The sequence below is a fragment of the Lissotriton vulgaris genome, chromosome 2_1 (assembly GCF_964263255.1).
Source record: "Lissotriton vulgaris chromosome 2_1, aLisVul1.2, whole genome shotgun sequence".
NCBI classification, from domain to species: Eukaryota; Metazoa; Chordata; class Amphibia; order Caudata; family Salamandridae; genus Lissotriton; species Lissotriton vulgaris.
In genome coordinates this window covers 1,980,897,213-1,981,185,570 of record NC_141687.1, presented here as the reverse complement: position 1 = coordinate 1,981,185,570, position 288,358 = coordinate 1,980,897,213, and the positions used below count along the sequence as shown (strand labels likewise).

At 47.1% G+C, this 288,358-nt stretch overlaps 1 protein-coding gene across 1 annotated transcript; it reads left to right on the top strand.

Annotated features, from left to right (window-relative positions):
- The first annotated feature begins 144,462 nt into the window (after positions 1 to 144,462).
- Positions 144,463 to 285,606, top strand: PDIA3 (protein disulfide isomerase family A member 3). The gene is made up of 13 exons (XM_086958188.1): positions 144,463 to 144,801; positions 164,832 to 164,910; positions 165,116 to 165,233; positions 167,108 to 167,215; positions 167,760 to 167,889; positions 186,841 to 186,957; positions 187,227 to 187,352; positions 236,581 to 236,763; positions 236,987 to 237,095; positions 237,372 to 237,500; positions 240,163 to 240,242; positions 284,450 to 284,507; positions 285,106 to 285,606. Exons 1-13 carry the CDS (start codon positions 144,650 to 144,652, stop codon positions 285,214 to 285,216), a joined length of 1,500 nt encoding a protein of 499 aa, XP_086814314.1. The 5' UTR covers positions 144,463 to 144,649; the 3' UTR covers positions 285,217 to 285,606.
- Positions 285,607 to 288,358: the final 2,752 nt, after the last annotated feature.

Below are 288,358 nucleotides of genomic sequence, written 5' to 3'. Positions count from 1 at the left end.
TCAATATAAGGTTCCAGGGCACAGATAGGCCACTGGATCGTAAAGGTGAAGGATTCCACATAAAAACCCAGATGGTCCTGGCATGCAGAGGCCACTTGAGGGTAGTTTTGGAGATTTTTGTTTAACTGCGCAACTGAACCCGAACTTATTGGTACATTACAGATGGTCACATTGATCTTTTTTATGTTCCCTCTAGTTTTCTTTCTCTGTGTGCGGCAATAAAGGTGCTTCGTGCACTGCAGCTAAGACTGCGTGCACTGAAAATAAGCAAAAACTTAATATAGAAGCTTGTGCAGTGTTCAAGCTACCAAAATTGGTGGCATAGTAAGGGTGCCATGGGCCCTAATGCAAACCAAAAAAAAAAAAGAACACTCCCCCCAAACACCCACACACTCCTTTGGGTTGGTATTAAAAGACACCCATTACTAGGGCGCAAAGGGCTCCTTGCACTCCAATATCAGTTTCACTTTCACGGCCAATGCTTGTTTACTATCTGCTTGTTTACTATCTCGCGAGGTTAAACTAGCAGCACAGGGGAACCCCTCTCAACAGCTTAGGCAGGGAATGCGCCCGGCTCTCTTCAACGCACAGCTTTTAGCCGGTAGCACTCTTTATTGCAGAGGCCGCCGCACCCTCCCGTAGGGGGGGGGAGGCTCGAGGGCCGGCGCCATAACCCACGCGGTGCCAACAGTGGGGGCGAACTGGTTCTGGGCGCCCCGAAGCGGCCGAGAACCAGCGGAAGTGGGGTGCGCACCAGCCACCCCGACAGGAAGTGACCTCGTGACCCGGGCGCCCACAGGGGGCGACCAATGGTCAACCTTGCTACCTTTGAACCCCCCAATCAAGGGGGTTCACCTGAGACCCTCTAGGGGGCTCAAGAGGATTTAAGCACCGCCGCTCCCCAGCAGAAGCACAACGTCTTCGAGGAGCTGGGAGAGCGGCGCGACAACGACATCGTTTGAAGAACATCGTTTGAAGAGGACCGACTGCTGCAAGGGACGACGAGGGACAGCCGAAGCAGAAGGAAGGCGAACCTACCCCCCCCCTCCCGGTTGGCGGGATTCGCCCTGGACGACTCCGCAGAGCAGCGCGCCGCTACGGCTCCCCGCCCAGCTCCTGGAGACTCCAACGCCGGTGATTAGAAGCAACAGAGACGGAGGACGAGCTCGGCGGCCTAGCTAAGCTTCACCGCGGTAAGCGACTCGACGTTCTCTCGCCTTCCTGCCCTCCCCGTACAGAGCGCGCATTGAGCCGCTACACCGCACGAACGGGACCCACGGGCAAGGAAACTTGAAGGCGAGACCGGAATTTCTTTCCGACCCAGCGGCGCAGAAATCAGCCCGCAGAGACCAGGCCGGGGCCCAGCGACACGACCCAGCGGCGCAGAAGGCAGCCCGCTAAAGAAAACATCTCGCAGCCGGGGTGAGCCACACCTCCCCGCCGACCACGTGGGAGAGCGCGCCGCGCAGTGCGGACGCGCCCACTCGGCCTCCCCCCTCGAAACCTCACGCATCAGGCGGAGCGGACCCGGAAAAGGGCACAGCGTGCTCAGAGCCCGCCAAAGGCACACGCATCACGCGGTGCCATTACATACGGCCTGACGCAGACGCAGGGGGAGGAGGGCAACATGGCGGAGGATCAGCCAGAAGAAATGGCGGAGGTGTTGAAGAGGATCCGCGAAATATCGGCAGTACACGGCGACGACTGGCTCCAACCTCATTTGGCCAAAGGGAAGGAGAATAGGCCGGATGGCCAGGCAGAGGAGGAAGCGGGCCCTTCAGCACCCAAGAAGCCCAAAACCACGCCAGGGAAGAAGACTTCCAAGAGAAACCCCCCAAAAAAAGGTGCGCCAGAAGCACCCACCGCCGAGGCTAGACGACGCCAAGCAGGGCGAGATGACCAGCAGAGCAGTTAATGGTGAGCATATTAGTACCATTGTAAAAGAATGCTTGAAATCGCTGGCGCCGGCCTTTCTTAATGGCTCAGGGCAGGGGGCGACAGGGCCTAGGGAACAGCGCGCGGAGGAAGCAGGGGGTATGACATGGCATATGGTTGATCCAGGGTGGGCACGGCAGACAAGGGTACAGGAGCAGGTGGGCCTGTCCGCGCAAGGTGAACAGGTTTCCCCGCTACCCGGTTGGGGGTACACTACTGCATCCGGGAGCACAGGGTTGGGCGGGCTAGGCACTGACCTGTACGCTAGGCCATCTCCCGGTCCGGCCTCCTTGACGACGAAAGCCACTGGGCTCGCGTGCCTTATCCCTCTCGCGGAAAAGGAGAGGATATGGCGCAAGGAGTTCATAGATATATTCTCACTGCTGGAAATACAGTTAGAGGGCCTCGACCTGACCACATGTGACAGGAAGGAGGATGACAAAAGAGAAAGTCGTGGGGCCAGAAAGGAGCGGAATTTCGAGAATTGGCTAGACGCATTCAGAATCATGGCATGTATCATAGTGGAGAGGTTCCCCCATTGCGCAGCTGACCTATGGTTATACGAGGCGAACATACACTTAGCGCAGAGGCAATTCCCTGGGGACGCCTGGTTGGAATACGATAAAGGTTTCAGATTAAAGATGCAGAGGCACCCAGAGATGGAGTGGAATGAGGAAGACGTATCAGGTTTCATTCATAAGATGCTTGCGGCCAAAGAAGTGAGAGCCTGGACAGGCAAATATGACCAGTCCTTTCGGAGCTCTTCCCATAAGGGGAAGAACAAAACTTACCAAAAGCATTCCTCAGGGAGATCCAACTCCCCCCCCGCAAGCAAGGCAATATGCTGGAGATATGATGCGGGGGACTGTTCATGGGGCTCCTCGTGCAAATTCCAACACGCATGCTCAAGCTGCGGGGGGAGGCACGCCGCGGTGGCATGCAAAGGCTCCAAGCGTGAAGCAAAAGGTGACAAGAAAGAGAAACACAAGAAGCACTAGCCCAGAGGCTAGTGGGGGCGGCGCTCTAGTAGACATTCAACATTGCAAGCTGGCTAGGTCCCCCATTAATACGCAACAGCTGCGCAGACTAGCAAACAAATACCCGAACAAGGCGGACGCCAGAGTACTAGTGGAAGGTTTTGAGGAAGGTTTCATTATCCCATTTCAAGGCCCGTTACCACTGGAGGGAGCGAATAACTTGCAATCAGCGAGGCAACACCCCCGGGTGGTGGGCGCCAAAATAGAGAAGGAGAAGAGCTTGGGTAGAATCGAGGGCCCCCTTCCTAAAGAACTACACGCAGGTATAGTCGTATCTCCACTGGGAGTGGTTCCCAAGAAAGTGAAGGGTCAATTTAGGCTAATACACCACTTGTCATATCCCGAAGGGGCGTCCGTAAACGATGGAATTGATCCGGAAGCATGCTCGGTTGGTTACGCGTCAGTGGATGATGCGATCGCACTAGTCAAGGTGTCAGGAAAGGGATCCCTCATGGCCAAGGCGGACATTGAATCCGCTTTTCGCTTACTGCCGGTTCATCCGACCAGCTTCCACCTCCTGGGTTTCCAATGGGAGGGAGACATGTATGTCGACAAGGCCATGCCCATGGGCTGTGCCATATCTTGCGCCTATTTTGAGCAATTCGCTACCTTCTTGGAATGGGCCCTCCATGACATGCACCAAGGAGGCGGAAAGCTGCACTACTTGGATGATTTCCTGTTCACAGGCCCAGCAGGATCCACGATGTGTGCTAGTACACTGGCAGCATTTGAAGCCCTGACAGAAGCACTTGGGGTCCCCCTAGCAAAAGAGAAAACGACAGGCCCAACCACAAGACTTACGTTCCTGGGCATAGAACTGGACTCCATGGCAGGGACCGCCAGGCTCCCCCCAGACAAAGTGCAGGAATTCAGGGAAGAAATTGCCAAACTACGGAGCCGGAGCAAGGCCACCCTCAGGGATATCCAAGGGGTGATAGGTAGACTGAATTTTGCGGCTAGGGTCATCCCGCCCGCGAGGGTCTTTTCCAGGCGCCTAACCGCGCTGACAGCTGGCGTTACCCACAAACACCATCACATCCGGCTGAGTGCGGGTGTAATGCAGGATTTGCAAGTATGGGACGACTTCCTGCGGGAGTTTAATGGTGTTCTGATCTGGAGAAAAGGTTGGGTGACCGCTGAGCAGCTATCCCTCTACACGGATGCGGCTGGGAGCCTGGGTTTTGGGGCGGTCCTGGGGAACAGATGGTGTGCCAGCCAGTGGCCAGACAGGTGGCATGCGCAGGGGCTCACAAAAAACATCACTTTCCTCGAGCTATTCCCAATAATAGTGGCTCTGACCGTCTGGAAAGAGGAGATAAGAAACCTGAAACTCACCTTATGGCCTGATAACAAGGGGGTAGTGCAGGCCATTAACAGAGGCGCAGCAAGATGCCCTGACATGCTGAGGCTAATGCAGCAGTTGGTTAAATTGCAGCTGGAGGGGAACCTGGAGCTGAAGGCTCGACACGTGCCAGGGACAGAGAACACAGTTGCAGACGCGCTATCCCGGTCCCAAATGAAGCGGTTCAGACAACTTGTACCCGGGGCGGACAAGGAGATGACCCCCTTTCCACCATACCTGTGGGACCTGGGGGGGTTGACCTGTCCAGATTAATAGGGCACTCGCTCACCTCTGAGGTGCACAGGAGATACAAGAAATACGCAGGCACAGTCATGAGAATTGGGGGCATAAAGTCACTGGAGGACAAGGCCAAGGCGCGTACAGCGGTGGAGAAATTCGTGCAATGGGCATTCGACGCCAAGAAAACGAGATCTTGGGCCCAGGCACACTTGGCCGCCATTGCTCACTTTGCCAGGCTCTACACAGGTGAGGACCCCACGGCATCTGCCTATCTAAAAGCAGCTTTGAAAGGCTGGCGAAGGGTTGAGGGGACCAAGAAGGACGGCAGGCGCCCCATTGACTTCGACAAGCTGGGGCAGCTACTGAGTGCCCTAACCAGCATCATTTCAGACAAATATGAGCTGCTACTTTTCAGGGCGGCCTTCACCACGGCATTGAGATAGTGGCTCCCAACAAATCAGGCCCGGCACAGCGTTGCCTGCAAGCGAGGGACATCAAGCCAATGGTAAGGGCCGTTGAGCTCATGCTTAGGCAGTCCAAAACGGACAGGGCACGAAAGGGGACGGCGATACGCCTACACTGCATCCCAGAGGCTGGGCTCTGCGCAGTGTGCTGGCTGTTTAAGTACATGGCGGCCCGCCCGGCGGGTGAGGGTCCCCTCTTCATACATCAGGATGGAAGGAACTTGAGCAGGTTCCAATTCACAGCGGTAATGCGTCAGGGCCTTGGTAAGGCCGGGTTTCAGGCAACATCATTTGCTCCGCATTCCTTCAGGATCGGTGCAGCGACCTCGGCATCGCAGCATGGCATGCCAGAGGACAGGATCCGGGCCGTGGGCAGATGGCGTTCCGGGGCCTACAAGTCCTACATACGCCCACATCTCATATAAATTTTTTTTTAAAAAAAAAGGGGGGGTGAGAAAGGAGAACGAGGGGAAGTGGAGGGGGGGAGCAGCCGCCTTGGGATGCCGCACGGCAGGGTTCGTGCCCTCCCTCGACCACACCCGGTGCGCAGCAAGCCACCTTAATGGAACATTTTCTCTTGACAGGGGGACGTCTGTGGCTTGTCTGGGTGGTGGGACATTCATTCGTGTCCAGAATGGAGTCCTGGTGGCGGCGAGTGGGGCACAAAGAAAGCAGACCCAAGGCGACATACATCCGCTGGATAGGAAGGCCCGGCATGAGATGGGAGCAGTTGCTACCGACCCTGGACGGCCTTATGGCAGACTCAGCGTGGCTGCCAGATGTACTGATTGTACATCTCGGGGGTAACGACCTAACACGGTTGGGCCGCAAGGCGGTGGGTCAGGCCATTCAAAAGGACCTCACCAAAGCGGCGGCATGGCTGGGTCCTACGACAGTGGTCTGGTCAGAGATGATCAGCAGGAGGCACTGGAGGGGTGCTGACTCCAACAAGGCAGTAGATAATGCAAGGCGCAAGTTAAATATCGCCATGCACAAGTTTTGCTCGACCAATGGCCTGGAATCAATCCGGCACGGCCTCATCCACCCAGGCCGCCCAGAGCTCTATGGACTAGATGGGGTGCATCTGTCCAACAAAGGAATGGAGGTGTTCTGGGATAACTTGTGGGGCGCAATGGCGCTCGCTGGTTGCCTTTAAAAAAAAAAAAAAAAAAAAAAAAGAGGTGGGTAGCCACGAACCAAGGGCAAGGGGGGGAGCCGCAGAAAGACGTGAGCCTCCCTGCGGCGTGGCGGAAATCCTACAAGGGTTGGCTAACCAAACACACCGGTGGACGGTGTGTAGGAGGAGGGCCACTCACTTTTGAATGCCGCACGGCAGGGTGACGTGGCCGCACAAAGGAGGGGAGGAACAGATGGAGACGGCACTCGCGGCCCAGACCCGGCCGGACGGCAGGGCGCAAATGGTAGCGAGCTGGGGACCTAACTCCAGGCAGAGAAGCTCCCCTCCATGACACCCAAAAGGGTGTGGCCAACCAACCACCGGAACACCAATAAACTGACTAAGAACTGGTTGTGCACAAGTGCCATTTACGAACTGAGGAGTGCACAAAAGACAGACACCTGTACCAGATGAAGGTGTCATAATCTGTAATGTGATGTGCATGATTGATGACTAGAGTTCGCAAATGAAGATTGCACAACCAGTATGTTATTAATATTGTTATTAATAATTTTATGGATATTAATAAATCTGCGGCCAACAATGACCACCACTAAGAACTACTATTGTTGGCAGACATTATTTCCTAGTAGTGACAGAGAATGTATGCAGAATGCAGACCGGCAAGTAAGTATGTATTGGTGACCCACTGAATAGGCACATGCGAGGGTTATTGCAGAGGCCGCCGCACCCTCCCGTAGGGGGGGGAGGCTCGAGGGCCGGCGCCATAACCCACGCGGTTCCAACAGTGGGGGCGAACTGGTTCTGGGCGCCCCGAAGCGGCCGAGAACCAGCGGAAGTGGGGTGCGCACCAGCCACCCCGACAGGAAGTGACCTCGTGACCCGGGCGCCCACAGGGGGCGACCAATGGTCAACCTTGCTACCTTTGAACCCCCCAATCAAGGGGGTTCACCTGAGACCCTCTAGGGGGCTCAAGAGGATTTAAGCACCGCCGCTCCCCAGCAGAAGCACAACGTCTTCGAGGAGCTGGGAGAGCGGCGCGACAACGACATCGTTTGAAGCCCACCCACCCACACCGCAGGAACAGCAGAGTCGCAGTGCTGGACAGTGGGGAAGGCGTTTGGCGGAAATCCTACAAGGGTTGGCTAACCAAACACACCGGTGGACGGTGTGTAGGAGGAGGGCCACTCACTTTTGAATGCCGCACGGCAGGGTGACGTGGCCGCACAAAGGAGGGGAGGAACAGATGGAGACGGCACTCGCGGCCCAGACCCGGCCGGACGGCAGGGCGCAAATGGTAGCGAGCTGGGGACCTAACTCCAGGCAGAGAAGCTCCCCTCCATGACACCCAAAAGGGTGTGGCCAACCAACCACCGGAACACCAATAAACTGACTAAGAACTGGTTGTGCACAAGTGCCATTTACGAACTGAGGAGTGCACAAAAGACAGACACCTGTACCAGATGAAGGTGTCATAATCTGTAATGTGATGTGCATGATTGATGACTAGAGTTCGCAAATGAAGATTGCACAACCAGTATGTTATTAATATTGTTATTAATAATTTTATGGATATTAATAAATCTGCGGCCAACAATGACCACCACTAAGAACTACTATTGTTGGCTGACATTATTTCCTAGTAGTGACAGAGAATGTATGCAGAATGCAGACCGGCAAGTAAGTATGTATTGGTGACCCACTGAATAGGCACATGCGAGGGTTATTAATGACACCCGTTTCCCCCAGAATTACAGCTGTTTAGAAGCTCTGTCGCACACATCTTAGTCCCGCCCCTCCCCACACATTTTTACACTTCACTGACCGCACACTCACGCCCTGCCTCGCAGCTCCTTATGTAACCAGTTGCATAAATCCCACCACCTAACCCACCCGCTACACACACCCAATCACAGGCTTCCCCCTCCACTGCTGAGATCCCCTTTCCCCACCGTCTTCCTTCCCTGCAAAAGCCCACACTTAGCTGTTGCAATTGACGCTTTCTACCTACTTCCCTCACCCCTCTACACGATTTTCCGTCCTTGCAGACATGCTCGCGCAACCCTAGCTCTTTACACCTTCACCCCACGACCATCGTCCAACACGATCCAATCTGGTGCTAGCGCATCCAATGCACGCGTTCCCACGAACTACACATCCTCCCTAGCACATGCTCTTGCGCTTACTCCTTGCACGCATTCTCACAATCTACCAGCTGCTCTGCCCACACTTTCTCTCCTGTGAGATGTGTCGCATCCCTCTTCCAACAGAAACTGAGTTTCGCAGCTGCTAAGGCGGGGAGAGGTGGAAGGAAAGGGCTCTGGAGGTCCCGGGGTGAGGTACTTTATACCTCCAGACGTGCATTGTGTGTCTGTATGGACGTTAATTCGCACCAGGGCACTCGTTGTTTGTGTTAACACTTACAGCAGACAACAAGCGCCCCATCCGGTGTACCTCTTCATTGTCTTGTCAACCCAGGTACCCCTCCCCCATGCATGTGTAACTGTGGCCCCACACTTGCATTTATTCATCACGGCACGGAAAGGCACAGGAGACGTGTTCCTTCTAAGAGACAGGTTCATTCTTGTTCATGGGTATTTTATTTCTCTGTTCTGTCCTCGGTCCTAGCTCAAAATCCAAGCAGCTTTCCTCAAGGAAATTAATTAACCCTCGGCACATCTGTATTTGCATTTTGCAACAATGAGTAACCTGCTATTGCAATGTATGTTGTTTTTGGGCAATGTACTTTTCCCTAGGCTTGTCAAGGTAGTATGTGTAATTATTACCTGAATCTTTAAAACTAGCCGAAAAGTTATTTTTCTCTCTCACTTCACTTGCACAAACATATTATGGGGGCGATTCCAAGCCCTTTTGCCGGTAACAACACTACTGAGAAGACAAACTAGGCATTTTCTCAAATATTGCAAGCGTTCCTGTAAAAAACAAATGTAGGTAATTTTATTAAAGAAATTATTTTGAAAATGTACCAGTTTGTGCCATTTACATTTTTTTCTCTTGTTTTACATGTAATAAATGTGCACGTGAATGCAAGCAGCAGCTTTCTCTGTATATCTAATTACACACACACACACAACCTCACACACACACACACAACCAAACACATACACACAACCAAAACCACCCACACAACCACACATACAAACACACGCACAACCACACACAGAACCACACACGCAACCACACACAACAACACACACACAACCACACACACACAACCACACACACACACACACAACCAGACACATACAAACAACCACACACACAACCACAATCACACACACACAACCACACACACAACCCCACACACAACCACACACACAACCACACACACAACCACACAGCCACAACCACACACAACCACAACCACACACAACCACACACAACCACACACTGCCATAACCACACACACAACCACACACACTTAAACACACACAACCACACACATATATACACACACAACCACACAGACAACCACACACAGCCACACAGACAACCACAATCACACACACAACCACACACACAACCAAACACAACCACACACACACACACAACCACACACACAACCACAAGCACACACAACCACACACACATACAACACAGCACACACAACCACACACATACAACCACACACACAACCAAACACACAACCACACACACACAACCACACACAACCACACCCAACCACACAACCACACCCACAAGCACACACACAACCACTCACGCTTTCACCAGGCACACGCACACCACCAGCCATCAGTGCACGCTTTCACCAGGCACAAACCACCAGCCATCAGTGCACACTTTCACCCGGCACACACACTACCAGCCATCAGTGCACGCTTACACCAGGCACACACACCACCCGCCGGCAGTGAACACTTCCACCAAGCACACACACCACCAGTGCACAATTTCTACAGGCACACACACCACCAGCCACCAGTGCACACATCAATTATTAACGTATCCACAATTAACTAGTGAAGACATACACAACAGCTTCAGCACTCAACCGACGCACGCCACGACCGCAGGACCTCCACCCACCACCACCCTCAGCGCCTGGACCCCGGTCAACATCGAAGACATCGTCCACACAATGAACTCCGTCCACTCCGGATCTCCAACCGACCCCTGCCCTCACCACGTCTTCAACAAAGCCGACGCTGTCATCGCACCCCACCTGCGGGACATCATCAACACCTCATTCGACACCGCCACCTTCCCCGAGAGCTGGAAGCACGCCGAACTCAGCGCCCTACTGAAGAAACCTACAGCAGACCCCACCGAACTCAAGAACTACCGCCCCATCTCGCTACTCCCGTTTCCAGCCAAAGTCATCGAGAAGACCGTCAACAAACAGCTGGCCACCTTCCTCGAGACGAATGGATCCCTCGACCCATCGCAGTCCGGATTCCGTGCCAACCACAGCACCGAGACCGCCCTCATCGCCGCCACCGACGACATCCGCGCCCTGCTGGACAACGGGGAAACAGCGGCGCTCATCCTCCTAGACCTCTCCGCGGCTTTCGACACGGTCTGCCACCGCACCCTAGTGCAGCGCCTCAGCAACGTCGGAATCCAGGAGAAGGCGCTGGAATGGATCGTCTCCTTTCTCGACAGAAGAACACAAAGAGTCCGCCTACCACCGTACAAGTCAGAGGCCACCAAAGTCATCTGCGGCGTCCCTCAAGGATCCTCACTGAGCCCGACTCTCTTCAACGTCTACATGAGCCCCCTCGCGGCCATCGCACGCCAACACAACCTCAACATAATCTCCTACGCCGACGACACCCAGCTGATCCTCTCCCTGACCAACGACCCCGCCGCCGCCAGAGCCAACCTGCACGAAGGGATGAGAGAGGTAGCCGAGTGGATGACGACGAGCCGCCTGAAGCTGAACACAGATAAGACGGAGGTCCTCATCCTGGGCTCCTCGCCCTCCGCCTGGGACGACTCCTGGTGGCCCCCCGCCCTGGGCACCGCACCCAAACCGACGGACCACGCACGCAACCTGGGTTTCATCTTGGACTCCTCCCTCTCCATGACCAGGCAAGTCAACGCCGTCTCCTCGTCGTGCTTCAACATCCTGCGCATGCTTCGGAAGATCTTCTGGTGGATCCCCACAGAGACCAGGAAGACCGTCACCCAGGCCCTCGTCACCAGCCGACTGGACTACGGCAACGCACTCTACGCCGGAACCACCGCCAAGATCCAGAAGAGACTCCAGCGCATCCAGAACGCCTCAGCCAGACTCATCCTCGACATCCCACGACACAGCCACATCTCCGGACACCTAAGAGACCTGCACTGGCTCCCGGTCAACAAGAGAATCACCTTCCGCCTCCTTACCCACGCACACAAAGCTCTCCATGACCAAGGCCCGAGCTACCTCAACAACCGAATCAACTTCTACGCTCCCAAACGCCACCTCCGTTCCGCCAGCCACGCCCTCGCCGCCGTCCCACGCATCCGCAGAGCCACTACAGGAGGAAGGTCCTTCTCCTACCTGGCCGCCAAGACCTGGAACTCCCTCCCTGCCGACCTGCGCCTGACCCAAGACCACCTCTCCTTCAGGAAGAAGCTCAAGACCTGGCTGTTCGAGCAGTAGCGGCACCCCCCCTCCCCCCCCCAAAGCGCCTCGAGACCCTACGGGTAGGTAGTGCGCTCTATAAATGTCTTTGATTGATTGATTGAAGTAATTGCAGTGAGGCACACTTTACTTTTAAACATATTCATCTAAAGCGCAGCATGCCACCGTTGGTACACAAATAAATACATATTTTTTTGGCCTACAATTTATTGACTTTTGTTGCAATTGGTGTTGCAATATTTGGCAATGCCAATAGCTCAAACTTAATTAATGCGAGACCTATTGCATTGCAAATGCTTGTTTCTTTCCTTGCCTTTCAACTTCATTCCTTATTTTGAGTGCTGATTTTTTTACCCACAGCCCTGATTGTTTCACCATCCACCACTTGATCCTATTTAATTCCTCTCCTACTCAGCCTGTGATATGACCCCCATAAGTTATTTATTTTTAAGTAACTACTTCGCATGACCTAGTCTAGCCAACCTTTTACTTCAATTGATCTAATCTTTTTTTTGTATCTTCCTTTATTTTCCTTTATTAACTCAGACTTACGTGCTCTAACCAATTCTCTTGTCCTTTCAAGGACCTCTTACTGATGTGAGGGCACCTGTGCACATTTCGAGCACAATCTCACACGAGTGTTGCTGAGTTAACTTGTTAAATTTGGTGAATACATTACATTGAGTATAATTTGTTTAGGATTGGTCACTAAAAGTAGGATAACACGGTGTATATTTGTGAATAATGTACCATCTGTGCAGATCAACTGCATCAATGCATTCATTTAATTGTGACTTCTCAGGAATAAGTCTACAGTGAACCATTAATGTGTTACATACTATTGTCCGAGGTTCTTGAAATAGCATATCAGGCACACACTTGTTTTCCCTATAGGTGGGAGGGATGGCCCACTCTAGTCATGGTATTACCAGTCACTCTATGAAGCATGGACACCAGATGAATGTCTGCATATAGGCTGGCCTGGCAGGAACAGGATAAGCTACAACAAGGGTCCAATCGTTGAGACCAACAGAATGGACAAGACCAAACTGGTTTTCTTGTCCTAATTTAATTTGTCTACACCAACCTCCTTATCCCTGAGTAGGTGGTGAACAGTTACTTTTATCATCAGTAAAGAGAATATACAACAATGTCAATACTTATCACAGACTCAAAAGTAAATGCGTACTTTTTTATATATATATACAACTTTGACTGTGTAATTCCATTATTTACATATTAAAACACAGGATGTGGGTTTTGCACAATTTGATCTGCACATCTAATGGCTACCTTAGTCCAAAAAACAGATCCTTAGCATGAAAATGGCTAGGTAAGAGGTGCTCATAAAGGTGTTAGACACCCACCCACTGGGCTGTCAATCAGTCCGTGGATCTGAAAGATCCTGACCCAATATTTTATCCACTACGCCCGAGCACACCCAATCATTATTTCTATATTCCAGTCACTGTAAACCAGACTTAGACCTTGAGCGAAAAAAGGAAAAACCAAGTATCTTCACGATATCTTCCAATATTCCAGAATTCCAATCAGAAGAAGTATTCCAATCACACTTTTCAATTAGATCTTGTATGCTTTATTTCGATTCAAAATACAAGTTGACACGGCAGCAGCCGACGCACTTTTCGCCCGCAGGGCTTTTTCAAGGCTGCAGAGAAATGTATATACATATTCTTTAGACAATATATTCCCCATTGTCAATCATTCAAATACATACAAACATTGCTTGATGTTTGAATCTATAACCTAAATGTTTTTATCCTCAAATGGTTCAGAAAAAAACTGAACTTCGATCCCTCGATTATAGTTTCATATCATATTAACATCCCATAGCCAGTGCCTCAGAGAGAAATCCTATTTGTGTTGGTGGAAAAGCAGTACTATAGTCATAGCTCCTAATATTTCAGTCAAGTGAGCACATAATTTGTGCACAATTTTTACATTAGACAATATTTATAGTATGTGTGAACAAAAAGCCCAACACTTCATGCACCATTGTTTCGATTAATTAATCACCAGTCTCACCTTGAAGCTGTAGCACGAATCGGAGGATTGTTTGTTGGGTTAGCAAATTATTGTCATTGTCACTGCCAGGATACGAGTCAGTTAATCTTTAGAAAACCTTGGTCTAGTCAGCCACTCTCAATCTAAAAAGAAACAATGTGAGCAGATTTAAGTATATCTATTCTGTTTGTTCTATTTATTTATGGAAAATAGTTTCGTGAGTTCAAATATTTTAGAACTCCAAGTGTACATCTGTATATATTTCTAAAGACGGAAACTCAGGTTCCAATTCTTATCTTTTCCTTGATACCCACCCATAGATAGAGATTTTGTTTGTTGGTGTAAAAAAATAAAACGCCATATGTTAAAACATAAACACTAAAACCACTGTATTTGGTTAAACGAAAACGGAAGACTTACAGCCACATGGCCATCCATATTCGAGTTAAAGTCATCTTCCCTTTATATTAGAAAAATATTCGGTACATGTTAAGAAGACAATAGTGCATTGCATGTGATCCATAGGATCTTGATAAATCCGTAGGCCTGTTCAAACATAATAGCGCAACGCGGGCAGAAGTGAAGAAGGAGATAAAAAACATTCCCCGTATTAGACAACAAGTCAAGTAGCAAAATAAACAACCCTTCATTAAGGCCCCTGTTGCGCTTACTTTATGGAATCTTTCATTTTTGTTCCTAGATTCTATTCGTACCTCAAAGTCACAGACGTTCTCTTCGATGCGTTCACTCTGTCCCGTTCTTGTCGGAAAACGCCGACCTGTTTCCGCCGCCATTATTTTAAACCCATTCTGGCCCGTAGAAAAGACTACAGCACTGGCGGAGAAAAGGACTTATCTCTGATACAAAATATAAGTATCTTTTTAACGATACACCTACCAATCCGTGTATATATGTACTTCCAAAAGTACGCAAACAGGGCAAGTTTCCTCCCGGAAGCGGAAGACCAATTATTTCAATGATAAACTCGCCAAACGGAAAGAGTATCTGAGTACTTTGACATGTATCTCCAACCACATGTTATCAATTTGCCCTCCTACATTAAGGATACTTGTGATGTCCTTAGTAAAATATCAGATGTGGAGTGGACAGAAGGACATCTATTGGTAACAATGGATGTTTGCTCACCATACACTAGTATGCCAGGGGACCTAGGCAATATGGCTATTGAACACTTTTTGGACAATCTCCCTATCAACTGTTATGAACATACCATCATGCTACTTGATTTAATCAAACTAGTCTTAGATAATAACATCTTTATGCATAACGGACAATGGTATCGCCAATTAAGGGGAGTGGCGATGGGGGCTTAATTTTCCCCTTCATTTGCAAACCTTTATATGGGGCTTTTCGAACGTATACACATCTGGCGTAACTGCCCAGGACATTTATTAGAACATATTTTGTACTGGGGTAGATTTATTGATGATGTCTTGTTCTTTTGGGCAGGATCAATAAGAGAACCTAAAGAATTTTGCGCATTTGTCAATACCAATGAATATAACCTGTCCTTCACTAAAGAATACAGTGCGAAACAGGTCCATTTTTTAGACCTTACAATTGTGGTTGAGGATGGCAAATTGAAAACTCTACCACATAGGAAAACTACAGCGTGCAAGTCAACATTGCACGCCACAAGTGCACATCCATCGTCTCAAAATAATGCAATACCCTTTGGGGAAATGTTACGTAATAAACGTAACTGTAGTGACGAATCCACACTACACAAAGAGCTAGACATGGTGGAACATCGATTTGTAAAGAGAGGATATTCTCAAAATATCATCAAACAAGCAAGGAATAAAGTTGATAAAATAAAAAGAAACAGTTTGTTGACAAACAGAAAGAGCAAAATAAATGGGGATGCACACAATAAATGTAACTTCATCACTCCATATTCTAGCGCCAGCACTGATGTTTTTTAAATACTCAAGAAACACTGACCTTTACTCACTCATGACACAGCCTTACAACCCTTGGTCGGTAAGAATCCCACTGTCACCCATGCTAGAGGTAAAACTTTAAGACAATATTTATGTCCGAGTTTTATTTCACCATTAAAAAGCACGACCTGGTTACCAAGTGCACCAAATGGGTTTTATCGGTGTGGAAGCTGCAATATATGTTGTTTTGGTAAACACAAAATAATGAGTTTCAAATATAACACAGAAAAAACGTATTTCATTAACCCCTTCGGTGCTCATAACGAGCTCAGCTCGTCATGAGGCACAGTGGAGCTGTGCTCATGACGAGCTGAGCTCGTCATAACCACACCCATTATCATTATGGCCCAGCACAGCAGAGGAATATCCTGCGCAGCCAAGGTGTTAAGTGTTTTATAAACTGTAACACCAAGTATGTGGTGTATTGCATCATCTGTGTATGTGGCAAAATATACATAGGGAGTACTATTCGGGCACTGAAAGATAGAGTTCAAGAACATATTCGGGCCATCAAGAATAACAACACCCAGTATCCCCTGGCAGTATACTTCAACACTGCACATAACCCAAATGATCTACATAGACTAAGCTTTCATGGTATTGATAGTATCGACATGGGACCCAGAGGTGGTAATAGAACTGCCTGTTTACGAAAATCAGAAAGTTTATGGATCATTAAATTATGAGCAGTGGAATGTGGAATTAATGTTGACAAGGACATGCATGAGTTTTTATAACTGTAGTCAGCATAAGTCTATGCTAGAACTGGTTAAAATGAGTAATTGATGGTAATAAGAACAAATCATGGTGTCTGTTTCTACTCAAAAACAACAATCATTATTGTGTAAAGGTTAACTGTGCATCCCATATCTTCTGAATAAATGTGATTGACAAATGTGATCTAACACTACAAATGTATGAACTAACTGTATGGGAACAGTAAAAGAAAAAACGTGTACATTCACCCTATGTTATCCCGATGACTAGGTTATTAAGAACTGGGTAATCAGAATAGTCAACAAATGAGATGTGATTATGACTGCTGGAATGAGTTATGATAAGTTTTTCTTTCAAAATATGCGTATGTTCATTACATGGACAGAGCGTCAGAGTCCGTCCTTGATGTTGGTGGAAATTAATTCCCTTTTTTTATTTTTCCTCTTCATATCATTGGAAGTGACAAAAAAACCTTAAAACATCAGTTGATTGTCACTTGGAACAAATAAACACTGTTAGCTGTACGGTCATTGATATATAGCACGTATGTGATAACTATATTATACAATAGATTGGGGTGCTACTTTATGTTGCACTTTACTCTTAGGAACATGGAGCTAACAAAAATAAATAAATTACAAATCAAAAGAATCTTACAATCCCGGAATCGGGTATTGAACCGTAGAGAGCGAATATGTTTATTTTTAGATCTTTGTAATCACTTCAACTGCAAATATGTCCAACTAAACATGGCAACTTTTTATGATCTTCACGGAGAGTTGTTTAATCAAGCGAGTCCGCTTTCTATGTAGACTTTTAACCGCGGGCCAGAATGGGTTTAAAATAATGGCGACGGAACCAGGTTGGCGTTTTCCGACTAGAACGGGACAGAGTGAACGCATCGAAGAGAACGTCTGTGACTTTGAGGTACGAATAGAATCTAGGAACAAAAATGAAAGATTCCATAAAGTAAGCGCAATAGGGGCCTTAATGAAGGGATGTTTATTTTGCTACTTGACTTTTTGTCTAATACGGGGAATGTTTTTTATCTCCTTCTTCCCTTCTGCCCGCGTTGCACTATTATGTGTGATGAGGCCCACAGATTTATCAAGATCCGATGGATCACATATGAAAATGAAATGGACCAAGGTTCTTTAAGACTGCCTGGACTTTAATTGTGTCTGAAAACTCTCAATAATCAACAGAAATCGGGTCCCTTGCATTGATATTGGGTAAGGTCCCGAACAACTTTTTAATAATATGAATCTTTTTAAAAATATTAGTAGTGTAACAGGGTGTACGTAACTGGATACATCTATTCCACCCAGGTTTTACTTAACACAATGCAATATTGTCTTCTTAACATGTACCGAATATTTTTCTAATATAAAGGGAAGATGACTTTAACTCGAATATGGATGGCCATGTGGCTGTAAGTCTTCCGTTTTCGTTTTCCCAAATACAGTGGTTTTAGTGTTTATGTTTTAACATATGGTGGTTTTTTTTACACCAACAAACAAAATCTCTATCTATGGGTGGGTAACAAGGAAAAGATAACAATTGAGTCTTGGAACCTGAGTTTCCGTCTTTAGAAATATATACAGATGTACACTTGGAGTTCTAAAATATTTAAACTCATGAAACTATTTTCCATAAATAAATAGAACAAGCAGAATAGATATACTTAAATCTGCTCACATTGTTTCTTTTTTAGATTGAGAGTGGCTGACTAGACCAAGTTTTTCTAAAGATTAACTGACTCCTATCCTGGCAGTGACAATGACAATAAGTTACTAACCCAACAAACAATCCTCCGATTCGTGCTACAGCTTCATGGTGAGACTGGTGATTAATTAATCGAAACAATGGTGCATGAAGTGTTGGGCTTTTTGTTCACACATGCTATAAATATTGTCTAATGTAAAAATTGTGCACGAATTATGTGCTCACTTGACTAAAACATTAGGGGCTATGACAATAGTACTGCTTTTCCACCAACACAAATAGGATTTCTGTCTGAGGCACTGGCTATGGGATGTTAATATGATATGAAACTATAATCGAGGGATCGAAGTTCAGTTTTTTCTGAACCATTTGTGGATAAAAACATTTAGGTTATAGAGTCAAACATCAAGCATTGTTTGTATGTATTTGAATGATTGACAATGGGGAATATATTGTCTAAAAAATATGTATATACATTTCTCTGCAGCCTTGAAAAAGCCCTGCGGGTGAAACGCGCGTCGGCTGCTGCCGTGTCAACTTGTATTTTGAATCAAAATAAAGCATACAAGATCTAATTGGAAAATTTGATTGGAATACTTCTTCTGAGTGGAATTCTGGAATATTGGAAGATATAATGAAGAGACTTGTTTTTTCCTTTTTTCGCTCAAGGTCTAAGTGTGGTTTACAGTGACTGGAATATAGAAATAATGATTGAGTGTGCTCGGGCGTAGTGGATAAAATACATTATTTACATATGGTCACTCCAGATAGAAAGTTAAGAGTGAGAAAGTCCTCAAAAAGAGTGTCTGTGTATTAACTTTGTATAGAGAAAGGATAGAGGATGTGGAACTCATACATATAACACAGCCATTGTAAAGAAGCCTGTCCGTCACATCTATTAGCATATCATAAATGCAATCTCATTGAGTGAGGGTACTGGTTTCAATCAAAGTTGCCCCTTTCATGGAAGGATAGCCCAATCCAGGCTTTGTGGAATGTCGACGTTTTGACCCAACACACAGGGAAGGGGCCAGTTAGAACCTCAACCTCAGGCATTTATCAGGACTCAGTGACAGAATTGAAAGGAGCAACCTGGGGTATCCAGTCCTCCGGTAAGGTATTTGTAAAATTATTCAGAAGACCAGGGTCGGTTGGCTCCTTGCCTTAAAAAGGGAACTTGTACAAGACCATGTATAATGCAAGCAGAAGGACCCACTTATACAAAGTGGCCATGTTGGAGGATTTAATTATGTGGATACGTGAAAACATTGTTGTTCACCATCTCTTTCAGGTATCAGAACAAAACTCTGACTGAAATACTCACCTCAGGCTCTGTCTGGTTAGAAAGAATTCAAAACGTCAGGAGATGGCAGAATCTAATGCTATTTTGGCTAGTTAGCAGAAAAATGAAGAGGTGCTGTATTTGTTTTAAGCACGTCCTATAAAAGTTGGATCTATGTTTTTTACCAATACATAAAGCAATCATCAGTTGGACATGGCTCCTATTGATTTTAAGGCCTACTATTGGGTGCCTCAATTGAGAGTAATGGAGTTGTCAAAACCATGCAACTGTGGGGTGTCCACCGTTAAATCTGATTTTGCTACACAAACGCGGCAGACAATCTAACGCTTACCCGTCCACTCCTGTGTGTACAACCATTTTGTTTGGCATACAGGAGCTAAGAGACATGAGCAGACCACGTTCCCCTCTCCACATACTTTTATTCACTACAATCCCAACTTCACCCATGCTCTGAAGACAGGAAAGAGGGAGGTTGTTGGGCACTTTCTGACTTATTGCATGGGATGATGCGGTCCTTTTTTAGTGTTTGAAAAGCTTTATTTATAGTAATAATGGTAACAACTGACACCAGGAAAGAGAATATAAAGTATACAATTCAAATATGAAATATAACAATCCTAATGACAAGCCAGAGAACTAAAAGCATTTTATGGTATTTTGAAGAGGAAGAAGGCAGGGGGAGAAGAAAAGGGTGAGAAAATAAAATAAAACAAAATATTGCTATAAAAAATAACGGCAAAGGCAAAAACAATACAAGCAAATATCAGAAATTATATAGAGGAGAAAGATAAAGTCTGTGATAAAGAAAAAAGAGAGATTGAGTGAAGGATCTAGAACGAGAAACCTTCAAGGACTTGGACCAGATTTTATCCCAGAGGGAAATGGGCCAAGTACATCCCAAATCAGCCTCCCAGGAAAGTTCCACTTTGGATTTGAGATGTGCCGGATTAGGAGAAGAAAAGAATTTATAGATAAGAGACGCCTTAGGAAGAGCATGGAGCAGAGTAAAAAGATGAGACGAAGAGGTAATGGAAGTTGATGAAGGAAGAGAATAATAACGATCAAGAATGACTTCCATAAGAAGAGTGTATTTCTGCAGGAAAGAACGAGGACAATGAAATTGAGCTTGAAAATGCGGGAAAGAACAAGGCATTACGCCATCAAAAAGCTGGCGGATCCAAATAATACTTTTAAATCTCCAAGAAGACCAACAGATAGGCCTATTATTTACAAGAACAAGGGAGTTATACCAGAGGGGTAAATGTAAAAAGGATTCACGGGACATAGGAGTAGGAGAGAATAAAGGTTTAAGAAGAGAGGAAGTATGTTTAAACAAGGGAAGTGAGTCATAAGGGGATTTAGATGAAAAACCTATGAATTCCTCAAAGGAAAAGGGCGATAAAAAGGAATACTCAATAGAGAGCCAAAGAGGAGAGAGGGGAGAAGATTCCAAGGAGAGCCAACGTGAGGCTTGACAGAGAGAAAAGGATTTATGATATAAGCGAAAATCTGGGAAATTAACACCACCATTTGATTTAGGTCTGCGAAGAGATAGAAGAGAAACTCTAGACTTTTTATTTTTCCAAAGAAATTTAGAGATAGAAGAGTCAAGACGTTTGAAATAGAGAATAGGAATATGGACCGGCAGCATGGAGAGAGTATAAAGAAGAATAGGCACAATCATCATCTTAATAGAATCTAGTCGACCCCACCAAGAAAGGAAAAGAGGATTCCAAGAAGATAATAACTGATCAATTTGGGATAGAACAGCGGACATATTTAATTTATCAGAGAAAGAAATAGTTAGAAAACCAGATCCCAAGATATTTAATCTTAGTGCTATTCCAGGCAAAACCAGTGGTAGAAAAGAGGGAGAGAAAACTTATTCAAAGGGAGAATTTCAGTTTTATCTGAATTGATCTTATAACCAGATACAAGAGAAAATGCTTCGAACTCGGACAATAAAGGAGGGATAGACGATTCTAGATTTGAGATAAACAAGAGGATGTGGTCAGCATATGCAGAAATTTTTAATTGATGGTCACCATAGGGAAAACCGGAAATGGAAGTATTCTGGCGAATGGAGGACAAAAAGGGTTCAAGGGCCAAAACAAAAAGAAGTGGAAAGAGAGGCAACCTTGACGAACACCTCTTTGAAGAGTGAAAGAAGAAGAGAGTTGACCATTCACAAGAACAGAAGCTTTGGGTGAAGAGTATAATAAAGAAACTAGCAAAATAAATTTGGAGCCAAAACCATGCCATTTGTTATGTTATGTTATGTTATGTTAATAACTTTTATTCAGCGCACAGCTGCCCCAGCGAAGGGGCGTCCTGGCGCCTGATCAAGTACCACAACACAACAAATCGCCGCTGGAGAGAGAGGAGATCAGTCAACACAGGTGAACAAATGAGTTTTTATAGCACGTCTGAAGAGAGTCAGGCTATTAAGGGCACGAATATGGACAGGAAGGGAGTTCCATAATCCGGCCGCCTAAACTCGAAACGAACGACCTCCTATCCTACTCAGTCTGAACCTAGGCGTAATCGCCAGATGAAGAGATTCCGACCTGAGAGACCGCGTGGGGACATAAGGGGAGACAAGACCCGCAAGGGCAGGAGGAGAGGAGAGTTTCAGAATCTTAAATGTCAGACAGAGAGCCTTGAATTTGATTCTCTGTCTGACCGGCAGCCAGTGAAGGGAGGTCAGAACTGCAGAGACAGAACAACGTCTCGGGAGGCCAACAATGGCCCGCGCAGCGGCATTCTGCACCCTCTGTAGTCTGGTTGCCTCGGCCTGATTTACACCAAGCAGCAGAGCACTCCCGTAGTCCAGCCGAGAAAGAATAGAGGCTTGGACCACCAGTTGCCGAGTAGGGGGGTCGAAGAATTTGAGGATTGGTCTCAGTCCTCGCAGAATACCATAACAGGTAGCTGCAGTCTTCTTTGTGTGGCTGGTAAAAGAAAGGTTGGAATCCAGCCAGACCCCCAAGTTCTTCACTTCGGCCGCTGGGATGGGGGTCACCCCCAATTCAGGAGGCCACCACTGATCTCCCCAAAGTTCCGCCTGCTTCCCTAGGATCAGGACTTCGGTTTTCTTGGCGTTTAACTGTAAGCAGTTAATACGCATCCAATTCGCCACGGCTATAAGCCCTGCGCGGAACCTGGGAGCAGTCACCTCAGGGTCCCCGCTGAGTGTCACCGCCAGCTGCGTGTTGTCGGCATACGATGTCATGGTTAAGCCGCTTTGTCTGACGACAGCAGCCAGCGGTTTCACATACAAGTTGAACAAAGTGGGGCTCAACGCAGAGCCCTGAGGGACTCCCAGTCCCAAAGGATGGAAAGAGGACTGACCAGGTGGAATGGCCACTTTAAAAAACCGGTCCGAAAGGAAAGAGCGGAACCATTGAAGAGCCTTCCCCTCAATTCCCACTTCCTCCAGCCGCCGCACCAAAATGTCATGAGACACCGTGTTGAACGCGGCGCTCAGGTCTAACAAGAGGAGCGCCGCTGTCTGCCCCGCATCTAGCACCGAACGTAGGTGTTCGCTCATAAAGAGCAGAGCAGTTTCGGTGCTGTGTTGTGCGCGAAAACCATTCTGGCTCTCGTCAAGAATATTATTGCGGGAAAGATGGGCAGACAAGATGGAGTTCACGTGTGCCTCAGTGACCTTGGCGGTCCAGGGCAGGAGGGAGATGGGGCGATAGTTCTCAGGTAGCAGAGGGTCAAGATTAGGCTTCTTCAAAATGGGGCTGACCACTGCTTGCTTCCAGGAGGCAGGAACCACGCCCTCAGCGAGTGAGAGGTTAATCAAGTCCAATATGGGCTCACGACATAGGGGCGGGAGGAGTGTAATTAGCTCTGGCTTCAACGGATCTAGGGGAGAGCCAGATTTAATTTTAAGGCTCAGAGTATCAAAAGCCTCAACCGACAACGCAGGCAGGGAGGACAGAGTTTCGCATACCAAAGCCCTCTCAACACTGGGCTCACCTCCGGGTGAAGTGAATAAAAAAGACCAGTCTACACTGTCAAAAAGCTTTTTCAGCATCAACAGAAATAGCCGCTAAGGGTTGTGAGAAAGAGAGGGCTTTGTTTAAAACGTTCAGAAAAAGACGAGAATTATCAGAAGTAAGCCGCCCTTTAATAAAACCGCATTGCTCTTTACCAATAAGGTGGGGCATGAAGGAATCCAAACGCAAAGCAAGTAATTTGGGGAAAAGTTTATAATCAACATTAACTAACGAAATGGGACGATACATTTTACAAAGTTTAGGATCACAACCATCTTTCGGAATGCGACAAATGGTGGCATCTTGAAAGGTACCTGCAGCTATACCAGAGGAAGAAAAGGATTGAAAAAGTCATAAGAGTTTGGGTAATAAAAGGTCAGAAAAATTTAAATAAAACTCCACCGGAAAGCTATCGGGAACAGGAGTTTTACCCTTAGTGAAAGAGAAGAGAGGGCCGTAGAAAGTTCATGAAGGGAGAGATCAAGCTCAAGGGATGAAAAATTGAGGTGAGATGTAGAGGGTTTAGGTAATTTTTCAAAATAAGAATGGAGCATAGAAGAAGTAGGAGGGGATTCTGGAGTATAAAGCTGGTGATAAAAAAGTTGGAATTTTTCAAGAATTTGTTCATAGTATGGAGAAGTACATTGTCAGAGGAAAAAATAGATTCAATGGAAGTACGCTCTTTACAAGATTTGAGATAGTTAGCTAAAAGCTTCCTAGATTTGTTTCGACCTCCGTAATAACGTGCACTACTACGAAGAAGGATTGAGGAAGCATTATCCGTAGTAAATTTATTAAAGGAAATCTTCGCACGCAAAAGTTCTGGGGACATACATTTATCAGAAGAGGTATAGAATTGATGTTCTAATTTTTTAATATATGCAAGAGAGGACTTACGTTTTTGGAGAAATTGTTTCTTTTTCCTAGAAACAAAATCAATAATAAATCCCCTTGCAGTGGTTTTAAAAGAGTCCCAGAGAGACATGTCAGGAGTAGAGTTAGTTTGAAAGAAACCATTAGTAAAAGTACGAAATGAAGAAGAAAAATGAGGATCAGTGAGAAGAGTAGAATTGAAACGCCAGCGAGAGGGCTTGGGACGAGAAGGAAGTAGATCAATATCCGTTATAATGGGAGCATGATCTGAAATAACAATAGGCTCAATAGAGGAAGGTAAGAGATTCTGAGTGAGAGACTGAGAGAAAAATATAGTCTAACCTAGAAGAAGAAGCATGAGGGTGGGAGAAAAAAGAATAGACTAGAGAGTCTGGATGCATAAGTCTCCAAGAATCAGAAAGATTTGCTTGAAGGATGGTGCTCAAAAATTGCTTATGAGGTTTGTGTGGAATGAAGCGAATAGTGGATTTGCGATCAAGAAATGGATCAATAATCTGATTACAATCTCCACCTAAAAGGAAAAGGTCATCTTTGTGTTGGATGCATTTGCTTGTAATTAAAGGCCAAAACAAACAATCAGGTTGAGTAGGACCATAAACATTAAAAACAGTTATGGAAATAGAGTTAATTAGCAACTTAACCAAAATCCATCTCCCTTCCGAGTCTTTTTCTTCTAATAACACTTTACATTTTAACTTTTTATGAACTAAAATAGCAAATTCATTTTTCTTATTGGGAGAGGGAGAAAATAAAACTGTACCCACCCAGTTTCTTTTTAATTTAAGGGATTCAATGTCATCAAGGTGAGTCTCCTATAAAAGAACAATATCAGGGGTATAGGAGGACAAATGAGAAAGTACTCTCTGCCGCTTAATGGGGTTAACAAAACCTTTTACATTCCATGAAATAACTCTAAATTTGCAAACAGGGTAAATATGATAACATCAAAATTTGCAAAAAGATATATAAACAACATAACACAAAAGAGAAAAATGCAGGCGAAATAGGTATAAGAACATCAAAAAGTACAAAAAAAGTACAAAAAGGCATGTAAACGTCATATGTCAATAACATGAAGCCGAAAAAAGATAATAGTAGGAAGCGATAAAAAAGAAAGCAGGAACGAGGAACAAAGAAAAGTGGAGAGGAAGGTAAAAAAGGAAGGAAGAAAGGAAAGCAGAAGAAGAGACAGTACATGTTATGTTATGTGTTATGTTATGTATTTGTAGAGCGCGACAGCTGCCCCAGCGACGGGGTGTCCCGGCGCTAAGAACCATATCATAACCAACTGAGAGGGGAAAAAAGGAGGCCTACAGGGGGGGAAGAGGTGAGTTTTAATGGCTTTACGAAAAGCTGAGAGGTTGTCGATGCAGCGGATGTGGAGGGGAAGCGAGTTCCATAGCTTTGCCCCCAGCAATCTGAATGAACGTCCTCCGATGCGACAGAACCTAGTGTGTGGGACCACGACTAGGTGTTGCCCTTTAGAACGGAGGTTGCGTTGGGGGTTGTAGGGCGTTAACAGCGGGCGTAGGAGCTCGGGCCCTCAGATTTCTGAATTTTAAAGGCAATGGTGAGGGCCTTGAATTGGATGCGGGCTTCCACGGGCAGCCAGTGAAGTCTGTGAATGGTAGCTCTCGCAGAGCACCTTCTCGGCAAGCCTACTATTGCCCTGGCCGCAGAATTCTGTATACGCTGAAATCTCTTGGTTTCAGCCTTGTTAGCGCCTAGCAGCAGGACACTCGCGTAGTCCATTCGGGCGAGGATGGTCGATTGTACAATAAGTTGTCGCGTTTTGGGGTCGAAGAAGCCTAAGATGGGGTTAAGGCTTCACAGAAGCCCAATGCAAGTCGCGGCAACTTTTTTGGTGTGGGACTGGAAATTTAGCGCCGAATCCAGCCAGACTCCTAGATTTTTTGCCAGAGTTTTAGGGGCAGGGGCTGGGCCCAGTGAGGGGGGCCACCAGAGGTCACTCCAGCTGTTGGGGTTCTTGCCCAGGAGCAGCACCTCTGTTTTTCCTGCATTGAGTTGAAGGCAGTTTTGCAGTCATCCAGTTGGCGACGGCAGCCAGTCCATCCCTGAATCTAGTGGCATCGAGGTAGGGCGCCTCGTTGAGGGTGATAACCAGCTGTGTGTCGTCGGCGTACGATACCATTGTGAGATCCCATTTTTTGGCTACTTCCGCTAGAGGCTGCATATATAAATTAAAAAGGGATGGACTGAGGGCAGAGCCCTGTGGGACTCCTTGCCCTATAGCTTGGGAGATAAAAGGGGGAGCTGACACCCTGGAGGACCTATTCGTGAGGAACGATCGGAACCATTCCAGTGCCAAGTCTTGGACCCCGCTATTTTCCTGGCGCTTTAGAAGGATGTCATGGGAGACCGTATCAAAGGCCGCGCTGAGATCGAGCAGTATCAGCGCAGCACTTTGACCGGTGTCCATGATTTTCCGCAAATGCTCCGTGGAGGAAAGGAGAGCGACTCCGTGCTATGGCCCGGCCTGAACCCGTGTTGGGAGGGGTCCAGGATGTTATTTACCGCCATGTGGTCATTTAGTACGCTGTTTGCGTGGGCCTCTGCTAGTTTGTCCACCCAGGGGAGCAGAGAGACGGGCCGGTAGTTCTCCGGTTTGGTGGGGTCTAGGGTCGTTTCTTTATAATGGGAGTGACCCAGGCCTGTTTCCAGCAGCTGGGTACTATGGCCGAGGCGAAGGAGAGATTGAGGAGTGAGGTCAAAGATGGGAGGAAAAAATCCAAAGCACCCAGAAAGTGGACTGGTCTCATGGGATCTGCAGGGGCCCCGGATTTCACCTTCCTGCAAAATTTGGCTAGTTCCTCGTGAGAGATAGCTGGCAGGCAGGCGAGCCTAGAGCCCTCGAACGGGGCGTTGGGAGAGTTGCTGTACTCTGGAGGGTTATGAGTGAAGGAATTATAGATCTTCCTCACCTTTTCCGTGAAGAAAGTGGCGAGGTCTTCGCACTGCTGAGTAGAAGAGATGTCAGAGGCAGGCTTATCTCCGTTTTGAAGTTTTTGGACGATTTTGAAAATAGTTTTTGTGGGGTTGGAGCTTGCTCTGATCTCATTAGCGTAGAAGGCTGCACGAGCTGTGCGTATTGCTTTGTGGTATGCTTTGAGCACTACCAGGTATGACTTTTTTTCCTCGTGCTTGTAGTCTTTCCTCCAGTGTCGTTCCGCTCTCATACATTCTTTCCTCAGTGTTTTCAAATTCTCGTCATACCAAGGGTTAGAGGGGGTGTTACGTCCTTTAGTCCACTTGGCTGGAATAATAGCATCCAATCCCTTGGTGATCCACTCCTGGAAGGCAGCATACGACGTGTCAATGTCGTTTGTACCCCAAAAGTTGGGTTCACCTAGGCTGGCAGCGAGGTCTGTTTTTTGTAGTTTGTGCCAGGGCCGTTTCAGGAAGGAGGCGGGTGCCTTTTTATCAGGTGGGGTCGCGATCGGGATAGAAAAAGTGACCAGAGAGTGATCATTCCAGGCCATGGGTTTGGGAGAGTCAGCTCTGGCTTCAGGGATGTTGGTAAAAACCGGGTCAAGTATGTGACCAGCAACATGCGTGGGGGATAGAATGAGAGGGGTCAGCTGCAGGGCTGATAAGTCCGCTAGGAAATTGCTGATATTAGTGTCCGAGGTGTCGTCTAGGTGGAGGTTAAGGTCCCCTAGGATTGTAAAGTTAGCGGAGCTAGTGATCAGAGCGTGGGCTGTCTCTAGGAACTCCTCTATGAACTTTGAGGAAGGCCCCGGGGGTCTATAGATAAAAAGGCCAGAAAGGGAGCAGTGGGGGCTCGTGGAGATTTTAAAGTGCGCACATTCACTGCCAGTAATGTTTTCCTTATGGAAAGTGCAGGTGAAGGAAGTTCTGTAGATGACGGCGATGCCGCCTCCTCTAGAGTCTCTATTGATGTGGGTCATGGAGAACCCATCCGGTAGTGTTAGATTGGGGATGCTGGTTAGATCATCTCTAAGCCAGGTTTCACATAAAAACATGATGTCTGGGTTCTCGTCTATTAGAAGCGTTCTTACCTCCGCATGGTGTTTGACCAAGGATCTGACGTTGAGCTGAGAGATAGTGAGTGCAGCTTGGTTCCTTCTGGCAGCTTTGTGGCTCAGTAAGCGTGGCACAGGTATAGCTAAATTACAGCCCTCACATTGAAGAGCGGTTAGTCCCATGCATCCCTCTAAATTGTCACATCGTGGGCCTGGGTTGAGTGACCAGAGTAGGTTCCTGTCGTATACGTATGCTGCCTGTGGTTTTTGCACAGGGGGTCTGGCGAGAGGCGAGGACTTGGCGAGGACGGGCGAAGACGGGCTTGCCTTGAGCGCGCCTTTGGCGCGCAAACGGCGCGCCCGCTGCGCCCGTCCGCTGCGCGTCCGGTGATTGCACATGCTTTAGTAGGAGAGAGAGGGGCTGGGGGCGTGGCCTCGGAGTGGGCGTAGCCTCGCTGCACGCCGTCAATGGCGGCAGAGACTGCAGGTGATTGTTATCTTCCTGTAACAGCGCTAGATCCGCTGTGTACAGGGTTGACAAGGCACGTCCAGGGGGTGCCAGGCAATCGACGCAGGTGCAGTTATTAAAAGCAGCAACACAAGTGAGCAAAATATCAGTGACACAAAGTAATTTTTAAAAGAATTAAGCTCTCTCCCGGCTTTCCGTCTCAGGAGGGTAAGTTAGTTCTGAAGAATAGCGCTAGCGATCAGCGCTTATATATGAGAGGGGCTGGGGGCATGGCCTCGGAGTGGGCGTGGCCTCGCTGCACGCCGTCAATGGCGGCAGAGACTGCAGGTGATTGTTATCTTCCTGTAACAGCGCTAGATCCGCTGTGTACAGGGTTGACAAGGCACGTCCAGGGGGTGCCAGGCAATCGACGCAGGTGCAGTTATTAAAAGCAGCGACACAAGTGAGCAAAATATCAGTGACACAAAGTAATTTTTAAAAGAATTAAGCTCTCTCCCGGCTTTCCGCCTCAGGAGGGTAAGTTAGTTCTGAAGAATAGCGCTAGCGATCAGCGCTTATATATGAGCGGGGCTGGGGGCGTGGCCTCGGAGGGGGCGTGGCCTCGCTGCACGCCGTCAATGGCGGCAGAGACTGCAGGTGATTGTTATCTTCCTGTAACAGCGCTAGATCCGCTGTGTACAGGGTTGACAAGGCACGTCCAGGGGGTGCAAGGCAATCGACGCAGGTGCAGTTATTAAAAGCAGCAACACAAGTGAGCAAAATATCAGTGACACAAAGTAATTTTTAAAAGAATTAAGCTCTCTCCCGGCTTTCCGCCTCAGGAGGGTAAGTTAGTTCTGAAGAATAGCGCTAGCGATCAGCGCTTATATATAAGCGGGGCTGAGGGCGTGGCCTCGGAGTGGGCGTGGCCTCGCTGCACGCCGTCAATGGCGGCAGAGACTGCAGGTGATTGTTATCTTCCTGTAACAGCGCTAGATCCGCTGTGTACAGGGTTGACAAGGCACGTCCAGGGGGTGCCAGGCAATCGACGCAGGTGCAGTTATTAAAAGCAGCAACACAAGTGAGCAAAATATCAGTGACACAAAGTAATTTTTAAAAGAATTAAGCTCTCTCCCGGCTTTCCGCCTCAGGAGGGTAAGTTAGTTCTGATACATATCCAAAGGATGACTGAAAACAACATACCTGAAAAAGATAACACGAGAAACTGGGGAACTGGCGACACTCTACAAGACGGATACCTCAAAGGGAGCGGATCCAACCACACCAGGAAAAAAACAAGTTGAATGAATGACAAGTTGACATACACGGAATTAAGGAAAGACACCAGGGACCTGTGTGAGGGAAGAAAAGAAGCAACAAATAATAATTAGGAAATTATAATAGAAGGAATAAACAAAGCGTTAGATGCAGTAGGATTAGAAGAGAAGAAAGGCAGGAAAACAACAAGCAAAAGAGAAGAGAAAAAGTACACAATACAGCTGAAGAGGAAAAATGTCAAAGAATTCATAAGAGAACAAATACGAGCATAAGTTCAACTGAGTCAGCCACTGGAAGAGGAAGACGAAGTATCCATGGCACCACCCGACTGAAGATGTATGAAGTTCTTAAGTTCTCCGGGATCCTGAAAGGACCAAGTTTTATTCTGGCAAGTAACTTTGAAGATGCAAGGATGAAACAGGCCATATCTCGCACCAAGAGACCGCAAGGGTGCCCTAAGATTCAGGAACTCCTTCCTTCTGGATGCTGTAGCATTGGAGACGTCTTGAGACAGGAACACTCTCTGACCCAACCAGGAAACTTGACATTTATATCTGGCTGCAGAAAGAACTGAGAGAAGATCAGTGAATTTAAAAAAAAGAATAATAATACCTCTTGGCTTCGGTGAAGCTGATGAGCGGGGACCGAGTTGATGAGCTCTCTGGATGCTAATGGAGGTGGAAGGCAGCATATCAAGCAATTTTAGAAGAAAGGAAGTGAAAAATGTCACAGGATCGTCTCCTTCCAAAGATTCCGGCAAACCATAAATACGGAGGTTGTTCCATCTATTTCTGTTTTCCAAATCCTCTGTGTGCTGCTGTAGAGCAAGTACCGACTTTTCCAGAGAGGATGTGCATTGGGAATAGGACTGCACTCCCAAAACTTGCTGTTCTACTGAGGTAATCCTAGCATCCATGGAGGCCCTGTTGTCGTTCAAAATTTGCATATCTTTGTTGGTCTCTTCAACAAAAGGGCGGAGGGCTCGAATCTCCTCAAGAATCAGCTCCATAGAGATTGGAGAGGATGATTTATCCGGTGAGGGAGGATCATGCTTCAGGCGCTTTGAAGAAACATTTGGAGGAGAAGCCTTAGATGAAGATGACTGCGTAGAGGAGGAGGCGCGAGGTGGCGCCAAACCCGCCATTTGAACAGCCGTTCCAGAAGCGCTGATAGGAGTTGAAGATGTCGATTCCTGAGTGGATTTGGTGGAAATGAAAACAAATTGTGGCTTACGCAACCTGCCCATATGCAAATACGCAGGAAAAGCCGCAAGCAGTAGAGAGAGGAGCAGTCACCTCAAAAATGCATTAGAACAGGCACAATGAGTAAAAAAGAATGCCAATAAGACAAAAACGTAAATTGCAGACCACACATATGTTAAATAGCAGAAACGCAGCATAATAAATTGCCCAAGCGGCAAGAGGGAAGAGCAGAAATGCCTCCAAGACAGCAGAAGTGTGAGGTAATTATAGAAGTGCCAGACACGGACAAAAGGAGGTTCAGAGATTAAATAACGAGCTCCTCCAGGGAAAAAAACACATTCCTGCTGATATCTATTGAAGCAATAAATCCCACAAGGTCAGAGGCACAGGGGCATCGAGCAGCGGCAAGCAGCAGCTTGTTGATGGGAAATGTGGATGCCTTTGAAAATGGCGGCGGTTGCCGCTCCCGTCATGAGGGAAACAGGCCGCGGCTGATAATTACAGCGAGGAACGCATTCATTGCCGGCAAAAGAGCTCATTGGGTGCGTCCTGCGTTCCGATGCAGCTTGCAGGTTTCCAACACAAAAATAAAAGCCAAAGCACAGCTGATCGCAATAGAAATGATGTTTGTACTGGGGTATTTTCGCACCCTGTTAACACTGCAAGGGTTTAAATATCAGTGGTTGTGGTGGTGGTAAAAGCCTGGAAGGTGTTCTTCTCTGCCCTTGAAATGTCCTTACTCGCAGTGCTGCATACAACTTTGTTTCTGAAGGCTGAGGCGGTACATCGTTTGTTTTGTACTTTCTCTTAAGATTGGCTGTGGTTCTGTTATTAGCTCTGTTAGTCACACATGTTCACACCTTAGCTTACCAAGTGTGCACTATATTGAACAGAACTCATTTCCCAACTAAAAATGCGTACCTATTCTCCTGATGCAGCTGGAGTATTTCAGAAAGGCCTTCTAACTCGCTATCGAGGACGCTGAGCGTAATGATATCGGACCTCGGGATACCAGCCTCACTCTGAGAGCACTACAACATTTTGGAACAATTACACACACAGGCGTCTTCTATGTTACACATTGGGCTCGGATCGTAAATGATTCTGTGCAGTTGAAATATTGCAGAAAAAATAGAAATGCCCTCATTTGTGTAGTAGATAAGGGAAAAATAAGAGGTTACCAAGTCCATAGGTCAGGCGCAGCGTCATCAAAAAACATTTCTGAGGTAACGTACTCCTGGAGAAAGAGGCACCTCAAGAAAATGGCGGGCACCACAGGCAAAGAAACGTAATGGCTCGGTAGTCAGCGAAGGCTGTGCAGCAGATGAAAACAAAACGTGTATCCGATGGCGGTCATGTTCCGATGCAGAATTATGATGATTGCATCTCAGGACACGCTGTGAACATGCTGAAAATGTTTATTAAAAGGTCCGGTGCGGCGGAGAAGCACCTTCACACCGCCATCTTGAGTGGTGTCGTAGCCACGCCCCCAGGATGATGCGGTCCTTTAACCAGCGTAAATTTGAATTTTGGGCTGAAGGAAACAGAAAGTCTATGATACACACAACTACAACACTGGGTGATGCACACTGAAGTAAAAGAAGCTGCAAACAGAGAAAATGCTCTCTTCGGGAAAATGATGGGCAGGCTCCTCTCCTCAAAGGGAGTGATCTCTTGATTTACCAAAGTTCCATGACCCTGCAACACAGACACACTATAAACTCATATATGATAGTCATTACACTCCGGTGAAGTTACACCACATATGCACCCAGAGTCTCAAATTCTTGGTGGTGCAATTGTGCAATTATGGGAAGCAGACTCCACACGCAGAGTGAATGCCCTTGACTTGTGCCCATTTAAGAGACTGTGGCCGACACCCTGAGGAATATTTTAAGCTTGCTATTTCCAAATGGTTAAAAAACTCTATTGCTAGGCATAAGACCAGAGAATACACATACATGTCTAAAACGGTATATTGCATTACAATGCTTAGGGGCGGTTCTGGAAAAAGGCGAACCATCCCACTTTACAACAATGGTACCAATGACTGTTGAACATTCTCGCCGTGGAAAAACTCATCATGTGTTTGAAAAATATTCACCTTCCTTTTTAAGCTCAATGGGGTCCCTTACTTAGCTATCTTTTAGAGGGTGCCCCGTGTTTCAAAAACCCACAATGGAGGAGGGCACTGTGCCTATTCTCCTGGTACAGTAGGAGAGAGAAGTTTGATCCCACAGTGTGGAATAGTGGATATGGGGAGACGGGCGGGGTTGTATTAGGATGAGGTGGCCTTCACCAATTAAACAAGAACAGCTTCCTTGTGCCGAGAGGAAGTTTATGGACACTCGTGAGGGAATTTTAGAAAATATGGTGAACGTGTTTGAAACTGTACCAAACATCATGCACATATGTTCTTTCAACCCAGTTAAAAGGTCAATAAACTATTGTTTACAAAATAAAGATGTCCAGTCTGCTGTCTGTAGTGCAACATGTTTACAATGGGGAATGGTCGGAACAACGTGGACTATCTCAGTCTACTTGGATATTTATAAATCTGCTTGTTCAAGGGGCTGGTGATTGGAAAACTCCATCCAATAACCTATATGACAACTTTGCTTCTTAGAGCAAAATCCCAAGCATGTCTCTTAATTTAAAAAGTTTCCTAGATAAAAGCAAGACATGCACTATATTATGACAAGAACTTGACTCACCTGCTGCGCCCCAACCTCCAATCGCTAACTTTTCACAACTAGGCAGGGCAACATCTCAGTCGCACAGATAGCTCCAAACATCTAAGGGGCATATTCTCATGGACTTTTCACCGAGTTATCTGCACTTTAGCGCAGCAAAAGTGGCAAAAGAATTATCCTCCCAGTCTCAAGCTGGTGCAAACTGCAGACATCGCCAGTTTTCCAGAGATAGCTTCCACAAAAAACATGGCCACAGATGAGAACAACAACTAACGCTAATGATATGCAGAGTAGGCGTTCCCGTGCAAAAGAACACGAAAACACAACTTCGCGATAGTTTCAATGGCCAGCCAGATCTGTGATCCAAAAACAGGCGATAAGGCATGTTAGCCACAGGGATTTAAAGCCTGCCTTTTACTGTTGTTAGTTAAAACAAAAAAGGCTTGGGTCCTGTCACTATCCAGCTTGGACCACTATCACTTACAAAACACAGACGTGACCAGATAGGTAATTCTACCACTCTTTACGCAACACCTAGCCAATAAATCCTAAGTGCGCACTATTTACTTTACATCATTTTTAATTTTTTGCATATGTTATTTGTGATAACATTTCATCATGTCCTAAAAAGCAACACAAGTGTAGCACTTTTGACAATATCAATACATACAAATCATGAAATAAAGAAACGTAAAATCCAAACAATGAATAGTAGACATCTGTACAAAACATGAACACCATATAAAAAATGGAATGCCTCCTTTTAGAGGGCACCAGTCCTTATGTAATACATATACTCGGATAAACAAACAGACAACAAATAGTTCAAACTGGTCCTGCTTGTTTGCTAGGCTGAAGACTACTCAATACAAGGGGTCAATACAACAGGGGGAGTACATCCAATTAATCATTCCCTGAAGCGCCCCACTACTATTCTTGCTTCAGCCCAGGGTCAGCGTGATTCGAACCCCGAGGTTACTTAAGGGTTCTCAAAGTGCTGATTTAAATTTTGAAAATAGACACGCAATGGCGGACGCAGTAAGGAGACGAACTATGTAGCATGCACCCGGAGGGCCGGTTCGCAAGAACGGGGTAATGAAGGAGTGCAAGACCGCTCGGGGTCCAGGATCATACATGCTAAGTTTTGTGTGTAACTGTATTGCCGCAGCATGAGCCAAATGCCTAGCCATATTAGCAGTGCCAGTTCAGCCAGTCATGTACTCTACATCTGTGTCCACCCTATTCTTACCATACGCCTACACTCACATGGCTCATCACCTTTAACAGCCAACATCACAGTGTCGTTGTCAGGGGGACATGCGCAGACTGGCATGACAAAACTGTGCCGGAGGAGTGAAAGTGATGCAATCTCGCAGTGCACATAAGTAAATGGGTTCGGGGGAAGGAGGAGCAGCTGTAAGGCAACGTAACACACAGTGATGCCGCTGATACGCCATATGCAAGACATGTCAAACATTAATCCCAAAGTCGCACATATCCCAAACCCCACCCCAACAAGCCACATTACCTTTCCTGAATACAAGCAGATGACAAACTAACATTAGGGATGAAAGCTCCTTTGTTTGAACTATCAGGTGGGAGCACATCTGCACCTCGGAATTGCATGTGCCCGCCACCCCGTGACAGATATCATAGCAGCTGAAGATGACTCTGACACTACACACAGCCCGACGAAGGAACAACGTATACACACCCTACAGACATAAGTCCTTGCTCGAAGTTATCTTGCATGGAATGGCCTTCACACTTACTCCCACACGATCCCAGGCGTACAACCGTTGCATACTAAATCAACTCATTGAACTGGCTCAGGTCAGAATAGTGCCGCTTCAGCCAGAACCACTGACACAATGGCAGCACATCCCGGACACATGCACAACCCCTGTCAGGTGGAACTGTACTGTGCACGTATGCTGCATTTACTGGGGGCACTGTCATTGGCAGTGATGTGAATCATTTACCGGCTAAGCTTCCGCCTTGCCAACGTCACCAGCGTTCAGCCTGTGTTGCATTGTCGATCGTCCATATTCGAGTGGTGCATGGATGTCTGCCTATCCAACAGGACGGTAGATGAACTGGATTTTGACATGTGTGTGTGCCCCTTGTTGGCCCACGACCAGGAGTGTCACTGTTATACCCGTTTATGCAATGTCTTGATACTTGGCATGCATGGTGGCAGCTTGACCTGGGAGATTGCACAAATCCTCGTGTGCAGTGACAACATTGAACCGCTCCCCTATTGGGCTATAGTGCAAGTTCGTGAAAGGGGTGGATGCAGCACATCTGTCCGGACCTGCTAATGGATGGACTCGCCGTCCTGTTTGATGAGTTCTAAAATGACCTCATGTTGGAAATATTAGCCTAAGAAGCTGAAATCAATTTAATGGACGAGTAACTACGTACCTGCAGCCACAACAGATTGGAACACATTGCACATGTCCTGACACCTTGTTGCATCTTGGAGATCTGGTCACATATCCCACGACAACAGTGGACATGGCTGCATTCGCTTGTACTCCGCATACATGAGCAGACAGCAACGCGGCTTAACACACACCTGTGAAAGGTGAGGCACTCCCCTGGAGTGGACAGTGGCACTTGGCAGCGTTCCTCACCAACTCCCTACGTCTACACTCTCCCTAGGGCCCTCACACCCACAGCACCAACGGCAGGAACAAAAGAGCTCCAGTAAAGAGCCCCTTTATGGGTACCCGTCAGGCATTGCACCGCCAGCCTGACGAGGAGCAAACCCAGATGATGAAGCATGACACCTAGCTTGTTGGGTGTTTGAGGGTTTTAGTTCCGAAAGGGAGGATTCCCCTCCCTTTCCTTCATTGTTGGGGTCTTCACCCATTGCTTGGTTCACTTGCTCTGCGCGTTCTCACCCTGGGGAACAGCGTACCCTTCGTTGTTCACACGGTATCTGGGCCTGTACGCTGGACCCCGTTAAATATAGCCCTTCTAGTCCCTCTCTTTGCTTGTTGATACCATTGTAGGTGACACAGTTGGATGCATTTTAAAGTAACCTTTAAACCGTTTGAACTGGAACCCACTTGGTGAGTCTCCAGGGGAATTACAGCCCCACCAGGGAGCGAGAGACTCACCACTCAGAATGCATTTCCTGATGCAGAATGCCCACTGTGCTCACTCTGTGTCTGAATACAGGTGTGCTATTTAACCAACTTTATTATTTATCACACATCACATTCAGTAATAAACCGACGTCTAATCAAAACATCATGGCTACATATTTCGGATCTAAGGTTCATTGAGGTGTGGGGGTTTTTCCTCCACTGCTTTGCTGAAGAGGGTAGTTAGCCATTTCCCCTCCCCTCAGCCCCACCTCCCGGACCCCCACCTCCAACCTCCCCCTCACTCCCCAGGGACAACCTCCTCTTTGCCTTTCTTCCATATGTACTTTAGACATGACAATCTACGTCTTCCTCTTGCACTATCCCGGTGTGTTTGTCTTACCACACTCAGAAGCAGCGTCATGCGGAAGCATATTTTTCCTGGCTAGAAACAAATCTTCCCGTTCTTTCTCGCGAGGGCTGGGCTATTGCGCAATAAAAACGAGGGACTGAAAACGGATCACAGTCGATCTAAAACACTGAAATGCTTACAAGAGTGCATAACAGCCTCACTGTGCCCATTCCCGGAACCATACCATACCTGTGTATCTGTATTACTACGCACAGCCAACAGTCATTATTTTTGTGGTGGTTGTTGGCCGCAGTTTATTACTCATTAGATACGTCATCTTTGTACAACTCCCCTGGTCACCTTCTCAGGCAGGGGCAAATCATTATCATACAGTATCACAATTTGTTATCAGTCAGTGTAATGAGGACATCATAAATCATGAGTCATAAATCATCAGGTATCATAAATCATTGTGTCATCGTTCTGTTGTCATAAATCATTCTGCCGGAGCATCATAAATCATTGTCATAAATTATGGTCATAAATAAGCGGGTTGTCATAAATCATTCTGTCACAAATCTGTCATCATTCTGTTGCCATAAATCATTCTGCATGGTCATCGTAAATCATCAGCCATAAATCATCAGCTGGCCATAAATCACTGGTTTGTCTTTTTTCTCATTTGCATTTCCTAGGGTCATAAATCACCCTGACCGCTTGTAGATTGTTCTTTGTTGTTTTCCACGCCCCTTTGCGTGTGGGGGGTAGCCTTTTCCGGGAGCCAGGCCACAACTCGCTACCTTGCTAGTCTCTCCTGTGCCCTGCCATCTGGCGGGAACTGGGCTGCGAGTGCCGTCTCCGTGTGCTACCCCGATTTTGTCAGGCGTACTCACCCAGCCGTGAGGCATCCCAGAGTGGGTGGCCCTCCTTCTACACACTGCCCTGTTGGTGTGTTTCCATAACCAAGCCAAAACATCCTCTGTTTCCGCCACGCCGCCAGGGAGGCTTACGTCTTACGTCTTCCTGCGCCTCCCACTAACCCGTGCCATCTCTTCGCTCCTCAATTGCTCTAGGTGTTTTCTTCACCTCCTCTCCTAATTACGGGTGGAATAATTTCCACCCATAGACACTTGTGTGCCCGGGGGCAGGGACGGTCTGCGATACTTCAATAAGTTGCCGCAACTGGGGGTCTCCTTATCCAGGTACTAACCCAGCCCCACCCTGCTTAGCTTCCGAGATCGGATGACTTCAGGGTGGAGAGGCCCCAGGCTGTACCGCTAATTAATTACTTGACTCGGCATTCATAAGGCCCTACCACTTTGCTTTCATGGAGGTACCTGGTTGCCGGTACTTTCCTTCCCTGACTGCCTCGGTCTGCATACATAATTAGACTTGCTCTGGTGCTCTATGCTGGGCCACATTGCAGCCCAATTGTTCACTTTCCCCATACCACTTTGCTGCATAGGACGGGTGGTATTGTACAGCGCCCCAACACCTTCAGGAACAGATCCGTGCTATCTAAATGCCCAAATAAATACTAGCCCACTCCAAGGCAGCTTGTGTTTCATGTTTGTATATCGCAAACGCGGAGAGCTTCGCCTGGGCACCAGTTGCCTTACACCAGACGTATTCCTTCCCAAGATTAATACTATATATATGTCAATAGTATATATATGTATACATAAACACATATATATATATATATATATATATATATATATATATATATATATATATATATATATATATATATATATATATATATATATATATATATATATATATATATATATATATATATATATATATATATATATTAACCTGCTGGCGGTCGCCAGTAGGTATATATAGTTAGGATTTTTTCTCTATGGGATTTTTGAAAATTCTATGTCTAATAACTTTGGCGTTTGTGGACGGAATTGGCTGAAATTTTCAGGAAAATGGAACATTTTGTTTCTGAGCAGCCCCTGACAGTTTGGGGGGGTTTCATCAAGGGGGGGCCGAGAAAAAAGGGGGGTCCCAAAACGCGTTTTTCCGATGTTAATTTCCATAGGGCGGTTGGCCTCACTTTTAGCTCGAACGGCTGAATGGATTTGCACAAAACTTGGCAAAATTGTAGGGACTGTTAGCCCGATGTGCCTTTGCTAGGTCTCAATATATGTGCTCCAGTGGATTTTGAGTAATTTAGGTTCAAAAAAAGATAAATATCTGGGCGGAGCCTAACCACACATCTGATCTGATTGGCTGTCAGCACTTCATCCAAGAAGTGTTGGCAGCCATCTTGGGACCAATATACATGATAGCACCTCATTAAAAAGCATTGTAGTTAATAGAGGGTTTTAGGACTTTAGTTACATTATAAATCATTTGTTGATGGTACCATACTCGTTTTAGGAATTGTGGTGGGTTCTAAGGTGATTTTACCATGTGAAAAAACCTTCTGCTGTGATATCATGAATATTGTTTGAAAGAAAACTAATATCTCATGATTTTCCCACAGTGGTTTGGAAGGGGATCTATAAGGTAAACTGAAAGCATATTTTCTGCAAATTCACATTATCTTTCTCAGTCATGTGAAAATGAAGTCTGACATTCTCAGTAAAACATGTACATCCAACAAGGACAGAGACTGTCAGTTGATTCCTTTGTGTTCTACTGCAGCCTCCTAGAGTGTTCTAAAGAACAACTAGAGCGCTAACAGTCCTACTTATTACAAAGGTATGGCACACCTGAAGCCATCTTGATTGGAATAAAGTGGTAACTCTTAAAACATTTAATTTAAAAAGAAACAACATGAGGGGGTATATTTTGCCATAGAAAGTATGATTAGTGCTGCAGAATGAAAAATTAGGGCACATTTTGAGTGACTTCTCAAATCCTTTTCTATTTCATATATAAAATATAAGACTGTTCCAATAGGAGTTTGCAAGGTTCCCGCACTTTTTGCACTTTAGATTCTCATCACTTATGCACTTTTTTCATATGCACTTTAATATGATCGCTGCTATATGGTACAAATTTGCATATTTGCACAACATTGGTATATATGTCATTTATATTTTTACCATGTGAACAGGTGTTTCGATGTATCTACATCTGAAAAATTCTTTTAACACTATGTAGTAATTCTGGGATTTAACCAGTCAGAACTTTTGTGTATACCAGCATTTGTAAATAACATTTTATCAGCGATTAGTGTGTTTTCACTGTTTACTCATTATCACGTGATTTTGGTGGACGCCTCCAGGAGGCGGTGTCAGTTTCACTGCATACACCTATAAAAAAGCATAATGTTTTAAAACATGTTGTAGCGTGATCAAGGGCTTTCCGCCCGAAACGCGTTGCTGGTTCTGTTCAGAATAAATACCATCTTGCTGACATTTGCTGGTCCGGTCCTCTTTCTTTGCTGGCGTGGAGGCGGTGTCTGCGAGCGCAGAGCGAGTTGCTGAGGAATCCCTGGTCTCATATATATATATATATATATATATATATATATATATATATATATATATATATATATATATATATATATATATATATGTATATATATATGTATATTACCTGCTGGCGGTCGCCAGTAGGTATATATAGTTAGGATTTTTTCTCTATGGGATTTTTGAAAATTCTATGTCTAATAACTTTGGCGTTTGTGGACGGAATTGGCTGAAATTTTCAGGAAAATGGAACATTTTGTTTCTGAGCAGCCCCTGACAGTTTGGGGGGGTTTCATAAAGGGGGGGCCGAGAAAAAAGGGGGGTCCCAAAACGCGTTTTTCCGATGTTAATTTCCATAGGGCGGTTGGCCTCACTTTTAGCTCGAACGGCTGAATGGATTTGCACAAAACTTGGCAAAATTGTAGGGACTGTTAGCCCGATGTGCCTTTGCTAGGTCTCAATATATGTGCTCCAGTGGATTTTGAGTAATTTAGGTTCAAAAAAAGATATATATCTGGGCGGAGCCTAACCACACATCTGATCTGATTGGCTGTCAGCACTTCATCCAAGAAGTGTTGGCAGCCATCTTGGGACCAATATACATGATAGCACCTCATTAAAAAGCATTGTAGTTAATAGAGGGTTTTAGGACTTTAGTTACATTATAAATCATTTGTTGATGGTACCATACTCGTTTTAGGAATTGTGGTGGGTTCTAAGGTGATTTTACCATGTGAAAAAACCTTCTGCTGTGATATCATGAATATTGTTTGAAAGAAAACTAATATCTCATGATTTTCCCACAGTGGTTTGGAAGGGGATCTATAAGCTAAACTGAAAGCATATTTTCTGTAAATTCACATTATCTTTCTCAGTCATGTGAAAATGAAGTCTGACATTCTCAGTAAAACATGTACATCCAACAAGGACAGAGACTGTCAGTTGATTCCTTTGTGTTCTACTGCAGCCTCCTAGAGTGTTCTAAAGAACAACTAGAGCGCTAACAGTCCTACTTATTACAAAGGTATGGCACACCTGAAGCCATCTTGATTGGAATAAAGTGGTAACTCTTAAAACATTTAATTTAAAAAGAAACAACATGAGGGGGTATATTTTGCCATAGAAAGTATGATTAGTGCTGCAGAATGAAAAATTAGGGCACATTTTGAGTGACTTCTCAAATCCTTTTCTATTTCATTAAAACATTCTGACATGCAGTCTCCCAAAATGGCCACCAGAGACAAAAGAGCCCAAATGTAGCCCAAATATCACCCAGATGTAGCCCAAGTATAGCCCAATGACAGAATGTCCCAGAGTGTTCTAAAGAACAACTAGAGCGCTAACAGTCCTACTTATTACAAAGGTATGGCACACCTGAAGCCATCTTGATTGGAATAAAGTGGTAACTCTTAAAACATTTAATTTAAAAAGAAACAACATGAGGGGGTATATTTTGCCATAGAAAGTATGATTAGTGCTGCAGAATGAAAAATTAGGGCACATTTTGAGTGACTTCTCAAATCCTTTTCTATTTCATTAAAACATTCTGACATGCAGTCTCCCAAAATGGCCACCAGAGACAAAAGAGCCCAAATGTAGCCCAAATATCACCCAGATGTAGCCCAAGTATAGCCCAATGACAGAATGTCCCAGAGTGTTCTAAAGAACAACTAGAGCGCTAACAGTCCTACTTATTACAAAGGTATAGCACACCTGGAGCCATCGTGATGGGAATAAAGTGGTAACTCTTAAAACATTTAATTGAAAAAGGAACAAAATGAGGGGGTATATTATGCAATAGAAGGTATTATTAGTGCTGCAGAAAGAAAAATTAGGGCACATTTTGAGTGACTTTTCAAATCCTCTTCTATTTCATTAAACAATTCTGACATGCAGTCTCCCAAATTGGCCACCAGAGACAAAAGAGCCCAAATGTAGCCCAAATATCACCCAGATGTAGCCCAAGTATAGCCCAATGACAGAATGTCCCAGAGTGTTCTAAAGAACAACTAGAGCGCTAACAGTCCTACTTATTACAAAGGTATGGCACACCTGAAGCCATCTTGATTGGAATAAAGTGGTAACTCTTAAAACATTTAATTTAAAAAGGAACAAAATGAGGGGGTATATTTTGCCATATGAATTATGATTAGTGCTGCAGAAAGAAAAATTAGGGCACATTTTGAGTGACTTCTCAAACCCTCTTCAATTTCATTAAAAAATTCTGACATACAGTCTCCCAAGATGGCCACCAGAGACAAAAGAGCCTAAATGTAGCCCAAATATCACCCACATGTACCCCAAGTATAGCCCAATGACAGAATGTCCCAGAGTGTTCTAAAGAACAACTAGAGCGCTAACAGTCTTACTTATGACAAAAGTATGGCACACCAGAAGCCATCTTGATTGGAATGAAGTGGTAAGTCTGAAAACACTCAATTTAAAAAGGAACAACATGAGGGGGTTAATTTTGCCATAGAAAGTATGATTAGTGCTTCAGAAAGAAAAATTAGGGATCATTTTGAGTGACTTCTCAAATCCTCTTCTATTTCATTAAAAAAATTCTGACATGCAGACTGAAACATGCACTTTGAATACCAGCAGCAGACGTCCCTGGTGAGCAGTAGCTTTACTACAGTGATCTAATGTGCAACTAGAGTGCTAACATTCAGAATTTATGGCAAATGTGTGACACATCTGAATGCCTTCTTGATGGAACCAAAGTAAACAAGCATTGAAAATGCAATAGATCTCGCCCTCGTTTAAGTTAAAGCCATTCTGTTTGTAATGAGGTGGCTTTTTAGCTTTGCTTTTATTAGTGTTTTTTCAACTTTCATGTAAATAACATGCATCTGTATGCATATAAGTATATGTATGCATGCATTTATGTTTGTATTTATATAGATATACAGATGATATATGTTTATATATGTATGTATATATATATATATTCACTGAAAAAACCATAGGTTATAGACCATATATAGTTAGGAATTAGCATTTACAAAACCTTGAAAATTCACTGAAAAAACCATAGGTTATAGACCATATATAGTTAGGAATTAGCATTTACAAAACCTTGAAAATTCACTGAAAAAACCATAGGTTATAGACCATATATAGTTAGGAATTCGCATTTACAAAACCTTATTTTACTCACACAAAACCATTGAAATTCCATATATAGTTAGTTGCACTAACTATATATCGCGCACCCGCAATCCACTGCTGATGATGTCACATATTACATCTTTCATGACATGGTCAGTGACATCACTGATGACATCACTGATGACATCTCAAATATACATATATATTTCTAAACGAGGATAGTTACCGCCTGGGAAGTAACAGGGCATTTAGTTCGTAGTGAACGTTTTATGCCCGCTTTGACTCGAACCCTTCGAAAATTAGCTACTATGTATCTTTCTAGTTTATGCCCGGAGATTACCAGGCATCTACATCTGCTATCGCGGCGCCGCCCTCTTAACGGTCAAGTACTGCGACTACACTTGCTAAGCTGCGACACGCTGCGTGCCCGCCTCATGTAATAGCTGTCCTTCCGTCTGTCCGAGTCAGCTAGCGAAAATCTATTTCTTGCATGGGGGAGGCGCTTCCCTCTAATTGCCAATACACATATAACCATATATATCCCAAGTTGTACGGTCCCTTTCTTATCCCCTTTATGTTTAACTTCTACCAACCGTATCTAACTGGTATGAGGTTCATTTATTTTTTTTGCATTGCATTGCATTGCCTATTTGTCCAGCGCGAACTCGACTGGAAGAAATTGGCGCGCGCCGCATGAGCATCGTATTTATATTACACCTTGAGGAACTTGAAGATTAAGTGATTTACCCGGAATCGCAGGATGAGGGCGACCCGAGGATCGAACCCTGGTCCCCAACACCAAAGTCGGCCGTCTCACCGGCAGACCACATCAGAGAATGTGTCTTTACCTCTTTTTTCTTTTTTTTTTAATTGCCTCTGAAGTATTTGAAAGACGGGCCCGCGCCTTGTAGAGCCCCTCGCAGCTACCCTCGCTCAATCCCTGACCACTGCTGTACCACTCTTTCTCGCACCCTGCCGCGCTCAGGCAGAGTTTGCTTAGTTAGGTATCTAATGTGTGCCTGATTTGTTCCGCCGCCACCGGATACATCGGTGCTTACTTTTGCCGAAAACGGCGCCCCTCCCCAAAACCCGCCAACTTACATTTTCCCTGATTGCGGCGCTGCTCTTGCCCTATACTTTCTTGTACCATTCTTTGGCTTAGCGCCACCCAGCTTTCTTCATTGAAGCCACCGCTTACCCGCATGACCGTGACTTGTCCTGGCCTCACTGGCTTGAGGGCACCTTCCTCCCTTTCCAGCGGCCCGGGTCGAGGTGTCTTGCTCCTCCGTATGGCTGTTCCCCCTGGATACCGCCGTTGCGACTCCGGGTGCCGTCGCTGTTGTGGGGCCTCGCGTGTTCGTCGCCTGCTCCTTACATTGTCGTGGTTGAGATGGCGGGACCCTTCTACTTCTTTGTTTGCCTATTTGCCCTTGTCGGTCGGGTTTGTCTTCTCTCTCCCTGTGCCTCAGGGGAGAGTTGAGATCGATTTCCCCTGATCGCCTCCGTTCTCGCTTCCGGTGCCTCCGGGTAGCCGTTCTGGCTCCCTGTTCTGCCTTGATCGCCATGCCCGTTGACCCCCGACCTCCTAGACCCAGGTTCCCGCTGGGTGCCTGCCTGGACCTTCTTGCCATGCTGCCTGGGGGCTGGGGGTTACTTTGCCACTCTTCCACTGTTGCCTGGGGAGCTGGGGGTCGTGTCTCACCCTTCTGGTCTCCTCAGCCCTGGCCTTTCCCGTTCCAGCGGGGGGGGCATGCTACGGAATCCGTCGCTCCTCAGCAGACAACACATTTTCTTGGAGTGTGTCTCCTATCTCACTGTAGCTGGGTAAATGCTGTTCTCCTTTCTTTGCTTTGTTGGTCTTTTCCTCAGGATGCCACAGAGCCCACCTACGATCCATCATGCCGCCACTCCACATAAACCCCGGAGCTGCATCGATGTACACGGGGGAGCGAACAACGGGCTGTGGCACTAGTCGAGGGAAGTTCGGTCCATGGACATCCTGCTTCTTCCACTCCTCTGGGGGGGGGCTCCATTGCGCCGTGTTGTGGGGGAACCCGGTGATCAGCTTTCTGGGTCCCCCTGTAAGAGTGCTTCCCGCGCTGCACTGTAATGGAGCCGGCAAAGTTCAGGAGTTCTGCTGACCCACTGCCGTTGGTTGCTCCTGCCGGGGGCTGATGTCCTTAGCTCGATGTCGCCTGGTCAGTACTGAAATTCTTCCGGCCCCTCAGCAGCACTCAAAAATCCGTTGATGCTGCTCTCCCAGCTCCCTGAAGTAAAAGGTGAGCTGCCCGGGGGGAGCGTAGCCTTATATCACCCTCCCATTTTCCTCTTCCCTTTGTTCTTGGGGGAGGGGGGAAATTGCCTCGGGCGCTTTTCGCCATGGGGGGCTTGGGTGGGGCAGCCGACCGTAGGTAGGTTCCCCCCCCCCGGCGATTTGGGAGGGCTGCGGGGGGGGGCACGGTGTGAAGCGCAGAACATTCCAGAATGTTTTGGGCTCTTTTTGGTAGTTTTGGTAGCCCTGGCTATATAGGTCCCTGACTCTTCCTCCCAGCCACCATTTTAGGTTTGGTGACCTGGTGGCTGGGAGGTTAGATAGTGACATTTTTGTCATTGGTTTAGATTATTTGCCTTTAGTACATTTTGTTTATAAGGCTAGCGTTTCATTACCGCTTATATAATGGAGGATTTTCGTGTGCTTGAAGCAATGCGTTTAATTTCTGAGGCCGGAAGAATGGATTTATTGGTCGGCGGGGGGCTGGCGCGTCCCCAGCGTCAGGCCTCTGCCGGGGTGGCTGCGGTGGTTGCGGCGTGCTCTTCACCGAAGAACCGCCGGGCGGGTCAGGTGAGTGAAAGGGGCCGGTCTCGCACGAGGAAGCTGGCCCCTTCTGAAGAAGCGCGCGCTGTTGCGGGGGGGGTTGGGAGGTTTTTGTTGTGCCCGGTGTGCCTCCGTGTGTCTCTGTGGAGGCGGGGGGGCCATTTGGTGTGCCGGTAGCAGAGCAGTCGGGGTTCGCGTCTCGCCCGCAGGTAAGAGGCGTAGAAGTGCTGTCGGCAAAGTCTGGCAACGAGCGGGGGGGCGGAGAGGTAGCAAGAAGCGCTCCGCCTCCGACCCTGTGACCGAGCGTCTTTCTGGGCCGGTTTCAGGTGTTTTAAAGCATGGGGTACGCAGAGTGTCTTTGCAGCTGGGTGATGGGCAGGGCTTATGTCAAGGGATTTTGCTGCCATCAGAGTCTTTAGCGAATCCTGTGGGCGAACTGTAGCTGACACACAGTTTGTTGAAGTGAGGGGTATTGGCAATCAGGGGTCAGGTGGGGCATGGGGCCATGGGGAGTTTGATTTGCACGGCGGTCAGGTTTTTTCAGGTTCTGATGCAAGGATTGCGTTTTATAATGAGGAGGGGAATGTTGACAGTCCTTTGTTGTTTTCAACTCCTGCTTCTCAGGGGGTTGTATTATCTGTGGTGGGGAGTTCCAGGGACGAAGGGGAGTGGGCCCAAATGGGGGAAGGGGGTTCTTGTTCTGGGGTCGTTTTTGAGGCGGAGGGTACAACATCTGGGGCTGGTGGGCCATTTATAGGTGCTCAGGATAATTTACAAAGTTTTCATGGTGGTGCGCATCAATTGGTACCTTGTGCTTTTTCTCTTCATGGCAGTGGTGTGGGGCAGGTTGGTAGTTTTCGGGCTCAAGAGTTGCACACTTCCAGTGGAGAAGGGGATGGGGATTTCATGGGAACAAGGGGTGCCAGCAAGTCGTGTTTTTCTCTTCAGGGCGAGGGTAGGGTTGGGATGGGAGCGCCAGTGGTTACTAGGTCTGCTGGGGCTTGGCAGAACGTGCCTGAGGTTGCTTTTGGAGAGGTGGTGCCTGGTACACTTTCTCAATATGGTGGGGGTTTGGGGCAGGCAGGTGGTGTTTCATTCAAGGGGTCTTCCAGGACTGTTCCTTATTGGTCGGAGGGTGTGGGTGGCCCCCAATTTGAGGCGCATCACTCTGGTTTGGATAGTTTTGGACATGTGTTTGTGGATCATGGTGGGGCACAGAGGGAGGATGAGGAGCAGGTGATGTCGGAGAGGGTGTTGCGTGGAGGTTATTCTTCGGCCGTTTCCGATACTAGATTGGATTGGAGTGAGGAAGAGGATGTGGTAGGTGATTCCCTGGTGAGGGAGGTGCCTTTGAGAAGTTTCGGTAGGGGATTGTCCCTTGATAGGTTGCAGGGAAGGTCAGTTAGTACTGCTGTATCGCAGCGGCCAGAGCCTGGGGCAGGTGTTATTATTAGGGAACCCAGCACACTAGTCCAAACTTTTTCTTTACAGGAGCGGGATCGGTGCGGCGGTCAAGACTCGGTAGGGCGTGGCCCAGCCCAGCTTTGCCGAGGTGAAGTGAGGAGAGCGCCTAGCGCGGCCCTTTCTGTTCCACCGAGGGAGCCCGTTGCGGTCAGCACACGTAGGTCTGGCGCGATCTCGCTGGCCCCGCCGAATAGCAGGTCTAGGTGGTCTACCTTACCGTCGGCTATGGAGCTACAGAGTCAACGCACGGGGAGGTACATACGGGTACAGTCTGCTCCTCCTCCAGGAGGATCTTTTAACCAGTTTAAGAGTAATGTTGTTGATGAAGGGTTGGGTAAGACCCGAAGTGTTGCTTTCCCTCCTGATATGGAGGCGGTGGTGTTGGATTATGATGAAGATACTCTTGAAGAAGGTGAACTGCGTGAGGTGGATGGGGGGGAGCCCTCTAATGTGTCTCGTAGTGTTTTTCAGGATCCGAATGTAACAAAACCAGTTCAGGAGAGACAAGGGTGCGGCCCGTCAGTCAGGGCTCCTCGAGGGCGGCCTACGTTTGATGTTTCGGCAACACGGGCGGAATCTGTGAGAGCTGTTTCTCTGTTGCCAGGTGAGAAGCCAGTTACACAGGCCAAACCTACAATGGTGTCTGTGGGGACGGCGGTGGTTGGGTTTGCTGGGGTTGGGGAAGGGACGTTGTTTAAAGGGAGGTACGTGAAAGACACTGCTGTGGGCACGGATGACGTTTTTGGGTCTGCAGGGGGCAAAGTTGAAAGTAGTACAAATACTGAGGCTACTGGAGGCGTTAAGGAGCCCCTTGACAGCAAGGAATTGAAGATTAAAAAATTGCCTTACATGGGTGTTACTAAACCTTTGGGCGCTCATTTAATGTTGTCTACAAAGGAGCGCATTTGGAAGGGTGAGTATGTGGAAATACTGAAACTCCTCCATCGTGAAGTACGATCTAAGGAGGGTTCTAAGGAGGAAGAGTATGAGCTTGCAAAGCGTCCAAGAGTTCCATTAACCATTGAGAATTGGACAGCGGCATTTCTTATATATGCAAGTGTCTACTGTGAAAAGTTTCCAGAGTGCAACGTATCTATTTTTAAATACATGGATGTCATTCGGAAGGCGCAATTGACTGGAGGGGGGTATGCTTGGGCCCAATATGATGAAGAATTTAGGGCTAGGATGGCATGGGATCCAGAGGCAAAGTGGGGGGAGTTGAATACAGATTTATGGCAGCATACGATGGTGGCTGCCTCAGGGGGTAAGACAATTTTTACAGCCAGTGGTCTACCCTTAATTTACCGGCCCTTTCAAGGCAAGCCCACCCGTGGTGGGGTGGGAAGTGCATCCAATACACAGTCAGGAAATGGCAAGGGGTGGTGTAGTAGAGAATATTGCAAGTTTAGGCATGAATGCTCCGGCTGTGGTAGGCGACACCCCTTGGTTAGATGATGGGGTTACAAACCAGCGGGTGGCCAGCAAGGAAATCAGTCAGGTGCAGGAGGTTCTGGGACGTCCCAGCAGTTTCAAGGGGGTAGGGGAGGTAGAGGTGCACAGGGTACTGGGCCCAAGGGCTCATACGCCAGCTAAGCTGGCGCAGCTACAGCTTGCCCTTCAGGAGTATGAGGATGTAGGTGTTAAACAGAGACTGATGGAGGGTTTTCAATTTGGTTTTCATTTGGGCTATTTGGGACCAAGGCAGAGACGTTGGGCTGACAACTTGAAGTCGGCATCTGAACATAGTGCAGTGGTGCAAGAAAAATTGAATAAAGAGGTACATGAAGGAAGGATGGCAGGCCTTTTTCATGACTGGCCGATCCGTGACTTGATAATTTCACCTATTGGAGTGGTCCCTAAAAAAGAGGCGGGGCAATTCAGACTTATTCAACATTTATCATGGCCGGAGGGGTCATCTGTAAATGATTTTATTGATACGGATGCTGCTTCGGTTTCATATTCCTCAGTTGACGTGGCCATGTCACTTGTTGTGACCGCAGGCGCAGCTGCTGAGATGGCTAAGTGTGACATTAAGTCTGCTTTCCGGCTGCCTTCAGTCCATCTGGATGATTAGAGTCTTCTGGGTATCCATTTTGAAGGAAAATGGTACGGGGACAAAGCATTGCCGATGGGTTGCTCCATGTCATGTGCTCTTTTTGAATATTTCAGCACCTTTTTGCAGTGGCATTTTACACATCAGTCTGGTCATTCACTGGTAACGGACTATCTAGATGATTTCTTCTTTGTTGGGTCCCCGGGCTCCGCGGAGTGCCAGACAGCTATGGACACTTTCCAAGGGCTCATGGAGGATTTGGGGGTGCCTTTGGCTCCTGAGAAAACAATGGGTCCTGCCACAGTCTTGTCATTTTTGGGGATTTAAATCAATTCAGTGGCAATGCTGGCTCGCTTGCCAGATGACAAAAAAGTTGGAGTTGTTGGGTGTTATGTTGACAAAATGGAAGGTGTTTGTGAAAGAAATTCAAGTGCTGCTGGGACACCTCAATTTCGCGTGCAGGGTGGTGAGAGCAGGGAGGACTTTTTGACGCAGATTAGGCAGGGCTCTGGCAGGACAGCATTTGCCTCACCACCGTGTACGCCTGTCAGCGGATGTCAAAGAAGATTTGCGTATGTGGGAATTTTTTCTCACTTCCTTTAATGGTGTGCCTTTGGTGAGGGATGTTGATTTCCAGTGGGATGTGCAAATGTTTTCTGATGCTGCAGGCAGTGAGGGTTTTGGACTGTACTGGAATGGGAAATGGTGTGCGGAACACTGGCCCGAGGATTGGTTGAATGATGGTCGGAGTATAACTTTTCTGGAGCTTTTTCCTTTGCTAGTAGCCTTGACTCTTTGGGGGGAGGATTTGACACACAAAAAAGTCCTTTTCCGCGTTGACAACATGGCTGTGGTAGAGATTGTGAATCGGCAATCTGCCAGATATGAACAGGTATTGAAACTCATGAGAGTCTTTGTGCTGGGCTGCTTGAAGCATGACATTAACTTTCGCGCTTTGCACATCCCTGGTGTGGACAATGACATAGCGGATGCTTTGTCTCATTCAGACTTAAAACTGCTTTGATACCAGACGGACTGATAACTAGTCGGTGTGTAGCGTGTCACAGGATGGAGCGCGCTGTTTTGTATGATTGCTATCTGGCAGCCTGCTCATTTTAACTTACACTCAGAAAATTACTTTTAAAACCTCTGATTATTGTGCTTAAACATTTTGTATGATTTTTGTGCTCACCGTGTAATTGCACGATCATTTCTCGAGCCGCACTGCTCCCCGTTCCACCGCAGCAAGTGCTGTTTGTGTGGAGGGAGACATCACGGCAAAGAGGAAGTGAGATCCTCACTTCCTGGGGCTAATCAGACGCGGCCATCTTTGCTGAGGTTGGCGGTCCAGTTGTTGGACAGGACCGAGCCCAGCCCTTATTTAGTGCACGGATGGTAGCGACGCGCAGCGGACGCGCGCAGCGGTCGCACCAATGGCACACCGGAGGTGCGCCAGAGGTAAGCCTGTCTGCGCCCGTCCGCGCACTGGCCGGGCGCAGGGCCAAGAACCCTGCTGGAATCAACAAAAACGGGAGCCATAGTAGACAGGAATTGCTAGCCCTAAAACCGGATCCCAGATGCGACTTAAACAAATTAGATCCCTCAGATTGGACAGGCCCGGTGAGTTGTCAGAATTGCCACTGTACCTTCTCGTGGTCTCAGGTCTCCGCCCTCTTACCATCCCATAACACCCTAAAGGCAGGCTTAATCAATGCCAGATCTTTGCTGAAGCATGCCCAGCATATTCAGGACCTACTAATCGATGACAACTTAGACTGTCTCTTTATCACAGAGACTTGGCTTAAACCATGGTGCACCCCCCGATGTGGTACATGCCTTACCTCCAGGATATGGTATCCAAAGGGTTGACAGAGGGACCGGACAACGGGGGGGAGGAGTGGCCATCATATATAGGGACACACTTGGCTGTTCGGTGACAGAACTTCCTGAGTTAAAAGATGCGGAAGGGATGGGCTTTTGTTTTAAAATTCATGATAACTTCTCCTTTGCTGGGGCACTGATCTACCGCCCACCTGGGCCATGCACAGGCTTCCTGGGGAGCATCAGAGATGCGCTAAGTCCACTGATACTTAGGTACTCTAATTTTACTATGCTGGGGGATATAAACATTCACCTAGAGTCTACAATGGAAGCATCCACTGCCTCCTATAGGGAAACAATGGATGTATTGGGTCTCACCATCTGTGACACTCAAGCCACCCATGAGGCGGGACACACGATAGATTGCATTGCCACTAATCTAGACACTTTAACAGACCGCCCTAAACCCCAAACGTGGACGGACCACGCATTGATCCCTTTTATGTTTCCTCTGGAGATTAACAGAAAGAATAAGCACGTGGAAGAATGCAACCAGGCCAGACGAAATGATTGGAAAGCTATAATGACCCACCCAGAATTAATTACAATGGCCAGAGAATGCAGACCTAAGCTAGTAGGACCTCCAAATTCAAACAACTTTAGGGCATGGATGAATGAATTGAAAGGCATGGCTGGTCAGGGAACAAGCAAATTTAGACTCGGAAAAAAGAAGATGTCCGCCCCTTGGTTCGATCGAGAACTTAAAAACAAACAGGGGGAGCTACGAAGAGCTGAATGTAGCTGGCGGAAAAACTATTGCAGCACAGAGCGCGGTAAATACAAAAATATTAAGAGTGCTTACCACGCGCAAATCAAACAGGCAAAAAAGAAATATTTTATGTCAGCAATAGAAACAGCTAACAGCAAACATAAAGCGATTTTTAAAATTGTGAATGATTTTAATAAACCCAAATGTCTAGTGCAGGACATTCCGCCCTCACAGATGCTCTGTGATACTATCGCAGACTTCTTTGAGGAAAAGGTTCAGGGTTTGACGAAGGACTTCGAGGTCCCAATACCAGGTTCAAGGAAAGAGGATGATAATACAAAGCAGGAGGTAACTCAGCTAACAGCCTTCCGAGCAATCAGTCTGGAAGAGACCAAGTGAGCAATTTTGGCAACAAAATCAGGATCACCATTTGACCCGTGCCCCATTGGACTCCTGCACCTTATTGCAGAAATTGTCAACCCAGTAATAAATGACATTGTCAATAACTCACTGTCCACGACCAACGTCCCCTCAGAGTGGAAACTGGCAGCAGTGAAACCTCTGAAAAAAAAACAACTTCCCGACCCCACTACACTATCCAACCTACGGCCCATCTCACTACTTCCGGCACTGTGTAAAATCACAGAGTCAATGGTAAATAAACAGCTCACACGCTTTCTGGAAGATAGTGAAGCATGGCATCCTAACCAAGCAGGTTTTAGGACTCAACATTCCACGGAATCAGCTCTCCTGTTCACTACTGAAACTATCCGCTCAGCCCTAGACCAAGGCAAGAAGGCCGTCCTGATATTACTAGATCTGTTGGCGGACTTCAACACGGTCTCATATGTTATCTTAATAGACCGGCTAGTAACATCTGGCATCACAGGCACAGTCCTGGAGTGGATAAAGAACTTTCTAAGTGACAGGAGACAAGTGGTGACCTTGGGGGAATTCCGTTCCAGTGAGAAACCACTGTCGACAGGAGTACCTCAAGGTTCCAGCTTGAGTCCGACATTGTTTAATGTCTTGTCTACACCGCACCCCTGATAAAGTTGATATCGTCATTTGGCATGGATGTAATAGCATATGCCGACGATACACAACTTATCCTGGTAATGGATAAAGATAACCAGGTATGGGAGGAAAAACTCAAATGTTGCCTAACGGCCACTTTTGACTGGATGCGGAGAAATCATTTAAAATGCAACACAGGCAAAACTGAGATCATGCCAATAGGCCCAAAAAATGATTTCATTCCCAGATTATGGTGGCCTGAGAAGGCAAAAATACCGCCTCACACTACCACCTCGGCCCGCAACCTTGGGGTACATTTTGACGCCGACCTGTCCTTCAAACAACAGGCGTCAAAAGTGGCAGGCACATGTTTTGGGGTGATAAAGGGGCTCAGGAAGTTCTTTGACTTGCTGCCCTTGGAAGCAAGGAAAACAGTCACGGTTGCTTTAGTGACATCACGCATCGATTATTGTAACAGCCTGTATGCTGGCACCAATAAAGTGGTCACCCATAAACTCCAGATGGTGCAACATGCAGCAGCAAGGCTGGTTTTAAAATGGCCGACAAAATCCTCAGCAACCAAAGCCCTTAACGCACTACACTGGCTACCCATAACAAAAAGGGTCCTGTTCAAAGTGCTGATAATTACCTTTCGAGCTGTCCACGACCTAGGACCACTATACCTAAGAAAAAAATGTGTGAGATACTGTCCAACTCGAGCATTACGATCCTCAAATGCCAAATTATTGACCGTCCCAGGGTTCAGACTCAAAACCCAAGGGGGCAAGTCCCTGGTGGTACTAGGTGCAAAAGCGTGGAATATCCTTCCCCCACACCTGAAAGCATTGAACAGGGAATCAGAATTCCGGAAACAATTAAAAACCTGGATCTACAACCTTCAAGACACAACTGCCAGAGCTCTAGTGTGATTCCGGTCCTGGTCAAGCCAAGCAGTAAGGCAACATGACACCAGGTTGACCATACATGGGCGCCGAGATGCTCCTTGGAGCGATTGTTGCGCGGTATAAATGGGCAATTACATTACATTACATTACATTCGCAGTGGGAGAGATTCCGTGGACTGGCCAGGGAGGCGGACAGATCACCAACCCCGATACATCTGTGGCACGTAGGCAACGCCGGGTCTTACAACTGGTGGTAGGTTCTTTATCTGTGTCTATGCGTTCTGCTTATTCTTTGGCCTGGAGGGAGTTTTTGGAATCTGGAGCTTCTAGGCGTGAAGAGGTTTGGCGTCGTTCGGAGGATGTAGTTAAATTCATCTTGGACCTCATGGACAAGGGTCTGTCTAGAGTGACTATTTCAGGAAAGTTGGCGGGCATTTCCTTCATGGGTAAATTGTTTTGGGGTTATTCCCCCTCTGCTGGTGAGATTGGCAGGAGAATGCTTGAGGGTTGGGCCAGAGAGCAGGGGAGTTATAGAAGGCTGAGGGCTCCACTATCTTGGCAGACTCTGGCGCGTTTATTAGCAATTTTGCCTTCTGTTTGTACAATTGACTTTGAGGCTTGTTTGTTTGCCATGTTAATGGCCTTTATGTTCTTTGGTGCTTTTCGGGTGTCTGAGTTGTTGGGTTCTAAATCTAAGGGAGGGATTTGTTGGCTAGATGTTTTTTGCTCAGAGGAGGGTGTGCATGTGTGGCTGGCTAAATCAATTCAGTGGCAATGCAGGTTCGCTTGCCAGATGACAAAAAAGTGAAGATGTTGGAGTTGTTGGGTGTTATGTTGACAAAACGGAAGGTGTTTGTGAAAGAAATTCAAGTGCTGCTGGGACACCTCAATTTCGCGTGCAGGGTGGTGAGAGCAGGGAGGACTTTTTGACGCAGATTAGGCAGGGCTCTGGCAGGACAGCATTTGCCTCACCACCGTGTACGCCTGTCAGCGGATGTCAAAGAAGATTTGCGTATGTGGGAATTTTTTCTCACTTCCTTTAATGGTGTGCCTTTGGTGAGGGATGTTGATTTCCAGTGGGATGTGCAAATGTTTTCTGATGCTGCAGGCAGTGAGGGTTTTGGACTGTACTGGAATGGGAAATGGTGTGCGGAACACTGGCCCGAGGATTGGTTGAATGATGGTCGGAGTATAACTTTTCTGGAGCTTTTTCCTTTGCTAGTAGCCTTGACTCTTTGGGGGGAGGATTTGACACACAAAAAAGTCCTTTTCCGCGTTGACAACATGGCTGTGGTAGAGATTGTGAATCGGCAATCTGCCAGATATGAACAGGTATTGAAACTCATGAGAGTCTTTGTGCTGGGCTGCTTGAAGCATGACATTAACTTTCGCGCTTTGCACATCCCTGGTGTGGACAATGACATAGCGGATGCTTTGTCTCATTCAGACTTAAAACTGCTTTGATACCAGACGGACTGATAACTAGTCGGTGTGTAGCGTGTCACAGGATGGAGCGCGCTGTTTTGTATGATTGCTATCTGGCAGCCTGCTCATTTTAACTTACACTCAGCAAATTACTTTTAAAACCTCTGATTATTGTGCTTAAACATTTTGTATGAATTTTGTGCTCACCGTGTAATTGCACGATCATTTCTCGAGCCGCACTGCTCCCCGTTCCACCGCAGCAAGTGCTGTTTGTGTCGAGGGAGACATCACGGCAAAGAGGAAGTGAGATCCTCACTTCCTGGGGCTAATCAGACGCGGCCATCTTTGCTGAGGTTGGCGGTCCAGTTGTTGGACAGGACCGAGCCAAGCCCTTATTTAGAGGACCTGTGGGGAGACGCGAGCAGACTCAAAACTGCTTTGATACCAGACGGACTGATAACTAGTCGGTGTGTAGCGTGTCACAGGACGGAGCGCGCTGTTTTGTATGATTGCTATCTGGCAGCCTGCTCATTTTAACTTACACTCAGAAAATTACTTTTAAAACCTCTGATTATTGTGCTTAAACATTTTGTATGATTTGTGTGCTCACCGTGTAATTGAACGATCATTTCTCGAGCCACGCTGCTCCCCGTTCCACCGCAGCAAGTGCTGTTTGTGTGGAGGGAGACATCACGGCAAAGAGGAAGTGAGATCCTCACTTCCTGGGGCTAATCAGACGCGGCCATCTTTGCTGAGGTTGGCGGTCCAGTTGTTGGACAGGACCGAGCCCAGCCCTTATTTAGTGCACGGATGGTAGCGACGCGCAGCGGACGCGCGCAGCGGTCGCACCAATGGCACACCGGAGGTGCGCCAGAGGTAAGCCTGTCTGCGCCCGTCCGCGCACTGGCCGGGCGCAGGGCCAAGAACCCTGCTGGAATCAACAAAAACGGGAGCTATAGTAGACAGGAATTGCTAGCCCTAAAACCGGATCCCAGATGCGACTTAAACAAATTAGATCCCTCAGATTGGACAGGCCCGGTGAGTTGTCAGAATTGCCACTGTACCTTCTCGTGGTCTCAGGTCTCCGCCCTCTTACCATCCCATAACACCCTAAAGGCAGGCTTAATCAATGCCAGATCTTTGCTGAAGCATGCCCAGCATATTCAGGACCTACTAATCGATGACAACTTAGACTGTCTCTTTATCACAGAGACTTGGCTTAAACCATGGTGCACCCCCCGATGTGGTACATGCCTTACCTCCAGGATATGGTATCCAAAGGGTTGACAGAGGGACCGGACAACGGGGGGGAGGAGTGGCCATCATATATAGGGACACACTTGGCTGTTCGGTGACAGAACTTCCTGAGTTAAAAGATGCGGAAGGGATGGGCTTTTGTTTTAAAATTCATGATAACTTCTCCTTTGCTGGGGCACTGATCTACCGCCCACCTGGGCCATGCACAGGCTTCCTGGGGAGCATCAGAGATGCGCTAAGTCCACTGATACTTAGGTACTCTAATTTTACTATGCTGGGGGATATAAACATTCACCTAGAGTCTACAATGGAAGCATCCACTGCCTCCTATAGGGAAACAATGGATGTATTGGGTCTCACCATCTGTGACACTCAAGCCACCCATGAGGCAGGACACACGATAGATTGCATTGCCACTAATCTAGACACTTTAACAGACCGCCCTAAACCCCAAACGTGGACGGACCACGCATTGATCCCTTTTATGTTTCCTCTGGAGATTAACAGAAAGAATAAGCACGTGGAAGAATGCAACCAGGCCAGACGAAATGATTGGAAAGCTATAATGACCCACCCAGAATTAATTACAATGGCCAGAGAATGCAGACCTAAGCTAGTAGGACCTCCAAATTCAAACACCTTTAGGGCATGGATGAATGAATTGAAAGGCATGGCTGGTCAGGGAACAAGCAAATTTAGACTCGGAAAAAAGAAGATGTCCGCCCCTTGGTTCGATCGAGAACTTAAAAACAAACAGGGGGAGCTACGAAGAGCTGAATGTAGCTGGCGGAAAAACTATTGCAGCACAGAGCGCGGTAAATACAAAAATATTAAGAGTGCTTACCACGCGCAAATCAAACAGGCAAAAAAGAAATATTTTATGTCAGCAATAGAAACAGCTAACAGCAAACATAAAGCGATTTTTAAAATTGTGAATGATTTTAATAAACCCAAATGTCTAGTGCAGGACATTCCGCCCTCACAGATGCTCTGTGATACTATCGCAGACTTCTTTGAGGAAAAGGTTCAGGGTTTGACGAAGGACTTCGAGGTCCCAATACCAGGTTCAAGGAAAGAGGATGATAATACAAAGCAGGAGGTAACTCAGCTAACAGCCTTCCGAGCAATCAGTCTGGAAGAGACCAAGTGAGCAATTTTGGCAACAAAATCAGGATCACCATTTGACCCGTGCCCCATTGGACTCCTGCACCTTATTGCAGAAATTGTCAACCCAGTAATAAATGACATTGTCAATAACTCACTGTCCACGACCAACGTCCCCTCAGAGTGGAAACTGGCAGCAGTGAAACCTCTGAAAAAAAAACAACTTCCCGACCCCACTACACTATCCAACCTAGGGCCCATCTCACTACTTCCGGCACTGTGTAAAATCACAGAGTCAATGGTAAATAAACAGCTCACACGCTTTCTGGAAGATAGTGAAGCATGGCATCCTAACCAAGCAGGTTTTAGGACTCAACATTCCACGGAATCAGCTCTCCTGTTCACTACTGAAACTATCCGCTCAGCCCTAGACCAAGGCAAGAAGGCCGTCCTGATATTACTAGATCTGTCGGCGGCCTTCAACACGGTCTCATATGTTATCTTAATAGACCGGCTAGTAACATCTGGCATCACAGGCACAGTCCTGGAGTGGATAAAGAACTTTCTAAGTGACAGGAGACAAGTGGTGACCTTGGGGGAATTCCGTTCCAGTGAGAAACCACTGTCGACAGGAGTACCTCAAGGTTCCAGCTTGAGTCCGACATTGTTTAATGTCTTGTCTACACCGCACCCCTGATAAAGTTGATATCGTCATTTGGCATGGATGTAATAGCATATGCCGACGATACACAACTTATCCTGGTAATGGATAAAGATAACCAGGTGTGGGAGGAAAAACTCAAATGTTGCCTAACGGCCACTTTTGACTGGATGCGGAGAAATCATTTAAAATGCAACACAGGCAAAACTGAGATCATGCCAATAGGCCCAAAAAATGATTTCATTCCCAGATTATGGTGGCCTGAGAAGGCAAAAATACTGCCTCACACTACCACCTCGGCCCGCAACCTTGGGGTACATTTTGACGCCGACCTGTCCTTCAAACAACAGGCGTCAAAAGTGGCAGGCACATGTTTTGGGGTGATAAAGGGGCTCAGGAAGTTCTTTGACTTGCTGCCCTTTGAAGCAAGGAAAACAGTCACGGTTGCTTTAGTGACATCACGCATCGATTATTGTAACAGCCTGTATGCTGGCACCAATAAAGTGGTCACCCATAAACTCCAGATGGTGCAACATGCAGCAGCAAGGCTGGTTTTAAAATGGCCGACAAAATCCTCAGCAACCAAAGCCCTTAACGCACTACACTGGCTACCCATAACAAAAAGGGTCCTGTTCAAAGTGCTGATAATTACCTTTCGAGCTGTCCACGACCTAGGCCCACTATACCTAAGAAAAAAATTTGTGAGATACTGTCCAACTCGAGCATTACGATCCTCAAATGCCAAATTATTGACCGTCCCAGGGTTCAGACTCAAAACCCAAGGGGGCAAGTCCCTGGTGGTACTAGGTGCAAAAGCGTGGAATATCCTTCCCCCACACCTGAAAGCATTGAACAGGGAATCAGAATTCCGGAAACAATTAAAAACCTGGATCTACAACCTTTAAGACACAACTGCCAGAGCTCTAGTGTGATTCCGGTCCTGGTCAAGCCAAGCAGTAAGGCAACATGACACCAGGTTGACCATACATGGGCGCCGAGATGCTCCTTGGAGCGATTGTTGCGCGGTATAAATGGGCAATTACATTACATTACATTACATTCGCAGTGGGAGAGATTCCGTGGACTGGCCAGGGAGGCGGACAGATCGCCAACCCCGATACATCTGTGGCACGTAGGCAACGCCGGGTCTTACAACTGGTGGTAGGTTCTTTATCTGTGTCTATGCGTTCTGCTTATTCTTTGGCCTGGAGGGAGTTTTTGGAATCTGGAGCTTCTAGGCGTGAAGAGGTTTGGCGTCGTTCGGAGGATGTAGTTAAATTCATCTTGGACCTCATGGACAAGGGTCTGTCTAGAGTGACTATTTCAGGAAAGTTGGCGGGCATTTCCTTCATGGGTAAATTGTTTTGGGGTTATTCCCCCTCTGCTGGTGAGATTGGCAGGAGAATGCTTGAGGGTTGGGCCAAAGAGCAGGGGAGTTATAGAAGGCTGAGGGCTCCACTATCTTGGCAGACTCTGGCGCGTTTATTAGCAATTTTGCCTTCTGTTTGTACAATTGACTTTGAGGCTTGTTTGTTTGCCATGTTAATGGCCTTTATGTTCTTTGGTGCTTTTCGGGTGTCTGAGTTGTTGGGTTCTAAATCTAAGGGAGGGATTTGTTGGCTAGATGTTTTTTGCTCAGAGGAGGGTGTGCATGTGTGGCTGGCTAAATCAATTCAGTGGCAATGCAGGCTCGCTTGCCAGATGACAAAAAAGTGAAGATGTTGGAGTTGTTGGGTGTTATGTTGACAAAACGGAAGGTGTTTGTGAAAGAAATTCAAGTGCTGCTGGGACACCTCAATTTTGCGTGCAGGGTGGTGAGAGCAGGGAGGACTTTTTGACGCACATTAGGCAGGGCTCTGGCAGGACAGCATTTGCCTAACCACCGTGTACGCCTGTCAGCGGGTGTCAAAGAAGATTTGCGTATGTGGGAATTTTTTCTCACTTCCTTTAATGGTGTGCCTTTGGTGAGAGATGTTGATTTCCAGTGGGATGTGCAAATGTTTTCTGATGCTGCAGGCAGTGAGGGTTTTGGACTGTACTGGAATGGGAAATGGTGTGCGGAACACTGGCCTGAGGATTGGTTGAATGATGGTCGGAGTATAACTTTTCTGGAGCTTTTTCCTTTGCTAGTAGCCTTGACTCTTTGGGGGGAGGATTTGGCGCACAAAAAAGTCCTTTTCCGCGTTGACAACATGGCTGTGGTAGAGATTGTGAATCGGCAATCTGCCAGAAATGAACAGGTATTGAAACTCATGAGAGTCTTTGTGCTGGGCTGCTTAAAGCATGACATTAACTTTCGCGCTTTGCACATCCCTGGTGTCGACAATGACATAGCGGATGCTTTGTCTCGTTCGCAGTGGGAGAGATTCCGTGGACTGGCCAGGGAGGCGGACAGATCACCAACCCAGATGCTGATACATCTGTGGCACGTAGGCAAAGTCGGGTCTTACAACTGGTGGTAGGTTCTTTATCTGTGTCTACGCGTTCTGCTTATTCTTTGGCCTGGAGGGAGTTTTTGGAATCTGGAGCTTCTAGGCGTGAAGAGGTTTGGCATCGTTCGGAGGATGTAGTTAAATTCATCTTGGACCTCATGGACAAGGTGTCTGTCTAGAGTGACTATTTCAGGAAAGTTGGCGGGCATTTCCTTCATGGGTAAATTGTTTTGGGGTTATTCCCCCTCTGCTGGTGAGATTGGCAGGAGAATGCTTGAGGGTTGGGCCAGAGAGCAGGGGAGTTATAGAAGGCTGAGGGCTCCACTATCTTGGTAGAGTCTGGCGCGTTTATTAGCAATTTTGCCTTCTGTTTGTACAATTGGCTTTGAGGCTTGTTTGTTTGCCATGTTAATGGCCTTCATGTTCTTTGGTGCTTTTCGGGTGTCTGAGATGTTGGGTTCTAAATCCAAGGGAGGGATTTGTTGGCGAGATGTTTTTTGCTCAGAGGAGGGTGTGCATGTGTGGCTGGCTAGCTCTAAAACTGATCAGAAGAAGTTGGGGAAAGGAGTGTGGTTGGAGGCAAGTTCTCCTAGAGTTACATATCCATTGCTGTTGGCTCGCCGTTGGCGTTCTTTATCAGGGGGTGATGATGATGATCCTGTTTTTCAGCCTATTAATAAAGCTCCTGTTACAGCCTATTAATTTCGCATGGTTTTGCGTAAGGCTTTACAGCGCATTGGTTTGGATGGGGAGCTTTACAGTACGCACTCTTTTAGGATTAGCGCTGCGACTGAATCGTTTAATAGGGGTTGGTTGCAGGGGGACATCATGAGGTTGGGGCGCTGGTCATCAAGGTGCTTTCAGCGATACGTGAGAGGTGACGCGGATGAGTGGCGCATGCGTCATATTCCTTTGCATGAGTATTTACAGTTTTTTCTTTTTGAGGTTCAGTTGCTGGGCCCCGATCTCAAGTGGTGACGGTTTAGATTGTGGGGCACTCGTTCGTGAAATAGGCCCGGGTTCAAGCGGGCCAAAGTAATTTTCGAAAAACGTTGGGTTTTAATGTCAGAATGTTTAATATTGTTTGGAAAGGTAAAGGTGGGATGCTCTGGAGGGAACTGATTACATGCCTTAATAACGGTATGGTGGGGGGTTGCTGCCCGGATATCTTAGTGATTCATTTGGGTGAGAACGATCTTTGCGCAACTAAGGGTGTGGTTATGATGCGGGCCATCAAGAAGGATGTGGTGCTTATTAAGGAGCATTGGGCTGGTTGCCATGTTTCTGGACGGAATTGGTTCCACGTAGGATTTGGAGAGGAGCAGTGAATCCTAGAGCGGTTGATCGAGCCAGGAAGAAGGTGAATGCTGAGGTTTCTAGATTTTGCCGTCAGCTTGGTTTTCAGAGAGTTTCTCATAGAGAGATACGTTTTGAGTCGGTAGAGTTCTTCAGGGATGATGGGGTTCCCCTTTCTGGAGTAGGTATGGATTTGTATTTGTTGGAGTTACGAGAAGTTTTAGCAAGGTCTTTGACGATGCAGCGGTGATTTTCTCAGGTTTTTTCTCTTTCCTTTTTCCTACTGGGGGGGCAGAAAGGAGGGGCATAGTTTTCCTCCCCCCTCCCCCGCACCCCCCACCTTCCTGGGTGGCAGGGTCTAGTTGTATCAGGGCTGCTTGTGTCAGATTTTGGTGATTAATGGTCAGGTTGGTTTTATCGTCAGGGAAAGGATGAGTTGGTCATTGGTTGACCATTTAGATGTTTTGGGGGGGTTTGACAGGGGTGAAGGGTCAGGCAGGTGATTGGTTTATCGAGGACCTGGTATTCATAATGTTATTGGGGTTGTTGATGACGTAATGTTTTATAATGATGACGTATGTTTTATAATGATGAAGACATGTTTTATAATGATGACGTAATGTCTATATGATTAAAGTAATGTTTTATAATGTTGTTGTAATGTTTGAAATGTTGTATTGTATGGGTGGGGGAGGGGCCATAAAATTTTAGGGGAGGGGTTGGGGGGCGGGATTTAGGTTTATTTATTTATTTAGTGAGGATTAGTTTTGGAAGGCTTTGCCAAGGTGTATTATTTGTGATGTACACCTGTTCCTAATAAAGCAGCCTTTTCCACATTCAAGCCTTTTTGGTCTGCTTTTACCCCCCCCCCTCGCCCTCCCTCCCAAGGGGGACTTGGGGGGGGGGGCAGCCGACCGTAGGGAGGTCCCCCCCCCGGCCATTTGGGGAGGGGGGGGGCACGGGGTCAAGCGCAGAACATTCCAGAATGTTTTGGGCTCTTTTTGGTAGTTTTCGTAGCCCTGGCTATATAGGTCCCTGACTCCTCCTCCCAGCCACCATTTTAGGTTTGGTGACCTGGTGGCTGGGAGGTTAGATAGTGACATTTTTTCCCTCCCCCTCCCAATCTTTTTTCCCTTAGTGTAGATTTTTTTTTACTGTTTCTTTATATTTTTGTCAATTGCCCCCTTTTTTCTATTTTTTCCCCTCTTTTTCTCTTTATCTGGATGGCTTTTTTCTTTGGAGCAGGTGTGCAGGGGATTTTTCTTTTGTACTTGTCGCTTGGAACAGGTGCTGTGCGGGGTCTAGTTGTTTCAGGGCTGTTTGTGTCAGATTTTGGTGATTAATGGTCAGGTTGGTTTTAACGTCAGGGAAAGGATGAGTTGGTCATTGGTTGACCGTTTAGACGTTTTGGGGGGTTTTTGACAGGGGTGAAGGGTCAGGCAGGTGATTGGTTTATCGAGGGCCTGGTATTCATAATGTTATTGCGGATGTTGATGACGTAATGTTTTATAATGATGACGTATGTTTTATAATGATGAAGACATGTTTTATAATGATGACGTAATGTTTATATGATGATGTAATGTTTTATAATGTTGTAATGTTTGAAATGTTTTATTGTATAGGTGGGGGAGGGGCCATAACATTTTAGGGGAGGGGGTGGGGGCGGGGTTTAGGTTTATTTATTTATTTAGTGAGGATTAGTTTTGGAAGGCTTTGCCAAAGTTTATTATTTGTGATGTGCACCTGTTCCTAATAAAGCGGCCTTTTCACATTCAAGCCATTTTAGTCTGCTTTTACCCACCCCCCCCTCGCCCTCCCTCCCAAGCGGTGATTCCTGGCGGCGCTGACCAGCGCAAACCGGATCGGTTCCTTTTGGGCTCAGGCGGCCATTACGGCGCCGGTCCTCGAGTCCCCCTTTGGGGGCGGCCTCTGCAAATCAGTTCCTAGGACCCGGGTTATTATGAGTCTTTTTAAGGCATCTGTCAGTAAATACACAACACAGTTTCCAAGACAGCATTTTCAGCATGTGCTCATAACGACCTCGAGAACACATCCACAGAATGTGTATAACATGTGGACAAACAAACCCGAAGCATTGTTTGAGATTCAACGGCTAGCCACCAACACCCCAAGAACAAAGGGGATGGGGGTGCGCTTCCCAAACTCAAGCAATGAATCCATGGCATAACGCAAACCGAGGGGGCCCAGCTGCCCCACTTGCTCCCTGCACAATTTGATGAGAAGCCCCTAACTTTTCCCTATCTCACTAATATTCTTTGGCCCTGGGCTGAATGGGGTCGCTCTGCCCCCCGCCCCCCAGGGGCCGCAGAGGCCTGTGGTTTCCCCACGCAATGATGGTGTGTATCCCTCCATGTTATCCAATGCTGCCACCTGGACTAGCTGAATGAGTGCTGACATTCGTAATGAGCACTTTCTGAACACGTTACAGTGGTTGCCTATGTATGAGCGGGGGTCATTCTTCATTCCACAGCCATGCCAATGAGGACAGGCAAGAGATTCACTTGTTACCACTTCTAGTATATGAGCTGCAGCACGTAGGTGGGAAAGCCCAATAGAATGTGGATCTTAGAGAGGAAAGATTTCGAAGGCCCTCATTACAAATTTGTTGGAATAGGATGGGGTATTTACCTGTGGTAAATATCTGCTATTATGAATTTATAAAACATGAGGGGCATAACATGCAGAATCGTTTTACTTCATAGTCAGTGCTACATATTTTGTCTTGCCCCCCCACCACTCTTTCTTCTGATAAACTTCCACAGGTTTGGCATGAAGGAATTTATCAGTTGAAAACCATGAGTGTATGATCATTATCACACACCTCATTATTGTGATCTCTATGCAAACACTGTGTTCAGTTTTTAGCTCCTAGTTCTTAGGATCGGAATTTTGCCCTTAGCTCGTAGTGAGGGTCCTAGTGTGCAGCTTAGCAATATTCTGCTGCATTTCATATGGTCAATCACTGAATTACCTGGATCGCTTGGCAGCAGATCGAGTTGGTGGCTTTGCTTTTTCCTAGTTTTTAGGTCTCGGCCTGCGTAGGCTGCGCTTGCGCAGTCTCGCTGGCAAGATTTTATGTCTTCTATATGGGGCTTAAACAAGCCAGCACTTCTCCATTGGCTGGCTTCCTAAACGGCAGCCAGCCATTGGAGAAGAGCTTTGTCTGTCACTTTAAGCCCCGTCTGTTTCGGATTGAGGGGCGTATTTTTTTCTGTCCTTTCTCTCTGTGACGTCATCAGGAAAAAACACGCCCCCTAGTCTGAAAAGGACGGGGCTTAGAGAAAAATGGCGAGCGCTTGTTGGTGTCTCGTGTCATTCTAAGCCTCGAAGGTCTCGCTTCTCGTAAGTCCTGTTCCGGCGGCTCTCTGAGCTCTGTCAAATCCAGTCTGGCATCCTCTGAGCCCCTCTGTTACCACCGCTGCCGCCATGTCAGTACATCCCCGAGAACCTCTATTTCCTGTGCATACTGGAATATACATATATTTTAGGTTTCTTCCGTAGGAATCTTTAGCACGCGACATTAAAGATCCTTTGCTAAAATAATGATGGGAAGCATCTGTTCCAGGCACGTCAGCCACCTTTTGATGTGCCAGCGTCATAGGGCTGTGCACTTTAAAGAGAAAATGACCTCAAAACCTCACAGGCTGCAGCTGTGAACAAGCCTCATGTGTATCTTAGACTTGAACTCTGTTTACAGAGGCCATGGGGCACCCCTGGCAAGGGCCTGCTCTTTTGTGCAACAGTTACGGAACGGTATGCCATCACAGATGCATACTGATGACGCTGTCCCCCCTCCCCCTCCCGGCGCCCACACATGCACACACATACCAACCCATGCCGAGGAAAAATAATAACTGTTAGTAAATGACTCACTACCGTCCGTACACACAACACATCTCTGTGCTCTGCTAATAAAATCTGTAAAATCTAGATCTACCGACGAACACAAACGAGTGCTGGGAATGGCACACCTGCCAACTCAAAGGGTGACATTGTGGGTTATACAGTTTCAGCTCCATTCACATGGTCACCCGTGGAGGAGCCGAAATCACAGGGTGCCACGGAGAAGACCTGAAAACTGCAAAACAAGCAGTTGTAGCATAACGGCCAGAGCCGCCACACACAGAGCTGTGGAACCAGCGTCGAGTCTAGCACCGGCTCAACAACCCGTGATTCTGGGCAAATAGTGATTTGCCCAGTGCCTGCACATTCATTTCTAGGCATCTCCCGTGCCTTGAAATGAATTGTCCTAGTGCATTTAACTGGTATGTGAATGGCTCCAATACCTGCGGGTCAAGGTCGCGCTATACAAAACTGTGCACGCAAAAATAACAGTTCTGCCTCTTTTTATTGATGGATGGGTTGCACTGATTTTTTTATTTGTAAGAAGCTGACTGTTCATGTTGGTCTTTGATTTGTGTGAGTTATACTTTTGGCAGACCTGAACTATTTTCATTGTTGCTTTGTCGAAAGAGATTTATTTCGCAAACCTTGATGCTTGGATCTGTGTTATCAGCAGGCTTTATATGTATTCATTGTTCATGGGCGTTGTATGTTTTTTGGCATACTTTGTTCACAGGATACAATTAAAAGAGCTAACGTTTTTGAAGTGAAGCGCACGCAGAGAATAGACAAAAGAAAACGCTCTGGTGCTACTGCGCCCTACTGTAATTTTGTTAGCCACGCCCCAGCCTCTTTGGTCCGTGGCCTGCCCTCTTTTCATCTTTGCTGTCTTGTCCATCGCCCCATTAGGCTATCGGTCGCCTCCTATTAATCAGAGCAGTAAGGAGGCATATAACGGCAGGGATTGAAAGTAGCTCTGAGGGGTAATTAATAGCACCCGGCGGACTCTGGCAGCTGGTGCCGCTGAACCAAGCCCGGGCATCTGGGTAATAAAACCTAAGAGGACGGGTCACGGAGTGCCGAAACCCGCAGCTCCTCTCCACTTGTTTGTCACGAGGCGTTGATGCACGCATTTGTTCAAATACCTGGGAAACCTCCTTTCGCCCTCCCGCTCCACCCCTCCCCCTCTTCACCAGACTTGCGGTAATAATGACTCATCTTTACACTGGTGCGTGCACCAGAATCGGGATCACAAGTGTTGGGCAACAGAACACAGAAACATTTATTCAGGTAAAACTCAGAGGGATTTGCACAGGGAAAAACTGCCTCCAAATCTGCCCTTCAACTGCACCCTCCAACTCCACCCTCCAGCTCCAAATCCACCCTCCAACTCCCCCCTCCAACTCCAACTCCACACTCCACCCTCCAACTCCACCCTCCAACTCCAACTCCACCCTCCAACTCCAACTCCACCCTCCACCCTCCAACTCCACCCTCCAACACCACCCTCCAACTCCAACTCCACACTCCAACTCCACCCTCCAACTCCAACTCCACCCTCCAACTCCAACCTCCAACTCCAACTCCACACTCCACCCTCAAACTCCACCCTCCACCCTCCAACTCCACCCTCCAACTCCACCCTCCAACTCCAACTCCTCCCTCCAACTCCAATTCCACCCTCCAACTCCACCCTCCCCCTCCAACCCCAGCCTCCAACTCCAAATCCACCCTCCAACAACTCCAACTCCACCCTCCAACTCCACCCTCCAACTCCACCCTCCAACTTCAACTCCAATTCCACCCTCCAACTCCACCCTCCAACTCCAACTCCACCCTCCAACTCCACCCTCCAACTCCACCCTCCAACTCCCCACCCTCCAACTCCACCCTCCAACTCCAACTCCACCCTCCAACTCCACCCTCCAACTCCAGCTCCATCCTCCAACTCCAACTCCACCCTCCAACTCCACCCTCCAACTCCACCCTCCAACTCCACGATCCAACTCCACCCTCCAACTCCAACTCCACCCTCCAACTCCACCCTCCAACTCCACCCTCCAACTCCAACTCCACCCCCCAACTCCAGCCTCCAACTCCACCCTCCAACTCCAACTCCACCCTCCAACTCAAACTCCACCCTCCAACTCAAATACACCCTCCAACTCAAACTCCACCCTCCAACTCAAACTCTACCCTCCATCCACCTTCCAACTCAAACTCCACCCTCCATCCAACCTCCAACTCAAACTCCAACCTCCAACTCCAACTCCACCCTCCAACTCCACCCTCCACTCTACTACTCACTATTACTCCTTCTACTATTCACTCTCTACTACTCTCTACTCACACTCTACTAATCACTCTGTACTATCTACTACTCACTATCTACAACTCTACTAACTCTATACTACTCGTTCTCTTTTCTTAAAGGATGTGGTAAATCACTTGTTTTCCACCTTTCCATCCACATCCTCCCCGTTTAAATATATAGTTTCATAGAGATCATCTTTATTTTCTACTCTTTTTGATATCTGTATGAGGCAACTTATTAACAAACTTTAGACCCTTAGGCTTGGACTGTATGTAATGTGCAGCTATTACTCAGCTCCTCTTTAAATTGAGATATTTTCAGGAATAAATTATGCACACTCTTCAATCTTCTTTGTTCGGCTATCTAAGCAGTAGTATAATACAATTAAATGCTAACAAGACATAGGTGTTATTTTGTGGCCCAGACCATCTATGGAATATCAGCTTCTGGCCTCACTAGTTCGGTGCTCCCTTTTGCCCTGCCAACTTGGTTAAAAATTTTTGTTTTTTGTGATTTTGACTCCGAAGAAGATGGCGGCTGGCTGATAGAGCTCTGTGGTGGTTTCCAAGGGATGTTTCTTTCCTCTAACACATACCACTTCTGCTCCTCCCATCAATATGTTTACCTGCTTTTGGAACCTGCCCTGCACCGGACCATATTATTTATGCTGCACTGTCAGCAGTAAATACTGCTTTTTACTTTAGAACAGGCGGCACGTTTCCCTAACTGGAATTGCACCCCCCATTTTGTTCTTCAACCTCATTACGGTTTTCAAAGCTTTCTGCAGCTTTTTCTGCTCTATACATTGGGCACTTCTACTATTTATATATTTGAAAGCAATTTGGGGAGCAGCACTCTTCTGTGAAATATGCTTCTCTAAGTGGCATCAGTTTTCCTTAATCTCCTCTCCTCAGAGTTTCCCTCTATTAAAAGAATAGTATGGGAATCTGACTCTGCAACACAACGGTTCCTGCTTTGATACATGTAGTGAATATGCAGAGATGTAGATTGAGAGAAAAGTGGTTTATTGAAAGAAGATGCATCCGTCTTCAAAGGGGCACTCGAGCAACTGCTTACAAATGAAATGCAGAGCTCGGTGACCTCAGAGCACCTTAGAACAATTTCAACAAAAACAAAACACTGTACCAATACCCTCTCCCTTAAATAAAAAAATAAATACAATTTTTATAAAGATACTGGAGTAATTAGCGTCAAACAGAATCGTTCCATTTCTTTGGTCACACAGAAGTGCGAGCACTCTTCCTGATGGTTTGTGTCAAGAAATAGTTTTTTGAATGACTCTCAATTTTGTTAGGCAAAGAAAAACGCTGAGGATGACATTTCTCAATATTACCACACATGACATTGTGAGGAACCAATGCTACACGAGAAATGCCCCACCAATTCCTGTCATAAAGTTTCACAGAATTCCTTCCTAGCTCACATATTTGCACGGGGTCCTTGAATTTGGATAAGCTTTTGCCCACAAGTATTGAGTTTTTTACACATACCCAATAACCTACTCTTAGTCTGCATTCTGTCTTTAAAAAAGGTTTGGCTTTAACAGTTCTTTTAAAATTGACCATTTTTGAATTAAGTTCGGCCGACTTCCACCATTCAGCCACACTCCCAGCCTTTTATGAAATTTTTGTGGTCCAACAGGGGCAGATTTCATTAGAAAGTTCCCTACCCCTCATCAACTCGAAAGGAGATTTCCCAGTTACAGAATGTGGTGTGGTGCGGTGAGACCAAACTAGCTCTTGAATAGACTGAGCAACATATGAATTGCTTTTGATGGAAGATTGTATACATTCCACAAGTGTTTTGTTGAAACGTTCAACTTTCCCATTACTCTGGGGATGATAGAGAGGTGTCCTCAAGTGTTTTATGGCACACTTTTTTAAGAAAGAAGACATCTCAATTGAAGTAAATTGAACTTCATTATCAGTAAGAATCTCACCTGGAAGAGCTTCTCTTAAAAATACTCTTTGAAAACACTCAATTGCTTTTTTAGTAGTGGGTTCAGAAATTGCTTCAACTTCAACCCATCTAGAAAGATGTTCAATCATGACAATAAAGTATCTCATGTGATTCAGAAGAATTTGATAGGGGCCTAAAAAGTCTACACCAATGCGCTGCCAATGTCTTTTGGGACATAAGTTAACAGACTCAACTTGCAATTCAGTAATGAAAAGCTCTTCACTCAGATTACATTTAACACAGTTGGAAACATATTTGTCAACTTCTAAGTCCATGCGGGGCCACCGAAATCTCTTTCTAATTTTTCTTTTGGTCAGAGTGGAACCTAAGTGACCGCTATGTGCCAAACTGATTAAGCGTTCGCGGAAACAAGAGAGTGCTACTAGTTTGTCTCCACGTACTAAAATATCACTTTCTAAGGACAACTCATCTAAAACCTTCAAAATATCTGAATTTCATGTTGCAAAAAAGTTTCTTTGGGCCAACCAGATTTTACAAAAGTAATGACTGAGGATGCGGTCAGATTCAATGGCAGAAATCCAATCTTTCTCACAAAACGGAGCATCTCCTATATAAGAAATGAAACACTCCTCAATGTCTGTTTCCCATTCTAGATTTTCAGTTTCGTCAATGGGAAGTCTGGAAAGACAGTCTGCATGAGAATTTTTCCCACCAGGAATATACTCAATTGAAAAAGTCAATTCTAAAGGTTTTGCTGCTAACCTTGAAATTCTGGCCTTGGTACCTTTAGTCTTTTTGCCAGAAAGAATGTTCACTCAAGGACAGTGATCAGTTTTAAGTATAAATGGTCTACCCCATACATACATTTTTCTACACTCCGAACACAAGCTTTGTGTTCTTTTTGATCACAGAATACTTGCGTTCAGCGGGTCTAAGTTTCCTGGAAGCAAAACCTATAGTAAATTCACGCCCATTATCCATTTGGGTCAGGACAGCTCCAAGACAATATTCACAGGCATCAATAGTTATAACAGTGGTTCTGCCTTCAAGAAAAGGCTGTAGAGCAGGAACATCAACAATTCTTTCTTTGATGATTTTAAAAGATTGTTCATAAGAGTCTGACCATAAAAATTCTGATTTTTTTTTAAAACAGGTCTAAAACATTCAGTCAGATTGGCAACATTCTTTAGAAATTTAGCATAGAATTCACACATAGCTAAAAAAGAATGCAACTGTTCTTTTTTTTGGGGGAGCAGGCGCATCTATAATACTCTTTACAAGGCACGGCTTAGATCTAACACCTTTATCGGAAAAAACATGACCCAGATACTCAATTGCATTGGCCTAGAAGATATCTTTCCTCAATGTCTGGATTCAAGTATGTTCAAGACTTTAGTTATTAAAATATCATGTTTAAATTAATTTTTAGTAAAATATTGTCTTGAAAAACAGCTGCTTGTGAAATACCAAAACACATTTCAGACAATAATCTTTGAAAGACAGCTGCCGCTGAGGGCATTCTGCAGAACTAGAAAGAGCCATCTGGTGTGACAAAGGCAGTAAGGTGACGAGAAGCTTTGTCCGATTCTACCTGGTGATAAGCTGATGTAAGATCCAATTCGGTGAACCAGTTAGACTGACCAATTTTCATAATAAGATCTTCTATTCTGGGTAAGGGGAAATTGTCTACCCAGATGGCCTCATTGTCACTTCTTAAGTCTACACACATCCTTAATTCGCCTGGCTTCTTCTTGGCTAAAACTATGGGAGATAACCATAGGGTGCCCTCCACTTTTTCAATGATACCTTGCATGCACATGTCAGATAACATATCAGATAACTCACTCCTGACACTAAAAGGAATGTTTCGTAGTTTGTGTTTGACAGGTACTACATCTTGGTTAACTTTCACAGAATATACAAAATTTGAAATTTCCTTGAAACTGTCTTGAAAAACTTTTTGAATTTTTTTCTCCCAATCTAACATTATCAACATTGGAAATGCATTTAACGTTATGCATGTGGTTAACAGGAGTATCCATACTTGTTAAATCACACTTTTCAATAGTAATAGGATTGCTTGAACTAGGTCTGATGATTAAATTGAATTCAGCCTGATGAATAAGACCTAGAACATTAATGCCTTTACGTGCTACATAAACTTTTCCTTTGATGGAAGAATGTAACAACTTGATTAACGGTCAAAAAGAACCAACAAGATCTACTTTACTGCCTTCAAAAGCTACTGTCATAACATCTGGGGGCAATAAAGATTGGTTACTTCAATTCTGTGAGAACTTAGAATGATCTATAATAGTGATACAAGCTCCTGTGTCTACTAAAAGCTTAATCGGAGTACCATTAATCTGAACTTCAACTTCTGGATCAGCGACTGAAGAAGTTTTCTCTTGTTTGACGCATCTCACACATAATAATACCTTAGGTAAAACTTCACTATTGTCATTATCAACAACATTATGGTCTTCACTAACTGCACTGCAGACAGAATTGTTAAACCTACCCCCCCCCCCCTGCAAACTTTTGAAAAATGACCCATTTTCCCACATTTCTTGCATTGTTGTCCATGAGCAGGACAAAATTTAAAGGTGGAAACATGATTGGATAATCCACATCTGAAATAGATGATCTTGCGTGTTTGAAAACCCAATTGTGGATTTTGAGTTGTAGGTTTAAAAACACTTTTGTTCTTTTTGTAATCAGTTTTGTCAACATTGATAATGAGTTTGTTGATGATAGCACCAGAGATGGTCGTTTTGCTAAGAGATTCTTCAAATATGTCATGTCTTGACAAGAACCCTCAATACTTTTAGCTATAGCAACAGCTTTATCCAAGGATGGATTTTTACAGGTGAGAAGACGTTCCTGAATTTTTGGGGAATTACATATAACCACAAGCTGATCTCTTACTAGCTGTGAAGTGAAATCTTCAAATTTGCAAGTCTCAGCTAATACCTTCACAACAGTAACATATGAATCGATGCTCTCTGAGGGTTTTTGTTCTCTTGTAAAAAATTTGTATCTATAAACAAAAAGATTCTTTCACTTTGTAAAGTATTTGTCAAGTTGAGCAATTGCAAGAACATATTCATCAAGCTCAGTCTCATCTATATCAGGATAATCAGATAAGTGGTCAAAAATGTTTTGCCCTTCAACTCCTAAATGATAATACATTAGACCTTTTATTCTCTCAGGTTTCAAATTTGTAGCATCAATAGCTACTAGGTATGCATTAAACAAACAAATCCAAAGTTTCCATTCTAGTAAAGGTTCACCTGGTACGAAAGGTGCCAATGGTGAAATAATCTGCATGTTCTTTAAAGATAGAAGGAAAAGGAAGAAAAAGAAAGGAAAAAGAAAGAGCATGTGAAAAAGAAAGAGAAGAGAAAGAAAATTGTAAATGTAATAATGGATCTGCTCAAAGCGTGCAGATCGCTGAAGCATTTGCACCACATTCAAGTGTGCAAATCACTGGAAAATGAATCTTGTTGAAATTTTTGAATTAAAAACCAAAAAGGGGGTTCAAAGTATGCTGGACGCTGAAGAATTTGCACAAAATTCTAGTGTGCAAATGTATTTTTCTTTTATAAATTTGCGTGCAAGTCGCTGATGAGAAAACTTGCACAAAAAGAAGTCAGTTGAAGAGTGGAATATAAAGTTGCAGTACTGCTGCAAACCAAAGGAGGCAGTATGACAGAGTCAGCTTTTAATGTGAAATAATGTAGTCACAGAAGAAATTCTTTTGTGAAGAGGCACGCTGAACAACGACACGAGAAGCCTCAGCAGGGACAGTAGGCTTTAAATTAGCTAGATATTCAATTTTAGAAAAGTAAGTTAATCCGTTGATAAATATTAATCTGTGCTATAAATGAAACGCTCACAACGTTTTAAAGGGCAAACGCAAGATTAACCACAGATAAACACTGTGGGGTGCTGCTTTGCTGTACACGAAGAGGAACGCATGAGCTTACGTAAACTTTAATTATTTTCCTTGCTTGAAATGCTGCTTTGGACGCTCTGCCTGACGAAATGCCTTTGTCTGTGAAGAGCTCTTGCATGCTTGAAGTTCTAGAGAGCTCGCGCTGGACTTGTGCACTGAGCTTTTAAAAAGAGTTGGTTGCTAGGATACAACCGCAACATATGTTCAAAGTGTAAGCCTTCACCAATTACACTTTAAATCTGAAAATTGTGTCGATAAAGTAGTAGGAAATGTCTCACCTCATTTATTCACTTACGAGTGAATATTAAATATTCTGAATGTCACTGGATCGTAATGGGATTGCTCTTTGGCCCCTTTTCTTTTCTATTCTGTAGTTACTTTTGTTTGAAAAATGTTCAATGTTGAAGATAGATGACCCAGATCGTTGTCATTTTTGTAGTGAATACGCCGAGATGTAGTTTGAGAGAAAAGTGGTTTATTGAAAGAAGATGCATCCGTCTTCAAAGGGGCACTCAAGCAACTGCTTACAATTGGAATGCAGAGCTCGGTGACCTCCGAGCACATCCTACACCAAAGACATTCTAATCTAGAAGCCTGCTCATTACCACTATACCCTAGCTGGTTAGTATTTCAAGAAGCTTCTAATTGTCTGCTGGTCTTTTTAATCTACAAATGGCAACTTGAAATATTACATTTGGGCTAGTACTGCAACAGTTTTATCACCTGTGTATTTTACTCATCGTTCTTCAACATTGTAATGTTAATTACCACGGCTGATTTTCTGTAGCTTTTCTACTTGAAGCAGTCTTAGTGCCAATACTTTCTTACTCCAGAATAGCTTAATGATACTCTACCATTTTTGTTTATGAGGAACACTAGATCTGTTAGAAGAAACACTAAATTCAACACTGCACGTTAAGTCTCCTGTTTTGTTTAATCCATTTTCTGTACTGCAGACAGTCATGGAGGACTCAGAGCATAGTGCTGCAGCCTCCGCTTCAGGGGTGATAGCGTCAAGTGTTCCTCTTCCAACAACCAAACTCTCATCAAAACTGTTTGCTAACTCCACACCTTTGTCAAATATGTGGGTTAAGAAAGATACCCCTTTACCTGCTAAATGAACCCCGTCGATATCTCTGGAGTCACTTTTGGATGAGATACCAGCCCTTATACCCTTTGTGGAGGAAACAAATAAACGTCTCCAAAGCCTGGATGGCAAATGGTCTGCCATTGATAATAAAGTAACTCAAATGGAGCAACAGGTGGAATCTCTTCAGACAACTACTCATCAATTTCTTCCAATGCAAATGGAACATTTTTATTTAAAAAAACAGGTTGAAGACCTCAAAAATCACTATATGCAAAACAACTTCCACATTTATGGCCTAGCCAAAGGACTTGAGGTGTCTAACCCCATCTCTTTTTTCCAATCTTTTCTCCCGAAGATTCTAGACTTACCTGTAATGGCACAACTGAATATGCAAAGAGCACACAGACTAGGTCATAGTCTGCGTACTGCATCTTCTTCCCAAAAACCAAGAGGTGTCATATTGTATTTTTTGGAATACACTGACTTGTTTCACAGGCAGCTAAACTAAAATGACACATCTCATGACAGGAATCTCTAATGTTCTTCTCTCAGGATTACTCTAAATCCACAGCAAATAAAAGGAAACGATTTCTAGACATGCAACCGTCACTGTGTAATCTCAATGCAAGATTTAAGTTTCATCCTTGTCTCTTCAAAGTGACCAACAAAAATAATACTACCACATATGAAGACCCTGTTTTGTTGCAATGCTTTTTAGACAACTGCAAAGAAGAAGCTATGGAAATTGTGTGACTCTCTGCTACTTAAATATACTCTCTATTATTTAAATATACTTTTTAAATGCTAAATACAGTTGTTATGCTCAAGTTAAAGGTGTTTATTGCATGTTTTGAATAACATCTGTCTTTTCTTTTCTATATTTTTTGTTAGGTGCTGTTTCTTCCACTTTTTAGACCCTTATATAGATCGAACTTCCAAAGCAACTATTGTTCCCTCTTCAATGCACCAACAATTCAGTACACTTATTGACCAAAGATCTCTTGTTGATTCTTGGAGATTATGTAACCCAGTTACGAGAGTATACATTTTTCTCTTCTACTCATCCATCTCAATCCCACATAGATTATCTGTTTGTTTCAAAATCATTAACAAAACACATTATTCATGCAGACATTGGCTCTATATTAATTTCTGACCATGACCCAGTAATTTTAGCTTTTGAATTTGCTTCCTATTTCTACTGGTAATGGACAATGGCATTTCAATACCTCCTTGTTAATTGATCCTGTCTTTTCTTCTACATTTGAGTCCTTTATTCTTGAATTCTTACCCTTAATTCGATCTCTGAACTTCCTTTTCATGTCATGTGGGAAGCATTAAAGCATCAGCTACAGATTTTATTATATCTTATGTCTCTAAGAAGAAGAAAATTGAACTCTCAAAAAGCGCTTCACATCCTCAAATGCATCAGGTTTTATGAAACTCTTTATAATACTGCTAATTCTCTTACCGATCGTAATGATTTCATTATAGAAACATTTTAATATAATAAAATTTCTATTGAGAATGCTAATTCCTATATTCTTAGAGGCAGCGCTCGTTATGGTGGCCAAAATAAAGCGAGAAAACTCCTAGCTACATATTTTAACATTAAAAAAGAATGTACCAAATTGAATCAATTTTAAGATCAGATTCTTCATCTATTGTTAAGGAAGAGAAATTCTGATTAATTTAAAATGTATTATACTACCCTTTATACCCCTGAATCTACCCAGACCCAACTGCCATAGAACATTATCTTTTCTCTATCCACAAAACTTTCCCAACTAATAGAGATTGTATCTCATTGGAGAACGATCTCTCTATGAAAGATATCTCTTGAGCACTGAAATTAATTAATTTAGGTTATAGGAGGGGTGAGCTGCTGGGGTTCATGAACAACTAGACAGGACCCTAGTTAATGTTTCAAGACAATAACTTGTCTGGTGGTTGCACCCCAAAAATACACCAGAATGTGGGAAGCAATTGTAAGAAAGAAAGTTTATGCCAAGTGTATATGTTTAAATTCTTGGAATAAAGTTCCCAATATCTAGATATGCTATACGTTTTTCTTAGTTCGGTATTTATTTCAGGTCAAATGAAAGGAACAAAAAACAGCAAACATGTTTCACCAATATGGCTGGTAAAAGATACTAAGTAATATATCCAGTGGTTGTCCTGTAAGAATTCGAGCGGATTAGCAAAGAGTCCTTGTGGTCCGATGGTAATAACATTTATTCCAAGAAGTTAAAATTCATCTTCTATTTACACATTTTATTTCATCTGAGGCATCCAGTGTAACTTTTCAAGAAGCACACGCTTGGAGAAAAAGCTTTTGATCGCATGGATCGGTCATTTATATGTCATACACTTTCTTGGTTTGGTACCAAAATAATTTCTTATATTTCCCTAATATATACTGCCCCAACAGCTTTTTTTTGCCAATAGTCTAATCTCCTTTCCTCTTTCTTTAAAGGGAAGTCTTAGACAAAGATGTGCTCTATCTCCACTTCTTTTTATTCTTGCGTTGAAACCTTTTCTTGCAAAAATTAGACAATTCTAATTCTAATAAAGTGCACAGGGAACCCTTTCACGTACATGGGCTGTACACTCATTAATACGAGTTCCCCAGCTACATGATGGCTTTATTGTACCCATATGTTTGTTACCAAACATCTTCGGTCATATGTACAAACACATTTCCCCATAGACACTAAGAATGGATAAAACCCTTTGATACATCTGGCCCCTTGTCTTAACAAACCGACACTGATACCAGTGTTAGATTTATTAATAAATGCACCCAGAAGTCACCTTAGAGGTGTCCCTTGAAAACCTACTGACTACTAGTATTTTGGCTGACTGGTCCCGACCAGCTAGCAACCACAGATGAGTTTCTGATCCCCTGATATGAGAGCCTTCGCTCTCAAAGGTCAGGAACACCTCCTCCACAAAGCATCTTCATTCCAGGACGGGTAGCTTTAAATGCTCTGCTGCCTTTGTTATGCGACCAAGGCCTCCTCAGATAGTGAAGATGCCCACCCCCTGTCCAAAACACTCTTTTGGCGGCAAGACAGGTGGGAAAATTTGTTAGATTAGAATGTGCCCCATGTTAAGCCAACACCACCCCTATGGTGGACTAACTGGATACCACCATTTCAGATTTCTCCATCTTGTTTTGGACAGAACTAACATTCTTAGGTCAGTGTTATGCCCACTTCCCACAGGAAGTGGTCATATAGAGGGTGTAGACACCTAAGGTAGGCAGCCCATTGGCTACTACCTGTCACTCCCCCTAATGTCCCTAAATTGAGAATTTAGGTGGCACCCCTGAACCCAAGAACTCAGATTCGATGCATCAAGAGAGGAAGGACAAAGAAGAGTCACTTCCTTGCGAGAACTGCAGAAGCACTGCCACCCTTTGACTTAGAACCCTGCCTGCCCGGAATTCTCTCGACAATAGCAACAGAGTGGCTCATCCTGCAAGCTGGGGAGCTACCAAAGTCTGGGGTAGCCGGCCAGCACTTTGAACATCACCTACTGTCTCCCCTGGAGTAGGGGAGCTACTCCCCTGCAATCTGCAGGCACTGACAAGCAGACTCCGGTCCACTGCCTTGCAGCTCACTGGCCCGACCGACGGTGCAGACGACCAGGGAGAGGTGTCCATGCTTTGGAGGGCCTGATCGGTCTCACCAGGATCACCCAGAGCTGTCCAGCACCAATTCCTGTGGTACCGGACTCCCTACACCAAAGAGCAACATCGAGAGTTCAATCTGGATTTTCACTGCACCACAACTGAGTAGTCATTGAGGGATAACATCATCACTGAGACCCATTTCGTGAGTGGCCCAGCTGTCCTAATATTGCACCTAACAGCTGTTGGTCCCTGACCACGACCTGGCCAACCTGATTTAACCACTCTGCACCCGAGCTGTCCGGCCTCGGTACCAAAGAACCAGTTGTGCCCTCATGCTCCAAGACCCCTTGTTACCCAAGCCTCCATTTGGGAGCTCTCAGACTTGTCCCCAAGTCCCCTTGTGCATAATTTTTTCAGATGCCCCCCTTCTCAGTAGCACGCACAGTTATGAACCTCTCCAGCACCCTGCTCCCGGCTAAACCCGGACAGTTCCCCAAGAACTGCTGGTAGCACTTTGGACCTTGGACCACTACAACTTAAAAATCAGAAAGTAAACCACTGAAACCGACTGTACCTACAGTTATGCATGTATGACTTTTACTTCCATATAATTGCATTGTGCATAAAGGTTCACGACTTTGAAAGATTTACTTACCTGTAAAAATTGCTAACACAGTATTTATTTTGAACAAAATTACTGGTTTTTACAAAATCTATAAAAAGAAATGTTATTTTCCTAATTTGGTCTTGGATTTATTCTTTGAGTGGGTGTCTCATTTATTGCCTCAGTGAGTACAACAAATGCTTAGCACTGCCCTCTGATAAGCCTAACTGCCCGCCCATATTACCATAAAAGAGAGCCTTAGTACTTTAGCCTCTGTAAACTAATTGGGGACCCACTGGACTCACTACACAGTGTACTTCTTTTTAGTGCACTATACGGAGAGCCATATTCCTGTAAGTCGGATGCACTGGAGTTGTGGTGCAGTGGTCTTTGTCGGCATGGTGGATGCAGTTGTGTTAGCAGTGTCTCTGGCGTTGGTGATTGCTTCAGTGTTGCAGGTGAAGTGGCAGTGCTGGTATGAGAAAGGTACTCTGGTGTTGCATGCAGATGTGAGGCAGCAGTTGTTTTTGTTGATGCGCCTTGAATCCAGGGCTTGGAGGTCTGTGGCAGTGTAGCTGTGGTTGATAGGAAATACAGGGTTTGTGGTGCTGGGCGCGGTGCAGGCGCAGTCGGGCTTGCCTTTGATTCTCCATCGCTGCACTGCTGTGCTGCGGCCTCCATTAAGTAGGCCTTGGGAGGAGGGAGTGGTGCTAGGAGGTGGGAAGTGGGAAGGAGAATCGGGTGACAAAAAGTGGCGGGAAAAGAGCCAGGCGGTGCAGGACAGAGGCAGGAGGACTGGGAAAAATAAAGGCAAAACAAGTAGGAATGAAGTCAGAATAAGTTCAAACAAGAGGGAATAAATGCAGAATAAGGCAATAAGGAATAAGAAGGAATAAGAAGAATAAGACCAAGCTTGAAGAAGTAAAGACAGCAGTAGGCAAAAAGCAAGCAGGAGTAACAGCAGAACGACAGAATAAAGGCAACCACGGGGCAGTCAGGAGTGAAGTGGCAGGCGAGCTGGCACGACAACCTGCTCTAAAGTTTTGTGACCATTGTTTTAGATAAATGTAATTTCTTTTATGTTTAAGTATATTTCATATTTTAACTGATGTATTCTGAGGAGAGTTGCAGCCGTCGCCGAAAGTCCTGAGATTTCATTGGATCTCCTGACACTCTCCAGGCAAGAAGGGTTCCGAATTAGGGGGTGAACTCCTCTGTCTACGTCTGCAAGAAGATTCTCTAGGGTAGGAATTAAGAAGGGGGGGTTGTAAACTAGTTCTAGAGTGGTGGGGAACCATGCTTGGGATGGCAAGATCATGGGAGCTAGAGCAAGAATTTGTTAATCAATAGCATTTTTACTTGTTCTTTGAAAGATGCAGGTGAAGGATTGACTCTGATTGCAGATGGTAGGGAATTCTGGATTCTCAGGCCAATGCTAGAGAAGGCTCGATTGTAGGTTTTCTTATTCTTGAATATCTGTGGTTTCAACAGTAACAAGAAGGTGCTTCTTGAGGTTCTAGTGCAACCAGACAGCTGTGGTTTTTGTGCAATGTACCTAGGAGTGTTGGAGTAAATAGCTGTGGGTGTCATGCAGGCAATTTTTAGATGAATGCTTGCTTCGTAGGGAAGCCAGTTTAGAGATTTCAGATTAGGTGTGATGTGGTTATTGCATTTAGATCCTGTAACGGGTCTTGCAGCTGAGTTAAGGGAGGTCAAGCTTATCTCAGAGGCAATGTGTAAAGTATTTGTTCATAACACACTGTGAAAATACTACAAAAGGATGCCACACTAGTTTAGAAAAATAAAGTATCTTTATCTAAACCAGGCAAGACCAAAATGACAAAAATCAAAACATATACAATTCAAAATATGAATTTTAAAAGGTTTCAAGCAATTTTGTCCACGGAACTTTATGGATGCGGTGATTTCACACAATGTACCTCAGATGAGTCAAAATCCCCAAAGCAAAACAGCCACAGAGGATGCTTCAGTTCCTGAGTCCACGGGGAGGAGATGTGTCAGTTCTGCTGCATGCAGGAGAAGTTTTTCATCGAATAAGCAATGCGTCAAAGCCCACAGCGGTTCTGGTCTGCTAGTGTTGGGTCACAAAACCTTGGCACACATGTACGATTCGTGGAAATACGGATGTGCTGGAGGTCGATGCAGAGGCGGCAAACAGCCGCTGCATTGATTTCTTAAGCTGTGGTCCCACAATGCGTTGATTCTTTCAGCTGCACAGCAGCACCTGCGTCGGAGTCAGTGTGGGGGTCTTGGACTTTGGAGTCAGTGGGTGCTGAACTCAGGCTGTGGCAGCTTCTTCGGATGGTGATAGGCAGTGCATCGATTTCTTCAGGTGCACTGCAGTGAGCAGTGCTGCATCAGAAAAACGGGCGCTGGAAGTGTGATGGGTCCGTTTTGATTGTTTCAAGCAGGTCTTTTCAGCAGGAACAACCTCCAAGGGCCCAGAACTTGAATTGGCACCACCTGGCAGGTCAGAAATCCCAGTCGTGGAATTCAGGGATGCTGCAGGCGAAGTCTTTGCTAGCCCTGTAAATTTTTAACAGGAGGCAAGCACACACAAGCCCTAAGAGAAACTTCACAAGCAGGATACAAAGCAAAGTCCAGTCCTTTTCCTCTACAAAGCAGAAGCAGCAACTGCAGGCTAACCCAGAAAAGCAACACACAGCAAAGGGGCAGTATTCTTTCTCACAGCTCTTCAGCTCTTCTCTTTGGCCAGAGGTTCCTCTTGATCCAGAAATCTTCCACAGTTTAGGGGTTTAGGTTCAATACTAATACCCCAATTGACCTTTGAAGTAAGCATTCTTTAAAGGATTGTCTTTGTAGTGCACATATTATTTTTCTGCCTAGTTTAGGCTACAGACACACACCAGAGGGGTGGAGACTGTATTGTGCGAGGCCAGGCACAGCCCTATTTAGGTGTCAGTGACAACTCCTCCCATCACTCTAGCCCAGGAATGCCTATCAGCCTGGTGATGGGCCATCGGGATATACAAGACACACCTCAACTCCTTTTGTGTGACTGTCTAGAGTGAATGCAGAAACAGACCCCTGTCAGTCTAAACCAGATGCTGATTCCACAGGCAGGTAGATGCACAGGATGATAAAGCAAGAACATGTCCACTTTCTAAAAGTGGCATTTTCAAAAACACTATTTAAAAACCACCTTTCCTAAAAGATGTGTTTTAAAATTCTGAGCTCAGATAGCCCAAACTCCAAATCTCTAGCTGTTCCCAATTGAAAGTTACAATGCAGCTTGAATGATAATCTATGGCGAGCAACTCCTCGCAATAGTGAAAAACACAATTGGAAGTATCACTATCAGGACATGTAAAACACACCAATAAATGCCCTTCCTTTCAGATACACTGCACCCTGCACTGGACCTACCTTACGGGTGCCTTACATGTAGAAAATGACGGGGTCGGGCCTGGCAAGTTGGTGCACTTGCCAGGGCGACATGGCAGTTTAAAACTGCACTCACAGACACTGCAATGGCAGGCCTGAGACACGTTTACAAGGCTACTCATATGGGTGGCACAACCAGTGTTGGAGGCCTACTAGTAGCATTTGATTTACAGGCCCTGGGCACTTTTTCGCTCTTCTATCCCTCTTCTATCCTTATGATTCCAAATAACTGACTAACCAATCCACGACTCATATTACTTTTATATTTCACCATACTAATTTAACACTAATCCTTCTTGGGTTCCGGAGTAGCGTGCTACTTGCCAAAAAAGTGCTTCAACACTTCATCAGGGGTAGTAAGCGCTATATAAATGCAATTACAATACAATACAATACAATACAATATAGTGCACTTTACTAGGGACTTACCAGCAAATCAAATATGCCTATCATGGAGAACTAATAAGAATTACAATTTACACATGGAGCGCTTTCACTTTAGCACTGATCAGCAGTGGTAAAGTGCCCAGAGTCCTCAAACCAACAAAAAGAGAGCCAGAAAATTTGGAGACAAAAGGCAAAAACTCAACCTGCAAAAAGGGCCAGGTCCAACATGCTTCTGGTGGGCTGTAGCACTCATTGTTCCGCCCACTAAAGTAGCACTGTAGAGCATGTCACAGGCCTACTATTGCAGCTTGTGTGTGCAGTTTGTAAGACGGCAATTGTGACCTCGCAAAATAAACCTTGTGCCAGGCCTAAACCTTCCTCTTTAATACTTATAATTCACCCATAAAATAGGTCCTCATGGTATTTAAAAGGTACCATTTGTGTATTTAAAGTTCTACATTCCCTTGCAGTGAACAATCTCCACAGTTGTTTTTTACTGTGTCACTCCTGGCCTCTAATACACTAACACTGGTTTATCTTATTAAATTTAATAAGTGCTAAATTCCATTTGGGGACAGTTAGAGAGCTACTTCTTCCACTCATTTTAATGGTAATTCTAAATCCTTCCTTAATGGCGAAGTTAGATTTTAAATTGCTATTTTTGAAAATTGCACTTTTAGAAAAACTTACTACAATGAGGGGCCTAACTCAATTTAGGAGAATGAGGGTGGGGGTACAGAGTCACACAATAAATAACCCTCATCCATCTTAGATGGTTGGCATTTATTCAATTATTAACATGGATACTCATGTCCCGCATCAACCCTCCTGCGCATCACACGCCATTCATCGAGGACACAGGGTGACAGCATCGAGCAGGTCATAGAAGCAAAACTGGTCCGTAGTTCATGTGACAACGTTTTAATTATTTTTAAAGTTTTTAGATTTCACCAAAGAGCATGTGCAAAATGGGGATAAAGACCAATGCGTTTCGGCCTGGGGCCTTTGTCGGGGTCATAGAGTGTGCTGAACAGAGTGTCTATAACTAGGGACTAAACAGGTCCCACCCACAACCATTAAAACCAGAAATCTAAAGAAACATAGGTTTGTTTGTTCTCATAAATGACAGTAGCGTGTTAACAGAGGTTGCAAAAGCCATAGTTCATATATTTACACTTATGTTAAGTCATTAGTGCCTGTTTTGTAACGTGTAACATTATCTACGCATAAACAATGTGCAGGTTGGATGTTTCCAAAATTATGGTTAAGTAACCCAGAAATACCATGTCACATATGTTTACATTTAATTCTAACACAATTACTATATTAGAAGAACTTTCAACTGAAAAAGCAAAAAAGCATACGTCTGGTTATTAAGAACATTTGATATTAAATTCATGCCAAAACCGATTCAACAGAGAAGGGGACTAAGACAAAGATCATACATGATTGATTACCTGGACTGTTGGCTTGTTATAAAAGGGGGTCAATGAAACAGTAAGACACATAAGGAGATTATAAGATTAACCGAGGGCTCAGGTTATCAGGGAATGGATTGTATCAACAAAGTTAATGCCTGACATCTTAATGAACAAACGGATAGAGTTAATGTCAAAGTGTATGGTACTCCGCTAAAACTGACTCCAAGCAGGGTAATCGTATATATCTTTTCTCTCAGGAGAAAGAATATATATTAAAGTGCATAGTATCTCTTTAAGGTGCATAGTATCCATAGACGCCCCACGTTTTTATTTCATAGGGGGCAGAATGCCTATTCCCAGATAAAGTAAAGTGCATAGTGCTAAATACATTTTTAGTAAATTAGGTAGCCCAGAAATCATAGGGCGGTACTAGGTGTTAAAGTGCATTGTGCTTAGCCGGGAAATGAGTTTGTAAATGATATGAGGACAACTGTCTCCAATGTTTCTATTTAAATGTCCCTCAGAGGACTATATTTGCACTTCAAGAAGTGGGGGCTTTGTTATGATACTAGAAACCAAGGTATTAAAGTGCACAGCATCCGTAGGGTAATATATCTGGACGGGTCTTATAGTTAGTTTAAAATTGTGTAGTCAGCTTGGTACTGGCATTAAAAATTTAAGTTGACATTGCCTAGGATACACTATGTTATTTCATTGTAAGTGGATCAAATCAATATTCTTGCTTCCATCCCAATAACCCTAAGTATGGCATAGATGTTTGAAGACAGCATGACCATTACTATATAAGATTTACAGAAAATTATGCAATTCAGCGTCCATGTTGTGTCCCCACTGTGTCTCAGTGCCAACAGTTATAGTTCACAATCACCTCCTCTTATTTTCCAAGGTATGTGTTCAATCCCACAAAATGATAGCTTCTTTAAATCTACTTCATGGTCCTTCTAAAGATGTTTTGCCATGGTATAAGTGAAGTCATTATTGTTTATAGCTCTTATGTGTTGCAGGATGCGCAATTTGAGTTTATTAATAGTGCTGCCGATATATTTCTTTCTGCACTGGCATTCAAGGATGTAGACCACATGCATTGTTTCACACAATATTCTTTCTCTGATCCTTCTTTTATCTCCAGTGAAGGTTACTATATCCTGGTGATTGCATCCATACCTGCAAGCTTTACACTGATGGCATTTGTAGAATTCACTTGTTCGTAGCCAGTTGTCCACAGTATTTTTCTGTTTTGGTTTATCAAAATAACTGTGTGTTAAAATATCGCCCAAAGCGGGGTCTTTTCTGTATGTGATGCTGAGGTGATCCTCGGTGCAAGATCTTATATCCTCATCATGTTGAAGTGTTTTCCAATGTTGTTGCAAGGTATTTATGAATGTGTTGCTGGAGGTATTAAATTGTGCTATGAATTTTAACTCATCTTTGCTTTCTTCTTTTTTGTCACTGAGCTGTTTAGGAAATAGTAGGTTCTCTCTCCTTTTATTCATGGCTCTCGATTTCGCATTGTTCAAGACCACTATTGGATATCCCCTACTTCGAAACCTGGCATACATCTTGTCCAATTGCGACATGAACTCCTCCTCCTCAGAAATTCCCCATAGTGTACACTCCACTTAAGTGATCTAGGATGGGTGCAGTTAGCTACCAGAATGCTGTTGCACGCTGTCAGTTTGCGATATAGGGTGGTACAAATCTTTCTGTTTTTGATATATACTTGTGTGTCCAGAAACTCAACTTCCTGATGGTTTATATTATAGGTGAATTTTAGATTAAACACATTTTCATTAAAAGATGAAAATCCTTCCCAGATTAAATATAGATCGTCTACAGAATGCACCCATAGCACCACTTTGTCAGGTATTGTTTTATTATTGTCACACCAGACATATTCAGCTTCCCGGAAACCCATAGTTAGGTTATGGCGGTCGTGTTGTTGTGGAGGCAGAAATGGATCATTTGTGTCTGTTCTAGTAGACTCAATGAACATGACCTCAAGAAAAATGTACTTGCTTTGATAGATGTGTACAAGGAAAACACATCTACAGTTGCCATGACATAGTCCTCTTTCCACAGTATCCCCCCGAAATGTTTGTAGAAGTCCATAGTAACACAAATATATGACAGAAGATTCTCTACATAGGGAAAGAGACATATGTCAATGAATCTGGATGTGTTCTCCAACAGGAAGCTACAGGAGCTGACAATCGTGCGTCCCAGTGGGTTCTCCAAACTTTTATGGACTTTTAGTAGGATGTGTAATCTAGGAGTGGTCGGTCGCGTTTTCAGTAGATATTCGAACACTTCATCATCCAGCAGTTCTCGCATTTGCCACTTCACAAGCATGTAGAGATAGGTTCTCACGATGCGCAGTGTTGGATCCTCCTTGAGTCTCTCATAATTATCTGCATCATTTAGTTGTCTTTTTATTTCCAGATAGTACTTTTGAAAGTCCATAATGATGATATTTCTTCCCTTGTCCAATGTCTTGATTATGCTATTGTTGTCGTTTTGTAGATCTTGTAATGTCCATTGGTCATCCTTGGTCATATTTTATTTCCGATGTTATTTATCTTTCTTCCTTTTGATGTAAATGGAACGCAGTTATTCAGTCATCATTTCTTGAAAGATATTGACTCTGTTTCCAGGTGGTAATTAGGGGCAGAACCTGGAGCGTGTCTTCACGTTGCTTGTGTGAGATAAGTTGGTATCACATATACTCATATAGACTGACATAATTGTGCATCCAGAATCTCTTCTGGCGTGGTAGTCGTGTGAGATTCCGTGCCTTCCCTTTCTAGATGTTAAAGGGTTCTCAGTGGTGGTATGTCACTCATAGTAAGAGGTGTCAGATTATTTGACGTCCCTCATTCTGTTGTCCTCGGTGGTGGGTTGTTGACAAAATGCTTTTTTAATTTCAATTTGCGGCAGAATTTGTATAGATCAACCCTTGTAGTTGCTAGTTCCATTTCAGATGCAGGGCAGAAAGTCAAACATTTTTTGTTTGGAATTTAAGACCTTTGGTGACATGTTGATGACCAGATTATTCTTAGTTATAATACTAGGGTCATCACTTGCTCTTGTAATCATTTGAGGTCTTTGCTTTTTTTGCCTCTGCCTTTTGCCATCCCTGTCTTGTTCTTTTTGTTGATGTTCTCCTCTCTGTTGTTGGTATTCTATCTTGGGTTATGCACCTTTGCCTTTCCCCTGTGTAGTCATGCAGAGTAGATGCATCTCTCCTGAAAAATCCATACTTCGATGACTATTGTGGGGCCTTCGTCCCCCGAGCTGATCTCCGAACTCTCTGCACTTGATAACCTAGTTAATTCCTGTACTTAAAATCGATCCATCGATTGTTTGTTATAGTTAGCGTCATATTTGCGGGCAAAGGTGTAAACACATCCTGTGTCGTAATCGATTTTATCACGCTGAAATTTCCTTATCTTTTTATTCTGTACTTTTTTCTCATGTTTTTCTAGTTTTTTTTTAAGTTCCTCGAATAGTTTAGTGCCCTCAACGGATTCTTTAAATTTCTCCGAGGATTTTTCTAAGTCTTTGTACTCCTCCATTGCTTGCGCCAATCTTCTCTCTGTGTGTATTATAAGTGTGTTTATAAGTTTCATAGAGCACTCCAAGTTATCAGATTCTCATTGTGAAAGGAGATCTGGGTCTAGGTCACTTAAAGTGGGGAGAACGAAGATCCTTAAACCTCTTGGAATACGTTTGCAAGCCATGTACTTTTTTCAAGGTCTCACATTCCCACCATTTGTTGATCTCAGCTATTCTTGCTTGTTCCAATTCCTTCATTTGTTGTTTTGGCATATTCCTGAGATTAAGGCCCATGGGATGTGCATCACCTTGTGTGGTGACAAGTTCTCCTTCATCATAAACCCCTCTTTCAGTAATTGCTCCCGTTTACTCCACCATTCTACTTGGGAATAATCGAACAAAGTGTTTGAAGCAATATTGAGTACAAGATCAACATGCAGATCTTTTTCAGCATGTTGTGATTAATTGCATTGAACCACTCTTATCTTTTTTAATATATACAAGCCAAGGAATGTTGACTATCAACCACACAGAATAATAATAAACTAACAAAGTAAACATTCTATTGTCATGTGAGACCTTTCCTATTGCCTCTTTTTCTCTAATGAAAATACAAAATGTAAAGAAAAGACATCGTAACAAGACATATTTTACACATCAAGTCATATATTACACATATCACAACAAATATTTACAGCTATAACACCACGTGCTTTCTCATGCTCTGCCAGTATGTGGATTCGTATATCCAGTGCTTCCCTCTGCATTAATTGTCTTTATCGCACATTGTAGAATGTATGTCCCCAAAATAGGGTGCCTTCAAGTGTCCATAAAATGCTGGATAGATTCCTATCGTGTGCGTGGCACTAAGGCTCTCCTGTATAATGCCAACGATTTCCGATCTCTAAGGGGAGCAGTGTTTTGTGATATCTTCATTGAGGCTGAGAAACTTTGTTAGGTATGCCAGTCCTTCCTGGTTCCTCGTGGTGCTCTTCTGAGGTCTAGGCTGAAGAACTTATGTTGCTAGAGCACCTAGTAATTGTATTGAAAAGTATTTTGTGCTGCCTTGGGAGCAGCCGCAGCCCGTGCAGGTAGGAGAGGTGGGGCAGAGGGAGGGGGGGGGGGGGGGTTGGGGGGGAGGGGGTTAAACAGACGATGCTGAGGGTAAATGTATTATTTATTTAATTAATCATGCAGTTCCTAATCCTCACCTTCATTGGATCCAACCCAGAGCAGGAACATAGAGCCTTGCAACGAAGCACCACACAGCTCCTGATCAGTGGCTTCATTGGATCCAGTGTGGAGCGATGCAGAGCCCGACAGCTTACGACTGGGAGCCTCAACAGATCCAACACAGCACGATGCAGGACGATGCAGAGCCAGGCTGCACCATCTCGGCATTAAAGTCGGAAAGTTAAACTTATAGCGGGATAAACCTGGTCCTATATGCACCCCAAGTGACTTTGTTACAGTCATGTGCAACCAGATACCCATAGTTGGAGTTTATTGCCTATTGACTCTTTTTTATCTGAAACTTTAAAAACTCATAACTTTGGCTGTACTGATTTGATTTGTATTGTTTTGGTATTTTTTATTTATTAAAATAGCCTCTATTTCCCTTTTACAATTTGGGATTTGTCTTGTGTTGTGTTTCCACTTTATTACTGTTTGTGTACTACTTAAATACTTTATCCATTGCCTCTATGCTGGGCCTGTCTGCTTTCGTGCCAAGCTACAAGAGGGTTAAGCACAAATGTATTAAGTGACTCTTGTGGTTCACCCAGACAAGGATTGTAATTGTTCATTTGAAGTGGCTTCTCACCTTCTTAAACCAATAATTCAGTTTCCTACGGCGGTATAGGGGATTCTGTTTCTACCAGCTCAGGACCTCTGTCTTGCTCTGTTCAAACATAGTAAACTCTGCTTCACCAATGGAACTCTTGATCCAAGAAAAGATGGTGTTGGTCTTGTTTCTTGAGCTGTTTTCCAACGGAAAACGGATTTAATTATCATTAGCATACATTTGGAGGCTCACTTATTCTGCTCTAGGAGCTGGGCCAGAGGGTACACATAGATGATGAATAGCGCCAGCCTATGATTAACCGTTTTTATATTCTGTAAATACTTTTATTACACGATTATTTCACTGACCTAATCAATACTCGTTGATTAAGGTTACAGAGGAAGGATTACTTTCTTTCTACTTTAGATGCAAAAATGATATCCCACTCCTTTTTTAAAAAAAAATATTTTTTTTTTTTTTTTTTTTTCTAACAACGAGGAAACAAAAATACATAGGTATTACATTTCAGACCCCACCCACCAAAAAAAGAAGAAACAACAGCATGTTAAAGAGAAAAGACGGGCGTGAAGCAAGAAGAGAGGAAAACAAGAAGGAAGAAACAGAGGGCAAAAGTAGGAAAGAGAGAGAGATCTAGATGAAACGTAACTGTCGGGTTAGAAGAAGGGAAATAAAGAGAGAAAAAATGAAGAAAACAAAAGTAAGAAAGGGAGAGTCCATGAAAAGAGAGACCGCAAATAAATTATCTTAGTGCCCTAATTGCTCCAGCCAAGAGGATAATTTTTCCCAAACCTCCAGGCCCTTTTTCCGACTCTTACGCCCCTTTTTGGCATAGACTGCTTTTTCCAAATGATATGTGGCCACAAGTCTAGCCTACCACTGAGAGAATGAAGGGGGGTGAGAGTCCAACGAGGCGGGGGCAACGCAGATCCTCCAAACTGCCAACAAGTGAGCTAAAGAATTGTGATGGATTAAACCCAGATCAGTTGACTGGGGGTGAGTGTTTGATTAGCTCAAACGCTCCGTCCATCATCCCCTTTTGTATGGCTTTGTTCGCCCTAAATTGGCAGGGTATGCTCAGACGTGAGTCCCATGCTCACTTGGCCACTGGATTCAAGATAGCCTGGCTGATGAGGATTATGAATCCGAAACCGGTCCCAGGATGCTTGTTTCCGGTCCAGGGAAGACATGGCTTGGCAGTTCGGGCTGGACTGTTCCCATGAGGCACAGTGTCAGACTCATTTGCATATGGCCAGTCTGAACTGGGGTGGCTGAGTGAGCTAAAGAATGGTGATGTATTAAACCCAGATCAGTTGACTGGGGTGAGTGTTTGATCAGCTCAAACGCTCCGTCCATCATCCCCTTTTTGTATCGCTTTGTTCGCCCTAAGTTGGCAGGGTATGCTCAGACGTGAGTCCCTTGCTCACTGGGCCACTGGATTTAAGATAGCCTGGCAGATGTGAAACCGGTCCCAGGATGCTTGTTTCCGGTCCAGGGAAGACATGGCTTGGCAGTTCGGGCTGGACTGTTCCCATGAGGCACAGGGTCAGACTGATTTGTATATGGCCATGTCTGAACTGGGGTGGCTGAGTGAGCTAAAGAATGGTGATGGATTAAACCCAGATCAGTTGACTGGGGGTGAGTGTTTGATTAGCTCGAACGCTCCGTCCATCATCCCCTTTTGTATCGCTTTGTTCGCCCTAAGTTGGCAGGATATGCTCAGACGTGAGTCCCTTGCTCACTTGGCCACTTGATTCAAGATAGCCTGGCAGATGAGGATTATGAACCCGAAACTGGTCCCAGGATGCTTGTTTCCGGTCCAGGGAAGACATAGCTTGGCAGATAGGGCTGTACTGTTCCCATGAGGCACAGGGTCAGACTGATTTGCATATGGCCATGTCTGAACTGGGGTGGCTGAGTGAGCTAAAGAATGGTGATGGATTAAATCCAGATCAGTTGACTGTGGGTGAGTGTTTGATTAGCTCAAACGCTCCGTCCATCATCCCCTTTTGTATCGCTTTGTTCGCCCTAAGTTGGCAAGGTATGCTCAGATGTTAGTCCCTTGCTCACTTGGCCACTGGATTTAAGATAGCCTGCCTGATGAGGATTATGAATCCGAAACCGGTACCAGGATGCTTGTTTCCGGTCCAGGGAAGACATGGCTTGGCAGTTCAGGCTGGACTGTTCACGTGAGGCACAGGGTCAGACTGATTTGCATATAGCCATGTCTGAACTGGGGTGGCTGAGTGAGCTAAAGAATGGTCATGGATTAAACCCAGATCAGTTGACTGGGGGTGAGTGTTTGATTAGCTCAAACGCTCCGTCCATCATCCCCTTTTGTATCGCTTTGTTCGCCATAAGTTGGCAGGGTATGCTCAGATGTGAGTCCCATGCTTGCTCACGTGGCCACTGGATTCAAGATAGCCTGGCTGATGAGGATTATGAATCCGAAACCGGTCCCAGGATGCTTGTTTCCGGTCCAGGGAAGACATGGCTTGGCAGTTCGGGCTGACTGTTCCCATGAGGCACAGGGTCAGACTGATTTTCATATGGCCATGTCTGAACTGGGGTGGCTGAGTAAGCTAAAGAATGGTGATGGATTAAATCCAGATCAGTTGAATGGGGGTGAGTGTTTGATTAGCTCAAACGCTCCGTCCATCACCCCCTTTTGTATCGCTTTGTTCGCCCTACGTTGGCAGGGTATGCTCAGATGTTAGTCCCTTGCTCACTTGGCCACTTGATTTAAGATAGCCTGGCTGATGAGGATTATGAATCCGAAACCGGTCCCAGGATGCTTGTTTCCGGTCCAGGGAAGACATGGCTTGGCAGTTCGGGCTGGACTGTTCCCATGAGGCACAGGGTCAGACTGATTTGCATAGGGCCATGTCTGAACCGGGGTGGCTGAGTGAGCTAAAGAATGGTGATGGATTAAACCCAGATCAGTTGACTGGGGGTGAGTGTTTGATTAGCTCAAACGCTCCGTCCATCATCCCCTTTTGTATCGCTTTGTTCGCCCTAAGTTGGCAGGGTATGCTCAGACGTGAGTCCCTTGCTCACTTGGCCACTGGATTCAAGATAGCCTGGCTGATGAGGATTATGATTCCGAAACCGGTCCCAGGATGCTTGTTTCCGGTCCAGGGAAGACATGGCTTGGCAGTTCGGGCTGGACTGTTCCCATGAGGCACAGGGTCAGACTGATTTGCATATAGCCATGTCTGAGCTGGGGTGGCTGAGTGAGCTAAAAAATGGTGATGGATTAAATCCAGATCAGTTGACTGGGGGTGAGTGTTTGATCAGCTCAAACGCTCCGTCCATCATCCCCTTTTGTATCGCTTTGTTCGCCCTAAGTTGGCAGGGTATGCTCAGACGTGAGTCCCTTGCTCACTTGGCCACTGGATTCACGATAGCCTGGCTGATGAGGATTATGAATCCAAAACCGGTCCCAGGATGCTTGTTTCCGGTCCAGGGAAGACATGGCTTGGCAGTTCGGGCTGGACTGTTCCCATGAGGCACAGGGTCAGACTGATTTGCATATGGCCATGTCTGAACTGGGGTGGCAGAGTGAGCTAAAGAACTGTGATGGATTAAACCCAGATCAGTTGACTGGGGGTGAGTGTTTGATTAGCTCAAACGCTCCGTCCATCATCCCCTTTTGTATCGCTTTGTTTGCCCTAAAATGGCAGGGTATGCTCAGACATGAGTCCCTTGCTCACTTGGCCGCTGGATTCAAGATAGCCTGGCTGATGAGGATTATGAATCCGAAACCGGTCCCAGGATGCTTGTTTCCGGTCCAGGGAAGACATGGCTTGGCAGTTCGGGCTGGACTGTTCCCATGAGGCACAGGGTCAGACTGATTTGCATATGGCCATGTCTGAACTGGGGTGGCTGAGTGAGCTAAAGAATGGTGATGGATTAAACCCAGATCAGTTGACTGGGGGTGAGTGTTTGATTAGCTCAAACGCTCCGTACATCATCCCCTTTTGTATCGCTGTGTTCGCCCTAAGTTGGCAGGGTATGCTCAGACGTGAAACCCTTGCTCACTTGGCCCATGGATTCAAGATAGCCTGGCTGATGAGGATTATGAATCCGAAACCGGTCCCAGGATGCTTGGTTCCGGTCCAGGGATGACATGGCTTGGCAGTTCAGGTTGGACTGTTCCCATGAGGCACAGGGTCAGACTGATTGCATATTGCCATGTCTGAACTGGGGTGGCTGAGTGAGCTAAAGAATGGTGATGGATTAAACCCAGATCAGTTGACTGGGGGTGAGTGTTTGATTAGCTCAAACGCTCCGTCCATCATCCTCTTTTGTATTTCTTGGAGTGAGCAGCAAGGGGTGTTAGGTTGTCTGTCACAATTTCGTCCAAATTGGATGAGATACAGACCCCAAGATATTTAGCCTTTGATACTACCCTACTATCTGCTCAGGTAATTTGGTTGTTTATTATAATTTGTGTTTTGCTTTTGTTCAAGGCATATCCAGATAATCTCCCAAATTTTTGAGCCTCCCTTTCTAGGGCTAGTATGGTCTTTGCAGGTTCGGGGAAGGTTATGGCCAGATTCTCTGCATAGGCCAAGATTTTAGTGATGGTACCCTGGAAGCTGACCGGTGAGATGTTGATGTTTCTTTCAATTTGTCGGATGAAGGGGTCCAGGTAGAGAGCGAACAGCAGAGGGGAGCAGGGACAACCCTGCCTGGTGCCCCGAGAGATGTTAAACTGGCCAGTGAGTTGCCCGTTTATGGATACACAGGCCATGGGTTTGTGATAGAGTGCCTGCACCGCCTGTGTGATCTTTGTCCCAAATCCCATCCTGCTCATAGCGGCCCACAAAAATCGCCAGGAGACCCGATCGAATGCTTTTTCGGAGTCAAGCAAAGTTAGTGACATGTTCTGTTGTCCCCTTTTTTGGAATAAAGCCATGTTGCCATTCAGACTTTAATGACTCGACTACTGAGGAGATTCTAGGCGCCAGTACTTTGGAAAAGATTTTGGCGTCACAGTTGATAAGGGTGATGGGCCTATAGGAGCTCATATCTAGTGGAGACTTATCTTTTTTGGGATATATGGATATTCTGGCGTTTGACCAAGAAGCAGGAGGGGGGGTTCGCCATTAAAGATAGAAGTTACCACCCCCAAGAGAGTAGTTTTGATTTGGGGTGCAAAGATCTTGTAGAACTCCACCGGGATGCCGTCCAGGCCGGAGGCTTTCCCATCTGGGAGACTTAAAAGGGATTCCAGGATTTTCTCCCAGGTTGGGGTGAAGTCTAATAGCTTGCTGTTGTCGGGGCTGAGCAGATGAAGATCGATCTCGCTGAGATAGTTAGTAATCTCGCCTTCGAGCGAAACAGTGGCCTGGTGATTTTCTTCTGTGTACAACTTGGTGAAAATTCCTGGAATCCTTTCCGTATGGAATTAGGGTCGTTGGTCTCGGACCCAGAAGGGAGTTTTATTGCATGTATTTCACTGCTGGTGATTTGTTGTCTAGTCCTAACAGCCAGGTGGTGTCCAATACTATCACTACATCTGTAGTTTTTCTCCCGTGCACTTGCCCACTTAACATTGTTTTTTTCAGCAAAAACTGCCCCTATTTTAGCTTTCGCAAGGACTACTTCATTTTGGACATCTTTGGTATCTTGTCCTGCTTGAATCAATTGGGCAAGTTTAGTTTCTGCTATCCTAAGTTTGCCCCGTAAGTCGCCAATCAGAAGCTTCTCTTTTTTGTTCTTGCAAACTGAAAACCGAAGGGTTTCGCCCCTAATCCCTGCCTTTAAAGTCTCCCAGACAATCCTTAAGGAGGCAGAGCCCACATTTATTTCCTGAAAACCCGAGGTTTTCTGCCTTTGTATCTCCATTTCTTGTCGGCCTCCCAGTTACAAGGTAAATGGACATTAAGGTCCCCACATAAAATGATAGGAGTAGGCCAGTGTGCTAGCTCTCCTAAAACCAGATTAAAAACCAATGGATCCTCTGCGTTACTTTCGTATATTGAGCAAAGAGTGAAGGAAAAATTATTGGGAAGCTGACATTCAGTGATGACCCATCTCCCCAGTGAGTCAGATTTAGTCCGGGGAGTGTTAAGAGAGAGTTTTCTATCCGACAAAATTTCGACCCCTTTGGTTTTAGCACCCTGTGTAGTGGCCCTGATTGTCAGGATCATTACTCTGCAGGATTCGCTCACAGTGATAAGCTCCACCTCCGAACCTCCCAAACACCCTGAACGTATAAACACAGGGTATTTGAGCGATACGGTGAGGGAAAAACCCCAAAAGGGGAAAACCCAGGGAGGGAAAGGAAGGGACAGCAGGGAAAGGAAGCTGTAAAATAAAATAAACAGATTAGTACACTTCCTAATCCTACTCTCATTAATGTCTCGCTAAAATTAGGTTGTCACCTGTGCTGTCTGTGACTCTAGCATCCAAGCGACGGTACTCTCCTTGCCTTCTTTTCCCTACACAACACAAGAAGCACAGTTAGCATACATTGCCTCCATCAACACACTGCCCAAAGTATGGGCTTCTCATATAAGTAACATACCCCCAGAGTCAGATCACTCAAAGTAAAGTAACCAATATTGTTAATCGAATCTTGGCCAATATTCAGCTTCTTTGAATACCACTGGAAAATAAAGTGACGAACAGTAAGGAAAGTGCTGGATCCTGTTTCAAAGCAACTGGTACAGATTGCGTCATCTACACAACTGAATGCCTTAAACAATCCTTCAAGGTCCTATTCAAAACCAAATACGGTAGGGCGTAGCGTCAATGCCACTGCCACCCGCTTTGGCTTTTGTATTCCACATAAGTAAAGTTAACTAGCGTCATATCTTCATGACGGCAATGCGGAGGGCTCCCCCTGCACTCCGCCACTTGAATTCGATGGCCCTTCAATACAGGTGCTAACGAATACAACAAGTTCCTCCCTAGCCAGGGAAGACGAGGAAACAACACGAACTCCAAGGGAGCAGGGACTGACTCAATAGTATCAAAGACACGAGCGCATAGCGCTCCTATTAACAAACATAAGAGCAAGTCAACATTGTTCGATAACGATACCCAAAATGCTGGACGCCTAATGCTGCAGACGCTCCACTTGAAATCGCCACTGGGAACTCTGGAAAATGAGAGCAGCCGCTCCCGCTGACGTACCACAAATCACGAGCGCTGCACCATCAGTTTGACCGCGCTAAATCCGGTCGGCGGCAAAGGCTCATGGGACATGTAGTTACAGGCCCGTTTTACTACGGAACTGTAGTTTAGGCAGGCGCAAGGGCTAAATCCTGACAGTACGCCCTCCTCCCAAGCGCCTCCTAGGGCCAGGCTTGGCCGGGAACCTCCGATGGAAAGAAGCTATGGCTCTTGGCGCATGCACATTACTCCAAGGCTCCCACGAGTCATCCTCTACCGAATAGCCCTTCCAGGAGATCAAATACCATAGCACACCCCTGCGCATCCTGGATTCACGAATGGACTTCACCTCATACTCAGGTCCACCCTCGCATGCCACGGGCGGGGGTGCCCTCCTCTGGGACGTGAGAGCCCTCTTCAAAGACTGAACATGAAACACTGGATGGATCCTCAAAGTGCAAGGCAACCGAAGTTTGTATGCCACAGGGTTGATTTGTCTCACTATTGGATAGGGGCCAATAAAGCGCGAGTGGAATACGCTTCTTAGCTTAAAACGGATGTACCTGGTGGATAGCCACACCTTGTCCCCCACCTTAAACTGAGGGCCGGGAATCCTGTGCTTATCCTCCCAACGTTTATACACCTCTTTGGCTTTCAACAAATGTTTCTGCACCCCCCTATGCACCCTCCTCAACGTACGCATGCGAGCCATCACAGTGGGCTGGTTGCCTACTTCTGGAGGGAAGGTGATGGGCAATGTGCTGGCATCATAACCGTAATTGGCCTTGAACGGAGACATGCCAGTAGAGCTATGCCACGCGTTATTATACGCCAATTCAGCCATCCATAACAAGTTCACCCATGGTTCATGCGCTTCCTTAGAATAGCACCGTAAGTATTTTTTCAAGGTTTGATTCAGCCTTTCCGTCTGCCCATCGGTCTGCGGGTGAAAGCTTGTTGAAAGAGCTGAATCAACACCCAAAGCCTTAAACCACATTCTCCAGAAACGAGCGACGAACAGAGGCCCCCTATCAGACACAATCACCTGAGGAATGCCATGTAACCGTATGACCTGAGAAGCCAGTAACTGGGCGGTTTGGCCTGCCGTGGGGAGATTCTTACATGGTATAAAATGACCCATCTTAGTCAAATTATCGACCACTACTAGAATAGCCAAACACCCCTGATCCCAGGTCAAACCCGTTATGAAATCCAGGCTGATATTCTGCCACAGGTGAGCAGGTGTGGGCATTGGCATCAGTTGACCTTTCTTTCTTGTGTTCTCCCCCTTTGCTCTAGCACACTCCTCACAACACATCAACCAATGAGTAGCATCTTTAACCAATGAGTCCCACCAAAAATACCTTCGAAGCAGACTCACTGTTTTTGTAACTCCTGGGTGACGAGCCATAGGCGCTAGGTGACACCATACAAAAGCCTTCTTCTGTATCTCAACTGTGGGCAGGTACAAACAGTCACCTTGGAAAGGCAGCCATTGTCTCACAGACCTTCCAGGTTTGATAGTAGCCCATCTTTCCCAGGCCTTCAAAGACCTGGAGTTCTTAACCTCATCCATAAAACTCTCCGCACGAACCACACACAACACCTTAGCTGCTGGGATAATGGCCTGAGGGACCTCTTCCTGCTGATCATCTGGCATCGCTTGTCTGGACAAAGCGTCTGCTTTCCTGTTGTCTACCCCAGGTCTAAAGGTTACTACGAAGTCATACTCAGCAAAGAAAAGCATCCAACGCATTTGTCTTTGCATCAAATGCCTAGCCGAAGTCATGTACTGAAGGTTTCTGTGGTCGGTGTATACGGTCACAGCGTGACAAGCCCCCCACAGGTATTGCCTCCACTCCTGAAAAGCACGCTTTATGGCTAACAGTTCTTTTTCTGCAATAGTGTAATTGAACTCAGCAGGGCTCAATTTATTTGACAAGTATGCTACAGGATGGAGCTGACCTGTGAGTGGATCTCTATGAGACAATACAGCCCCTATCGCTTCCTCTGACGCGTCGGCTTCCACCACAAAGGGTTGTTCTAATACAGGGTGTGCCAACACAGGAGCCGTAATGAACACATTCTTTAGGGTCTTGAAAGCCTCATCAGCCTCTTTGGTCCATGCAAACTGTATCCCTTTTCTCAACAACCTGGTAATAGGGACAGCCGTTTGAGAATTGTACAATAAAACGGCAGTAATAATTGGCAAATCCCCAAAAACTCTGCACTTCCCGCACGTTCTTTGGAACTGGCCATTCCTGAACCGCCTTGACCTTCCGATCTGACATCTGCAATCCTTTAGGGCTGAGGTTAACCCCCAAGAACTCCACCTTGTGTACCCCAAACTCACACTTGCTTAATTTCACATACAAGCGATGTTCTCTCAACTTCTCCAGAACTTTTCCCACTTGATCTGTATGAGAGGATTCATCCTGGGAGTATATCAGTATATTATCGATATACACCACCACAAAGTGGTCCAGGGAATCCTTCAAAACGTCGTTGATGAAAAATTGGAAAGCCGCTGGGGCATTACAAAGCCCAAAGGGCATCACCAGATACTCGCAGAGACCATATCGCGTCTTGAATGCCGTCTTCCATTCATCCCCCTCGCGTACCCTGACCAGATGATAAGCCCCCCATGAGTCCAAACGGGTATAGATCTTTTCTTCCCTCACCTGGTCGAGCATGACAGAGATGAGGGGGAGAGGATAATGGTTGCGTACGGTGTTCTTGTTCAAGACGCGATAGTCCACACAAGCCCTTAGGTCCCCATTGGCTTTCGCAATAAAGAACAGAGGGGAGGCTGCTGGGGAGCGGGAAGGCCGAATAAACCCCAAGCGAAGGTAGTGGTCAATGTATTCCTTCAAGTGGGCAGTTTCTGGTACTGACATTGCGTATACCCTGCAAGTAGGAATGGTAGCCCCTTCTACCAAGTCTATGCGGCAATCGTACTCCCTGTGTAGGGGAAGGGTTTCTGCTTTGACTTCACTGAACACATCTCTGTAGAGACTGTATTCATCAGGGAGTTGTACGTTTGTTTCCAGTGCTGTAGCTGCCAAATAAGGGGTGGATAAAACAGCCATGTGAGCAGAGGGACCAGGCACCATATGATCCTGGCAGAACTCAGGCAAGAACTTAAAAGTCTTAGTTTTCCAGTTGACAACAGGATTATGACGACATAACCATGGCATGCCTAAGATTACCTCGTACTGTGGAGCTGCAATGCTGTTCAAAGTTAAAAGCTCGGAGTGTATGTTCCCTAGCATAACAACAGACAGACCTACCTCACTAGTCCTTTCAGTTATATGGCCTGATTTTAAAGGCTGACCATCTACCGCTAGGACTTCCTCAGGATTCTATCTCGGAATACGTGGTAAGGCCAGGCGAGACACCAGGCCATCATCAATGAAATTGCCTGTTGCTCCAGAGTCCAACTTAACCAACACCTGATGTAACTTGTGCTCACATTCAAGCGTCATTCCGATGACCAGATGTGACTCGGTTTCCCCTATCCCAATAGTGGATAGCGAGATTAATTTCCATTCCGGTCCCCCTTCAGCCCCTGGTCTCTTGATTTCCAACTGTTCCATCTCAGGCACTGTGGATGAAACAGCTACTCTCTTGAATCTACTAACACTATATGTCTTGGGTTTGGAGGGGCATTCTCTAACGTAATGCCCCTTCTTCCCACAGTACATGCACAGGCCCTGTGTTCTCCTGGCTTCCCTCTCTGCCTTAGATAACGGGGCTCTGAGTGCTCCTATCTTCATAGGTTCCGAACTGTTTTCTACCCCTCCAGATGCCTTTTGATTGGGACGGTCATAATTGAACGTTCCTCTATCCCATCTTCTCCTGTTACCCCCTCTCTCTGTCATACGATTATCCAATCTTAATGCCAGGTTAATCATGTCCACACATGTTTTGGGTTGAGGGTCAACTTGAGCCACCACATCTTTTAAATCCTCCTTTAACCCCTGATAGAAAAGGGACATTCTTTTTTCTTCAGGCCATTCAGCCTCGGCCACCAATCTATTAAACGTGGTCAAATAAGTGATTAACTCGCTTTTACCTTGCCTCAATTCCAGGAGTTCCTTGTCCGCACTAAATGTCGTTGCCCTGCGATCAAAGACTCTCTCGAATTCTGCCCTAAAGGCAGTCCAATCCGACAAAATGGGGTCGTTGTTTTTAACTAACGGCACAGCCCAATTGGCTGCGTCCCCCACTAAGTAGGATATGGCGAAAGCCACCCTTGAATGATTATTAGGGAACGAAGCCGGTTTACACGAAAAGTGGAGTAATATCTGGTTTAGGAAAACCTGAGTTTTACGAGGATCTCCTGAGAATCTTTCGGGCGTGGCCAAAGGAATGGGTTGGGGCACCGTCACCTGCGCGGAAGATGCAGGGGAAGAGGCGTTGAAGGGATTCCTAGACAACTGTTCTACCTTATCTCTTAAGGCGGTTGTCTCTGCTTTTGACGAGGCCAGCTCCTGCTGGACCAGGACCAAAGCATGTAACACATCCTCCATGGTTGCCATTATCACTACAAACGAACCGGGCAGAGTGTAATTCTTGGGCTCTTGATTCTGTCAGGATCAGCACTCTGCAGGATTCGCTCGCAGTGATAAGCTCCACCTCCGGACCTCCAAAACACCCTGAACTTATAAACACAGGGTATTTGAGCGATACGGTGAGGGAAAAACCCCAAAAGGGGAAAACCCAGGGAGGGAAAGGAAGGGACAGCAGGGAAAGGAAGCTGTAAAACAAAATAAACAGATTAGTACACTTCCTAATCCTACTCTCATTAATGTCTAGCTAAAATTAGGTTGTCACCTGTGCTGTCTATGACTCTAGCATCCAAGCGACGGTACTCTCCTTGCCTTCTTTTCCCTACACAACACAAGAAGCACAGTTAGCATACATTGCCTCCATCAACACACTGCCCAAAGTATGTGCTGCTCATATAAGTAACATACCCCCAGAGTGAGATCACTCAAAGTAAAGTAACCAATAGTGTTAATCGAATCTTGGCCAATATTCAGCTTCTTTGAATACCACTGGAAAATAATGTGACGAACAGTAAGGAAAGTGCTGGATCCTGTTTCAAAGCAACTGGTACAGATTGCGTCATCTACACCACTGAATGCCTTAAACAATCCTTCAAGGTCCTATTCAAAACCAAATACGGTAGGGCGTAGCGTCAATGCCACTGCCGCCCGCTTTGGCATTTGTATTCCACATAAGTAAAGTTAACTAGCGTCATATCTTCATGACGGCAATGCGGAGGGCTCCCCCTGCACTCCGCGACTTGAATTCGATGGCCCTTCAATCCAGGTGCTAACGAATACAACAAGTTCCTCCCTAGCCAGGGAAGACGAGGAAACAACATGAACTCCAAGGGAGCAGGGACTGGCTCAATAGTATCAAAGACCCGAGTGCATAGCGCTCCTATTAACATACATAAGAGCAAGTCAACATTGTTCGATAACGATACCCAAAATGCTGGATGCCTAACGCTGCAGACGCTCCACTTGAAATCGCCACTTGGAACTCTGGAAAATGAGAGCAGCCGCTCCCGCTGACGAACCACAAATCACGAGCGCTGCACCATCAGTCTGACCGCGCTAAATCCGGTCTGCAGCAAAGGCTCATGGGACATGTAGTTACAGGCCCGTTTTACTAGGGAACTGTAGTTTAGGAAGGCGCAAGGGCTAAATCCTGACACTGATATCCCACTCCTTGAGTATTTTCAACAAGATGTTTAGCTATTTTGCTTAGTATGTATATAATGCAATTATCACTAAGGATAATTTGGCACTTACAATCTTGTAGAAGCAATGTTCAGCAAAAAAAGACCTGCTGCTGCAGGCAGGGGCTCTCTACCAGGACAAACAGGTAGGAAAGAGTCTGGCCATTAAGCATTTTCTGAACACTGCTAGCATGGTATTGTGTGCAGGGTGGCTGGAAAGCCAGTGTATCATAGGCTGTTTAAATGTCAAGGAGCACGAGAATCCTCAGTTATTGTTCTTGTCCAGGAACAGCTAGAGATCTTCTCAGATGTTTGTGAGGACAGGAACAGTGACCTTGTTGGTTTAATGTTCCCATGTGGGATGGGGTTCAGTTAAACATAGTCTGGAGTCAATAATCTTGGTCATGATGGGTCAGTTTAACATCAGGCATTATTTAGATGGACTTTCAGGTAACAGATGGTTTCCTATGGAGAAGTGTAATGGTGGCATGTTTCAACAGATATGGAGCAATTCCAGGGTGAAAAGAGGCATTGTTTAAGAAGATAATGTCCTCCTTGAGCATGAGTAGGAACATTTGTATGTAGTCAGCTGAGCATGGCTCTGCAATCATAAAAAACAGAATCAAAAATATACTTCTAAAATGATTGCAAAATCTAGGAAAGGTTAGATGCCTGGGTTGACACTATGGTATCAATCAAACGACTGTGCAGATCCAGTGACTGGGGTGAGATTGAGTCCCAAAAACATATTTCATTATCTGTTTCTGGTTTGAAGTTCAGTGTCAACACTCGCTCAAACATTGATGTTTGAAGGTTATAAGTTTTTAATGAACTGTAAGTGAATTCATAATTTAAGTAAAAAATAATCCTGCCGTAGGTGTAGGGTCCTCAGGCAGTGATATGCTGGTAGAGCTTGAACTTTCGAGTAAAATCCCTTGGATGGATAAAATGTTGTAGATTTAGTGGTGGAAAATTGCTTTTTGGACTAAAAAGATTACGGGTGTGTTGACATTTGGGCCATTCAAATTAGGCTAACTCGAGATATTATCAATCAACAATATTTCCATTAACTGGACTATCTTCTCCTTCCTTCTTGGTAATGTCTGCCATCCCCAAAGCGGTTGATGTCATGGACAAGAGTATTTTTTACCTAATTTGCTAGACACACGTTCAGCTGCAAAATGCGGCGGATACATAAGTGCCATGTTATAGGGGCCCCTGGACATTAGCCCCTAAATATAACTTATGGAAGGAACCAAAGGGTCAGATCTTAACATTTTTATCCTGGTGAGGACTGCTCAAGGCTAAATGAGGAAGCAAAGACATCCTCCTGTCTATAACCGTGAGCAGTGAAAGAGGGGATGGAGCAGCCAAGCAAGACAAAAGACCCCCAACTGTTACAGTCATTAGCAGATCTAAAGGTTGCAGTGGGCGGTGGGAATCTGATGGTGCATTCACAAGGCCCTAGCAGAGCGCTATCAGCAATGCATCAGCACATTAAATATAGAGCATTTGTTTTGCTAATTCAAAACTGCTTTTTTAAATTCCTAACCAAGCTTGCCTACCCTTTGTTTTAAAATATTGTCATTTTTTTATTTATAGGTTCAGCTACCCCTTAATAAATGAAAAATATATGTGATTTACAATAAGTAAATTAAATTCAAATGCTATTTTTACATTTTCATTTGTGATATCCAGTTTATCATAATCAAATACATTTATACTTTTTATACATAGTTTAATTTGTAGGAACAGCTAAAAGACTGATTACAAAATCATAATAATTATTTTTAACACTAACTTTACATTGCAAAATAGAGCATATGGCAAAATGTTAAATCACATTGTTTAAAATAGTCAATTTATCCGAGAAAAATGTCACGTTTAAATTGTGACAACTTGGGACAATGTATGATAAGAAATTATAAAGCTTCAAGGTTGTTATAGTACAGCTGAAAAATGTGGTCCCTATTTGGCAAACACTGCAAAGTTTCTGCTATTTCCAAAACAGAAAAATTGATAAATCTAATGTTCAGTGGCTACCGTCTGGCATTTGAGTATCTCACCCTGTCTTAAATAGAGACCTAAAGCCTTACTCATTCCTGTAGAATCCTGTGAGTTTATAATGACAGAACCCCTCTGGCTCCTGGTGGACTCTGTAGAACGGTGATGTAAACATCAGAGCATAGAGAAGTGATTGCAGGCTTAGAATGTTGGGTTTTCGTTCGAAGGAAAAAAGATGTGTTGTACTAAGTTCCATGATGGTGTGGTCTTTGGCGAGTACCCGGGGCTGAGGAGGACTCTACAACTGGCGATGAGATAGGGTTTAAATAACCAGAAGATTAACAATGCTCTCCCAGAGAGCTTGCTGTGTCCCAGCAAACTGTTTGTGTGTGTCACGAGTACCTCCGTCGAAGTGCTCAAATCAACTTTTAGAGTATCTGGAGTGAAAGAGCACCCCCAGTCTGTGTAAAGCATTTGAAGATAACAAACGCTTAGCTGAGAAGTCTACACATCATTGGCCGAGCAGCTGCTGGGAAGGCCACAAAGATAAGTACTGCATTTCTATGCATACCTACAGCCATACATCATACGGAGTGATAATGCTATTGGTGGATGCAACCAGTTTTTGAAAGAGCAGCAAATTGCCAGGTAATGCTGACACAGAAGCGTTGTGAGGCAGATACCAACCAGGTGTCATACAGCACAAAGAGAAGCCTAAAGGCAAAGCAATACAGATACAAGAAACTGTCATCTGCTTATCTTGCTTCCAGAGCCGTCCATACCCGAATGGACCACCAGCAAAGGTGCCGAGTGGGGCTCAGAACAACTCCAGAAGTCTTTGAAGTTCATAAAACTGAGAGAGACGATTGGAATCATGAAAGTTTGATTTTCCAATAGAAACCAAGAAAGAGGTCACGTTCCCTGTCACTATCAAAGATGACCTAGAGACCAGCACGTGACAAGGCCTCAGAGATAGTTTGCATAAACCAGATTACCAAGCAGCATCGGAAAGAACACTACCCTCCACATAAGTAAGTTCCACCAATGTTTACAATGCCGCCACCTTCTTGTAACTACCACCGCCATTCGATATCACCAAAGAGCTGAATATCGATGACAGATGGACTGCCTGGATAGAGACACTTGATGATTTCATTGATGTGATAGAAGAAGCAGATAACAAGATGATTATCAAGTATCTTAAGAATCTTGCTAGTGAAGGTGGTAAAGAAGTCATAAAGAAAATATTGCGAGCTGACTAAATTACATACAGTCAAATTAAAGCAGACTTGTAGCTCAAGCTCAATCCAATGCCGAATGTAGGTTACAAAAGGTAAATTTTTAGACAAGAACAACAGAAAGCTGGTGAGACCATCGACACATTTGTTGAGACTTAATTCGCTCTTCAAGCCCTGTAAGTTTAATGAATTTAATCATGAGGAAGCTATACACCTCAGAGTGTTTGACGGATGCTTATCAGACTCGTTCACATGATGAATGCTGAGAGAAACTCTTAGTCTGGAGCGAGTTCTCAAGGCTACCAGACCAGAGATCCAGTCTCCATATCGTAACAAGAGAATTGAAAGAGAATTGAAGGCTTGTCATCTATACAACTGTCTGTCATCAAACACCACTCAACATACCTTAAACATGTCAGAGTTGCCAACACATGCATGAGAAAGAATTGCAGTTGACTTATACGGCCCTTTTGACAACGGACATCACCTGATGGTGATCGTTGATGAATGCTCATTTTTTCCAGTGATAGAAGATCTCTCATCTATCACTCAAGAAAGAGCCATTGAGAGATTAGACAGCATTTTCACGACATGGGGTGTTCCTATATTGTAAAGTCTGACAATGGCCCACCTTTCAATAGTTAAAAATTCAGAGACTTTCTCCGTCATCTTAATGTGAAGCATCAGAAGAGCACACCTATTTAGCCACAGGCCAATGGCTTTGTCGTAAAAAGTAAAGGAGGCCCCCTTATCTGTCAAGTCTGGGACAGGGGAGTAACATTGAAAAACAGGGAAGTCCCACGGGTTAGCCACAAAGGTGGTGGAAAGTATTCTAGTGGTGCCCAGAATCTTGTTTTTTAGCAATACCAATCACACAGAGATATTCAAAACGTTTACCACTTAATTCACTAAACATAGGCCAACCGTTGTAGAAAAATGTCAAAAACCAATTGTATCTATATAGCACACATGTTACTTGTTTTTAGTCAAAGCTAGAGAAAAAACAGGAAGATAGTTTTAGGAAAATATATCATTTGTGTGTTTATTAAAGATCACAAAATTATCACAATAGTAACAGATAATTAATAAAAATACATACAGTATGTTGTACAATCAATTAAAAACATATAAAATCACAGTCATAAGCAAAAACAATTTATACAATGTAAAGTAAAAATATTCGCAAGAACGGGGGTCGACGCGGCGTTTCGGTTTAGGAGAAACAATTTAAAACCTTCTTCAGGACCAAGTTCTGTGTTTAAATACTGGCTTTCAGATATATCCTAGAGGACCAGGCGCCCGATTATGAAATCCGGGTATTAGCTGAATTGCATGTTCTCATAGCTTTTAATATAGCATGGGCAGTTCTAATGTCTTATGCTTTTAGTGAGCAGGTTCACGCTCTGGTAGTAGGAGCCACCGATATTGGTTTTCTGGTTGGCCAGATTTTAATCACTGGCAAATTGATAGTTCACGGGCTTTTTCAATTGGCTTGTGTTGCGGTAGGCATTCATGTATTGGCGGGGGTTCTCCTGCCACTTAAAATTAGAATTCGGCCTCCCTGCTCCTACTCCGACAGCGTTCCATGGATTCTGCAAGATTTAAGAATCTTAAATCCATGGATTAATTCCATGGATTCTGCAAGATTTAAGAATCTTAAATCTTGCAGAATCCATGGAGAACCCCCGCCAATACATGAATGCCTACCGCAACACAAGCCAATTGAAAAAGCTCGTGAACTATCAATTTGCCAGTGATTAAAATCTGGCCAACCAGAAAACCAATATGGGTGGCTCCTACTACCAGAGCGTGAACCTGCCCACTAAAAGCATAAGACATTAGAACTGCCCATGCTATATTAAAAGCCATGAGAACATGCAATTCAGCTAATACCCGGATTTCATAATCGGGCGCCTGGTCCTCTAGGATATATCTGGAAGCCAGTATTTAAACACAGAACTTGGTCCTGAAGAAGGTTTTAAATTGTTTCTCCTAAACCGATACACCGCGTCGACCCCCGTTCTTGCGAATATTTTTACTTTACATTGTATAAATTGTTTTTGCTTATGACTGTGATTTTATATGTTTTTAATTGATTGTACAACATACTGTATGTATTTTTATTAATTATCTGTTACTATTGTGATAATTTTGTGAACTTTAATAAACACACAAATGATATATTTTCCTAAAACTATCTTCCTGTTTTTTCTCTTGCTTTGACTAAAAACAAGTAACATGTGTGCTATATAGATACAATTGGTTTTTGACATTTTTCTACAACGGTTGGCCTATGTTTAGTGAACTAAGTGGTAAACGTTTTGAATATCTCTGTGTGATTGGTATTGCTAAAAAACAAGATTCTGGGCACCACTAGAATACTTTCCACCACCACTAGAATACTTTCCACCACCTTTGTGGCTAATCTGTGGGACTTCCCTGTTTTTCAATGGCTTTGTCGAACATTTCATGAGTACTCTTAAGAAAGCTGCCCAGTGTGCTTTACTAGAAATGCTCAACGGTAAAACTGTCTTAAATTTGGCTTTTCAAGCTTAACGTTTGCCCCCTCACTCGACCAAAGGGGAAAGACCTGCAACCTTGATGTTCAGGAGAGCCATGACGGCCAAGTTACCTCAATGGACCAACAGAAGATCAAATAGTGAGGAAGAAACCCGCATGAAAGAATTGGATCGTAAAAGAAAAATGAAGGCCTATGCAGACAAGCATCGACATGCAAAAGATTTTAAGTTCACTAGTAGAGATCAAGTGCTTGATCGTCAACATAGAAAACAAAAGTCTGAGCTCCTTAGAATGCTACAATGCTGATCCATTTCATGTTATGACCAGCAAAGGATACATGGTGACTGCCCAATGTCCTGGAAACTCCATTACGCGAGATTCCTCGCATTTCCGACATGTGGCTTATCGCTTGTCAGGTGCTGCTGATATCAGTGTAGAGACTGGGTCTGAGAGGACTAATGAAGAACCCTGACTGCTATTGTTCCTACATCACCAACGCAGGTCATGGACACTTCTACAGCCAGTCCCCAGTTTCTAAAGACACGGTAAGGACGTGTGATCAAAGCGCCACAAAGGCTCATTGAAAAGCCTTGATTGTGTATATATTTGTAATTATTTTTGTTTTTTATTTAACTGAGGGGGAGAAGTAGTGTCATGTAAGTTTGCAATGACTGAACGCTTGTGGCTCCTGTTGGACTCCGTAGAGCTTTGATGTAAGCTTCAGAGTGAAGTGAATGCAGGTTTAGAATGCTGTGTTTGCAGTTACACGCAGAAGAATAAGGATGTGTTACTAATCTCCATGTGTGGTGTAGTTATTGGCAAGTACCCAGGGCTGGAGAGGACGCTACAATTGCAATTGAGACTCACTGTTGGAAATGGCCCTTTTTGCAGGGTTATCCCCAAACTTTTTGCTTCTTCCTCCTTTGTTTTTCCTGACCTCTGGTTGTTGGCTACAGGACTCTGGGCACTTTACCACTGCTGATCAGTACTAAAGTGCATATGCTCTCTGTGTAAATTGTTATTATGATTGGTTACCCATGATTGGCATATTTGTCTTACCAGTAGGTCCCTAGTAAAGTGCACTGAGTGTGATAGGGCTAATAATTCAAATGCTACTAGTGGGCTTGCAGCACTGATTGTGCTACCCACATGAGTAGCCCTAAAAAGATGCCTCAGGCCTGCCACTGTAGTGCCTGCACACCGTTGGTTAACTACCATGTCGACCTTGCAAGCGCACCCACTTCGCGATACCAAAGGGGGTGATGGACGGAGCGTTGGAGCAAATCAAACACTCACCCCCAGTTAACTGATCTGGGTTTAATCCATAATCATTCTTTAGCTCACTCCACCACCCCAGTTCAGACATGGCCATATGCAAATCAGTCTGACCCTGTGCCTCAAGGGGAACAGTCCAGCCCAAACTACCAAGCCACGTCTTCCCTGGACCAGAAACAAGCATCCTGGGACCGGTTTCTGGCTAATCAGCCGTCATCAGCCAGGCTAGCTTTAATCCAGTGGCAAAGTGAGCAAGGGACCCACGTCTGGGCATACCCTGCCAACTTAGGGCGCACAAAGTGATACCAAAGGGATGATGGACGGAGCGTTGGAGCAAATCAAAAACTCGCCCCCAGTTAACTGATCTGGGTTTAATCCATCATCATTCTTTAGCTCACTCCACCACCCCAGTTCAGACATGGCCATATGCAAATCAGTCTGACCCTGTGCCTCATGGGAACAGTCCAGCCCGAACTGACAAGCCATGTCTTCCCTGGACAGGAAACAAGCATCCTGGGACCGGGTTCTGGCTAATCAGCCATCATCAGCCAGGCTAGCTTGAATCCAGTGGCAAAGTGAGCAAGGGACACACGTCTGGGCATACCCTGCCAACTTAGGGCGAACAAAGCAATACCAAAGGGGATGATGGACGGAGTGTTGGAGCAAATCAAACAGTTACCCCCCAGTTAACTGATCTGGGTTTAATCCATCATCATTCTTTAGCTCACTCCGCCACCCCAGTTCAGACATGGCCATATGCAAATAAGTCTGACCCTGTGCCTCATGTGAACAGTCCAGCCCGAACTGCCAAGCCATGTCTTCCCTGGATCGGAAACAAGCATCCTGGGACTGGTTTCTGGCTAATCAGGCATCATCAGCCAGGCTAGCTTGAATCCAGTGGCAAAGTGAGCAAGGGACCCACGTCTGGGCATACCCTGCCAACTTAGGGCGAACAAAGTGATACCAAAGGGGATGATGGACGGAGCATTTGGTGCAAATCCAACACTTACCCCCCAGTTAACTGTTCCGTATTTAATCCATCATCATTCTTTAGCTCACTCCACCACCCCAGTTCAGACATGGCCATATGCAAATCAGTCTGATCCTGTGCCTCATGGGAACAGTCCAGCCATAACTGCCAAGCCATGTCTTCCCTGGAACGAAAACAAGCATCCTTGGACCGGTTTCTGGCTAATCAGCCGTCATCAGCCAGGCTAGCATTAATCCAGTGGCAAAGTGAGCAAGGGACCCACGTCTGGGCATACCCTGCCAACTTAAGGCAAACAAAGTGATACCAAAGGGGATGATGGACGGAGCATTGGAGCAAATCAAACACTCACCCCCAGCTAACTGATCTGGGTTTAATCCATCATCATTCTTTAGATCACCCACTACCCAGTTCAGACATGGTCATCTGCAAATCAGTCTGACCCTGTGCCTCACGTGAACAGTCCAGTCGAACTGCCAAGCCTTGTTTTCCCTGGACCGGAAACATGCACCCTAGAACCTGTTTCCGTCTAATCAGCGGTCATCAGCAAGACGGCTTTAATCCAGTGGCAAAGTGAGCAAGGGACCCACGTCTGGGCATACCCTACCAAATTAGGGCGAACAAAGCGATACCAAAGGGGATGATGGACGGAGCATTGGAGCAAATCAAACACTCCCCCCCAACTAACTGATCTGGGTTTAATCCATCATCATTCTTTAGCTCACCCACCACCACAGTTTAGACATGGCCATATGCAAATCAGTCTGACCCTGTGCCTCATGGGAACAGTCCGATTTACAAAAAGGGGGTGGTGATGAACAGAGTGTCTGAGTTAAACAGACCACTCTTACCCAGTCCAAAGATCAGGGCTTGATCCATCACCGTTATTTATCTCACTGCCCCATCCCAGCTCAGAACCTGGCTATATGCAAATCAGTCTGTCCCTGGCCCAGTGCATCATGGGAACAGGGCAGACTAAACTACCAAGCCAATTCTTCACCAGAAAGGAGACAAGCTACCGGGGACCGGTTTCTGGCATTTCAGCCTTCTTCGGCCCGGCTTGCTTGAATCCTGATGGAGCAGTGAGAAAGGGACTCATGTCTGAGTATACCCTGCCACACCTATAGTGGCCAAAAACGATTTACAAAAAGGGGGTGGTGATGAACAGAGTGTCTGAGTTAAACAGACCACTCTTACCCAGTCCAAAGATCAGGGCTTGATCCATCACCGTTATTTATCTCACTGCCCCATCCCAGCTCAGAACCTGGCTATATGCAAATCAGTCTGTCCCTGGCCCAGTGCATCATGGGAACAGGGCAGACTAAACTACCAAGCCAATTCTTCACCAGAAAGGAGACAAGCTACCGGGGACCGGTTTCTGGCATTTCAGCCTTCTTCGGCCCGGCTTGCTTGAATCCTGATGGAGCAGTGAGAAAGGGACTCATGTCTGAGTATACCCTGCCACACCTATAGTGGCCAAAAACGATTTACAAAAAGGGGGTGGTGATGAACAGAGTGTCTGAGTTAAACAGACCACTCTTACCCAGTCCAAAGATCAGGGCTTGATCCATCACCGTTATTTATCTCACTGCCCCATCCCAGCTCAGAACCTGGCTATATGCAAATCAGTCTGTCCCTGGCCCAGTGCATCATGGGAACAGGGCAGACTAAACTACCAAGCCAATTCTTCACCAGAAAGGAGACAAGCTACCGGGGACCGGTTTCTGGCATTTCAGCCTTCTTCGGCCCGGCTTGCTTGAATCCTGATGGAGCAGTGAGAAAGGGACTCATGTCTGAGTATACCCTGCCACACCTATAGTGGCCAAAAACGATTTACAAAAAGGGGGTGGTGATGAACAGAGTGTCTGAGTTAAACAGACCACTCTTACCCAGTCCAAAGATCAGGGCTTGATCCATCACCGTTATTTATCTCACTGCCCCATCCCAGCTCAGAACCTGGCTATATGCAAATCAGTCTGTCCCTGGCCCAGTGCATCATGGGAACAGGGCAGACTAAACTACCAAGCCAATTCTTCACCAGAAAGGAGACAAGCTACCGGGGACCGGTTTCTGGCATTTCAGCCTTCTTCGGCCCGGCTTGCTTGAATCCTGATGGAGCAGTGAGAAAGGGACTCATGTCTGAGTATACCCTGCCACACCTATAGTGGCCAAAAACGATTTACAAAAAGGGGGTGGTGATGAACAGAGTGTCTGAGTTAAACAGACCACTCTTACCCAGTCCAAAGATCAGGGCTTGATCCATCACCGTTATTTATCTCACTGCCCCATCCCAGCTCAGAACCTGGCTATATGCAAATCAGTCTGTCCCTGGCCCAGTGCATCATGGGAACAGGGCAGACTAAACTACCAAGCCAATTCTTCACCAGAAAGGAGACAAGCTACCGGGGACCGGTTTCTGGCATTTCAGCCTTCTTCGGCCCGGCTTGCTTGAATCCTGATGGAGCAGTGAGAAAGGGACTCATGTCTGAGTATACCCTGCCACACCTATAGTGGCCAAAAACGATTTACAAAAAGGGGGTGGTGATGAACAGAGTGTCTGAGTTAAACAGACCACTCTTACCCAGTCCAAAGATCAGGGCTTGATCCATCACCGTTATTTATCTCACTGCCCCATCCCAGCTCAGAACCTGGCTATATGCAAATCAGTCTGTCCCTGGCCCAGTGCATCATGGGAACAGGGCAGACTAAACTACCAAGCCAATTCTTCACCAGAAAGGAGACAAGCTACCGGGGACCGGTTTCTGGCATTTCAGCCTTCTTCGGCCCGGCTTGCTTGAATCCTGATGGAGCAGTGAGAAAGGGACTCATGTCTGAGTATACCCTGCCACACCTATAGTGGCCAAAAACGATTTACAAAAAGGGGGTGGTGATGAACAGAGTGTCTGAGTTAAACAGACCACTCTTACCCAGTCCAAAGATCAGGGCTTGATCCATCACCGTTATTTATCTCACTGCCCCATCCCAGCTCAGAACCTGGCTATATGCAAATCAGTCTGTCCCTGGCCCAGTGCATCATGGGAACAGGGCAGACTAAACTACCAAGCCAATTCTTCACCAGAAAGGAGACAAGCTACCGGGGACCGGTTTCTGGCATTTCAGCCTTCTTCGGCCCGGCTTGCTTGAATCCTGATGGAGCAGTGAGAAAGGGACTCATGTCTGAGTATACCCTGCCACACCTATAGTGGCCAAAAACGATTTACAAAAAGGGGGTGGTGATGAACAGAGTGTCTGAGTTAAACAGACCACTCTTACCCAGTCCAAAGATCAGGGCTTGATCCATCACCGTTATTTATCTCACTGCCCCATCCCAGCTCAGAACCTGGCTATATGCAAATCAGTCTGTCCCTGGCCCAGTGCATCATGGGAACAGGGCAGACTAAACTACCAAGCCAATTCTTCACCAGAAAGGAGACAAGCTACCGGGGACCGGTTTCTGGCATTTCAGCCTTCTTCGGCCCGGCTTGCTTGAATCCTGATGGAGCAGTGAGAAAGGGACTCATGTCTGAGTATACCCTGCCACACCTATAGTGGCCAAAAACGATTTACAAAAAGGGGGTGGTGATGAACAGAGTGTCTGAGTTAAACAGACCACTCTTACCCAGTCCAAAGATCAGGGCTTGATCCATCACCGTTATTTATCTCACTGCCCCATCCCAGCTCAGAACCTGGCTATATGCAAATCAGTCTGTCCCTGGCCCAGTGCATCATGGGAACAGGGCAGACTAAACTACCAAGCCAATTCTTCACCAGAAAGGAGACAAGCTACCGGGGACCGGTTTCTGGCATTTCAGCCTTCTTCGGCCCGGCTTGCTTGAATCCTGATGGAGCAGTGAGAAAGGGACTCATGTCTGAGTATACCCTGCCACACCTATAGTGGCCAAAAACGATTTACAAAAAGGGGGTGGTGATGAACAGAGTGTCTGAGTTAAACAGACCACTCTTACCCAGTCCAAAGATCAGGGCTTGATCCATCACCGTTATTTATCTCACTGCCCCATCCCAGCTCAGAACCTGGCTATATGCAAATCAGTCTGTCCCTGGCCCAGTGCATCATGGGAACAGGGCAGACTAAACTACCAAGCCAATTCTTCACCAGAAAGGAGACAAGCTACCGGGGACCGGTTTCTGGCATTTCAGCCTTCTTCGGCCCGGCTTGCTTGAATCCTGATGGAGCAGTGAGAAAGGGACTCATGTCTGAGTATACCCTGCCACACCTATAGTGGCCAAAAACGATTTACAAAAAGGGGGTGGTGATGAACAGAGTGTCTGAGTTAAACAGACCACTCTTACCCAGTCCAAAGATCAGGGCTTGATCCATCACCGTTATTTATCTCAATGCCCCATCCCAGCTCAGAACCTGGCTATATGCAAATCAGTCTGTCCCTGGCCCAGTGCATCATGGGAACAGGGCAGACTAAACTACCAAGCCAATTCTTCACCAGAAAGGAGACAAGCTACCGGGGACCGGTTTCTGGCATTTCAGCCTTCTTCGGCCCGGCTTGCTTGAATCCTGATGGAGCAGTGAGAAAGGGACTCATGTCTGAGTATACCCTGCCACACCTATAGTGGCCAAAAACGATTTACAAAAAGGGGGTGGTGATGAACAGAGTGTCTGAGTTAAACAGACCACTCTTACCCAGTCCAAAGATCAGGGCTTGATCCATCACCGTTATTTATCTCACTGCCCCATCCCAGCTCAGAACCTGGCTATATGCAAATCAGTCTGTCCCTGGCCCAGTGCATCATGGGAACAGGGCAGACTAAACTACCAAGCCAATTCTTCACCAGAAAGGAGACAAGCTACCGGGGACCGGTTTCTGGCATTTCAGCCTTCTTCGGCCCGGCTTGCTTGAATCCTGATGGAGCAGTGAGAAAGGGACTCATGTCTGAGTATACCCTGCCACACCTATAGTGGCCAAAAACGATTTACAAAAAGGGGGTGGTGATGAACAGAGTGTCTGAGTTAAACAGACCACTCTTACCCAGTCCAAAGATCAGGGCTTGATCCATCACCGTTATTTATCTCACTGCCCCATCCCAGCTCAGAACCTGGCTATATGCAAATCAGTCTGTCCCTGGCCCAGTGCATCATGGGAACAGGGCAGACTAAACTACCAAGCCAATTCTTCACCAGAAAGGAGACAAGCTACCGGGGACCGGTTTCTGGCATTTCAGCCTTCTTCGGCCCGGCTTGCTTGAATCCTGATGGAGCAGTGAGAAAGGGACTCATGTCTGAGTATACCCTGCCACACCTATAGTGGCCAAAAACGATTTACAAAAAGGGGGTGGTGATGAACAGAGTGTCTGAGTTAAACAGACCACTCTTACCCAGTCCAAAGATCAGGGCTTGATCCATCACCGTTATTTATCTCACTGCCCCATCCCAGCTCAGAACCTGGCTATATGCAAATCAGTCTGTCCCTGGCCCAGTGCATCATGGGAACAGGGCAGACTAAACTACCAAGCCAATTCTTCACCAGAAAGGAGACAAGCTACCGGGGACCGGTTTCTGGCATTTCAGCCTTCTTCGGCCCGGCTTGCTTGAATCCTGATGGAGCAGTGAGAAAGGGACTCATGTCTGAGTATACCCTGCCACACCTATAGTGGCCAAAAACGATTTACAAAAAGGGGGTGGTGATGAACAGAGTGTCTGAGTTAAACAGACCACTCTTACCCAGTCCAAAGATCAGGGCTTGATCCATCACCGTTATTTATCTCACTGCCCCATCCCAGCTCAGAACCTGGCTATATGCAAATCAGTCTGTCCCTGGCCCAGTGCATCATGGGAACAGGGCAGACTAAACTACCAAGCCAATTCTTCACCAGAAAGGAGACAAGCTACCGGGGACCGGTTTCTGGCATTTCAGCCTTCTTCGGCCCGGCTTGCTTGAATCCTGATGGAGCAGTGAGAAAGGGACTCATGTCTGAGTATACCCTGCCACACCTATAGTGGCCAAAAACGATTTACAAAAAGGGGGTGGTGATGAACAGAGTGTCTGAGTTAAACAGACCACTCTTACCCAGTCCAAAGATCAGGGCTTGATCCATCACCGTTATTTATCTCACTGCCCCATCCCAGCTCAGAACCTGGCTATATGCAAATCAGTCTGTCCCTGGCCCAGTGCATCATGGGAACAGGGCAGACTAAACTACCAAGCCAATTCTTCACCAGAAAGGAGACAAGCTACCGGGGACCGGTTTCTGGCATTTCAGCCTTCTTCGGCCCGGCTTGCTTGAATCCTGATGGAGCAGTGAGAAAGGGACTCATGTCTGAGTATACCCTGCCACACCTATAGTGGCCAAAAACGATTTACAAAAAGGGGGTGGTGATGAACAGAGTGTCTGAGTTAAACAGACCACTCTTACCCAGTCCAAAGATCAGGGCTTGATCCATCACCGTTATTTATCTCACTGCCCCATCCCAGCTCAGAACCTGGCTATATGCAAATCAGTCTGTCCCTGGCCCAGTGCATCATGGGAACAGGGCAGACTAAACTACCAAGCCAATTCTTCACCAGAAAGGAGACAAGCTACCGGGGACCGGTTTCTGGCATTTCAGCCTTCTTCGGCCCGGCTTGCTTGAATCCTGATGGAGCAGTGAGAAAGGGACTCATGTCTGAGTATACCCTGCCACACCTATAGTGGCCAAAAACGATTTACAAAAAGGGGGTGGTGATGAACAGAGTGTCTGAGTTAAACAGACCACTCTTACCCAGTCCAAAGATCAGGGCTTGATCCATCACCGTTATTTATCTCACTGCCCCATCCCAGCTCAGAACCTGGCTATATGCAAATCAGTCTGTCCCTGGCCCAGTGCATCATGGGAACAGGGCAGACTAAACTACCAAGCCAATTCTTCACCAGAAAGGAGACAAGCTACCGGGGACCGGTTTCTGGCATTTCAGCCTTCTTCGGCCCGGCTTGCTTGAATCCTGATGGAGCAGTGAGAAAGGGACTCATGTCTGAGTATACCCTGCCACACCTATAGTGGCCAAAAACGATTTACAAAAAGGGGGTGGTGATGAACAGAGTGTCTGAGTTAAACAGACCACTCTTACCCAGTCCAAAGATCAGGGCTTGATCCATCACCGTTATTTATCTCACTGCCCCATCCCAGCTCAGAACCTGGCTATATGCAAATCAGTCTGTCCCTGGCCCAGTGCATCATGGGAACAGGGCAGACTAAACTACCAAGCCAATTCTTCACCAGAAAGGAGACAAGCTACCGGGGACCGGTTTCTGGCATTTCAGCCTTCTTCGGCCCGGCTTGCTTGAATCCTGATGGAGCAGTGAGAAAGGGACTCATGTCTGAGTATACCCTGCCACACCTATAGTGGCCAAAAACGATTTACAAAAAGGGGGTGGTGATGAACAGAGTGTCTGAGTTAAACAGACCACTCTTACCCAGTCCAAAGATCAGGGCTTGATCCATCACCGTTATTTATCTCACTGCCCCATCCCAGCTCAGAACCTGGCTATATGCAAATCAGTCTGTCCCTGGCCCAGTGCATCATGGGAACAGGGCAGACTAAACTACCAAGCCAATTCTTCACCAGAAAGGAGACAAGCTACCGGGGACCGGTTTCTGGCATTTCAGCCTTCTTCGGCCCGGCTTGCTTGAATCCTGATGGAGCAGTGAGAAAGGGACTCATGTCTGAGTATACCCTGCCACACCTATAGTGGCCAAAAACGATTTACAAAAAAAACAGGGGAACAGTCCAGCCCGAACTGCCAAGCCATGTCTTCCCTTGACCGGAAACAAACCTTCCTGGGTCCGGTTTCTGGCTAATCAGCCGTCATCAGCCAGGCTAGCTTGAATCCAGTGGCAAAGTGAGCAAGGGACCCACGTCTGGGCATACCCTACCAAGTTTTGGCGAAGAAAGCGATACCAAAGGGGATGATGGACGGAGCGTTGAAGCAAATCAAACACTCACCCCCAGTTTACTGATGTGGGTTTAATCCATCATAATTCTTTAGCTCACGCCATCACCTCAGTTCAGACATGGCCATATGCAAATCAGTCTGACCCTGTGCCTCATGGGAACAGTCCAGCCCGAACTGCCAAGCCATGTCTTCCCTTGACCGGAAACAAGCATACTGGGACCGGTTTCTGGCTAATCAGGCATCATCAGCCAGGCTAGCTTGAATCCAGTGACAAAGTGAGCAACTGACCCACGTCTGGGCATACTCTGCCAACTTAGTGCGAACAAAGTGATACCAAAGGGGATGATAGATGGAGCGTTGGAGCAAATCAAACACTCACCCCCAGTTAACTGATGTGGGTTTAATCCATCATAATTTTTTAGCTCACTCCACCACCTCAGTTTAGACATGGCCATATGCAAATCAGTCTGACCCTGTGCGTCATGGGAACAGCCCAGCCCGAACTGTCAAGTCATGTCTTCCCTTGACCGGAAACAAGCATCCTGGGACCGGGTTCTGGCTAATCAGCCATCATCACCCAGGCTAGCTTGAATCCAGTGGTAAAGTGAGCAAGGGACCCACATCTGGGCATACCCTGCCAACTTAGGGCGAACAAAGCGATACCAAAGGGGAGGATGGACGGAGCATTGGAGCAAATGAAACACTCACCACCCAGTTAACAGTTCTGGGTTTAATCCATCATAATATTTTTGCTCCCTCCACCATCCCAGTTCAGACATGGTCATATGCAAATCAGTATGATCCTGTGCCTCATGGGAACAGTCCATCCAGAACTGCCAAGCCATGTCTTCCCTGGACCGGAAACAAGCATCCTGGGACTAGTTTCTGGCTAATCAGCTGTCATCAGCCAGGCTAGCTTGAATCCAGTGGCAAAGTGAGCAAGGGACCCACGTCTGGGCATACCCTGCCAACTTAGGGCGAATAAAGCGATACCAAAGGGGATTATGGACGGAGGATTTGCAGCAAATCAAACACTCACCCCCAGCTAACTGATATGGGTTTAATACATCATCATTCTTTAGCTCACCCACCACCACAGTTTAGACATGGCCATATGCAAATCAGTCTGACCCTGTGCCTCATGGGAACAGTCCAGCCCGAACTGCCAAGCGATGCCTTCCCTGGACCGGTAACAAGCATCCCGGGACCGGTTTCTGGCTAATCATCCGTCATCAGCCAGGCTAGCTTGAATCCAGTGGCAAAGTGAGCAAGGGACCCACGTCTGGGCATACCCTGCCAACTTAGGCCGAAGAAAGCGATACCAAAGGGGATGATGGACGGAGCGTTGGAGCAAATCAAACACTCACCCCCAGTTTACTGATGTGGGTTTAATCCATCATAATTCTTTAGCTCACTCCACCACCTTAGTTCAGACATGGCCATATGCAAATCAGTCTGACCCTGTGCCTCATGGGAACAGTCCAGCCCGAACTGCGAAGCCACGTCTTCCCTTGACCGGAAACAAGCATCCTGGGACCGGTTTCTGGCTAATCAGCCGTCATCATCCAGGCTAGCTTGCGTCCAGTGGCAAAGTGAGCAAGGGACCCACATCTGGGCATACCCTGCCAACTTAGAGCGAACAAAGCGATACCAAAAGGGAGGATGGATGGAGCGTTAGAGCAAATCAAAAACTCATCCCCATTTAACTGATGTGGGTTTAATGCATCATAATTCTTTAGCTCACTCCACCACCTCAGTTCAGACATGTCCATATGCAAATCAGTCTGACCCTGTGCCTCATGGGAACAGTCCAGCCCGAACTGCCAAGCCATGTCTTCCCTGGACCGGAAGCAAGCAACCTGGGACCGGTTTCTGGCTAATCAGCCATCATCGCCGAGGCTAGCTTGAATCCAGTGGCAAAGTGAGCAAGGGACCCACATCTGGGCATACCCTGCCAACTTAGGGCGAACAAAGGGATACCAAAGGGGAGGATGGACGGAGCGTTGGAGCAAATCAAACACTCACCCACAGCTAACTGATCTGGGTTTAATCCATCATCATTGTTCAGCTCACTCCATCACCCCAGTTCAGACATGGCCATTTGCAAATCAGTCTGACCCTGTGCCTCATGGGAACAGTCCAGACCGAGCTGCCAAGCCATGTCTTCCCTGGATCCGAAGCAAGCATCCTGGGACCGGTTTCTGGCTAATCAGCCGTCATCAGCCAGGCTAGCTTGAACCCAGTGGCAAAGTGAGCAAGGGGCCCACGTCTGGATACCCTGCCAGCTTAGGGCGTACAAAGCGATACCAAAGGGGAAGATGGATGGAGCGTTGGAGAAAATCAAACACTCACCCCCAGTTAATTGATGTGGGTGTAATCCATCATCATTCTTTAACTCACTCCACCACCTCAGTTCAGACATGGCCATATGCAAATCAGTCTGACCCTGTGCCTCCTGGGAACAGTCCTGCCCGAACTGCCAAGCCACGTCTTCCCTTGACCGGAAACAAACATCCTGGGACCAGTTTCTGGCTAATCAGCCGTCATCACCCAGGCTAGCTTGAATCCAGTGGCAAAGTGAGCAAGGGACCCACATCTGGGCATACACTGCCAACTTAGGGTGCGGAAAGCTATACCAAAGGGGAGGGTGGACGGAGCGTTGGAGTAAATCAAAGACTCACCCCCAGCTAACTGATCTGGGTTTAATCCATCACCATTCTTTAGCTCACTCCCCCACCCCAGTTCAGACATGGCCATCTGCAAATCAGTCTGACCCTGTGCCTCATGGGAACAGTCCAGCCTGAACTGCCAAGCCATGTCTTTCCTGGACTGGAAACAAGCATCCTGGGACCGGTTTCTGGCTAATCAGCTGTCATCAGCCAGACTAGTTCGAATCCAGTGGCAAAGTGAGCAAGGGACCCATGAATGCGCATACCCTGCCAACTTAGTGCGAACAAAGCGATACCAAAGGGGATGATGGACAGAGCTTTGGAGCAAATCAAACACTCACCCCCAGTTAACTGATCTGGGTTTAATCCATCATCATTCTTTGGCTCAGTCCACCACCCCAGTTCAGACATGGCCATATGCAAAACAGTCTGACCCTGTGCCTCATGGATACAGTCCTGCCCGAACTGCCAAGCCATATCTTTCCTGGACCGGAAACAAGCATCCTGGGACCGGTTTCTGCCTAATCAGCTGTCATTAGCCAGCATAGCTTGAATCCAGTGGCAAAGTGAGCAAGGGACCCACGTCTGGGCATACCCTGCCAACTTAGGGTGAACAAAGCGATGCCAAAGGGGATATTGAACGAAGCGTTGGAGCAAATCAAACGCTCACACCCAGCTAACTGATCAGGGTTTAATCCATCATCATTCTTTAGCTCACTCCACCACCCCAGTTCAGACATGGCCATATGCAAATCAGTCTGACCCTGTGCCTCATGGGAACAGTCCAGCCCAAACTGCCAAGCCATGTCTTCCCTGGACCGGAAACAAGCATCCTCGGACCGGTTGCTGGCTAATCAGCCTTCATCAGCCAGTCTAGCTTGAATCCAGTGGCAAAGTGAGCAAGGGACCCACGTCTTTGCATACCCTGCCAACTTAGGGCGAACAAAGTGATAATAAAGGGGATGATGGACGGAGCGTTGGAGCAAATCAAACACTCACCCCCAGTAAACTGATCTGGGTTTAATCCATCATCATTCTTCAGCTCACTCCACCACCCCAGTTCAGACATGGCCATATGCAAATCAGTCTGACCCTGTGCCTCATGGGAACAGTCCAGCCCAAACTGCCAAGCCATGTCTTCCCTGGACTGGAAACAAGCATCCTGGAACCAGTTTCTGGCTAATCAGCCATCATCAGCCAGTCTAGCTTGAATCCAGTGGCAAAGTGAGCAAGGGACCCACGTCCCCAGAGCAGTTGGAGGAAAACCAAAGGGTTGGAGACCATGAGTTGGAAATGCTGAGGCTTGAGGCCAGGTTGGAAGAAATGAAATTGACCTTGGCACATGATTTAAGAATGAGGGAGCTTGATTTGGAGCTCGAGAGGCTTGAGAACATGAGTGTCTCCGCCCAGCAGAAAGAGATGTGTGTAGCTCAGGAAGTGATTTATGCCGAGTTGGAGGTGGAGTCCAGCTCAGATGGTGGCAGCAAGATTATGGCATCTAGTGCTGAGGGAGAAGTACACACACCCAGAGATGTCGGCCTGACTTGAGGGAGGGGGTTAACATACACCTGGGGGTTCATGTTTATGAGGAAGCTCCAGTGGTGTGCAGTTTCCCTGAAGTAGATTGGGGTACTGACAAAAGGGATCATATTCCTAGTGGTGGAAGGGACACTCTACTGACTCTAGATGAGTGGCACAGGGAGAGGGGTTCCCCCATAGTAGACGTCCTGTTGTGAGAGTGTGGAGACCGCCCAGAAGAGTGTGGGTTGTGTGACAGAGACAGTTAGACACTGTCTTGCTAATCTCAGGAGAGTGGTGTGGGGTACTTGTGTGAGGCACTGGATGGTGAGGCACAGCATAGCTTGGTTAACAACTGTGGGGGGCTGTGCGATTCAATTGTTGGAGAGCATATTTTTAAGTCCCTGTTTTCCAGAGGTATGCCAACACCCGGTGGAGTGTGAGTTCTCTGAGCCCAGGGAACTTGCAGAGGAGGCAGACCACTGGCTGTGCGACGGAGGGTCTGACGAGGCATTGGGGAGTGATCCTAAAAGGAGTGGCTTAGCTTGCTTCTTGTCCTGTGTGGGGGAAGAGGTTCAGAGTAGCCCAGCTAGGTCCCGGTGTAGTGGGAGGGGTGTGCGGCTCATGTCCTGTCTCAGTGGAGAAGGAGTGAGTGTGGGCTGTGTCATGAGTCATGTGCAGTGCTTAATTTGTAAAAAAAAGAAGTGCTGGGCTCTCATCAGGAGGCAGCTTGCACCAGCCCACTTCTCTTGTTAGCGCCGCCTAAAACGAAACCATCTATTAACCATGAAAGTGGGGTGAGGACGTGGCGTAATGGCCCGAGCTAGCGACTTCGTAGCACAGAAACCAGGTTGGAGTCTTGGCTGCGGCTCAACATCCTGTGATTCTGGGCAAATCACTCAATCTCCCCCTGTATATGAATGTGTCCTTAACTAGTGCTCCTGAAAAGTGCCGGTGCTGAGCACCGGAAACACCGGCTCAAATTAGTCACTGTTCATAAGGTGCAGATTAAAGTGAGATGCAGTTTTCACTTATTTGTATGCCATTGTAACTGAAATTAAATATAGCCAATAACACGTTATTTAGCGGCACTGCACTAACAGACATACATCACTACAGGGCAAAGGGCAAATTCAGGTTTTTAACACAGAAAGTTGAAAGGATGAAAACATTTTTTTACTTCGTCACACCCTGGCTGTAACAATTACTTTACACAGGTAAACAACTGTCCAAATACTCATATATCTCTTCGGTGCAATGTTACACCATTACATCTGGTTTTTAGTTAAATACCACCTTCCATATTCGCCTCTTGTGAGTCATGGCCCTCCCCCAATCTCAACTTTGGTAATAAATAGCGTATCACACGCTGCATACCTACTCCGCATATATGCACAAAACAAAGCACAGCAAAGAATTAGAGAGTCAACCAGGCACTTTTTCATCCGCATTTCAAGAATGGTGTGCACTACATTTTGTCTGGTATCATCTACGTGCCAAACAGAGGGAGTGTGATTCTATCCCACAAGTAAAATGGTAATAAAATGCATTCTAATGAGACCCGGGATAATAAGTAAGTTTCTGTCTGTGAAACACGCAGGTGGCCTGGTGATAAAATAGCACCCTGCTTAAGAGGATGCTGTCAGAGGCATAGGGCTCGAGGGGCTGTTTTTGTAGCCTCTGGGCCACTCAGTAAACTGTCACTTCCAGCTTCAATAAATCCGCAAGCTGGCTTCACTTTTTTCAGACATCATAAACTAGGGCCCCACTGAATCTGTATTATTATCAAAGGAGAATTTCCTAAATGTGAAGGCCTGGAGTACCACTACATTCTGTCACCTTTTGCCCTCTCTTTAACCCAACCCGAGCTCGGAGAGACCCTGGGCTAATCACAAAATGGGACTTTGTGTGAGCAGCACCCACAAGGAACTGGTGGCGCTGAGTGCCCGCGAGCCAAGGTGCTTGTGAATGTGTGGCAGAGGGTTCGAAGGCTGCTGAACAGATTCCGAAAATTCAGTTGATGTCAGTGATAATCTCTGATATGTCTGCAAGATGGTGCTAACAGAGAGACCAATTAAATGCATGTGAGGTGTCAAAACGGTGCGGTGAAAACTATGAAACCTTAACGTAGTCTGCCAGGCCCGGGACAGGAGAAGGCTGGATGAAGAGCAGCAGGAGCGGGTGCAGGGCCTTTAAAGTTTAAACCCGTTACCCCGGACGTAATCACCGAGCCGGAGCCAGCATACCACGCAGGTCACCTTTGCAGACAGTGTCACTGTAGCATTTTCAGTTATATTTATCTATTTTATTTCCCTTTTAAGATTGTTAATATTGTGTTTCCCTTTTAATCTGTATTTCTTTAGTTCTGTGCACATGCTTGCTTTGCGTGATTCTATATTGGAATTGTTTTTCTGTAAATGTTTTGTACTGGCATTATTCTGCTGGGAGCTTAAGAAGAGAGTACTGTGCTGTATCTATTAAACCAGTACCTACAATCCTTGGATTATTTGAGTTATTTACTACAAATTTGGCGACGAGGATGACCAGTACCTATCTATTCTACACCATCTGCAGCACAGGAGTGGTACGTATTTGGAAAATTCGTGGATTTGGAAATTTTTGAACTTTCAGTTGGATTACTGAAATTGGCATTTGGATTACTTTCATCTTTATAATAGTCTGCATTCACTCCAAGAAGTCGACTGCTTGAAATAACTTTGTTAATGCGATATTTTCACATGCTTGGAGCTTTGATTTCGGCAAGAGTGAGGAAGTCATCATACTTCGCTCGTTAAGGGGAAATTGACATTCTTCATCGCCGATAAATCTTTGGACCCAAAACTAGGATTTTCTATATATATTTCATGTGACATTACGAATTTTTGAAGGTTTCTGGCATTTTTCAAACCTGACGATACATTCAGCCCGCGTGGCGCTTACCGAGTCGCGTGTCCTGTTCTAACAGCATTCCGATGTATTTACTTCTTGAACGCTGCTGGACTACAATTACATCACGCTGCGTTACGGTATTCTGTCACTACGCACGACGGCGCATTATGTCATTGGGGGCCATTTTGTGTTGCCATAACAACACGACAACTATTCACCGAAGGAGGAAAACGGAACGGTTTCTAATTTTGGAACTGTTTAGAAATACTTGGAATAACTTTGGGGATTTGATGGGAAATTTCCGTAGTTTTAAAAGTATTGTATTATAGTTTACTTATCTATTTTGTTAGCATTTCTCAAAACGTGCCATATTTATGTGTAATTTTTTTTTACTATATCTTCTGTGTTTTATAAGTGTGTTTGGGAATATTCATTACTATGCAATTCGATCCTCCATCGAAATTTCTCCAAAGTAAAGGGGATCCTCCTATACCTTGGAATAGGTGGAAGGAAGAATTTTTAACTTATCTTAAGGCAATAGATGGAGAGAGGATGGGCAATGAGAGAAAGAAAAATATTTTTCTTCATTGTTAAGGCTCTGAAGGGCAGGCCATTTTTAGAACACTTCCGCCTGTACCTGGTGATTTGGGTAATTTTGATGAGGCCATGTTACGTGTTGAAACACGATTTAAGCCTACTACTAGTATTGCGCTAAATCGTTATAAATTTTACACTAGGGCTCAAAAGGAGTCTGAAACTTTTGATGATTTTTTAACTGGTTTGAGATCATTAGTTGTCTCGTGTAATTTTGGGGAGATTACAGATGAAATGATAAGGGATCAAATTATAGTCAATGTCAAGTGTAAGAAAATGCAAGAGCAGTTATGGATTTTAGGAAATCCTACATTAAAAGAAAGTATATCTACAGCTAAGGCATTTGAACAATCCAATTAATGGATGAAAACTATTGAAGAGAATACTAAAGGTGGGAAAAATGACAAGTCTGGTGATGAAGTGTGTCTCATTAGCAATGTAAAAAACATTTTCAACCCAATAAGAACTTTGGAAAAAATCAACTTGTGTGTTACAGATGTGGCAGTAATAATCATGTCGATTCTTTTAAGTTCTGCACTGCTAATGGTAAAGAGTGTAGCAAATGTGGCAGGATTGGTCATTTTTCTAAAGCATGCAGAGACGAAAAAAGGAGGAGTAATGATTGTAATGTTGGTCATTTCAAGAAAAATGAAGTTTCTTGTGTAAGGTCTAATCCTTCTTATGAAATTCCTTGTATCAATTGTGAACATTCGAATGCTGGAGAAATGATAAGGGAAGGTGGCATGGTGGTTTCTTTGATAAATATTGGGGTTGTTGATGGTGAAGTACTTAATTCACCCAAATGGAGGTAGATCTTGAATTGATGGCAGATTCTGGTTCTCCCTGGACCATTATAACAAGAGATTATTTCTCTGAAAAGTATGGTTTGAGATTATCAGAAAAAGATCTATCTTCGCCAGATATTAATGCTCTATGTTTTAATGGTTCGAGCATCGATTCTATTGGTTATTTACAGTCCACTATTTATTTTAAAGGGAGATCTGAAGTTATTAAATTGTATGTGGCTAGGAAAGGTGTTGATGTACTTGGATGGAGGGATCAATGGAAGTTAGGCATTATGTTAAATCCTCGTAGCAAAGAACCTGTCACAGTGCTAAATGATATATTTACAAAAGAGGGGTCTATTGTCACTATAGAGGATGACAGCAGATGGAAGAATTTATCTAAAGAATTCCCTAACGTAATTTCAGAAAATGTAGGTAGATTGAAGGGTTTTGCACATGCTATCAAGCTCAAACAAGGAGCTGTTCCTGTGGTGCAAAATCTTAGAGGGGTGCCACTTAATGTCAGGGAGGAACTGGGTAATGCTCTTAAGGAGATGTTAGACAATGGTGTGATAGAGGAGATTGAATCCTCAGAATGGGTTTCTCCAGTAGTTCTTGCCCGAAAACCAGATAAAAGTTTGAGACTTTGTATTGATTTGAGAGCTTTAAATGCAAATATCATAATTGATTGTCATCCCCTCCCCAATATAAATGAGGTGGTGAGCATGCTTGGGGGTGCCACAGTGTTTTCAACTCTCGATCTTAGATCGGCATATCATCAAATTGAATTGACAAAAGAATCTAGACATCTAACGGCTTTTATTACCCCTCAAGGATTGTACCAATTCAAGCGGATGCCGTTTGGCTTAGCTTCGGCGGTGGCCGTTTTTCAAAGGACAATGTATCATTTGTTCAAGGATATGGGGAATTATGTTAAGTGTTTTCAAGACGACATTCTCATTTTTTCAAAGAATGATGAAGTCCATTGTGAACATTTAAGAAATGTATGTAAAGTTTTGAGCAAGTCTGGTTTAACAATTAAGAGTAAAAAATGCAAATTGTTTCAGAAAATGGTAGAATATTTAGGTCACACAGTTTCAGAAGATGGTGTGTCTCTAAAGAAATCGTTGGTTGACGCTATTTTAAAGGCTCCTGCACCTGATTGTAAAGATAAGTTGCTGTCGTTTTCAGGTCTCTCTGAGTATTACAGCAAATTTATCAAAGATTTTGCTACTAAGATGGAACCAATTAGAGAGCTAGCTAGGAAAAATGTGGAATTTGTATGTGGTAGTAGACAACAAAGTGCGTTTGAAAGTATAAAAGCTGACATGGTTGATGCTCCAACTCTCAGATCTTTTTGCTTAAATAAGATGTGTTTGTTGACAGTAGATGCTAGCCTTTACGGTTTAGGTTGTATTTTATCACAACCACGCCACCCAACACGCTCCCCACCAAAAAAAGCAGCGTTGCTACTTACAGTTACTGGTGGTGGTGGTGGGCAGCTGGGCACTGGTCGACAGGCTGGCCTGCCTTTATTCAATAGGCGGCCTAGGCCTGCTGCTGCCTGCACTCGACATCGGGAAAGTTGATGACTCTTGGTGGGACGGTGCGTGCAGGTGTGCCGTGGCTTTGAAAAATAAATCTATGCATGCCGCCTGCCTCATAGCGTAGCCCTTCCCTCGCAGAACCAACAGCCCCCTGCCCTATCAGTGTCTCCCGGACGGGCCTGCCCATCGCCGCAACACTGAAGGGCTGAAGCCCGCCACCCACTGCCTAACGCAAATTTTGAAATGTGCATCGTCATAAGAATAAATAAATAAAACAAGTTATACAGCCTGCGCGCGCACATTCTGAGCCTGCCTGAGGTAATTACATTTTATATACTGACTACTGTAGTAGTCTCCTGTCTACCCACATTCACATTGCCTGACATCTGACGTGCACAGATAGAGTTGCAGTGGCGTGGTGTTATCTAGACCCGGCCCTGATAAATAAGTGCCGGTGCTAAGCACCGGAAAGCACCGGCACAAATTAAGCACTGGTCATGTGTTTCCCTCGGGGAGATCCCCCGAAGTCTTGGCATGCCAGGCAAGTGTTCAGCTGCGGAGTTGAGCCCCAAGGTTGGGAGGCCAGGTTCAGGATCTGCATGACCTGGAGGGAAGGACATCCGTAACCAGTGTACTGATAGGTTTGGCTTCCAAGGGTACCACTCAAGTTGGGAGGGTGCAGCACTCTAGAAGGGGTGCAGAGGGAGGGAGTCCTCACCTCTGACCCCGGTGCAACCTGAGGGTTTAGACCCTAGGTTGGGAGACCAGTTGCAGGAGCGAGGTCCTAAACTGGTGGGAGAGTTGTGTCCTGAGGGTGCAGACCCTGGGCTGGAGGGCCAGTGTCATGATGCCATACCTGACTTGGCAGGAGGGAGAGGGGAGAAAAGGTGCCAGACACCTGAGGCTACTGCCCCCCACTTTCTGACCCCACAGAGGCAAGAGAGACCTGACAGGCATGAGGCCAGGCTCTCATCACTGACAGCTGTTAGTGGCCACTGTGGCTGGTTGTCCTGGTGGACAGAGTTGCCCCTGGGAGGGGGGCTGGAGTCACACCCTGGGGTGGACTGGGCCACGCAGATGTCTTGGCTAGGTGGGTACTGCCTACCACAGCAAACACATCTGTGAGCAAAGTAAGTTTAGGTACTGCACAGATGGGGTCCCCAGGTGAGGAGAAGGGTCCCCCATGGTTTACCCTAGTGGGCCCTGAGAGTATAGAGGGATCCAACTGGGTTCCGGAAGGCGTAGAACAGGAATAGACCCTTGCTGTTCGGGCCAGGTTCCATGTTCTATTGCCCCAAGCAGGGAATCCCATCGAGGTTTCGATTGGTCTACCCTGGCTTTAGGCTGGAAGGGGGTTGTGTTAGAATGGCCCTTTTTGCCGGGTTATCCCTAAACTTTTTGCTTCTTCCTCCTTTGTTTTTCCTGACCTGTGGTTGTTGGCTACAGGACTGGGCACTTTACCACTGCTAATCAGTGCTAAAGTGCATATGCTCTCTGTGTAAATTGTTATTATGATTGGTTACCTATGATTGACATATTTGTCTTACCAGTAGGTCCCTAGTAAAGTGCACTGAGTGTGCCAGGGATGTTAATTCAAATGCTACGAGTGGACTAGCAGCACTGATTGTGCCACCCACAAGACTAGCCCTAAATAAATTATCATGCCTGCCACTGCAGTGCCTGAGCGTAGTTAGTTAACTACCATGTCGACCTGCCCACTTTCCAAGCCTTACCCTTCCCTTTTCTTACACCTAGGAGAGCCCTATGGTTGGCCCAAGGCACCCCCCCCCCCGGGCAGGATGCAGTGTATGTAAAAGGTAGGACATATACTAGTGTGGGTAACTGATAGTGAGATTTTCACTATTGAAAGGCTATCTTACCCATAAGACAGAATAGGAAATGCTGTGTAACATATTACCTGCATATCTTCCCATAGGAGTGAGATAGAAAATTGGAGTTTGGTATCCCTGAATTCAGAATTTAATAACACATCTTTTAGGATGTTTAGAAAGTAGCACTTTTAGAAAGTGGCTATTTTCTTGTTCAACCTTTCTGTGTGCCTCTGCCTGTTTGTTGATTGACTGTCTGGTTTGAGAGTGACAGGGGCTGGGGTGGCTCCAGTCAGCACTAGGCTAAATAGGCCTATCTGCATTTGGAGTGGTGGGAGGAGTAGCACCTTGGCCTGAATAGGGCTGTGCCTGCCTTCCACAATGCTGGCTACACCTCATGCGGTGTGTCTGATGACCCTGGCCCACACTATCAAAGGAAGAAGTTGTGCACTGGCAGAGTGCACACAGAAATGGTTTTGACTGGGTCCAGGACCCCTTACACGTGGAGAACAAGGACTTTTGGGGTATAAGTATGAGAGCTGAAACCCTTGAAAGTTAGACTACTTTGGAAACAAGGAGGAGCCTTTGCTGAGGAGAAAAGCTGAAGAGCTGAAGTAGAGGTACTGCCCTTGCTGTGTGTCTGAGGTTGGCGTGCAGTTGCTATTTCTGCCAAAGGAAGGAGTTATACCCTACTTACTTGTATACCATGTACTCTAGCCCTGCTGCCTCTAGCTGCACAGCCAGAGTGTGAGTTGGCCATTGGAATGTTGGTGTGCCTGTGATGCGTGGAATGCCTGGGTGTCTGAGTGGTATGAATGTTGGCAGTTTGAGGTGGGCTGAGCAGCTAGGCAGGCTGCTCCTGGTGGGGCTGGTACCACACTAGGCTGGCTGGAGTCAAGACAGATGTGACCTGAACTGGAGTGTGAGACCTTTTTGCTGTGGGGAGCTGGAGGTGCGAGGCAATGAGAGAGAAGCGTGACGCCACCGCAGCAGCCACCATTGCATCATCGAGAAAGCGTGCTGCCGCTGTGCGCCGTCGCATCACCGGAGAAGCGTGCCGCCGCCACAGTGGGTGCTGTCGCATCACTAGAGAAGAGTGTCTCAGGGCCGTCGCATCGCTGAGGAAGCGCGCCGCTGCTGATTGCCTTCGCAACACAGGAGAAGCGTGTCGCCGTCACCGAGGGTGTCGTCGCATCACCGGAGAGGAGTGATGTCTCAGAAAACCACTGAGTTTGCCGCACGGCCGTTGGGCAAGCACGCATCACCTCCACGTTGTCGCATTGCAACAGAGATGCCATTTTGTGAGCTCACACCAGATCGCTGCAACGCATCGAGGCGCCATCTTGTCGCATAAGAACCAGAGCGCAGGTAGAATCAACGCATCGCCTTCTCTGCTCCCCTTTTGTCTGTTTTGCGTTACACATCCCAGGTACTTTGAGACTAAAGTGTTGCATTTATCATCTACAAGTTATTTTTGCAACAACCCTTTTTAAAGACATTTTACTGAGTATCTGTATGTTGAATTTTTGTGGTTTTGGTCTTGTGTAGTTTAGATAAAGATATTTTATTTTTCTAAACTGGTGTGGTGTCTATTTGTGGTGTTTCGACTGTGTTATTGTGAGTGTTGATACAAATACTTTACACATTGCCTCAGGGATAAGCCTGTCTGCTCATGCCAAGCTACCAAGGGGGTGAGCAGAAGTTATCTAAAGTGTGTATCCCCTTACCCTGACTGGAAGCAAGGGTCCCATTTTGGTCAAAGGTACCTACCTTTGCCATCTAGAGACCCCCATTCCTAACACTCACACATTTGGAGGTCAGGTTCAGCTCTCACACAGTAGTGTTAATGTTACATCAGGTGCAAAAGGATAGGACCTCTAAATTTTTCTCTGTTAAGACGTTTGCTGTGCTGTGTGCAGCACTTGGGAGTTGTAGGGCGTTAGGGAGCATTTCCACCTACAGATCCCCAATTGATTGGAGGAACTGCTTTAATAGCTGCCAAGTTTTTGTATTGCTGATGTGAGACATTTCCATATTCCGAGTGCACTTGTGTGTGACATTTTTGTGCATTTTGAACGACACTCCTTTCAGAAATTATGACATGCAGTAAAGTTTAGTAGTCAGTCTACACCACGGAGAAGGTGTAACTACCTGTCTCAGAATGCAAAGTGCGTGCATACAAAATGTCAGGAACGGCCAAAGGTGTCAGCCATATGTGGCAGCCAGTTGCCAAATAAACTGTAATTTTACTATGGCACAGCTATACTTTGAACACATCAGAGTGCTGATCAACTACTTTTGTAAGTCATGATTCCCAGTGGTTAAATGAAACTTGAGGGGGTACCCCAGGAAAATACATGGAGGCGCCCCCTCCGCAGCCCACCAGCCCCTAGAGAGGGGCCCCTGAAGCTTGGGCCCCTCTCCACCCGCACCCTGGGGTCTTTTGTTACGCCACTGATGACTCCACTTTACTATCATTTTGGTGTTATTATGCTTGTTTTAGATGAATTTGATATTTTAAATCAGTTTACTGATATCACTGTAGTATTATTGATGACAGAAATTGTGTGGCATCCCTTCCTGTAACATAATTGAATATCCTAATTAGTTCTCCTGTCTGTTAATTTTTTTTTTTACTTGAGAGCTCTGCTTAATTTAGCATTACCCCGGTAATAAGTAGAGTAACAATCATATACTCTGAACAATTGAACATCCAATATATCAGATGACATTCATAAATGACCGATAGTTACCATTAAATTTGTTATAAGCTACATCATAGTAATATTACAATACCAGTCCCCTCAAACTCATTTGGAGGGTATTGTAATGGTCTTGGCCGCGCATGGGGTGTTTCCTTTCACACCCCAGTGCCGTTCATCATGTTGGTTGTGTCCGCGGAGTAAAAAATAAACGGACAGGGCAACACGTGGACAGTTTTGCAGCAGACCAAAGCCAGAGTGTGCGTGTGTTCATTGCGCGTCTGTTCCCATCAAAACTCCATTGCCCTGCTAAGGCCTACCATCACAGATGAGGCCACCTACACGTCAATTGGCGATGCAGGACGGGATCTACCACCCAGGGCCGTTTCTGCCATTAGGCAAGACTAGGCAGCCGCCTAGGGCGGCAAAAGAGGGAGGGAGGCAAAAACACTGGAGTTTGATATCGCCTGTCACTTTCTTGCAACAGCTTAGGGATGCAGTAAAGAGGAAGTTAAACGCAGCCCGTCTTGTCACCCCAAAGCTGTTTCTAAAGTAAAGGGAGAGCAACAATTCATTGTGTTGCTGTTGTTTATCTTTGGCAGCTCGGGAATTATGGTTAGGCTGGGCTCATCACAGCTCTGACACTCCAAATAAACGCTGCTATTTGGGGGCGGTCGACTCCAGTGGAGGGAATCAGAAAAAAATAACATTGTTCCCAGGATGGAACTAAGGAATCGCACCTTCAGTCCGCGAACCAGACAAACAACCTTTCTGTCTTTCACTTTGGGCCTCTGTCTCTCTGGGACTCTCTTGCTCTCAGTCTTTTATACACTCCCTGGTGGCCTGTGCACAGCATCTAGGTGGAGAACTAATATTTCATTTGTTGGCGAAATTTAAGAGTACATATCCACCACCGAACAGTGATTTGTTTCCTCTTATCACATATAGTTTCCTCACTTTCTCTTTTCTTCTTCTCCATCTCTAAAACGTACAGTGCATCTGACTCTGTGATGAACAGATTCATGGACTTGGCTCTGTTATTAGCTAGAAGACAGACAGCCATAATTAGCAAGACTTCCACGAGCCCTTATCCAAGGAGATGGAGGAATGCATTGTCTGCAATGGAGCAAGCAGGAGAGCGCCATATCTACAAAGATATGGCACTGCTGCTCTCTTCCCAAGCGCTAGCGCACAGTTTGGCTGCTTTGCACTATCACACACCTATGCACCATAGTGCAAAGAAATGCCCGGTTACTCACCGGTAATACCCATTACTCCTCGTCCTGGTCTCCCCGTCCCATTCCTGATACATGAGCAGCTAGTCGCTCTACAGAACCCCTACCTAGCTGAGCTGTTGGCACTTCCCCCTAGGATGACGTCACCATCACGTGACTACAAAAGGGGGAAGTGCCGGAAGAATCATCCTGTTTTTTCTATTCTGCAGTCTACGACCGCGTTCCTGGCTGTGCTGTTTGGAGGCTTCCTGTGTCCTGGTAAGTCTCCTGGCTGTTTTCTTTTGTTTTTGCGGCGACCTGCTCTAGCGGCCGCCTGTGATTAATGCGCTGCCTTTCCCCCACGCTGGCTCCGTTTTGGGGGCTTATTTCTTTCACGCGGCTCGCGTTAGCAGCCGGCTCTGTTTGGGGGCACTACTTTACACGCGGCTCGCGTTAGCGGCCGTTTTTATTATTTGTGCTTCGTGATGCTCACCTGACTTGGGTTGGTCTGCTCCAGCGGCCGTTCCTGGGCATTCTCCGGTCCTTTTTCGCCCTGCTATAGCGGGCAGGGGCTGTTCTGTGGAGTTTGGTGTCCTGCATCCTCTTAAGGAGCGATTTTGGCGGCTGGCTGGGCTTTTTATGCCGGCCTGGTTTTTTTCTCCTCCCACTGGTGTTCGGGTCCTCGGCTATATCTGGGGTCCTAGTTGGGATGTTTTTTGTCCTTGTTTGTGCCTGTTGGGAGTGTTGTTTGGACTTTTTGGCTTCCGCTATGGATTCGGATGCTTCTTCTTCTGCGGCTCCTCTTGATGCCCTGCGCCTCATTATTAATGAGGCTGTGGCTGCTGCTTTCCTGGCTAGGGACGCGGCTGGGCCTCCTCCCAAGGTGCCTCGTGTGTCTTTAGATCCACAAGATGCTCCTGAGGATGACGTTGATCCTGGTGAGGATGAGGGTGTCCGTGGTCGTTTTGTTCAGGGTGCTGAGCTCGCTGACCTGTTTGCCCATGTGAGGTCCAACTTGGGTTTTTCTCCTCCTGCGGATGCTGTTGTTGAGGATGACTTTTTTACACAGTATGTCCAGCCTGCTCCGGATTCTTTGCCTTTGCATGGTGCAGTGCGCAATGTGCTGTCTCACGAATGGAAGGAGGTGGACAAGTCTTCTTTTCCTCGTTTCCTGTCCAGACGTTACCCTCTTGAGGGTTTTGCTGATGAGTTCCCTCAGTCTGTGAAAGTGGACAATTTGATGGCTGGCCTTTCCTCTCAGGGTTTGGTTGTTTCTGAAGACGCCCTTCCTGCGGACGCTGTGGATAAGCGTGTTGCTGCTCATGTATCAGGAATGGGACGGGGAGACCAGGACGAGGAGGTAAGGTGTGTGTGTGTGCTCTAGCATAGGTTTTACAATGGAGGTGCGAAACACTATGCTTAGACTAACATTAAAATGGATGTGTACTGTACAATGTAAGAGACATGCAAAGTTTGAAAAGTATGCGAAATAAAAATATGTTTGCTACTTTGCACCTGCCTTGAGGATGCATATTGTTTGCACAACCCCCTGTCTATCGATTGTAATAGACAGGGCTTTCCATCATGGGTAATAGCATGGGAACACTTATATACTACCCATAGGATGCCCCTTTTACAAAAGAACACAACTCAGAGCTAAGCACTACTTTTTGTTATTTTCAGGCAACTTTCCAGTGTAAACATGTTTTGGGTTGGAAAGTAAATAACAAATCGACACTCTGCGCTGGTTTGCTTAGCTTTTGCTGACTTTACACCAGTGCAAAGTGGATAAGCAGAAGTGGACTGTTCAAGGTCTGATCGAAGACAAGCAATGGAAGCGTGTTTTATACCTCAAATGGAACAAATTATGCAGTGGGCGGCAAAAGAGGGAGCTCTGCAAAAAACTGGAGTGTGAGATCCCCTGTCACTTTCTTGCAACAGCTTAGGGATGCAGTGAAGGAGAAAGTTAAACGCAGCCCGTCTTGTCATCACCCCAAAGATGTTTCTAAAGTAAAGGTAGAGCAACAATCCATTTCCCAGTGGAGGGAATCGGAAAAAAGTAACAGTGTTGCCAGGAGGGAACTAAAGGTGCAGTATTAAGACAGCATCGGATTCGATAAAGATAGCTTCAAATTCTATTTTCAGGGCCCTAGGGAGGTGCCAACTGAACTCGGTACTACCCGTTCTGCTGCAATTAAGATGTACCACATCGGCTAAGGAGCCGTGGCTTTCTTTAACAAAGCCCCAGCACCTCGACGACCTCCCTACTAACCTCTGCATAAAATATTAATCAGACCTGACATATGTTGGCTCAGCAGCAGGTGTGCAATAAGGGGCAACTTATGGTCTGATGAGCAAAATTAAATCCCTGGTCAATAAAATAACAAAAATGTTAAAGGAGGTACAAGTCTGTCTGAGTTATTATACATATTCCAACAGATCTGAAATTATAACAATGATGTGGCTATCATATACCCATGGGGCATATATATCCAGATGACCCTGCTATGCTGTCCAATTATAGCCCCAATGTCCACTTACTGCCTCAATACCAGCCACAGCACCACATGAAAAAGCACAACTATGTACGGAAGGCACAGCGATCAAGAACAGCATCGAGGGTATTAGTGCAGGTTTCAATCATTCATAGACTTCTGCTATAAAGGCTCAGGGAGATTCTCCACTGGGAAAATGTTGAATGATATGGGGTCAAATTTTACACTGAGTGGCTCAATAGCCATTGGTGTGCCAAGAAAGTGCAGCCTGATGCTCCCCAGGCGTGGAGCCCATTTATTCAAAATGTGCAGTGGATACACTGTGTATGTCAATAGGTGCACCTAATATGAATTGGGTGTATTCCCTTATGTTAACAATTACATCTAGTATGCCAGTGCCAGAATTTTGCCAAGAGTTACTTTACATATGCCATTGCCAGAAATGTGTCATTTCCACTCACAAACACAGGTGCTCACATGTTCACACAGACACACAGGCACACATTCTCTCTCTCTCTGTCTCTTCACATACACACACACAAACGCACACACATGCACTCACTGTCTCTCTCACACATAGACAGTTTTTTCCAACTTTCCTGGCTTCAGCTGCCAGCATCAATCCACTACTGCTCCTCAGATGCTGTTGCATGGACCATCAGGCAGCATGCAGTTACTTCCAGGCTCTGAGGCAGGAAACTGAAAGCTGACATCTGTCTGTCTTCACTGCGCAGAGTTCAGTTTTTCACTTCTAGATTTTTCTCTGTACCCTCTCACATCATGTTACAGGATCGAGTGAGGGCAGAGAGGCTCCTGAGCTCACCCTTTGATGAGATGGATGATGATGAGATGACAGCCTGGTTCAGGGATGGGCCAGTCACCAAGGCCAGTCTACTCTGCAGCAAAACAAGCAGAGTTGCCACTGTCACTTGCAGGTGATGTTCTCAAAGAGTGCTAAACGATTTTGTTGGAAGAGAAAGAATGAAAGTGTATAGAGAGTGAGAAACTGCAGAGGCCTGGATGACAGGGGGACAGATTGATGGTTGTAAAAGGGAGGGGGGGGGGGGTGGCATTTTTCAATTCTGGCCTAGGGAGGCAAAACACCTAGAAACGGCCCTGCTACCACCCGCTGTTCGCTGTTCAGCCGAGCCCGCCGCTCTTTGCTGTCAGCAGCAGAGGGCAGTTTCACCGCAAACTGAGCATGATTCCGTCGATCAGCCCGCACCACTTCTCCAGTAGGTGCCATGTGCCGATAGCGAACCCGCAGCATGCACTTCACAGGGCCCACGCTACACTCCAGCATTGCTGAACAGCCCGTGCTCGACAAGCACACTTTTTGACAAATCCAGTGCCACCGAAGGGGGCTTAACTGCACACTTCTAATCTACATAACCAAAAGTGGATGTCTAAGCAAAAAAATAAAAAGAAAGAATAAAGAGAAAAAAGTAGGCAGTGCAGAGACAATGTCTGGTAAAATACACCCTTAAGGAAGAAGTTCACTGTGCACCGTATAGGTGAATCGGCGTGAGTGTCGAGACTAACAAGGGGAAAGAGTGATCACAGACAGCTCCATTGCATCCAGGGCAGTTGAGCATACATGACGTCAGTACTCCCCATCGAACATTTCATCATAACCGATAATGTTCACGAAATGGCCAAGAAGGTACGTGAGGCTGGAGCCCCACTACTAATACCACGCTCAAGGCTGCGCTGTATGCACATTTTGCCCCCTTGCAAATCTGGATTATGAATGCTTTCTGCTCAGATAAACCTGCCAGGCACCGGAGGAGTCAGTAGATGAATTCTACATCAGGCTCTTCAAGTTAGCATCCACTTGCACCACCCCTGATGAACAAGATGAGGTCTACACATTGGCTAAGCTGCGAGAACACATTCTGCAAGTGCCACAGATGACATCCTTACCATTGACTGATCGAAGGAGTTGTCTACATCTAGGAAAGCTAACATGGAGGCAATGCTCCAATGGGCCATTAAGTCAGAACTGGTCAATCAAATAGAGGCCGCCTCCTCAACCACAACGAAAAAGGATCAACCCAAGTCACAGCGAACAGGGAGGCCATGCAGGTGGTGCGGTGGTACCATCACTCATACAGGTGATTGTCCAGCGAAGGGGCGGAAATGTTCAGCATGTGACAAAATGAATCACTATGCCAAAGTCTGCCAGTTGACACCCATCTCCAAAGAACAAAGAAGGAAAACATCAAATCAGGTGGACTCAGTTGGCGATGGTGGATGATGAAGGCATGGATGAAGACGAATCTGAAGGAACGGTCCATGTTATCCACATCATGGAAGAAGACCCAAGCCGCATCCGACGAGCTCCCCAGTGCAAACTTATGGTTGACGGTCAACCGATAATGGTGCTCATTGATACGGGAGCCTCAACAAACATTCTACCTCTGGCTCTACATCGAGGGATAGTGACACCCCCGGTTTTGCACCCGACCACCTGATGAGTGTATGCCTATGGCACTGCCAAGTGCCTCCTACTGGTGGGAGTTTCGGCCACCACTATCAGCCACCAATGTCAAACCATGAAAATAAAGGTTTACGTAACCAAGGAAGGGGCCGCCATGCTACTAAGCTGCCACACAACGGAACGTCTACAACTGGTTCAATTTGCTTTGGGGTGCATGTCAGCTCCCTTGACTCTTTGCTCGCTGAGTTTGAACAACTGCTTCAAGGCATCGGAAGTCTAAAGAACTGCATGGTCCATCTCCACATTCACCAGTCAGTTTAGCCGGTGCACCTTAGACATCGTCAGATGGCTTTCCACCTCTGCCCCAGGGTAGAGGTTGAGCTGTTGAAGCTGGAAAAAGCAGACATCATAGAGAGAGTGGAAGGTCCCACCCCAAGGTAGTAGCCCATTGTGGTAGCACGCAAGCCCAAAGGGAGGTGCACATATGAGTCGACATGCAAATCCTGAATACTGCTTTCATGCAGGAGCCACCTGACCCCCACCATCAATGATATTGTGGGAGAGCTCACCGGATCTCTTAGGTTCTTGAAGATATATCTCAGATCTGGAGACCACCAAATTCTTCTTACTACGAGATCACGGCATGTGACCACTTTTTCTATGCACCTGGGGCTATGCCGATATAAACGTCTCAGTTATGGCATCTTTAGTGTTGTTGAAGTATTTCAGGATATCATCAGGGGTGTGTTGACAGGGCTTACTGGTGTCCTGAACGTCAGTGATGACATTTTGGTTCATGCCCCCGCCCTGGAAGAACATCTCCAATGTTTGCGATGTGTTTCAGCGGATGCGGAACTGTGGCTTCATGTTGCACCAAGACAAGCGCGAATTTCTAAAAGAAGAAATCTGCTTCTTTGGCTACCGTATCTCTACCAAGGGGATCAACCCCAACCCTGCCAAGGTCTTGACATCCAGAATGTGCCTGCACCTTCCACCATCACTGGCTTAAGAAGTTTCTTAGGCATGGTCAGATATTGTGGCCGTCTCAGACCGAATTTGACTCAGCTTATAGGGCCATTGCGGGAGCTCACAAAAACACTCAACCCTTGGCATTGGGGTCCCAAACAAGAGGAATAATTCCAGAACACTAAGCAAGCTCTCTCTGCTGGCACCACGCTCGCCTACTTTGACTCCAGCAAAGACACTGACTTGTCTGTTGACGCAAGCCCCACTGGTCTAGTTGTCGTGCTGTCCCAAAAAAATACATGCAGAGAAGGGACAGAGAGTGGGCCACCATCGCATATGCCATACGTGCCCTGACCCCGACTGAACAAAGATATTATTAATTCATTGTGGGTTTTTGTAATGCGCTAGAATCGACTCCCGAAGGAGTATCTCTGCGCAGTAGACCGCTGGAGAACCCGTCCTGGCTTTCCCTGTGAGATGGTCCCTACTGGGTATCTCCAAGGATAAACCAGGCATCCCCGGCGTCTGTGGGGGGCCGTTGTAGAGATGAGGCAAGCTTAATGCCCAGAGTTGCCAAGTGTGATCCCTTGTTAGAGTAGGCACTGAGGCGAGAATTATCGAGTCCGCTGACCCTGGTCCACGACCCTGCCGCGTCGGGAATTGAACCCTGGTCACGGGCCGTCCTCTGCTCTTGGGTCTGCCGCCTCTAACCAGTGAGCCACACCACTGCACATAATTCTACATATTCTCACATTGAGAAAGAGGCGATCACCATCCATTGGGGCTGCTGTCATTTTCATATCTATCTTTACAGATACCCACGCACAAACCACAAACCCTTACTACCGCTGTTCAGAGAATCAGCATCAAAGCCTCCACCCAGGATTGAGAAGTGGATACTCCAGCTTCAAGAATACCACTTTTCTGTGGAGAACCGGCCTGGTTCCCAAAATCCAGCTGACACTCTTTTGCGTGGCCTGTCACTCCTCAAGAGATCCAGGAAGCTGAAGAAGCAGAGGAGTATATCTGGATTGTGGTAGATATATCATGCCCGCTGCCTGTCTGGCTCACTGACATCATTGAAGTGACCTGAACCAATGACTGTCCCAAGCAGGTAATGGCTGTGGTCCAGTCAGGAAAGTGGGACATCATGGCGCTCCTCTCTGGCAAGACAGGTAGAAGCCCAGAGTATATTCAAGTTGCTGCACCACATAAAAAATTAACTCTCTGTCTTGGCTGATGGATGCCTGCTCCGAGGTCCGAGGCTTATTGTGCCTTTCTGTTTGACTCAGGGAATGGTCGACCTGGCTCATGTATCCCACCTGGGAGTTGTGAAAACTAAAAACAAGGTTAAGAAACAAGATTTGGTTCCCCGGCCTGGAAGACAAGGTTGAGAACACTGTCCACGTGGGAAGTGACCCGCCCCCTCCTGTATCATCGAACGCTCACCAGGTGTCCTGTGGCAAAGTGTAAGCGCTGAGTTTTGGCAGTCTGCTGGAAGAAAAACACTTCCTTGTTGCAGTGAATGACTATTCCCTCTACTCTGAGGTTGAGATTGTGAGACCCACCTCTGCGCAAGAGACCATCCCGAAATTGAAGAAAATTATGACCACTCCTGCCTCATCAAAGAACTGCACACGGACAATGGTCCTCCGTTCAATGGCAAAGACCTCGCCCACTATCTAGAATCGCATGAGACCAAGCATTGAAGGATCACTACGCGTTGTCCTCAAGCCAAAGGTGAGGTCGAGCGGTTTGTGCGAACCCTCACAAAGACAATTTGAATAGCCCAGGCAGAGCAATGGTGCGTAGAAAGGGCGACCTATACTTTTCTGAAGGACTATATGTTAACATCCCACTCCACTACTGGAGTGGCTCGAAGCACTCTGTGTTTTGGAAGCGGGGTCGTCAATGTAATTCCTCACCATTCGACTTGGGTGTTGGCCCTGGTGCCGAGGAGTCGTAACCAACCTTACAGAGAGGAGCAGAACTGCAGGGCGTCCCAGTGCCGGAAGGCCCAGACACCGAGACTCTCTGTGGGGGATTGGGTGCTCCACAAAGACTGTCACCTAGGGAGCAAGTTCATGTTATTTTCATTGCGCATCTGTTCCCACGCCAAACTACATCTCCTTGCTAAGGCCTAGCGTAACAGGCAAGGCTAACAACACAATAGGCGTCACTCTCTTTACAAAAATACACACAAATCAAAAAGAAAGAATCTTCCACAGACTTCTATTCGGTCACCCTCTTTGCAAACATGCACACCCTTCAAAAAATATTTTTTTCTCTATTCACTGTAAATGAGATGACCCCCTTAAATCCCTGGCCTCGCCCTCATTCCAGAGCCACGTGGTTGACAGGTATATTAAAACTAACATTGTGTATACACACTAAGACATCTCTGCTGCTACCTCGGGCCCTGTTTGTGGTTATATTTGGCATGATTTAATGAGTGTTTCAAATCTGAGCGATGATTCGGTCAGTCAGGTTTTCGAGACCGCCTATACAGTGGTAGAGGGAGCTAGGCAACCAAACCAGCAGGGATGACTGAATGAAATTAAGCTTGGAATACGACTGCAAACATCGAAGCCATCTTGTAGTAGTAATAAAGAGTCAAAAAGACGCCTGTAAAGGTAGAGCGCTCTTCGGGATGAACGAAAAATATTTTTTTCCATAGGAAAAACATTATTGCTCCTATATGTGCTACGCCTTAGAAGCGGAAGGTAGCAACGTCTTGTGCACACTCTTTCGCATACTGGTGCAACTCATCTATGTCTCGTGTTATGCCTTCGTCCAATCGATTATAATGGGCCAGCTCCGTCGTCGAATGGTTTCGTGCAACGCATGCACTGCTTTTCACGTATAGGCTGATAGGGATGTTCTTCACTCCTACGGTGCCACCACATCCACTCTAGCCATCCTTGAAATCGTTGAGTATTTCTATTGGTTAAGGTAAACGTGACGCGGCTAGCTGGCAGCCAATCCGCTCTTGCCACACTCTGGGTCCGGGTGTGAGTGTTGATACTTCCGGTGAATTCGGACCGCTGCTTTCCCTCTTCTGCAGAGTCCAGAGCTGAGGAAGCGGCGGAGCTGCAGTGACAGGACCCGCGCCCCCCTAGTCTGCTGAGTCTATCAACATGGCCCGCTTCGCCCTTCTACTCCCATCTGCCTTCGCCCTGTTATTTTTCGGCGTCGCCTCAGCTTCTGACGTGCTCGAGTTCACCGATGACAACTTCGAGTCTGAAACCAAGCAGCGCAGCCTCATCCTGGTGGAATTCTACGCTCCCTGGTGAGGAAGAGTAGTGTGTTTGGGGGGTGAAGGGTCGAGGTGGGGGTGCGGGGTTAGGAGTGGCACGGTCTGGGGTTCCCCTTCCTAGCAACTCGTGACAGGTATATGCTAGGTGCACTTCAACTGAACCACCACACCCGAAATGCTGAAGCAAAGTTCAGTGGCGTACACCGGATATTTTGCGACGTAGAGTAATCTGAGAATCCAGGTGAATGGGAGAAAATAACTTCATCTGGGAGTGCAGTTAAGAGCATTTGAAGTGCCTGCATTTACGCAAAAGTGACTCTTTTGTTAGAGGCAAAAGCCCGATGATGTGAAGTGAGTGGCATCCTTCAGACGAGCATGACGGTGGAGCTCCAGCGAGGGCCTGAAGAGGGCGTAGTGATGGGCAGTGAAACAGCACTTAATTTTTGTGCACATGGATCAATATAAATAGTACATCAATGATGAAAAAACTGCATGAGAATGTTTGTAAGGTCGCTAACCACAACTTATAAAGCACATATGAACGTGAAAGTGTCAGCAGGGATGTGGCGGCGCCGCCTAGGAAGCTTGATGTAGTCAGTCTGACACATGGAGTGGGTTTGCAATGTAACGGGGAGCATGTAGTATTAACGCCGAGAACTACAGGATCTTGAATGAATGGGCAGGGAAGAACCCAGTTAAGGGACCCGCAGAGAGATTTGGGTATTCTGTGGTACTGGAGAAGATTTTCAATATGGGGCAAAGGCGGGCTTGCATTAAAAGTTACTAAAAAGCGTATGATAAGGGCTTATGTAAGGGTCGCGTGAAATACGAGGATAGGGTGAGCAGAGTGGTTAAAAGGAGAGGAGCATGTAGAGGAAGAGTCGGATGTCTTGTCTTGACCGCTAAGGACTACGGAAAGCCCGCTTGCTCTTGCAACAAGGCCGCATAATGTAGCCGCGGATAGGCAATGCCGAGTGATGCTCAAGTAGTATATTGCACCCTAAGCCAATGTGCCCATTAGCCATAATCTTGGTGTTGGGTTTCGCCGTAGATGCTTCTTGTATGCAGGGGACCCACAAAACTGAATCGGCGACAATCAATAGAAATCATCCGGCAGTATTGCATTATACAATGTGAAACCCGTAAAGCGACATGGACCTCCTTGCAATTGTCTCATCTGGTGTTTAGATGAAACGTAGTAACACGTATTTAATCCCTAAATGCAATCTACTATTCTATGTATTTGTGCACACGTGCTCAGATGTATGTTTATTTAATTGTAGACTATTCTCTTCAGCATAGCTTTCAGCTGTGGAACAAATCCGCTTAAATTGAAGTGCTTTTATTTACTCATGATATCGTTGGAAGGCCTTTTGTTGCAAGTGGACCGATCCTTATTGCACTTTTACTACTATTCGGACCAGGCCATTTCCTGAAATCAGGCTATGCTCTGGATGACGTGCGGCCGCTGATTAAAAACTGCCTAAAGTTAACACTTTACTTGTTTGGCACTTTCTTGCCGTGATAAATTCCTAGTGGTTGAATTTTACAGTTTATTCTTTCAGCAAGTAATGTTAAAGCACGAGCTTCTTGATTTCTCAACTGCAGTGAAGCAACCGTACATCAGTATCCAAACTCCAAAGGGTACGTTGCATGCCGGGACGAGTCGACTTTCATTTCTACCGTCAGTTATTGCACCACACTGAGGCCTGTCTCCTTTGAAATAATGCCACGTTTTTTATTGAGGCATGCTATTTGTAGTTGATCCTAGAGCATGTGCTTTTGTCAGTTTGTAGTTTTATTTGCTCGCAAGAACCAACCTCCCATCCTTTTCCGCGTTGCTAATGAAATGGATCGGAATGCTGGGTGAGGTGTAAGTGTGGGTGGTGTCTGTTTCTCATTGGCTGCCTGATGTTTTGTGGCCGTGTGATTGGCTTTTAAAAGGTACCAATTTAGGTTTTGATGCATAGTATGTGCAAAGGAGCGCGGAACGTATTTTGTCGTCATTGCCAATAAACTGAAAAGAAGCAGTATTTATTGGTTAACACAAACGTTCATTTTCTATAATTTACGGCCAGTTATTGAAGCGGTCACACGTGGACAGCGATGCTTCATTTATCCATGGCCTGCGTTAGATTTTGCCACATTGAAGTGCCATGTGGTTGGTTCCCTGGTATATTTGTTTTTTCAAATCCCAGTCCAAGTCTTTCTTTTTCTCCCAACACTATTTTTATATAGTTTATATATTTTTGGAGTTGTAGGCAGTGGTGCTGCACGGATAGAACGTAGGCATTTCATACAGTCATTCCTCAGGTGCCGGCCTTTGATCTACAGGCCATATTAGTTTCGAAGAGACCGCCATTATTTTTGTTATTTTTCTGTAGAAAATTCACGTTCGCACTTGACACGAAGGAAAAAAGTGTGAAGCACTTATCAGTACCAAAACAGTTAAGCAAGAAACACTACACATTAAAAATCCAACTCCAATTTATAAAACAAAATCGTATATAGATTCATCTTTAAATGGGCACCAAACTGACCAAAATTACATGAAGGGATCCGGAGTTAGATTTTTGCAAGGTTTTTATAAATCATTGCATTTCGCTCCAAAAATGTCTTAGTTTGCAGAGTTACTGCTTTTCACTTTTGGCAGTAGTCTCGGGGGCAAAGTCAAAGTTTCAGATTGAATGCAATATAACTGTTTTCCATGTGCAGACACGAGGTTTGTTCCGGTCAAGAATTTACCGGTGCACTTAAACTTTTTTGAATATTTTCCTAATCGACTAAGTCCTCTGCATTTCGGGGCTGGCGTTTGGTTTGACGTCAGCGGACAGGTGACGTCCAGTGATTCAGTGAAAGGCTTGGTTCTTGGTGATGCTAGATTCTAACAAAGAACCAGTAATTATCGGTAGTCTATGAGCTTTGGACTCTGTGCGCACCAAAAATTATCTTTTTGCCGTAGGACGTCATGGTGCAGTTCTGTGGAGAGAAATGGCGCACACTAGCACCAGACAAGGGCCTAAGACTTGGAGGCACCTCTGTCTCACAGGCTACACCAGCTGATTCCAGAGCAAATCCAATAGCTACTCGTCAGCTGGGCGCTTTGCAGGTGTAGGCTTCTTTAGATATTATGTCCATGAAGCTTAACAGGATGCTAGCCAACTAAACATTGGAGTCCAGTCACTGGTCCTTGGCACAAGTGGGAGCAGGTCCAGCTCTTGGGGTCTCTCGCCGTGAGGTTGACAGTTGGAGCAGCGTAAGCGTAAGTCCGTTGTTGTTTCAGCAGGTGCAGCCTTTCTTAAGGCAGCCTTCTTTCGGAGGTTTATAGTTTTAGAAGGTGCATTCCTTCTGTGATTTCTGAGTCAAGCAGTGTTCAAACACCTGAAGCCAGGGATGACACTTTTATGCCAATTTTGAAGTTGTGGGAAGGAGCGTTCCTAGCTACAATTTCCACGAAGCGACCCTCCTCAAATCATTTCCTGCGGAGTTGGCACTAAAGAATCCCACAGTACTTCTTTGTCCAAATCGAGAATTCTAGGGCCCTTCTTCCCTGGGTCAGAGCTATTGGCACACCCCCGGAGATGTGTCCAGTATAATTAGCCACCCCCTCCTGGAAAGCCTATTCTGTAACTGGTTTTCCCTCTCTGGAGGAGATGTCAGTCTTTGTACTTAAACAATGAAGCTGGCAAGGTAAGGTGAGTCTAGCATTTGCTTCTCAGAGGAGGTAGCCCCTTTAAAGCTGGGCCATTTGTGACCACAGCCGCCTGCCTTCTCTGCTGGAGGTCACACCTTCTCACTCCAATAGTCCCCTGTTTCCCCTTTCCTAGGAGTGCTTCATACGTAGCAGGAGGGTGGCAGGCTCTCGGATGAAAACTGCTGTAGTTAAGAAACAGCTAATCTTACTTTGGGACATTAAGTTGGATTTAATGTAACAATTTGATGCCTTGGAATACTATGTCTGGTCGCCCCGAATTGAAGTTGCCCTGTACCGCGTGGGCTAGTGTAACTCCATGCTAGCCAAAGGGACTACCAGGCTGCCTACAGTGAAAACAACAATTTCGAGTGTTCACTGTCTATACATGTCAATTATAAAAGGAACCTGTCTTTTTTTAATATTTTGCACCCTGCCTTGTGGGTAACAAAGGCCTTCCCTAGTCTTGACTTTTTTATATGTTAAAAGAAATGTTTTGACGTGGCAAAAAGTTAAGTTTGCCATGTAGGTTTGGCAGTTTAAAAGTTGCCCAACTAGGCTGCAGTGGCAAACCTAGAGCCATATTTTCACCTGGTCACTGTAGTGGTTATGTTTATTTATATAGTGCGTTGATGCACAGTGGCGTTTAAGCGCTGATTGTTTTAGATTGTGAGTGTGATCACGACTGCTGGCCGAGTTACCATGATTTAGACAGCTAGGTCTTAACAGCTTTCCTGAAAGATAAAAGGTTGGGTTCATTTTTAATGATTAAGTGGAGGGAGTGTGTTCCATATTTTGGTTGCTTCAATCAGTGCTCTTTCCACCCCATCTACTTTTCTTAAATGTGGGCTGTATCAGTAAATTAGCAGAGTTCGAATGAAGTTTCCTAGCTGGAACATACTGCCTGAAGCTATGGTTCAGAAAGGCTGGGCCCAGGTTGTGAATTGCCTTATAAGTTAGGCAGAGTACCTTAAATGTTATTCTTTAATGGGGACCCAGTGTAGTTCTTTTAGCCTTTAAGCAACGTTTAGGGATTTTTAGAAGGAGCCTTGCTGCAGCATTCTGTAGTATCTGGAGTTTATTCAAGTTGTATTTTAGAGTTATCGGAAGCAGACTGTTTCAATAGTCTATTTTGGAGAGGGCAAATGCTGTAACTAGTTTCTTTTTCAGGCTGGCCAGTATAAAATGTAGGAATTTCTTGATTATTCTGAGGATATTAAAAGTGAAATGAAATGAAATTTGATTTATAAAGCGCATGGCTGCCCTAGAGCGTCCCAGCGCTAACTAACTAATAACAGAAACCTCTGAGGATATAGGATTTAAGAGGTTTTAGGAAAAAAAAGTTTTAAGGGATTTTCTGAAGTTGATAAGAGGATTCCATCTGGATATCCCTGGGGAGGGCATTCCAATTTTTTGCCGCATTCATAGAAAAACAGCGGCCACCAGTGCGAGCCTTCCTCACTCTAGCGACAATGGCAAGATTGTCCCCATCAGACCTTAGGACCCGAACCGGTCTATAGGGACGGATCAGGTTTCTCAAGGCCGGTGGGCCTTTGCCTTGCAGTGTCTTATGAGTGATGCAGAGTGATTTAAAAGCAATTAGTTCCTGAATTGGAAGCCAGTGGAGGGCTCTCAGCAATGGTTTGGCTGAGGCTCTTCTTGGCGCCCCCATAAGCAGCCTGGCAGCAGCGTTCTGCACTCGCTGCAAGATATTAATTGTGGCCTTTGGTGCTGCCAAGAAAAGGGCATTGCCATAATCCAGTCTGGATAAAATTAGGCCCTGGATTAGTAGCTTCCTGGATTGAAAAGGCAGGAGGGGGAGGACTTTCCGTACTGCACGAAGCAGGCCAAAGCATCCTCCTGCAACTTTCTGGGCATGAGTCCTGAAAGTTAATTGGGGTTCGAACCAAACCCCGAGGCTTTTGATTTTCTCTTTTGGTGGAGGCAATTCACCCATGCAAGGCGGCCAGTACTCTGTGGGCAAGGATGCAAATTGATGGCCCAGAACCATGATCTCGGTTTTAGCTCCATTCAATTTGAGCTTTGAGCCAGTCATCCAGGAGAAGATTGCGGTTAAGCAGCTCGAAAGGTTGTCTGAACATCCCCCCTGTTGTGTCAGCGAGACGACTAGTTGTGTGTCATCTGCATAGCTGATGGATTTGATCCCAAAAGGGGCTACTACCTCCTCCAGCGGGGCCATATAAACATTAAACAAAGTAGGGCTCAGGGAGGATCCCTGAGGGACCCCACACTGGAGGGGTGTAGACTTTGACATGACACCATTTTCCCAAATCCTAAAGGAGCGTTTATGCAGGAAGGATTCCAGCCATCTAAGGGCAGGTCCTACAATGCCTAATTTAGCGGGATGGTGGACCAAAATTGCATGGTCCACAATATCGAATGCAGCGCTCAGATCCAGAAGGATCAACGCAGCTGATTCCCCCCCCCCCCCCCCCCCCCCCTGAATCTAAGATGCATCTAGCCTCCTCTGCCACTACTATGAGGGCTGTGCCAGTGCCCTATCCTGGGCGGAAACCCATTTTGGGAGTCGCTCCGTAGGCCATTACTCTCCAAGAATCCTGAGAGCTGCTGATTCACCAGCTTTTCGGCGATTTTGCCCAATCCCGGTAGCAAGGAGATCGGGCGAAAATTAGCTAGATCGCTGGCGTCTAGTCCCGGTTTCTTTAGGAGTGTTTTAATTCTGGCCTGTTTCTAGCTTTGAGGGACTACGCCATTAGTGAATGAGGAGTTTAACAGATCTGTGGCAAGGGAGGCAATGGTGCTCACGATTTGTTTGAGGATGTGCATAGGCGCTGGGTCAGAGGGAGAGCCGCTATTCACGGCGGATAGTCTTACAAAAGTCCTCCCTGGTAATGCATCTAAATGCATCCAGCCGGGGACCGGTTGTTGGGAAGGGGGGAACTCAGTGGCTAATGTTGTGGCAGTCTGTGGTAGACTATCAAGTATTCTCTGTATTTTATTATCAAAGAACTCTGCTAGCTGGTCACACCTTAATTTGGTATCCTCTTGTTTGGTTGTTGGGGCCGGGATTTTAAGAAGTTGATTAACGATCTTAAATGTTTCTTTAGAGGAGTTAGCCGCTAGTTTAATTTTCTCCTCAAAGAAAGATGCCTTGATTTTATGCTGTATATAATTTAGCTTATTTATTACAAAAATTCAAAGTGGTAAATATACAAAATCACTGTCAATTGATCACAATGAATGAACCATATAATTTGGTACATAAAGTGCCCCGGAAAAGGGAGTGGAATAGCGTGATGCTGTGAAGGAGAAGGACAGTGAGGAAGTAAAGTTGGTGACAACTTCTTTTTATCTATCGAAATTAATTCAAAATACAATACATTTTCAAGGCTTCAGATCCCTGAGCCGGAATAGGGGATCATAACATCTCCCCAATGCTATAAATAATTTCTGTTGACACAGAGGTATTCAAATTAATGCGGGCGTGTCAACTGAAAGAAGATAATGAGGTAGCCGTCGACGTTTCGACCCCACGCTACAATGGTAGGCGTATTAAAAGCCTTACATCGGGGTCTTCATCAGGACAGGGTAAACAACAAGGGTGCACTACAGTATCTGCTCAGAGCGAGCAAGGGACAGGACTGTATCCAGATCAGCCCCGTGTGTCCATGAGGCAATATCTATATACCCGTGAGGGCTATCTGTCTCCAATCGTAGTCTTTACGCCCCGTATCTAATCAATTGGGCCGTCGCTAAGGATCGCTTTAATCTTGCCGATTCTGTGATTGGCGGGAAATTATGTATCCATTGGAATGTCTCTATACGGCCCGTGTAGGCGAACTGTATCCAAATCCCCGTCTTGTAACGTTTCTAAACAATATGAGCCGGGCGGCGGTGCGTCGCTGTGGATCGCATCAGTCTTGCCGCATCTTCTCTTTGATTAACACGGAGCTCGGAGTAGCCATCATCCCAGCTTACCGACTTACCCCAGCTTACCGACTGCTTACCGACTGCTCGCAGTCGGTAAGCTGGGATGAAGGCTACTCAGAGCTCCGTGTTAATCAAAGAGAAGATGCGGCAAGACTGATGCGATCCACAGCGACGCACCGCCGCCCGGCTCATATTGTTTAGAAACGTTACAAGACGGGGATTTGGATACAGTTCGCCTACACGGGCTGTATAGAGACATTCCAATGGATACATAATTTCCCTCCAATCACAGAATCGGCAAGATTAAAGCGATCCTTAGCGACGGCCCAATTGATTAGATACGGGGCGTAAAGACTACGATTGGAGACAGATAGCCCTCACGGGTATATAGATATTGCCTCATGGACACACGGGGCTGATCTGGATACAGTCCTGTCCCTTGCTCGCTCTGAGCAGATACTGTATTGCACCCTTGTTGTTTACCCTGTCCTGATGAAGACCCCGATGTAAGGCTTTTAATACGCCTACCATTGTAGCGTGGGGTCGAAACGTCGACGGCTACCTCATTATCTTCTTTCAGTTGACACGCCCGCATTAATTTGAATACCTCTGTGTCAACAGAAATTATTTATAGCATTGGGGAGATGTTATGATCCCCTATTCCGGCTCAGGGATCTGAAGCCTTGAAAATGTATTGTATTTTGAATTAATTTCGATAGATAAAAATAAGTTGTCACCAACTTTACTTCCTCACTGTCCTTCTCCTTCACAGCATCACGCTATTCCACTCCCTTTTCCTTTTCTGGGGCACTTTATGTACCAAATTATATGGTTCATTCATTGTGATCAATTGACAGTGATTTTGTATATTTACCACTTTGAATTTTTGTAATAAATAAGCTAAATTATATACTTCTACAGGGACCCTTCTTTTATACACCGTATAGCACCCAGGTCCCTTGTGGATTTCATTGGGTATAACCCCCCCTTCCTAGTTAAATTGATTTTATGCTGAGCAGCTTTATAAAGTCTCAAGGCAGCCTGGTAGGAGGTTTTGCTGTTGACTGCCCAATCTCTTCTCCAGATGCGTTCAGACTTTTTGCAGGCTTTTCTGAGGTCTCTTAGTTCTGTGGTGTACCATGGAGATTTAAAAGTACTGCTCTTTTTTGTCACCATTTTGAGAGGCAGAACCGGGTTCAGGGAGCTATTCAGCCAGTTCTGAAAATTTATGTCTGCTAGCAGGACATTTGATTCTGCAACAGGGGCCGATTGTTCTAGAGTTCGTTTCAAATCTTCCACCGATAACTTAGGCCAAGCTCTCTGTAATATGCGAGGGGCACTTCTCTCTTCCGATCGAATTTCCCAAGAGAAAGGAACTACGTAGTGGTCAGACCATGGTAGGGGCAATGTGGGTTTGACTAGGAGCTGGTTATTATTTGAAAAAAACGGATCCAACAGATGTTCCCTGTTGTGAGCGACTTCTTTATTTAAAAGTTTTAAATCAAAAGCTTTAAGATTTAGAATGAGATCTGCAGCTGCTTTATCGTTAGGATCGTCAAAATGCAGGTTCAGATCTCCAAGAACCAGAAAGTTGTGTGCCCGGGCTGCTGCTACTAGAGTAGCTTCTAGCAGAGAGTCTGTAAAATGCTTTATGCAGCCCGGCGGGCAGTAAATGAGGAATCCTGAACGGGAGTAGGTGGGGGTTAGCTGGATGCTAAAGCAGGCACTTTCTGCATCTGAAATGCCACCGTCCTCAAATCTACAAATCAGTCTTTGTGGATTATGGCGAGGCCACCTCCTTTCCCTTTATCCCTGTGCTGGCTCTGAATATAAAAACCACTAGGGAGGGCGGAAATGATGTCAAACTCTGCGTTGGGAGATAACCACTTCTCTGTTAGGAAAATCAGGTCGAGGTTGCATTCTTTGATCAATAGATTGATCTCTATCGCATGCTTTGGTAGTGATCTACAATTTAGTAACGCCATCCTCAGATCACTACCGGCTTCCTTACCGTTGGTCCCTGCGGGGGTAGGGTCAGGGCAGAATTGACACCGACAAAATTGTTTGTCAGTCCAATCAAGCTGGTGGCACCACTGGCCACTCCTGTCTTGTAGCGCCAGGAGTTCTTCCCTCGCGTATCCTACCTGTCCGTAGAGTCCACGGGCATAGTGACCGGCCCTAGGCCCGGTCTGGCCCGGACGGGCCCAGACGGGCTTGCCTCTGGCGCGCCTTCGGCGCGCTCGCTGCGCGGACGGGAAATAAACTTCATTTAATAGCGCCCGGGCCGTAATTCGACCGACCGCCAGTGCGCCAACCGTGCCTTTCCCCTAAGATGGCGGCCAAAGTCGTCGCCCTCCGGGTAGGCTGTCTGTGTCCGAGTGGACCCTAACTCGGCCCTCGGTATGTTCAGCACGGGTACAATTACGCGCCCCAACTGTCCCAGGCAGGTAAGTAACACAGTGCAAAATAATACGTATCAGCAATTTTTAAAAACAATTTTTTAGTGCAAATGAGCAAAGATAAAAGCGAGTGATCTGATGCCTAACTCCCGGCTTCCGCCTCAGGAGTATTCTGTTTCAAGTGAGAGAGGAGGAAGTCACAGCATTTACTTGTTTTGTGAAGTTGAGGTTTGAATCTATAATCACTCCTAAGTTTCGGGCTTTATCTGGGGGGTAGACTGGACCCATAGTGTTTGGCCATACATCAGGGCCCCAAACCTGTAATTCAGGCCCAAACAGCAGCACCTCATGTTTTTTCAGAGTTTAACTTAAGGTAGTTCCACTCCATCCAGCTATGGACGGCTATCATGCAGGTCTGGAATCTATTTCCAGTACTCTCATTGTCTCTATGGAGACGACAATTTGAATGTCGTCCGCATAGGATGTGAGTCAAATACCAAAATTCCTTATCCGTTCTGCTAGAAGAGAGACATATGGGTGGGGCTCAGTGAGGATCCCTTTGGAACTTCACAAGGCAGGGAGAAAGAGTGAGGTGAAGTTTTCTAATTTCACTACTTGTTCTCGATCTGCCAAGTAGGATTTTAGCAGGCTTCATGCCTGTCCTGTGATTCCACACGTCTTTAGGCAGTTAAGTAGTAAGTAATGGTTGACTGTGTCAAAATCCGCTGAGAGATCTAGCAGGATCAGGGAAGCTCATTTTCCCAGATCTAAAACCTGCCTAATCTCTTCAGTTGCCTTGAGCAATGCTTTCTCTGTGCTGTGGCCTGTCCGGAAGCCAAACTGTATTATCTAAGAGTTTATTTGTCTCAACATAGGAGACCAATTGTTAGTTCAAGAACTTTTCTGCTATTTTCATAGGTAGTGGAAGATTGGTCTATAATTGCTTGGATCCTTTTGATCAAGGGAAGCTTTTTCTTAAGAGCGGGATTACAACAGTTTTTTTCCAGATTTTAGGAAACATTACCACCTCACAAATATTTTGGAACATAGACGTTAGTTTGGGTGCAGTGGTTTCCGCTGCAAATTTTATTATATTTCGTGGACATGGATCCTCTGGCGATCACGAGGTGGCACTTTTTAGTAACTTTATAATGTATTCTGTTTAAGGTGGACTACATTTAATCAGAGGCTTGGTTATATTAAGATCATAATCTCAGTTTGTTCCAAGTGTTGGTTCTATGCTTGATCGCCTGGAAAGTTTTTGTGAATTTTTTTCTACTTTTTCTGAAAAAGAAATCTGCTAGCGAGTTACAGAAGGGCTGATTGGCATTTGTATTTTTGGTATTTTGATGCGGAAAAGCTATTTGGTTGAGTCTTTAGCGCTTTCAATCGTATTGGTGAAATAAGGTATTTTGGCTTTTGCTACCCTGTCTCTGTATACTGCTGATAACTGTTTGTATTCTTTTTCTTTCTCCATATGAGTCTCCATTTTCTTTCCCGTTTTCTACAGTCTTGCTTACGTTTTCTTAATTCTGGGGAAAACCAAGGGGCTGATTGAATTTGGCTTTTGTCTTTTCATTTTGACAGGTGCAACTTGGTTGCAGCTGTCTCTAGCCATTTACTATATTGTTCGGCTGCCGTCTCTGCGTCATTTCTCATCTCTACCCTAATCTGTTAATGAAATGGTCCTCTTTCACATTTCGCCAGTTTCTTGAATGGTGGTAGGCGTTTTTTGCTGTGTTCTGGTTGTGTTTTGGAAGTAGCAAGTCAAAGAATATTGCTTTGTGATCGGTCCAGGTCACCTGGATAGTGTTTATATAGACTAGGTTGGAATTGTTTGTAAAAATCCCGTCTAGCGTGTGTCCTGCTTGATGGGTTGGTTCAGGAACGATTTCCTCCAGGCCAAACTCAGAGAGAGTTTGTAGGAGTAAGTGGTGACACATTAAGTGCTGGAGTCCAATCGTGACCTTTAACTTACATGCCCGGAGTACACTTTGTACCATTACATTTGGGGACTTATAGAAAGGTAAATCTGCCAATCTGGGATCAGCCAAACATGCATACACTTTTGACTGGTCAAAGCACATGCACTGGGACCTGGTCACCATGACCCGGTGCATTTAGAGTAAAAAATCAAGCAGCCTTGTTCCAAAGATTTTGGGGGTTGACCATACAAAGAGGCACTTTCTTACAGCACTACAAGGAAAAGCACTTCCTCTTTCTTCATGCGAAAGCTAGCCCCTTTTCTCTTAGTCGTCTTGTTTCAGGGCAATTCCTTTCAAAGAAAGCAAAACATGTATATAATGTTTTCTTTTTTCAGTCACAACATATTTTAAGATTCATGCCACAGCAAGCCCCAAGGGGACCACATTTACATTCAAATACATTGCCATATATCAGCATGATAACATAATTTAACCATATAAGAGCAAAACAGTCGAACAGAATACAATAGATCTTATCGGAATATTTTTGCTTCAATCCCTGGTGGCACCCCCCACACCCGAATGCTAGATTATACAACATTAAAAAAAACACACAGTTGATGGACGAAATACAGAACAAATCAAAACATTCACCACCAGTCGAGATCTGGGTTAAATGGACCTGGCCACATGCAAATCAGTCTTGACCTTGTGCCTCCTGGCCTGGCAGTTCAGGCTGGACTGATCCCAATCGGCACAGGGTCAAGACTGTTTTGCATGTGGCTGGGCTCAAACTGGAACGGCATGGGGAGCAAAAAAACAATGGATTTAGGCTTAGATCTATGTACTGGGGTGAATACAAGACATAGTTTTGCATTCTATCCATCAATAGTTCTTTTTGCATTTGTCACCCGAGTGGGACGGGTATGCCCAGACGTGGGTCCCGTGCTCTCTATGCCACTGGAGCCAAGCTATCCTGGCTGATGAAGGGTAAACCTCGAAACCGGTCCTAGGGTGCCTGTTTCCAGCCCAGGGAGGACCTGGCCTGGCATTTCGGGCTGGACTGTTCCCAATGGGCACAGGGTTAAGACTGATTTGCATATGGCTGGGTTCATACTGCAATGGCATGGGGAGCAAAACAATGATGGTTTTAGGCCCGGATCTGTGTAATGGGTTGAATGCAAGACATTATTGTGAATTCTGTCCATCAATAGTTCTTTTTGCAGACTATACAACATGTCATGCATCACAACCATGAGACCGAACCGCCGCATCAGGGGTTTGAGCCAGCAATGGCACATGGGTAAGGCCCCAATAATCTGCCCATCGCTTCGCTTGACTACGTGGCATGGAGTATCCTTACTACAGATCCTGAAACTACTAAAGAAAGCAACTCCTAATAACGTCCCCCAGAGAAGAAATCCTAATCTGATCCCAACCTCAAACCCTGAAGATTGATTAGTTGAGGGAGATGTCTATTGCGCCATAATGGGGTTTCATGTGTGAGGCAACCTCACCACCCTTTTCAGCAACGAGATTGACACCACACTAATATCGCAACCTTTTCTGTAGGAGGAAGGATGTGAGCATCTGATCTATCGTATAAGTATGCATGTAAAGTAGGATCCTCTAACAACCAATGCTCTACCGCATAAGCTGGGTCATCTCTGCAACATACCACCATTCATTGAGCACCTGAAACTGGGAAGCTGCATGATAGGATTGAATACCTGATGCCGAAATGTCCTCACAGTACGCAGTGAAAGCCTGTTCGTAGTGCCACCAAGATGCTCCACTTCCCCACAGGAATTGGCCTAGCATAGAATTAACCTGTCGGAACCATGATGGGGGAATCTGGTCTGGATGGTTTTGCAGTTGGTAAAGTAAACTAGGGAGAGAAACCATTTTAATTATAGCGGAACGCCCATACAATGACAGCCGCAAGTCCCAGAGCAAGACCAAATCGTTGCCTTGACTGTGCACCGTAGGGACCAGATTACGTACCCCGATACCTCTTGTGTATCTGACAGACTCCCAGATATCTCAGACCTTCGTCTCAGTGGCATGTCCATTGCCCATCAGCTATTGCCACGCATCCCCTCTTAGCGGCCATATACTGGATTTACTGACATTCATATACAAGCCTGATATTTCCCCAAAGATCTGCATGATCTGTAGAATTCTGGGACCTGGTCTATGGGTATCCGTAAAAAAGAATGACATCTGCATATAAGGCAATGCAGTCGGACAGCACTGTAGTCCATTCAAAGCCGTGGATCAAGGGATCTATACGAACCCATGTGGCCAACGGCTATATGGCAAGGGCAAACGAGAGATGAGGGCAAACCTGTTGAGTGCTGTGTCCAGTGAGGAAGAGACACTACTGATGCCTCGCACAACAGCCGTCAAATAAGTATAAAGCAACCGAATGTATGCCAGGAAGCGAGGGCCAAAATTCAGGTATTCCTAAAAGTATGAAGAGATTATCCAACTGACCCAATCAAGCACCTTCTTGATGTCGGCTAACAGCAGGCCGGATGGTTTAAATGAATGACAACAGCGAATGCATTATGGTCCCGTCTGATGTTGTTGGGTGATGCCCGGCGGGGCATGAAGCCTGCTTGAGCTAGGTGTACCATGTCTGATAAGTGGGGCTGCAGTCGATAAGCAAGGGCTTTAGACAGCAACTTCGCTTTTACGTTAAAATGGGATATCGGACGCTATGAGGCGTGATATTCTGGGGGGCGTACTGGTTTGAAGAAGACAACTGTTTCAGTATGTCTCTGTTCCAGGGGCAGGCAAGCAGCCTGGAATTCCGCTTGAACAACTGCTAGGTATTGTGTGCCTAGCTGGGATACGTACTCCTTATAACATTCGGTTGGGAATCTGTTTCGACTCTGCGCCTTCCCAGGCTGCAGCTCCAGCACTGCTGTCGCCAATTCCTCCAGCATTAGAAGGGCCTCCAAGGACTCTGGGGCCCCTACTGACAGAACCTTTGGGGGCATATCTTCAAAGAAATGCTCAATCTGAGAGGCGCTCAACACCTCTTTCGGGAGTACATGGGGTCTGATAGAAATTGGCAAAGCTGCTGGATTAGTGAGCAGGGTGCTGTTCATATCACAGACCCCAGGGAGTTGGGCTGGCATTGCTACCTGTCGGCACAGTCTATGTAGGAGCCTCCCTGACTTGTCACCCCATTGGTAGATTCTACTTTGCATGGTCAGCCATACGCATGTGCCTCCTCCATCAGTTCCCCTTGGTATTGCTGCTGGGTAAGACCCAATTACCGAAACGCCATAGTCCCTCCACCCTCTTGTCCCCTTCTCTCCAGCTCAAGAATGTGGGCTTCCAATTAAATTAAGTTGTCAGCATCACCGGTGCTCCGCAGCATAGAAACTGATAGTCCCTCTAATAGTGTGCTTCATAGCCTCCCGTAGCGTATCTACAATGGGGGCCATTGCCTCATTCAGAGAAAAGTATTCATTTAAAGCCTGATGGATATGGGTTTATTAAGACGGATCTTGTAGATACCATGGGAAAAGCCTTCTTCGGAACGGGGGTCGGGACAGACCAACCAGGAGGTAGATGGCTATCTGGGAGTGATCTGAGAGTCCTCTGGGCAGGATAGAGGCATTGGATACTCTGTGCACATAGCTCTGTGGAAGAAACCTAATCAAGCCTGGAGAAGGATTCATGCACTGGGGAGTAGAAGATAGAAGAGAAGAGTAGAAGATAAAACCCACCTCCCTGGTGTTGTGAGCCTTCCATGTATCCACCCATCCCACCAAATTAGCCAGAGACATTAGCTGGGAATTTAGAGCCACCTTCACAACCCCCAATGCTGGCTATCAGTCCCTGCCAGAGTATGTTGCATCATTCAGTCCCCAGGGATACCCTTAGATTCCCCAGATATATCCACCAGACGGTCTTCATAACTCTAAGGGATAGGGTGCGTAAATGCTACCCAGCACAATGAGTTTCCCAAATATGGTTCCATGAATCAATATGTGCCTGTCCTGTATATTTGTCCACTCCTGCACTGGAGTTTAGGGGATTCAGTGGTGTATCATGATGGGCACTCCTCTAGTGCCCCTTGCAAAACCGGCATGAAATGTGTGCATTTAACCATACCTGACGAAACAGGGAGTCTTGGAGAGCACAGACAACGCAGCCAGAGTAAGAACGAATGATGCCTACATAACCCTCAAACCCCATCCCTACTGCAATACCTCAAAACAGATGAAATATCTATTGCGGAAGAAACCCCTTGCTGACTCTAACGGGAAACTGACATGGGGTCCGTCCAGTGGATCTCCATACATACAGCCCTTTAAGAGACAAATATACTATATTTGTCAGAACAGAAAAGGAGAGACGCCTCCCAGCCCCCATACTGAAGCTATGGGCCGCTTAGTTCTAGAGTTACATGGCTCATCTCCAGGGTCTTCCTCCTGATCACCGTTACGGGCCCCAGAGTGCTATGTGGATCTGGATCGGTGTCTGTGTTTCTCTGTCCGTTTGTTTAATTGTTGGTGGGGTTCACCCAGAGAGAAGTCAGTCCTGGCTTGGCGGCGTATATGGTTTTAAATGTCTTTATCTGTCCATTCGAAGACTTCTTTAGAGGTATCGAAGAACAGGGTACCAGAATTATACACCACCCATAGGTGGGCAGGAAACCCAAGCATGTATGGGAATTTGAGGTCCCGAAGACTGGCTTTGGCCGCTCGGAAATACTGATGCTGCTGCTGTACCAATTTGGTATAGTCAGGGGATATCCTTATTCAATGGTATTCAAATAGGAGTTCAGCCCGAGACCGCTCATGTCAACGGATGGTCTTGCCATCGTGAAATTAGGATGTTGGCGATCACAGGCCATGGTCGGGTGCCCGAGGTGACCGCCGAAGCAGGACGAAGTGCACGCTGGGGACAATGTGTCATCTGGAATACATGATGTGAGCCAGCGGCTTAGAAAGTCCCCCATGCCATTTCCTTCATTGTTCATAGGGAGGCCCATGAAGTGGAGGTTGTTCCTGCAGGGCCGTCCCTCCATGTTTAGCTTTCTAAAGGTAGAGAACTTTGTTTGGCATAAAGACACTAGTCTCAACTTCAGTTATGCGTTCCACTGCATTGCGGAGGTCCTGGTGTAGTATTGTGACCTCAGATCCCGCCAAAGCAATTTTTGCCTCTAAGGTGTCTCTAGACTGCGTGATTGCAGTAAGCAGGACAGCGTTATCAAGTAGAGGGCTAGTACAATTCCGGAGTCCACATGTCGTACTCTCCCGCCGCCCCAATTGAAGAGGTACATCGTGCTCTCTCGACCGATTTCCAGAGGGCTTTCCTTTAGTCATGGTGAGGGAGCAAGGGCAACAGGGTAAAGGCCCAAACTACACCACTCGTGTGACTACCCCTGTCAGATAGCCCCAAGCACCACACCAACTGCCACCACAGTCAGGACCACAAAGCACATGTGCAGCACTAGTTCTGGTGAGCCCCGGAACAGGTGTTCAGCAATCCCTCAGAAGAAACGCCCGGAAAACTCTAGGATGCAGGCTGGGGAGGGCTCCCTGCAGCCACAAGCCACACCAGGGCATGGCTGCCTCAGCAAATGGGGGTATTCCCTGCTACACCCGCCCCAGAGGGCACCACCCCTCTCAGTAAGCTGCTCCTAGTCTCTGCATCCCTGGCGGCGTATAGGTGTTGCAGGGCCAGCTCTGCCAGTCTCTCCAAACCTGCAATCTGGCCCAGGCCTCCGGATTTTTACCAGCTGAAAGGTGGGCTGTAAGCACCTGACCTCACGGCCTACCGCGCACCAGTGCAATCGTGGCCTGGTACAGCCAGCCATGGCCAGATTACCTGTCCGCACACCCCTGTTGTCACAGGGTCTGTGCCATCACCAACACACGTCTTAACTGCCACAGCTGCCCCAATGCCTCATCGGTCCGAACCGCCTCCCTCCTGGTCTTCAGCGCGTTAGAGCACACTCTATGAGGGCACAACGGGGACCAGGACCAGGACACAGCCACCGGTCTGCAGGATCTGGCCCACCACCTGCTGGCATCAAATTCTTCCTGCCCGTCTACTGAGCACATTGTCAGCGAGGTACGCAGCGCCCTTCTGTTCAGCTGTGGGCTCTGCCTGCGCAATCTGGAGCAGCATGCCAGACGCCCCAGAACGGCCCCGTAGTTTGGAAAGCATCGAAGATTACAGGGCTGTTTTGGCTACAGATATCAGGTAGGGTGATGAAATGGGCTGTTGGTGTTTGCCTAAAGCGCGTCCGCCATGTTGGACTGCTTGGCCCCGCTCCATAATATCTCATTTTTAGGGCTCGCAAAGTGAAAAGCCCTTTTGTAGGGGTTTAAAAATGGACCTTGAAATTCCACACAGCTCGTGCGTGTGCATTACCAAGGTCCATTTTGATTGGGCTTTGCATGCGTGCAAACAGAACACGCAGTAGGCCATAGGCGGTTGCGTAGCTCCGCCTATGGTTTATTGGTGTCTGTTACGTGCACCAAAGCCCATATGTCAGCAACAATTGTTTCTTAATCAAGTTACATCCTGTACATCCACATGCTTACAGGATGGGTTGTAAAGAACTATATACTCCCTGGTGGGATAATCCTCGCCTCCATGTCCTTTTAATAGATACATTTTACACTCTGTGTCAGGATCGGAGGCTTCGGTTATGCAAGCTCAAAGCTTACTGGTCACGAATGATGCCAACCCCCCCCCTCCCCTGACTGACTTAAAATAAAAATTCTTAACAAATCAGACTAAATCAAAATGCCTTCCAATTTCCCACTCAAAGTTTTGGATATCATAGCATCCCTTTTTGAATCGATCCCCAATCACAAGCAAATATTAGCTGGTACTTTGTCTGGGCCCTCTTTTATCCAATCAACTTGTCGGGCCCCAATCACAGTGGGCTTCTTTGTGACATTAGTGTCACAGCCTGTTTGGAACATTTGCTTGGTTTACATTAAACATTTGGGGTGCATTGCCAATGGTGGAAGCCAAACAATTCTTTTATCGCACATGTCTGGTTCTACCATGCATCCGTCTGAGGCTGTCATGGGTATAGAGCGGCAAAAAACGTATTTTGGGGTTGGATGTGGGAGGACACTGATTACCATAGTACATTCCCCATGAATGCACACCCCTAGCACTCGGATCCAGTTTAGTGTGGCCGAAGAGTTCAGCCATCTTGAAAATGCCCAGAGTGGTTAGGATTAGCACCAGAAACCTTTACCCCATTGGCTATGGCATCCCCAGGGGTATTATCCACCCACCAGCACGTGTGGCATAAATCTAGCATCTCCAGGCACCAACCTAGGAACACTTCTGGACCCGAGGAGGAAGACTGAACCTGCTGTCTGAGAACTGAGCATAGAAGAGTGACACTGCGCTCTCTCCCTCCTGTACTCCACTCAGAACGTAAAACATTTGACCAAGGCCAACATCGCTGATGTAGCTCACCTGCGTTCCATTGCAGTCAGCCTGAAATTGCACCCAGCTGCTGTTCTGCTCCGACCATTGACTGTCAGTTGTAGTTTGTACTTCTTGGTGCTAGTTACACTTAAAGCTTTATAAATTAATCTGTTATGTAAGAAAATTGACCCTTTCATAGTCACCCCCCCCCACTTTTTAGGTCGAGCCTAGAGCAGTGCATGCGCTGCTTGCTCGACTTTTAGTAAGGGGGTTTTCAAAGTGCCACCAGAGGCTTTTACTGGCCTCAAGCTTATTGCTAGATGTTGCTGGTTTTCCGAATCTGTAGTGCTTGGGATCCTGCTGTCCGGGCCCCAGTGAATGTGGTTCAGTGGTTCACCCTAACAAGGATTGTGACTAATACTTGAGCTGTGCACTCCTCCCCTCCCCCCTCCCCCCCCACCCTCCACTCAGCCCCAGACAAATAACTTCATTTCTCACAATTCAGCTCTTTGGAATGGTTTTCTATTCATGCAAACGTATCACATAGCATACAGCCAATACAACAAAAACACATATTCATAAAACAAGCCACATCTATTGACTTTGCCAATGTTTGTTGCGGAATAATCCTGTATGTGAATGAGTACAAGGTAAATTACGATTCCGTAAAAACGAAGTAGTAGGATTGATACATCTTTTTTTTATTTTCAGGTGTGGTCACTGCAAACGTCTTGCACCAGAATATGAGTCTGCTGCAACAAGATTAAAAGGAACGGTATCGCTTGCTAAGGTCAGATTTTAATATTTGGTGAATATCAAGTCTTCTAATATCTTTAAAACTGTGGGGATCGTTGTATATAAATGCTAGTTTGAATTGTCCAAGTCCGGGATAGCTCCAGCTGTAGAAGCCTTGCTTAAACCATTCACTTAAGATGGTCTGGTCCCCGTAAAATTGTTTATTTAAGTCTTAAGATTTTTTTTTAATGTTTTATCAGGTTGACTGCACAGCAAACTCAAACACATGTAACAAATTTGGAGTCAGTGGATATCCTACATTAAAAATGTTCCGTGATGGGGAGGAGTCTGGTGCTTATGATGGGCCCAGAACGGCTGGTAAGTGAAAATGAAACCTTTTTTGGGGCTCTTTGTGCGTCTACTTAATTTTCCAGAATGAAGTTTCCTTAATCCCAGCTTAAAATGTAGTTAGTTTGTGTCAAGCAAGTTCTCCTGTTCCTGTGGCCGACAGGGCAAAAATTGAAGTTCTGAAATTAGGATGGACTTGCCAAAATATTTTTGGGCGAGTAATTACTGATCACAAATGTAAGTTTTAAAAAAATGTTTGACTTGTTCACTTTCTACAACTAATCTGATGTGTCTGAACCTATCACTCAACACCCAAAAAAATTAATTGCAGTTGGCACCCTTTTGTAGTTGAAACTAACTAAATTGTGTTCACCTTTAGTAGCGTGTTGGGTATTTCTTTACTTTAGAGGACAAGTTTTCTAACAGTCCCTTGAATTACAATGCATGAAAGTCCTTTAAGCTATTTCATTTTTGTTTTTAAAGATGGATTGTCTAGAAAAGAAGTTTTAAAAATAGAGGTATTTTGTTTGTTTATAATTATTGGAAAAAAAATTTGGGTCTAAATAAATGGTATATTACACATTTTTCCAATGTTTTTTTCAGTGCGGTTGTATTCAAGATGTTGGTTGTAGTGATTTCCCTTTTGGACCCACTTTGGTTCTCCCCTAGTTTCACATTTTAGACGTGTTAAACTGACTTAAATTCCATTTTTTTTTTTGCATGCTATTCTTGGAACACACGTTGTTTGTTTTTCACCAGTCTTTCAAACTATGTAGTCTGAACCTGTAGTACAAGGTTGGAGGCTACAAAAGAAGATTGTACACTGTTATGATGTTTGCTCCAGCACAGCACCTGGCATCTAGACCCAACATTGTGCCACAGCTGTATTTCTAACGCAGTGGTATTTATTATATTAACCCCTCCCCTGCTGATGACTGAACCGCTCCGTCATCAGCTGCGGTGGCGCTGTGCTGATGACGGAGCGGTTCCGTCATGGCCCGCCCGATGCTCCTGCGCGGTGCGAATTCCGCGCCTAGCGTTCTATTGAGCGGGCGGGGCCATGACGGAACCGTTCCGTCATAAGCAGAGCGCAACCGACGCTGGTGACGGAGAGGTTCCGTCACCAGCATGCGCCCGCCGTTCTTCCGCCCCGCCCCCTTAGCACTGCGGCGGAATAGCCGCCGCAGTGAAGGGGTTAAAAAGTGCTCTGTCCCATTGTGGGTTGGAGAGGAGCATTTCGGAAGTGATGACTGTTCTATAACATCTGCTGTATTCCACATGCAGACCTGCATAATATACAGGTATGGGAGTTAAGGCGATTCTCTGAGATCACACAGACCTCACCATGCTCTCAGAGCAGAGGTAGATTTAGATAGGGAAATAGTTTTAACATGGTTTGAATATTCATGCTCTTCACCATTTTCATAATGCTGGTTACATTATTCTGCTTCATTTGCCTAATAATCTCAGCTCATACCTTGAATGCAAGATCACGAGGTGTCAAATGATTTGTAAACTTTCCTTATGTCTTTCTTGTGTTTACCCTGAGTGTGCATGGGTGAAGCATGAAAGGCGTAAGATCTGTTTCCACGATTCCCTTGGAGTTCAGAGTGCCATTTCGAGGTTGCCTGAATCACTTGTTACTTGGGGAAGGTTAGGAGTTCAGGTGAGGCACTGTGGGCCTGTCCGGAATTGGACTTGTGGGTTTGTAAGGAGTGGATAGACAGTCCCAATATCCATCTTCCAAAATATCGTCCTCTACACCATAGTAGGATCCTTATAGCATGGTTAGAGCTATGTTAGTATAGTTTTTTACTTGCGTTACTTGACTCAACCGGTCTCCACTTTATTGTAAAAGCTAGCGTTGAATTATAGCGATTAAATGTACGTTTTTACCTCTACAGATGGCATTGTCAGCACTCTCAAGAAACTAGCTGGTCCAGCATCGGTGGATCTAAGGTCTGTGGAAGAATTTGAGAAATTTGTTGGAGATAAGGATGCTTCTGTGATAGGTGAGTAGATCGGGGCTGTGGCTGTTTCTGGCATAGTGACATGTTGAGTATAGTGTATTAAAGAACTTCTTTAAACTCATTAATCTTGTGGGAATTATTTGAGCAAGAATAATCTTGAGTATTTGCTATTCATGCTGGTACATTTATTGTTTCCTTTGAAATGTCACTGTGGTTGTCGCTTCTCTCACAAAGTAAATACAACTGCAAGCCTTACATGTAGCTATCTGATCAGTGAGGTTAAATGTTGTTTACACTAAGTTCTAGTGTTATTTTGTCTGTCCAAACTAATCTCGAGTGAGGTTCGAGTGAACAGATCAAATATTTTTAGTAGCCTTGTTTCTGAAAAGCTTTCTCTTATGTTTGCTTGAGGCTGGTTTATGCTTTGTTTTATTTTTGTGAGTCTGTTATTTATGAAGGATAATTTCCCTTCTGAAAGACCTGCTTTTTCCAGGGCATGAAAATGATTGCAAGTCAAATGTTTAGACAAGCCTGTCTTTAGAATGTAGGTTTTGTTAGTGTGCTTAAGATGTTTCTCTTCCTTTAGGTTTCTTCCGAGAATTGTATGGTTCAGATCATTCAGAGTACTTGAAAGCAGCCAACACTCTGAGGGATAACTACCGTTTTGCTCATACAGACGAGGATGATCTAGTAAAGAAATATGAACCAGATGGCAAGTAAGTACTGACATTATGTATTCCATTGAAACATGAGTCATTAGTCATTGCAATACATTCTGTTATTTGCTTTACCAGAAGTTGGTAGTATGACGGTCATAGTTTTTAATATATGGCAGTTGTTCTAAATGAGTGCATTTTCAACAAGTGATTTGTAATCATTTCTTCATGCCGGAGAATCCAAGTTACTGCAATATTAAATGTGCTTGTATTCCCTTGTCTTGAACCCTTGTCATTCGATGAGCTTAGATTGTAAAACAAATAGCTGTCAATATGCCCTTGTCCCTGTGTATCGTATTTGACAACCCTTTTCTTAGTGCGAAAAGCAGTTTTCCTGCCACATTGCTATCCGTTGTCCTTACAATGTGTTCTTGACTAAATGTAGCTAGGACGTGTGAAGAAAGTTTTTACGCAAGGCCTATCATGATTCATATTCCATACCATTAATATTTGAATAGATATTCTAGCTAAGTGTTTGAGTTTCAGTAGGCCCTTTCTAATTATGTACTTTTCTGTGAGCTGCACGTTTGCTTGCTTACTTAGAACTACAGGTGCAAAGTCACTTGGATTTACAGGACTAGATTGAACCCCTGTGTACCAGCTTTAGCAGGGTATATAAACTGTGGGTTAAAGGTTTGTCAAATATGAACTTCTGAGCGTGAGTTACTTTCACTGCTGTCTATGATGCTTGGGGGTGAAAATGCCCACATAATAAAAGCCTGGACCACTTGGGAAATTACAGGAGTGATGGTGGTAATCATGAAGCTACATTTCTCAAGAGTCTTTTTCATGTACCCGTAATGTTTTCCTATGTGTTTCAGATTAGTTACCATCTTAGTGAAAGGTACTGTGAGCAATTGCAGTTGTTTATATGTGGGGGTTTCAACCCACCTTGAAGATGCAGTTTAAATCCTTCCAGTTGGAGTTTTAGATGGCTCTTCCTCGTAATGTTTGTGTGCACATGGCGATTTTCTATTGCATACAGAGTTATTTCCAACCTTGCAGACACATCTGTGGGAAAAGGATGAGTCCATTTTGTTCATGTGGCATGGATGTGGTATTCGCTGTAAGAAACTCGGTGTATTTATTTATTAAAAGTTTTATATAGCGAGAACAAGATCTTTGCAGATATCGGAGCGCTTTACAGAAACAAGGGGTAGGGGCAACAGGAGGGTGATTAAACCAACTATTGGGTACAATATAGTAGTCGATAGTGAGCGAGTAGCAAAATAGGATATCAAACATGTAACAATATAATACTAATAAACGATCAGGTAACCGATCATACACAAACGGTGCAAAGTCTTTGATCTAGCAATAATAGAGTTCAGGTGAACTTGGCCATAAGGATGGCTTTGACCTCCTTATTAAAAAATGCAGTGGAGGAGATAAGTCTTGTTTCAGGAAGGAGTGCATTCCAGATCCTGGGTGCCATTCCTGAGAAGGAGCGTTTGTATGTTTTTTCCTTCTGGAATCTTCGAGGTTTCAGGAGGAGATTTTTTGTGCTTCTATTGGATCTCGAGCCTCTAGATATAGTCAGCTTTTGAGTGAGTTAGTTGGGTTACTTGTGGTGTACGGCCGAGTGTGTCATACAGGCAATTTTCAGCTGTATTCTGGCTTCAACAGGCAGCCAGTTCAGGGATCTCAAGTCAGGGGATATATGCGAATGTTTTCTAGAACCAGTGATGAGTCTCGCGGCAGCGTTCAAGGAGGCTCTTAGGGGAGCGGTTGTTGAAAGGGGGAGCCTGCTGAGGGCCACGATTCCGTAGTCTATGCGAGGGATGACTAGGGCTTGTAGAGCAGTTTAGACGTCCTTAGCTGGGAAGAAGGGTTTAAGTTTCCTCAGTGTTGATTTGGAAATTAGCTCCTTTAGTTGCTTTGCTAATGTGCTGCTGCATATTGAGGTTGGCGTCAAGCGTGATGCCTAAGGATTTCGCAGATTCCACAATAGTGGGTTGGACATTGAGGGCAGTTAGGTGATTGAGCCAGGTTTGGGTGATGGCGATTTTCGCAGGAGGTGAGATCAGAAGGAACTCGGTCTTCAGAGCGTTTAGTTTGAGGTGATTATCGGCCAACCATGATTGTGTGTTTCTGAGTGTGATATTCAGAAGTTTGATGTCTTCCGGGGATTGTAGTTTGAGGTACAGTTGTGTCATCGGTTTACATATGGAAGTGTACATTGGATGCTTGCAGCACGGTGGTGAGTGGTTCCATGACTAGGTTGAACAATGTGGGGGATAGGGAAGATCCTTGTGGGATGCCTAAAGTTGCAGGTACAGCTGAGGACAGCACGTTGTTGATCTTGAACTTCTGAGACCGGTTATGTAGGAAGGAAGTGAACCATTTGAGAACAGTCCCGGATACACCCATTCTGGTATTTAACCGCTCCAGTAGGTTCTCATGTTTGACAGTATCAAATGCTGAGGAGAGATCAAGAAGGATGAGGAGGCAAGAATCATTGCGATCAAGGATTTGGAGGGCGTCATCAATTATGTGCGTCATAGCCGTTTCCGTGCTGTGTTTCGCTCGGAAGCCCGATTGATGAGGGTTGAGGAGGTCAAACTGATCAATGTGTTTTGTCAGCTGGAGTTGAACGCATTTTTCCAGCAGTTTGGCCAGGGTGGGGATATTAGTGATAGGGCGGTAATTGTGTAGGTCAGCTGGGTCAGCTGTAGGTTTCTTCAGTATAGGCGTGACTTGCCCCACCTTGAGGGAGTCTGGGATGAGTCCTTGCTGAAGGGAGCTGTTAATGATTTTAGTCCAGAGTGGGAGGAGCAGGGGGGTGAAGTCTTTTACAGCATTGGCAGGTAGGGGGTCTGTGGTGATTAGAGGGCTTCAAGGTGCCGAGCAGTTTGTGGATTGTTTCTTCAGAGTAGGTGTCAAAGGACGACCATGATGCGTTGTTTTTAGGTTGAGTGGTGGTCATGCTAATGTGGCTGGAGTATCGGCTTACATCAATGAGGAGATCGCTTCTTAAGTTATCGGTCTTTAGCTTGAAGAAAGCAGAGAAGTCTTCACAGTGAGGAATATCGCTTGTTGTGGTGTTTGCTTGTAAGGGTTGCATCTTGGTTTGAGTTTTGACTAGTTCGAACCGTTTTCTCGGTCGGTTTTTAGGTCTCGCCTGTCGATGCGCATCGAGCTTGCGAGACTATGGGGGCTTAACCACTCTTTAACTAACTTGCAAGGAATCGTGGCGATTCCTTGCAGTGCCCGTGACTTTTAAGCTCAATGGGCATGCGCATTGAGCCTAAAAGCGCGTGCACATGCCCCCAGCCGTATTTTCCCTCAGGCGCATTCCTCCCACACCCCCGCTCCGCCCCCTCCCCTGCCCGCCGTGTCGCATTTCTCCTCCCCCCCCTCCCCTTCTCTGCCTTCCCTCCGTCTTGTCTCTTCACTTCGCCGTGGCTCCCCTACTCTCCTCCCCCCTCCTCCTCCTACTCTCCTCCCCCCTCCTCCTGACATTTTCTGTTGCACTCTACCGAATGCGCACTAACATTCTACAGAGGCCAAGACACCGCAGCAGAGATCGATTAGGTCAGATTCCAACTGCTTACCGTTCCAATATCCATTCGACCCAAAATGATCCTCTTCACATTACTCCGATTTTAGCAATCAACCTTTCCATACTAAGATTTTTTCCTAGCATATTCTAGAATGTTGACTGTGTAACCATAATCCTTAATTATTTCCAAACCTGTAATCGTACAGGACCATTCTATCAAGTGCGTAGCAGCCTTTTTAGTCTTTCTAAAAACCTTTTCTTTCCAGCAAATTTCTCAAACCCCAAACAAATTGCAACATGCTTAATCGCGGTTCCTGTCTGTAGGAGAGTAGGGTCTGCAATCCTATGATCACCCAGATTTTTTGCTTTTGTTTCACTGGTTTACGACTTCCTCTGGCTGTGGGCCTGCCAATCAGACCCACAGCCTGGCTGTTCTCTCTCTAAATTACAACATGTACCCTAGGTGCATTTACCAATTGGTACTGGGCCACCTTATCAGACCCTGTAACTCAGGGCATAGGTGTACCCAGGACCTACCAGGGGCTGAAGCATGTATTATGCCACCCCTGGCTGGCCTCCTAAATTTGACACAACTGGCTGCATGACAGCTGGGGCAAAGTCGTGTAATCACCCTTTGCTGTAGATGTAGTATACCTATATCTAACCCTAAAATGGACACACAGATTCCTATCAGTCACTCCTATGGCAGGCCTTAACAATCCTGAAGGCAGAGTGCTTGGAATCGTGTGAGATGGTGCTCTGGCATGAGCTGAGCCTGTCTGCAGCTTGCGGAATCAAGTCCTAATAACTGTTCGATGATATCGCATACCATATACTCTTAAGTGCATTATAATCCTCGCGGTTAAATGCTATCTTTGGTATTGCTTTATCAAAACATGTCGAGTAAGGTGTCATACGAATTGGAATACTAACCCCTCGCCAATTCTGGCGACTGGGTTAGCATTCCACCCTTCTAGAGGGACACGACGTGTATGTAACTGTGAACCCCGGTTAAAGTTAAACGAAGCCTCAGCTCCACAAAATGGATGCTGCCACCACAGACACGAGTCTGACCCCCTGCAGCTGGGAGTCCTTCCAGCGAGGGGAGCCTGGACAAAGGGTTTCCTGTCAGGGGCGGTGCTAGCACCGTCCCAGACATGGTTTTGTGTATCCTGGGTAGGCAGGGCTTTACAGGAAGGTGACTGCTGAGTGGCACCCCGGTGCTCACTACGCATAGGCCAGTCTGAACCAGTTCCAGGGGCACACCAGCCCCTGGCCTGGGGAAGTCCGGCATGGGAGAGGGGTGTAACCACCCCCCTCCTAGTCCCACCCATAGGCAGGACCTAGTCACCGGGTCAGCCCCCTTTTTTAGTATAAAGATAGGAGCGGGCCCCCTGTTCAAATTAGATCATCTTTGGAATCAAGACACAACTTTCTGCGAAAGACATCAAGATTTCCTTCTTCAAGATTCTCCCTTGTGGCTAAGGAGTAGTCACCCTGCATCCGCAGGCACCATCCTAAGAACACTGCGGTCTGCTGCAAGTCCTTCTTCACGAATCCGACGACCCAGCTCGACGAGACCCGGCTTCCCTGGCACCTCTGACCTCTACTCACCTCTACAGCAAAGCTGAGAACTGTGAGTGCGACGAGACCTCGAGGGACCGACTATCGCCAAGACTGCACGACTTCTTTGCAACAAGCCCACCGTGTGCTCCACTGGTGAGTGCTTTGGGGTCCGAGAAGCCCCAACCCTGAGCAGCTCCAGCACCGAAGATCAGCCCTCCAGCATCTCCACGATCTGCGTGGGGCCCTTCTGCTTTTGCGTGCTCACCGCGCTGTGTGGCTACTAGCCGGCTGGCTTGTGGCCTTCTTCACGACGCCCGACGACATCACTGCTGCTGGTCTGGTTGCTCCAGGCTGGCCCTTGCTTCCTTCTTCAAGAGAAGCACCCCGGACCCTCCTGGTCCACTCCAGACGCCATTTTGAGTCCACCGCGTGGGCTTGAATTTGCCAAGGCTTTGTTGCCCAATCCTGGGTCCAGCGACGCCGACAGCTTCAATCTTCGTGGGACAGCTCGCTCCTCCATCCTGGTCGCCGACAACTCCTCCTGGTCCGTGAGATCTGCGAGCACAGCGTCACCCACTCACCTAGTCGAGGTGACTACCATCCGGTGCCCTCCTGGTGCCACCTGACTACTGGCTAGTAGTCTCGAACTTGGTCCCCTCTGCTTTCAGGTGTCATCTTCCTTCGATCCAGGCTTGGATCCATCAAACTTTCTTCACTGGTCGCCTGCCAGCAACTTCTTTCTTCCAGGCTCCCGGTCCGTCTACGAGGATTCCCGACGTCTTTTGAGACCTATGCAGCTGCAGCCCCTGGGCTAGGTAACTTCGGCATTTCGGTGCCCCAGCATAGCCTCACTATCCAAGGGTCAGAATCCACTTTCGTTTTCCTCCTACCAGGTCGGGTTCGCCCGAGAACACTAACTCTGTGAAATCTAGCTACCATAGACTTTGTCCCGCATCTCGCGTGAGAGTGCACACTCTGCACCAGAGTCCCCTAGGCCTCCTAGAAGTAATCTGAAGATTCTATAGTCAAGACCTAGCGATTCCAAAGCCTATTAGTACTGTACTTACCTGCTAGTAATTTCGCATTCCACTTTCAGAGTATATGGTTTTCCGTGCCCCTCGGGCATTTGTATATACTGTGCTAACTTAAGTATTTTCGTAAGAGTTTTGTTTTGTGCTTAGTACCCTGTCCTCATAAAGAGTACAGGGCTGTTGTGATTCTTAATAAATATCTTGTTTATTTTCATAACACTTGTGTGGTGTCCTTTCACTGGGTATTCAAGGGGTATATGTGTGGTAAACAGCTGGCTTAACACGCCCTCTCGAGTCTTTAGCCTTAGACTGCTCGTATCCACGCTACTAGGATAGCTGGTCTATAAGGTTGACTTACAACCAATCATCAATAAGGGTTGCTGGACTGATACATAGTGTTCACTAGAATAGTGAGCACTGCATATCAGGCCACCTTCTCACACTGTCTGTGCCCCTTGAACACCAACATAGCCCCCTCCCCTGCCCGCCGTGTCGCATTTCTCCTCCCCCCTCCCCTGCCTTCCCTCCGTTTTGTATCTTCACTTCGCCATGCCTCCCCTACTCTCCTCCCCCCTCCTCCTCCTTATATTGTTTATTTAAAACAAAGAAGCTTACACATTAAAAGCAACTACAACCTCATCCAACCGAGGGCGAGGAGCACAGGAACCCATGTCCTCAAACGTGGAAGGTTTCACTCCAACCAGGAGTGCTGACATTTTCTGTTGCACTCTACCGAATGCGCACTAACATTCTACAGAGGCCGAGACACCGCAGCAGAGATCGATTAGGTCAGATTCCAACTGCTTACCGTTCCAATATCCATTCGACCCAAAATGATCCTTCACATTACTCCGATTTTAGCACCGTCTTGTCTCTTCACTTCGCCGTGCCTCCCCTACTCTCCTCCCCCCTCCTCCTCCTACTCTCCTCCCCCCCCCTCCTCCTCCTCCTACTCTCCTCCCCACTCTCTCTCTCCCAGAACAACCTTGTTTTACCATTCCACGGTATGATCACAGGAGACTTAACTTTTAGAGGTACTCTCACACTATATAAATAAAAATCAGTTGCAAGTCAAAAAGGGGGCACACTATTCTAGTATCATAGTGCTAGAGGGCACTATATATGTTTACCAAAAGGGAGAGAGAGAGAAAATCCCCATCAGTATACCCTCCTGAAGATGGAACATGAGCTAGATTTAAACAAATTTGTTACCTTGTGTCAAACCAACTTATGTAAAGGGGAAACATAATATATGCCATGCCTTATATCTTTCTAGCCATAGTTGATTATTGCATGTTTGCTTCTACAGCCCCTCACCCTCAAACACACCCTCACCCTCACACCATCTCACCCTCACACCCTCACACCTCCTCACCCTCACACCTCCTCACCCTCACACCTCCTCACCCTCACACCTCCTCACCCTCACACCTCCTCACCCTCACACCTCCTCACCCTCACACCTCCTCACCCTCACACCTCCTCACCCTCACACCTCCTCACCCTCACACCTCCTCACCCTCACACCTCCTCACCCTCACACCTCCTCACCCTCACACCTCCTCACCCTCACACCTCCTCACCCTCACACCTCCTCACCCTCACACCTCCTCACCCTCACACCTCCTCACCCTCACACCTCCTCACCCTCACACCTCCTCACCCTCACACCTCCTCACCCTCACACCTCCTCACCCTCACACCTCCTCACCCTCATCCCCCTCAATCCCACACACCTTCACTCACCTTCACACACCTTCACTCACCCTCACTCACCCTCACTCACCCTCACTCACCCTCACTCACCCTCACTCACCCTCACTCACCCTCACTCACCCTCACTCACCCTCACTCACCCTCACTCACCCTCACTCACCCTCACTCACCCTCACTCACCCTCACTCACCCTCACTCACCCTCACTCACCCTCACTCACCCTCACTCACCCTCACTCACCCTCACTCACCCTCACTCACCCTCACTCACCCTCACTCACCCTCACTCACCCTCACTCACCCTCACTCACCCTCACTCACCCTCACTCACCCTCACTCACCCTCACTCACCCTCACTCACCCTCACTCACCCTCACTCACCCTCACTCACCCTCACTCACCCTCACTCACCCTCACTCACCCTCACTCACCCTCACTCACCCTCACTCACCCTCACTCACCCTCACTCACCCTCACTCACCCTCACTCACCCTCACTCACCCTCACTCACCCTCACTCACCCTCACTCACCCTCACTCACCCTCACTCACCCTCACTCACCCTCACTCACCCTCACTCACCCTCACTCACCCTCACTCACCCTCACTCACCCTCACTCACCCTCACTCACCCTCACTCACCCTCACTCACCCTCACTCACCCTCACTCACCCTCACTCACCCTCACTCACCCTCACTCACCCTCACTCACCCTCACTCACCCTCACTCACCCTCACTCACCCTCACTCACCCTCACTCACCCTCACTCACCCTCACTCACCCTCACTCACCCTCACTCACCCTCACTCACCCTCACTCACCCTCACTCACCCTCACTCACCCTCACTCACCCTCACTCACCCACCACTCACCCACCACTCACCCACCACTCACCCACCACTCACCCTCACTCACCCTCACTCACCCTCACTCACCCTCACTCACCCTCACTCACCCTCACTCACCCTCACTCACTCAGTGCTACAACACATATTGTGTTGCAATAGGTGTCACATTTGCGAAAGATAAAACTATTGGCATTGTAAATAACAAAGCTATTAATTTCGCAATTTTCTAAACAAGCACATAAATGAAAAATGTGTCCTTTACAATACCAATAGCATTGCTGTGCTTCTCCCCCCTGCTGCACTCTCCTGCTCTCTGAGATGTGGCCTAACGACCAGAGCTGCCATCTATGTCACGTAAATACAAAACATGTTGCATTCCAAATGCTATAGGTGTCACATTCGCAAAAGTTATAACTATTGGCGTTGTAAATGACAAAGCTATCAATTTAGCTATTTTAAAAACCAACAAATAAATAAAATATTTGTCATTTACAAGACCAATAGCTCCAACTTTTCTAATGCGAGACCTATTGCATTTCCAATGCTTGTTTGCTTGGTCCAGCTGGTGGCTAAAGAAGACAGATTTTGAGCGTTTGATTTTCCTAAAGTAGGCATTTCTCTTGTTAAGCGTTTTAAGGTGCAGTGCTGAGGGGTCAGATCTCCAGGTGCGCTCAGCCATTCGCATAGCACGCCTGTCTTCATTGAGTCTACCATCATACCAGGGGTTCGAGTTCTTGGTGGAGACTCTCTTCAGTTGCAGGGGGGGCGGCTTCGTTGACTATTGAGTTCATAGAATTTTCATTGATGAAGAAAGTGATAATGTGGTGGTCTGACCAGTCACAGGGTTGGATCTCCCCCAGTTAGGTAGTGTCCTCTTTGGCAATGATGAGGTCGAGGATCGAGCCTTTGTCGTGTGTCGGGCTGTTGCAGATTTGGGCTAGGTCAAGCGCATTAAGGAAAGATTTGAGACCGTTCACCACTGCGTCTTTCTGATCGTTCCAGTGGAGATTGAAGTCACCCAGGTAAATTTGAGTGATCTGCCGACCGGCGTTGGATAAGATCGTGTCCATGAGTTGTTGGGTGAAGGTGAGGTTGTCCCCGGGCGGGTGGTAGATGACATGTAGAGAGCATACAGGTTTGCCCTCGCTCTAGATATCAAGGCAGAAGAGTTCACAGCAAGTGAGGGAGGGGGAGGTGACTTTGGTAACGGAGAGGTTGCTCCTAAAAATGCATGCGATTCCCCCGCCCGTCTTACCGGACCTGTCGAGTCTAATGATGTGGTAGTTGAGGGACTAGTATGTCCATTATAGGTGTAGAAGTTTCAGTTAGCCACGTTTCAGTCAGAATGGCTAGGTCAAGATCCATTGATATGATGAGATCCGCGATGTCGGAGGAGTGTCTCGGGGCCCATCTGCAGTTGAGTAGGATGCATTTGAGTCTGGGGGTGAGAAGGGTGGTCGAATGTTCTAGAGAGAGGGGGACTTTTCTGAGATTGGGGACGGAACTTCTGTTGCTTGGAGTGGGGGGGGCCTAAGGGGATTTGTGAAAATTGTGGGTATGGGGTGGTGTGTGTTGGTTGTGTGTTTTAAGGTACCTGGGACATATGAGCGGAGGAGGGTGCATAAGTTGTGGCCCGAAAGGGTGTTGAGGGCGCGACGGGGGCAGCAGGTGTGATTGCGAGCGGGGATAGAGGGCCAACGCGGGGATTATTGATTGAGAGGGTCTGTGAGGCGGGTGGGCGACTTGTTGAATGAGCAGGTGGTGGTAGGTAGGGGGTGTCTGGGGTGTGTGATTAGAAGTTCTTTGATGGTGTGGAGATCATCTTTGACTTGTAGGAGGGTGGATATAATCATGTCCAGAGTTGGATTGGGGAGGGAGTTGGGGATGAGAGCCATGGGCGAGTGGTTGAATATGGAGCTAGAAAGGGAATTGGGGAGGGGTGGGAGGGATATGCTAGCGTAAGTGCAGGGCTCTGCGGTAATAGTAAGTGGGGTGACATTCGATGGGTGGGACAAGTTGTGGGTGAGGGGTGTGGATGAGGTAGGGGGGAGGTTGGAGTCATAGGTGAGGACGCTGGTGGGAGGCGGCGCAGGTGGGTTGAGGGATGAGTGTAGGCTGGAGACGGCGGGGTGCGAGGAAGGTAGTGGGGGCTGAGAATGGGAGGCGAGAGAGGAAGGGGGGTTAAGCGTACATGTAAGTGCATGACTGCCCGCTTTCTGATCTTTTTGTTAGGCGCCTTGACACCTTCGGGTTTTAGTTTGCGCGGTACAAGATGAAAAAAAAAAAAAAAGGTAAGGGAGGTGGTGTGTTTTTTGAGTCTAGTTGGGAGAGTGGGGTAGTGGGGAGAGAGTGGGGGGGAGATAGGGTGGGAGGTGGACCTGCCACGGGGCGGGGGGATAAGTTCAGGGCGGTGGTGGGTTCTGCAAGATTCGTAGGAGGTGTGAGGTGGGGGGTAGGGAAGGGGGGGTATGGAGGCTATAAGAGGGGGAGTGATCTTCGCCAGTGAGTAAGGGGGGGTGGACACGTTGCATCGGGTGGGTGACTGACTACAGCGCTGGGAGGATGGGAGAGTTGTGAGTCGTTCAGCTGTTGTGATAGGTTTGGCATGTTAGATTGAAGATTGGAAGTGGAGGCTATTGTGTGGACTGAGGTGTTAGGAATGGATGTCCGCCGGTTGGAGATGTATTCACTGAAGGTGGGGAACAGATTGTCGAGTAGGTTGTGGTTCCTATCAGTGGATTGGAATAGGATGGTCCCGTTGTTGTAGATGGTGATGGTGGCTTTGCCTGGGAAAACTTGGGATGGTGTGACAAAGCGTTAGGCCATGAGCAGATTTTCAGGTGGAGGAGATAGTGAGAATGGAGAGTAACGCTCTCCTCCACTGTGCGCTACGTAGAGTGTAGAGAATGATATCGGTGCTCGTGGCTCCATTGATCAGTGAAAAGTAGGTGTCCACAAACGGTGTTTCAGGGTGGGCCTTCAGGAGGTTGTGTTTGAAGCTTTTGGCGTTTTTTTTGGTGAGCTCGAGTGGGTAGTTAATTTTGTATGTGTGCTTGCCCATGGTGGAAGAGGTGTAGGTAGACGAGGGGGGGGGTGTGCGTGGGTGAGTGAGAGAAGTTACAGGGCTGTAAGAGTGTAAAGAAAGAAAAAAAAAATGAGGATAGCCTTAGGTATGGGCAGTAGATGAGGATGACTAGTCTAAGATGGCCGCCAAAGTGGAGGAATAGTCAAAGATGGACGCCAAAATAGCAAATAGAGGGACAAGAGTAGTAGTCCTTTGTCTATTGTAGTGATTTACAGAGTTTAGTTTCCCTTTCTACTCTGGGGTAGGCCGAATTAGTCCAGCTTCCATGTTGCTTGAAGGGGAGGAGAGAGCTCAGCTTCTATGCTGCTAGATGGTGAGGAGAGAGGCTTATCTCTGTTTTGCTGATCCCTGACCGCGTTGGTATGTAGCCTCATGGTCATCTGGTGGGCAGAGGGGGCGATTTATGGCTCCAGTTTATGGCCCCAGCCATTTTGGACAATGGAAGGTGAGAAGACCGCAAAGCCCGCAAAAATAAATAGCATGCAGATACCAGTTTAAGATTCCGGGCAGAGAGTGAAAAACCGACATGAGTATTTAACACCTTGGCTGCTAGGCGTTTTCCCCCTCCTGTGCTGAAAATTCCAATTCTTCTTTATTCATGACGAGCTCAGCTCGTCATCAGCACAGCTCAACTGTGCATCATGACGAGCTGAGCTCGTCATGAGCATCGAAAGGGTTAAAGTAATAATTTTACGTGCAGATACCTTCCGGGTATTGCATTCAATTTGGAAGCATATCTTGGTGGGGGCAGTGATACGGTAGCATCATTCAAAAACATGGTGGGGGTTACTTGTGTTTAGATTGAGAAGGTAAATTTTGCACCTTCAGCACAACCTTTTGCTATAATTGAAATGTAATTTGAGCAGGCAGGTGACAACACTGATGTCTATGTATAATACAAACCTAAGTCACTCTACATGATGTCTGTCTTAACCTAGGAAAAGGCACTACCAGTCTAAAGTGCCCTGTTATTTTATAGTATGCGTGCCGCCCTGCAGTACGAACATTGTCTGGAAAAGGAAATTGTTGGAAAGTGGGTTATTGGTAGGGGCAAATGTAGGTCTGCCACTGGCAATAAGGCCACTAACACATGATAGGACTCAGCATAGGTCTTAGAAAATGATTCCTTTGCTCAACCCTTGGTAACGTGGCTGCGAGCAGACAGGCTTAACTTCAAAGACAGGTATGTAAAGCATTCAAAAACACCATTTCAGTAAATAATTAAGACACCACACCAAATAAAAATCCAACACCAATTTATAAAAATAGGTAATATTTTTATCTTTTAAATGACACCAAAACTAAAATAATCCACTGTAGGGAACCAGAGATATGAATTTTTAAAGATTAGTCACTTTCTAGTGCTTAGAAACCAACAGTGCCCCTTAAGTCATTTCGTTTTCTCTGTCAGGGACACACCTTTATAAATTGTTCTGAAGAATTCTCACCACTGTAGTGGACTGCCTTCTTCAGCAAGCAGGGTCCAGTCAGAACACCTTCCTGGCGTTCTGCTTGCGGGTCCAAAAGTATCCAACACGCTATCCAAGGTTCTGGAATCTCCAAGAGGGTCCTTGAAAGTGTGAAACTTCAATTCCGCAATCCACTTGAACAAATCCACTGGTACTCCAGTCTTTGAATTCTTTGTGGGACTGTCCAGGTGAGCTCTGTTAACCTTTAGCTTGCAGGGAGTTTCCACTCTGGAGTCTTTTGGCAGCAATAGACGGTGCATTTGCATGTGGGCGAGGGAGACCAGGCCAAACACCCAACCTACCACAGGCGCCCATCTCCCTGCGGACACTAAATCCACATTTAGTTTTATATTTTGCTGGTACGGCTGTATTTCACACCTGATGGTACTGCAACACTGTGCCAACTTATTCGACCAAGTTCATACCAAATGGGGGCTGCAACACTTAATCAGCAGTATGTGTGTGTGTGTATAGATGTGTATAGATGTGTGTGTGTATATATATCCACACAACAAAGTTGCCCAATTTAGAGAAGCCTCTCAGGTAGCTCAACCCCCTCCCTTGAGCATGAAGTAGCAGTTAAAAAGGCATGATGACGAGCAGTAACTAATCACTTTTGCCTATGAAGAAATGCGCTTTGCGAATGAAACGCGTCGGGCATCTTTGTACTGCCAGGTGAAGATTCCTGCCCAGCGCTCTAAGCTTGCTCCGAATAAAAACACTATTTGAAACCTACCTGATAATATATATTTTTTCCGGCCGGCAACAGCAGAGCACAGCCATGCCTTCACAATGCAGTATTTTTGCCAGTCTTGCCATACGTGTTTCGGTGACATTTCCCCTTGATCTCTGCTTGGCTGTGAGGAAAGGAATAGTGTTGCCCTTAGGTGATTAAGTAGTGATAGTTCTTAGTGCCGCCCATAAGGACGTGGCTCCGCTGTGTATTCTGGTTGCAGTAGTTCGAGTAAAGTCCTTGGTGGATACTGCTGTGCCTTAACCTCCCAAATTAAATTTTCCATTGGGTCACTGTTTACAGCATGGCTTGCCTACTGTTTCACTTGCGCCAAACTGAAACAGGCACGTTGCTCCGTGAATGTGTCTCCCGATCAGAGGCGCACGGACCTGCTCAGCCAGCAGTAGGGTGTTTCCGTGACCTGAGCATGCCACTATATATCCAAATGAGTTTTGCTCACAAAAGGAAACTCCACACCCGACGTATGATTTCGCCCTCTTTTATTCCGGCCGGCAACTGCAGAGCACATCCGTGCCTTCACAATGCAGTATTTTCGCCAGTCTTGCCATACGTGTTTCGGGGACATTTCCCCTTGATCTCCGGCTTGGCTGTGGGGGAAAGGAACAGCGTTTGAGTAAATTTTTAATATATACTTTTTTAGTTCTAGATGGTGCAAACTAGACACAAAGAGATCGGTTATTGGAGAGCTTTACATGAGCACCAGTTTCGTTACTGATCGACTCATTCATTCATTTTTGTTAGGCACTGGGAGATTAAGTGATTTGCCCAGAATCGCCGGATGTTGAGCGTCGCTGCAGAGACTCTCACTTGGTTCCCCAGCTGCAAGGTCAGCCGCTCTAGCCATAAGGCTATATTCTCTCCCACTACTTCACGCTGCAACTGTACTGGATCCTGTGGGTAGAGGGGGCGGGGTTGGTCTGTTGTGTGTGTGTGTGTGTGTGTGTGTGTGTGTGTGTCTGTCACTCTAATCTGCTTCGTACGGATGGACCAGTCCTACAGGTCTGAAAAGGCTCATTTTGGATTGAAGATGCACTTTGTTTTTTATAAAAGTGGACAGATGTGTACCAAATGTTTGGCGTACTCTGCTAAGATCAAGCATGCCAATTTAAGTATATCGCTCCTGAGGTAAAAACGTAATGTGTTCGAGTTGGATGCGGTAGGGGGGAATGTTAATGCTGGGTGCAAGATGTGCGGAAATGCGTCTTCCCAATTGTAGCTCAGATTGTTTATTTTTGTTTGCGCCTATAACACAAACCTCTGAACAAATTTACATCAAACTTGCCATGCAAGTAAAACTTTACTCAGAGCATGCTTGCCACATTTGACTTGTTTTTTTAGAAAGTTGGTGACGTTGCTATAATTATTTATAAAATTGCAAATCATGACTCGTGCCACCCTTATGTGCCCGACTCTAAGGGAGTCTGATGAGTATCCTGGTACATGAGAAAGTGGATTTGCACAACAGGAAAATCCGAAATCAATCACACCAACTCACTTTAAGGGACCAGATTAGATTTCCATTTTGGTCACTTCCAAAATGGTTTTAAAGGCGATAGTTGAATAATCATGCTATATTGGGGTTACATATTATTACCTTGGTGTCACCGGCATTGTGTTGCCTATATTGGGGTTTTCCAGAGTGATGAGATATTTTTTGACATAACTGAAAATGCACCAAAGTAGTCACTACTGGTAATCTTGCACAGAGGGACCACTAAGATTACTTGTCTAATGTGATCTCTATTATTACATTACAGCACAATTTAGATTTGTTAGTAGCTGTTGATTACTTTTATTGAACTTGAGTAGCTCCTATGGCAAGGCAGGTTTGTTCAGAATTACTTGGGTGAATAACTTTGCATCACTGTCAATTATGCTAATATTCCTACCTGAGGTGAGGTTCTCAAACTTGAAAAAAAAAAAGAAGTATTATGGTATAGTGACCCGGTTTTCTGATTCTATGAAGACTAACTTGCAGCAATTTACTTTTGAGTACAATGTAATACAATTATGCTACAAGAGCATCTCTTAGACCCATAGGAACCTGGATAATATCCTGGTTCACATAGGTATCTTATGTGATACCTAAGCCACACTGGGAGCTGCACCGACGCCCACTAACCACGCACGCAACCTGGGAGTCATCCTAGACTCCGCTCTGTCTATGACCCAGCAAGTGAATGCCGTCTCCTCCTCCTGCTTCAACACCCCACTCTGGCTCCGCAAGATCTACAGATGGATCCCACCGGCACCAGAAAGACAGTCACCCAGGCCCTTGTCACAAGCAGACTGGACTACGGCAACGCTCTACACAGGAACATCAGCCAAACTCCAGAAACTACTACAAGGCATACAGAACGCCTCATCCTTGTCATCCCCAGCCACATCACAGGCCACCTGAAAGACCTTCACTGGCTCCCCGTCAACAAGAGGATCACCATGCCCACAAAGCTCTCCACAACACCGGACCAACGTACCTCGACGACCGACTCTCCTTCAACTCCCTGAACCGCCAGCTGCGCTGACCTCTCCCTCGTCACCGTCCCCCGCATCTGTCGGGTGACCGGCGGTGGCAGATCGTTCTCCCATCTCGCCGCAAAAAACCTGGAACACCCTCCCTATCCGCCTATAACAGACCCATGACCTGCTGGCCTTCAGGAGACTCCTCAAGACCTGGCTGTTTGAGCAGGAGCAGCACCTCGCCCACAAACCTGTCTGGTGGTGGCAAGCTGTCTACAGCCAGTCTGTGACCACACCAGGGTTGGTAGTTTCAGCGGACACCTGAGGTGCGCTCTGAGTACATGGTACATTAAATCCCACACTGGCATCAGTGGGGGTTTATTGAAAGGAGTAGTTTGGTACTAAACACTCCTGGGTTCAGAGATGCTGGTGCTGAGTAACTAGAGCGGTCTAGTTTCAAGCCCTTGTTCTCTCTATGGCTTCCATGACATCTACAATATCTAAGAATGGCCTTAAATATAGTAGGGGCATATCTGTTCAAGCAGAAATGCCCACGCCTGTGGTATAATGCACCCGGTTTTATGGCTGGGAGGCCTGCTAGAGGGGTGACTTAGCGACACTTTAGGCAGTAAGCCATGTAGAATTTGTTGTTTGTGTCTGCACCAGGCCATTCACGCTGCAGTGGCAGTTTGCATGACCTATAGAACCCTCTGCAGTCACAATACCCTGGGTACTATGGTGCCATTTACTTAGGACTTATAGGTGGCCTGAAGGGCCTATTGTCTAATAGTTTTTACAGAAGAAGCACTGGCTTAGGAGACCTCATTGACAGGGACCCTGTGCACTACAGTCGAAACCACATCAATGTCAGGGGAAAAAGTGGGGGCTAACCATGTTAAGAGGAACTTTCTCACAACCCACTAGGCCCAATATGTTCTGGCACATTCTTGGAACAAAACTACAAAATCGCAACGAATACCACTTTTAAGCGGAAATATATTTTTTTATACATAGCAGTGAAACCACATGCGTTCAGTCATAAGGACCGGCCTCAAAACACCCAAAATGTGTAGCATGATAATATTTTTTTGATTACAGGTGTGCCAGATAGACGTCCACCATTAATCCATTTTCAGCGTATTTATTGCCTTGTTCACCTGCGCAATTGAGTGCTTCTTGTTAGTAAATTCTTCATTGTTTTGGTTCTCTACTGGAATGTTCATTTGGTCCCTTTGGAAATTTGAAAAGATGTCTCCAAAATGTATGATTGATGTTTGCAACTGTACATGTTGCGTTAGTCACCACACCAAAGACTAATCTGGCAGAATTGCTTAGTATCTTTTTTTTGTATCCACCGCACCTTTTGGTTTCACCCCATTTTGTTTCCTAAAACTATTTTTTTATTGAACTAGGGTATACATTTTTGGGCTTCTCTCTTTTTCAGCATTACTTCAGTCAATTACTTTGTGCTTTTCCTTGCAAGTTGACCAAACGGTTTTCCTTGCTTAGGTGCTTCATCCTTCAGGAGGTTGAAGCTTATATTTTTTATTAATGTAATTGTGGTGATCTGCAGGAGTAGTTTGTGATGCTCACTTGTTGACACTTTGGAAAACGATAACTATCCCTAGGATTTCTTGGCTTATTACCCTGCTACCTATGCCTGGCTCTGTTAGCGACTATTGAGCAGGAGTCTCTCTCCCCATGAACTTTTTATCTTCAGGTATCTGAATATTTTGAGTGACCTGTGTAGGACTGTGGTTGCTTTCGAGCCTCCAGGTTGTTACGGCTTGTTTTGAAAGTAGCCCAGCTGCTTCACACTGGTGCATGTAGCAAGTGCAGGGACCCTTATTGATAGCAAACACATTAACTTGCTCACTTAGCTTCATGGCATTCAAATCTCTCACAGTTAATACACTAAGTGAGCTTTTAAAATGATATTATTGCCTCTTTGTGAGAGCTATGTACAACATGTATCTTTGTAGACCCAACTAACTTTTTTATTTTTTTATTTAACAATAGAGCATTTGTTACTAAGAGCCTCTGTTATTGGTAAATATGTCTGATAGTAATGCAAATGTGCACCAATCTCAGCCCAAAGTAATCTTCTATAATATCCTAGTATGCGATTGCAACTTATATCTCAGAAAATTCTAAGCAAATACAAACCTAGAAATGGCATTTCAAAATCTTTTTTATAACCAAAATGATCATTTAACAGAAGTATTGGCTAGGGCTCTGTTCAATATGTAGAAGTGGCACAGTATCTGATCCTAGCCGGTTCTGTTTGATCTCAATGCGTTACCTTGTACAAATTAATATTTTAATTGTGCTTCACTTAAATTGAAGCCCCTGGACATGAGCTAAAATGTTGTATTACGAACTGCTTGAAAAAGTGGAAATTTGTAAAGTGATGTTAATATTGAGAATGTGTTGAAGTAATTTATTTCTCCTATTGTAGCTTCTGCTTGATTGACTGTTTTGGTTCCTGAACTTTACTTAACATGAGTTTTGTTTTTGTTAGAGGAATTATCTTGTTTCGACCTGCACACTTAGCCAACAAATTTGAAGACAGCTCCGTCTCATATGCAGAAGATAAAATTTCCAGTAACAGGATTAAAACGTTCATTCAAGAGAACATGTAAGCTCAGCATTTTGTATTTCTTAGTACTTCCAATGGTAATGATTTCTAAAATTTGGATTTTGTTTTGTACAGCTCTCTGGTTCTGACATTTTTCTGTTTTACATTGTATTTGTCCATACTAATATTTGATTCTTGTGACAGAGTTTTGAAATGTACTTTGCAAAGCTGTGTAAATTACTTAGGACATTCGTGCTTTTTGTTGCATGCCATCTGTCCCTGTAAACAAAGTATTTAAAACATTTTTTATTTGCATTTGTTTCTTGTAGTTTGGGTATCTGCCCTCATATGACAGAAGATAATAAGGATCAGATCCAAGGAAAGGACCTCCTGGTTGCCTATTATGATGTTGATTATGAGAAAAATCCAAAAGGCTCCAACTATTGGCGTAACAGGTAAATTTTCTGTTGAAAATCTATCAACTCAGTCAGACTGGAGGGTTTGGTGTTTTTAGGTCTAGCTTAAGGGCAGCACACATGTAATGCTTGCTCTGCCAGGCATGCTGTATCAGGGTATGCTCTTGAAGCCCCACCCACTCCGCCCATATTTGTCATTGGCTTATGTTATTACCCTTTTATAAATGGTGGCTTCTGATTCGTACATAGGCTTGTTAGTCCCTCCTTTGTACCGCCTTGACTTCACTTGTAACCTCCCATGAGGACTGGCCCTTTTACTTCGGTTACACGGTACTCTTTACAAGTTGATCACGATTTCCTTTAATGTTCGTCCCCTATGTCACCCACGGCATCATAGCACACGCCCGCTTTGTTTTAAATAGTTAATACATTTTAATTAAAATTCACTGTGGCTGCTACCACATTCTCCCCCGATCCCTGGATTTGCAGCAGCTTGTAATGTGTTAGCAGCGCGCCATGTACGCTTTCACTGCGGCTGCCCCAGCACTCCAGGGATGCTCGCAATGGTGGCTGCTTCTAATGTGTTAGGAGCCTGCCATGCTCACTGACTCTCTCTGCATACGTAACACTGACAATGATACCCAGAGCTCCAAAGGTACATTGTTACTCTTGTTGTTTTTACTTGCAATTAAGAAATTACTAGGCTTTCATCTCAGAAATGACAGCGCCAGGCGCACTTTAACTTTGGCTGCCACGCACTCGCGGGATGCCGGCAATGGCGACATCTTGTAATGTTAGCAGCATCTTCACTGTGGCTATCTACCACCCTCCCCGGCAGTCGTGAATGCCAGCTGCTTCCAATATGTGAGGAGCGTGCCACGCTCGCCTTGGCATCTGTAACGTTGACAATGAAACTCAGAGCGCCAAAGGTACATTGTTAACTGTTTTTGTTTTACTTTCCATGTATATAGCGCACTAGTTCGCTTTCAGGATGAATTAATAAATTACGCTTTCATCGCAGAAATGACAATTATCGCAGATAATGCAAAAGCATATACATTAAAAGTGGCCAGGTATTCTCAGAAGTGAAGATGTGCTAGAGATGGTAAAGGAGTTGAGAGAAATGTAAACTTCCTTCATGCCACAAAGGCGATAGAATTGATGTATGTACATACGTAGGTATATAGGTAAATAAGAGTATGTGTATATATCCACATCATAAGTGCCACACGGAAACTTTTAATGACTGGTGCATCCAAAGTGAGCGTGGCCTCGCAAACCAATTCAAACCAAGTTTCATTGGAACAAACCAGATCACTCAAGTTCTGCACAGGTAATTTGCTTCACATCCATTAAACACAATTTGGAAATTCTCCCTTTCTGAGACGGACCCCTCCCCTTTCCCTACCCAAATCTCACAGTAGTGAAAGATGCTTCATTCCTGGTATGGGGCAGCCGTGAGTACTTTTGCCTCCAGCGGAATCTGGACTCAACATTAAAATGTTAGTGCTCTGAGATCTGTTTGGCATTGAAAGGGGTTCCACAAGGATATAAGTTCCTAAATATGGATCGTCCTAACAAAATAGGAGGTGGTCTAGCCATCGCATATAAAGAACATCTGAAGATTACCATATTGGAGCAAAAATGCTGCCCACAATTAGAAATTGTTATTTTTAGAATCAACCTCTCCACTAAAGGGTCCAGGAAAAGAGCGCTAGTTTATCGCCCACCAGGACCATGCTCAGGTTTCACTCTCTCTCTTCTGGAACTATTAGCTCCTTATTTTAGAGCCAAAGAAGATTTCTTTCTTCTGGGCGATTTTAATATTCACGCAGACATCTTAGAGCTTCCAGAAACCAAAACCTTGCTCGCTGATCTATCCACCCTAGGTTTGGAATTACAGAATAACGGACCCACTCACGAAGGAGGACACTCCCTTGATCTGCTTTTCTCTAATTGTACCAAAATTCAATGTAAAAGCTGCTATCCAGCTAGACTGACCATTTCTTGGTGGAATTCTGCCTGCTGGAAACTGATAAACGTCCTCACAAGAAAACCCTTCCACCAATATGGCGCCGTCAGTGGCACAGGGTAACGGTGGAGGAGCTGCAGAAGGTTTGGGAAAAACCCAACCTTATGGAAACAGATGATGTGGAGGACACACTAGCCAAATTTAATAACTCCTTAACTGAGGCAATAGACAAACTGGCCCCTCTGAAGTTGCATAAACAATTTCCTGCAACCAGGGGGGCGGAGCTAGCCGGCGTCTATGGCGGGCGCATAAGAGCGGAGCTCCGTGCTAGCGCTGCCTAAGATCCGTAAATTATCCTTTCTCAGCAGCAAACACCGTTTGATTCCGGCGGGGGCTGACTCCCCTACCCCCTGCGGACCTCCGACGAGAATTTGGGCGAGGTGCATGATCCACCTGCAACACCGCCGATCGGAGAACAGCGGTCCAGGCCAGGATCCCCGGCCTTTCCTGGGGCACGCAGCCGTGTTGCGTCACCCGACGTGCGGCCGCCTGGTACGGGCGCAAGGACGCTGATTGAGCCCTGTGATCGGTGGCTCCTACGGCCCCACCTGCACACTGCAAACATAGCTGAGGGCCCCTGAGGGGCTCGCTACCCAGCCGGAGCGCCCAGTGGCACCAGGAGTGAGGCGAATTTGTAAAGCAGCCATCGGCTGAGCCCAAGTGGCGCCGGCGGAGCCCCGCGCTAGCACAGCCATCTTTGCACACTGCCGGTAAGGACTCCCCTGAAGCTGCGGCGCACGACTGGGGACGAGAAAGGCTACTGTGGGACGGAGGGCCTGCGACAAGAGGACTGCGCGCTGAGGAGGCTCGGGGCGTCCTGGGGCTGACCGACCCTGTGTGAGGACTATCGCCGACCGGCCATCTTGGCCTCTAGGCCCCACTGAGCACGCCATCCATAGAAGTAGCCTGGACCAGCGGACCCCCGACACCGGCCTTCGGACAGGAAGGGACCCCTCTTCGCTCAGTTTGGGAGCTACCGGCCTCTGAGGCTTGCGGACACTGGCCTACTCAGCCACTGGAACGATGGGCAAAGGGGACAGGACCCAGTCGAAACTCACGTTTGACCAACAGAGACAGAAGGTGCCGGAGCCTCCGGCTGCCCAGTCCCCGGAGGCCGCTGCCGACCCGAGTGCCGGACTGTGTGCAGAAATAAAAGGTATGCTCAGCACAATGGAGAAAGGCCTACAGGAGGGTATGTCAGCCATTGGCACTAAGATAGACGCCCTGGCGTATCGGATGGACCGGATGACGGAGAGAGTGGACAAGCATGCGGAGCGGCTGGACATGGCAGAGCGCAGGTTGACGGAGGCGCAGACAGAGTGGGATGCTGACCAAAAGCAATTTGGGAGACTACTCCAGGTGATACAGGAGAAATCGGAAGACTTGGAGGCGCGCTCCAGGCGGTCTAACATCCGCGTCACGGGTGTGGCGGAGTCGACCCAAACGGGCAAAATGGAACTATTCATTGAGAAACTCCTTAAGGCTTTACTGGGAGACGACACCTTTTCCCCCATGTTTATAGTGGAGCGTGCCCACCGCACCCTGGGCCCAAGGCCGCCTCCAGGCGCGAATCCAAGGCCGATAATTGCGAAACTCCTCAACTACAGGGACAGAGACGCTGCCCTCCGTGCCGCTCGAGAGAAGGGGAAGCTGCAGTACGAGGGAATAAACATTTCGCTATACCCTGATTTCACCTCCAAGGTACAGGAGGAGAGACGGCGTTTCGTCCCCTACAAGCAGCAACTCGGGGACCTGGGGTTGGACTACGCCATGTTGTACCCAGCGCGGTTGCGCATCAACAGGCAGGGCCACTCGCACTTTTTCACAGATCCCAGAGAACTGCAAAAGTCCCTGAAGCAATGGATGAAGGAGAACCGGGGAGACCAGACGGCGCCTGGAGAGGAACACACTGGCCGAGGAGAACTGGACGAGCAGGATTGAGGAGAGTAGGCACTCGGAGGCACTTCCCAGAGACACAGTTACTCTGGCAAATGTGACAATCCCCACCTGCCGGTCCGGGAGGTGCCCACTCGGAGCGCGCCGCAGAGGCAAGCGGACTACTGCATTCGAGACTATGGGTGAGACCTACACAAGCTGCATTGACACTACTGGGGGGCTGCGTGCACCGTCCCACTGTGATTCTGGGCTGGGGCGGTCTCGGGGGGCCTAACACATGGAAAGGCAGGAGGAGGTCGGGGTGTGCGGGGGGGGGGGTTGGAAGGCCTGTAATTGCTGGTAGGATACTGCACCTACTACTCGTTGCTGCACTGGTATGTGGGGGCACTGGCAAGGAGCAGCTTATGGACATTGCACGTGAGGTCCGAACGGACGGTAGACGATAAAGAACCTTTGTAGGCTACCTCTGCCCTAGCGCTTACAGTGCCTGCGGCTCTTTTTGAGCCTGGTTGGGGGTGTTTTGAATGGGATTGAAGGCGGGTGGGGGGGAGGCATGCAGGGAACTCGGTCACACCAGGTTGGGGTTGGTTGACTGTGGGAGGCGGGGGGCGTTGAGGGTTCTGAAATGTTTGGGGGGGGGGTCCGAACGGTGCTCTGCAATGCTGTATGCCGTGGAGGGCGTGGGCGACTGCTGTGTGTTGTGGGGGGCGGTGAACATAGGTGCTTCGACACTGATGTGCTCTTTTAGGGACAATGGCTGATGCACCACACGATGACCTACTGAGTGATACAGAGGCCCTCAAGGCCGTCACTTGGAACGTGAGGGGGTTAAATGACTACCGGAAAGTCCGCAAGGTACTGCAGTACCTACTCCGACATCACATAGACCTGGCGCTGCTGCAGGAAACGCACTTGCCTGACACTAGTAAGTTGCTAACACATAGGGGACTTCAGGGAAACGCCACCTACGCAGGCTTCACCACACACGCGAGGGGGTACTCACATGGGTCAATCCGAAATCCAAGTTGTCCCTCACACTACTGAAAGCGGACCCGGAAGGAAGGTTTGTGTTGAGCAGGTGCGTAGGCAAGGGCCACGACATCCTAGTCATGAACGTCTATGGCCCGAACTATGACTCCCCTGACTTCTATGCGGCAGTAGCGGACCACTGTGCTGAGTGCCCCACAGACAGAATGCTTTGGGGGGGGGGGGGGACTTCAACTTCACATTTAGCGCAGAACTCGATAGGTCGGCGGGCCCCCCCCCGGCGTCCGGCGGCGGCCGCGCTACAGATGCAGGCTGAAATGGTACGACTGGGTCTGGTGGACGTCTGGAGAGATAGGCACAGCGACAAGGGGGGTTACACACACTACTCTGCGTATCACAACATTCATACCAGGATAGATTACTGGCTGTCCTCTCACACACTGCTCCCCATGATCAGGGGCTGCAGGGTGCTTCCCCGCACCCTGTCGGACCACTCCCCAGTATTGCTAGTACTGTCCACACCCAAGCAAAAGATACCCCCGTTCACGTGGCGCTTCCCGCCGTATTCATTACTAGATGAGGCATTTAGGGCTGACCTGGGGGAGGACATGGATACCTTCTTCGCCACTAACGTAGGCTCAGTGGACAGTTTTGGGACGGTCTGGGAGGCATTCAAAGTATACCTCAGGGGGGTAGTCATGGCGAAACACTCCAGTGTCCTCAAAGCGATTAGAAACAGACTTAAGAGTCTTGAGGAACAAATTGCAGACTGCGAGCGCCGACAGCTATTAGACTCCACGCCGCTCGGGGATGGGTCCTTGCAGGCCCTTCTGAAAGAGTTTCACGAGGAAGCTGATAGGGAGGTCAAACATCTAGGGAAGTACGCGACAGCGCGCACGTATGGAGAGGGAGAACGACCCGGAGCACTGCTAGCTAGGATAATGAAGGGCACCAGGCGCAGACAGGCAGTCCCGGAACTGCAAACTCCAGGGGGGGGTGAGGGTAACTACGGAGGACGACGTGCTAGCGGAGTTTCGGAGATTCTATGAGGACCTATACACCACCAAGATCACAGGGGTGGAGGACCAAATCGACAACTATTTAGACTATATCAAAATGCCGTTCCTCGAGAACTGGCAGAGGGAATTCCTGATGTCACCCATACTCCGTGAGGAAATATCAGACGCGCTAGACACCATGAGGTCCGAAAGTGCGCCCGGGATTGATGGACTGACAGTGGCATTCTATAAGGCGTACAAGGACAAGCTATTGCCTTACCTCTCCATCCTCTTCGACGAGATATGAGAGTACGGTGTTATGCCGCCCTCGATGAGAGAGGCACTCATCGTCACGATCTTGAAGCCAGGCAAGCCTCCTGATCTCCCAGGTTCATACCGCCCTCTGTCCCTTCTAAATGTAGACGCTAAGCTTTATGCGAAGGTTCTGGCAACCAGACTGGCACTGGTGGCCCCGGAGCTAGTTGCCCCGGAGCAGGCAGGGTTTATCCCAGCTAGAAACCTCACTTATAACATCCGTACTGTCCTGGGGGCCATGCAACACACTAGACATGATACCAAAGCCATGGCGGTCTTCCTTGACATGGAGAAGGCCTTTGACTCTGTGGAGTGGCCCTTCATGCGTAAAGTCTTAAAGAAGCTGGGGCTGGGGGAGCTCTTCCTCCAACTCCTGGGCGCGCTTTACCATATGCCCACGGCGAGGGTCAGACTCGGGGACTCGGTCTCAAAGCCAATCACCATTACCAGGGGCACGAGACAGGGATGCCCCCTCTCCCCGCTACTATACGCATTGGTGGCGGAACCGCTGGCGTGTGCAATTCGGGAATACCACTCTTATGAAGCCATCAACTACCCCACCTACAAGATTGGCATATCCACGTATGCGGATGACACCCTGTTGTACGTAAGAGATCCGGCCACTAACTTGTCTTCGGTCTTGAGGGAAGTGGTTAGGTTTGGCGCACTCTCTGGGCTAAAGGTCAACTGGTCAAAATCAGTGGCCTTTCCGCTGACCCCAATCACCGAACCTTTTGAGATGGACTACCCGCTACAATGGTCCACAGAACCGGTAAGATATTTGGGCATTATGCTCCACACAGATCCTGACATTATGATGAGGGAGAACTACGGGGTTGCCTACAGTAAACTCGTGGACGACGTGGAGCTTTGGATTAAGCTTCCGCTGTTGCTGCTGGGTAGAATTGCAATGATGAAAATGGTTATTCTCCCGAGGTTATTATTTATCTTCAATAATCTCCCGATGGTCCTCTTGAAAGCTTTCTTTGCGACTATGAATAAATTACTGATAAGACTGGCGTGGGCTGGAAAGCAGCCTAGAGTGCAATGGAAGTTACTACAATTACCATACGAGCAGGGGGGGCTGGCTGCCCCAGACCTGGAGCGCTACTACAGGATTGCGCAGGCCTCCCATCTCCACACCTGGATACATGGCGGCCAGGACATTCCGCATGTGATCCTGGAACGGCTGTTCGCGGACCCCACCCCACTTCCAGCGACCGTCTGCGGTCCCATGGACCGCAGGGTGGGTGTACTGGACTCCCTGCTGTCCACTAACCACGCCTGGCATTCTATATTGCAGCGGCAGGACAAGGTGCTGCTGTATGCACCCAACATGCCGATACAGTGGGCGCTTTGGCTCCCGACATTGACGGAACCTGGTGTGTGCAAGGCCCTCATCGAACTAGGTGCACGCACAGTGGGAGATCTCTTTGTGCAGGGCAGGGTAAAGACGTGGGAACAACTTGCGCAAGGGGGGGAGCGTACCTCCCTGCTTCAACGCTTCCAGTATCATAGGGTGAGAAGCGCGCTGCTGGAGCAGTTGGGCCCCGACTTGGACGAACCTCCTGAAGTCCCGGAGCTAGTATACGTCATAGACACTGAGAACCCGAAGAAGTTGATTACTAAGCTTTACAAGATAGGCCATGAGAGCACGGTACTACACTACACTAGGGCGCGATTAGCCTGGCAGACTGATCTAGGGACCCAAATTGATGACTGCATGTGGGAGTATTGCTGCGCGGCCTCCAGGCGCATCTCCCTGAACGGGCGGCACCGCTTGATCCACTTTAAATTCTTGCAACGGGTGTACCACACACCGGAGCGATTGCACAGGTACGGCCTACGGGACACGCCACGCTGCGAGAGGTGTCATGCCCAAGCGGCGGACTTCCTGCATTTAGCCTGGTGGTGCCCGGGAGTTCAGAAGTTCTGGGCCTGCGTATTTGCTGAAATTAGCAAAATAGTGGAGCTGGACCTGGTACTAGACCCGGCCCTTGCTCTGCTGGGATACACAAGGGAAATACCAGTCTCGGTGAGAAAGCTGGTGAGCATGGGCATGCTCCTTGCAAAATGGGTAGTGGCGCTATGCTGGATGAGGGGCCCCCTACCAACACTGAAGAGGTGGGCTAGCGATATGCAGGTTCGAGGCATGTGGGCTGCTGAATTCATATCTGTGCATAGATCGCCACCTAGTGTTGGGTCCGGATGATTGCACATTGTTGTCCTGGAAGAGTCTTCGAAGTATCACGAGATAGGTGGCTCCTCCCCTGGACTACAGTGCGCATGGGCATCGCCTCCATCCCCAGATTGTTTTTTTCCGCCATTGGGTTCGGATGTGTTTCGGTTCCCTCTGTCGGAACCGATAGTTGTTCAACTTCTAATCGAGACCAAAAGGTCTCTAGGCTGGGCGTCGGTATAGTTGCGTACAAGTTTCTTTTCTGACTCTCAGCTCCGATCTCTTGCTGCCCTTCCACGTGCTTCGGCGCGGACGGGCCTACACTACACTTTTTGCTATGGAGCGAACTCCGTTTAAGAAGTGCCCGGTGTGTAACTCCAAATATTCACACCTCGACGTGCACCCTGTGTGCAATACATGCTTGTCACCGGATCACCATGAGGACAGCTGCATGGCGTGTTCGAAATTCCGGTGCAAGAAGACTTTGAAGATTCGTCGGGCCCATAGGCTCCAGGCTAAGTTATCGACTGCGGCGCCCCCACCAGACGACATATTCCAGGAATCTGTCGAGGTAGAAGACGACGGGCAAGGTTCGGGCTCTAGTCCCGCGTCCGAGGGGGAGACCTACGACGCGGGTGAGGAGAACTTTGACGAAGTCACCGACGAGGTAGGGGACGACGATCAGGCATTTGCCACTATGGGAGATAGCTCGGAGGAGGAGCATCCCCAACCAGACTCAGGGGTTATTCCCCTTCATACGGCCCAGGTCGAGGGATCGCCTTCGGGCCTTACCCAAGATCTAACTATGAGTCCTACGTCCTCGCCTCCAGGCCCGGTCACGGACATTTATGAGACGCCACTTACGTTGAAGAAAACGAAAGTGAAGCCAACTGGTCACGCACCCTCGGATGCGAAACCGAATATGAAAGTTGCGCTGGTGAAGAAGGTTCTGGAGGCGTCAACTTCCAAGAAAACCAAAATGGCCGACTCGAAGAGCCACGCCAAGATGGCCGACCCGAAGCCCTCGGGGTCGGTGCCGAAGGCGAAATCGTCCGACGCGGCTGCGTCGGCTCCGAAAGGGGTTGTGGACCCGAAGACGGCTCCGAAGAAGCGTCAGGGCGACGACGCGCATAGCCATGGGGCGTCGGCCCCGAAGAAGGCGCCTGCGGGTGATCAGGCTCTCGATGCTGAGAAGTCGCTCGAGCCGGTCAAGCCCTCTCCGGCCTTGACGAAGAAGGTGGCGGAATCCCTTCAGCGGATTCGAAAGGACAGTGTGGTTCCCGCTTCGGGCACTGTGGCGCCAAAGCTCACGCCTAAGCCTGCGAAGGAGCAAACGCCTATCCGTTTCACCTTTCCTCCCAAGTCGGCGCCGAAGGCCTTCGCGCCGAAACAGGGTGGACCCTCGAAGGAGGTATTGGCACCGAAAGCTGCCTTGGTGGTGTCGAAGCTTCGACTCCAACCGCTTGCTGAAGAGGAACGTCGTGAGGTAATCATCAACGCCAACACCGGGAAACTGTCTCTCCTCAAGAGGAAGATCACGACGGAGCCGGCGTTGGAACATTTTAAGATCCCTCTCAAAAACAAGAGACTCTGCGGACTCTTCGGCGCTGGTGGAACCTGTGTCCCCACAAGCCCTAGGACACTCGCCAACGCATTCCGCCGCCGGCGATGCGGACGAGGAAGACGCCGAGTACAACTATCCGGCGTACTCGGATCCGGAGGAGGAGCACGAACCTTGGTCAGCCGGAGGCGACCCAGAGGACCCGCAGTCGGGCCAGGACGCGCAACTTTTTGCGGCGAAAACGTCCCCGACTGAGGACTCAGCGGCCTTTAACGCTCTGATCGAGAGAGCTGCGGCTAACCACGACGTCGAGCTGCACTCGGACCCCGTGGATGTGGACTTCCTGTTCGACACTTTCTCTGTAGCTGAAAAGTCAGTCAAGACGCTGCCGATGCTTAAAGGGGTGCTTAAACATGCAACGGAAGTCTTCAAGGAGCCCACCCGGGCGCGTGTGGTCAACCCTCGCATCGACAGGAAATATAAGGCAGCGCCCACGGATCCTACATATATCAAGGGACACTTGCCTTTGGACTCCTTGGTTGTTTCCAACGCTCGGAAGAGGGCGAACTCTCAAACTACTGGTGACGCTCCTCCCCCAGACAAAGAGTCCAAGATCTTTGAGGCCTCAGGCAAACGGATTGCTGCACAGGCAGCTAATATCTGGAGAATATGAAACACACAAGCCCTACTTGCACGTTATGATAGGGCCCATTATGACACTTTAGAGGCCATACTGCAACACTTGCCTGACCAATACAAGGAGGCAGGTGAGATGCTGATTCAGGAAGGAAAACTCATTACGAATGCATCCATCAAATGCGCACTGGATGTGGCAGAAACAGCCTCCAGGGCTATCCATACCAGTGTGTTGCTTAGACGCCATGCCTGGCTTAGAGTTTCAGGGTTCAAACCTGACATCCAAACTACAATACTGAATCAAACAGTGAATCCTGACCATCTGTTTGGCCCTGAGGTGGATGCCACCCTGGAGAAAATGAAAAAAGATACGGAAACTGCCAAGTCTATGGGGGCTTTACAAAGTCAGCAGTTTCGGAGTGGTTCCTTTCGCCGCTCAAATTCAAGAGGCACCTCAAGGGGACAGGCATCCCAGTCCACACAATATTACAAGACTAACACCCAAACCTCGTACAAAAAACAAGGGTAGAGGTGGTTACAGAGGCAATAACGTCAAGGGCAGGGGACGTGGAAACAATAGCTCCAGGTCCACCACCACCAACAAACAGTGACGTCTTGTCACTGCCCCCCGACCATACAACACCGGTCGGGGGGAGACTCCAGCAGTTCCTGCCGGCGTGGAAGTCCATCACCACAGACAGGTGGGTGAGGTCTCTTATCCAGTACGGGTACTGTCTAGAGCTTACTTCCATTCCACCGGACATACCCCCAAGGAGCCGTCCTATGTCAGGCGAGCACTTGACCTTGTTGCAGCAAGAAGTTCTAGTCATGCTGCAAAAAGGGGCGATAGAGCTCGTTCCATTGCAAGAGCGGGGAACAGGGGTTTACTCCCTGTATTTCCTGATTCCCAAGAAGGACGGATCCCTCAGGCCAATCCTGGACCTCAGGCCCCTAAACTGGTACATCCTCTCGGAGCACTTCCATATGCTCACGTTGCAGCAGGTGCTTCCCCTGCTTCAGCAGGGGGACTTCCTGGCTACGCTGGATCTGAAAGATGCCTATTTTCATATCCCCCTGCATCCTTCCCACAGGAAGTATCTCAGATTCACGATTTTAGACCAGCATTACCAGTTCAGGGTTCTGCCGTTCGGGGTCACCACGGCACCAAGGGTATTTACAAAGTGCCTAGCGACTGTGGCGGCGCATCTCCGTCGCCAGCACGTCCACGTCTTTCCCTACCTGGACGACTGGCTCATTCAGGCAAGGACAGAACGACAGTGCGTCGACCATGTGTCACGCACCATTCATCTCCTGCACGATCTGGGATTCTCTCTGAACTACCCAAAGTCCCATCTCCAGCCCGCCCACGTGCGACAGTACCTGGGCGCGACAATAAACACTCTGGCAGCCAAATTCAGTGAGAATCGCCAGTATCCAGGCGCTGATCCAACGATTCAGACCCCAACACTCGCTTCCAGCGAAGGTGTTCATGCAGTTGATAGGCATGATGGCCTCCTGCATCTCCATTGTCCCGCACGCGAGACTACATATGCGTCCGCTTCAGGAGTGCCTAGCACGTCAGTGGACTCAGGCTCATGGGCAACTGACAGACCTAGTGTTGGTGAGCGGTCGGGCATACAACTCTCTGCATTGGTGGAATCCACAAAACCTTTGCAAGGGCCGACCATTCCAAGAGCCTGTCCCACAGATTATCCTGACGACGGACGCCTCTCTCCAGGGATGGGGAGCGCATGTACTCCATTACACTGTGCAGGGACTATGGACACTACAGCAAAGGAAGATGCACATCAATGTGTTGGAACTGATGGCAATCTTCATGGCCTTGAAGGCGTTCAAAGTACATCTGTGCAACAAAGTCGTGTTGATCCGGACGGACAACATGACGGCCATGTACTACATTCAGAAGCAGGGAGGCACACACTCTCCACAGCTGTCTCATCTGGCTCAGAGCATGTGGAAGTGTGCCATTCAGAGGAACATCTTCCTCATGGCAGAGCATCTCCCGGGCAAGGACAATCAAATGGCGGATCTGCTCAGCAGGCACAGCCATCAGATGCACGAGTGGGAGATACATCCATCAGTACTCCAACCGTACTTCCAAAGGTGGGGTCATCCAGAGATAGACCTGTTCGCCACAAAGGAGAACGCAAAATGCCAAAGCTTCGCCGCCAGATTCCCACACCCCCAATCACAGGGCAATGCGATGTGGATGAACTGGTCAGGCAGATTTGCGTACGCTTTTCCCCCAGCACCTCTGATACCGCTGGTGGCACGCAAGCTCAGGCAGCACTCGATGACTCTCATCCTGGTTGCTCCGACGTGGGCTCGCCAACCATGGTACACCACGTTTCTAGAACTGTCCGTGGTGCCGCATCAAAGGCTTCATCTCACTCCCAGCCTTCTGACGCAGAGCCATGGCGACATTCAGCACCCAGATCCGCAACAGCTGAACCTGGCGATCTGGCTCCTGAAGTCCTAGAGTTTGGCTACCTCAATCTTCCTCCCGATTGCATGAACATCATTCGGGAGGCAAGGAAGCCCACTACCAGAGCTTGTTATGCGGCTAAATGGAAGAGGTTTGTCATCTACTGTGCTAACCACAATATTGACCCGCTAGATGCTTCCATTCAAAACATCATTTGCTACCTTTTCCACCTGTATCAATGCAATCTGGCATACTCTTCCATCCGCATTCACCTGTCTGCTATGGCAGCATACCTCCAGAATAGGCAGCACCTGTCACTCTTTAAGGTCCCTGCTATCAAGGCCTTTCTGGAAGGACTCAAAAGGGTCATTCCACCAAGGACCCCACCAGCTCCAGAATGGAACCTCAATGTGGTTCTTACGAGGCTGATGGGTCCTCCCTTTGAGCCACTGCACTCTTGTGAGCTTCAGTTTCTGACTTGGAAGGTTGCGTTCTTAGTAGCAATTACATCGCTACGGAGGGTTAGCGAGCTGCAGGCGCTCACCATCCAAGAACCTTTCTTCCAGGTACATGCTAACAGGGTGGTGCTCCGCACTAACCCTAAATTCCTACCCAAAGTGGTATCCCAATTCCACTTAAACCAGACAATTGAATTGCCGGTGTTTTTCCAAAACCCAGAGACGCTGGTGGAGCGCATGCTCCACACCCTTGATGTTAAGAGGGCCCTGATGTACTATGTAGACAGGACAAAAGATTTTCGCAAAACCAAGCAGCTTTTTGTTGCTTTTGCCACACACCACAAGGGAAACGCTATCTCCAAAGCAGGGATTGCTAGGTGGATAGTAAAGTGCATTCAGATCTGATACGCTAAAGCTAAGCGCACCCTCACTATCCCACCGAGGGCCCACTCCACCAGGAAGTTGGGGGCCTCTATGGCTTTCCTAGGTAACATTCCCTTAGAAGATATCTGTAGAGCAGCCACATGGTCTACCACACATACTTTCACTAAGCACTACTGTGTAGACGTGCATTCCAAACAGCAGGCAGCTGTTGGTCAGGCTGTTCTGAAAACACTTTTTCAGACTGCTGCAGCTGGCACGGGCGGCCGCCGCTAATGGAGGGACTGCTATGTATTCTATGCACAGATATGAATTCAGCAGCCCACATGCCTCGAACTGCAAATGCTACTTACAAGTATGCATCTGTTCTTGGCATGTAGGGCTGCTGACATTCATATCGCCCACCCTCCTCCCCGGCGCCTGTAGCAGCTGCAGTATTCATTCATATATATACATATGCTCATAGCATGGTCATCACTCACATTCTTCACTCCATCTCTGCCAATGGCTAAAAACAATCTGGGGATGGAGGCGATGCCCATGCGCACTGTAGTCCAGGGGAGGAGCCACCTATCTCGTGATACTTCGAAGACTCTTCCAGGACAACAATGTGCAATCATCCGGACCCAACACTAGGTGGCGATCTATGCACAGATATGAATGTCAGCAGCCCTACATGCCAAGAACAGATGCATACTTGTAAGTAGCATTTGCATACTGCAACACTCAGGCGGACACATACAGCGAACTACTCCCGCCCCGAAGTCGACCCAAGAACTTCTGGGGACTATACCAGACTTACCTAACCTCCAGACTGGACGAGGAGGGGTCTATGGAGGGGGAGGGGGAAGATCAAGAGAGTGACTCGCACATGGACACTGGATGACCCGGTCAGGGCTCTTCCCTACACTATAGTATGTCACTGGGCGGGAGACGTCGCCCCACCCGTAGCTGTGTGAGACAATAGGAGACACCCTCTAGATGGCTGGGAGGTAACATGCGGCACAAGCCAAAATACGTCACCTAGACGCACACTAACAGACACTCGGAGCACAAACAAGGGACCAGTTGTTGGAGGGGGGGGGGTTCATGGGCTGGGATGTTGGTTGGGAGAAAATATTAAAAATGTACAGTTTTGTTCCTATATATAAAGTGCACTCCGCAACACAGATAGGACTGACAGGCGGGGGTAGTCCTGCCAGGCCCGCACTGCTGCTGAGACACGGACTTGATCTGTATATCCTTCAGTTTGCTATCTGTATGTGCCATGATTATGGCGGGGCAGCCCACTGCCGGCCCGAGATGGGTTGTAGGCAAATGGCTCTTCGCACTTTGTACTGTGCCCTTATTTTTTGCATAATAAACATAATAAAAAAAAAAAAAAAAAACAATTTCCTGCAACCAAACAGGAGAAATGTTACACTGAGGCATTAAGAGCTGAGAAGCAGGGATGTAGGAGGATAGAGAAAAAATGGAGGAAAGTACGCACAGAAGAGAATAGGAAGGCACATTATGAAGCTCAGTCAAACTATTATAAAAATATAAAAAGGGCTCGAAAGAACAGCCTTGCCCAGCAACTTGCAGAGGCGGGCAGTTCCCCGAAGGAATTATATAGAATATTGGAAGCATTTGTCAAACCAACTGCTTGTGCTAGCCCAGATGACTTCTCACAATCCCTATGCAATGATATTTCACTGTTTTTTGAAAACAAAATAAACTCAATTTATGAAAAAATCCTGAAAGCCTTGAGCTTTAAATGTAGTATTCCTGTCTCCCCCACACAAAGAAAAGTCTCTCTAACAACTTTTCCACCAGTAAGTGACCTAGATCTTCCCCTCCTTACTAACCACATAAAATCGGGACCCCCAACGATTTTTTTTAACAGCCAAAATAATGGCCCCCCTGAGTACCCTGCTAGGACCCCAAATCCAGGCAGTAATAAATCAGTCCCTTCGGGTAGGACAGGTGCCAGTGGAATGGAAAAAAGCAGTGGTGAACCCCATCCGAAAGAGTGCCGCACTTCCATGGACGGACCTTTCTAATCTCCGACCCATCTCCCTCCTGCCCTATCTAAGCAAATTGACCGAGAAGCATGTGAACACTCACCTGTCAAATTACATCGAGGCAGCGGAGGGCCTAGACCACTCTCAATCTAGTTTCAGGCCCAATCACAGCACCGAATCGGCCCTCCTCTCAGTGACTGATAACATCAGGATGTCACTTGATGGAGGGGGCTCAATGATTCTGGTGCTGTTAGATTTATCCGCTGCCTTTGACACGGTGTCACATGAATTACTTCTCGGCCGATTGAGGGATGTGGGCATAGGAGGTGTGGCTCTGTCATGGTTGGAAAGCTTTCTTTCGGGTCGCTCACAAGGTGTCAAGTTGGGCTCCCACTTCTCCACCTTTAGGGAGCTCACCAAGGGAGTGCCACAGGGCTCATGCCTAAGCCCCACGCTTTTCAACGTATACGTGGCCCCCTTGGCAGACATTATAAGATCTTATGGGTTCACCCCGGTGTCATACACCGATGACACCCAGCTTTTATTTCCTTTCCATACTCTCACACCCGCAATCCAAACATCATTTGCGGACGGAATGAGAGCAGTGGCACACTGGATGGCACAGAATTGCCTCCAATGCAACGTGACCAAAACGGAGGTTTGGGGGGGGCAACTCTCCTGTGGTCCCCAGACTGGTGGCCATTAGAGTTAGGACCTGTCCCAAGTCCGAAACAAATAGTCAAAAATCTTGGTATACGGATGGATCAAGCACTCCTACTCAAGGAGCACACAGGTGCATGCTTCCGTGTGGTTGGGCTGCTTCGGCGCGTTTTTCCATTTCTGCCCAACAACCACAGGAAAAAGCTTGTCCAGACTTTAATAATAAGTAGGATGGACTACTGTAATGGCCTGTACATTTCGGCCAATGAGGAACAACTAAAAAAACTACAAGTGGTCCAAAACACTGCAGCGAGGCTAGTTCTCAATGCCCCTCCCAGAACTCCCTCTCGTTCCCTTCTGCATCAACTCCATTGGTTACCAGTAAAGCAGCGTGTTAAATTTAAGGTATGTTGTACCATTCATAAATGCCTGTTTGGTACTGGACCCAAATACTTGAAGGAAAAATTTGTTCCATACGCCCCTGGCCGTACTTTACGCTACAGTAGTCACCAATTGCTTCAGGTTCCAAGGTTTAGAAGAGCCAGACAGGGAGGTCGGGCTCTTTCTTATAAAGGCCCTGTCCTTTAGAACTCCCTACCCCCTATGCTGAAACAAACTACCAGTCTTGAATCCTTCAGGAAAAAACCTAAAAACCTATCTCTTTACCCTGCCTTAGGTAAAATCTTTCTTCTAAAACAGCATATAACTGATTGGGTCGAACCAGTGGAAGCATAAGCGCAGAGATATCCCTTCGGGAATTGAATCAGGCGCTATATAAGGAAATAAATAAATAAAGCCTTTCTACCTTCCATCGAGGCAAGGCTAGTACAGGTGTTTACGGACAACACCACTTCCATCTTGTACTATAACAGACAGGGCGAGTTGTTGGGATCGTGGACCCTTTGTCAAGATTCCTTGTGTCTCTGGTAGATAAACCCCTGGCAGGTTCTCTGAAAGCCAGGGCTGGCAAACTCTGCCGTTGATACCTAGCTGATAACTAATGGCGTCTCCATCCGGATATACGGTGCAAGGTCTTTTTCAGTAATGGGGAGATCCTTGGTTAGATATGTGCTCCTCCGCTGCGAACGCTCAGTGTCAGCAGTTTTGCATGCATGAGTTTCCGAGGTGGCTCTTGGACAAAGATGCTTTTTGTCCTGTTGGAGCTCAGGCCTCCTTTTACACCTTTCTGGTCGTACCACTCCTGCCCAGACTTCTCAAGATCGGGAAAGATTGGGTGCAAGTCATCCTTGTGGCTCCGTATTGGACAAGGAGAGTCTGGTATCTCGAGCTTCTGCAAATAAGCATTGATCCTCCTTGGCGTACAGCAGTCCGGCTTATCAGAGGCAATGTGTAAACTACCCAAATGATTAATCAATGCATCATCAACATATATTGCATTAAGTGCAAAATCGAGTCTGCACCCCTAGTCTCACACTACATGGAGAAACATTTGCAGACTTATTTGGCAGGTCATTGACCAACCTACTCTGCCCATATGTGGGGGGTAACTTACAACTGCTTCTTAAAGTATGAATGTAGATGGATCGCACGATGGGCCTGTCATTCAGGATTTGAATACTCTTGACAAATGCAACACTGCCATCGATGGCCCACTGAGCCAGTACAACCCCTCCTCTCCTTGAATGTTTCATTCCAATCATACATCCGACGGTGGTCCTGTGGCTATGGGTCAGTCTCAGATTGTCCTCTTACACAAGAAGACATGACACCTAGTTGCCTGTGATTCTCGCACACACTGATAGCCCAGGTTCTTTCCCTCCCTTGTACCATGAGAAGATATTACTATAAGGATTATACTGTATGCTGATCTGGATGGTATAGTGTGAATAGATACCCATAACTTGTTTGTTCGAGGCATGTGTGCTGTAGATACATATGCTGTGCATACTCCTGCCAGCTAGTGTTGGGTCTGGATGTTTGCAAATTGTTTTTCTTCGAAGAAGTCTTTCCACTCACAAGGTAAGGTAACTCCTCCTTTTGGTGATGGTGCACATGGACTCCATTGTTAAATTGTGTATCTTTTCTACCATTGGGTCCGGACGTGTATTGCTGCGCTCCGGTTTGAAAACCGTTCTTCGTGTTTCCCTCGGTGTGCAATCCACTCCACCCTAAACAGTATTTTTTCCATACATGTTTCACTGTTCTCCGCGTATCGAATCACTTGACAAACTCCATTTTTTTTTAATCGAAAACCTAGTGGGTGACCGTTGGACATTGCCGCGTCTGTCTGCCTTCTGCAGATGGAACTGACTCCATTCCAATTCTGCTATGCCAAATATCCTCGTACCGACCTCCATCAAGTTTGTAACTTGTGCCTTTCTCCAGAGCACAAGGAGGAAGACTGCGACGCCTGTAAGTAGTTTCGGTCCAAGAAGACTCTACTGTATAGTCTGTCGACCATGCGATGTTAAAAAGATTTGTAGCGCGCACAGCTACTCAGGAGTGTCCCGGCTCGAAAAAAACAAAATAGTAGGAGGAGCTGAAATGGGAACCTGTAAGTTAAGAGAAAAGCCAAGTTTTGAGTTGCTTCTTGAAGAGCCTGTGGTCTGGGTTTCGCCTCGGATAAAGAGGTAGTTAGTGTTCCAGGTAGATGCAGCCTCAACCGAGAGGGAGCAGCCTCCCATCCTAGAGAGCCAGAACCGAGGAACAATTGCCAAAAACTGGTTGGAAGATCTCAGATATCTGCTAGGGGCATAAAAATTAAAACAAATCTCAACAAGATGTGCCTTAGATGCAGCTGACACTGCAGCTAGGGAAATTAATACTATGCATGGGTTAGGATCTCTGGGTATGAACAGGAGGTTCAACAGTCCATTTTGAACACCCCCTTTGGAAAGGAGCACCTGTTAGTTACTTTATTCGATCAATCTCTCAAAAAAATAAAACCCACTTAAGTGGGAAAATCTATTGGAGTGCTCCAGTCTTCATCCAATAGAGGCTCCTTTCGCCACTCATTTTACAGAGCAGGGTCCAACACAACATCCTCGGACCCAAATGCTTCCTCTTACAAGGGCAAGAATCAATCCTTTCCCTCTAGAGGTTTCTGCAGAGGAAGATATAGAGGTAACAATTCCAAAGGCAGGGGAAAAGGCGCCACACCATGTAACGCCCCTACCCCTGGTACTCTGTGACTTGCACCCTGCCCCCCGCCCCCCATCGTCCCCTGATCGCTCAACACCTGTCAGGGGAAGACTTCAACAGTTTTTCCCCATTTGATAATCTATAACAACCGACAAGTGGGTGCTAGATCTTATCCAACATGGCTATTGCCTGGAGCTCACAATCCACCAAACATTCCACCTCCCATTCACAAATTGTCATCTGACCATTTGCAATTACTCAAACAAGGTGCAATCTCTCTTACCAAAGGGAGCCCTAGAACCAAGGTTCAGGGTATATTTCTGATTCGTAAAAAGTATGGTTCCTTAAGAACAATTTTGGTTCTCCGATTCACATTCATCAAGCGCATCTCGTATATCTCTGATTTGTGATAGCAGGCAAACGTTAATAGTTTAAAGTACTTCAATTCCTAGCAGCTCATCTCAGACAATGACAAATTCATGTCTTCCTCTACCTAGACGACTGGCTAATCAAAGCCAGCACACACCAAACTGTCTACAAAACACTCAGACCACGCTACACCTACTCCGCCAACTAGTCACGGTCAACATTCAAAAGTCTCACCTACAGTTTTCGCAGATACAATCTTATCTGTGAGCCACTCAACACTCAGAAGGCTCTAGTCTTCCCCACTGCATCCAGAATTTCCAATATCCAAACTCCACTGCTGAAGTTCCAAACCTTGCCAGCCAGGACTTTCATGCGCCTACTGGGAATGATGGCGTCCTGCATTGCAATAGTACCTCATGCAAGACTACTGTGGTACATAAATGATGATCCGTAGTCCAGGTGTAGTAGTAGGTTCGAGGCATGTGGGCTGCTGAATTCATATCTGTGCATAGTCCGCCACCTAGTGTTGGGTCCGGATGATTGCACATTGTTGTCCTGGAAGAGTCTTCGAAGTATCACGAGATAGGTGGCTCCTCCCCTGGACTACAGTGCGCATGGGCATCGCCTCCATCCCCAGATTGTTTTTTTCCGCCATCGGGTTCGGATGTGTTTTCGGTTCCCTCTATCGGAACCGACAGTTGTTCGACTTTTACTCGAGACCAAAAGGTCTTTAGGCTGGGCGTCGGTATAGTTGCGTTCGGGTTTCTTACTGACTCTCAGCTCCGATCTCCTACTGCCCTTCCACGTGCTTTCGACGCGGACGGGCCTACACTACACCCTTTGCTATGGAGCGGACTCCATTCAAGAAGTGTCCGCTGTGTCACTCTAAATATTCGCACCTCGACGTGCACCCCGTGTGCAATACATGCTTGTCACCGGATCACCGTGAAGACACCTGCATGGCGTGTTCAAAGTTTAGGAGTAAGAAAACTTTGAAGATTCGCCGGGCTAATCGACTTCAGGCTCAGTTGTCGGCTTCGGCACCCCCGCCTGATGACATCTTCCAGGAATCTGTCGAGGAAGAAGACGTCGTACAAGGATCGGACTCTAACCCCGCGTCCGAGGAAGAGACCTACGACGCGGATGAGGAGGCCTACGACGAAGTCTCCGGCGAGGTAGGGGACGACGAACTGGCTTGTGCCACGATGGGGGATAGCTCAGAGGAAGAGCATCCCCAAACAGACTCCGGGGTTACTCCCCGTCATACGGCCCAGGTCGAGGGATCGCCTTCGGGCCTTACCCAAGATCTAATTATGAGTCCTACGTCCCCGCCTCCGGGCCCGGTCACGGACATTTCTAACAAGAAAACGAAAGTGAAGCCAACTGGTCTCGCACCCTCGGATGCGAAACCGAAAGTGGCGTTGGTGAAGAAGGTTCTGGAGGCGTCAACTTCCACGAAACCCAAAATGGCCGACTTGAAGAGCCACGCCAAAATGGCCGACCAGAAGAGCCGCGCTAAAATGGCCGACCCGAAGCCCTCTGGGTCGGCGCCGAAGGTGAAGGCATCCGACGCGGCTGCGTCGGCACCGAAAGGGGTCGCGGACCCGAAGACGGCTTCGAAGAAGCGTCACGCCGACGGTGCGACGGGCCATGGGGCGTCGGCACCGAAGAAGAGGCCTACCGGAGACCGGGCTCTCGGAGACGAAGAATCGCTCGAGACGGTTCAGCCCTCGGCATCCCTTACAAAGAAGGTGGGAGAATCCTTAAGGCGGCTCCAACAGTCCTCTGTGGTTCCCAGCCAGGACACTGTAGTGCCTAGGCCCACGCCGAAGCCTGCCAAGGACCAAACGCCCATTCGTTTTACCCTTCCTCCCAAGTCGGCGCCGAAGGCCTTCGCGCCTAAGCAGAGCGGACACTCTCAGGAAGTATTGACGCCGAAGGCTGCCTTGGTGGTGTCGAAGCTTCGGCTCCAGCCGCTTGCGGTGGAGGAACGTCGTGAGGTGATCATCGACGCCAACACCGGAAAATTGTCGCTCCTCAAACGAAAGATTACGTCGGAGCCGGTCTTGGAACCCTTTAGGATTCCACTCAAAAACAAGAGGTACTCTGCGGACTCTTCGGCTCTGATGGAACCGCTGTCTCCACAGGCCCTGGAACACTCGCCGGCCCATTCCCCCGTGCCTGATGTGGACGAGGAAGAGGCCGAGTACAACTATCCGGCGTACTCGGATCCGGAAGAGGAGCAGGTGCCCTGGACAGCAGGAGGCGACACAGACGACCCGCAGTCGGGGCAGGACACTCAACTTTTCGCCGCAAAGACGTCCCCGACAGAGGACTCGGCGGCGTTCAATGCATTAATAGAGAGAGCTGCAGCGAACCATGACGTCGAACTGCACTCAGACCCCGTGGATGCAGACTTCTTAGTCGACACCTTCTCGGTAGCCGAAAAACAAGTCAAGACACTACCGATGCTTAAAGGGGTGCTGAAGCATGCACAGGAGGTATTCAAGGAGCCCACCCGGGCGCGGGTGGTCAATCCTCGCATCGACAGGAAATATAAAGCGGCGCCAACGGATCCCACGTATATTAAGGGACATTTGCCATTGGACTCCCTGGTGGTGTCCAACGCTCGAAAGAGGGCGAATTCGCAGACTACTGGTGATGCTCCTCCCCCAGACAAAGAGTCCAAGATCTTTGAGGCATCAGGCAAACGCATTGCTGCACAGGCAGCGAACGTCTGGAGGATCTCTAACACTCAAGCCCTGCTTGCACGTTATGATAGGGCCCATTATGACACATTAGAGGCCATACTGCAACACTTGCCTGACCAATACAAGGAGGCGGGGGAGATGCTCATTCAGGAGGGCAAACTCATTACAAATGCATCCATCAAATGTGCCCTAGATGTGGCAGACACTGCCTCCAGGGCTATCAATACAAGCGTGTTACTTAGGCGCCATGCCTGGCTTCGAATTTCTGGGTTCAAACCCGACATACAAACCACAATACTGGGTCAGACAGTGAATCCTGACCATCTGTTCGGCCCTGAGGTGGATGCCTCCCTAGAAAAGATGAAAAAAGATACCGAAACTGCCAAATCTATGGGGGCTTTACAAAGTCAGCAGTTTCGGGGTGGTTCCTTTCGCCGCTCCAATTCAAGAGGCACCTCGAGAGGCCAGGCATCCCAGTCCACGCAATACTACAAGGGTAACACCCAGTCCTCGTATAACAACAACAAGGGCAGAGGTGGCTACAGAGGCAATAATATCAAAGGCAGGGGACGTGGAAACAATGCCTCCAGGTCCACCACCTCCAACAAGCAGTGACGTCTTGTCACTTCCCCCCGATCACACGACACCTGTCGGGGGGAGACTCCAGCAGTTCCTGCCGGCGTGGAGGTCCATCACCACGGACAGGTGGGTGAGGTCTCTTATCCAGTACGGGTACTGTCTAGAACTTACGTCCATTCCACCGGACATACCGCCAAGAAGCCGTGCTATGTCCGGCGAGCACTTGACCTTGTTGCAGCAAGTACTGGTCATGCTGCAAAAAGGGGCGATAGAGCTCGTTCCATTGCAAGAACGGGGAACGGGGGTTTACTCCCTGTATTTTCTGATCCCCAAAAAGGACGGATCGCTCAGGCCGATCCTGGACCTCAGGCCCCTGAACTGGTACATCAACTCGGAGCACTTCCATATGCTCACGTTGCAGCAGGTGCTTCCCCTACTTCAACAGGGGGACTTCCTAGCAACGCTGGATCTGAAGGATGCCTATTTCCATATTCCCCTGCATCCTTCCCACAGAAAGTATCTCAGATTCACGATCTTAGACCAGCATTACCAGTTCAGAGTCCTGCCGTTCGGGGTCACCACGGCACCGAGAGTCTTCACCAAATGTCTAGCGACTGTGGCGGCGCATCTCCGTCGCCAGCACGTCCATGTCTTTCCATATCTAGACGACTGGCTTATTCAGGCAAAGACGGAACGGCAGTGCGTAGACCACGTGTCACGCACCATTCACCTCCTGCACGATCTGGGATTCTCTCTGAACTACCCAAAGTCCCATCTCCAGCCCGCCCACGTGCGACAGTATCTGGGCGCGACAATCGACACTCTGGCAGCCACTGCGCAGCCGAGTTCAGTGAGAATCGCCAGTATCCAGGCGCTGATCCATCGATTCAGACCCCAACACTCGCTTCCAGCGAAGGTGTTCATGCAGTTGATAGGCATGATGGCCTCCTGCATCTCCATTGTCCCGCACGCGAGACTACATATGCGTCCGCTTCAGGAGTGCCTGGCACGTCAGTGGACTCAGGCTCATGGGCAACTGACAGACCTAGTGTTGGTGAGCGGTCGGGCGTACAACTCTCTGCATTGGTGGAATCCACAAAACCTTTGCAAGGGCCGACCATTCCAAGAGCCTGTCCCACAGATCATCCTGACAACGGACGCCTCTCTCCAGGGATGGGGAGCGCATGTACTCCACTACAATGTGCAGGGACTATGGACACTTCAGCAACGGAAGATGCACATCAATGTCTTGGAACTGATGGCAATCTTCATGGCCTTAAAGGCGTTCAAAGTACATCTGTGCAACAAGGTCGTGTTGATCCGGACGGACAACATGACGGCCATGTACTACATCCAGAAGCAGGGAGGTACACACTCTCCACAGCTGTCTCATCTGGCTCAGAGCATGTGGAAGTGGGCCATTCAGAGGAACATATTCCTCATGGCGGAGCATCTCCCGGGCAAGGACAATCAAATGGCGGATCTGCTCAGCAGACACAGCCATCAGATGCACGAGTGGGAGATACATCCATCAGTACTCCAACCGTACTTCCAAAAGTGGGGTCATCCAGAGATAGACCTGTTCGCCACAAAGGAGAACGCAAAATGCCAAAGCTTCGCCGCCAGGTTCCCACACCCCCAATCACAGGGCAATGCGATGTGGATGAACTGGTCAGGCAGATTTGCGTACGCTTTTCCCCCAGCACCTCTGATACCGCTGGTGGCACGCAAGCTCAGGCAACACTCGATGACGCTCATCCTGGTTGCTCCAACGTTGGCTCGCCAACCATGGTACACCACGTTTCTGGAACTCTCCGTGGTACCGCATCAAAGGCTTCATCTCACTCCCAGCCTTCTGACGCAGAGCCATGGCGACATTCAGCACCCAGATCCGCAACAGCTCAACCTGGCGATCTGGCTCCTGAAGTCCTAGAGTTTGGCTACCTCAATCTTCCTCCCGATTGCATGGACATCATTCGGGAGGCAAGGAAGCCCACTACTAGAGCTTGTTATGCGGCTAAATGGAAGAGGTTTGTCATCTACTGTGTAGACCACAGCATTGACCCGCTAGATGCTTCCATTCAGAACATCATATGCTACCTCTTTCACCTGTATCGATGTAATCTAGCGTACTCTTCCATCCGCATTCACCTGTCTGCTATGGCAGCATACCTCCAGAATAGGCAACACCTGTCTCTCTTTAAGGTCCCTGCTATCAAGGCTTTTCTGGAAGGACTCAAAAGGGTCATTCCACCAAGGACTCCACCAGCTCCAGAATGGAACCTCAATGTGGTTCTTACAAGGCTGATGGGTCCTCCCTTTGAGCCACTGCACTCTTGTGAACTCCAGTTTTTGACTTGGAAGGTTGCGTTCTTAGTAGCAATTACATCGCTACGGAGGGTAAGCGAGCTGCAGGCGCTCACCATCCAAGAACCTTTCTTCCAAGTACATGCTAATAGGGTGGTGCTCCGCACTAACCCTAAATTCTTACCCAAAGTGGTCTCACAGTTCCACATGAACCAAACAATTGAATTGCCGGTGTTTTTCCAAAACCCAGAGACGCTGGCGGAGCGCATGCTCCACACTCTTGATGTGAAAAGGGCCTTGATGTACTATGTGGACAGGACAAAAGATTTCCGCAAAACCAAACAACTTTTTGTTGCTTTTGCCACACAACACAAGGGAAATGCAATCTCCAAAGCAGGAATCGCTAGATGGATAGTAAAGTGCATTCAAATCTGCTACGCTAAAGCTAAGCGCACTCTCACTATCCCACCAAGGGCCCACTCCACTAGGAAGTTGGGGGCCTCTATGGCTTTCTTAGGTAACATTCCCTTAGAAGACATCTGTAGAGCAGCCACATGGTCTACCACTCATACTTTCACTAAGCACTACTGTGTAGACGTGCATTCAAAACAACAGGCAGCTGTTGGTCAGGCTGTTCTAAAAACACTTTTTCAGACTGCTGCAGCTGGCACGGGCGGCCGCCGCTAATGGAGGGACTGCTATGTATTCTATGCACAGATATGAATTCAGCAGCCCACATGCCTCGAACTGCAAATGCTACTTACCAGTATGCATCTGTTCTTGGCATGTAGGGCTGCTGACATTCATATCGCCCACCCTCCTCCCCGGCGCCTGTAGCAGCTGCAGTCTGTATTCATTTACACACATATGCTCATAGCATGGTCATCACTCACTTCTTCACTCCATCTCTGCCAATGGCTAAAAACAATCTGGGGATGGAGGCGATGCCCATGCGCACTGTAGTCCAGGGGAGGAGCCACCTATCTCGTGATACTTCGAAGACTCTTCCAGGACAACAATGTGCAATCATCCGGACCCAACACTAGGTGGCGGACTATGCACAGATATGAATGTCAGCAGCCCTACATGCCAAGAACAGATGCATACTGGTAAGTAGCATTTGCAATACCTCTTTATTAGCAGGTAGATAGGTGCCAAGTTATAAGGTAAGGAGAAACCCCACCAGGAGCGAGCTACCAGCTCCTCATCTTGAGATGACCAACTGACAATCTCAACACAGTAAGGCACTCAAACATTCCATTATGTCACAGGACATTCTAATGAAGTGGTAGAGAGAGAAAAGATTTAGAAATCATTTACCACACATCCTCTTCCGTTAGCGAACAGCAAGTAAGAAGTTAAGACGGAGCAGAAGGATTCAGAGGAAACTGTAGACACAAGTGCAAGTCAAAGAGAATTTGAAAAGCAGGAAACTAAAGCGTCGAAGCAGAAAAAAAGACAATTACAAGAGGCATGTAGAAAGATAATCATAAGATGCACAAATGGTCATGGTTGGTCAAAACACAAGAATGCAAATTACATTACATGCCCATCCACCCTCCTTAATAAAACAAGGTAGCGATCCTGATAAGCCAAATAGGGTGTAACAACCAAAAGACAAAATATGTGCAGATGGAAATAAGCAACAATAAGATGTACGCCAGGTCCGGATGTCCAAGGGAAAGGTAGTTATGAGCAACGAGGCTACAACCACGTCCCTAAATGAAAAGTACACCTTGTAGTAAAAATAACAACATGAACAAACACCCTTCAAGAATAAGGGTGCACCTAAAAGTACAGTAAATAAGTATTTTGGCAACGGTGCAATGAATGATCTAGCAACCTACACATAAGGGGTATGCCTTGCAATAAAGACTAGTGCATGACGTGCACTAACAACCTCCCCTCCAAGGGTACACCTAGAAAGGCAACCTTTAAACTGTGGAAAAAGAAAAAAAAACTCCCCAAGAAAGGGTACACCAGAGAATACCAACGTCCCTGGAACAAAGAACACAGCCACACACTGACAACTGTGACGCAACTTTTCCAAGAGGTAGCGCAGACCACGCACCACGCCTACCCAAATAGAGTGATGCAACTTAGACAATCACTGACAACCTCCCCTAACAAAAGGGTACACCTAATGGTGGGACAACACAAAAATAGAGTGATGCAACTTCCTGACCATCACTGACAACCTCCCCTAACAAAAGGGTACACCATGGAACAATATAATAATTGTTCAACAAAAGTTCACCTAATGATGGCGCTGACAATGCACACCACAACCACCCCATGGAGCTTCAAAACAGAAACCCATAGAACTTCAGAACATAGTAGTTACATACGGACAACCTCCCCTAATAAAAGGGTACACCACGTGAAAAGTGAGACGTACCATCTTCAAAGGGTAAGGACACGACCCTAGCAAACCAATTTTCTGGATTGACTGACACCACAACTTCCCCACAACCTCCCCTAAATAAGGGTACACCGTAGGGTACTAACCCTGAGTACATGAATGGGGCATTGATTAAACACAAACAACCTAGCTCACCAAGCAGGATTAAACACAGGGAACACCCCGTGTAAAACCAAGACAGCAACATCCCCTATGATATAGGGTACACCATGAGGTAACATGACCCTAGGAACCAAAATTTGGCATAGACTAGCACCACAACCTCCCCCAAGTAAGGGTACACCATAGGGTTAACATGTTGCCTTAGGAACCCAACCCAAACTCCCGATGGTAGGGTACAGCATAAAATAAGCACAGACAAGAATACACAAAAGGAAAAACACTCTAACAACCTCCCAAAAATAGATGGAACAATCCATTATGCTCAACACACACCAACCCACAACAAACAACGAAATACAAATAAGTTGAAGCATAAGCAAATGAAAAAAAACAAGTTTAGCTCCGGTGAGCGATTTCTCACCCGAGGTCTTCTTAGCCAGGATTGTCCACAAGCTCAGATGAGTGACTTGACACCAAGAAACTAAGTGGGGTGACTTGCAGGCAAGTCCTGAAAAGCAGGGCACGGGATCCTCTGCTTAAGGAAGCGACACTTCCAACCAAGACAAGCAGACTGCTGCAGGAGTTCTTCTAAAGTTGAGACATCCACCGTCCCTGCGCCAGCATTGGAGAGGAAGAGAAACTGAGTCATATGCGACGACTCCATAGTGACTCCGACAGTCCCAGCACAGGCACCAACGAAACTGCGAGACGATACGTCAAAGCACACGAAGCTGCCGCAGACTGAGAAAGCTATTGCAATCCCGCATGACGCACACCGAATGTCTCAAGGCACGTTGCTGCGCCAAGACTTCTGAGGGCAGCCAAGGCAAGAGGAACAAAGACAGACGTCATAGAGATATGACGGGCTGCCGCTCGTGAAGAGGTAAGATGTGCGCAGCTTGTGCGCATTTTCAAATTTAAACAAGTTAGCTCAACGGTGATCGAGGGGCGGCCACTCATGCCTTAAAAGTTAAACGTGTGCCCCGTTATTAACGGCGAGATCCGCCAAGTCCCAACGACAGTCAAGTAAAACTCTGGGCAAAATTCCTCCTAAACCAACTAGAAAAAAAAAACACTCACCAACATAGAAGTAGGGAAAAGACGTGACTTCACAGATGATGATTGCTGTGAGAGTGTACTGCTAGCGCCAGGGCACCTCCAGGAAAGCAAACACAGAAAGTGCTCACAGGAGAAGTGCCCACACTGTGTGAAAAACACACTACATCCAGAGTGGTTATATTCAAAGCGAACTGTCAATGCACACAAAGCCGGAAGGCACAACAGGGTGATCAGGCCCGCTGAGACAGTGGCTCTTGTAGCTGGAAACCGATAGTCTCCAGATGACAGTGAGATGGCAGTTGACTCTCTCACAACACGAACGCCCAGGTTGCAGGCTGTCCAAGTTGAAAGGACACTGGTGGGGTTTACTGGGCGTTTCTCTGATCTCCAGGAGATAAACTTACTTAAATCTAGAACAGTCTTTGGTTTCCTTATAGCTGAGTTCCAGTATTCCTTCTTTGCAGCATAGGTTAGTCCAAAAAACGTCGCCAAACTGGTACATAATTGGTGATCCGTATTCCAGGTGTAGTAGTAGATCACTCTTTATTAGCAGGTAGATAGGTGGCAAGTTATAAGGTAAGAAGATACAAAGGAGAAACCCCACCAGGAGCGAGCTACCAGCTCCTCAGCCCGAGATGACCAACTGACAATCTCAACACAGTAAGGCACTCAAACATTCTATGACCTCACAAGAAAAGATATAGAAATCATTTACCACAACTACACGTGCAAATTGAAAGAATGCTTAACACGTCAGTGTTGGTAGATGCACTCGTCACTCTCTGCAGCGGTGGAACCACAAGTTGTGCTAACAGCAGACTCATCTCTCACCTGTTGGGTGCACATCTCCATCATTACACAATCCAAGGTCTCTGGGACAACAAACACAAATGTCTCCACATCAACTATCTAGAGCTTCTAGCAGTGGTCCTAGCGCTGAAAGGTTTTCAGTCTTGTCTCGCAGGCAAAGTTGTCCTAGTCCGCATAGAGATGACAGCAATGTACTATGTACAAAAACACGGGGGTGAGGGACACTATCCAACTGTCACGCCTGTCTCAGATAATTTGGAAATGGGCAATCCATCACAAGATTCACCTTCTGGCAGAACACCTTCCGGGAGTGAACAATCAAGTTGACGACCTCAGCTGAAGGAGACTGCAAATACACAAGTGGTAACTACATCCTCATGTTCCCCTTCCATATTTTCAACAATGGGGATACCCACTAGTAGATCTGTTCGACACAGTAGGCAATGCAAAATGCCCAAACTTTGCTTCTAGGTTCCCACACCCTCTCTCCAAAGGCAAAGCCCTATGGATGATTTGGTCAGGGATATATGCCTATGCTTTTCCACCTCTGCCACTCCTTCTGGTTCAGGTACTCTGACAAACCTCACTCGCACTGATTTTGATAGCTCCCACAAGGGCACGTCAATGGTGGTGCACCACCCAGTTGGAGCTCCCGGTAGTTTCACATCATGTCCTACTACTCCCCTCCAGTCTCCTCTCTCGTCAAACCTCCAAATCCCAAGGAGCTCAACTTGGCTTTTTGGCTCCTGAAGGCATAGTTTGGATATTTACAGTTACAACCAGAGAACAAGAAACCTACTACCAGAGCTTACTTTGCAGCAAAATAGAAACTATTTGTTTACTTCAATAAAACAATTCTACCTCTGCATGCTTCTATTCAGAACATTATCTATTATCTTTCACACAGCCACGTGGTCTAGCTTACACATCTATTCGATTTGCACCTTGCAGCTGTAGCTGCGTATTTGCAAAATAGACATTTGTCTTTGTTCAAAGTTCTTGTTATCAACGCATTGATATAGGGCTTAAAAAGAGTTATACAACCAAGAACTCCACTGGCACCAGTGTGGAATCTTAATGTTGTACTTACAAGACTTATGGGTCCACCCTTTAAACCACTACAGAAGTGTCCTTCACAGTTTCTCTTGGAATGTTTCATTCCTTATTGCACTTCATTAAGAAGAGTTGGTGAGCTACAGGCATTAACTTTAGAAGAACCCTTCTTTCAGCTCCACAAAGATAGGGTAGTTCTTCGCACCAATCACAGAATCCTTCCCAAAGTAGTTTTGCTTTCCATATTAACCAGTTGAGTTACCGGTGTTCTTTCCTAAACCTGATTTAGTAGCAGAACGAGGTCTTCACACACTTGACGTCAAGAGCTTTACTGTATTCTATCGAAAGAACAAAATATTTTCCTAAAACAAAGCAAAAGTTTATTTCCATTTACACCCCCTCACAATGCAGTGCTACTTCTAAATCTGGCATTTCAAGATGGATTAAGTGTATTCAAATTTTCTACTCAAAATCTAAAAACTCTGTCTATACCCCCTAGAGTGCATTCCACTCGCAAAATTGGGGCATCTATGGCCTTTTTAAGTAACATTCCTATAGCTGACATTTGTAGAGCAGCAACATTGTCTACATCTCACACATTTAACAAATACTATCGTGTGGATGTACTTTCATGCCAACAAGCCAATGCATGGAATCTGTGCTAAAACACAACCGAAACATTTACTGGATAACCACTGCTTTGGGAGAAAACTGCTATATAGTCTATGCATAGCATGTGTATCTGCAGCACATATGCCTTGAGCGGATTATGTTACCTACCCAGTAAGCATCTGTTCTTGGCATGTAGAGCTGTAGATTAACATGCCCCCACCCTGGGCTCCTGTATTTGTTGCAGTTCTCTTTATTCACTTTATCTACGCATGGACATCACTTTACTACACTCATTCCATTCTCACCCTCTTGTGGGAAAACAATCTAACCATGGAGTCGATGCCCATGCGCACTCACTGAAAGGAGTCCCCTTATGTAACAAAATGCCCTCTCTTTGCATGGTTGCCCCCATTTTTTGCTAAACTTCTGATTTACTTTGACTGAGTGTGCCCTGGGTTCCTGCCAAACAGGTACCCAGGGCCTATGTTCTTTCCCTAAAACTGCATTAAAACAAAACCCAATTGGCAATCTTTGGCCACATGTCAGTCCCTTGTAAGTGCACTGCGGCCAGGGAATACCTCTAAGAGCTGCAGCACTTATTATGCCACCCTCAGAGGCCCTGTGTGTATACGTGTGTGTGTGTATATATATATCTGAACTCTTCACAAATTTCTTTTTTTTTTTAAGAAAGAAAAAGCGCGGACCACTGTGGCTAGTCAGCTGCGATTTTATTAGTACTCCATAGGAAGTGCCGCAGCAGCCATGACTCGTTTCGTCCCTCACAGGGGACTTGATCACATAACGCGCTCATGGTTCTGCAGTTGGTTTAAATACTTTACTGTTTCTTTCTTGTATTTTTCAAATGCATATGCCTTGTGACTTATATCTTAAAGTGCCAGGGCAAAACAATGAATTAAAGTGAGAGTGCAATCACATTCCTGTACAAAATTTCTCTAATCATCTTTGTAGCAGATCAAAATTGATGCTTAAATGCATAGAGATTCAGACCAAAACAGCTATACAGTACACATCTAAATGTATAAATATATAACACAACTTTTTGTTTTTCCAAAAACTAACCAATTGATTATTGATCACCATGTATCAGTAAATAGTTGTAGCTGTATCAATTGGTGATTGATCTTAATTACAATGCAACTCCCAACAACCTCTATAAATGCGATCTGTTCTTGGTATGGTCCTCATGATCCGCTCACAATTGGTTCTTATGATACATTTGTATATTGCAATTGAATGTCCAGGAAATTGTAATGATCACTTGCGATATAAAAAAAGTGCGTTGAAATATCGACTGTGCAGAACTCAATGTGAAATTTAAAATAGAAGACAAACAGCTGCTCTGTTGATAATTGTGTTCAAATACTGTTTGAAAAATCTAAAAAAAAGAAAGATGGGAAAAGAGAAAAAAAGATATAAAATATATCTACTAACCATCATCAAATACTTCACATTATTTATGTATATAAATATTCATTTTAATGAGTACTGGATGGGTGTAATAAATAGGTCTATTTTGAACCCGGGGGCATGGCATGGGAGTGTGGAGATTTTTAACCATATGCAAACTGCATCAGTAAATATATACTTTATTTTCTTGTCTTACTAAAAGCAAATATAAATATATATGTATATATCGCACAAAATAAACATTTAAAACTCCACGCATATGCCATGGCCACCTCCTATTCTGCCAATGTTTGTAGTTAAATTTTCATTATACAGTATATCATCCCCTTAATCAGATTTCTAGGCTGGACCACAATTCCTCGGTGGCATTCAAGCCTCCCGGATATTAAATGTTAAGCATCTCCAATTTACGAAGGGAGTTTTTATTTGGTCACCTCCCCTCTTAGATATTGGAACCGAATCTAACAAATAGTAGCGTAGGTCCTTCAAGTCCCCGCTGTGTCTTTCATGAAAGTGGCGTGCCACCGGATAGGAGGGATTGTTGTTTTTAATCTCTCTGATATGCTGTAATACTCTTTTATGGCATTGTAATTCAGTACTTTCAACCTACTTTAGTTTGCAAGGACATTCTAATACATAAATCACATGGTCCGATTTGCAGTATAATACCTTGTCGATGACAATCTCCTTTTCACTAAAGGGCGTTTTGTATTTGGTCATCGACACCCCATGCTGGCAGGCCTTACATGTCTTACATTTAAAGAATCCAGTGCGTTGGGATAGCCATGTGTATTTTGTTGATAGTCCACTAGGGTAATTTTTGACCAGTGTGTCCTTCATAGATTTACCACAGTGGTATGTTATTGCCGGGTGTTCGGAAACTGTTTTGCCTATTGATAAGGTGCCAGTTTTTCTTGATTATCTTTCGAACAGCACCTGCTTGCTGGTTAAATCTTAGAATGAATCTAAAATTATCATTTGATTTACTCTTGATCACATCACTGTGTTTAGTTACTAATTTCTCTAGTTACTGAATTACTTTTCATGAGGGCTTCGTCTAGACACTTTTTACTATAGCCTCTCTTGGAATCTTTTTATGCACTGTCCTTGAGCTAATAGTAAATCCTGTTCGTTGCTGCATATAAGTTTTAAACTTAATGGCTCCCCGTAGGGGATACTGTGAATTAAGTGCCCAGGATGGGCACTGCTAGCTTGTAGAACAGAATTTCCTGCGGTAGGTTTTCGATGCAGGCGAGTCAAGCTTGCACTGTTCAATAAAGATTTCCATGTCCAAAAAATTAACATCTTTCTCACTGATGCAGGCACTAACATTTAAATTGAGTTCATTTGTATTGATATTTTCAACAAATTCTTCTGCCTCCTTTTTGGTGCCCTGCCAGACCAGAAAAAGATCATCGCTAAATCTCCAACAGGCCTTGATGTGTTTGGACACGGTATCTTGGTGTTTGCCCATGAGAACCAGTTCCTCCCACCATCCCATATGCTTTGGGAGAAGCTGGCTCCCATGGCAACACCTCTTGCCTGCTAGTATTTATTATGAAACAAAGATATTAGTCAGACCACTCTCTATCATGTTTAACAACATATTTGTATGCTAATTATGTTCAGGGCCCCTACGTGCCAAGTAATATCTAATGGCTCTAAGGCTGTCCTTTTGCCTGATCGATGTATAAAGAGAAGTCACATCGAGAGTAGTCAAAGTCTTCACACCATTTAAAATCACACTTTTTTGTAAAAAGTCCCCAGTATCACGGATATATGATTTTAAAGATTGAACATGAGATTGAAGAAAAAAGGTAATATAAATTGAAGTCCGTTCAAAAATGCTATTTCTGGCAGATATTATCGGCCTACCTGGGGGGGTCAGTTGCATCCTTATGTATCTTTGGGATGAAGTATAATATAGGTGTCACAGGATTGTTTTTCAAATATTTAGGTTCATCTGTGGATAGCAGTCCTGTACTTCTCCAGGCCGATTATTTCAAATTGTAACTTTCATGTGTTGCCATTAGGCTTTGTTTGCAACTGCGACTGTAGCAGTCGGTGTCATTCAGTTCTTTCATAGCTTCGTGGACATAATCCTCTTGTTTCCATAGGACGACGTTGCCGCCTTTGTCTGCGCTCCTTATGACTATGCTGTTGTCTTTGCTAAGTTTAGTCATTAATTGATGGTACTGGAGCGCCTTGGTATCTTTCCTTTTTCTTGTGTCGCAAGTAATGGCGCTTTGGATTTTTTTGTTTACATTTTTCAGATCCTGCACTACTTAGTCTTAAACTGTCAATAGTGTCTTTTAGCATAATTGGATGAAAGGTAGACGGTGGTTTAAAGGAAGTATGGGCTATTGTTTGCACATTAACAGGATACATTGGTGTATCATAGTTTGTAGAAGAAATGTCTCCCTCTTCCAAAAGTGCTTCAAGCACGGTTTCCAATTGTTTTTCACTTACATTATTGGCTTCTGCGCAGTCCTCACTTGGTTGCGGAATGGTGTGGTCAATGGAGCAAGGTGTCTTGATTAGTTTCTCCCAAGTTGGTTTGTTTAAAATGCTTCTGCAGTTTCAATTTCCGCACACTTTTATAAATGTCTACCCTTGTAGCTGCATAGTTGAAAGAGCTTTCAGGACAAAATGAAAGTCCTAGGGCTAACAATTGTTCCGCTTTATTGAGAACCACATCTGTTAAATTAATAACTGTTTTGGGCTTTTAAAGGATGTTTCAACAGGGAGGCTGCTCCTTTCGTAAAAAGAAAAGACAACTCTTAATTTCTAACTTGAAAAGTGAGACTAAACCAATTAGTTGACTAGAAACATAGGCCTCTGTTTCTGCCAATGGGCATTTCTTGCCCTCTTAGTTTTTCCTGTTTGATTAAAATGGCTAACCTCCTTCAATGAAAGTAAATGTTTTTCTGCTGTGTATATTGTGAACAGAAAAGGCATGTCTCTGTATAAAAAACAATCTACATGTTCTAGTGATTTGCCTGTTTGGTGTTTAAAAAAAAAAAAGTCTTCATAGTTTAGTGTTCAAGGCTGTTGATGCGTATAGAACTGTATTCCATAGAAAGCAGTTTTGCCCACAATGAATTTGCAGGCCACTTTGCTGCTGTTCAATTTATGCTGATTCGGGGCTGTAAGTAGATCTGCATAATAGTCAGGAGTGTGGAATTTAATAAAATATCTACTTGTCCATGGGGCAGGCTGCTTCATAAATCTACATGTCCTTTAATAAAATCCCCTTGCCTTTGGTGCCATGTAGTGCAGCGAGAAATTATGGCAACAATCTCATTATGTAGGACCTCTGATAAAGCCCCTCTGATTATGCCAGGGCTCAGATCATAGTAGTGATTGAATACTTGCAATCCCCTTATGTTGCCATGTTTCAGCAGATCTACATTCTGTGGCTGAAGGTAGTGGTAAGTAATAGTTCCAGGGTTAGAATGCCCTTTTGAGTTTGTTCAAACCTACTAACTTGCATGTTTCTAAGGGTTTTCAACTATTCTGCTCTAATCTTTTCCCATACTGCAAAATGCTGGAAATTTACTACTGACAATGGCAGATGTAAACCATCTTCTAGAGTTGGGAATAAAGTGGTTGGGGGGAAAGTGAACTTGCAAACACTCAGATTTTCACATGAGCAAATCTACACATGCATGTTTGCTCATGCTAAATTACCGCTCAATAAATTTTTTCCAGAGTTCTATTTCTGGTCCTACTTGTGTAATTTCTTGGGAATACACAAAAACTTTATAGCTGCACTTAATGCAAGGACAAATACCCCGGGTGCACTTTTGAGACTTTCTTTAATAATTGGCCCCTAATTTGGTCTGGCGTTGATTGTGATAATTTTGTGTTTATTAAAATTTTGTCTTTCTCTCTATATATATATATATATATATATATATATATATATATATATATATATATATATATATATATATATATATATATATATATATATATATATATATATCTATAGATAGGCTGGCTTCACTGTAAGTGACAGCATTCTGCTCTTTCACAAGGAGCATATAGGCACACAAAGTAGTTTTGCCCCAGTATTGGAACTTTCATAAATTCCCATAGCTTGTATCATTCCCGACGTCATCGGAATGGGAGTCTCGGTAACAAAAATAACATAGCAAAAGAGATAAAAAAAGGCCTAGGCCTCATTCCCTTTTGTAGCATATCCGTCTCTTTATGTAAAAAAGACAAACTAAGCATCAGCCAATCAGAAGAGCCTTACCCCATAGAACCCTCCTGAAGGAACCTCAGAGCCTTGGATTTTCTATCGCACGTTGTGCTTAGGGAGTCTCCTTTGAGCTCTGCTCATTTTCTACTCTTTTGAGAATTTCTTTCAACTTTTTTCTTCAGGATTGTTAGGCATTTCTTCTGAAATGTCTGACAGGAAGGCGGCCCTTTTCAAGTCCTGTTTCACCTGTGGCAAGAAAAGGCTGTATGTATGTGGAGGACAGGCATAGGACTGTATATATTGCCTGTATCCGGATCATACGGCTGCGGACTGCAAGATCTGCCGCACCTTCTCTTTAAATACCCTCCGGGAACGTGAGGGTCGCCTTCTCACATGGCTCCAGAAATTGAAGTCCAGAAAAGAGACTGTGTCAAGCGACAGTGAGGACTCTTCTTCAGCAACATCATCCAGAAGGTCAGTCAAAAGGGGTAGAGCTTCCCCTTCACCTTCTGTGGACCATCCAGTTAAGGCTTCAAAAAAGACCCCCCATTAGTCTGAGGGCCAAAGTCCTGTAAAATCTCCTCACCACAGTGTAAAGGAGAGGGAAGGACCATCTCCGCCTTCAGTAGTGATGGAGACTGCTACAACTTTAAAGAAAACATCTTCTCTGTCATCTGAGCAGTCAGAGAAAAGCTCCAAGTCGTCGACGGCGCAGCAAAAGGCTCCGTCGACTAAGGCGTCTAAATCCAAGGTGTCTAAAGTGGCACAGTCGACGGGCTCATCGACGGTACAGTCTGTCGAGAGGATCGTCGACTATGGTGACAGCGACGGATGTCGACGGTGATATTGACGACTGCAGCGGCGACTAGGATTTCGTCGACGATGGTGACGACTACTGTGTCGTCGACGAGTGCTTCGACAAAGACAACCACCACCACGGCGGCAGGATTGTCGACTGTCTCGTCGACAAGTGTCGACAACGCCCATCTAATCGTTGACATTCCGTCTGACGGTGACTCTGCCGTTGACCACATCTACGACTAGTTTTCCTTTACCTTCTCCCTCGACCACGGTCCCGTCGACGATTCAGTCGTCGGCGGAGAAAATAACTGTTTCCTTGAAAAGGATAACTCCGGACGTGACGTCTTCAAGGATGGTTACCCCCTTGCCTCCCGCTTTGTTACTGGAAGAAGAGGATTCTGACGAAGATGATCAGGACTCTTTTGGGTATGCTCTCAGTCCATCTCTACTGCTGGTAAAATGTCAGGAAACAGATTCTGAAGGCGAGTTTCTTCATGAATGTTCTTACCAACACTCTTGCCAACGTCTGCGGTCTGCAGGCCTGGAGATGTCTGTTCCTGCCTCACTCTTGGCGGATCTCCGTAGCATGCTGCAGGACTATAAAACCAGGTTCTCTCGGGTTACAACTCTGGCTCCTTCTATCCCTGCAGTTCAAACTTTACCTGCCCACACAACTCCAATGATGGTTTCTCCAGAGTTGCCAACCCAGGAGTTCTCTCAGCCACAAGCGCCTGCCACGAATATACCTTCAACACTACCGGACGTACAGGATGATTCCTCAGTTGTTTTTCTGACTTTAAAGAGCCCTATAGGAAGGTGACCCGATCTATACCCATTGTGGAGCATGTGTGGGATGAGGATCTCAAGGCTATGAAACCCGGCTACTGTTATTCTGGTCCTGCCATGCCTGGAAAAGAAATATAAGGCACCTGAGGATGGTCCGGCGTCCTTGACTGGACAGCCAAAACCAGACTGTGATATCGCAGGCGGCACAGAGGAAGTCACGCAACCCTTCGGCACCCCTTACAACTCCTCCTGATAAGGAGGGCAGGCGACTTAATAACGCAGGAAAAAGGTTCTTGTCAATGGCTAGTCTCCTGGAGCAAGCTGCAAATGCTTTGGCGATACTGGGCGGGTATGATCGCCAATTGTGGTGTGACCTATCTCCTTATTTGGAACAACTTCCCCAGGAGGCAAGAGGTGAGGCCAAGAAAATACTGCAAGAAGGGGAAGCGACATCAGCGGAGGTGATAGATTGTGCCATGGACATTGCCACTACGGCTTTTCGTTCATTGGCTGGAGCAGTGGTTCTTCGTCGCCAAGGTTGGCTCAGTGACGTGGTTCAGGTCCAGAATAAGATCTTGGACCTCTCTTTTGATGGAGAGGCATTATTCGGAAAACACATAGATGCCCTCCAAGAGATTAAGAAGGATACAGAGATGGTTAGATCTCTTGGTACGCTCAATACCGGAAAGCTCCTTTCAGGGGTGCAAGAGGGAGGAGTACCACATCATACAGAGGCTCATACCAGCAGCAAAGGTACTCTTCATATGGATAAACGTCGCAGTCGTACCGTCAGCCCTATCACCAAAAGCAAGGTCAAGCCTCGTCTTTCTCTAGATCGAATACGAGAGGGAAGCAGAACCGCCAAGGACTGGATACGTCCAAGATGCAATAGCGGCGTTCTGGCTCTGCCTGCTGTACCCACCTCCACAACCACCTCTGTAGAGGCAGGGTATCTCAATATCTCCGCAACTGGACTCAGATAACATCAGACCGTTGGGTGCTAAACCTCATTCGAAAGGGCCATACTTTGGAGTTCACACAAATCCCACCTTCCAAGCCCCCTGCTGCCATTCCTTCAAGACATCTGCGTCTCTTGCAGCTCGAAGTTCATCAGATACTCCTAAAGGGAGCTGTGGAGCTAGTCTCCTTGTCTCAGAGGGAAAGGATTCTATTCCAGGTTGTTCCTGGTGAAGAAGACGCTGGAGAAATGGCGCCCTATCTCATTTCCCAATCCTTTCGGATGGTTTCACTTCAGGATATATTACGTCGCATCAATCCAGGGGATTTCATGGCCGATCTCGAAGATGCGTATTTTCACATACCCATTCACCCAGCGCACAGGAGGTTTCTACGGTTTACAGTAGCCGGAGGTCCAGGGAGCGTTCGAGGAGCCGTGCCGAGCCCTCCGGAAGTAGTCACCATTCGTCTGGTTCCTCAGGTAGGAAGCACAAGAAGTCGGGGCGTCGCGGCCGGGGGTTCGGGTGACCCCACCCCGCGGCTCCGAGTCGCCGGCGCGTCCTGCTCCATACCCTCCGGTCCCTGGGCTAGGCGCGACGCCCGAGGAGATTGAGGCGTTCCTCATGGCCATGAGGGCGCTCACTCCTCCGGGGCCTACGACGCCTTCGGGCCCAGTGCCGCCGTCCGGGGGCCCTAGCGGTTCGGGTGTCCCTGCCTCGACGCCATCGGGTGCTCCGGCCCCGACGCCGGCTGGTCTACCGGCCTCTCCGGCGCCGATTCCATCGGGGTTACCCCCGACGCAGTCCCCGCGCGGCGCCGGTTCTCCGGTGCCGGCTCCCCCGAATCCGGACGCGGAGTCGGACCGGCGTCGCTCGACGCCGGGCTCGACGCCGATGGGGCCTGTGAACCCAGAGGAGCCGGTCTACATTGTTGACCCCGAATATGGAGATGATGTAGAGTACGGAGAGGGTTGGGAGGGGTCTGAGGACCCTCTGTCCCGTGAGTGTCAGTACGACGTGGACTGGTCAGGTGACTTGGGTGATGCCAGTGGTCTGGACGACTCTCCTAACCCTGGCTTTGTCTCGCCTCCTACCGTGGCATCGGAGGAGGGGGCTGCTTATTCAGTGGTGTTGATGAGGGCTGCCAAGGCCTTACACCTTGAGCTCCCCGTCGCGGCCGTGAGGCCTAACATCCTCACTGAGGTCTTCAAACCGCAGTCATGCCCACAGGAGCCACTGCTGCTGTTTAACGAAGCCTTGTCTGACGTTCTTTTGAGCACGTGGTCCAGGCCCTCTTCAGGTTCGCCTGTTGATAGGAACGTGGCCAGACGCCACCGTCCGTGTCCGGACGACCCCAAGTTCCTGTCCACCCATCCCACCCCTGAGTCTGGTGATCTGGGCCTCGACTTCCCAGACCGCATTCCCGTCGGCCCCGCCCGGGAATCTAAGAGGTACGACCAGTATGGCAAGAAGGTCTTCTCGTCCCTGAGTTTGGGACTGCGGTCTTGCAACACCGCTTGCCTCTTGGGCCGCTACACCCACTCTGTGTGGGATACGGTCGCGGAACTGCTGCCAGAATGCCCCATGGAGGTGCGGGTGAAGCTCGGCAAGGCTGTGGCTGAGGGCCGAGACGCAGCAAAATATTCCATACGGTGTGGTCTTGATACGACCGACTCGCTGGGCAGAGCGATGTCCACGACGGTGGCGATTCGTCGCCACGCCTGGCTGAGATCCGCCAACTTTTCGGCAGATGTCCAGAATGGCTGTCGCCTGTTTGGTGACAAGGCGGACCACGCGCTGGAGCGCTTCAAGGACTCCAGGGTCACGGCCAAGTCCTTGGGTCTCTCGACCCAGCGCCAGCAAACGGGTTCGTTTCGCTCCTTTCGTGGCCAAGGAAGCGGCGTCCCCACACGTGCTGCCAGCCACGCGCCGCAACAATCTTATCAACGCGGTGGCGGCCGTGGAAACCGCCGTGGAGGCGGTCTGGGTCAATGGCGAGGTCAGGCCACACCTCCCCCCGCAGCATCAGCCTCCAAATCCTCCTAGTCCGTGCTTCCAGGCCCATGCGACGCCAGTGGGTGGCAGGGTTCGCCATCACCACGCCCGCTGGCGCGCAATCACATCGGACAGGTGGGTGCTGCAACTCGTCCGAAGGGGCTACTCCCTCCCCTTCGAGACCAATCCTCCAGCCATGCCACCGCAGAACCACCGTGTGTCGGGGGACCACTTGGCACTTCTGCAGGAGGAAGTTACGGCCCTCTTGGCCAAGAGGGCCATCGAGCGCGTTCCTGGGCCAGAAGTAGGGCGTGGTTGCTATTCCCACTACTTTCTGGTGCCCAAGAAGGACAAAGGGGGCCTACGTCCTATCTTGGATCTACGGAGCGTCAACGGCTTCCTCCGGAAGGAGAAGTTCAAGATGTTGACATTAGCTCAGGTCTTGGCTGCTCTAGACCCGCAAGACTGGATGGTAGCTTTGGACTTGCAGGATGCGTATTTTCACATCCCCGTCCTGCCGGCCCACCGGCGTTACCTGCGGTTCACGGTAGGCCAGGAGCACTTTCAGTTTATCGTGCTCCCCTTCGGTCTTACCAGCGCCCCACGGGTGTTCACAAAGGTGATGGCGGTGGTCGCAGCCCATCTGCGCAGGTTAGGGGTTTCAGTCTTCCCCTACCTAGACGACTGGTTGTTAAAGGCGGGCTCGCCCCAGACAGTTGTCCACCACCTTCAGATGACGGCAGACCTCTTGCACGAGCTGGGGTTCTCCATCAATGTGCCGAAATCACACCTGTGTCCCTCTCAAAAGCTCCTTTTCATCGGAGCGGTTCTGGACTCGGAGCAGTTTCGGGTTTATCCTCCGGAACGGCGGGTCCGGGATATGCAGGCTTTGATTTCCATCTTTCAGCCGCTATCCCGGGTTTCGGTCAGGTTGACGCTGCGGCTGATGGCTTCCTGCATCCTTCTGGTGCATCACGCCAGGTGGCGGATGCGGGCTCTGCAGTGGGACCTGAAGTTTCAGTGGGCCCAGCATCAGGGCAACTTGTCCGACCACGTCTTGATCTCGGAGGGCACTGCGAGACAACTGCAGTGGTGGCTTACGGACCGCGATTGGGTCAGAGGCAGATCCCTCTCCCTTCGCCAACCGGAGCACGTTGTCGTGACGGACTCGTCCCTCCAGGGCTGGGGAGGCCACTTGGGAGAGGCGGAGATCAGAGGCATCTGGTCTCCGGCGGAGTCCCGGCTAAATATAAACCTGTTGGAGCTACGGGCGATTCGTCTAGCACTGAAGGCATTCCTCCCCTTTGTCAACGGGAGTGTGGTGCAGGTGTTCACGGACAACACCACTGCCATGTGGTACTGCAACAAGCAGGGCGGGGTGGGGTCGTGGACCCTTTGCCAGGAGGCTCTGCGTCTCTGGCAATGGCTGGAACGTCAGGGCGTGACTCTGACGGTTCAACTCCTGGCAGGTTCTCTGAACGCCAGGGCGGACTAACTCAGCCGTCGGTGCTCTATGGATCACGAATGGCGTTTGAACTCGGACGTGGCGCAAGGCCTCTTTCTGCAATGCGGAGAGCCTTGGTTAGATCTATTCGCCACAGAAGAGAACGCGCAATGTCATCAGTTCTGCGCGTTGGAGTTTCCAAGACGGCACTCGCACGGCGACGCCTTTCGGCGCGAGTGGAGTTGCGGTCTGTTATACGCCTTTCCGCCTATACCACTTCTGCCCAGAGTGCTGAAGAAGATCAGGCGCGACCGGGCCCAAGTCATCCTTGTAGCTCCGGACTGGGCTCGAAGGTACTGGTATCCCGAGCTACTCAGCATGTCAGTCGGTCCCCCGATCCGCCTGCCCCTTCAGGAGGACCTTCTGTCGCAGCAGCAGGGGACGGTCTTCCACCCGAACCTGTCCAGCCTCCTCCTCCATGCGTGGAGATTGAGCGGCGGCAGTTGAGGCCATTTGACTTGCCCCCTGAAGTCTGTGATGTGATTCTGGCAGCCAGGCGTCCCTCCACAAAGTCGGTATACGCCTGTCGGTGGAACAGATTTGTGGCATGGTGCACAGCAAAGGCTGTGGACCCTCTTTCTGCCCCTCTTTCCGAGGTTCTTCTTTTTCTTCTCTCTCTTGTCCAGCAGGGCTCTGCTCTGGGCACTATAAAGGGCTACCTTTCGGCCCTTTCAGCCTTTCTAAGGCTTCCTGATCAGCCTTCTTTGTTCAAGTCCCCTGTTGTAACGAGATTCTTGAAGGGCATCACACACGTGTATCCTCCTGTTCCGTTTGTGATGCCTCAGTGGGACTTGAACCTGGTTCTAACCTTCTTGATGTGTGCTCCCTTTGAGCCACTTCATTCCTGTCCTCTGTCTCTTGACTTTGAAAACGGCCTTCCTGGTTGCCATCACCTCTGCCAGGAGAGTGAGTGAGCTCCAGGCTCTTTCTGTCAAACCTCCTTTCTTGTCCATTCATCCAGACAAGGTGGTTCTAAGGACTAGACCTTCTTTCCTGCCCAAAGTAGTTTCTGCTTTTCACATCGGGCAGTCCATCACCCTCCCCTCCTTCTCGCCTCCGCATCCTTCAAAGGATGAAGAGCGGCTCCATCGTCTGGACCCAAAACGTGCGCTTTCATTTTACATGGATCGCACACGCCAGTTCCGGGTGGATGACCAACTGTTTGTTGGCTACGTGGGTGCGAAGAAGGGACGGGCGTTACATAAACGGACCATCTCTCGGTGGGTCGTTCTGTGCATCAAAGCGTGCTACTCTCTGGCTCGGAAGGAGCCTCCGGTTGGGCTGAGGGCCCATTCAACTCTGGCCACGGCGGCTACTACTGCCTTGGGCCGGGGTGTCCCTTTACAGGACATTTGCCAGGCGGCTACGTGGGCCTCGCTGCACACTTTTGCGAGGCACTACTGCCTGGATAGTCCAGTCCGGAGGGATGGCTTCTTTGGCCGTTCTGTCCTCCAGGACTTTCTGGTGTAGGAGTGTATTGGTTCGCAGACCCACCTCTGGGGTTGGTATTGCTGGGGTATCTATTCTAAGGTAAGGAATCTAATACTAACGTGTTTCTTTCAGATGAACAAGTTACTTACCTTCGGTAACGATAGATCTGTAAGAAACATTAGTTAGTATTAGATTCCTTACCGACCCACCCATCCTCCCCGTTCTGCGAACTGATACCTAGGGTTAAGGACATCCCTTTCAGGGCCCTAGTTTCAAATGGCACCAGTGTTGGTTCTCACATGGCTCTGCGTTTCCTGGCGCGGAAAAGCTGTGTGCAAAGAACTGACGTCAGCGCGCGGAGGCGGCGTCTATATACTCCAGCGACGTCATCACGGCGCACGACGCCAACGACGGACGCGGAGCCGCAGGGGACGCCTGCAGACGACGCCTACCGACGCGCAGGGGTACTGCTACGCAAAAGTTTCCGGATCCAGACAGACTGACGCCTGGGGATATTCTAAGGTAAGGAATCTAATACTAACTAATGTTTCTTACAGATATATCGTTACCGAAGGTAAGTAACTTGTTCGTCTTTCAGTAAGCTGTTACAAATCCCTTCTGGGGGTGATTTCCTCATGCATTCCTCTGATACCTCACTGCAGATTGCGAATGCGGACTCTTCAGGAACAGCTAGACCAACAATGGAGGCTAGTTCACGGCTCATTCGACGAAAAGGTGATTACTGTAGCAATGAAAAGAGCAGCCTTGTGGTGGACGAAGCAAGAACACCTTTCCCAAGGTCTATCCTTCGTAAGCAATCCGGCTCCTCAAGTGGTGACAACAGATGCTTCACTGGACGGCTGGGGTGCGGTGCTTCAAAGCGGGCATTGGTTTCCCCAGCAGTCTTCTTCATATCAACCTCCTAGAACTCAGGGCTATCGGGCTAGCACCACAGGTGTTTCTCCCACGACTGCAGGGGTTGCGTTCTCGTCCGCACGGACAACACCATGCCCATGCACTATATAAACAAGGAAGGGGGTACCAGATCTCTTCCGTTGTCTTAAGAGGCCCAGAAGATTTGGGAATGGGCTGTTCTTCACGGAATATCGTTGCATGTAGAACATCTACCAGGAGTTCTAAACGAAAAGGCGGACAGACTCAGCAGGCTGTCGTCAGTCAGCCACGAAAGGGAACTGAGCCAGGTGGTCTTGGAGATTTTTCAACGGTGGGGCAAACCCTCAATAGATCTATTTGCCACCCGATCAAGAAGAAATGCCGGTCCTACACAAGCAGGCTTCACCATTGAGGATCCTTAGGGAATGCGCTTTCGATAGCTTGGTCAAGAGTATTTGTGTACGCCTTTCCCCCCTCCCCATTCCGATGATCCTGAGGCTTCTCAGGAAGATCAAAGCGGAACCGTGCAAGATGATCTTAATGGCTCCTGCTTGGCCGAGACCGTTCTGGTTCACGGAACTTCACCTTCTGTCTCTCGTCGTCCTTCCGTAAACCGGAAGGAAAGTGTTGACCCTTTCTCTTCTCTGCCTCATCAACTTCTACCTTTTATCTCTTGTCCTTGGCTAATTTATCCATAAAAGTTCATCCATAAAAGTTCACTTGGCAGCGATCTCTCGCTACAGACGTTCTGCATCTGGACCTTCTCTCTGGTCTTCAAGAATAATTGAAGAGTTTCTCAAGGGTTTATTCCAAGTCTTTTCCCCGGTGAGGCCTCCGCCTCCCACTTGGCATTTGAATTTAGTTCTCACACAGCTCATGAAAAATCCCTTCGAACCGATTTATCGGGCGGACATAATTTCTTTCGTGGAAATTGGCTCTCCTTCTTTCCCTCACATCGGCAAGACTCATTGGAGAATTGCAGGCTCTCACAATACAGGAACCTTTTGTCCAGTTAAAAAAAAATACAGTGATTTTAAGAACTAATCTGAGGTTCATACCCTAAGTGCCTTCAGACTTTCACCTAAATGAACCTGTGATTCTCAAATCTCTTTCCTCTCCCTTCCACACCAGCGTAGAAGTCACTCCATTCTCTAGATGTGCAGCAGTGCTTGAAATTTTATTTGGATCGCATTAAAGGGTTTCGTAAATCTTCACAATTGTTAATCGCTTTTGGCGGTCCTCGCAAAGGCTTTCCACTTCCAAAGCAAAGTATTGCGAGATGGATCTCCAGTGCCATTCTATATTGCCACTCAACAGCGGGTAAGCCGCTGGACAGCAGGATCAGAGCACACCACGAGATCCGTGGCTTCATCTACAGCTCTCTTCGCGGGAGTACACATCAGAGACCTTTGCAGAGCTGCGACTTGGAGCAGCGTGCACACCTTTACGAAGCGCTACTGCTTGGAATCCCTGACACGAAGACACAGTTGTGGGCCAGGCAGTCCTGAGGAACCTCTTCCACTAATTGGTGAGCTTTCCCTACTATCCCTCCTTCCTATTTCTGCACATTTAGTATTTACTGTGGGTACAGATTGTTATTTTAGTATGTGATTAACTTCTATTATGATAGTATGGATACTAACCTGTCTTTATTGATGTCACAAAATGTGCTTTATTACTTACTGCTAGCCACTCTGATACAAGCTATGGGAATCTATGAAAGTTCCAATACTGGGGCAAGAAAACAAGTTACTTACCTGTAACCTTGGTTCCCCAGTATTGGTAACTTTCATAGATTCCCATGCGCCCACCCTCCTCCCCTGGGAAAGCGCCGCCATCAGCAGATTCGGTTACTGTTACACAACGGCTACGAAAATCTGAGGTTCCTTCTGGAGGGTTCTATGGGTTCAATCAATCAATCAATCAGTGACACTTATAAAGCGCGCTACATACCCGTAGGGTCTCAAGGCGCTGGGGAGGGGGGGTGCCGCTACTGCTCGAACAGCCAGGTCTTCAGCTTCTTCCTGAAGGAGAGGTGGTCTTGGGTCAGGCGCAGGTCGGACGGGAGGGAGTTCCAGGTCTTGGCGGCCAGGTAGGAGAAGGACCTTCCTCCTGTAGTCGCTCTTCGGATGCGGGGGACGGCGGCGAGGGCGTGGTTGGCTGATCGGAGGTGGCGTTTGGGAGCGTAGAAGTTGACTCGGCTGTTGAGGTAGCTCGGGCCTTGGTCGTGTAGGGCTTTGTGTGCGTGGGTGAGGAGGCGGAAGGTTATTCTCTTGTTGATGGGGAGCCAGTGAAGGTCTCTCAGATGTCCGGAGATGTGGCTGGATCGTGGGATGTCGAGGATGAGTCTGGCTGAGGCGTTTTGGATCCGCTGGAGTGGGTTGAGGCTCTTCTGATTGGCTGATGATTAGTTTTGGTCTATTTTACAAAAAGAGGCGGATATGCTACAAAACTGAATGAGGCCTGGGCCTTTTTCTATCTTTTGTACCTACTTCTATGTTTTTGTTACTGAGACTCCCATTCAGACTACGACGGGGAATGATGCAAGCTATGGGAATCTATGAAAGTTACCAATACTGGGGAACCAAAGTTACAGGTAAGTAACTTGTTTTCTTGTTCAGTGCCAGTAACTACTGTGGCATTGTGTACTTTTAAGACCAAAAAACAATTTTTGCTTTTACCATTGTTTGTTATAATGGTGAGGGCCTGGCAGCTCCCACCAATAAGGTTTTACAAAAACCATGCCAAAACACCACCACCACCAATTTGTGACCTACTGGCTTTGCCAGTGCTAGTTTATTCTGGTTTCTCATAATCTTATTGAAACTGGTTACACTGATTTTACATTATGAATATTTTTGGGAAATGTTAGCATGCATCAACACGTTACTAAATGATGGAAGAAATGGGACCTGAAATTTTTACAGTAGTTTATCAAAAAAATGTTTTTCCGGCTTTCATTTTTTTATGAACAATTTATTTTGAAAGCAAGGAATCAATCTTTCTTCCAAGCTTCTGTATACATTTGCATAAAATCAAAGAGCATTCTGGGAGCATTATACATAGCCTTATATTGCTTAAGTTTGAAAACGTGTGTACACATTTTAATACTGGAATCACTGTCAGTAGTGCAGTCGGAGGTTACAATAAATACTTAAATCACTCACCCTAATGATAAAGGCTTTCAATTAATGAACCATTAATACAAGTTTGAACAGCATTAACATGGGCAAAAATATTACCTCTAAGGCAGACCATGCCCTTACCTGATCCATAATGTGGTACTGAAAACTGGCAGACAAAGGGTTTGTGCTGCAGGGGGTTGGGCCTACTTGTCCCAAGGACAAAATATACATGAAAATGTGTTGCCCTTGACCCCAAACAATATGTCCTGAGCTTCCGGCTATAGGAATTCCACATCCCTGAGTGCCTGATATTGTACTTTTATCTTTAGAAGCTGTCACTGGTGTTTCTTCAGTGAGCCTTTCATTTATTTGTACATGAGCCTATGAATCAAGATTATTTGACATTTGTGAAATACTTGTTGCTTTCTGCACTATAAGATTTACTTCAATATTTCTTACTAGGGTTATGATGGTGGCAAAGAAGTTTTTGGACAATGGACATAAGCTGAATTTTGCAGTTGCCAATCGCAAGACGTTTGGCCATGAAGTTTCTGAATTTGGTTTGGATGGTAGCAGTGGTGAGCTCCCTGTTGTTGGAATTAAAAATGCCAAAGGCGAGAAATATGTCATGCAGGAAGAATTCTCGTAAGTAATTTGCATGCACCTTGTAATATTTGTAGTAGAAATGTTACTGTGTGTGTTTTATTTGCCTTACTATGACAGAGTGCCACCTCGATAATACATCTTGTACTACATGTTGCATTAGTCTATGTTGGCTAACCGGTATCAGTAATAGTTACAATAATGTATGTTTAGAAACTCTGAAGAAATGTTTACATAATTGTGCTTGTTTTTATTTCAATGGCAGGCGTGATGGAAAGGCTTTGGAAAGATTTCTTCAAGATTATTTTGATGGTAATCTGAAGAGGTACCTGAAATCTGAACCTATCCCAGAGAGTAATGATGGGCCGGTGAAGGTAAGATTGTGTTTGCTTCAAACTGAATCAGTCATATTGGATTTAATAGGCAATCTGTGTGTTTGGGGGGAATGGGGAGATATCAATGTCTTAATATATTTACCTCTCCTGTTTACTCCTGAACATTAGTAGTCTTTTCTCTAGGTTTATTGAGAACACGATCTGTGTTGCAGTTGCTCATTGATATTTCAGTAGGGCTAGCTAGGATTTGATATTTAAGTATTTAATCAGTGTAGTATATTGATTCCTTGAACTTATGCTTTTATTTTTCTTTAGGTTGTTGTAGCTGAGAATTTTGATGAAATTGTCAACGATGACGGCAAAGATGTTTTGATTGAGTTCTATGCGCCCTGGTGTGGACACTGCAAGAATCTTGAACCCAAGTACAAGGAGCTGGGTGAAAAGGTACTTCTCACCCCAATCCCCTTCCTGGCCTCCTCCACTACCAAATCACAACACCAGTGTTCATGAGGACTTTCAACCCTGGATATTCCTTTCAGATTTTGCCTTTAACTTTCTTAAAGGGGGCTTTTTTCAAATAAATCTGTCCACTTGGCTTACGGAGTCTTAGTGACACAAGATTTCCTGACCTTGTGAACGGCCTCATCCAGTTTTCCAAATAAGATCATGCTTGCACATTTGGTGCCACAGATGGATAGGTACATGAATACTAGTACTTGTATCAAAGCCTGCTGTACAACAGCAAAGCGTGACCAGCAACGTCAGAGTGGTGACAGTGGGCTATACCAATAGTAGTCTGACCACTGTGTTGTAGGTGGACCAGAAATGTGCAACCTTACTGTTGAGGAACTGCAGGGACCTGGTAACACAGACCAAACGAAGACCACCTTGGGTGAAATGGTGGAGAGCTATGGATTTGGTGACTGATACAAATGGAGTCTTTAGGCCAAGTCTTGCCTGTCCCTCATGTGAAATTTAGGAAGTTCATGCATTTGCATGTTGCATCTTAGCACAGTAAAACTAAACTGGTGGGTGATGACTGAATTGCAGAGACTACCTTGATGCTTGTGACAAACTTTGCACCTTCAAAAGCATGTTTCAAAATAATACTTCATACATTCATTCTGATGATATGAATTTCCTGGAGTTGCATTTAAGTAAAAATATATTCTTTTTGAAGAATTCTGTCAAAGTGTGCCTTTTACTTTGGTTACACTCTGACAATGAGATTTATTTGGTCATCCCCAAGAGTTGTTGATGGATTCTTGCAATGATAGACCGAACTTGGTCAGAATGTGTTTGAGGTTGCCTTAAGAGTTCAAATTTAACTGACATCTCGATAACCTCAAATGATCCAGTCTGTGTATTCAGTTCATTCCATGTTTGTCAAATTCATTCCTTGTTTGTCATTTTGACCTGGGATGTGAGTCATTTTGGAATGATTGACAGATTGCTGCACTTCAGTTGGCTTCTTTTTGCCTTGCGTAGTGGTTGATCGGAAACCTGGGCATTGGTGTACTTTTAATTAGAGGGAATGCAGGCATTCATAGGGGTTTAAAATGTAGACTAGATCCTTTGGGTAAAGAATGAGCTATGCTTATGGTCCCCAATTAGACCATTTTTATCAATTCATCTTAATGGTGCTTTGAATTCGGAGAGCAAACTTGTAAACATAATCGTAACGCCTTGTGTTGCTAGAAATTAAATCTTTGAGCACAAGAGACTATTGGTATATCCACTTCAGGCACCGGGGCATTTTATTTATTTTGAAGGTGTTTTGTGAAGCAGTGCATCCAAGTGGTAGGGAGCCAGGGGTGAGACTGGTCTTACTTGGCAGCATCAAATGTGTTCTGCCAATTCACACATAACCTATAATGTGAAATTAGAGGCCATTTTTCCTTAAGGGGGTCAGGTGTGTGTGGGGGTGGAGGGTGGCAGAATCATGTAGCGCAATGATCACTTTATGCCTAATCAGCATATGTCCGTTTTGGCCACCTGACCGGCTAATTGTTCATGGAAAGTGTGCACGAGGCCTAGATCTAGTAGGCCCAGATTTGTAACCCTAGTCTAAGGTGTAGAGGGGAATTAAAAGTTTTTATCAAACTTAATAGCTACTCTAAGACAATGAGTTTCAGGGGGAAGAAGCCTGCTGCAGGTTATCAGGTTGTCCAGAGAGGCAGATATCAAGTGCATAAGGATGATAATGGTAGGGAATGGTAGCCTTGAAAATGCCCATGGACAGTTTTGTGGACTATTCAAAGGGTCTTGAATTTTGATCTTTACCTTGAGAAGAAGCATGGCTTTGGACCCTTTGCAATTTTTCCAAAGCATTTTTATCATGTCTTTGGTTCTGACAATTTGAGTAATCCAGACAGAATCACACAACGTTGAAACAGTCTAAGCAATTCTTTATTTTCTTTTTTTGATGGGGTGGGACTTTGTTTCCTAGTGGGAGATTTAGATGTAATGCATTTTTGGCAATGACTTAAGGAAAAGGATGGATCCGTTTATTTAACTAGGAAAGAGGATGATATTATGGTTTTACAGGGGCCACTAAAATATTTGTTTAATGTAGAAAGGGGTGTTTGCCTTGTCTAGCCAGCAGGAGCACCAAGTAAACCTGTCGGTGTCCTCATGTGGTGGCTCTTCATATATTGTGCTTATACAAGCCCCCAGGCATTCCATGAATCAAATGTTCTTGTCCCATGTATCTAAATATGGAGGGCCAGTAGTTTGTTTAAATAAAAATGATTTAGAATAAATAAGATTGCCTGCATAAAGTCAGAAGCCTCCAGAGAGGGATAGCTCTACAGTGTGGTGTAACTAGACTTCCGACAATTTTCGAAATGCAAAATTACATTTTGGGAATAAGATGCATCATTTATATCATGAGTGACTATCTTCTCCACATTAAAAGGGGGAGCTTGAAGCCCTCCATTTGCTTCAAAATTGGAGCGCCAAATTCAGTGTACGTATAATGAAGAAGCCACCACTGAAATTCACACCGAGTACTATGTTTTTACCTTGATACTTCGGCCTCCATTGTCCACATATGCTATTCAGATTGAGAACAATACAAATCTAGTCCTTTTATATTTTTTAACAGCTTTCTGCTGATCCAAACATTGTTATTGCCAAGATGGATGCCACTGCAAATGATGTGCCTTCTCCATATGAAGTCAGAGGGTAAGTAGACTCTTGCAAGCTGTGACTTGTGAAAACGTACTTACTTTCTTTTTAGGTTACACTAATGATGAGCAGCTGGAATCATTCATTTTAGGTTGCAGCCTACCAGACAGTGCAGCTGACTGGTTTTCTAAAGATCTCTGGGGGACATTGAGAAAGTGGACATTCGGAATGCATTCCTCCTATTGCTTTCCATTGGCTTTTTTTAATCCCATTTTCTGGCTTTCTGTTTGCTGACTTCATGTGCTTTAGGCTGTCCAGCTCTACTTTCTCCCTCCTGTTGCCCAAAACTTGTTTACTGTATTGTTCCACAAACTCGCTTTCTGTAAACAGGTCTTTAAATCTTGTTCTTATCTTGTCACACCTGCTGGGCATTCAGAGACTGAGGTCAAATGTCTGGCTGTCTTACACGGAGCTTGGTGGTTTTCTTTCTGACTTCAAAGTGAGAGGATTTGTGACATTTATGCTAGCTACTGGGTGTCTCCTTAAGGAAGGCTGACTTTTTTTTTTTTTTTAGCACACAACAAAATGTAAACTGCTGACTATCAATTCAATTCATTGGATGATGACATGGTCACACATTATCGTTTGTGGGCTGCATGCTTTTATCAGTAAAACAGTATGTTAGTGGAAATGTAATGGTCCGTTCGAGGCCTATGAGCTGCAGATCGTACACTATGCATTAGATCGCCACCTGGTGTTTGCAGGTTGTTGTCTTCTTGGAGAAGTCTTTGTAGTCACAATATAGGTGACTCCTCCCTTGGACAATACTGCACATGGGCATCGGCTCCATCCTTAGATTGTTTTTTTCCGCCACTGGGTTCGGATGAAAGTTTCTCCGCTCCGGCTAGAAAAACTTTTCCAGCAACTTCGAAGCACAAAACTTCCACAAACTTCAGGAAACTACCTTCGACATCGAAGACAAGGCTTTTCCACAACATAACTCCATTCCGGTCATCGAAGTGGGCCGTTAGGCCTATCGACGCCGTGCGGCCTACACCACATGGAAAGAACTCCGTTCAAGAAATGCCCCGCAAAATTCCCGCATAGCGATCCTCACGAGGTTTGCAACCTCTGTCTTTCGCCGGATCACAACGAGTCGACCTGCACAGCTTGTGCGTCCTTCAGATCGAAGAAGACCATCCGGGATCGGAGGGCCCGTCGACACGAGATGAGATCAGTCCCAGCACCGTAGAATATTTTCGATGACTAGGTTCCGCTCGTTCCAGAAGAAGATTCGCCGGATCTCCAGATCATATCAGAGGCAGAGGTCTCGGACGACTCTATGCCATCACGTCAACCCGCGAGTACCTCTACCCCTGCACCCCATACACTGCCAAAGGCGAAGGTCAGCACTCCGCCCAAGGGGCCCAGTCGAGACCAAATGCTCCCTCTTGAAGCCCAGATTTCGAGCTCGGCTCCGAGGAAAACTACTATGCCTTCAGGTGCTTTGGCACCAAGCAAACCACACGTGCCGATTCCACTGCCTCCAACGGCACCGAGGCCAAAAGACTCTTCGGCACCAAGGCCACAAGACTCTTCGGCACCGAAACCAAAAGATTCTTTGACGCCGAAACCAAAAGACCTTTTGGTAACTAAATCAAAAGATCCTTCGGCACCGCAGACTAAAGTAGTACCGAAAGAAGCTCCGGCTCCGAAGCCGCCGACTTCCAAAGATAAAGACGGAAAGTCAGCTTCCACTCCGAAGACTACCGCTCTGGTGACAACACCCGCAAGGCCGGATTCCGAGGTTCCGAAGCCCTCTGACACGCCTGTCAAGCCGAAAGCAACACCTTCAGCACCAAGAACTTTGCCACAGGACACTGTAACACCTCCCAAGGCAAAACGACAAAAACAACCTCTGTCGGAACCGAAAAAATCGACGCCGAAGAAGGTTGTAGTGGAAGAAGAGGAAGAATTGTTCAGACCAGATCCTAAACAAAAGGATCTACATAAACCCAAAGACTGGACATGTGGGTGCTATTCCTCATAAGAGACCAGCAGAAACACCATCTACACCTGTGGTTCCTGCCAAAAAGGATTGCGCAACTTCCACTATGCACCCTCCCTCTCCTGCATCTCCTATCCCTCCTTACATTTCACCTCAAATCTCTCCTGTAGCTTTTCCTGCATCCTCACATTCACCACAAACTGATGAGGAGTATGACTTAGGTGGTGGGGAGGATCCGAATGCAGACCCAAATTCATATCCTTTAGATGAGGATGTCTATACTTTTCCACCACATAATGTGCCTGATATCCCGGATCCACAGACATACCCATCAAAGCCCTCTCCTCCAGAGGACATCATTTGCTTTGATTCCCTCCTACACAGAGCTGCTATCTACCACAATGTTACAATGCACTCGGATGACATTGAGGAGGATTTTCTGTTAGATACTTTTGAGCCATCACACAGATCCACTCGCATTCTTCCCATGATCAAAGGAGTTATTAAGCACGTCCCAGAAATATTCAAAGATCCTGTACGTGCTAGGGTACTGAATCCAAGGATAGAAAAGAAATATAGGCCTGCACCCTCTGACCCAACCTATATTAAGGGACATCCTTCTCTAGACTCATTGGTGGTGTCCAATGCAAGAGAGCGAATTCACAGACTTCTAGTGAAACGCCCCCACCTGACAAGGAATCCGAAGTTATTGATGCGTCGGGTAAAAGGATTGCTGCACAAGCTACAAATATATGGCGCATTGCGAATACACAAGCCCTTCTCTCACGTTATGACGGGGCTCATTGCGACCAATTAGAGACCTTAATACAGTACCTTCCAGATCAATATAAAGATCAGGCAACTGAGCTCATTCAAGAAGGCAAATTAATTTCAAATGCCTCCATCAAATGTGCACTAGTTGTCGCAGACACAGCTGCTAGAGCTGTAAATACTAGCGTGATACTCAGGAGACATGCATGGCTGCGCATTTCCTGGTTCAAACTAGGTGCAATCCACAATTTTGAACCAGCCTTTTAACCAAAACCAGTTATTTGGTCCAGAAGTAGACACTATGCTGGAGAAAATGAAAAAGGACACCGATACGGCAAAGTCAATGGGACCTCTACATCATTCCACCAATGTGTACAACACACTCAGCTGACAATTCAACTGTTGCACGACTTGGGGTTCACGATCAACTACACAAAGTCGCACCTAGAGCCTTCGCAAGTGCATCAGTATCTAGGAGCTACCATAAACACATCTACAGCTCTAGCATATCTCAGTCCAGCCAAGATACAGAGCATTCAAGCCTTAGTCTCAACTTTCCAACACCAACAGTCTCTCCAGGCAAGAGTGTTCATGAGATTAATAGGCATGAATGGCATCTTGCATAGTCATAGTGCCACATGCAAGACTGCAAATGCGTCCATTACAAGAGTGTCTAGCACGATAGTGAAATCAGGCTCAAGATCAGCTCACAGACCTGGTGTAGGTAGACAGCCGTACGCATCGCTCTCTGCAATGGTGGAACACCAAAAACTTGACGAGGACGGCCGTTCCTCAAGCCTGTTCCACAAATAGTGCACAACAGACTCATCCCTCACAGGATGGGGAGCCCATCTCTAACACCACACTACTCCAGGTCGATGGAACAACCAACAAAAGCTGTTGCATATCAACCATCTAGAGTTGCTAGCGATATTCTTAGCACTCAAAACTTCAACTTCTAGTACAGAACAAAGCTGTCTTAATCCGGACGGACAATATGACAGCAATGTACTATATACAAAAACAGGGGGGCACACTCTCTGCAACTGTCCCAGCTCGCACAGAACATTAGGAGATGGGCTGTTCCTCAAAACATATCTGTTAGCGGAACACCTTCCAGGAGTTCACAATCAGATAGCGGATCTGTTAAGTCGACAGTCACAACAGATTCATGAATGGGAACTACATCCACAAGTTCTTCAACCATTCTTCCAACATTGGGGACATCCACACATAGACCCGTTTGCCACCCATGAAAATGCAAAATGCCCAACCTTCGCCGCCAGGTTCCCACACCCAAGGTCATAGGGCAATGCAATATGGATGAACTGGTCAGGCAGATTTGCGTAGTCAAGTCAGAGAATTTATATAGCGCACTACATACCCAGAGGGTCTCAAGGCGCTTGAGGAGGGGTGGGGACTTACTTGTCAAATATCCACGTTTTGAGTTGCTTTCTGAATGCTAGGTGGTTCTGGGTAAGGCGAAGGTAAGTGGGAAGTGAGTTCCAGGTTTTAGCAGCCAGGTAGGAGAAGGATCTACCTCCCATGGTGGTTTTGTTGATGCGAGGTACAGTGGCAAGGGCTTGGTTGGAAGATCGTAGCTGGCGGGAGGGGGTGTAGAAGGACAGTCGTGTGTTGAGGCATTCTGGTCCGATTTCGTAGAGTGCTTTGTGTGCGTGGGTTAGGAGCCGGAAAGTGATCCTCTTATTGACTGGAAGCCAGTGGAGGTTTTTCAGGTGACCAGAGATATGTTCTTTGCGCGGGATGTCTAATACGAGCCTGGCTGAGGCGTTTTGGATTCGTTGGAGTTTTTTCTGGAGTTTAGCGGTAGATCCGGCGTAGAGGGTGTTCCCATAGTCCAGTCGGCTCGTGACCAGAGCGTGGGTGACCGTTTTCCTAGTTTCGGTGGGGATCCAACAAAATGTTTTTTTGAGCATGCGAAGAATGTTGAAGCAGGATGAGGAGACGGTGTTGACTTGTCTGTTCATTGAAAGTGAGGAATCCAGGATGACGCCCAGGTTCCGGGCGTGGTCTGTCGGGATGGGTGCATTTCCAAGGGCTTCTGGCCACCAAGAGTCGTCCCATGCGGAGGGGGAGGTACCTAAGATGAGGACTTCTGTTTTATCTGAGTTCAGTTTCAGACGGCTGTGCTTCATCCATTCGGCTACTTCTGTTATTCCTTCGTGTAGGTTAGTTTTGGCGGTGCTAGGGTCATTGGTGAGTGATAGGATCAGTTGAGTGTCATCCGCGTAGGAGATGATGTTGAGGTAGTGTTGGCGGGCGATGGCCGCGAGCGGGCTCATGTATACGTTGAAAAGGGTGGGGCTGAGTGAAGATCCTTGTGGTACGCCGCAGATGACTTCAGTGGCCTCTGACTTGAATGGTGGAAGGCGGACTCTCTGGGTTCTTCCGGTGAGGAACGAGGTGATCCATTCTAGTGCTTTTCCTTGGATTCCGATGTTTCTGAGGCGCTGTAGAAGGGTGCTATGGCAGACTGTGTCGAAGGCTGCGGAGAGGTCGAGGAGGATGAGGGCGACTGTGTCTCCGTTGTCCAGTAGGGTACGGATGTCGTCTGTTGCTGCGATGAGTGCGGTCTCAGTGCTGTGTTTGGCTCGGAAGCCGGACTGTGAGGGGTCGAGGGATTTGTTGGCTTCGAGGAAGGCGGCGAGCTGGTTGTTGACAGCTTTCTCGATGACTTTGGCCGGGAATGGAAGGAGCGAGATGGGGCGGTAATTTTTGAGTTCGGTGGGGTCCGCTGTGGGTTTTTTCAGAAGGGCGCTGAGTTCAGCGTGTTTCCAGCTTTCCGGGAAGGTGGCGGAGTTAAAGGAGCAGTTGATGACGTCTAGGAGGTGCGGTGCTATGATGGAGTCTGCTTTGTTGAAGATGTGGTGAGGGCATGGGTCTGTGGGGGATCCTGAGTGGATGGAGTTCATCAGGCGGATGGTGTCCTTAGTGGAGATTGGGTTCCAGTCATTAAGGATGTTCGAGGGGGGTGAAGGTCCAGCAGATGGTTGGGTGGGTTGGTCTCCGGGTTGGTTGTCGAAGCTGTTGTGGATGTCTGCAATTTTGTTGTGGAAGAATGAAGCTAGGGAGTCGCAGAGGGCTTGAGAGGGGGTGATGTCGTTAGAGTTGGCCGAGGGATTGGTAAATTCCTTGATGTTGAAAAGTTCCTTGCTGTTGTGGGCGTTGTTATCTAGTCTGTCCTTGAAGGCGGTTTTCTTGGCCTTTCGGATCAGTTGGTGGTGTATGCGGGTGGCGTTTTTGAAGGCGTCCTTGGTGCTGGTGGTAGGGTCTTTTTTCCAGGTCTTCTCAAGGGAGCGGCAGAGTTTCTTGGATTTCTTAAGATCATCGTTGAACCATGAGGCCTTCTTGCTGCCAAGTTTGCTTTGTCGTTTTTTCAATGGTGCTAGGATGTCGGCGCTGTTGGATAACCATAGGGTGAGGTTGGTGGCGGCTTGGTCGGGGTTTGAGGAGTGGGCTGGGGGGTTTAGAAGCAGCGATGAGGAGATCTGGTCGATGGTGATTTTGTTCCAGTTTCTTTGCAGAGTTGGTTGGGGGTGGTTGTTGGGTTTGGGCTTGTTGTAGGTAAAGTGAACGCAGCTGTGGTCAGTCCAGAGGAGAGCCGTAGTGTGGCTGAAGGAGACATGATTGCTGGAGGAGAAGATAGGGTCGAGAGTGTGACCTGCGATGTGGGTGGGGGAAGTGACCAGTTGTTTAAGTCCGAGGTTGTCCAGAAGGGTGGTGGAGTTGCGGTCGTTGTTCTTTTCAAGGTGAAAATTGAGGTCTCCCAGAAGGATGTAATCTTTGGAGGGGAGCGCGTGTGGAGTGATGAAGTCCGTGATGTCCTCACTAAATTGTGCGCGGGGTCCTGGTGGCCTGTAAAGGAGGGTGCCTCTGAGTGTGGTCATGGGGTCGATGTGGATCTGGAAGTGAAGGTGTTCAGAGTTGGCGAGATTGGCGTCAGAGCTGGTTGAGATGCGGATGGATTTCTTGTGGACGATAGCGATTCCTCCTCCTGTGTGGCTGGTACGGTCCTTGCGTATGATCTTATAATCTTCTGGGATGGCAATGGTGATGTCTGGGGCGGAGGAGGCGTTCATCCATGTTTCTGTTAGGAAGGCGATGTCCGGAGAGATGGTGTCTAGTAGATTCCATAGGTCAATGGCGTGCCTGTGGACCGATAGGGTGTTGAGCAAGATGCATTGTAGGTGGTTGGGGTCGGGAGTCTGTGATCTTAGCGGAGTTGTTGACGGTGCCGATGAATTTGCAGGAGTAGCATGAGAAAGGTCCATGGGTGTGTCCATGGGTGTGTCCAGGAGCGGCTTGGACGCAGTTGGGGGAGCGGCCGGGGTTAAGGGCTAGGAGGGTGGTGGCATCGTAGGTAATTCAGGAGGGCTGGGCAATGCGAGGGCCAGGGGGTCTGGCGCTGGGTGCGGTCCAGGCGCGGACGGGCGTAGACGGGCTTACCTTTGGCGCAGCCGTAGCGCGTGGACGCTGCGCGTTGGGACATCTGACATTTAAAGGATGGTGGTGGGGGCGGAGCGTGGGAGGGTCAGCAGCTGGGAGGCGGTAGCGGGGAGGAGGGGCGAGCCAGGAAACAACAACACGGAATACAAAATGGAGGTCAAAGGGGAGGCGAGGCAGGGGCAGTAAATAGCCTGAGTCACAGAGAGAGAAATCTGTGTAATGCAGTTGCTGGTAGAAGAGAGCAAACACACTCTAATATAACGCAGGGCGGGCGGCGCTACAATTTCAAGCGCTATGAGAGTCGGTCTGATGAAATACGGAGCCTACGTAATTATAAGCAGCTTCTGAAATTACACTACGCTAATGTAGCTGATCGCAGGCGATACTGTATAGTTCTGTGAGGGCTGCGATGATCACCAGGGCAGGCAGGCAGCAGAAGTAATGGGAGGCAGGCAGCAGCAGCAATGGAGAGGAGCGAGGAGGGAGCAACCGGTCAGGAACGAGTCCGGGCGGTCGCTTTTCCGCCTCTCCCCCTCATTCCACTTGTGGTGCGCAAGCTCAAACAGTCTCTCAAGCTCATTCTAGTAGCTCCCACATGGGCACGCCAGCCGTGGTTCACCACACTACTAGATCTCTCTCTGGTTCCACATCAAAAGTTACAGCTCACAACCTCGATGTTAACACAGAACAATGGAGAAATCGGCACCCAAACACGAACCAATTGAATTTGGTGATCTGGCTCCTGAAGTCTTAGTTTGGTTCTTAACCTACCACCAGACTGCATGAATATCATTGAAGAGACTAGGAAACCCACTACTAGAGCGTGTTATGCCGCCAAATGGAAAAGATTTGCAATATATTGCAAACATAATCACATTGATCCACTGGATGCTTCCATCCAAAATATCATTTGTTACCTTTGTTACCTTTTACATCTACAAAGGTCTAATTTGGCATACTCTTCCATACGCCTACATCTTGCAGCAATTGCAGCCTATTTACAAAACAAAACAACAGCAGGCATCTTTTATTTACAAAACAGACATCACTTTTTAGGGTACCTGCAATTAAAGCATTTATGGAAGGATTAAAAAGAATCCCTCCCAGGCTGCCACCTTCTCCAGTATGGAGCCTAAATCTGGTCCTTGCAAGACTCATGGGACCCCCTTTTTGAGCCTCTGCATAAATGTGAACTGCAATTTCTCACATGGAAAACTGCTTTCCTTGTTGCCATCACCTCTCAGAAGAGTAAGTGAAGTACAATCCTTCACTATACAAGAACCATTCTTTCAAATAGACACTAATAAAGTGGTTCTCAGGTCTAATCCAAAATTTCTTCCAAAGATTATCACACCTTTTCATTTAAACCAATCTGTAGAGTAACCTGTGTTTTTCCAAAACCCAGACTCTATAGCAGAAAGGACCTTACACATGTTATACTACATAGATGGAACCAAATCCTTTAGAAAGACAAAACAATTGTGTGTATCTTTCTCTCCTCCACACAAAGGCAACCCTATCTCTAAGGGTGGGATTGCCAGGTGGATTGTTAAGTGCATACAGATATGCTATCAAAAAAGCTAAACGCAGGCTAAGTTCCTCCTAGAGCACACTCCACCCGCAAGCTAGGAGCCTCTATGGCTTTCTTAGGAAATATACCATTAAAGGACATATGCAAGGCAGCAACATGGTCTACACCACACACCTTCACTGAACACTATTGATGTGCAAGCCAAGCAGCAAGCTGCAGTAGGCCAGGCTGTCCTTAGAACTTTATTTCAGACTACTGCAATGGATACAGGTGACCACCACTAGAGGAGACACTGCTGCACAATCGATGCATAGTGTACGATCTGCAGCTCATATGCCTCGAACGGAAAATGCTACTTACCAGTATGCATCTGTTCTTGGCATGTAGAGCTGCAGAGTCATACACGCCCTCCCGCCTCCCCGGACCTGTATCCATTCCAGTTCTCATCTTACTTGGATGCACATGCATGGACATCCTTTTTTTTTTTTTCTTCTTACTGTATCTTTACTAACTCCATAATTTCCCATCATGGCAAACAATCTAAGGATGGAGCCGATGCCCATGCGCAGTATTGTTTAAGGGAGGAGTCACCTATATCGTGACTACAAAGACTTCTCCAAAAAGACAACAACCTGCAATCATCCGAGCCCAACACCAGGTGGCGATCTAATGCATAGTGTACGGCTCTGCAGCTCTACATGCCAAGAACAGATGCATACTGGTAAGTAGCATTTTCCTTTCAATTCAAGATGTGCTGTGTGATGGTAGTATGCTACCATACAATGCATACTCCACACCACGCCGATGCACTGTACCCCACACTACTCTACGCCACTACACACTGTGCCACTCCACCATACTGTGCAACACTGCACTCTCGCCAATGCACTCTACTATGTGCCACTCCACTGTATGCCAGTGCACTCTGTAAATCCTCTCTACCCACTCCAGTCTACTCTGCACCACTATACTCTATGCCACTGCATTCTACACCATTGTACTGCCACTGCACTCTACTCCACCCTGTTCTACTCTGCATCACTGTACTCAGATATTGCTCTCCAAGTCAGTCTACTCTACTCTACTGCACTCTACTCCAATGAACTCCACGCCGCTCTACTATATATCACTGCACTGTATAACTGTATACTCGACAACACTGCACTCCCTGCCACTGTACTTTTGTTTCTCCATTCTACGCCGATGCACTCTACGCCAATCCACTCTAAGCCACTGAAATCTACTCTTAATCTACTCTATGCCCCTTTCAGTTTACACCGCTCTATTCCATGGCACTCTACACCTATGTGTGCTACACCACTTTACTCAACCAGTACATTTTACACTGCACAGCTGCACTCTGCAAGTCTACCCTGCACAGCGCCACTGAACTCTATGCCACTCCATCGCTCCATTCTATGCCAGTGTACTCTACGCCAATCCACTCTGTGGCATTACTGCACTCTATGCCAATGCAGTCTACTACTCTACATCACTCTACATTAATGCCCTCTACACCACTCAACTCTGCACCACTCTACTCCAATGCACTCTAAGCCAATAAACTCTAGGCTACTCTACTCCAGTGCACTGTACGCCACTTTAGGTCAATGAACTCTGCATCACTATTCTATGTCGATGCACTCTACGCCACTCTGCATCACTCTACTCCAGTGCACTCTACCTCATTCTACTCCAGTGAACTCTATGCCACCCTATTCTGCATTGATCTACTTTAAGCCACTCTGCCCCACTCTGCCCCTACGCCACTACTCTGTCCTACGCCACTACTCTGTCCCACTCTGCCCTGCACCACTCCACTCTCTGGCACTCCAGTCTTCAGCTCTGCACTCTACGCCACTACTCTGTCCCACTCTGCCCTCCACCACTCCATGCCACTACTCTGTCCCACATTGCCCTGCACCACTCCACGCTACTCTCTGGCACTCCAGTCTTCAACACTGCCCTCTACGTCACTACTCTGTCCCACTCTGCCCTGCACCACTCCACTCTACGCCACTACTCTGTCTCACATTGCCCTGAGTACAGTAGCTTTGCATTGTACTCTACGCCAATCCACTCTAAGCCACTGCACTGTACTCTGAAACCATCTACTCTACGGCAGTGCAGTCTATGCCACTCTACCCCACTCTACGCTATTCATTATCGCTGCACACTACAACAATGCTCTGTTCATCACTTTACTCAAAATAAATAAACTGTCACTGTACTTCATGACAAGCTACTGGGCACTCTGTTGCGGGCATTCTGTCCCAAACGAATCTAATGTGCACCTCACTATGACCCTGTGCTCTATGCATCTTCACTCTGCGCCTCTACTCCATGCCACTATGCATCACTGCACTCACCGGCACTCCGGTCTGGGCCTCTCTACACTAATCTACTCTCTGGCACTCCGGTCTGGGCCACTCCACACTGATCTACTTTCTGGTCCTCTGTCCTTCAAGACTCCACTCTCTGGCACTCCAGTCTTCAACTCTGTCCCACTCTGCCCTGCAACCACTCCACGCTACTCTCTGGCACTTCAGTCTTCAATGCTGCACTTTTACGCCACTACTCTGTCCCACTCTGCCCTGCACCACTCCCTGGCACTCCAGTCTTCAACGCTGAACTCTACGCCACAACTCTGTCCCACTCTGCCCTGCACCACTCCCTGGCACTCCAGTCTTCAAAGCTGCACTCTACGCCACTACTCTGTCCCACATTGCCCTGCACCACTCCAATTACTATCTGGCACTCCAGTCTTTAATGCTGCGCTCTACGCCACTACTCTGTCCCACTCGGTTTTGCACCGCTGCACTCTACGCCAATCTCTGGCACTTCAGGCTTCAACGCTGCACTCTACGCCACTACTCTGTCCTGTACCACTCCACGCCACTTCTCTGTCCCTCTCTGCCCTGCACCACTCTATTCTATACAGCTGCGCTTCACACCAATGGGCATTAAACCACTTTACTCAAAACCAGCACCCTCAATGCCACTGCATTGACACTATTCTTCAGCACTGTACTCTGTACCTCTGCACTACTCTCTGCCACTCTGTGCACCTGCACTCGATGTTGCGGCACCACTCTATGCCCCTACACTACTCAATGCTCTTACTCTCTACCCTTGCACTCCTGTGCCTCTACACTAGTCTATGCCACTCTGTCCCTGCACTGTGCGCCTCTCCTCTGTGCCACTCTGCTTTACGCCGCTCTACAGTACTGTCACCGCTCTGCTCTAAAATGTTTGATCTGTTTATTGATTTTTGCAGTAGAAATAATACAGGAGTACAGCACATGCATGAGTAGTGTATGTACGCAGGGTTAACAATAGGTATCAATACAGCAGTTAACCATGGTGGAAACTGTACAGGTGACGAGTCGGTGAGAAACCAATACCATGACTTAAAGTACAGTTCGGTTCACCTGAGTGGCCTATACCCATGTTCCTTCTACGTTCTAGCAGTCCCAGTCCTTTTAATGAAATTCAAGGAAATTAATTACATTCAGATTAGGCATGTATTGTCCTGTTGAGTACTCTTGTGAATTCCACATTGCATAATGGAACAGACAGTCATGCAAGCTCAAAATAAGTTTTGCTGACATCAAGTAAGTTTAGGGGATTAATAAGCTTTTAAAAAAATAGAACTAACCAACCTCTGGCAAACCAGTACTCAAAGCATCCTTCCCAAGACAAATGGTGAATACATCTGATAGGCTATAAGACCAGTGTTTTCCAAATATTACACTCTCCCATTTATATGTCTGTACATGGTCATATCACCCTATATGTCCTGTAACACTACTCTAAAATACTCTGCTCTATGCTACTCCAGGACAATCTACAACTCTGCTCCAACCTACTCTACAATACACTGCTCCACTCTACGCCACTCCACTCTTAGATTGTACGCCATTGTATGCCACTCCACTTTATGGTCTTCCACTCTACTTCCTCCACTGCACAACACTATGCTACTCCACTTCCTCCACTGCACAACACTATGCTACTCCACTAACTTTTAGCCATGCTGGACAGCAGCTACATTGGTGTACAATATTGCTAACACATGTTGGCAAAGCCAATAGCTTAGCTCTTGCATAGGCGCGACCAATTGGCTTTGCCAATGCGTGTTGTGATCTTTATTAATGGTGGCACTTGCTCACAGCTGAAAATTCTGATAGCAAGTTTCATACCACTGTTGCTATAAGTAATACTGTTGCTAAAGATTACTACATCATTTACCTCTGAATAAAAGACTGATCTGACATTGCTGAGATTCACAAGCAAGACTTGCTTACTACAGCAATTAGCAGCTGCAAGTGTTTAACTTGCTGACCCATCTATTTCCAGAACATTCTGTTGTGGTCATTTAAAACTAGTTTACTAAAACTTTTATAGTATGCAAAACGATCCTATGCCTCTGTACTAAATATTCATGGAAGTTTTATTTTATTTTTTGGGGGGGGGGGGGTTGACGCCAAGTTTTTTGTCTCAAGGTGAGGCCTCTGCCCTAGAGCCTCTCATCTTCAGTCCAGTGGATGGTCTGAAGGAGACCCAGACCAGCCACGAAGTCTAAACCTAAACAGAGTACAAGAAGTCTCAGTTATGTACTTGAAGCTCTGGCACTGTCTCATGCAATCATGTTGTTTGTGCTAGTACTTCAGGGTTGGGTAGGATTATTTCCCCTCAACTCCTATCACTCTTGATCCGGATGCTGTGAGTTAGAAATAGCTTTGTCCTGCTACTTCCACTGGCACCTCTGTCAAGGACACCTCTACTGGAACCTGTTCAAAAAAACGTATGGAGGAGATGGGAGCTCGGGAGGCCCCTATGTCTGGTGCCATAGGTCTTGTTCCACTTTGAGAAGCTGGACTACTCTCCCACTGCTGCTTAGTATAAATAAAGGTTCGAGGCATGTGGGCTGCTAAATTCACATCTAGTGCATAGATCGCCGCCTAGTGTTGGGTCCGGATGATTGCACATTGTTGTCCTGGAAGAGTCTTCGAAGTATCACGAGATAGGTGGCTCCTCCCCTGGACTACAGTGCGCATGGGCATCGACTCCATCCCCAGATTGTTTTTTTCCGCCATTGGGTTCGGATGTGATTTCGACGCCTCCTGTTCGGAATCGATATAAAACAGTTTTAAGGCCAAAAGGCTTTTAGTAATTAGTCGGTATTGTTCCCGTTCGGTCTCGTGTTCATTCCTACTCTTCGAGTGGGTTTTCGTGGAGTCAGTGACTCTTCGATCATCGAGGCCCTGTCGACGCAGCAAGACCCCGACGATACTGCGATGGAACGGAGTCAGTTCAAGTTCTGCCCCGTGTGTGGTTCCAAGTACCCACACATCGACGTGCACCCCGTGTGCAACAAGTGTCTTTCGCCGGATCACGACGAGGCCAACTGTATGGCCTGTTCCCGATTCCGATCGAAGAAGACCATCAAGTCTCGGCGCGTGGCCCGTCTTGAGGCCCACCGATCGGCTCCGGCGCCAGAGGACATCTTTGGAGACCCTGCTGCAGAGGAGCAGGAGCTTAATCTGCAGATTTCGCCGGCATCGGCGGAGGTCGAGGCCGACTACGGAAAGGAAGTCGAGTACCGCGTCCTCGGAGAAAACATCGAGGAGGTAGGGGACGACGAAGAACCGTTTGGGGCCGTGGAAGATAGCTCGGAGGATGAGCTATGCCCCGAAAAGACTTTTATTCCGGCTTCGGTCACGGGATCGCCTCAAGGCCTTACCCACGACCATTTGCCTCGTCCCTCCGCCCCGCCTGTCGGCCCGGCTACGGACGCCCCTACGGGACCGGTTTTACCGAAACTGAAACCGAAAGTGGTGGACACCTCTACGGAGCCTCCATCGAAGAAACCGAAACCGAAAGTGAAACCTTCCGGACCGGTCACGCCCAAGGGGGGCGATGCTTCATCGACACAAAAGACGGCGGCTGCGTCATCGGCGCCGTCGTCTTCGAAGACGTCAGCTACGTCATCGACACCGTCGTCTTCGCACGCCTCCAGGCCGAGAGACTGTGGATGCGGCTAAGGGCCCTAAGGTGTCTGTGCCCTCGGGCTCGGGAAGGGCCTCGGTGCCGACTACTGTCAAGCGGGCCGCGTCGGCGACGTTGGAGGCCCCAGTGCCGAAGAAGTCGATGGCCGACCCGAAGACCTCGGGTGGCGCTGGGGACGGTTTGACAACTCCCAAGCCCAAGAAGGTGTCGACCGCGCTCCAGTCTTCGCCGGGGGGCGGATCGAGGGCGTCAGTCGGATCGACGAAGCCGTCCGCTTCCTTTACGAAGCAGGTGCAGGACTCCCTCAAGCGGATTCGTAGTAGGGAGTCGGTGTCGACCCCGGGAGCCCCCTCTGAATCTACTCCGGTGGTGTCGAAGAAGCAGGCCTCGATGCCGATTCACTTCACCCTGCCTCCGAAGGTGGTGCCTAAGGCTTTTGCGCCCAGGTCGGTGCCCGCGGACTCGATGGAAGGCGGGCACACTCAACTGAGTGGCGATTCGGGTCGACGGGCTCCCTCGGATGACGAGTCGGAGCATTACATCGATGCCGACACGGGGAGGTTGACGTTTGTGATCCCATTAAAGAAGAAGAAGCCGCTCCCAGGGTCTCCTCAACTGGTGGAGCCTCTTTACCAACCAGTCGCGAGCCCGGAGCCTTCACCCACTGGTTCAGATGTTGCAGAGGGTGAGCAGGAGGAACAGTATACCTTTCCTGAAGGCAATGACCCTGATGAACTGCGAGACTCCTGGGGGCCATCTGGGGATCAGGGGGACGACCAGAATATCCCTGACCCGCAGGCCTATGGGCCTAAGACTTCCCCCACAGAGGATTCAACGGCGTTCAATGCCCTGATTGAAAGGGCTGCTGCTAATCACAGTGTACCTATGCATGCAGACCCAGTGGAGGTGGACTTCCTGTTCGACACTTTTTCTACTGCCGAAAAGTCTGTCAAGATTCTCCCTATGCTTAAGGGTATGCTGAAACATGCCACTGACATTTTCAAGGACACTACTAGGGCACGAGTGGTGAACCCTGGATTGAGAAGAAGTACAGGCCGGCACCTGGGGACCCTGCTTTTATTCGGGGCCAGTTGCCTCTGGACTCTTTGGTGGTCTCCAATGCTCGCAAGAGGGCGAACTCTCAGACGAAGGGTGAAGCTCCTCCCCCAGACAGAGTCTAAAGTGCTAGAGGCATCGGGGAAAAGGGTGGCAGCGCAGGCAGCCAACATATGGCGCATCTCCAACACACAGGCCCTGTTGGCCAGATACGACAGGGCACACTACGACACATTAGAGCAGCTTCTGCAACACCTCCCTGATGAGTTCACAGAGGGCGCGGAGATGCTCATCCAGGAGGGCAAGCTCATCTCCAACGCTGCTATTAAGTGTGCACTGGACGTTGCTGATACCGCGGCAAGGTCCATCAACACTAGTGTGATGCTGAGACGCCAGGCCTGGCTCCGCATCTCTGGTTTCAAGCCTGACATACAAACAACTATCCTTAACCAGCCTGTCAATCCCGACAGTCTGTTTGGACCAGAGGTGGACTCCACTCTTGAGAAGATTAAGAAGGATACTGAGACGGCGAAATCCATGGGTGCGCTTCAGTCTCAGCCATTTCGGAGCAGCACTTTTCGTCGCTCAGGCAATCGGGGTATTGCCAGAGGACACTTGGCACAGCAGACGCAATTTACCAGGGGTGGTGCACAATCCTCGTACTCACCGCAAAAGAGAGGTGGTTACAGAGGGAACAACTCCAAGGGCAGAGGCAGAGGCAACAACAGCGGCCGTTCCTCTGCCGCTAACAAACAGTGACTCCCTGTCACTGCCCCCCGACCATCTGACACCTGTCGGGGGGAGACTCCAGCAGTTCCTGCCCGTCTGGAAGTCCATCACCACAGACAGGTGGGTGCGGCAACTTATCCAATTCGGTTATTGTCTGGAGCTCACATCACCTCCTCCCAATATTCCCCCAAGACACCGTCCTATGTCGGCAGAGCACTTGCACTTATTGCAGCAGGAGGTTCTTGTTATGCTGCAAAAAGGCGCTATAGAGCTCGTGCCGGAAGAAGAACAAGGCACAGGGGTCTATTCCCTGTACTTCTTGGTACCAAAGAAGGACGGTTCGCTCAGGCCCATCCTCGACCTACGCCCGCTCAACATGTACATTCTTTCAGAACACTTCCACATGTTGACACTGCAGCAGGTCCTTCCACTGTTAGAACAGGGAGACTTCCTCGCGACCTTGGATCTCAAGGACGCTTACTTTCACATACCACTCCATCCATCCCACAAAAAATACCTCAGGTTCACTATTCAACACAGACATTACCAGTTCAAAGTACTGCCCTTCGGAGTGACCACTGCCCCCAGGGTGTTCACGAAGTGTCTGGCGACCGTGGCGGCGCATCTCAGGAGACAGAACATACATGTCTACCCGTATCTGGACGACTGGCTGGTTCAGGCCAAGTCGGCTCAGCAGTGCGCCGCGGATATGTCCAGCACTATTCACCTTCACAGTCTGGGGTTCTCGCTCAATTATCCAAAGTCGCACCTTCAGCCAGCCCTTGTGCGGCAGTACTTGGGCGCGACGATCAATACTCAGACTGCTACAGCTCAGCCGAATCCAGTGAGGATCAACAGCATCCAGTCACTGATTCAGAGGTTCAGACCACGACACTCGCTTCCGGCGAGAGTGTTTCTGCAGTTGATAGGCATGATGGCCTCCTGCATCTTCATTGTCCCGCACGCGAGGTTGCACATGCGTCCTCTCCAGGAGTGCTTGGCGCACCAGTGGACTCAGGCTCAAGGACAGTTGAAAGACCTAGTGTTGGTCACCGGTCGGGCATACAACTCTCTGCATTGGTGGACTCCACACAACCTTTGCAAGGGCCGACCGTTCCAAGAGCCTGTGCCACAGATTATCCTGACGACGGACGCGTCTCTGCAAGGGTGGGGAGCGCATGTGCTCCATTACACGGTGCAGGGACTGTGGTCGGCACAACAGAGGAGGATGCACATCAACTACTTGGAACTGATGGCAATCTTCATGGCACTGAAGTCCTTCAAGGTGCATCTGTGCAACAAGGTCGTGTTGATCCGGACGGACAACATGACTGCAATGTACTATATCCAGAAACAGGGAGGAACACACTCTCCGCAGCTGTCTCATCTGGCTCAGAGCATGTGGAAGTGGGCCATTCAGAGGAACATCTTCCTCATGGCGGAGCACCTCCCGGGCAAGGACAATCAGATGGCGGATCTGCTCAGCAGGCACAGCCACCAACTGCACGAGTGGGAGTTACATCCATCAGTACTCCACCCGTATTTCGAAGAGTGGGGTCATCCAGAGATAGACCTGTTCGCGACAAAGGAGAACGCAAAATGCCAAAGCTTCGCCGCCAGGTTCCCACACCCGCAGTCGCAGGGCAATGCGATATGGTTGAACTGGTCAGGCAGATTTGCGTACGCTTTTCCCCCAGCCCCTCTCATATCGCTGGTGGCGAGAAAGCTGAAGCAGCACTCGATGACACTCGTCCTGGTTGCTCCAACGTGGGCGCGCCAGCCGTGGTACACCACGTTTCTGGAGCACTCCGTGGTACCGCATCGAAGACTGCGCCTCACGCCCAGGCTCTTGACGCAGAACCATGGCGACATTCAGCATCCAGATCCGCAACAGCTCAACCTGGCGATCTGGCTCCTGAAGTCCTAGAGTTTGGCTATCTTGGTTTGCCCCCGGAATGCATGGACATTATCCGAGAAGCAAGAAAGCCCACTACCAGAGCTTGCTATGCAGCTAAATGGAAGCGGTTTGTCGTTTACTGTACAGAACATCATATCAACCCGCTGGATGCGTCCATTCCTGATATTATTTGCTATTTGTTGCATCTTTACAAATGCAATTTGGCGTATGCTTCCATTCGGATACACTTATCCGCCATAGCGGCCTATCTCCAAAACAGGCAGCACCTCTCTGTTTTCAGGGTGCCTGCCATTAAGGCTTTCCTTGAAGGGCTGAAGCGGGTTATTCCCCCCAGGTCCCCGCCGGCTCCTGTGTGGAACCTCAACGTGGTCCTCACCAGATTGATGGGACCGCCGTTTGAGCCCCTACATTCCTGTGAAATTCAGTTCCTGACATGGAAAGTCGCTTTCCTCATTGCCATCACGTCTCTACGGCGTGTTAGTGAGCTACAGGCGCTCACAATACAAGAGCCATTCATTCAGGTTCATCCTAATAGGGTGGTGCTGCGCACTAATCCTAAGTTTCTCCCTAAAGTGGTGTCACAGTTTCATGTCAATCAGACCATTGAACTGCCCACATTCTTTCAGAACCCTCAGACTGTGGCTGAAAGAATGCTTCACACGCTTGATGTCAAACGAGCGTTGATGTACTACATTGACAGGACCAAAGACTTTAGGAAAACACAACAATTGTTTGTTGCCTTCTCAGCTCAGCACAAAGGCAACCCCATTTCCAAGGCTGGAATTGCCAGGTGGATCGTTAAGTGTATACAGATTTGCTACCACAAGGCTAAGCGCACTTTAACGGTTCCCCCACTCAACGCGGAAGTTGGGGGCCTCCATGGCTTTCCTGGGTAATATCCCTTTGGAAGATATTTGTAGAGCAGCCACATGGATTACACCACATACGTTTACTAAACATTATTGTGTAGATGTACATTCCAAGCAGCAGGCAGCTGTAGGACAGGCTGTTCTTAGAACTCTTTTTCAAACTTCTGCAGCTGGCACGGGCGGCCGCCGTTAATGGAGGGACTGCTATGTATTCTATGCACTAGATGTGAATTTAGCAGCCCACATGCCTCGAACTGAATATGCTACTTACCAGTATGCATCTGTTCTTGGCATGTAGGGCTGCTAACATTCACATCGCCCGCCCTCCTCCCAGGCGCCCGTAGCGGCTGCAGAGCATTATTGCATTCAAATATTAGCATGGACATCATTTACACTATTTCACTCCATCTCTGACACAATGGCTAAAAACAATCTGGGGATGGAGTCGATGCCCATGCGCACTGTAGTCCAGGGGAGGAGCCACCTATCTCGTGATACTTCGAAGACTCTTCCAGGACAACAATGTGCAATCATCCGGACCCAACACTAGGCGGCGATCTATGCACTAGATGTGAATGTTAGCAGCCCTACATGCCAAGAACAGATGCATACTGGTAAGTAGCATATTCATTAAGGGTTACGCTACACTCTTTGATTAGAACTATCCAAACCATTTACTGCCCGACCCCCTCCTTCTCCCCAACCGCATGCACCTTGATATTGTATTAGAATGTATTTCCTCATACATTAAAGTCAATAAACTGGTGATGCAGTCAGTGCACTGGCTTTCTCTCTGGTTCCTCCCACGGATACCCGCAGCAGTTAAGGTAAAAAAACTTTTATATTATACAATCCTGCTGCTGGACTTTTTTTTTTTTTTTTTTTTTTTTCTTCCCCTGTCTCTCCCCAGACGGATAATGGAACATTCCTTTTGTTATGCCGAGTGAACTAGCATTAATTGGACTCTATCCTTTAACCTCAATATTGTTCATTTGCAGCTTATTTGCAGATGGACCATTGATATCTGAGCCTTCTCAGTTGTCCCTGGGCACACTCCAGGGAACATGGTGTTCGAGTCATGTGCTACAGATTACACACTGTGCATAGATCGCCACCTAGTGCTTGGCCCGGATGTTTGCAGTTTGTTGATGTCCTGAAAAGTTCTTTTTTAAGTCACGAGATAGGTGATGACTCCTCCTTTGGACTACATTGCGCATGGGCATCGGCTCCATCCTCAGTTTTTTTCCGCCATCGGGCTCGGATGTGTTTCCTGTGCTCCGAATTTCCTTCGGCATGCAATCCTCACCCAGTTCGACGGTAATGTTTCGATCGTGCTCCACATCGACGCTATTCTTCAACACTTCGAAGTCTTCGATTCCTGTCGTCGACTAAGGCCTTCGGACCTACCTAGGCCTTACTCTCTGGCTCATGGAAAGGACGCCATTCAGGAAGTGTCCTCTATGTGGGTCGAAGTTTCCCCACACCGATCTACATGAGTTGTGCAACCTTTGCCTCTCACTGGAGCACAAGGCCAAAGACTGTTCCTCTTGTGCCTCTTTCCGCTCCAAGAAGACAATTCGGGACCGACTAGCTCGAACCATGGCTCGCTTGTCAGCTTCGATCCCCGACGACATCTTTGAAGAGGGCGTCAACGTGCCAGAACACCAGCACGCCAAAGAAAGTGCCAGCTCCTCTGATGCCAAAGCCTCAGACGTCGAGGACATCACTCCAGCTCAACGGGTCGTAAGTAAGACCGTAGACCCAAACCCTACCTCAACAGCCTCAAAAAAGGCTTCGGTCACACCCTCACCTTCGGGCCCGGGTGCACACTGAGAGACTGCTTCCCACGCCCCGCCTTCACGCCCGGCAAAGAAGCCTACTAAGCCTCCTTGACGTCTCTGTTAAACTAACAGCGTCACAGGCAGCTAACAGTTGGCGTATTGTCAATACCCAAGCGTTGTTGGTAAGATATGACAGGGCACATTATGATGAACTGGAGTCCATAATGCAGCATCTACCAGACAAATATAAAAATAGGGCCAATTAACTCATACAAGAAGGTAAAAATATTACTAATAGCCCTAGATGCTGCAGATACTGCCTCAAGGGCAATCAATACCAGTACCCTTTGCGCAGACATGCCTGGCTACGTATTTCAGGTTTTAAACCTGAGGTACAAAATTCCATCCTCAATCAGCCATTTGATGAGACACATTTATTTGGCCCTAATGTCGATGTGTCTTTAGAGAAAATAAAAAGACACACAGCAAAATCTTTGGGAGCTTTGCAGTAGCAAGCGCACAGACGTTCTTTTCGTCGCTCATTATATAGAGGCAACACAAGAGGCTACTCTTCCGAAAGCCCCTCCACTTTCTACAAAACCCCTAGCCAATCCACATACACTAAGGGCTACCAGAGGTGGTTACAGGGGTAACGACAACAAAGGCAGAGGCAAAACCAACAACTCCTGCTCTGCCTCCACTCCTACCCAATGACTTTCCTCCCCTTCCCCCCCCAACATTCCACTCCTGTGGGGGGAAGACTGCAGCAATTCCTTCCTGCCTGGACCAACATCACATCAGACAGGTGGGTGCAACAAATTATTCAGTCAGGTTACTGTCTGGAACTAACATCTACCCCCCCAAACATACCACCCAAACAGCGTCCAATGTACCAAGAACATCTATCACTGTTAAAGCAAGAATTAATATCTCTGCTAGAAAAAAGTGCAATAGTTCCTCCGCACCAACAAAACAAAGGGGTTTACTCCCTATACTTTCTCATCCCAAAGAAGGACGGCTCTCTAAGGACTATTCTGGACCTCAGACCGCTAAACATATACATACAGTCAGACCATTTTCACATGGTTACACACCGTCCTTCCTCTCCTAGTACCAAACTAATTCCTTGATACTCTAGATCTCAAGGATGCATACTTCCACATTCCCATTCACAAGGCTCACAGGAAGTGTCTCAGATTTGTAATAGCACTATCAATTCAAAGTACTCCCATTCGGAGTCACAACAGCACCAAGAGTATTCACCAAGTGCCTAGCAGTAGTGGCAGCACATTTACGAAGACAGCACATCCATGTCTTCCCGTACCTAGACGACTAGCTCATAAAAGCCAGCTCATACAACCAGTGTGTGGAACACACTCCTGCCACGATCCAACTGCTCCACAACTTGGGGTTTACAATAAACCACACCAAGTCTCATCTGCAACCATCCAAAGTACAACAGTACCTTGGTGCTACAATAAACACCTAAACAGCGCTAGCTTATCCCACTCCAGTAAGGATAGCCAGCATGCAAAATCTTCTCACAAAGTTTCAGCCACAACACTCCCTTCCAGCACGAGCGTTCATGCAACTCAAAGGGATGGCCTCTTGCATTTTCATAGTGCCCTATTCAAGTCTTCAAATGCGTCCTCTAGAAGAGTGCCTATCGCGTCAATGCAACCAGGCTCAAGGTCAATTAACAGACCTAGTGTTGGTAGACTGTCAGACTCATCACTCTCTGCAGTGGTGGAACACCAAAAACCTTTACAAGGGTCGACCGTTCCTAGAGCCAGGTCCTCAGATAATCTTGACAGCGGACGCATCGCTCTCCGGCTGGGGGGGCCACCTACTGCAACACACCATGCAAGGCAGGTGGACACCGCAACAAAAGCTACTCCACATCAATCATCTGGAGTTACTAGCTATGTTCCTAGCACTAAAAGCTTTCCAAAAGCAAGTATCAAACAAAGCTGTGTTTTTCCACCTCTACCACTCATGCCACTAGTAGTACGCAAACTACAGCAGCATTCTCTGACCCTCATCCTAGTTGCTCCAACGTGGACCAGACAACCGTGGTACACATCACTGTTACAACTGTCTGTAGTACCACACCAAAAACTATACATGTCTCCACGCCTTATAACACAGCACCGTGGAGAGATCAGGCACCCGGACCCAGCTCAGCTCAACCTTGCAATCTGGCTCTTGAAATCCTAGAATTTAGATATCTTAACCTTCCTCCAGACTGCATGAATGTCATAAAAGAAAGAAGCTAGACGTCCAACCACTAGAGCATGTTCTGCAGCTAAGTGGAAACGCTTTGTAATATATTGTCAGAACAACAATATTAATCCCTTAGATGTGTCTATTCAACACATCATACGATACTTACTTCACCTCCTAAGATGTAACTTAGCCTACACGTCTATTAGACAGCATCTTGCTGCAATAGCAGCATATCTGCTAAATAGACAGCATCTATCTCTGTTCAGAGTGCCTGCTATTAAAGCCTTTATGGAAGGCCTTAAGAGAATAATTCCTCCCAGAGAACCACCTTGACCTGTGTGGAATTTAAACTTTACTCACACGGCTAATGGGACCTCCCTTCGAACCCTTACATAAATGTGAACTACAATTTTAAACATGGAAGGTTGCATTCCTAGTAGCTATTATTTCTCGGCGGAGAGTTAGTGAACTTCAAGCACTAACCATTCAAGAACCCTTCTTGCAAATGCATCATAATGGTCGTTCTCCGTACTAATCCAAAGTTCCTGCCCAAAGTCATTTCTCCTTTCCACCTCAATCTGTGGAACTGCCAGTTTTCTTCTCGCAGCCACAGACAGTAGCAGAAAGAACTCGTCATACCTTCGATGTCAAAAGAGAATTTCTATTCTACATCGGAAGAACACAACCCTTTCATAAGACAAAACAACTTTTTGTCTTTCTCACCACCACATAAGGGTAATCCAATTTCAAAATCTGGGATAGCTAGATGGATTGTCAAATGCATACAGATTTGTTACCATAAAGCTAAAAGTACGTTATCTGTTTCCCCCCCCCCCTAAAGCACACTCTACAAGGAAAATAGGGGCTTCAATGGCATTTTTAGGGAACATTCCCCTAGATGACCTCTGCAGAGCAGCTACATGGTCTACACCGCACACATTCATAAAACACTACTGTGTAGATGTGCAAGCTAAGCAACAAGCTAATGTGGACCAGGCTGTTCTCAAAACATTATTTCAAACTACTGCAACAGATAAGGGTAGTTGCCGCTAAGAGTGGGTACTGCAATACAATCTATGCACAGTGTGTAATCTGCAAGCTCATATGCCTCGAACGGAAAATGCTACGTTCGAGGCATGTGGGCTGCTAAATTCATATCTTAGCATTAGATCGCCACCTAGTGTTGGGTCCGGATGATCGCACATTGTTGTCCTGGAAGAGTCTTCGAAGTATCCTGAGATGGGTGGCTCCTCCCCTGGACTACAGTGCGCATGGGCATCGGCTCCATCCCCAGATTGTTTTTTTCCGCCATTGGGTTCGGATGCGGTCTCGACGTCTCTCCGTCGGAACCGAATAAACATCTAATTTAACGGCCAAAAGGCTTTGGGTTCTTTACGTCGGTATTGTTTGCGTACGGTCTCGAGTTCTTCCGTCTCTCGGAGCCGGAATCGGCGGAGTTTTTACTACTCTTCGGACATCGAGGCCTTCTCATCGCGACTCGACACTAAGTTCCCAACATGGAGCGGAGCCCGTTTAAGCTTTGTCCGCTCTGTGGGTCCAAATACCCACATATAGACGTGCACCCGGTCTGTAATAAATGCCTTTCGCCAGACCATGACGAAGGAAGTTGCAGGGCCTGTGCGAGTTTCAGGTCGAAGAAAACTCTCACGATTCGGCGCGCGGTGCGCCTTGTGGCCAAACAGGCGGCCCCGGATCCAGAGAACATCTTCGACGACCAAGAAGAGGAGGACCAGAGCCATCATCTTCAAATCTCCCCGCCTGAGACGGAGGTCGAGGCTGATCCGGAATATGACGACGACTGAGTCGTGGGTCAAGGCCTTGAATACGTCGACGAGGTAGGGGACGACGATATGGTTTATGGGGCCGCGGAAGATAGCTCAGGGGACGAGCTATGCCCCGAAGTTGGCGGACATCTGGAGAGGGTCGCGGGATCGCCTGTCGGCCTTACCCAAGACCCTGTAGCGCAAGCCACGGCCCCGCCTGTTGGCCCGGCCACGGACATACTTGCTGCGCCGAGGGTTTCGAAACCGAAACTGAAAGCAACGGTCTCGACTGCACCTAAAATGGCCGACCCGAAACCGAAAGTAAAGGACTCAATCGTCCCTAAGATGGCGGTCGCAACGGCAAAAACAAATAAACCGGCGGCCTCATCGACTCCGTCGACCTCCGGTCCGCAGAAGCCGAAGAAACACGGCGATTCCACAGGGTCAAAATCGGTGCCGGAGGAGAGATCCTCTAAGAAGGGTGGCACGCACAAGACAAGCGCGCCGGCGCAGGCAAAGCCAGCCAAGGCAACAGACACAGCCCCGGCTCCAACGGGGACATCTGCGCATCGCTCCAAGGACTCGGGGTCGGCGCCGTCCATCCCTCCAAAAGACCAACGGAGCGTCGCATCCGAAGGCAAGGCCACCTCGTCGGTGCCAAAGACATCGGTCACCGACGCATCTCTCGTGGCTGCTTCACTGCAAAGAATTAGGGAGAAGGCTTTCTCTTCGTCGACGCCAACGCCATCGACGCAGAAGGCGGCAGACGTCCCGGTCAAGCCCGCAAGTAAACTCCTCTTCCTTCTACCGCCAAAAGTGGCGCCAAAGGCCTTTTCATCGAAATCGACGCCAAAGAAGTCGGAATCTTCTACGGCAGGGGCATCTTCGGGTCAAGTGCCCGACCCAGAAGAGGATTCGGAGTGTTTCATAGACGCGGACACGGGGAAGTTAACCCTTTACAAAAGGAAAATCACTTCGCAGCCGGTGGAATCCTATGTCATCCCCCTAAAGAAGAAGAAGTTTCCACAGGACGCCTCAGGCCTCATGGAACCTATCCAGCCTCCTCTGGGAAGGAGCCCAACACCGTCTCCAGACCACTCGGAAAGTGAGGGCTATGGTGAAGATGAACAATACACGTTCCCAGTAAATGAACCTGATGCACAGCCAGATTCTTATTATGTCATGGGGGACCAAGGCACCCAAGATGTGGGACAAGACCCACAGACTTTCAGTACACGTGCATCCCCTACAGAGGATTCGGCAGGTTTTCATGCACTCATTGAGAGGGCAGCTGCTAATCATGATGTGGACATGCATGCTGACCCAGTTGAGGAAGACTTTCTATTCGACACCTTTTCAGTTTCGGAAAGAACTGTAAAGACCCTGCCTATGCTCAAAGGGGTCCTCAAGCATGCTGCGGACATCTTTAAAGAGCCTACCAGGGCGAGGGTGGTCAACCCACGTATTGAAAAAAAGTACAGACCAGCGCCTGCAGACCCTGCATACATTCGAGGACAGTTGCCGCTTGACTCCCTGGTGGTAGCAAACGCACGCAAGAGGGCCAACTCCCAAACAACGGGTGAAGCTCCTCCCCCGGATAAGGAGTCCAAAGTGCTAGAGGCAGGAGGCAAAAGAGTGGCTGCACAGGCTGCCAATTTCTGGCGTATTGCAAATACACAGGCACTACTGGCACGTTATGATAGATCACATTACGACACACTAGAGCAGATTGTGGAACACCTGCCTCCGCAGTTTCAAGAGGGCACCAAAATGATTATACAAGAAGGACAACTGATCTCCAACGCGGCCATAAAGTGTGCACTTGATGCCGCGGACACAGCCGCTAGGGCCATTAACACCAGTGTCATGCTCAGAAGACAGGCTTGGCTCCGCATATCGGGGTTCAAACCTGACATTCAAACAACCATACTTAATCAACCAGTCAATCCGGATAGACTGTTTGGTCCAGATGTTGACACCACCCTGGAAAAAATTAAAAAAGACACTGAAACTGCTAAATCTATGGGGGCCCTACAATCACAGCAGTTTCGTGGCAATAATTTTCGTCGCTCAGGTGCCCGTGGAGTCACCAGAGGACAGTTGGGTCAACAGTCACAGTTCCCTAGAGGTGGAGCACAGTCCTCGTACCCCAAACAAAACAAGAGGGGCTACAGGGGAAACAGCAACAAAGGACGTGGCAAAGGAGGCAACAATTCACGCTCCTCTGCCCCAAGCAACCAGTGACTCTCTGTCACTGCCCCCCGACCATTTAACACCTGTCGGGGGGAGAATACAGCAGTTCCTGCCCGTCTGGATCAACATCACCACAGACAGGTGGGTGCGACAGCTTATCCAGTACGGTTATTGTCTAGAGTTAAAGTCCACTCCACCCAACATTCCACCAAGGCAAAGACCTATGTCCGCAGAGCACTTGCACTTATTGCAGCAGGAAGTGTTGGTGATGCTGCAAAAAGGGGCAATCGAGCTCGTGCCAGTGGGGGAGGAAGGAACAGGGGTTTATTCCCTGTACTTCCTCATTCCAAAGAAGGACGGATCTCTCAGACCAATTCTGGATCTCCGTCCCCTCAATCTGTACATACTGTCAGAGCATTTCCACATGCTTACACTGCAACAGATCCTTCCTATGTTAAACAAAGGAGACTTCTTAGCAACCTTAGATCTCAAGGATGCTTATTTCCACATCCCGCTACATCCGTCCCACAGAAAGTACCTCAGGTTCACTATCCAGGGCACGCATTATCAGTTCAAAGTCCTACCCTTCGGAGTCACAACTGCCCCAAGGGTGTTTACCAAGTGTCTGGCGACAGTAGCAGCGCACCTCAGGAGGCAGAACATCCATGTCTACCCCTACCTCGACGACTGGCTCGTTCAAGCCAGGTCGGAACAGCAGTGCGCCGCGGACATGTCGACTACCATTCACCTCCTTCACGACCTGGGTTTCTCGTTGAATTACCCAAAGTCACACCTTCAGCCGGCACACGTCCGGCAGTTTCTGGGTGCGACAATCAATACCCTGACGGCCAAGGCGCAACCAAACCAGGTCAGGATAGACGGCATACAGTCTTTAATCCAGAAGTTCAGACCGGGACACTCACTTCCAGCAAGAGTGTTCATGCAGTTGATAGGCATGATGGCCTCCTGCATCTTCATAGTCCCTCACGCACGGTTGCATATGCGCCCGCTCCAGGAGTGTTTAGCAAATCAGTGGACACAGGCTCAGGGACAATTAACAGACCTAGTGTTGGTTACCAGTCGGGCATACAACTCTCTGCATTGGTGGACTCCACACAACCTTTGCAAGGGCCGACTGTTCCAGGAGCCAGTGCCACAGGTTATCCTGACAACGGACGCATCTCTCCAGGGATGGGGAGCTCATCTGCTCACTTACACGGTGCAGGGACTATGGACGACGCAGCAGCAGAAGATGCACATCAACTATCTAGAACTGATGGCGATCTTCATGGCACTCAAGTCCTTCATTGTACATCTGTGCAACAAGGTGGTGTTAGTCCGGACGGACAACATGACCGCGATGTACTACATCCAAAAGCAGGGAGGCACCCACTCACCACAGCTGTCTCACCTGGCTCAGAGCATGTGGAAGTGGGCCATTCAGAGGAACATCTTCCTCATGGCAGAACACCTCCCAGGGAAGGACAATCAGATGGCGGATCTGCTCAGCAGATACAGTCATCAAATGCACGAGTGGGAGATACATCCATCGGTACTCCAGCCGTACTTCCAAAGGTGGGGTCGTCCAGACATAGACCTGTTCGCCACAAGGGAGAACGCAAAATGCCAAAGCTTCGCCGCCAGGTTCCCACACCCCCAATCGCAGGGCAATGCGATATGGATGAACTGGTCAGGCAAATTTGCTTACGCTTTTCCCCCGACACCTCTGATACCACTGGTGGCGAGAAAACTAAGGCAACACTCGATGACACTCATCCTAGTTGCTCCAACGTGGGCGCGCCAAGCCTGGTACACCACGTTCCTCGAACTCTCAGTGGTGCCGCATCAAAGACTGCGCCTCACGCCCAGACTTCTGACGCAGAACCATGGAGAAATTCAGCATCCAGATCCGCAACAGCTCAACCTAGCGATCTGGCTCCTGAAGTCTTAGAGTTTGGATACCTCAACCTACCTCCTGAATGCATGAACATCATCAAGGAGGCGAGGAAGCCGTCAACCAGGGCATGCTATGCCGCAAAATGGAAACGTTTTGTCATTTACTGTGCAGACAATGACATAAACCCGCTAGATGCATCTATCCCTAACATCATTTGCTATGTTACACCTTTATAAGTGCAAGCTAGCGTTCACTTCTATTCGGATACATCTATCTGCCATCGCAGCTTACCTTCAAAATAGGCAGCACCTCTCAGTCTTCAGGGTGCCTGCCATTAAAGCGTTTCTTGAAGGTCTGAAACGAGTCATTCCCCCAAGAACACCGCCAACTCTGGTGTGGAACCTCAATGTGGTCCTCACCAGACTGATGGGACCACCATTTGAGCCAATGCACTCGTGTGAACTGCAGTTCCTAACGTGGAAAGTTGCTTTCCTAATTGCTATTACGTCACTAAGGCGTGTTAGTGAGCTGCAAGCGCTCACAATACAAGAGCCTTTCATTCAGATTCATCCAAATAGGGTAGTGCTACGTACTAACCCCAAATTCCTTCCAAAGGTGGTGTCACATTTTCATCTCAACCAAACTATCGATTTGCCGGCATTCTTCCAGAACCCACAAACTGTGGCGGAAAGAATGCTCCATACGTTAGACGTACGGAGGGCATTGATGTACTACATAGACAGGACACAGCACTTTAGGAAGACGAAACAACTCTTTGTTGCCTTCTCACCACAACACAAAGGCAACCCAATTTCCAAAGCTGGAATAGCCAGATGGATTGTTAAGTGCATTCAAATCTGTTATCATAAAGCCAAGCGCACTTTAACAATACCCCCAAAAGCACACTCCACACGCAAGTTGGGGGCATCCATGGCTTTCCTAGGAAACATTCCTCTAGAGGACATTTGCAGAGCAGCCACGTGGATTACACCACATACCTTTACAAAACACTACTGTGTTGATGTACATTCCAAACAGCAAGCGGCTGTTGGGCAGGCTGTTCTCAAGACACTTTTTCAGGTTTCTGCAGCTGGCACGGGCAACCGCCGCTGATGGAGGGACTGCTATGTATTCTATGCTAAGATATGAATTTAGCAGCCCACATGCCTCGAACTGAATATGCTACTTACCAGTATGCATCTGTTCTTGGCATGTAGGGCTGCTAACATTCATATCGCCCACCCTCCTCCCCGGTGCCTGTCGCAGCTGCAGATATACTATTGTATTCAATCATTAGCATGGACATCCTTTACACTTTTCACTCCATCCTCTGCCACAATGGCGAAAAACAATCTGGGGATGGAGCCGATGCCCATGCGCACTGTAGTCCAGGGGAGGAGCCACCCATCTCAGGATACTTAGAAGACTCTTCCAGGACAACAATGTGCGATCATCCGGACCCAACACTAGGTGGCGATCTAATGCTAAGATATGAATGTTAGCAGCCCTACATGCCAAGAACAGATGCATACTGGTAAGTAGCATATTCATTACCAGTATTAATCTGTTCTTGGCATGTAGAGCTGCAGAGTTGCACACACCCACCCGCCTCCCCGGCTACCCTCGTCTGTTCCAGTATTATCTTAATTAGATACAGCTTACATGGACATCCGTTTCTTGCAAAGCTCCATCATCTCCCTAATGGCGAAAAACAATCTGAGGATGGAGCTGATGCCCATGCGCAATGTGGACTAAAGGAGGAGTCCCCTATCCCTTGACTTCCAAAGAACTTTTCAGGACAACTAACTGCAAACATCCGTGCACAACACTGGGTGGCGATCTATGCACAGTGTGGAACTGTGCAGCTCTACATGCCAAGAACAGATGCATACTGGTAAGTAGCATTTTCCTTCTTTCTGTGAGCTCCAATGACCATGAACTCTGATGCGGATCTTAAAATTAACTCTTCTAAATGCTCTTGTTGCATTAAGCAGGGTCCAATTCACAGCCACATCCTGGACCACAAACTTGTAAAAGCTTTCCCTTCACGTAAAGGCAATCGGATCTATGAAACCTTGTGTTTTTTGATGTTCGCCTACTTTACATTCATCCAAGTGGTTCCAGAGTTCCACTTTGACTTTATGCCGCCTACATTTTGGTAGTTCTCTGTAACAAGCTTCCTACGAGATACATAACTTTACCTGCTGGGCAGCCAGTTGAGACAATTTTGGTAACTTGTTGTAGGAAACTGGAATTTTGCTGCAGTTGTCCCCCACTTTTTTGCCCTCACTAGTTGCTGATTCTCGACTGTCACTGCACTGAAGCCTGCTAACTAGGAGCCAGTGCTCTTTCCCTAAAACAAGGTAAAATGGTCTGATTGTGTTAGAAGGGTGCTAAAGTGTGTATCTATTGTAAGTCCCTAGTAACATTGTACCCCCTCGGTCATGAGTTCTAAAGAGTCCCTAAGGGGCTGCAGAATGTTTTGTGCCACCCTAAGGAACCCCAATACAAATTGCCATTGTAGGCTACTTGACATGGTGCAAACCATGTGTAAAAACACAACATGGCATGCTAAAGTCACTGCATATAATATATGCAACTCTCCCCTACAGCTGGCCTTATAGCCATATGACCGGGTGCATTATATTACAAGCAGATATGCCCCTGTGCTGTCTAGTTCAATTACTGGATGGTACAAGTGAACATTGAAGCCATCTTAAGTATATGTACTGGGCACTGATCATTGAGGGCTCCCCAACTACCTGATGGCTTTACTGAAACCTCTGGTGTTTGGCATCAAAAACCTTGTTTTAATCTGTTCTGTTGCAAGTACCAGAATTTTTGAGGCATGTGGGCTGCAGAATTCATATCTGTGCATAGATCGCCGCCTAGTGTTGGGTCCGGATGATTGCACATTGTTGTCCTGGAAGAGTCTTCGAAGTATCACGAGATAGGTGGCTCCTCCCCTGGACTACAGTGCGCATGGGCATCCTCTCCATCCCCAGATTGTTTTTTTCCGCCATTTGGTTCGGATGTACTTTCTCGACTCCAGTTCGGAAACTTTGTATTGACTCTTTCCTAAGGCCAAAAGGCCTTCGAAGCGTCGGTATTGTCTCGTTCGGTGCCTGTTTCTTCTCCAGTTCTTCGAACCAGACGTCGGAAGCATTTTTTCGCTTTCGACACCAAAGGCCCAAACTACGACGACGATGGATTGGAGCCCGTTTAAACGATGCCCCGTCTGCAATTCGAAATACCCCCACATTGATGTGCACCCAGTGTGCAATAAATGTTTATCCCCCGAGCACGACTAGGCCAGCTTTATGGCCTGCTCGAAGTTCCGCTCCAAGAAGACGCTTTGAGTTTGACACGCAGCAAGACAGTCAGCGCAGAAGTCGGCGCCCGGGCTGGTCAACATCTTCGAGGCCGGTGACGGCGCCGAAGAAGTGGAAGAAGATGAAGAAGAATATCCTGACGAGCAGTCGGAACCGGCGACTGAGCATGACTCCAACTTCGAGGTGGACGAGCAAGGCAAGGAATACGTCCACGAAGAAGACGTCGTCGAGGTAGGGGACGACGAGTGGGCCATTGGAGCCGTCGATGACTACTCCAGTGATGAGCCGGGCCCAACCGCAGTAGCGGGGCCTACTACGGACAATACGCTCCTTACGTCTCAGGTCGAGGCATCGCCGAAAGGCCTTAGCCAAGATCTTCCTTTAAATTCTATAGCCCCGCGTCCAAGCCAGGCTAAGAATACCTCGAAGGAGCCATCGGTCGATTCTTCGAAATCGAAACCTACAGAGCCAAAATCGAAACCGAAACTACTTAAAGTGGTCGTCGGATCGACGCCAGTCAAGTCAAAGACTATCGACGACCCTTCGGCGTCGAAAGGGGCCGTCGCCTCGAAGACTGGATAGTCAAAACAGGGCTCTAACGTCAAGCACGTCACGCACAAACATGGCGACAAGACCAAAGGCCTCCAGGCCAAGAAGGCTGTCGAGCCGAAGATTTCAGCGCTCAAGCCCCTCCTAAGCAAACACCTAGAGTCGAAAGTCGAACCGAAACAGTAGGTCACATCGACACCCAAGGCCGTGCATGCTATGCACCGGGAGCCCGAGTCGAGACAATCAAGCAAACGTACTACTGAGTCGCCGAAGCAGCTCGAATCGATCGATACGGCAAGCTCAAAGAAGGTCGGCCAACTTCCGATTAAATTCGGTCTTCCACCAACGGCTCGAGCCAAGCCACTCTAACACCACAAAGGTGCCGAACCTTCCAAAACGTTGTCTGCACCTTCCTGCCAGTCTGGGAAGGCATTACCACGGACAGGTGGGTGAGACAACTTATCCAATACGGCTATTGTCTGGAACTAACCAAACTCACCCCCCCCCCCCAACATACCCCCAAGGCACCGTCCTATGTCCGCAGAGCACATGCACTTATTGCAGCAAGAAGTACTCTCCATGCTGCAAAAAGGGGCAATAGAGCTTGTGCCTGCAGAAGAACGAGGTACAGGAGTGTACTCTCTGTACTTCTTCTTAATCCCAAAAAAGGACGGTTCCCTGCGGCCCATTCTAGACCTCAGACCTCTCAACCAGTACATATTGTCAGAACACTTTCATATGTTAACTTTACAGCAGGTCCTGCCGTTGCTCAGTCAGGGCGACTTCTTAGCGACCCTGGACCTCAAGGATGCATATTTCCACATTCCCATTCACCCAAGTCACAAGAAATATCTCCGGTTCACCATCAACAATCAGCATTACCAATTCAAGGTCCTGCCTTTCGGGGTCACCACTGCCCCCAGAGTGTTCACAAAGTGCTTAGCGACTGTGGCGGCGCACCTTCGAAGACAACACATTCATGTCGATCCCTACCTGGACGACTGGCTTGTTCAAGCAAAGTCGGCCCAGCAGTGTGCCAGCCACATGTCACGCGCAATTCACCTCCTTCAGTCTGGGGTTCACCCTCAACTACGCAAAGTCGCACCTGCAGCCCGCCCATGTGCAACAGTACCTAGGGGCAACATTGAACACTCTGACGGCTACAGCGCAGCCGAATTCTGCCAGAATCAACAGCATGCAGCTGCTCATTCGGAGGTTCAGGCCTCCTCAATCGCTCCCAGCACAGGTGTTCATGCAGCTATTCGGTATGATGGCCTCCTGCATATTCATAGTCCCGCACGCGAGGCTGCACATGCGTCCCCTTCAAGTATGCTTAGCACGACAGTAGAACCAGGCTCATGGACATCTAAAAGACCTAGTGTTGGTGACCGGTCGTGCATACAACTCTCTGCATTGGTGGAATCCACAAAACCTTTGCAGGGGACGACCGTTCAAAGAGCCTGTCCCACAGATAGTGCTAACGACTGACGCATCTCTCCAGGGTCGGGGAGCGCATGTCCTCCATTACACTGTGCAGGGACTATGGACGGCACAACAGCAGAGGATGCATATCAACCTTTTGGAGCTGTTGGCAATCTTCTTGGCACTGAAAGCGTTTAAGTTGCACCTATGCAACAAGGTCGTGTTGATCCGGACGGACAACATGACTGCCATGTATTACATCCAGAAACGGGGAGGCACACACTCCCCGCAGCTCTCACCTAGCCCAGAGCATGTGGAAGTGCGCCATTCAAAGGAACATCTTCCTCATGGCGGAACATCTCTCAGGCATAGACAACCAGATGGCGAACCTGCTCAGCAGGCACAGTCATCAGATGCACGAGTGGGAGATTCACCCCTCGGTGCTCCAACCATACTTCCAGCAGTGGGGTCATCCAGAGATCGACCTCTTCGCCACAAAAGAGAACGCAAAATACCCAAACTTCGCCGCCAGGCTCCCACACCCGCAGTCTCAGGGCAATGCGATATGGATGAACTGGTCAGGCTGATTTGCGTACGCTTTTCCCCCAGCCCCACTCATACCGCTGGTGGCGCGCAAACTGCGGCAGCACTCCATGACGCTCATCCTGGTTGCTCCTACGTGGGCACGGCAAGCTTGGTACACCACGTTCCTGGAACTTACAGTGGTGCCCCACCAACGGCTGCGCCTCACTCCCAGCCTCCTCACTCAGAGCCGTGGAGACATTCAGCACCCAGATCCACAACAGTTGAGCTTAGCGATTTGGCTCCTGAGGTCATAGAGTTTGGCTACCTCAACTTGCCCCCTGAGTGTATGAACATCATCAAAGAGGCAAGGCGACCTACAACTAGGGCGTGTTATGCAGCCAAATGGAAACGTTTTGTCATATACTGTTCCAACAATGACATTAATCCGCTAGATGTGTCCACGCAAAACATCGTTACTTGCTGCATCTATATCAATGCAATCTAGCGTACGGTTCCATTAGAATACATTAGGCTGCCATGGCTGCTTATCTTCAAAACAGAGAGTGGAGAAACATTACTCAAGACAAGTGGGTGCTGAATATTGTTTGCAATGGATGCAGTCTTCGTTTCACCAGCCCGCCTCCAGCGATTCCACCGGTCTGCTCAGTTCCAACTGCGGGAGCTCCAGGCGGAGGCTGATACCCTGTTAAGAAAAAGGGCGATAGAAGACGTTCCTTTGTCTCAAAAGGGAAAGGGTCTTTACTCACGCTTCTTCCTAGTACAGAAGGACAAGAACGAGTTCAGGCCCATTCTGGATTTGCGACAAGCAAACAAGTGGATTCGCAGGGAGAAGTTTGGCATGCTGTCCTTGCACCAGATCTATCCTCAGCTGCAGAGGGGAGACTGGCTGTGCGCGATAGACCTGCGAGATGCGTACTTCAGTGTGCCCATTGCACGGAAACTTCGGAAGTTCCTGCGCTTCCTAGTCGGTGTCAATCATTATCCGAACGCCGTACTACCGTTTGGACTGAAGTCTGCACCCAGGACTTTTTCAAAATGCATGGCTCTGGTAGCAGCGCACCTGAGAGAGAACAAGTTGTTTGTCTACCCGTACCTGGACGATTGGTTGATCAAAGCCTCCACCTTCCAGGAAGCACAGTTGCACTTCAACAGGACGGCCGTCCTGCAGAACAGTCTGGGGTTGGACATAAATCTGTCCAAGTCTGTCCCGATTCCGGTGCAGTGCCTACAGTATTTGAGAGCCTCCATCAATACGTTGTCGGCAAGCGTGTCTCCTTCGGAGGAGAGACGCTTTTCCATCCTTAGGAAGGCTCAGGCTCTCATAGCTGCTCCATCTACAACAGTGAGGACGGTGTCTTCTCTACTGGGATCGATGGCCTCTTGTATCTTCCTCACACCGCACGCGCGCCTACACATGAGGCCGCTACAGGAATGCTTGGAGGATCAGTGGGACCAGAGGAAAGGGTGTTTGGACGACCGGATTCAGCTCTCTTCACGCCCAACAGTCCCTGAGATGGTGGTGCTCGGCAGAGAATCTACTCCGAGGGGTTCCTTTCCACAAGGATATCCCGACTCGGACTATCGTGATGGATGCGTCTCTCCTGGGGTGGGGAGCGCATTCAGACCATCTACAGATCCAAGGACAGTGGTCTCTGGTGGGGTCCACGTATCGCATGAATTTCTTGGAACTCAGAGCTGTTCACTTGGCACTGAAGGCCTTTCTTCCGTCCTTTCAGACCAGCTCCTTGCTTGTTCAGACTGACAATACGACCACAATGTATTACCTCAACAAGCAGGGGGGGGGGGGGGGGGGGAATCGAGATTGCGCACACTGTCGCAGGAGGTGCAGGCGATCTGGCCCTGGCTGCTAGCCAGAGGATTGACGATAACAGCGACTCATCTGCCCGTTGTACAGAATGTTCAGGAGGACGCCCTCAGGCTGCTGCATAAAAACCACGAGCGGGGTCATAAACGACGAAGTGCTCGAAGACGTCTTCGCCGTGGGGGGGCAATCCAGACGTGGATCTGTTCGCCACCGCCGAAAACAGCAAATGCCGCGAGTTCGCCTCAAGGTATTACCAACCGGGGACACTAGGGAACGCGTTAAGGATCAACTGGTCGAACAGCTTTCTGTACGCTTTTCCACCAATTTCCCTGATTCCGGCGGTGCTCATCAAGCTGGCCCAGTCTCTGGCGCGGATGATCCTCATTGCTTCGGAATGGCCCAAGCAGTGGTGGTTCACAGACCTGCTTCATCGCTCGATCCTGCCTCATCGGCGGCTGCCGTGTTGGCCGGACCTTCTCATGAAGTTCGGGGGGCAGATGGTGCACCCCAACCTCTAGTTGTTTAGTTTGGCGGCATGGCTCCTGAGAGTGCAATATAGCCACTTGAATCTTCCTGAGGATTGCATGGACATATTGAAGGAGGCTAAGAGGCAGTCTACTAGGACCTCTTATCTTTTAAAAATGGAAGAGATTCTGCATCTGGTGCATGTTTAAGAACTATGATCCTACGACCTGCAAGGATGTCATCCTTCCATACCTTCTGCATCTGGCTCATTCTGGCCTTAAGTTCCATTCCATTAAGGTTCATCTAACTGCATTGACTGATTACAGAAAATGTCCTTCAGATATCTTTCTTCCAGATCCCTGTGATTACGAATTTTTTTGGAAGGATTGAAGAAGGTGTTCCCTCCTGTTCGACTTCCTTCACTGACATGGGAACTAAATGTGGTGCTGTCCAGATTGATCAAGGAGCCTTTTGAACCTATTCATAAGGCTTCGCTGCAGCACCTGTCGTCGAAGGCGGTGTTCCTCGTGGCCATTACATCGGCCCGCAGGGTGAGTGAGATTCAGGTAGTGTGTTGCCAAGAACCTTGTACTGTGTTTCATGCTGCGAAGGTTGTTATGCGTACTCACCCTAAGTTCCTTCCCAAGTTGATTTCTGATTTTCATGTTAATCAGACTATAACTCTACCAACTTTTTTCTAGAACCCTTCTACTCCAGCGTGAAGGTCTCTTCACTCCCTGGATGTTAGAAGGGTGTTGAAATTTTATCTGGAGAAGACTAAAGACATTCGCAGGTCCGACCAATTGTTTGTCAACTATGGGTTGGTTAGGACTGGTCTGGCTACTTCAAAGCAATCTATCTCTAGGTGGATTGTGTCGTGTATCCAGCTTTATCAGAAAGCAAATAAGACCTTAGGGGGTAAGCCTAAGGCTCATTCCACCAGGGGCAAAGCGGCCACAACTGCTTTGCTTCATAATGTTCCCATTGCAGAAATCTGCAAGGCTGCCACTTGGAAGTCGGTCCATACCTTTGCTAAACATTACTGTCTGGACTCTGATGCCAGGGCAGATGCTCTGGTCGGACAGGCTTCGCTGCGAAATCTGTTCGCATAATAGTGGTGTCTTTTTCTCCACCGCCGGGTTGTTTTTGGATGGGCTTGCCATTCTATTCACTAGATTGACTATACACAGAGATCCCCTACTACAGAAGGAGTAGTTTCTTACCTGTAACTCCAGTTCTGTAGTAGGGGTATATCTGTTATAGTCCTTAGCGCCCGCCCTCCTCCCCGGTGGAGAAAGTGATGAAATGATGAATGCTACAGGTCTAGCTGATACACCTCCAAAAAGAACTGAAAGTGGAGGGAGTTGCTGTGCATTCTGGGATACCAGGAGAGAACTGAAAGTTTCCTTAAAGGCACGGTATCCCTTTTCAAGCCACATAATGGCAGCCTATGGGGGCTTGTCTCTCCCGTCCTTCCTCGCTATCATTCGAAGGATTTGGTGAAGGTGGGGAGAGAGTTCTTTCCATGGTTAAACCTGGCAGACAGGTCTAAAGTGGGATATTTTTGCAATATCATTGCATTTCTAGTTGAAGTGCTGGACCGTGTAGCCTTGCATGTATAGGCTACATTATTTGTCTTTAATTCTCTCGTGTCTATGCAATACTGCAAAGAAGACCGCTTAAGAGATTATTTTCGATTGCTCCGGGGTCCCCGCATATGAGCGGGACTATTCACTAGATTGACTATAACAGAGATACCCCTACTACATAACTGGAGTTACAGGTAAGAAACTACTCCTTCCTGGCACAGAACGTCTTGTACAGGACTGACGTCAGCGCGCATGGGTGGCACCGAAGTAGTCTCTGTGACGTCATCTCGGCGCATACGACGCCATTTCGACGGGGAGCCTCACTACCCCACCTACTGACGCGCAGGGGTACTGCTAGCAAAACTTTCCGGATCCAGTCTGATTCCTGGGGATATTCTAAGGTAAAGAATCGATCAATAACTGTCTCTTACAGATATATCGTTACACAAGTAGTAACTTGTGCATTCGAACTCTCGCCCCCAGTCATCTCCTTGTGTTTGCTTTATATTTTACTACTAAACTGGTAGCCACGAGTACAGTTACAATGCAGACAACCGGGTCCTGATTTATGGTGCATCATGTGCAGTGGCACCTGGCCCAAAAGTTGTCAGAACGCCTCTAAACACCAAATATTGCTATAGTTTACTACTATACAGGCAGTGACCATTGCAGTCATCTTGCAGGTAAAAGGGGCTCGTTTTGATTGATGGCAGCAGTTGCAGTGACACCGGGGCCCAAAGCTCTAGGATCGCCTCCAAACACCTAATATTGCAATATTGTACTACTAAACAGGCAGTCACAAGTGCATTTACCTTACCGGCTATAGGGTCATGGTTTCAATGGTGCAGCAGGTGCAGTTGCACCAGGGCCAAACGTGGTCATAACTCCTATAAACATAGTATTGCTTTTACATCAATTAATTCTATTTCCCTATTTTATTTTTCAAAATGTTGCTATTACTCGCACGATACCACTAGTAACAGCACAAAATATTGCCTTTTTGTACATAAATGATTCATAACACTTATAACAGACTTTCTACAACTTACATTGTGCAACTACTCCGCAAGTTACAACTTGCACCAAAAAAAAAGCGTATTAGTCACCTAGGCGAAACCTAATGGATTTACTGATGCTTGCTCAAAAAAAAAAGGAACCAGACTTCAAACCTTAACCAATCAGGTGACGGCACCCTCTAGAACACAGCTAACACATGGAGGTGATTCATGGAGCGCTGGAACTTTTCAGACACTCACCCCCAGTCACAGATCTGGGTGGAATCCATCATTGTTCTTTAGCTCACTTCGCCACCCCAGTTCAGACACAGCTATATGCAGTTAGATGGTAATCCTGGGCTGCTATGATAGGCAAATGCTGTCAGACATTGGGACCCTTGATTGACCTAGTGCCTGAAGATAGAATAGCTGAGGCAAGGAAAATACTACAAGAGGGTGAGCGCACACCATACGAGATCATGGACTGTGCAATGGACACTGGTTTTCACCAGCTCGCTGGGACAGCAGTCTTAGAGCGACAGGGCTGGCAAAAAGCAACAACGTTCAGACCAGTAGCCCAGTCAAAAATTCTTTATATGGCCCACAATGGAGAGTCACTATTTGGGAAGCACATGGGTGATGCTCTGGTGGCCATCAAAACTGACAATACAGAGCTCCTTAACAGCAGCCATAGCGCCCAACACCCACGGTCGCATTTACAAAATAAGAACTTTGAGGGAAGAACGCCCCTTAGCTTCGAGACACAGTTCGTAAACAGTGACTTAAATCGGGGGCCGGCTACTTTCTCTTCCTCCCATCGCGTGTGTGCAAACATGTACAGATAATTCCGCCTTTGGTCTCCAATCACCTCAGAAAGATGGGGGTTGATCCTCGCCCCTATGGCCACCAAACAATCAGCCAAGTAGAGAGCACCACTTCCCCCAACCCCCTCTTTATCTTCTTAAAGAAGCCCTTATGCTTGCCAAGCCAAGAGAGCAATCAAAAAAGTTCCTTTCGTCCAGAAGGGTATGGGTTTTTACTCTGGTTAGATTTCTTAATCAAAAAGAAATTAGGGGAATGGAGACTCATCCTAGATCTCAGGAAGTTGAATAAATTCTTGCTAAAACAATTATTCCGTATGGTCACTCTCTCCCATCATCATGCATTTCTAAAACCAGGCAGATTATATGACCTCTGGATTTACAGGATGCATACTTTCATAATCCCATACATCCCAAACACCACAAATATCTATGTTTTACCGTAGCCGGTTCCCATGATAAGTTCAGAGCCCTCGTATTCAACCAAGTTGCTCCAGTAGAAGCTTCCCTCGGAAAGCGGTGTCAGCAGGTATTTCCATATCTGGACGACTGGCTGCTAAAAGCACCAACACCATCTCAAGCGTCCAAAGCCACAATACTTTTCCTCACTCTTTCGCAAGCTACATCTGTCAACCATCAAAAGTCAACCACTGCTGTTTCTGTTTCTATTCTCAAACATTGATACAGTCCAAACAACGTTTTTAATTTGCATTACAGACCAAGACTAGCACATCTGGCAGTCAAACTTTCCAGAAGAAAGTATTTCAGTACGCTTGTGCAAGTCACTGATGGAAATGATGTCCTCTGCAATAAATCTGGTCCTTCTTGCACACCTGAAAATGGGACTGACAGATGGGTCCTTGGACCTCATCGTCACCCTAACGATGATGGTGGAGAAACTAGCTTGGTGGTCTCAGATCTCCAATCTTTCAAAGGGCCTAAGTTTTTGCTGCAAACTCCCTACTTTGTCATAACTACAGATGCCTCCATGGACAGCTGGGGTGGTCATCCCCAAGACATACAATCCAAGGAAAGTGAAACAGTGCACATCAACCGCCTAGAACTGAAAGCAGTCTTTCTCACTTTGCAAGCGTTCCTGCCAAAGATAGCAGGGTCAACCTTGCGGGTACGTCCAGACAATATGACCAGCATGCATTGTCAACAAGGAAGGCGGCCCAAGATCACTAGCTCTCTCCCAGGAAGCTCAACCGTTCTGGAGCTGAATCACAACTTGAGACATTTCTCTGAGATGTGAGTAAGTTTACGGCACAAGCAACACCTTGGCGGACGCACTCCGCCGCGCCAAGGACAGATGCCATGAGTGGACATTGAATCGGTCGGAACTGAACAAAATATTTTCATTACGGGGACAGCCAGCACTGGATTTCTTCACGGCCAACGAGAACATCAAATACTAATTCTTATCCACTAGGTACCCGCTCCCAAGATAGTTGGAGGCATTGCCATTCGATCAGATGTTCAGGGATCTATGCATATGCTTTTCCCAGCTTATAAAAGGTATTACTGGTACCAAGGGCCTTGTGACCAGAGGGGGTCTCCAAGGACTGCAGCATTTGTCACCCTCACCAAACTCGGGCATATGGTCACTGCAGCCTGGAGCCCCTGGGCCTTGGCGAGATCAACACAATGTTCGATGCTCAAGCACATCCCAACTTACCTGTGCAGCTGTAGGTCTCCTTCGATCGGCCTCCTGGGCTGAGACTGCATTTTTTTTTCAGACTGCATGATTTCCCAATGGTTTGCATTTGGTGCCCAAAGCTATGTTGGAACTGCACCTGGCTGCCCCTGTGCCACTGGAGGTATAAGTTTGGTGCTCTCCTGAGCACCCCCTGTGCTTACCTTAAGGTGTAGTATGTAGTAGTATATGACCCCCTACTTGCCTTAAGTCCAGAAAAACAGTCCTGTAAGTAGTCCACAAGTGTTCCTTTGCAGTGAATATTTCTCCCGTAGCATAATATTACCTTGTTTAAGTCTCATGTCTCATCTGGCAGCTGTCACTTTTTACTGGTTTTACCGTAGAAATTGATAATGTCTGAAGTACTTCCAATAATCTTGGTGTTTAAAATTATATTTAAAAAAATTCTAAATTGGTCTCAACTTTCTCCTTGAGTTGGTTTCATTTATTGACTGCACACAAATACTCAAACTTACCCTCGAAGCTTAAACTGCTCGCCCACACTACCATAAAGAGCACATTTGAGATTATTAATTTAAGCCTTCGAAGCCAATAAGGGCCGTCTGGACTTTCTACATTCTGTACCTCATTTTGGTGCTCCTCATAAAAAGCCCGCTTCCTACCCCTGTCCCTTCCATCTGCTAGATCCACCACTCCCCATTAAATGCAATAGAACTAGAAATTTGGGGATTAAACTGATGCATTGGGATCATGTGTATAATTTTTCTTCAGAATCCGAGACACCCTATGTGCTCTGAAATTAAATGTGTTAATATTAATGTAATCGAGGCCTACTTTGAACACTGCCTCCAATGAATGAAAGGATTCGGGGTTGGGAAGATATTGTTTCGATTCCTCACACAAGTTTTTATGTAGTATGTTCATTTTGAAGTGAAATGGACACAACTGTTGAAGGGAAAATAAGTGCACTGGTATTTTTCAGGCTAAAAAAAAGCCCCAGATTCCATATTTCAGAATTCCGTTGGGGAAACACTCACAAGTTAAAATGACCCAAACATGTGGCCCATCCATCGTCCAGTGTGTTGCATGTTGATGCAGTTGCAGAGTCTTGAAGACACACTAATTGAGCTGGCTTGATAGCCAGATAATGCATGCTCCCTCTAATACTTGGAGAAAAGTTGATCCTTAAGTGGTCTGCTGCTGGCTAGGCAAAGTGATTTTGTGCGTGTACGCTTCTGTTGGCACAAGTATTTTGTAGTGAGTTTGAAATAAAACCGTTTGAGAATATTTGCTTAACCTAAAACAAGTTAACCTTCACACTTGGGAGGATTGCCCGTCTCAGTGATGCTGTTCTCGGACATGTCATGCCTATTCTGATATTCGAGTGTTAGAAAGTTAAATAGTTTAGGACTATGAAACATGTAATCTCTCTTGAATATGTGCGGAACAAAGGATTTGAGTTTATTTTCACTCCCTCTTTTGCTGAATCGTCTGGTTGTTAAAGGATTATTTGTGAAGCGCTTAAGTACTCCACTTGAATGTAATGAAACTCACTTATAACCTTCCCCACCCCAAATATATTTGTTTGTACTGCAGTTGCCAGACTTGTATCTGTAGGTACAAGCTCATTAGAACAAATATGTGGCTTTTAGCCTGCTTAGGAAGGTAGAGCAATTTTTCTAATGCTCTACATGGATTTAGACTCCAACTAAGTATCAATTATTAAGAAGGAAAGTACACTGTTAACTTGTACACAAGTTTATTTTGGCAAGAATACATATATTGAAGTTCTGTACAATAACTAAAATGTTTTTCTTTCAGATTCCCGACAATTTTCTTTTCACCCGCTGGTCAGAAGCAGAACCCCAAAAAATATGAGGTGCGTGAAGGTGCATTTGATACAAACTTGGGTTATTTGGTGCTGTTTGACGGGGAGAAGAGGGAGGAATCTTATTGTCCGTTAACAAGATGGCATGAAATAATTGTAGGCAAGATTATCCCTAGTCAAGATCTAAGAGTAGACCTTTTAAGCCCCAGAATATAGGATCCAAGTAATGGAAGAGGTAAAGGTGTTAGACAGAAATTGGTGGCACATGAAAGTAGTGGAATTTGTATAAAAACAGAACACTAATGTGCATTCTTCCTAAAAGCAAAACCAAACTGTTTCCTGGAAGCAAGCTAGCAGTGGGCAACAAGTCCTCAAGCAATGCCAATTCTTTGCCAACATTGTTCTTCCCAGTATTTTTGTTTTGGACTTGGAATTTGCACATGATTTGTACGATGGTTACCAAATAAAAAAATGAAGCAGTTTGTAGCATTTTAGTAAGATCATGCATGAGCTGTTCAGGTGTGAAAAAGATGCATAGATATTAAAGCAATAGGGAGCAAAATCATGCTTACAAGGCAGGGTGTGCACTAAAACAATTCAGCAGATGTAGCTGAATAATAATGAAAATGTGTTTATGGTCTTGTTTTAGGGTGGGCGAGAAATCAGTGATTTCATCAGTTATCTAACAAAGGAAGCCACAAATCCACCAAACATCAAGGAAGATGACAAGCCAAAGAAGAAAAAGAAAGAGGAACTGTAAATTGAGCATTCAACCAAAAGCACTATTTTAAAAACCACAAAGTGAATGTGTTGGGAAGTACGCATTGTGGGGTAGGGAAGAGCTGGAAATGTGAATTCTGGGTGAAGATGAGGAATTGGACACATGAAGCAACATCAAGACACAGCCAGTGTAATTAGCCATCTGTCTCAATTACTTAATGTACATGAATTTTCTTAAATGCACTGTTTTCTTTTGAAGAACATCGAAGGTCCAGAACCAGTCCATGTTTATGGTGAGGCATGGGGCGGGGAGGGGGGTGGCACAAGGTTAATCATTTTTGAGGGCGGGACAGGGAGGTCTGTAATTTTTTTTTCTCTCCTTTTTTGTACATTTGGATCAATGAAACAATAAATGGACGCCACCTTTAAACCAGTGGTCATTCTTGTGTGAAGTTTTTAAATTTACTGGTGAAATATGCATTTGTAACTGCAACCGTGTGTATCCCAATCATATCTTTAAACCAGTAATGGATAGTTAATGTTGCACAACTCCAATATGATTGTAGTTTTGGGGAACAGTAGAAATGTTGCATTGCCAGATTAACTTATGCTATGGTCCTGCTTTTTGAAAAATGCCTATTTTCCAGCATGGGGTCTCACTTAAGTTAGACCAGCTTGTGAGAGACCTAGGGAGAGCGTGTAAAGCAGCAGCTGAGCTGCGGGAGCCAGGAACCGCGGACCAAGAAACCGCAAGCCGCTCCAGGAACCACAAACTGCTGCTGGGAGTCGCGGAACTACCGGGAGATGTGAGGAGCCACGTGGAGCAGTGTGGTGAGGCGTAGGGCTGCGGGAGATTTGAGTGGCACCAGGAGAGTTCCCACTCGCCCCCACCCACACTGGACACATCCATCAAGTCACAGGTGCCAAGCGGGGAGATGAGCAGGCATTGGTGCTCGAACACCAAGGACTGAAGCCTGAGATTGGTCGGAGTAATGCCCAGTCTAGAGGCACAGTGGCACAGCGGTGTAGCAAGCGGTGAGGGCCCTACTGTACAAGCAACGGTGAGTGAGAAAAAACTGGAAAAGCCTGCACGCTCAGTCACCCCTCCCTTACCCCCCTCAAATCCCTCACATCCCCTCACATCCCCTCACATCCCCTCCACGCAGCCCGGACCCAGCTTAGCGCCAATAAACATTGCGGGGAAAAGAGAATGGGGGAGAGACTATCACCAGGAGCACAGATACCTGGCTGGTGGCTAGTGTTGGTGGCCATTGGTTGAGAGCTTGGAGTGAGCAGCGTGGCAAGAGAGCATGGCAGGAGAGCAAGAGAACGAGTGCGAGTGTCTGCAAAAGGACAAAGGCGCACAGGCAGCGCAGCAGCGGAGAAGGCTGCAGGAGTCAAGGCTTTCCTTTTTGGTTTAGCCAGACTACATGGCGAGTAGTGCGAGCACGAGTGGAAGAAGCGGAAGAGTGCTCACAGGAAACAGTGCTCACAGACACAAAAAACTAAGGGAGTGTCTTTCACGAATCTTAAAACCTCCTCACATACCCTTCCTTGGGCGCGGAGGACAATGCTCAAGGGAAAACTGCTCAAACCAAAGAGGGATGCTGTCGCGGACTCTGATAAAGAAGCCCTCAAGGGCCAAACAACTATGGTCACAAGGAGTATGGCTCAGAACGCTAGACAAGAGTCCAACACTTGTGAGCCCCCTTTTACAATCCTTTCAACAAGGGCTCAGCACCCACTATTTTCAGACACCGGGCAGCTCACCCCCCACTGGTATGCCTGCCGGGGGAGGCGGGGGGGGTGGCGAAGAGCCGGAAGAGGTCACTGCGGGTAACCCCCAAGCACCTTGACCCGGTCAGGCACTCCTCAAGCAGCTAGATATTAAAAACCCCACATCAGGGGGAGGAAGCAACTTTCTGCCCAATGAAGGGGTCCATACATGGGCACAGGGAGATCAAAAATCGCCCCCTTATATCTGGTGTAAAATACTAATCTCAGATGAAAATAGCATAATATGTAAAGAAAGGAGGGACGACTCTGACCCCGGGAGGCTCGATACAGTCGCTTGGATCGGAATGAAGACCATCGACCTGATACACAGCCTCTCACCAATTAAAGCCTTGATCCATCGGCTCCAGGAGGGAGACATGTCGGAAGACATTGAGGGCAAAAATCAAACACATACTAGTCCGCGAGACACCTCACAACTAAGTTCAAAGGTTTCATCGACTGGATGACGACACCTCGACTCACGAGATATAGGAGATTTCACTAACTCCTTTTTACAAAAATTAGAGCAGACAAATGAAAGAACTTTGGAACTTACTCCCCTCCGTATCGGGCGAGGGGACGTGGCAGCAAATCTGGGCAAAGCGAGAGCAGGGATGTCCCCATCGACAGGCCTGAAGGATCGAGATGAGGAAGAAACACCTCCCTTCTGACAACCATTAGAGAAGCTCAGAAGTCAATAGCCAAGGCCCTGATATGGCAAGCAACTAAAATGGAAGTCCAAGTTGACCTTCTACTATCAACAGCCCAGTGCTTAAAGAATCAGGGCCGCAAACTGGACGAATTGGAGGGAACAATCAAATATAATCGGACAATGATAGCTCGGACAAGCTCAATCGTAGATAAGTGTGCTGAATTGCCAGACATTCTGGGGGATAGACTCACTAGCCAAGAGCAGGGGGGAATCGTCAAACACCAGGAGCAATTGAACCGCTGGAAAAAGGCAATCTCAAAGTGGCCTTCAAGGGCAAACACTGGCGAGGGAAATGGAAATAAAAGCCCTAGAGAACGAGAAGAAGAATCCAAATACTCTGGCATCCCCCAATACAGAGCGATTCTGAGGAAGCTCTGGCAAGATCTGAGATCAAGGAAGCCAAAGAACAGGAAAGAAACCTGAAGCCAGAACAGAAGGACCCCTAACAAGGAGGGCAAAGAAAAAGCTGAAGAGAACTAAAATGAAAAGATCCATCCTACCGGCAATGTTGAATAGCCATAGACCTGAGGAGAAAAGCAACTCTCTAGCACTCTACCCGATTTTTAATCCCAAACGGAAGATCATGGACCAGAGCCTATCATGAAACAAAGAAAAAGCTGAAGAAAGAGAAGGGGGCAGTGTAATTCGACAAGGCATGGTTCAAGAAAACCAGGCTGACCTACCACACCTAGTA

Excerpts from the sequence above, each read along its gene's own strand:
- PDIA3 (XM_086958188.1), top strand. The coding sequence starts at position 144,650 with ATGGCCCGCTTCGCCCTTCTACTCCCATCTGCCTTCGCCCTGTTATTT. Across the intron at positions 236,764-236,986 it reads GTCATGCAGGAAGAATTCTC|GCGTGATGGAAAGGCTTTGG; the intron begins GTAAGTAATTTG and ends TTTCAATGGCAG. Across the intron at positions 284,508-285,105 it reads AGAACCCCAAAAAATATGAG|GGTGGGCGAGAAATCAGTGA; the intron begins GTGCGTGAAGGT and ends GTCTTGTTTTAG.